The 288,358-nt window shown below is 40.3% G+C and overlaps 1 protein-coding gene across 1 annotated transcript; it reads left to right on the top strand.

Moving 5' to 3' along the window:
• The first annotated feature begins 108,434 nt into the window (after nt 1-108,434).
• LOC124722849 lies at nt 108,435-229,203 on the top strand. The gene is made up of 11 exons (XM_047247975.1): nt 108,435-108,714; nt 115,672-115,790; nt 115,979-116,233; nt 149,635-149,744; nt 150,949-153,306; nt 153,974-154,083; nt 160,892-161,026; nt 186,078-186,166; nt 197,740-197,987; nt 202,978-203,044; nt 224,930-229,203. The coding sequence occupies exons 1-10, from the start codon at nt 108,661-108,663 to the stop codon at nt 203,031-203,033; spliced, it is 3,534 nt and encodes a 1,177-aa protein (XP_047103931.1). The 5' UTR covers nt 108,435-108,660; the 3' UTR covers nt 203,034-203,044; nt 224,930-229,203.
• Nucleotides 229,204-288,358: the final 59,155 nt, after the last annotated feature.

Below are 288,358 nucleotides of genomic sequence, written 5' to 3'. Positions count from 1 at the left end.
GATATGAGGAACACGCTTCAAATCCCTGTTTGACCATCCCGACTTTGGTTTTCGACTGTTACGACAAATCACATAAGGTAAATATCAGGACGGCTCCTTAGGGGAGGTCACAGCAGATACCTGTCCAATCTGAGCTTATGCTTCATCTCTAATAACATCTATGCCCAGAGAACCTTAAACACTAAATGTTTTTAATGTATGTCAGTAGTAACTAATGGCTACTGACGCTTCGACTTTGATCGAACTGAAGGAGGAAGGAAGTTCAGAGCTGAACGAATCGTCGTGATTGAAACCATTAGAGATAAAGCAGGGGTTCGCAATGCACTAGAATGATTAAGAAAACCGACGTACGCGTCTTTAAGGAAACGATCTAACATTCGCCTCAAGCTAGACTAGATTTTTAGTCAGTGGGTTCATTGAGAACTAAAAGGTTTATTATTTAGCGGTCTGGGATCGCAAAGTTCCTTTTCTTTTTTTTTTCAGTTTTCGGATTACAAATTAGCCACTCCCAGACCTGTCATTTTAACAAAGTGGCACGCCAATTTAGGAGCTAAGTAGCCTACATATGTCAAAGATAAGTGACCACAATTTTTCATTCTGCTTGATCTTTTCGCTCTACTGCGTTTCCCAGTTAATATTTGGGAAACAGTTTGGCCAAAAAGTTAAATACAGTACTGGCCATTAAAATTGCTACACCGCGAAGATGACGTGCTACAGATGCGAAATTTAACCGACAGGAAGAAGATGCTGTGATTTGCAAATGATTAGCTTTTCAGAGCATTCACACAAGGTTGGCGCCGGTGGCGACACCTACAACGTGCTGACAAGAGGCAAGTTTCCAACCGATTTCTCATACAAAAACAGCAGTTGACCGGCGTTGCCTGTGAAACGTTGTTGTGATCCCTCGTGTAAGGAGGAGAAATGCGTACCATCACGTTTCCGACTTCGATAAAGGTCGGATTGTAGCCTATCGCGATTGCGGTTTATCGTATCGCGACATTGCTGCTCGCGTTGCTCGAGATCCAATGACTGTTAGCAGAATATGGAATCGGTGGGTTCAGGAGGGTAATACGGAACGCCGTGCTGGATTCCAAAGGCCTCGTATCACTAGCAGTCGAGATGACAGGCATCTTATCCGCATGGCTGTAACGGATCGTGCAGCCACTTCTCGATCCCTGAGTCAACAGATGGGGACGTTTGCAAGACAACAACCATCTGCACGAACAGTTCGACGACGTTTGCAGCAGCATGGACTATCAGCTCGGAGACCATGGCTGTGGTTACCCTTGACGCTGCAACACAGACAGGAGCGCCTGCGATGGTGTATTCAACGAAGAACCTGGGTGCACGAATGGCAAAACGTCATTTTTTCGTGTGAATCGAGGTTCTGTTTACAGCATCATGATACTGGCGTATCACAAGGCGTGATGGTATGGGGTGCCATTGGTTACACGTCTCGGTCACCTCTTGTTCGTATTGACGGACGACACTTTGAACAGTGGACGTTACATTTCAGATGTGTTACAACCCGTGGCTCTACCCTTCATTCGATCCCTGCGAAACCCTACATTTCAGCAGGATATTGCACGGCCGCATGTTGCAGGTCCTGTACGGGCCTTTCTGGATATAGAAAATGTTCGACTGCTGCCCTGGCCAGCACATTCTCCAGATCTCTCACCAATTGAATACGTCAGGTCAATGGTGGCCGAGCAACTGGCTCGTCACAATACGCTAACACTATACGCCAACACTATAACAACTCTATAACACTATAATAACAATATAATAACTCTTGATGAACTGTGGTACCGTGTTGAAGCCGCATGGGCAGCTGTACCTGCACAAGCCATCCAAGCTCTGTTTGACTCAATGCCCAGGCGTATCAAGACCGCTATTACGGCCAGAGATGGTTGTTCTGGGTACAGATTTCTCAGGATCTATGCACCCAAACTGCGTGAAAATGTAGTCACATGTCAGTTCTAGTATAATATACTTGTCCAATGAATACCAGTTTATCATCTGCATTTCTTCTTGGTGTAGCAATTTTAATGGTCAGTAGTGTATTTTAAATCTTATAGTCTCACATTGTAGCGTCATACGTAACTAATTACTCTTTCAGTATTTTGTCATAGTTGGTATGATGTTCGAAATTAACTGACCAATACCACATAATTGTAAGTTTTGCATTGTAAAATGTTGCCGCTGGACACTTTGCGTATGTTTTTAAACCTGGTGGGGGAGCCATATCTGCCTCGGTTTACGTGTAAATGGATATACTAGCTACAAGCATGCAACATTCGTTTATATCATTGCGTGTCTTGTTGAATGTACGGATTGCATATTGCGAAGCTTACTCATATTTGTTTCATCAATTTACATGCAGTCAAATAAATAATTTTATTACGTGTCGAGACAGTTTCATTTCTAAGAGTTAATTCAGTCTGATTTAGAAATTTGTTTACATGTGTGCGAAACATTCTATTGTCAGAAATACGATATTCAATCAATAGGATCAGCAAAGTGGAACCATTGAAAGCGCACTTAATGACCCGCAATCTTCTGAAGATTACTATTTTGTTATGAATTGAGTTTATTAAATGGTTCAAATGGCTCTGAGTACTATGGGACTTAACATCTGAGGTCATCAGTCCCCTAGAACTTAGAACTACACTCCTGGAAATTGAAATAAGAACACCGTGAATTCATTGTCCCAGGAAGGGGAAACTTTATTGACACATTCCTGGGGTCAGATACATCACATGAGCACACTGACAGAACCACAGGCACATAGACACAGGCAACAGAGCATGCACAATGTCGGCACTAGTACAGTGTATATCCACCTTTCGCAGCAATGCAGGCTGCTATTCTCCCATGGAGACGATCGTAGAGATGCTGGATGTAGTCCTGTGGAACGGCTTGCCATGCCATTTCCACCTGGCGCCTCAGTTGGACCAGCGTTCGTGCTGGACGTGCAGACCGCGTGAGACGACGCTTCATCCAGTCCCAAACATGCTCAATGGGGGACAGATCCGGAGATCTTGCTGGCCAGGGTAGTTGACTTACACCTTCTAGAGCACGTTGGGTGGCACGGGATACATGCGGACGTGCATTGTCCTGTTGGAACAGCAAGTTCCCTTGCCGGTCTAGGAATGGTAGAACGATGGGTTCGATAACGGTTTGGATGTACCGTGCACTATTCAGTGTCCCCTCGACGATCACCAGTGGTGTACGGTCAGTGTAGGAGATCGCTCCCCACACCATGATGCCGGGTGTTGGCCCTGTGTGCCTCGGTCGTATGCAGTCCTGATTGTGGCGCTCACCTGCACGGCGCCAAACTCGCATACGACCATCATTGGCACCAAGGCAGAAGCGACTCTCATCGCTGAAGACGACACGTCTCCATTCGTCCCTCCATTCACGCCTGTCGCGACACCACTGGAGGCGGGCTGCACGATGTTGGGGCGTGAGCGGAAGACGGCCTAACGGTGTGCGTGACCGTAGCCCAGCTTCATGGAGACGGTTGCGAATGGTCCTCGCCGATACCCCAGGAGCAACAGTGTCCCTAATTTGCTGGGAAGTGGCGGTGCGGTCCCCTACGGCACTGCGTAGGATCCTACGGTCTTGGCGTGCATCCGTGCGTCGCTGCGGTCCGGTCCCAGGTCGACGGGCACGTGCACCTTCCGCCGACCACTGGCGACAACATCGATGTACTGTGGAGACCTCACGCCCCACGTGTTGAGCAATTCGGCGGTACGTCCACCCGGCCTCCCGCATGCCCACTATACGCCCTCGCTCAAAGTCCGTCAACTGCACATACGGTTCACGTCCACGCTGTCGCGGCATGCTACCGGTGTTAAAGACTGCGATGGAGCTCCGTATGCCACGGCAAACTGGCTGACACTGACGGCGGCGGTGCACAAATGCTGCGCAGCTAGCGCCATTCGACGGCCAATACCGCGGTTCCTGGTGTGTCCGCTGTGCCGTGCGTGTGATCATTGCTTGTACAGCCCTCTCGCAGTGTCCGGAGCAAGTATGGTGGGTCTGACACACCGGTGTCAATGTGTTCTTTTTTCCATTTCCAGGAGTGTACTTAAACCTAACTAACCTAAGGACATCACACACATCCATGCCCGAGGCAGGATTTGAACCTGCGACCGTAGTGTGAGTTTATTACCACAGGAGCGTATTGTAATAGCCAACTGTTCTTTTCAAGGTAGAAATTGGTGGGATGTAAAATTGTGCTCTTCACAAAACGGGAAATAGTTCTCCAACACTATAAGATGTGAGTCACAATTGAAGTCGGTAAAGTCATACGAATACCTGAGTGTAACACTTTGTAGGAACGTGAAATAGAACGATCACATAGGCTCAGTAGTGGGTAAAGCAGGTAGCAGACTTCAGTCTGTTGGTAGAATACTAGGTAGATGCGATCATTGTACAAAGAAGATTGCTTACAAATCACTCGTGCGACCCATTGTTCAAATGTGTCTGAATTCCTAAGGGACCAAACTGCTCAGGTCATCGGTCCATAGACTTACACACTACTTAGACTAACTTAAACTAACTTATGCTAAGAACGACACACACACCCATGCCCGAGGGAGGACTCGAACCTCCGGCGGGAGGGGCCGCGCAGCCCGTGACATGGCGCCCCAGACCCCGCGGCCACTCCGCGCCGTCCTAGAATGTTACTCAAATGTGCGGGACTCGTACAAGATAGAACTGACAGAGGACATTGAACTTACACACAGAAGAGCAGCATGAATCATTACAGGTTTTTTTGATAAGCAGGAGATCTTGAAATAACTAACTGGTTGACTTTTGAAGACAAAAGTAAAGTATATACCGAGAATGCCGACTCACGAAGCTTCAGGAAACGGTTCTGAATGATAACTCTTGGAATATACCACAACCTCCTCCATTCCGCTGACTTAGAGATCCTGAGGAGAAGATCTGACTAATTACAGCATGCACAGAAGCATTTAAGTGGATGAGTCTGTAAATAATTCGCAAACTGAGAAACGGACATCAGAGCCTAATGTACCAGCCTGAAATTTAATTTCGTTTTCAACACACTCCCCTTGTAAACTTAAAACACTTATACCATTACTCGACAAAGCGCTAAAAGTCTGCGACATAGAATGCTTGTGGCAGCGTTCGCATGTAACGAGTGACCTCTCGGATTATAACAAGTTTATTTGGTTCCTTAAATTGCTGCAAACATGACGGTGTCGCTCGGCCTGGTGAGAGATTTATTGGTATTAATTATTCCATGTGTAGCGGTCTGAGCGGATAAGAGAAATGATCTCCGCATCCACACTTCTTCTAAATCTACATCTAGGCTCATAAACAGCAAGCCACCTTACGGTGTATGCCGGCTGGTATTTTGCGTACTACTGTCACTTCCCCCTTTTCCTGTACCAGTCGCGTATGGTTCGCGGAAAGACGATTGCTGGTAAGCCGTCGTGTGCGCTGGAACCAGTCTAATTTTATCTTCGTGGTCTTTTCACGAGATATACATAGAAGGAAGCGATGTGTTGCCCGACTCTTCTAGGAACGTGCACTCTTGGAATTTTAACAGTAAACCATATGGTGAAGCAGAACGCGTCTCTCGCAGCATCTGCCACTGCAGTTGACTGAGTATCTCCGTGAAGCTTCCGCGCTTGCTAAATGAACTTGTAACTAAACGTGCTGCTCTTCTCTGGATCTTCTCTATTACCTCTATCAAACTTATCTGGTGTGGATCCCAGACTAACGAGCAGTTTTCGAGCATTCATCGAACGAGTATTTTGTAAGCTACCTACTTTGTTGATGGACTACATTTCCTGAAGATTCTTCCAATGAATCTCAGACTGGGATCTGCCCCACCCGTGATTAATTTCTTGTGATCGTTCCACTTCAGATCGATCCGTACTGTGCCGTAACAAGTTGATCCACCTGCTCCCCGCATCACATGGAAGACGTTCGTGTAAACTCCGTCGTTTAGGTACTTAGCACCTAGAAAATCTCACTGTACGTGCTTTTTGTTCACGTTCAAGATCAGGCAGAACATTATGACCAATGGTCTACTATGGTTACAGACCCCTCCAGGCGATAGCAGTATCACCTGACGAGGGATGACTACTGGTAAGACACACTCACAGTGCATATAGTCTCAGTGAGTGTGCTATCCGTGTGTATAATTGCGAAGGCGCGCGATCTGAGTTTGGCAGAGGGCAAATTGCGATGATCCGGAGGCTCGGCACGAGCATTTCGGAAACTGTACTTGTCAGGTGTTTGAGGATCGCTGTGGTGAGTGTCTTCAACATGTGGCGAAACCGAGGTGAAACCACGTCCAGATGTCGTGGGGTTGAGCGGCCACCCCTCATTACAGACGTCAGACATCGTAGGCTGGGCAGACTGGTAAAATAGGACAGGTGCGAACTTTGGCGGAACTAACATCAGACTTTAATGCAGGGCAGAGTACAAGTGTGTCTGAACACACAGTGCACCGAACACTCCTAACGATGGGTCTCCGCAGTCAACGATGCATGCATGTGCCAATGTTAAAACCACGACATAGGCAACTACAACTGAAATGGGTACATGACCATCGGCACTGGACGTTGCCGCAATGGCAGAGCGTTGTGTGGTCTGATGATCCCCGATACCCTCTATAGCATGCCGATGGGAAGGCGCGAATCCGTTGTCTTCCAGGGGAACAGCTCCTTGACACCTGTACAGAAGAACTATCCTACACTTGTTGCAGATGATGTACACCCCTTCGTGACGATCATGTTTCCCGACGCAGTGCCATTTTGCAACAAGATCATGCGCCATGTCACAAGGCCAGGAGTGAGATGGAGTGCTTCGAGGAACACAGAGGCGCGTTCCAGTTGATGCGCAGGCGCCCAACTCTCCACATATGAACCAGATCGAACACGTCTGGGATGTGATTGAATGTGGCGTCAGAGCTCATCACCCCCATCCGCTGAATTTACTTGAATTAGATGAGTTGTGTGCGCAGTTGTGGAACCAACTACCTACAGCGACCTTCCAAGGCCTCACCACTTCCATGCCACGACACGTCGCCGCTGTTATCGCCACCAAAGGGTGAACAAGCCGGCCATTAGATAGGTGGTCATAATGTTCTGGCTAGTCAGTGTACGTGCAGTGATGATGAAAAGAGGGGTGTTTTGGAGAGAGGCGCTGTCTAAAATGTCAACGCCCGGGAACATTTGAACGAAGCTGAAGAGAAATGTCACTCTCTTCCGTGATGTTGTGAGATCGACTTCGATAACGTTGTTGCACTTAATATGCGATCTGTTCACCCAATGTACAAGGTGCGTTCCATAAGTAATGCGACCAAATTCATAAAAAATCATTTATTGAATGTATTCATACAAATAATCAAAAATTTCCAAAATAATACCCTCTTGCGTCGATTGACTTCTGGAGACGGTGTTTCCATGCCTGGAAGGCATCCTGGAATGCCTTTTCCGGAATGTCCTTTAGAGCTGATGTAACATGCGCCTGGATGCTTTCAATCGTGTCCCAATGTTTTCCTTTCATGACTCCTTTTAACTGTGGAAACAAAAAAAAGCCAGGTCAGGACTGTAGGGAGGCTGGGGAACCAATGAATCGGGTCTTGCCCTTGGCCAGGAATTCGTTGACAATGAAGGCGCTGTGACTCGGCGAGTTGTCGTGGTGAACTTTCCACGTGTCCTTGATGTTGCTTCGGCAGCGCGAGACCCACCTCTTTTCAGTCTTTTGAGCACTTCCAAGTAGAAAGCTGAGTTCACTGTAGTCCCGGTGGGTACGAATTAGTGGTGGACAATGCCTCTGATGTCAAAGAAGACAATGAGCATGATTTTGATCCTGGACTTGCTCATGCGTGCCTTCTTGGGACAGGGCGACGACGGGGTGTGCCACTCTGAACTCTGCCTTTTTGTCTCAGGGTCGTACTCAAAAATCCACGACTCATCACCAGTGATAACTGAGTTTAAAAAATGAAGATCATTTTGACACATTTACAACATTTCTCGGCACCGAAGCACTCGCATGTGCTTGTGTTCATCGGTCAACACTTTTGGGACGAGTTTGGCACACACCTTTCTCATTTTCAAATCTTCCGTCACAATGCGGAAAACGGTTGTTTTTGACATGTTTAGAGTTTGTGGTATCAATGGAAGGCTCAGCCGTCTGTCAGAGTACAAACAATCGCGCACAAGCGTCACATTTTCGTCGACTCATGCGGTTGATGACCGTCCACTGTGAGGTTCGTCGGTGATCTCTTCTCGGCCCTCCATGAATGACTTGTGCCATCGCAAAACTTGTGAGTTGGACAAGTAATCAGTCCCAAAGGCATGCTGAAGTAATGGAAACGTTTCGGTGGCGGACTTCCCAAGTTTAACGCAAAATTTGATAGCGTACGGTTGCTCTAAAGAATGATCCAGTGTGCCGTGTTACATGAACTCAAAACGGGGTTGACGGAAACGCACGTCCTGACTCTCCGGCAGCTCGCAGCCGAATGAGACAAAAAGCGTTTTGAAGCTAACACCCCCGTCCACTTAGCCCAGCCGGTTACAACACGCTGTGGTGAACCGATGCGTCAGAAAAAATTGGTCGCATTACTTATGCAACGCACTCTGTATACAAAGTTTTCATAAGAGGAATAAAATACAGGAGAATTCCTTAAAAGACATTTATGTCATTTCTTAGATTGAAGATTGTACACTGAGGTGACAAAAGTCATGGGACAGCGATACACACATACAGACGGCGGTAGTATCGCGCGCACGAAGATATAAAAGGGCAGACCATTGGCAGAGTTGTCATTTGTACTCAGGTGATTCGTGTAAAAAGTTTCCGACGTGATTACGGCCGCACGACGAGAATAAACAGACTTTGAACACGGAACGGTAGTTGGAGATCGACACATGGGACATTTTAGTTCTGAAATCGTTAGGGAATTCAGTAATCGGAGATCCACAGAGTCAAGAGTGTGCCGAGAATTGCAAATTTCCGTCATTGCCTCTCACCATGGACAACACAGTGGTCTACGGTCTTCACTTAACGACGGAGAGCAGCGGCGTTTCTGCAGAGTTGTCAGTGTTAACAGACAAGCAACGCTGCGTGAATTAACAGCAGAATTCAAACCGGAACGTACGACGACGAAAACCGTGGCCTGGTCAGATGAGTCTCAGTTTCACTTGGTAAGAGCTGAAGATAGCGCTCGATTGTGGTGCAGACCCCACGAAGCCATGGACCCGCGTTGTCAACAAAGCACTGTGCAAGCTGATGGTGGCTCCATAATGGTGTGGGCTGTGTTTACGTGGGATGAAATGGTTCCTCTGGTCCAACTGAATCTATCATTGACTGAAAATGCTTATGTTCGGCTACTTGAAGATAGGGATGGGCTATGATCGCGCTCGGAAAACGCGCGACGCGAAGGTAATTTCTCGAGAATGTCTCGGGTACGCTCGAGAAGTTGACAGTGCTGCGCTCTGAGAAATTGCACAAACCTTCAGTACACGAAGCACTGAGCCGCAGCGGTCGTACTCGTCGTACGTCCGTGCACGGAAAACTTTGAAATTCTATGATTGATATCAACTATACTACCGTTATTAATGTGTACTGAAGTATTAGTATACGAAAAAAATCATAGAATCGTTGTTTAAAACAAAGCACAGAATTCGCATGAAACAGAAGCTTTATTCTTACAAAATAAATTACCTTGTACATTCTGCATGTATGCATGCATGCTTAAACGTAAAATAGAAGTGCTATAGCTTTTTATATACAGAAACTGCGTACATGCTTACTGAAGAAAGAAAGGAAACAAAAGTCGTTCAGCAGAAGGCATTTTTACATCCCATGGCTGCACTGCCGTTGATTTTTGTTTAGAAATATGATTTTATTAACCAATTGGCCTTTTAGTCTGCTTCTTTGTTTGTTTATAACTAGTCCTGTTTTCGAAAATATTCTTTCAGTGGGAACAGAAGTTGCAGGTATTGCAAGATTTTTTTTGCCACGACAGCTAGACCTGGGTAACTGTTTTCATTTTTTATTTTTTTCCAGTAGTGTAAAGAATTATCCGTGCGTTGTAGGTACGGTTCTTCCAAATATCGTTGTACGTCCAGGTCTATACTATCACAACCGCTTTTCATTAGATTTTTTTGGATATCTCTTCATCGAAAGAAGCCCATAAGGAACTACCAGCGTTTTGTACGAAATGGTACTCGTGGCTAGTGTCGTTAGCAGCCGAATGAGTAGATCGTACGGTCTCTACCACGTTTGTGCACTCTACAATTGGGCTTGCAACGCCATGTTTTGAATGAATAGGATTCGTAAATGGTAACGTTTTGGATCTTGGGTCGAGAACTGTGGCAACGGTATGTACTTTGTTTCTATTAATCCTAGCCAAGCTAATAGTGAGTTGTGCATATGTTGCTGTAGCTCTTGCGCTGTCGTGGTAGCCCACTTCCCATTGCATACGGTTAGGATTAGCTGTCTGATTATTGGAATAGCTTTTGAAAGAGAGGTATAGTTTTCAGTTGAGATTTCACCTGTTGCCACTTCAAATGGCGCCAGTGCACATAAACATTCGCTCAAAATTCACCACTCGTGAGCTGTGAGGTTCTCTACACCTGAATACAAAGATTATAAACAGGCTGCAATGTATTCCTTTTGCTCCACTAGACGTTGTAGCATATAAAACGTACTGTTCCATCGGGTTTCGGTTTCCTGAATCAATTTATGAACAGGTTTTTTCATTAGATCCTGGATCTCATGGAGTTTTTCATTAGCATTGCAATTTGTTTTAAAATAGCTAACAATTTTTCTGGCCTTTTCCCGCAGTATGCAGAGCTCAATGTTGCTGTTCAAAGAACTTTTCACAACTAAATTGATGGTGTGTGCTAAACAAGGCATATGTTGCATATCTATGTTGCCACTGTGAATAAGTTGTACGGCTGCCGTCATGTTACTGGCGTTGTCAGTTGCGATGCTTACAACTTTGTTTTCAATGTTCCATTTTGAAATCTCGTTGTCTAACGCCTTAATAATATTTAGCGCTGCGTGCTTTTCCGGGAAACGGAATGTATCGAGAGCTAAAGCTTTCAGGCACTAATTAGTGTTAATGAAATGACAGTTACAGCAATATATGCTTCACTATTGAGTGAGGTCCAAATATCTGTCGTTAAAGAAACACAAGTAGAGTCTTCTATGGCCAAGTTTACAGGCTCTTTCTGTTTATGGTAATCGTCTTCAATCAAGAGGCACAACTTTTTTCGATTTGGTATCGAGTATTGTGGGTCCAACAGTGAAACAAAACGTCAAAAACCACTGTCCTCGACGATTCAAAGCGGTTGAAAATCGTCTGTTATCATGGCCACTAGTGCTTCATCTAGCTGTTGTTGCCGTTTACATCCCTCTATGAACAGAAACGTAAGATTTAGATCAGTACTCCTGCAAGGGGATACGTTATGCTCGACAACTAGTCCAATAAAATTACATATCGTATCGTGCAAAATCTAGGATAGTATAGGTTTGATTTTGGGGTATGTTATATGTTATCGGAGTACGATTTAAAAAATCAATGTTTTTTAAGCATGCCGGCCGGAGTGGTCGAGCGGTTCTAGGAGCTACAGTCTGGAACTGCGCGACCGCTACGGTCGCAGATTCGAATCCTGCCTCGGGCATGGATGTGTGTGATGTCCTTAGCTTAGTTATGTTTAAGTAGTTCTAAGTTCTAGGGGACTGATGACCTCAGAAGTTGAGTCCCATAGTGCTCAGAGCCATTTTTTTTAAGCGTGGCGGACCGCTTCGGACACTATCCGAACTCTTCCACGGAATTCACCTTTTGTACCATACGTACCTGGATACTTTGTCTGCCTCACACTATGGGAAGAATGAGCCTCTGTATCCACGGACGTCGCTGTTCTATTGCTCGATAAATTGTGCAGTTTAAGATGTCTAATCGTGCCCGTTGTATTTTTTGATACATTACGGAGATTTTTACGATAAATGTTGCAAGTAACGTTATCTGCATTCTCTGTAAAGTATTGCCAGCACCATGATGTTCGTTTTCGTGTGTCCATATTGATTTGAATAACAACTTTACTGGAATTAAACCTGAGACATACTAGTTACGAACACAGCGAGCAGCGAGCGTGATTGTCCAGCGGCTGCATTCAATTCCTAAAACAACAGCGGCGCGGCGTATGTTGTCGCAGCCAACTGGCGCGCAGCAGCACACGCCGCCGAGCCGTTTCTCGTGAGCTTCTCGAGAATTGCTTGAGAACTAGAGGCTCGAGGAATTCTCGGTGCGCTCGAGTCGCCGCGCCTCGCCACCCCATCACTGCTTGTAGACCAGTTGCAGCCATTCATAGATTTCATGTTCCAAAACAACGACGGAATTTCTATGGATGACAATGCGCCATGTCACAAAGCCACAGTTGTTCGCGACTGTTCTGAAGAACATTCGCGACAGTTCGAGCAAATGAGTTGGCCACACAGATGAATACCATCGAATATTTATGGGACATAATCGATAGGTCAGTTCGTGGACAAAATCCTGCATCGGCAACACTTTCGCAATTATGGATGGCTATAGAGACAGCCCCCTCCCCCCCCCCCCCCCCCCCGCCCCCCAAGAACCATGGACCTTGACGTTGGTGGAGAGGCTTGCGTGCCTCAATGATGCAGATAGCCGTACCGTAGGTGCAACAACAACGGAGGGGTATCTGTTGAGAGGCCAGACAAACGTGTGGTTCCTGAAGAGGGGCAGCAGCCTTTTCAGTAGTTGCAGGGGCAACAGTCTGGATGATTGATTGACCTAGCCTTGTAACACTAAACAAAACGGCCTTGCTGTGCTGGTACTGCGAACGGCTGAAAGCAAGGGGAAACTACAGCCGTAATTTTTCCCGAGGGCATGCAGCTTTACTGTATGATTAAACGGTGATGGCGTCCTCTTGGGTAAAATATTCCGGAGATAAAATAGTCCCCCATTCGGATCTCCGGGCAGGGACCACTCAGAAGGACGTCGTTATCAGGAGAAACAAAACTGGAATTCTACGGATCGGAGCGTTGAATGTCAGATCCCTTAATCGGGCAGGTAGGTTAGAAAATTTAAAAAGGGAAATGGATAGGTAAAAGTTAGATATAGTGGGAATTAGTGAAGTTCGGTGGCAGGAGGAATTAGACTTTTGGTCAAGTGAATACAGAGTTATAAATACAAAATCAAATAGGGGTAATGCAGGAGTAGGTTTAATAATGAATAAAGAAATATGAGTGCGTGTAAGCTACTACAAACAGCATAGTGAACGCATTATTTTGGCCAAGATAGACACGAAGCCCACGCCTACTACAGTAGTACAAGTTTATATGCCAACTAGCTCTGCAGATGATGAAGAAATTGATGAAATGTATGATGAGATAAAAGAAATTATTCAGGTAGTGAAGAGAGACGAAAATTTAATAGTCATGGGTGACTGGAATTCGACAGTAGGAAAAGGAAGAGAAGGAAACGTAGTAGGTGAATACGGATTGGGGCTAAGAAATGCAAGAGGAAGCCGCCCGGTAGAATTTTGCACAGAGCTAACACTTGGTTCAAGAATCATAAAAGAAGGTTGTATACATGGAAGAACCCCGGAGATACTAGAAGGTTTCAGAATGTTGACTCTGACCACAATCTATTGGTGTTGAACTGTAGATTAAAACTGAAGAAACTGCAAAAAGGTGGGAATTTAAGGAGATGGGACCTTGATAAACTGACTAAACCAGAGGTTGTAGAGAGTTTCATGGAGAGCATAAGGGAACAATTGACAGGAATGTGGGAAGGAAATACAGTAGAAGAAGAATGGGTAGCTCTGAGGGATGAAGTAGTGAAGGCAGCAGAGGATCAAGTAGGTAAAAAGACTAGGGATAGTAGAAATCCTTGGGTAACAGAAGAGATATTGAATTTAATTGATGAAAGGAGAAAATAACAAAAATGCAGTAAGTGAAGCAGGCAGAAAGGAATACAAACGTCTCAAAAATGAGATCGACAGGAAGTGCAAAATGGCTAAGCAGGGATGGCTAGAGGACAAATGTAAGGATGTAGAGGCTTATCTCACGAGGGGTAAGATATATACTTTCTACAGGAAAGTTAAAGAGACCTTTGGAGAAAAGAGAACCACTTGCATGAATATCAAGAGCTCAGATGGAAACCCAGTTCTAAGCAAAGAAGGGAAAGCAGAAAGGTGGAGGGAGTATATAGAGGGTCTATACAAGGGCAATGTACTTGAGGGCAATGTTATAGAAATGGAAGAGGATGTAGATGAAGATGAAATGGGAGATATGATACTGCGTGAAGAGTTTGACAGAGCACTGAAAGACCTAAGGCCCTGGGAGTAGACAACATTCCATTAGAACTACTGACAGCCTTAGGAGAGCCAGTCCTGACAAAAGTCTACCATCTGGTGAACAAAATGTATGAGACAGACGAAATACCCTCAGACTTCAAGAAGAATATAATAATTCCAATCCCAAAGAAAGCAGGCGTTGACAGATGTGAAAATTACCGAACATGGACGATAAATAGTTTAGACAAGAAGAGAATAGAAACTTTCGAAATGTGGTGCTACAGAAGAATGCTGAAGATTAGATGGGTAGATCACATAACTAATGAAGAGGTATTGAATAGAATTGGGGAGAAGAGGAGTTTGTGGCACAACTTGACCAGAAGAAGGGATCGGTAGGTAGGACATGTTCTGAGGCATCAAGGGATCACCAATTTAGTACTGGAGGGCAGCGTGGAGGGTAAAAATCGTAGAGGGAGACCAAGAGATGAATACACTAAGCAGATTCAGAAGGATGTAGGCTGCAGTACGTACTGGGAGATGAAGAAGCTTGCACAGGATAGAGTAGCATGGAGAGCTGCATCAAACCAGTCTCAGGACTGAAGACCACAACAACAACAACAACAACAACATAGAGACAGCATGGCTCAACACACGGTGAGAGTTGGTACCAATGCGTAGTAGGTCCACAGAAAGTATGAGAAAGCGACCACAAGATAAAAACTCTTTAATAACATCAAAGTGACAGATCGTTAGTGAATTTGTTCGTTCAGTTGCCTCTTAATATTTCAGTATGCATACTCCTAGATATTTTATGGAAGTAAGCGTTTCCAGTGATTATCCTACAATAGTGTTATCAAACCATAAAGTCTCTTTCTGTTTATGTATCCGCAGTACGTTACATTTGTTTATGTGGGGGTTCAATTGCACTCCCTGCACAAAGCGTCGATCGTCTGCAGGTCTTCCTGCATTTCCCTACCATTTTCTAGGGTTGTGACTTCACTGTATACAACAGCATCATTCGCGAAAAGCCTCATGGAACTTCCGACGTTATCTATTAGGCCATTTGTATATACTGTGAAAAGTAATGGTCCTACAACACACTCTTTGGATACGCCCGAAGTTACTTTTACGTCTGAAGACTTCTCTCCATTCAAAATGAAAAGCTGTACTCTATTTGCTGGAAATTCTTCAGTCCAGTCACACAGTTCGTCTGATATTCCGTATGCTAGTATTTTGTTCATTAGGCGGTTGTGCGGAAATGTAGTGAACGTGTTCCGGAAGTCAAGGAACACTGCATCTGTCTGGGCGCCTTTATCTACTGCTTTCTTGGTCTCGTGGTCGAACAAATCGAGCTAGGTTTCACACTATCGTTGTATTCGGAATTCATGCTGCTTCCTACGGAGGAGATTCTTGGTCGGTAGAAATGTCATAAAACATGTTCCAAAATTCTACAAGAGATGTGGGTCTATAGTTCTGTAGGTCTGATCGACGACCCTTCTTGAATACAGGAATGACCCGTGCCTTTCTCCAATCATTGGGAACGTTCGCTCCTACAGAGACTTATGGTGCACTCCTACTAGCAGAAAGGCAAGTTGTTTCCTATACGTGCCTTTCCTCTGTTCAGCAATTTCAGTTGCTTTTCTATACCTTGGTCACTTAGTTCACTATAGCCTTTTATCTACAACCGCGACACTAAAATGTTGTAAACCATTTTAACCAATTCAGTACGCCACTCTGACGTTAGGATTGCGCCTGATCCAAATTTTCGTCTGGTGAAGTGGAATCTCGAAATTTTCATTCCGTACATTGTAATACATCATACCCTATCACATTATTGATAGATTCCGTAAGTTACAGCTTGTTTTCATGAAACTGGAACATTTCCGCAATGTTGATAAGTCAGAAGACGTCGAATTTCATGTCGTCGTCAAGTACTGAATGTTGTGAAATGTTAGTCAGACAGTTCGTTTACAAAGTGTGCATTAATTCATCGTAACGTAAAACCCTTTCAACGAGATACACTTCGCCATTTAAAATGCTTTTCGCTGTTTACTTGTACGTATAATTGAGAGAAACGTTGATACAATCTTTGGTTTTGTACAAAACAATATTTATGTGCATGTAATACAAAAGACGAAAATCGTAATATTGCAACTGTTCTTTAGGTCTTAACTTCAAAATAATTATAACTGCTGGATTCTAGAAATAGAATGGCAGATATCAGTATGGGCATAAAGTAGTAATTACTTCGGATATCCGCTGATATGTCCGCGCATCCGCGCAGAGCTCTGTCCGTGGGAACCCCTGGCAGCAGTAGCGTGATTTATTACGAATGTGTGTCGGGCAGGCAAGTGCCGCGTGGCCCCCCCTCCAGCCAGCAGGTAGCCCTATTGTCCTGGGAACCGCCGGGGTCGGCCGGGACCCTAACTTGTTGTTCAGGCAGTGGCCCGCACGCCGCCCGGTTTGCTGCCGGTCTGCCGTGGAACACGATCCAGGTAGACATATCGGACGACAGTGCCATTCAGAGATGAGTGAGATCAGACTGATAATTGTCTTAAGATGGTCTCTTGGGTGTGTAGCACCTGTTAATTCTTTCCTCCTCCGTACCTCTTTGGGCTACAGTTTCCCTTCGTTTCTGCTCATACGGTAAAACAAGTACACTGAGAGGGCTTTTATGTATGGAACTTCATTTTTCAGGACTGCTGCTTCGACAGTTCGAAAGTCTTTCGAACTTAGGTAAATTTTTTGGCTCCATATCTCCAAGCTTCTAATGAAGCAGGAACACGTCGCTCGCTTTTGGTACACAAGTTTTTACAGAACATTTCTCATTAAAGCGCCCTACACACGTACCAGCCTGAACTACCAACCAACCAACCGACAAATTTACGTACAGCCTACACACGTCCCTACCCACTTCATTCAGCGACTACGGCGCCCCCTTGTTCGTATTGCTGTTTGCGAATTGTATATAGAAAGTTCACTGAGGTTAGGTTCCACGAGATGCCGCTGAAACAAAAACTGAGAATTTCCTTGGCTGTTTTGGAGGTCACAACACCAAGAAAACCCGAGAGAAAGCTGTGGGCAAAGAAGTGGCTCATGCAAGGAGGAAATTCACTACGCTCCTTTACTGAAGGAACTGGGAGCAGATGATTTTTGCAACTACCCTAGAATGGAGGAAGCATGCTTTTCGGAGCTGCTGAATATAATGAAACAAAGTCTTAATATATATCAAACATTTACGACAGTATTATGTGCAATTCAAATGGTTCAAATGGCTCTGAGCACTATGCGACTTAACTTCTGAGGTCATCAGTCGCCTAGAACTTAGAACTAAATAAACCTAATTAACCTAAGGACATCACACACATCCATGCCCGAGGCAGGATTCGAACCTGCGACCGTAGCGGTAGCCCGGTTCCAGACTGTAGCGCCTAGAACCGCACGGCCACTGCGGCCGGCGTGTGCTATTCATTGTAATCAAATTGCCCTGCAATGCTTCTGTTGTAGGAAAGTACATACATTCTTCAACTCTCTTTTATATGCCGCTCGTTCATTATCTTACTTAGGCCTGAAAATCAGAGATATTGTGTCTAGATTGACATGTTTAAAGACTTGCAACAAGGAAGTCAATGCTCCATTTCTTGCTTCCCTGTTACTACTACTGCCGGCCAGTGTGGCCGTGCGGTGGGGTAGTCGGCTGTCGGGTGATCATACTCGACCAACCGCCCGATTTGAAAAGTTGATCGGTCGGTTGACCAACAGCGCTACACACATCCAATTTGTTGAAACTTCCTGGAAGATTAAAACTGTGTGCCGGACCGAGACTCGAACTCGGGACCTTTGCCTTTCGCGGGCAAGTGCTCTACCATCTGAGCTACCCAAGCACGACTCACGTCCCGTCCTCACAGCTTAACTTCTGCCAGGACCTGGTCTCCTACTTTCCAAACTTTACAGAAGCTTGCATAACTAGCGCTCGTGAAAGAAAGGATACTGCGGAGACTTGGCTTAGCCACAGCCTGGGGGATGTTTCCAGAATAATATTTTCACTCTGCAGCGGAGTGTGCGCTGATATGAAACTTACTGGCAGATTAAAACTGTGTGCCGGACCGAGACTCGAACTCGGGACTTTTGCCTTTCGCAGGCAAGTGCTCCCGTCCTCATAGCTTTATTTCTGCCAGCACCTCGTCTCCTACCTTCCAAACTTTAGAGAAGCTCTCCTGCGAGAGTTTGGAAGGTAGGAGACGAGGTACTGGCAGAAGTACAGCTGTGAGGACGGGGCGTCAGCCGTCCTTGGGTAGCTCAGCCCACGAAAGGCAAAGGTCCTGAGTTCGAGTCTCGGTCCGGCACATAGTTTTAATCTGCCAGGAAGTTTCATATCACCGCACTTCGCTGCAGAGTGAAAATCTCATTCTGAAAAAAATTTGTTGGTTGTAAAGTAATTTAAATCCAGCATGGAAGACCTGGGGATACTGGTTCAGTTTGTATGGTTACATATTTCCTTCGTTTTCCCCAGCTTTATGAGGTTTTATTTTATGCGTATGTTTTAGCCCTTGCCTATCGTGTGGGTGGAGTACTTTAATTGGAATCTTTAATTAAATATGTTAATTTGGTCCTGTAATACCTGCCAAATCAATGATAAAAGAATTCATGTGACGACGAAATGGAACTTTTGTAAACTCTCGTCACCAGTTTTGTAAAGGCCTCGTCGCTATGGCTGTGGAAGCCAAGTTGCCACTGTTGTGACAGTAGGCCTAGATTGTGAGCTCGTGAAATGGCTTCTGGTGCAGTACGCCACTGAGACAATTTCTCCCTGCCATTATTACACAGCTATGCCCCAGGGTCAGGTAACAGTATTGGAGAATAAAGGTTCTACAACACTCCAACAAATTAGTCACACAAATGAATTAAAATGGGTTACTTATCTTTGTGACTTGTCGAATAATGAAGTCTGCAACACTGCAAGTAACATATCGCAAAATAAGGCCCTCAATGGCTAGGTGCAAATAATCGTAGGTAAACAGTACATAGCAAATGCAATTTACAACTGTCTGTTAACTTCTAAGAGTTCACTAAACGACGTTTCGTTTCTACGTCAACTCAGGACGATGCTCTATAACGGTGTGGCCGAGAGAGGCCCTTTTGTCTTCCGAGTAGGCTTCTGTCCGTTGTCGTCCGGTCACTGGCGGATTGTACTCGGCCGGCAATTGGGCGAGGCGAAGTCGATATGCTCATCCTCAGCGCCGCCCGTGGCGCTGGTGGTACTCGCGCAAGTGGCGAGTTTTTATGGCACTGGCACCAGCTCCGACACAGCAGAAACAAATGTCAATGCACCCAGTTTATTACAGGTACTTAACCAACTTCACAAGAAACAAACTTAACGGTTATTGAAATGAATAAACTAATGGCTTGAAAACTTGGATAGGAGGTGGGGAAGTGATTCAAGTGAACGTGGACATGGACAAGACATTTACAGCCACAGGAGTTGTACCGTGACTGACGAAGATAAGTGCATTGACATAGTAAATTTTACGGAAGGATATGCATGTTTGGTTCAAATAACTCTGAGCACTATGGGACTTAACATCTGAGGTCATCAGTCCCCTAGAACTTAGAACTACTTAAACCTAACTAACCTAAGGACATCACACACATCCATGTCCGAGGCAGGATTCGAACCTGCGGCTGTAGCGGTCGCGCGGTTCCAGACTGAAGCGCCAAGAACCGCTCGGGCACTCCGGCCGGCTGATATGCATGTTTATCTATTGCTGGAGTTGAAAGCATGTTGAACCTCTAACTGCAAGCAAGTCTTCGAAATGGAGGCTGAATTACTGATTATCATTATGAATGATTCAGCTTTCCATACAATTCACTTCGCTGTTATGGCTGGATCTCACCACACTGATAATCTGCAAGCTGTGCCGAAGTGGGTGCAAAAATCAGTCATTGGCTCAATACCAACAGATCCTCCTAGTCTGTGTCTAAGTTCAGCTTAGTGCCAAGTGAGAGCCTCTCATCCCATACGAGCTTGGAGAAGTCATCTAGCCGGCTGTTGTGACCGTGCGGTTCTAGGCGCTTCAGTCCGGAACCGCGCTGCTGCTGCGATCGCAGGTTCGAATCCTTCCTTGGGCATGGATGTGTGTGGTGTCCTTAGGCTAGTTAGCTGTAAGTAGTTCTAAGTGTAGGGGACTGATGACCTCAGATGTTAAAGTCCCATAGTGCTTAGAGCCATCTGAACCATTTAGAAATCATCCAGAAGGTCTTCCAGCGGAGAGGCTTGCCTGTCAAGACGCCGCCCTGAGAAGTAACTATCTGCAGAGCACTTCTGTCAAGGAAATCTTTGAGCTCTGGATTTTTCGTCATTACATAATTGTGATTGGCTGCATACTAATTCTTGTGAGTGCTGATGTTAACTTAAAAGATGCTGGTCTTTCTCCTTTACTCTTGTTTCAGTTGGTTAACCAGTTAAAAAGTTTGTTTAGTATTGGCTCTGAAGGATTTGTCCGACTTACTCCCTCTCTCTGCCTGCTTCCATACACTGACCAATACTGTAGGACTTCTGTGTCATTTTGTTTGGTGGGAGCTGAGGAGGTGTGGGTGAACCACAATCTTCAAAGAAGCCCCAGACTTTCTGTTCCCATCCCACTATCTAACATGTAATCTTAAGTAGTCCATGTTTATGGCTAAATTAGACTGCCCACTATTTCCCTCTACAGTGGCAGTTCCTCCAGACCTCTGCCGTTAAGCAGCTTGCTTCCCCGTGGCCACACAGCCCGTGAAAAACAGACTCTTTTGTCCAGCACATACTGGATATGTTGCCTGACTTCAGACGCTCGGCACTGGGGTGACTTTTTTTCTAAGTCGCGTTCCACTAAACACAGATCGGTCCGACATTATGCCTGCCTGGTGTTTGCTGTCACATGGGGAGTGCGTGGTGACTCTGCAAATAGGGCTAGGAGATGATTCCGTCTGGTCTCATGGCCTTACAGAGCTTCCCTCTCTCTCTACGGAGTCCAACCTGCTTTCACAGTTGGTTCTCATTGAGCTATATATGCAGTTCAGTATAAGAAATCGTAATCTGCGTAGTTAAGCACTGACAGTCACAACTACTAATTCACATATCATTATCTGGTGGAGATTAATTTATTCCTTTTTTATTTGACTTTTTCTTGCGGGTTTCACTTAACCTCTTCGCTTCCCGCGTGTCGTATACGACTCAGAGAACCGATAACGCCAAAGTCAGATGCGCCAATAGTTTTTCCACCTTCGTCAAGATGTCACTACCTACAGCAACAAGTTTCAACGCTCTGCAACGTCAATTATTATAGGTAGTCATTGTTTCCCGGACGTCTGCAGTGGAGTAACAGCCAAAGAACGTCGAGGTTCATGGTATCTTGAACCAGTCCTATTTTATTGTCAACTGGAATATTAGCCCTTTGCAGAACTAACAAGTAAGATAGTTCTTTCCACTATTGTTAGTATCAATTTCACGTGTGTGTCGTATGTGACACAGTAGACTTTTGTCTCATAAAAATGTTTGTTCACCTGTAAATATTCAGCAATAATTTGCTATCATTTTTGGCACATTTCGCTTTTATTGAGTGATAATAAGTGAAACAGCTATAAAATAACAATAAATAATAATATGAATAATGATTAAAAAGAATAATGATTTGATTTAATGGAAGCTAAGTAAAATTTCTTCCTTATTGTCAGAAGACGAAATATTTCATGAGCTAAAGAAGCCATTCGACTTTGATGGAGATCTGTCAGAACTTGATGAAATACCAAGCGATGATAATGGACTACCTGTACGTTTCTTTATAGACGAGGGAACAGGTGACACAATACTGGAAGGTTATGTTGTTTTTTTTAATATTGAAGGTAAAGTTGTGATGAAATTGGCAAATACATTACCTGCAGGTTGTATTGTGATCGTCCAGACACTCTTATGTACCACATATGTGGTCTAATGATCCTATCAAGGTAGACATGTGAGTGACCATATCTGCTGTGGGCAGTGGGGACTCTCCCCCCCCCCCCCCCCCCCGCCCCCGTCAATGGATCCATGGCTGTGTCCATAAGCCTACTGAGTCAGCACATCAGACTTGTGTAGCAGTTGGCGGTGGGCTGCATGCTTTAAGGAACTATGCAGTCGCCCAGAGGCGTAGCGGCCAACGTCTGCTAACGGGATATGTTACAGAGCTTGTAAACACCTGTGGCTGGCTTCACCAGTGTTCTAGAGGCTGTCGCAGCCACTAGCTAGCTCTCGTTTTGTGTTTGTCCACTGGCTGCCGCTACCCACATAAACAACTCGCTGTAGAATCACTTCAGCAGCCGGTTATTCTTAAATGCTACCGACAAAGCAGGAACAGATGCACTCTCTTAAACACCCAATATCCAGTTTTTTTCCAGGAACACAGACAATGGCATTTCTTGACTTTCCAACTACGTTCTGCATGTGGGTTGCCCTGAATGATGTGAACAGTACCCGATGTGTCTGAACCTATAGACCTGGGTTTTTCCCCAACTGGAACTTGATGGGAGACTAGTTTGCAATACTACAACCAGAAGGGGTTCGAAATTGCGACATGGTTGGTTTTCCCCCACCTGGAAATTGTTGGAAACTAGTTCCAAATGCAGCCACCAGAGTGCATCCCCCCTTTGGGGAGGTCCCCACCCCTCCCGTCTGGAAAATCCCCAGGCCTTCCCAGCCCTTTCCTTCCCTCATCACCTCTCCCCTCTCCTTCCCACCCTTGCCCAATGCAGATCTGGGTTTTCTCTTTGTATAAGCATCCTTATTGGTTCCTTCCAGGTTAGTGGATGGAACCTGAGTCTATGTAAACTACTGTACTGCCTCCATAATCATCCTCATTCTACTCTAGTCTGTGGTTGTGTCCTCATTGTTGTTAGTCATTTAATCCAGCTCAATGGAGCAAGCAGCAAGCAGCAAGCAGCAGCACCAGTGGCAGTGCCAAACATTTGAGGCAGTACTTGGAGGAATTGCTGTATAAGTACATATTTTCATGCCATGTGTCCTAAAGTGAGTGTGTGTGTGTGTGTGTGTGTGTGTGTGTGTGTGTGTGTGTGTGTGTGTGTGTGCACGCAAGTTCCTCAGCAACTGTTTCACTTGTAACCTGATAGGAGACAACTCTTCCTACACTTCAGTGATTGTTTGCTGTCCTATACCCTCATACCATGTATGTGTGTGTGTGTGTGTGTGTGTGTGTGTGTGTGTGTGTGTGTGTGTGTGTGTGTGTCTGTGCAAAGTTCGACAGCAACTATTTCGCTTGCAGATTCGTAGGAGACGACTCTTCCTACACTTCAGTGATAGTTTGCTGTCCTATCATTTCATACCACATAAGTATGTATGTGTATGTCCAAGTTTTTCAGCCACTACTTCATTTTTAGATCGGTGGGAGGCTACTCTTCCAACACTTCAGTGATAGTTTGCTGCCCTATGCTTTCATTCTATGTATGTATGTGTGTGTGCAAATTCCACAGCAACTATTTCACTTGTAGATTGGTAGGAAGCAACTCTTCCTACACCTCAGTGATAGTTTGGTGCCTTATCTTTTCATACCATGTATGCACATGTGTGTCATCAGATTTCACAGCACATATTCGTAATTTGTAATCAGATTTCATGGTATATTTTCGTAGTTTCTGCTCATATTTCGTAGTACATTTTCGTAGTTTGTGTTTGTGTTCAGATTTCGTAGTATATTTTCGTAGCTGGTGATCAGATGTCCTAGTATATTTTTGTAATTTGTGTTCAGATTTCATAGTAGATTTTCGTAGTTAGTGTTCAGACTTCGTAGCATGAGGCAACTCTTCTTCTTCTTCTTGTTGTATCATACATACCCCAGATGCTGGGTGAGATAGACCAGCAGCTGGAGGCTAAGAGAGAGACCAGCAGCAGCAGGTGACCCCGGAGCAGCCTCCTGCGATGCACGATTTTGCAGTGCAGCTGAAGTCATGTAAGTACATATTCTTGCTAAAAAAAATTTTGCAGCAATTTGGATGTATTTCCCTCTGCTATTGTTTTGTTCTGAATCAGTCTGTTGTTTCTGAATCGGTAGGTGACTGTGAGATGCTTGATAATTATCCAACCAACTCTGACTGACACTGTGATGCCAGAGTGGGTGGATCAGATGGAGCCAGAATTACAGGCACATGATATTGAATTATCTATGCCTAAGTGGGTGAAAGCAGTTGCCAACGCAGACCAGACCTTGTGGAGGGAGGAAGATTCCAATAATTTATATATACACCTTTATTATTTATGTGGTACATATAACCAGTGTTCTTTCTTTCTTTGCAGCAGCAGGCGAGTTTATAATGTGTTAGTACTTATTCTTTCTTTTTCTCTACAGCTACTCCTTTACAGTACAATGCTATGATATGAGTGCGAGGAGTGACGAAGGCTTCACCAAAACCTGATGCTGTCAGACACGCCTCGCCCACTAGAATGAGGCTCTTGGCTGCACAGGTCGCAACCTTAGCCACCACCATCCCCGCTGCTCACCCTGCCTCCATTGCCACCGCAGCCATGGCACCAGCTCCATCTCTCTGGCAGCCATGGGCTTCCCCTCCAGCTGCTGGGTCAGGGCTGGGAACTGCCAGCGCTCCTCCCCAGGAGCCATTCCTGTAGCCACGTTGATCTCACTGGCCAGATCCAGCGCCATGCCGTGCTACCATTTGAGGCACCTGCAAAAGAATATTGCACATCTATTGGTATCATCCCAGCATCACCAAAGGGGTTGGATGCAGTCTAGTTGTAGTACTAGTAATAGTGATCCTGTGGCTAGTGGCAGTTGTTTTCCCAGGTTGGTAACATGATGCCACAGTTAAACTACGATGTGATTTAGGATGCATTTGAGGAGCATGTCTCATTTTCTCATATAGAGTACCCAGCAGGAGGACTCAGAAACCTTTTCTGAAAGTGTGGCTTCCTGTTCTGGAAACAGAGCTCCTCAAAATCATTAATGGTCTGTGGTAGCCCTCCATTAAGTGGTGAGCTGTGCTGTGTATTGAGCTCTTTGGGGGGGGGGGGGGAGGGAGTGGGGAATGGTGTGGCATTGTAGAGCACCTCAGTCAGTAAGTGGTTTCATGATTCCACTTTAAATGCTATACTGGCTAAGTTTTCTGAGATGGAAATTAGAGGATCAGGTAAAGCACTCAACTGAGTACCACACCTTGACATCTATACACATGTCTTTGATCTGATAACTGAGGGATCCACTTATATCAAGCTTTATAAGGTCACAGTTGATAAGATGGCATGTATTAATGTCCAAAATAAAAAAAGACAACTATTGTTTTGCATGGTGAATCCTGGATTGTTTTTCATGGCCATTTCTGGCTCGTGAGAAAAATTACAACGGTCATTCACATCATCCATCTCAATACAGCAGAAATAGTGATGTTCATGGGTTTTATAAATATCCGTTTATGTTCATAGCCTGAAGGAGAACAAGCCAAAAAAAATGGCTCTGAGCACTATGGGACTTAACATCTGAGGTCATCAGTCCCCTAGAGCTTAGAACTACCTAAACCTAACTAACCTAAGGACATCACACACATCCATGCCTGAGGCAGGATTCGAACAAGCCAGATAAAGGTGTAATGCTACAAGGTTATTAGGCCCCTTCATTCCCTGAATTTGTTAGTCAGCATAGACAAGTAAAAATGCTGCTATTCTCCAAAGGGTATAGTAATAATCACTACATTTGGAACAGACATATGTAGCCACTCCTTTCATCCCAGCTGAGTAAACACAGGCAGAAACAGCATACTTGCTTATGGTGCCTCAATGCATTTTCCACAAGCGATTTATTAGCAACGCATATTGTGAATTGCTCTACCAGGAAACGGGATGTGTTGTAATGTCCACTGAAGAAAACTAAATCTTAAAGTTTAAGAACACCTACCATCAGTAGCGTTGCCATTTTGTAGTGTATGCTGACTTTCAGAGCCTCCTCGCTGCTGTGGCATGCTGTGAAGGCGACCCTACAGCCTCATATACCACCACCACAGAAAAACACATACCATGAGTGGTAGTGTATAAGGCCATATGTTCATATGATCCAAGTCTTAGCCACCACAAATCATTTGTCGTGGATAATCCTGCGCTTTGACTGCTCACTGAGCTCGAAAAACTTTCATGCTTTACAGCACCAACATTCCCATGACGGAATCACAGGAGAATGATAATTTGAACAATAAGCTGGTTGACAGCAATATCTGGGGGTATTCATTGGAATGGAAAATAGAAACTCCTCATAGGGACCACCATCATCTCATGGGAAAATTCTGCAGTGCTACCTGTAACACATGAAACGTGAAGTATAAATTACCAAGACACGTACCCGTCTTTTTACACAATTTGAGAGGGTATGATGCTCACGTTATTGAGCACTTGGATGATTTCTGTCTGGAGGAGGATCAGGTCAGTGTTCTGCCTGAGAGTGTTGAGAAATATATTTCATTCTACAAACCAATGATGCCAAGAATTACGCTTCGTTTCCTCAGCTCTTTAAGGATTTTTGCAGGTATCACTCAAGAAACTTATTGAACATTTGCCACAGGGGCATATGCACACTACTCAAGGTGCATATTCCAACGACACAAAGAATCAACTTGCAACAAGGAAGGGAATTTTCCCATATGAGTATCTGGACTGTATGGGAAAACTCAGCGAAACCAGACTACCAGATATAATTGCATTCAACAGTAACGTTACAGGCGATGCTATATCGGATGCAGAATATGAGCTTGCTGTGAATGTTTGGCAGGAGTTTAACATCTCCACTTTTGGGAGAGTATGCTTGTGGGTGTTCTTGAGCAATTTTAGTGTGTATGCATGACCACATATGCTATGGATCCTGCTTTTTATCACACAGCACCTGTGTCGTCTTATGGCAGCATGCCCAAGAAAACGGAATTCGAAATCGAACTATTGATCGATGTTGCATGCTTCTTTTCTTTGAGCAAAGGAAAGGATCCCTGTGGTACTTTACAATATCTCCATAGGCACCATAAGGCAAATAACCCCCAGATGAATGAGAGGTTCAGTGCATCCCTGGATTCAAGCTACATCATGTCTTGGACTTGAATAGCTTATACAGGCATGTCATGCAGCAGTCGCTGCCGATTGGTGAGTTTTCATAGCTGCCCGAAAAAGAATGGAAGGGATTACGTGGAAGTATCCATAGTGTGGTGGCCGATTCTGATATGGGATATTTTCTGGAGGCAGACCTTATACAACCAAACAGTTTGCAATATGTGCACAGCAACCTGCCGATATGTCAAGAGAAACTACACTACTGGTCATTAAAATTGCTGCGCCAAGAAGAAATGCAGATGATAAACGCGTATTCATTGGACAAATATATTATACTAGAACTGACATGTGATTACATTTTCACACAATTTGGGTGCATAGATCCTGAGAAATCAGTACCCAGAACAACCACCTCTTGCCGTAATAACGGCCTTGATACGCCTGGGCTGCCCATGTAACTTCAACACGATACCACAGTTCCTCAAGAGTAGTGACTGGCGTATTATGACGAGCCAGTTGCTCGGCCACCATTAACCAGACGTTTTCAATTGGTGAGAAATCTGGAGAATGTGTTATGGTAGCCCTCCATTAAGTGGTGAGCTGTGCTGTGTTTTGAGCTCTTTGGGGAGGGGTGGGAGCGGGGAATGGTGTGGCATCGCAGAGCACCTCAGTCGGTAAGTGGTTTCGTGATTCCACTTTAAATGCTATACTGGCCAAATTTTCTGAGATGGAAATTAGAGGATCAGGTAAAGCACTCAACTGGAGAATGTGCTGGCCAGGGCATCAGTCAAACTTTTTCTGTATCCAGAAAGGCCTGCACAGGACCTGCAACTTTCGATCGCCATTATCCTGCTGAAATGTAGGGTTTCGGACGTATCGAATGAAGGATAGAGCAACAGGTCGTAACACATCTGAAATGTAACGTCCACTGTTCAAAGTGTCGTTAATGCGAACAAGAGGTGACCGAGACATGTAACCAATGGCTCCCCATACCATCAAGCCGCGTGATACGCCAGTATCGCGATGACGAATACACGTTTCCAATGTGCATTCACCGCGATGTCGCCAAACACGGATGCGACCATCATGATACTGTAAATAGAACATGAATTCATCCAAAAAATGACGTTTTGCCATTTGTGCATCCAGGTTCGTCGTTGAGTACACCATTGCAGGCGCTCCTGTCTGTGATGCAGCGTCAATGGTAACCGCAGCCATGGTCTCCGAGCTGATGGTCCATGCTGCTGCGAACGTCGTCGAACTGTTCGTGCAGACGGTTGTTGTCTTGCAAACGTCCACATCGACTCAGGGATCGAGAAGTGGCTGCACGATCCGTTACAGCCATGCGGATAAGATGCCTGTCATCTCGACTGCTAGTGATACGTGGCCGTTGGGATCCAGCACGGCGTTCCGTATTACCCTCCTGAACCTACCAATTCCATATTCTGCTAACAGTCATTGGATCTCGAGCAACGCGAGCAGCACTGTCGCGATACGATAAACCGCAATCGCGATAGGCTACAATCCGACCTTTATCGAAGTCGGAAACGTGATGGTACGCATTTCTCCTCCTTACACAAGGCATCACAACAACGTTTCACCAGGCAACGCTGATCAACTGCTGTTTGTGTATGAGAAATCGGTTGGAAACTTTCCTCATGTCAGCATGTTGTATGTGTCGCCACAGGCGCCAACCTTGTATGAATGCTCTGAAGAGCTAATCATTTGCAAATCACAGCATCTTCTTCCTGTCGGTTAAATTTCGCATCTGTAGCACGTCATCTTCGTGATGTAGCAATTTTAATGGCCGGTAGTGTAGTTCCACAAGGGGGTTCCGTCCCCAAACTGATGACAACGCTGAGGAACAAGCTGAGATACATCATGTATTAAAGAAACCTCCCCCCAGTGTCTCAGCTTAGGGATGGAGCTGGTTAGAATTACCTGCACTATCTCCTTCAATCAGCCCCTGCTTGAAGGAGTGTATTGATTGAATTACCAAGAAAAGGGCTTCCACAGAGAATGATTTCGAGAAATTATTTTTTAAAATTAATGAATAACGCAATTTTCCGCAAGACAATGAAAAATTTTAGAAAACACCGTGAAATTGTTATTAGAACACAATGGATGAGCGTTTGGGCGTAAGGAAATGTATCGCCAGACTAAATTTTAAACAGTTCAGTATCTTCATTAAGATGTTTGTTGCTGTGGAGTTGACAAAGACTGCAGTAGAGTTCGTGAAACCTATGTGCGTATGTGCATATTAGACCTCTCCAAACTCCAACATGTACCGATTCCATTGTGAATTCCCGAAAATTTATTTCGCTGATCCAAAGTTATTTTATAGAGATACAGATGGATTCATCTATTGGGTCATGGGCTGTGATCCATACGATTTAATGAGGTTCCACGCCAGTGCATTCAACATGTCTTCCTAATTGAGCGATTATGTTTATGGTATTGTTCCACAGAACAAGAAGTTCTTATGATAGATGAAGCAAATGGGTTGCCAGTTCTGGAGTTTGTGGTTCTTAGATCCAAAGTGTGTGCATATCACACATTGGGAAAGCCACCCAGAGGTGGGAAAAGGGTGTGCGTCATGCTACATCAAAGGTAACGCAATTGAAGATTACTTGCAGGGCCTGCAAAAGAGTGCTTGTAGTGTTTCACCTCAGCTGTGGTATATGGTACAGCAAACTAGTATTCAATCGTGGAAGTATGAGGTGCACACTGTGCTGCAATCTAACACTGATCTATCTCCTCATGATGATAAGCAGGTCATTTGCGAGGATGGGATTGCAACTCGCCTGTACTCACACTATTCACTTGATGAGAGTGGTGTGGGTAAGAGAGACTGAGCATACATGTAAATAATGGTTGTATGCAGAATAGTATGACATGTTTATCATCGTGTAAATATCCCTTGGTGTAAATATCTATGCATGCCACATGTGCTGACATAGTTCTGCACCTGAATTTATATGCATACCATGTATACAGTGATAGTGGAGATAGACCAAAAATCGAGTAAAAAATATGCACCCTATGTGTGCTGACAGAATACACACTTGTAAATAGCCCTTTCAGATAAGTACAATTGAAAACAGTACCTGCAACTCATATAAATAGAATAGCTTTTAAGCTTCAGTTGCCACTAGTCATCCAAGTCTGATACGTTTTAAGTGCAGATATATTTAACGCCCTTCCATCGAAAAAAATTGTGAATTTTTTTTAACCAGTGCTACCCATCGAAAAATTATGAGTATTATCAGCCAGTGTTTGTGTGCCCCAAAAATTGTAAATGCTCAACCAGTGCTGTGTGGACTGTGGGGGAATTTTTAGTCAGAGTTATTAGTAGTAGTAATTGTGTGTAAATAAAAAGTATCTATGCATCAAGAAACATTGTGTGAAAAAGAATCAGATTGTATCTCAAAAACCAAATTGTACCAGTGTTGTGAAAAAAAGAATCATATTGTATCTCAAGAACCAAATTGTATCTGTATATCAGTGAGAATTGAATAAATGAATATCAGTACTATACATCTTCCTTGTTGTTATTTACAGAAAAACTATCCCCCATTACATATAGAAATGGTATGCAAGACACCCATAAGAAATTAATTTTCTTCATAAGGGTGAAGTATAAGATGGAGACTATCAAAATATATGTATAAGTTGCAATGGGATCCACCTATTGTGCTGCATGTATTGGGTTATGGGAACAGGTGGTGCATGATGGTGCCAGCTCGCAGAGACATATACCAGATATGTCTAAAATTATATCACTTGTGCTTGAGGAGAACCACAGATGTAGAATCTGAATAAAGTTGCAAACTGCATGACTGTCGACCCCTGATCAGGGTGGAATCAATAAAATAGTTCACAAACTGAAAGATGAAAATTCATGCATTTCTCATCCAACTTAAAAGTGACTTTACATTTTCATAAGGAGATACAATACTATTTTGACACAACTTCTTCTTCTTGAGCCGACAGAGAGCAGGGCACCTGCAGAATTCAAGGTCTTCAATAGCTCTATACTAAAGACTTCATGTATCCATGTGATCTCCTCGCCTTTGACGTAGATGATGGTATCCATGTAGTCAAATAATCAAAGTGATGTCACTGTACCTTAAGCCCACCTGGTTAGCCACGCAGTCGAATGCGATTCTTCGTGAGCGGGAAGCCATGACGGTCCAGGCACGAATCCGCCCGGTGGATTAGTGTCGAGGTCTGGTGTGCCGACAAGCTTGTGGATGGTTTCCCTTACTCTGCCTCAGTTACACTGTGTCAGCAATTGCTGTTCAAACACTGTTTCCAAGTACACATACACCACAATTATTCTACCATGCAAACATTTGGGGTTACACTCATCTGGTATGAGACATTCCCAGAGGGTCTACTGGGGGACCAAGCCGCACAATAACCCTGGGTTCAGTGTGGGGTGGCAGTGGGATGGGTGGACCACTGTGGCCTGTTGTGGGGCTGTGAACCACTGAGGGCTGTGAAGCCCCTCCATCCTTTCTAGGTCCGCAGTTTAATGCTTGAAACGTCCCCTTTGAAAAATTATGAATGACTGTGCTGGTAATCTTCTACTTTATTTGATTTTCAAACAGCTGAGCAAAACTGAACGTGCTCAGACATATCTCTCTTTACTTATTCTGATCGTCACTAAACTGACACAATATTTTTAGCGCAACACAATATGACATTCAATAATCCCTACAAAAGAATGGCCCTGACTAACAATAACCTATACCTTTCATGAATCACTTACCTCACAAAAATCTTTGTTACTCGAACTACTGCAATACAGCGAGTACCATTACTGCCAGCTAAATAACAGATTCTAACTACTGTTGGCACTTACTACTGATAGGCATAGTTAGCAAATGAAAGATTTTGATAGAGAACAAACAATGTATTTACCTTAATAGCGTTCAAAAGTCATTACATATATATATATATATATAATTTTGTGACATCCAATTAAGCAAATTTCCTTTTTGTGATGGACACACGTCCAGATCTTCCGCTCGAAACTCTGGCATCTCTCCGCACATCCACCACTGCTACTGGCTCACCTCCAACTACCCAACGATACGTGCTGTTCACATCCAACTGCCCAACACTACAGTAGTGAATATTTCAACAATGCCAACCAGCCACAGACTGCACACAGCACAGTCAGTGATTTTCATACAAAGCGCTAATTGGCATTATCAACATAAAAACCTAAACAGCCTACTTACATACATACACCATACCTTTGTAAGGTCTACCAGGACCGTCCCAGTAAATTCCATGAAAGAAACGAGTTAACCACTTTTCACTCCTCGATGTCTTAGCACACTTCACATTCTTGAAAGTCCTCAGCAATGCAAAGCTTCCTTAGAACGTCTCTACTACACCAGCATCTTCTGTGTATGCTAGGAATGCAAAATGTTTAAATATGGACTGTCTGCACTGGTCATCATAGAAACCATGAACGTCTGCAATGACTTTTACATTTTGAGATGTTACTGTGTAATGATCTGGGTTGGCATATCTGTTTATTTATACAGCTCGCTCCACAACACTAGTGAGTGGGAAATTGTTAATCACGTGATCATGTAGAATTAGAGCATATGCTGCAGTGCATTCTGGGTGACTTGCTGGAGATTCAAATTCAGTTTCTATGTCTAACAGTCCTGCTTTAATTATCTCATTCTGTTTTGAGCAGTCTGTTACAATGATTGGTGCCGGCTGATGAACTGCCGTGGTCTGAGTATATAACCTTCCTCTTCAGCATCCTCATACATTCATGTTCAGAAAAAACAGAACATCTTGAACAACAAGAAGTAGAATCTTCATATTCACAGGAACTGTGTGTTCTGCAGAAATAATTAACATTTGAACCATGCTGGAACACTAGTTCAAGGTCAACATCGATATCGCGGTGCAATGCCATGTACCATTAAAACCTGCCTGCCGCACTCGTTTTCGCTATAAACTTAAGGTAATCGATCAGTGTGACTTACACAGATGTGCAGGATGCCTTGCAAACATGCAAGTGAACCATGTTGTCAAATCAGTGAGTTTGAAAGGGGGCACATCATTGGCATCAGAGAATCTGGTGCATCCATTCGGGAAATTGTTCATGTGGGATGAAGTGTTTCAGCTTTGCAACAGACGTGTGCAGAACGGTGCACGCAATGACATGGGTTACGGCACACCACCCAGACCACCCCCTGAGAAGATCGACACCTCATCGGAATGGCATTGCAGGACAGATCTGTTTCATACTTGGCTCTGGCACAACAGTGGTACAGTTTAAAACATTGTACACTATCAGAGCTTACACTCCATCGCCATTTATTATGGCGTGGGTTATGTGCATGTCATCCACATCGCTGCCTACCTTTGACGAATGTGTAGAAGCTTGCTAGACACCAATGGTGTATGGAAAGATATCACTCGGGACAGGAATGACATCAGACAGGAGATGTGGCATCACAAGATACACAGCACCATCTCGAATCCTTATGGTGTGGGGTGCTATCGGGTACAACCACAAAACACAGCTGGTGCATGTCCAGTATGTTGTGACCAGTGTGACCTACTTGAATGACATCCTGCAAGCCATAGCCATACTCTTTCTGCACAACATCCAAGACGCCATTTTTCAACAAGAGAATGCATGACCATATGTTGCCTTTGCCTGATCATCAGACTTTTTCGTCAATCGAAAATGTCTGGGATATGGTGAAACTACAGGCAGTGCTGTGACCAAGTGCCAAAGTGCCAACCACCACAAATAAATCTTGGAACCAGGTGAATGCAACGTGGCTGCCTATACAACATGACGCCATTCGCTCCTTATATGTGTCGAAGCCATCACACATGGAATAAGTTATCAGGGCATATGGTGGACCCTGTGGCTACTAGGCAACAGGGCACATGCTAAACCGATTTGACGGTAATGCTAATCATTTCTGCGTAACATACTAATGTACATGTACTTTGAATATGAACATTCTGTCTCTAGTTGTTCAAGGTGACCTGTTTCATTTGAACATGAATGTTGCAAGAAGCATAGAATTTCACATACATGTCAAATGCTATACTGTATACATTTTCATCCCATTAGAGCAGAAAATTCTCATATGGACAAAATTCCGAATTCAAGTAGACTCTGGCATTAGTCAACTTGCAATTGTCAGATGAGGTGGAAATATTTACTGTATTGCCCCTTATACCAGTCTGAAGTGAAAGTATGATGAATCTTGTTGACTTCAATTGAACAGAGGTTTCAATAGCTTGTGTTTGTCTGGTTGCATTAGTAGCATTGGGTATTCAAAAAGCTAACATGAATGAAAACTTAATGTCAGATATGCACCAGCATTTAGAACTCTTAAAAGGTTGAAATGCTCCTTGTGTGCTGTAGTAGTGTGAGGTATTTTCTATGTTATTTTGTTGATGATGATCTTGTTCTCCTCTTGGTGGCCATTGAATATATGAGTTGTCCGTCACATTCTGTACCAGAATAAGTTCCTGTTTAGCATTCATAATAAGTTGACACATTTCCTCAAACGATCCCATAGGCAGTTTTAGAAGTATGCATGCAGTAAATCTCTCATACTCTTCCACTTTTCTACCCACTAGCTCGTCTGCCAACCATCCTGCATTTTCGGAACCTCCAAAAGCTGAGGGTGAGGCAGAGACATATGTTTTAATGGTTGATGCTATGCCTACACTACATGTACGGTCAATTTCAACCCTGTTATGTTCATATCTCATATCCTAAAACAGAAATGCTAAACCATTACGTCCAAGCCTTGACTCCACTGTGAGAAAATCATCCTTTTTTCTAAATACCCCATCCAAATACATGAAACTTTTGCATGAGAGGGTTAAAGCGTCTTGGTACAGGATGACAATCCTAATTTCATCATTCTTGTTAAGTTTGGCTGAAGCACAAGGTTTATGCAAGAGGTATTCCTGGCATATAATGCGTTCATCATATACTATTGGGATTATTATATTAGGTGACATCACTGCAGGGTTTATTTACAACTGAGTTAAGAAACTCATAGTTAGCATATGTTATCACTATGCAGTTCTACTGTGTAGCGCTGTGCTGTGGGTTGTGTGCACTGCTTTTATACCTTACACACATACTGTCTTACATGTAGTCACACAATGATTTCCTCAGCACGAAAACCAACAAGATCATTATTCTAGTCCACAATAGTCCAACTGTCGGAAAGAATCCATAAATCGTATAATCAATGTATCATTGATATAGGAATTCATTGCAATGTTACACCCCACACGGATTGTACTCACAGGGAGTATATCCACAGTCTGATCAAATCTGTTAAATTGATTAGAATCCTTCTCCAAAACATGTCCTTTTGTGAAACCTCTGGTTAATGTCGATTGTTGCATTCATCATCCTTTTTTCATATTCATGTGCATTGATGTTTGCACATACCGCTTCTGTTTTCCAGACTGTATTATAACTTCGTTTAAATAGTCAGTATTGTATGCACTTCTATTTCCACAATTCCTTTTCTGCCGTTAATTTCCAGATGCAGTTCATTGTTAGCCATCTGATGTTTAGGATGCTGTTGTATGTCTCCAGACCAATCAGCGCAATACTCCATTCTCCAGTGCTTAAATCAATCGGTGAGAAGTAATTCGCGCCTAATACTTAAGATCGTTCTCTTAAAGTAGGAGTAACTCAACTGCTGAATGGGTGCTTATTGCATCTCTTTATATGCCCTTATTCATAACTGTCAGGAGGAACGTGATACTTAGGTAAATATTAAAGTCTTGATAGCTTTAAAAATTGATGGACACTTGTCTTCTGCTGGTGAAGTATCGTTGTAATTTTTCCTGAGGTTGTAGGTCATCGAATGAGTCAAAGTGGTAGACGTAATTGTATTTTTTTCACATACACTACCCAGTGCATTCCAGGTTCACCAGCAGCATCGAAATTTACAATTCTGCATTCTCTGGATTTCCACATAGTCTTCAGTCCTCATGGCTCACTCCTTCTATTCTGTCGAGGAGCTCCTGGAAGAGCTAAAAAATTAAGCAAATTCCAGTGTTACATTCTTGATTTTCTTTATTTAAACTAACGACTTGTCGCCTGAATATGTTTCTTATATTTCATTTTATCTGTTTCTACAATCGTGTTATAATTTCATGTATTGACTCGTTCCATGACCATGGAGACTTCTCCTAAATGTGGTCCCATGGAACAATATATAAATAAATAAATAAAAAGTAATGTATCCCACATAAACACATCGCAGAATCTTAGAATATTGATTTTTTTTCTAACGATCTTAAGCAGATCTGTATTTTTAAGCACGTTGTCTGGTAGAATTCTTAGGGGATTTATTTTATTTATGCAGAGACCTAGCTCATTCCTGTACACTTTCAGGTATAATACTTTGCCAATGGCTGCTTCCATCACGCAGTTAAGCCTTCTTGCTTCCTGTAGTTCCTCTTGTAAGTCCAACTCTTCTGTGTTGCAGGAAAACCAAGCCATTTAACTAGCACTCTACTCCCTCGACGTCTTATGGCTCTCTCTATGAGAAACACACCTGGTTCTGAGCTTTTTTGCAATTAGGAATCGCCCTTTGGGTGTTGGAAACTGTAAATATCTCTGTTGACCAGTGTGGTAGATGTTACTTCTCAAATGGTGTCTTGTGTTTTGAAATACATACTAAATCACACACATTAAATTTTTGTTTGCGTGGATCCAACATTTTGTGCGACTGTATACCACATCTAGGAGTCCATTATCATGAACATCAGTTCGTCTCATTTTTATTGTCCTATGTTCAATTCTATTATACTAAGCAATTATTTGTGGGAGGATATCTATCCATTTGTATGAACTGCGAAGATTAAAATACATCCATATTTAATCTTTTACTGTTCTGTTCATAAGTTACATGATATTCGGCTTCAGGTGGATGAATGCTGAGTAGTGGTGTATTGCACATCACCCAATCATGGTCTTGAAATACCTATTGTAAAACTCTCCACTGTGATAATCTGAAGGTTGTCCACACAACAATTCGTTCCTGTCTGCAACAAACGCTCAAACACCTCCCCCATTTTTGTTTTCACAGTTAATGCCCAGAAAAAATAGAGTATATGTCAGTAAACATTAAAATATAGTTGAAACCATTATTCACAGGTGACTGCTCCCTCATATCTACAAGGTCAGCATGCCAAAGGACATCCAAACCTTTAATCATAACTCTTCTACAAGGATATGTATTGCACGTTAGTTTGTGTATTTCTCGGACTACTGTCTCTAAATGTATTCGATAATGCATTTCTCTCTAAGCTCTGAAATTACTGAAACACATTCATTGAAATGATCTCTACTACCAGTGGCAGCTGAAGCCTTGAGCAGTCATAGCCAACCTTTTAGCTCAGTGGGATCTTCATATAACATATACTGTGGGAATCGATTGTTCACTCTTTTATACTGAATGTCAATACCATCCTGGGTGCTACTTTGACAGTGTAATATAGGTCATATAATAGTGGTTAGGTATGTCACATTGCTTGGGCTTTTTGCTACTATTAGAAAGAAGCTGCAGCATCTAGGACACATTTTATGTGCAGCCCTAGTTTTTTCTACAACAAATTGAAATCCAAATCAATTGCAAACACACTATAATTACTTTAAAAAAATTTAAAAAACTGGATTTCATGAACAAAAATAAACAAAAAATCGGAAAATTATAAACTTGAACTGAATGTAACATAAAAAATGAAAAATCATAATTTTTAACTGAATATGAAAATGAGTGAATAATAGTTAGTCAAAAATTTGTAGCTGCAAAAAACTGCACAAAAAACATTACATTTATACAGTAAAAATATATAACACAATTTTTCATTTTTTAAAGATCTACTAATTTTACATCTTATAAATTACAACACATTAAAATATGACTAACATGTGTCATGATTTTAAATTGGAATAAAAATTACCATTGAAAGAAGTAATGACCCAAGAAAGAAACAAGTTAAATCAAATACTTGCAATTATTATTTTAAACCATCTTTAATTTTAGATCATTTGAGAGTCAATTAAGATAATTGTCATATTCATTATATTATAAGATTTTGTAACCAAAATATTATAGATATTTGGGAAGAAACAGAAAAACCAAATTATCTCTTTTTTATGACTTTAAGAAAGTTTGTGCATTATCAAATAAATATTGATCATCTATAATATGATTTTGATAACTATAATTTGCCAGGATTAATAAAAGTGTGAATTCACACACACACACACAGATATATATATATATATATATATATATATATATATATATATATATATATAAATGTTTCTAAAAAATTTTAATATTGTAAGATGAACTCTTTCTTCTGTAGAATGTGATGACCTAAACGATCATTAGAAATTTTTTCATTAAAAGTAGCAGATAATTTCATAGTTGCTTTGGGTTGTCATTATATTTTTTGAGACATATTTGCAACATGAATAGGATAATTCATAATGGAATGATACAAATTTATAGCAATATCTTCTTTTCATTGTGTTACTTGTTTAAAATCACAAAATGAACTAAAAGCTTTTAAAAATTATTTGGTGGATCAAAATTCTACTTTTCTTCAGCGAAAATTTCATTCCTCCCAATTTAAAAATTAATATTCTATAATTCAATCTTATCATTAATGAAGAATCAGTTAGTTGGTTAGTTTTGTTTTTGTTTGAAAGACAACCAAAATAAAACAATATGTATAAGACTTTATTGAATTAAAACGATTTTTTATAGTTATTTCAATATTTTTTAAATTACTCAATCCAATGATGTCTGTGATTTGTAATTCATAGAAAGATACTGGTAACTTATGATGTTTTAATCATTCTTGTTATAATCCAGTTCATAATCAATTTCACATTTACCAATGGCTACAATTTTTACTTCTTTTGCTACTGTATCTTTTATTTTGACTCCAACATCACTTTCACCAGACCATCTAAGAATAGCATCACTTGAACTTGAACTAAAAGTAACGATAACTGTTAAACCTACTACCCATATTTATTCTCTGTATTCTTTAAAAAATCCACTAAACGAATGTGATGAATAAAGTGGTTCATTTTCATTACTTTTTATTTTACCATTATTAAGTATATGTCCTTCCATACAAGCTTTATCAGAAAGAAATGAACTCAAATTTAATAAACTGCAAAAGAAATAAAAATTCCTCTGTTATTGCTAAAATATTATTTCTTTTTTGTGGTTACAAAAGCAAATAAATTTTCAACATAATTATTAATTATTTTTAATTGATTTTCCATATGAAGGATAAACTGTACCATCAGTTTCAACGATTCTAGGACTCATGTATTACTGAGCGTGATTAGGTTTAACCCAAACATCAAAAATATTTATATTAATTTCAATGTATTCATTAGGAATATTTAATGTATTTTTCTTATTTCATTCACATCAAAAGAATAAAATTGATAGGTTTCAGTTTTGTTGATTCATAAAGATAAAAATTATATTATAAGATTATTTTTTGATACCCAACTGTTACATGAATTATCAAAACCTAGCCATTTAACAAAAACTTTATCATCTTTCTTTTTATAGCTTTATCTACAAGTTATACAACTGGAAATTTTGTTTATGTTTTATTCTTCATAAAATTTCCCTTCGACTTCTTCCTCATCTCTAGTTTTTAATTTGGATACGATGGGAATAGGATGAATAACATTGTCAGTTTCAAATTTTCTGCTGATCTATTGGCTATGTGTAGCCTTTTAAAAAATTCCTTTTAATTTACTTATTCTTACTGCATGACCTATTTTAATTTTAGGCTCAATGTCTCCAAAACTTGCTGCATAAACAGTTTGCAATAATTTTTTTCATTTTCTTTGAATACATCTTTTAGCTTTAATTTTATTGTTAAACGATTTGTGCTATTACGTTCATCAATTTAATTACAAACAAAATCTATCGTTTATAATTTCCTTGTAAGTTAAAGTCTTTCCATATTTCTTTCTCCATATGTTCTGTTAAATATTTCAACGACAGATGCTTTTAATTCTGTAAAAGATAAATAACGATTAATTATATATTTTTCCATAAGCTTTATTACGAAATTCCTTACCATTACCTGTTTATAAATATCTTGGAAATCTCACCCTTAAAACTTTTAAAAAGGAATCTGCTACATTTTTATCTGTTTTATCTTTAACTAGAGCAGCCCAAGCAAATTTTGAAAATGACATGAATTGTAGTAAATAAATATTTTTTCCTTTATTTACGTTTAAAAGTGTGTTAATTTTGAAAGAGGATTACAGTTAATGAAGTAAAAGATCCACGCAGTGGACACCAAATGAAAAAGCTACTCCTTATATTTCTGATCTAAACTGCCATAAAAATTGCCAAGGAACTGTTAATCAGAAACCAGGGAAAAGTTGCAGTCTAATTCACAATCGATTTATTGATCTTAAACAAGACAAGACAACAAAATTATTAAAGAATCATCATACAACAAAATATTTATTTAACAAAAACTTTACTAAAATGGGATCTATGGTGGCGAAAGCGATCTGCTGGGGATTGACACACGACACTAAGCAGAATACTACTCGCTTTGTCTCACTTCATGCACGTGAATCCAGATTATGGCATCCACCTACGCCACCACCAAGCATCTATATCCTACCATAGAAAAAAAAAAGGAAAAATGTGGTTCGAAAGAACAGGGTGATGAGGAACAGATATTATAGTCCTACTTCACAGCAGCGAATACTATACCATCATGGAGGGTGCCAATCTGTTATTAAATCCTCGTTGCCGTAAAATGCAAGTACGCGGTTTCGCGTTCGGTTAATTCAGAATGCAGATACTTCCCTAAGAGCCTCTGAAACCCCGACGGATTCCAGTGTGCAGGTGGACCCATTTGCTGGTCTGCCAAGCCAATTTGACTCCGTGGCACGACTGTGAGTGTCAGAGTACGTCAAATGTTTAGACGGCCGACTAAAGACAAATAAGTACAGCACTGCATCAGTTGTTGTGACCGTGATGATATAAGCAGTATCTCTGATGGTTCAGAAGGTGACTGGCACAGGCTCTGAGTTGCACCCTAGCAAAGCACACAAGTCTCACCGTTTAGGTAGAGACCTGCTGTTCTTTACTACCAAAGCGCTAGTACAAGAGACTCGTACAAGACTGTAGATCTCCCTTTCTCTGTGTTGCCTCTTCAGCTCGGTTCCAAAAGCACATTTCTCTTTTTTCACTTCCCCCCATTTTCGCACAAGCCAATCAAGAGCTGGAGCCCGGCATTCTAACTTGGTGAATGGTCTTTGCACTGCAAACCGATTTGACCAATCAGAGACTTAAAGTTAATTGACAGAAAACAGAAAAAAATTCAGCTTCACGGCCTGTTTCCCACACGTTTGCCGTGTCTTTTGCTAACACAATACAGGGTGGAAGCACAGCCCCCCATAAACAGCTTGTTATCTCCCCTGTTGCGTCCGTTTCAAAATTTGCAGGGAACGACCATAAAATCGCATTGACAAAACATGTTTTGAAATGTCTGCATGTCTGGGCGCCAGTTTTCCTGTCCCACAGACGTTTGCTGTACGTTTACATGTCCCTTGGCGGCTTGCTCGCTAATAAGGCCCACAATGTGCTGTCAGCGACTTTTCGGCGCTAGGCCATATACCTGGACGTCTGGCCCTGTCCGTGGCGCCAAGCTAATGTGTTTCTGCACAATACGACTGCGGCATGGGGCCATCTGGAAATGTCTCTTCATCGTTCTCCGGAAGAAACACGCTTTGTCGCCCCACCATCGCCATGCTTTTACTGAAGCCGTTAATGTCAGCACCCTGTTCCTTTGAACGCAGATAAAGCTTACTGTATTTCTTTCCCTAGAGCACACAAACAAGACTGTAAACTGCTGCCCACCATTTCATAACCATGTGTGAAGTCAAATCGCTGTAGATCGTATTCCCTACACCAAATCAGAAGTGATAGTGCCCTGCAATCTCTCAATTTACGAGAATCCATTTCTACTAAATCTACTTGCCATAAATCATTTATATCAAAGAAAATAAAATTTCTTCCTGTAAATTTTTTTCTGATTGGTTTCTATTATTATGTTATAAACCATGACCTAAAGTTTGTTAACAAATTCACTTTTTTTAGTTTTATGCAATGAACAAATTTCTTCAATTCTTGGCCTACCATTTCCTGTGGTTGTGCTATCTGGTTGATGTGAGTCTGTAAATTTTTTATAATTCTGATACTAGAAATGATTTCCTGAAAGGTGATTAAGGTTCCCATATATGCAGATAAAAAATTGAAATATATTTAGTGTCTAATGATGTAATTATTAGACCAAATTAAAACAATACTCCATCCACTAGTGAATTAATGTTATATTTTCTGTTTTTGAATCTCAGTACAATAGTATAATGTTCAGTCAAGTCCAGTGTTACATTTCACTATCTACTTCAAATGTGCAAGAGTTCCCTTTATTGTGATCACAAAATTATAAACAGTGAGCTGTTTCTTCTCTTTCTTCCCTTGAATAATGCGTTTTCTCATTTTAAAATTATGGTCTGGAACACATGTAATCTCATCAGCCACCATAGTAAATGATAATCTATAGACTTGTCCATTGGTTATTCTTTTTCTAGTGCACTACATCCATCACTAAGAGACATCTTCATATTTCTTCCTTTACTGTGATGTTCCATGACCCCACCACAGATTCCATTTCTTTTGTTAAAATATGTGATAATTTTGGTATGTTCAGCCCTTATGACAAGATTTTTTTCTGGATCTGTTTTGTTGACATAGTAATTGATTGGTGTTAATATATATATATATATATATATATATATATATATATATATATATATATATATATATATATATATTCAGCTTTGGAAACTGATGATTTCATTCTTTTTCTGAATATTGTTTGAAAACAGCATCATAATGATTTACAGGATGTTTTACAATGGCTACACTTCTAATTTTAAAGTCAAATTAATTTTGGTTGTTTGAAAAATTATACCTAAATCTTTCCGAAATTGTCTTATTAAATTCTCTATTCTTGGATCTATTTCATTCTTTATTTCTTCTAATTCATGCCCATTAATATTTTATTCTAATTATTAAAATTTGATTTTTAGTCTTCTTGTTTTATTTTATTGCCTAAAATGTGTATTTATTAGATTCAAAATTCCATTAATCTGAAAATCATCTTATTAGAGTTTTAATACAAATAAACACAAATGACCACATACAAATTCATCAAAATGAATTTATCATTTCAACACCAAAATATCAATAATTTTTTCTTCAATGATTTACAAATGCTATTGGTATGATTCCACCAAATGAATCGTAACTAATTTTTGTACTTTTTGTTTTGGAGTAACAAATCCAATGAGTATCAGCTTTATCAGAAATATCTAAATTAACTATACCACACTCAAAAATTTTAGATTTATTAGGTAATCCATCAATCATGAAAATGTCTTTAAAATGCTTACTTTTTAACTCCTTGGAAAAATTTCAAATTTGATAACGATCTATTACCTTTTAATTTTTTGAGTTTTTTTACTCCAGTTACTTTCTTTCACATTGTTAAACAAGATCTTTTAGTTCTTTGACTTTTTTATCCTTTTGTTTTTGTCTATTATCGTTTTTCATACTGTACTAGCCACTGTACTAGTAGTAGCTGGATATGACAATGCAGCTAACAATAATAGTCAAAACATGGCATCATCTTTTGATAATCCAGAACTCGTTTTTTCTTTGTTCTTAAGATGTTCAATATTTTTATTGCCCACCCCAATAGCTGAGTGGTCAGCATGATGGATTACCGTCCTATGGGAACAGATTCGATTTCCGGCTGGGTCGAGGATTTTCTCCTCTCAGGGCCTGGGTGTTGTGTTGTCTTCATCATCATTTCGTCCCCATCTGGGGTGCAGGTTGCCCAATATGGCACCGAATGTCATAAGACATGCACCAAAGCAACTGGACATGCCCCATAAGGGGCCACCCGGCCAATGAGGCCAAACACCTATTTCCATTTCGTATATTTTTATTCTCAATTGGAATAAGTAATGTCATAAGTAAATTTCCACTAATTTTCCTGTATCTCTTTCTTTTTGGTGCATCAGTAAAAGAATTAACAATGCTCTTCAATTGTTAATTATTTACTTTAACTGGTATGGGTTTAGTTTTACCACTTGGAAGCGAAGTATTATCAATTTTAAAATTATTCATTTATATTGGCTGAACTTTATAGTGATTCAATAAAATATAATCTTATTGAATATTGATAAAAACTTTATTATAATCCCAATCGTCATCGACTAAAAACATACCTAATTTTCCTTCACCAAACAAATTGCTGTTTATCAAATGAAGTATCTTTAATAGATATTCTTCCTCTTGCAATTAAATAAAGTTCTTTATCACTTTGTGTGTATTTTTCGAAATCTTTATTATCTCTAAATGCAGTATTAGGTTTTGTGTAAGTTTCATCTAATAGATTTATTGCTATCTCATGTCTAGCTAGTCTTTATTCTAATTTTTTTGGAGGATCACAATAATTATAACCAGGAAAATGCATTTCAAAAGGAATTTGTTAATTAAGGTATTAATAAATAATATTCTACATTATACTGATTTCCAAAATGTGTGAGTTAAATAATTCAAAAATGTATATTTATATAATATATATCTTTTAAATTATTAACAAACGAATCATTCAATTCTTCTTCATGAATTAAGCTGAATCTAACAATTAATTGACAGACATCAATCATCCATATACATTCTATTGAATTTCCTGACATGTTTTACTAAATTGTCACAACTTTTTCATTTTATGAAGATATGGTACTAATGAATCATCAAAATTTCTTCATGAACAAGTAAGAAAATATTTAATAACTTATTTCATTAAATTTTCACACTTGTTTCTTTTACTCGATTTTATTTCATAAGGATTCTTTTCTCTAATAATGCTTTTGTGTAGAAGAAATTTTTGGCATAATTTAATAAATCAAACCTTCAAATTTGTCATCCAGAACAGCCATAGCAATCTGTTTTTTAGTTAAAGGATTCACTTGGTTTCAGTTTGTTGTAAAACATGTAGTATAATTTTATTTATTTCTTCAGTTATTTTATATAAAATTTCAATAACTCTATTAAAATATCATTAATTTTTTATGTTACTATTCTTAATTCTATTCGGATCTTTTAAATGATTTACTTCCGGCATATTATTTCCTTCTGCATGTTTTATTTCGTTTCTGCATGAATTAATTATTTCTTTTCTAATTTTATGTTAACCATGATGATGAAATAGCTTTAGTATCCAATTTTTTACATATTTAGCTTCTAGTATTTTAGACGATAAAATTAACGAATATAAAGCAGACTCGTTATTAAAAACTGTAGTTTTTTTCTTATCTGTTAGGATCTCCAAATTTGAGGATCTTAAATTTCCTAAAATAATTGTGTCTTCTTTGCCAATTCGTTTCAAGGCTTTATTTTTTAATGAAAAAATATAAAACAAAATAATGAAGGAATTACAAAAAATGGTAATAATGAGATTCATGAACTGGAATACGTATAAATGCAACATCCATTTTTTAAACTAAAAAATTCTTTTTAAATATCTAAAAAAAATTATATTTAGTGTTATAAAATATATTAATATTTTTACATTTTCATTTCTCCCTATTTTTAAATCAATTTTTATTCATGAAAACTGAGTACTTTTTGCTTTATGAATGAGTGTACAAATAAAAAGGAAATCTATTTTTTAAAAATTAAAATTAAATTTCTTGTATAAAATTACTAACTATAAATATTTAAATATGAGATATGACAAAAGAATTTGTATGGAGCTCGATAGCTAATTTAAAATTATTTTGCCAAAAATTTTTAATAATGTAATTAATGAATATATGTTAGAATTTCTTGAAGAAGGGAATGCTAAACTAGCATATAAAGGGATAAAAAAGAAAGCAGAATTCACTAACATGACCAATGGAACTGAAGCATGTGACTTTCTTATAAGCAACTTGCTTGTAAATGAAGTTCATGGCTCTTGTATATTAGCAAATATAGATAAGTAATATAAATTAAAAGCACATAATTTAATTGCAACTACAACTAAACACTTAAAATAAAGAAAGAGTCGAGAATAAATTATATTCTTATAATATTGAAAAAGATAATGAAATTTTTGAAGGAAAATCTATTAGAAGCACAGTTAATTATTATTTGATTAAAAATGCATTTAAAAAAGATTACAAACTAAGTATTTCGAAGAATATAATCTCACTTGATCCTGACCATTTCTTAAATGCAGCGAAACAAGAACTATGATAGCAGTTGCAGAAAATTCAAAATTATTTAAAGGGTTACAAATAAATTTTAATTTGTCTTATGAATACAGAATACAAGCGAATAATGATGTTTAAGGACATGGTCATCCAATTCAAAATTATAGCATTACTACAGAAAAAATATATTCCAAAATTAAGGAATCTGAAACAGGAGAGTATAACAAAAATGCTTAATTTTCAGACTGTTGGTTCTGAGTGGTTGTCAAATGCAGTTAATAGAATACAGTTAGCAATGAATAGTTTTAATACATTGAGAGTTTATCAGTATTAATGTTAAAAATAATGATCAAAACTGTTTTCTAAGAGTTATAAAATCTGCATTATATCCTGTAAACAAAAATGCACATAGAGTTATTAAATATAGAAATGTTCTAGTTGGTATTCTTCACAAACTCAAAGATTTTTGAATTGCCCATTAAGATTGATGGTATTTCAAAAATTGCGACTAAAAACATACATATTTGTTACTGTTTTACTTTTGGTGAAAAATATCAAATATCTCCATTACTTGCAAAAGAATTTTAAAAAATGTAGAAGTCATTTGCTAAAATTTAGAGAAGGAGATAGTACACTACTTTTGGATAAAATATTTATCTCCACTGGTTTCAACTCAATTCTTGAAACATAAAGAATCAGAATTTATTTGTAGTATTTGTTTATTACATTTTAATAATGAAGAAGAATTAGATAATCACTTAAATGATTAATAAACCAGTTAAAGCAGAACTACGCGAATAAGGTGAATACATAATATTTAAAAATTATGTGTATATTCAAAAAATTTCTTTTGTCTTTTATGCTTATTTTGAAAGTTTGTTATTACAGACAGTTAATTGCCAACCAAATAGAAAAATGTTAAAAATATTTAAATTAATTCAAAAACATCCAGTGTTAAAGAGGATGATTTTTGTAGTTGTGTATACACAGATATGTTAAAAGATAGATAAAAACTTGGCAACAAAACGATAAATTTAAGATAATTAAAATTGAATGATCATATTATACTAAGAAATATTAAAAACATGAAGCAAGTTGTTTTTGTTAGTATATTAAATACATAAATGGACACTACAAAATCCATTTATTTACGGAGAAAGAAATTGAAACAAAAAAATTAGTTGAATGTGTGAAAAATTGTTGAAAAAATTGTTGAAATTCATTTTGAAATTGAAGAAATTTAACCACTAGGAATTGAAGAACAATTTAGACATGATAAATGTAAAATTTGTTCTTTATGTAGGAAACATTATACCACTACTACTTCTACATGATCAGGCCCAGTTGACCACATGCTACCACAAGTTTCCTCCTCAATTGAGTTCTGTCCATTGCTGCTATCCACTATCCATCCACATCTATTGATGCTTGATTTAAATCTTCATTGAAGGCCATCCTGCCAACAGTTCTTGGGTCTCTCTTGACGTCTCTTTCCTGTAGGAGTGAAATCAAGGACTTTCAAGGCCATCTGTGTACTTCCATCTGGGCCATATGGCTGCCACAGAGCATTCCTTTGGCTTTGACAGTTCCTACTATGTTGGGCTGCTGGTATAGTTCCTCAGGTTCCTGGTTGTGTCTGATCTTCCATTCCTCTGTGTCTGCATCCAGAACAAGACCGAAGATCTTCCCAAGCATTTGTCTCTCAAAAGCGAGGAGCTTATGGAAGTCCTGATTTTTTATACTCTATGTCTCACAGCCATATAGAACAACATGATGGATCAAAGTTTTGTACAGTCGAATCTTGAACTGTCTGGAGAGATACCTTGACTGAAGCATTTGTGCTAGGCCATGGTAAGATCGGTTTCCTGGTTGTATTTTGGCATTGGTCTCTGGTTCACATGACGATTTGTCAGTGAAAAGTGCCCTTACTTATTAAATTACTGCACTCTCTTGTAGAACTGGTCTCCCACCTGCAGTACAAGTCCAGAAGTCTGACTTTGACACATGCATCTTGGCTTCATTTATGTTTAGCCCAAATTTGCTGGAAGCCTCCTTAGTACTCTGGTCATTTGCTGAAACTCCTCTTCAGACCTAAAGAGTAAACAGATGTCGTCTGCATAGGCTAGGTATGCCAGTCTCTTTCCTTATATTTCAATCCCTTCGTTCTCTCAGAATGTCTCATGTATGATCTTCTCAAGGGCAAAGATGAACAGGATCGCGGACAAACCATCTCCTGGCCTGACTCCTGTCACAATTTCAAATTCCTCAGTTACTCGATTTCCCATCTTCACTTTTGCATGTGGTTCACTCAAACAGATCTTTATCAGAGTGTCGAGTTTCTCTGCCATACCAAACTCCCTAAAACATCTGTGCAAGCTCTTGCAATGCATACAATCATAGGCCTTCTTAAAATCAACGAATAAAATATGCAAATGCAGTTCCTCAGTGAGCTGTTGGAGATTGAAGATGCGATCTACAGTGGACTGAACTGACAAAAACCTCCATGGTACTCCCCAATCACCGATTCTGCCACTGGCTGAAGTCTATGTTTGAGGCAATTGGACAGATCTTATAGCACAAAACACTACACTAAAATAAATAAAAAGATTCATTACCATATTCATTTGATTGGAAAATAAATAAATGCATTATGTAATAATTGTAGCATATAATTAAAAAAATCCTAGTTTTGTATCAATTTATTTATCTCAATTATCAAGACATGATTCTCATTTTTTAAAAGAATTTAGTTGTGATGAAAAAGAAATAGATATTATACTAAATAATGAAGTAGATTTATTAGTTTCATTAAACAAACAAAAAATTTAAGATGAGATTTATTGGTATATTTAGATTCATGGCTTCTAGTCTTGATAAACTTCCTTCAGCTTTAAGAAAGAACCCAATAAAAGATATTTGAAAATTTTTTCCAGAAGACCAAATATACTTACTAACTAAGAAAGGAGTTTATCCTTATGATTATATCGATAACTGGAAAAATTTGGTGAAAGAAGATTTCCATTAAAAGAAGCATTTTATACTAGATTAAATGAATCTCTTATTAGTGAGGAAGATAATAAACATGCACATTTACTTTGGGAAAAATTTCTAAAAAATTTTTGGTGAATATCATGATTTATATCTTAACTCCAATGTTTTATTATTAGCTGCTGTTTTTGAAAATTTTAGAAAAACTTACATAAATGTTTACGATTTAGATCCATATTGGCATTATATAAAACATTTTATGTCTTTTGATCCAATATTAAAAGTGTCTGATCAACCACTTCAGTTATTACATCATTAACATGTGATTTTAATGGTTGAGAAAAGAATAAGAGTTGGTGCATCTCAACATTGTAAAAGACATGTTAAATCAAATAATAAATACTTAAAAAATTATAAGGTAAAACAGATATCAAATTGAAACTTCCTGGCAGATTAAAACTTTGTGTACGAATCACAAGCTGTCAGGATGGGGTGTGAGTTGTACTTGGGTAGCTCAGATGTTAGAGCACTAGCCTGCGAAAGGCAAAGGTCCCTTGCTCGAGTGTCGTTTGGGCACACAGTTTAAATCTGCCAGTAAGTTTCATATCAGTGCACACTCCGCTGCACAGTGAAAATCTCATTCCACATACTAAATTATTTAGGATATTTAGTTGCAAGCTGTCTGTATCGCTATGCTACGAGTCAGCATCCAACATATTGTGCATTTGAATGTAGATTCAAAAAATAAGTGAAATATCAGACACTTGTAAAGCTGAATGAGATTTTCACTCTGCAGCGGAGTGTGCGCTGATATGAAACTTCCTGGCAGATTAAAACTGTGTGCCCGACCGAGACTCGAACTCGGGACCTTTGCCTTTCGCGGGCAAGTGCTCTACCATCTGAGCTACCGAAGCACGACTCACGCCCGGTACTCACAGCTTAACTTCTGCCAGTATCTCGTCTCCTACCTTCCAAACTTTACAGAAGCTCTCCTGCGAACCTTGCAGAACTAGCACTCCTGAAAGAAAGGATATGGCGGAGACATGGCTTAGCCACAGCCTGGGGGATGTTTCCAGAATGAGATTTTCACTCTGCAGCGGAGTGTGCGCTGATATGAAACTTCCTGGCAGATTAAAACTGTGTGCCCGACCGAGACTCGAACTCGGGACCTTTGCCTTTCGCGGGCAAGTGCTCTACCATCTGAGCTACCGAAGCACGACTCACGCCCGGTACTCACAGCTTAACTTCTGCCAGTATCTCGTCTCCTACCTTCCAAACTTTACAGAAGCTCTCCTGCGAACCTTGCAGAACTAGCACTCCTGAAAGAAAGGATATGGCGGAGACATGGCTTAGCCACAGCCTGGGGGATGTTTCCAGAATGAGATTTTCACTCTGCAGCGGAGTGTGCGCTGATATGAAACTTCCTGGCAGATTAAAACTGTGTGCCCGACCGAGACTCGATCAGATAACACATTTGATGTTTCTTTTTTAAAATGTATTTAATGTTATAACTTTCTAACTCTCCCAAATCTTTAAAAAGATCCTTTTATACAGAATTAAACAATTTTATTTTTGTTACATTCTAGAATACATTTATACATTTATTTGGGTAGCTGTCTTTAGTTGTTTCATTCATATTAAATGGTTTAAATCTTCAATTTTTTGACAATTTACACATTTTTTTGAGTTTATGCCAGCTAAAATAGGATTATCATATTTATATTTTCATTGTTTTTAATTGAAAATTATATTTTATAGCGTTATTCACTTGGAGTTCCTTATAATATTTAGAAATATATTTTCTACATACACAAAGAGTTAGATTTTTGTTATACATTTTTATGATATTCATTTAAAGAAGGTCTACACATGGTTCTATAACCGGTTTTTTGTATATTTCAGTCAAGTAAATTAATCACTTTATTTCTCAAACTCCCACTTTTTCCAAATTTTAGTTTTAATGGCTTCCATTTATATTTAAAATTAAAATTAAAATTAAAATTAAAATTAAAAATGAAAAAGTGTTTATATTTCAAAACTTTAATCTAAAAAATTTAAATTTTTTTTCGTGTGTGCACTTTTTCAGTGAAACATTTATGTTTAACTGATTTTCCAGTCTTCCTCATTTTCAGTTAAATTTTATGATTTCTTCAGATTTTTATTTATTTTTATGTTCAGTTACAATTTATATTTTTCAGATATTTTATTTATTTCATGAAATTCAGTAATTTTTTATTTTTGTTGAAACAAAAGTGGAGTGATTGACGTTTATTTGGATTTCAGTTAGTTGTAGCGAGAAAATGTATGCTGGATGTCCCATTTACTTTCTACCACTATTCCATTTTATTAACATGTAGATCAGTCAAATGCTGCAGTTACAGGTCTTTAGTTGAATAATTTATGGTTCTTCAAGGGTCTTAAGAAATAATGTTAAATACACTTGGTGGTTTTTAAAACTCGCTGATCCATATTTTGTTCTGTTAAACTTACATGCTCTGTGTCCAGTGTATACACTTTTACCCTGCTGACACTGAACAGTCTGTATTCTGTCTATCCTAGCAGTGCTGTGATGGTTACTGAAATCGGCAGTAGCATTGTGCTCATCATCACATAATCTTACCAAGAGCTGCCCAAGAGCTTAAGTAACTGGCTTAAAGGTTGCTCTTAGTGTTTCATCCTGATCCAAATGTCCTAACATTAGTGACAGGGGAAACTGTTTGGGAAGGTTCAGGAGGGTCCCCAAATAGAAGGACTGGATTTCCCACATGGTTGGTATACAGGGTTCAACAGGTTCAGAGCAAAAAACAATTTTATAAAGACCAGTACCAAACAAATAAACAGTTATGATGATTTTAATTAATTGCCATCAGATAGATATCAGGGTACAGACATTCAGCAAACAAATGATACTAAGTGAATAGTCAGCTGAAGGGGTAAGTTCACACAGAAGTTAGCTGTAAGTCTCAGACACATCTGCTATTAATGACCAATACACTTGTTGTTACATTGAAACCAAGAACAGTTTTTCGTAAGCAACAAACAACTATTTTTAAAAGGGGGAGTAGGCAAGAGGGCACCCTTCAATAAATAGTTTCAACAAGTAACCTTACTAGGCAGCAACACCTAGGATTTCTAGACAAGGTCAGTGAACTCTAAATGAACGATAGCATATAGTTAACTTCACTAAACAAATTTAGGATAATATTTGATACATAGCTACTATTTATTATAAAACCTCTTTTCATACATTGAAACCAAGTAAAGGGTTTCATTGGAAACAAAAAACTATTTATAAAATGGAGGGCAGGCAAGATGGCAGCCTTCAATAAACAGTTATAGCAAATAACCTTATTGTAGTGGGATTGATCATGTGTGAAGGTAATACAAAACCACGAGAAGCCGAAAAACGAAAAGGAGAGATGATAGGTAAAGACAATTCACTTGGTTTGGGCACGACGGGGCCATTCTTATGCTCCTTTAAGACGCCAAGGGACTGGAGCGCCTTCACTAGTGTCAAAACGGTCAAAAACAACTCCAAGTACATGTCAACTCCTAATCATGCTTGGATGGCATCTAACAGCAACCACTTGATGTGACAGACAGTGACCACTTGTGAACCAGACACTATACTGTCATCACGGTTGACCATTGAGCCTAAGGCACCTAGAACTCTAGTTGAGCCGCTTGCACGTCTAAAACAAACTCCAGTTCCCCACATCATGTTTTTATCACTAGCGAGGGCGCCACTAGCGAGGTCCATAGTTAAGAGGCAAAGACGATCCTAGATGGAGGAAACTGATTGAGTATCGAACCCAGCTCGCTTAGCAGCCATAATTTCTCTCATACGACCTCCTGTACCTCAATGACTTTATGCTTGGTCGACATCTTGTTGTGTACTAAGCAGAGTTCTATGCAACGTATATCTTATATACGTTCCTTTCAATTACATCTACCTTTACAGTTAAGTCATTAACCTTCGAAATTTTCGATATTTGTGGTAAGGTCTTCAAATGATTCATATGGCTCTGAGCACTATGGGACTTAACATCGGAGGTCATCAGTCCCCTAGACTTAGATGGCATCACACTCATCCATGCTCGAGGCAGGATTTGAACCTGCGACTGTAGCAGCAGTGCTCTTCCGGACTGAACCGATAGAACCGCTCGGCCAAAATGGCCGGCGGTAAGGTCTTATGTGACCAAACTGCTGAGGTCATCGGTCCCTAAGCTTACACACTATTTAATCTACACTCCTGGAAATGGAAAAAAGAACACACTGACTCCGGTGTGTCAGACCCACCATACTTGCTCCGGACACTGCGAGAGGGCTGTACAAGCAATGATCACACGCACAGCACAGCGGACACACCAGGAACCGCGGTGTTGGCCGTCGAATGGCGCTAGCTGCGCAGCATTTGTGCACCGCCGCCGTCAGTGTCAGCCAGTTTGCCGTGGCATACGGAGCTCCATCGCAGTCTTTAACACTGGTAGCATGCCGCGACAGCGTGGACGTGAACCGTAAGTGCAGTTGACGGACTTTGAGCGAGGGCGTATAGTGGGCATGCGGGAGGCCGGGTGGACGTACCGCCGAATTGCTCAACACGTGGGGCGTCAGGTCTCCACAGTACATCGATGTTGTCGCCAGTGGTCGGCGGAAGGTGCACGTGCCCGTCGACCTGGGACCGGACCGCAGCGACGCACGGATGCACGCCAAGACCGGAGGATCCTACGCAGTGCCGTAGGGGACCGCACCGCCACTTCCCAGCAAATTAGGGACACTGTTGCTCCTGGGGTATCGGCGAGGACCATTCGCAACCGTCTCCATGAAGCTGGGCTACGGTCACGCACACCGTTAGGCCGTCTTCCGCTCACGCCCCAACATCGTGCAGCCCGCCTCCAGTGGTGTCGCGACAGGCGTGAATGGAGGGACGAATGGAGACGTGTCGTCTTCAGCGATGAGAGTCGCTTCTGCCTTGGTGCCAATGATGGTCGTATGCGTGTTTGGCGCCGTGCAGGTGAGCGCCACAATCAGGACTGCATACGACCGAGGCACACAGGACCAACACGCGGCATCATGGTGTGGGGAGCGATCTCCTACACTGGCCGTACACCACTGGTGATCGTCGAGGGGACACTGAATAGTGCACGGTACATCCAAACCGTCATCGAACCCATCGATCTACCATTCCTAGACCGGCAAGGGAACTTGCTGTTCCAACAGGACAATGCACGTCCGCATGTATCCCGTGCCACCCAACGTGCTATAGAAGGCGTAAGTCAACTACCCTGGCCAGCAAGATCTCCGGATCTGTCCCCCATTGAGCATGTTTGGGACTGGATGAAGCGTCGTCTCACGCGGTCTGCACGTCCAGCACGAACGCTGGTCCAACTGAGGCGCCAGGTGGAAATGGCATGGCAAGCCGTTCCACAGGACTACATCCAGCATCTCTACGATCGTCTCCATGGGAGAATAGCAGCCTGCATTGCTGCGAAAGGTGGATATACACTGTACTAGTGCCGACATTGTGCATGCTCTGTTGCCTGTGCCTATGTGCCTGTGGTTCTGTCAGTGTGATCATGTGATGTATCTGACCCCAGGAATGTGTCAATAAAGTTTCCCCTTCCTGGGACAATGAATTCACGGTGTTCTTATTTCAATTTCCAGGAGTGTAACTTAAACTTACTTACGCTAAGGACGACACACACACCCACGCCCGAGGGAGGACTCGAACCTCCGTCGGGAGGAGTTATGCGAACCATACAAGACACACAGACCGCGCGGCTACCCCGCGTGACACATTTACCTTCTTTTCAGTTATATTAACACTATCATTTATTGTAGTGGTCGATGTTATAAGGGTCTGACAGTACGTTGGTACTTCCTTGCGTATATTCCCAACTATGTTCGAGAGCCTAAATTTTTCCATCCATATGCAAGCAAGGAGCAGATAGAGGATCAGGGCACTCTCTTGTCCTAGGGGTGGGAAATTGCCCCTAAAGGCGGAAGAATCAGCAATGATCAACGACATGAGGATGCAGAAGGCAATGGAAACCACTGCATTAAAGACACGTAACGTGTATCCACAGGACATGTGGCCTGTAATTGAAGAAGTGTCATGATGATCTCTACATTGGCAAAAGATTCCGGAATAGTCCCCCATTCGGATCTCCGGGAGGGGACTGTCAAGGGGGAGGTTACCATGAGAAAAAGATTGAATAATCAACGAAAGGATAACGTTCTACGAGTCGGGGCGTGGAATGTCAGAAGCTTGAACGTGGTAGGGAAACTAGAAAATCTGAAAAGGGAAATGCAAAGGCTCAATCTAGATATAGTAGGGGTCAGTGAAGTGAAGTGGAAGGAAGACAAGGATTTCTGGTCAGATGAGTATCGGGTAATATCAACAGCAGCAGAAAATGGTATAACAGGTGTAGGATTCGTTATGAATAGGAAGGTAGGGCAGAGGGTGTGTTACTGTGAACAGTTAGGTGACCGGGTTGTTCTAATCAGAATCGACAGCAGACCAACACCGACAACGATAGTTCAGGTATACATGCCGACATCGCAAGCTGAAGATGAACAGATAGAGAAAGTGTATGAGGATATTGAAAAGATAATGCAGTATGTAAAGGGGGACGAAAATCTAATAGTCATGGGCGACTGGAATGCAGTTGTAGGGGAAGGAGTAGAAGAAAAGGTTACACGAGAATATGGGCTTGGGACAAGGAATGAAAGAGGAGAAAGACTAATTGAGTTCTGTAACAAGTTTCAGCTAGTAATAGCGAATACCCTGTTCAAGAATCACAAGAGGAGGAGGTATACTTGGAAAAGGCCGGGAGATATGGGAAGATTTCAATTAGATTACATCATGGTCAGACAGAGATTCCAAAATCAGATACTGGATTGTAAGGCGTACCCAGGAGCAGATATAGACTCAGATCACAATATAGTAGTGATGAAGAGTAGGCTGAAGTTCAAGACATTAGTCAGGAAGAATCAATACGCAAAGAAGTGAGATACGGAAGTACTAAGGAATGACGAGATACGTTTGAAGTTCTCTAACGCTATAGACACAGCAATAAGGAATAGCGCAGTAGGCAGTACAGTTGAAGAGGAATGGACATCTCTAAAAAGGGCCATCACAGAAGTTGGGAAGGAAAACGTAGGTACAAAGAAGGTAGCTGCGAAGAAACCATGGGTAACAGAAGAAATACTTCAGTTGATTGATGAAAGGAGGAAGTACAAACATGTTCCGGGAAAATCAGGAATACAGAAATACAAGTCGCTGAGGAATGAAATAAATAGGAAGTGCAGCGAAGCTAAGACGAAATGGCTGCAGGAAAAATGTGAAGACATCGAAAAAGATATGATTGTCGGAAGGACAGACTCAGCATACAGGAAAGTCAAAACAGCCTTTGGTGACATTAAAGCAACGGTGGTAACATTAAGAGTGCAACGGGAATTCCACTGTTAAATGCAGAGGAGAGAGCAGATAGGTGGTAAGAATTCATTGAAAGCCTCTATGAGGGTGAAGATTTGTCTGATGTGATAGAAGAAGAAACAGGAGTCGATTTAGAAGAGATAGGGGATCCAGTATTAGAATTGGAATTTAAAAGAGCTTTGGAGGACTTACGGTCAAATAAGGCAGAAGGGATAGATAACATTCCATCAGAATTTCTAAAATCATTTGGGGAAGTGGCAACAAAACTATTCACGTTGGTGTGTAGAATATATGAGTCTGGCGATATACCATCTGATTTTCCGAAAAACATCATCCACACAATTCCGAAGACGGCAAGAGCTGACAAGTGCGAGAATTATCGCACAATCAGCTTGACAGCTCATGCATCGAAACTGCTTACAAGAATAATATACGGAAGAATGGAAAAGAAAATTGAGAATGCGCTAGGTGACGATCAGTTTGGCTTTAGGAAAGGTAAAGGGACGAGAGAGGCAATTCTGACGTTACGGCTAATAATGGAAGCAAGGCCAAAGAAAAATCAAGACACTTTCATAGGATTTGTCGACCTGGAAAAAGCGTTCAACGATATAAAATGCTGCAAGCTGTTCGAGATTCTGAAAAAAGTAGGGGTAAGCTATAGGGAGAGACGGGTCATATACAATATGTACAACAACCAAGAGGGAATAATAAGAGTGGACGATCAAGAACGAAGTGCTCGTATTAAGAAGGGTTTAAGACAAGGCTGTAGCCGTTCGCCCCTACTCTTCAATCTGTACATCGAGGAAGCAATGATGGAAATAAAAGAAAGGTTCAGGAGTGGAATTAAAATACAAGGTGAAATGATATCAATGATACGATTCGCTGATGACATTGCTATCCTGAGTGAAAGTGAAGAAGAATTAAATGATCTGCTGAACGGAATGAACAGTCTAATGAGTACACAGTATGGTTTGAGAGTAAATCGGAGAAAGACGAAGGTAATGAGTAGTAGTAGAAATGAGAACAGCGAGAAACTTAACATCAGGATTGATGGTCACGAAGTCAATGAAGTTAAGGAATTCTGCTACCTATGCAGTAAAATAACCAATGATGGATGGAGCAAGGAGGACATCAAAAGCAGACTCGGTATGGCAAAAAAGGCATTTCTGGCCAAGAGAAGTCTACTAATATCAAATACCGGCCTTAATTTCAGGAAGAAATTTCTGAGGATGTACGTCTGGAGTACAACATTGTATGATAGTGAAACATGGACTGTGGGAAAACCGGAACAGAAGAGAATCGAAGCATTTGAGATGTGGTGTTATAGACGAATGTTGAAAATTAGGTGGACTGATAAGGTAAGGAATGAGGAGGTTCTACGCAGAATCGGAGAGGAAAGGAATATGTGGAAAACACTGATAAGGAGAAGGGACAGGATGCTAGGACATCTGCTAAGACATGAGGGAATGACTTCCATGGTACTAGAGGGAGCTGTAGAGGGCAAAAACTGTAGAGGAAGACAGAGATTGGAATACATCAAGCAAATAATTGAGGACGTCGGTTGCAAGTGCTACTCTGAGATGAAGAGCACAGGAAAGGAATTCGTGGCGGGCCGCATCAACCTGTCAGTAGACTGATGACCAAAAAAAAATAGCTAATCACCTTACCGACTGAGCTACAATGGCTGCATTATAATAGACTACACACATGGTGACGGTTCACAATATCATTGCATAGTCCCGGGTGCGATTAACGGCGGGGTCAGGGATTTTCTCTGCCTTGAGATGACTGGGTGTTGTGTGTCTTTCATCATCATTTCATCCTCATTCACTCGCAAGTCACCATAGTGGCGTTAAAGAACTTGTGGAGCGGCGACCGAACCGCCCCGCGAGGGGTCTCCCGGCCACCAATCCCATACACTCATTATTATTATTATCATTGCATACAGCTCAAATACACGGTAGCTATCGCTCCAGTCTCTCTAACACAAGAGATATCACCACCCAAAATCCAAATAAGTTTTCTACGGTGGGGTGTTGTAAATAAATGGATCAGTCTCCAGGTTTTACCCTCAGTGCTGCTTCATCACACATTGATGTGATAAGTAGCACCAGATAATAACAGTAAATGTCCGCTGTTATCTGAGCATTGATGTATGGTATTGCACGACATAGTCTTCCCATTCGAGCTCAGTAAACTGCAATTTTACATTCTTCATTGTATTTTCGACCTCCATTATTGCATCCCAGTTACTGTCTGCTGCTTCTGTGCCTATATTCAGATGCTTTGATCTACTAGCAGTTAAATTATATGTGGAACTGAATAGTAGTAGTGCACAGAGAGCAGCTAGTATCTTCTCAGCCACTACATCCACACTCTGTCCTCACAACATCACTGGAATGTTCCACAGTTCAATGGATGGTGTGCATCTTGGAGTCCAATACTGACATTCAGCAACCTGTCTGAAATCCCTGGTGGACCTCTACAAGTCAGAGAAATGATGGGTGTCTTCATCGATGAGTGGAATGGACAATAGCAGCCGCTTGTCCTGCTCCAACATACTGACCAGATTTGCTACAGGATCCCACATGCTGAAAGTCACCATCCCTGCTGCAGGTCCCAACATGCTTGAGACCAGTTCCAGTCCCAACAAGCTGGAGACCGCTGTCACTGGTGCAGGTGCTGACAAGCTGTAAGTCACTGCTTCTGCAGTTCTCAGCAAGTGGAAGGGCACCACCATTTGTGTGGGTCCCAAGACATCCCAACATGCAGGAGATCACCTATGCAGGTCAGGACACGCTGGAGACTGCTGAACAAAGAAGAAGAAGAACTGTTACATGTAATAATAATAATAATAATAACTGCAACTATGGACAGACATAAACAAAGATATGTTATGAATACTTCCTTTCCCACTTCTTCCAGTTCTGCTGGGAGGCGCTACACAATCTTGGCTGCTGCTACTGTTGATGCCTCATGATCCTTCCACTGACAGATTGGTGGGTTACTGCATTCCCTTTATATCCCTGAACTACGATCACTTGCGTGAATGCCACATTGCCATTAGTTCCCACCAATTTTCACCCATCATGTCACAATTTTGAGCAAACTCTGGTGGCATTATGATGAACTAGGTCAGTCGCATTGGGGTTGTTGAAGAACACACATTTGTCTCTTAGGTATACTGGCTGATCATTTCAAAAAAGGTAGACGATTCCAGCATAAGTAACTATCTTTGTGAGTTGCGAAATGAACCTTCAAACCCTCCTGATACATCACAATTATTTGCAGAAAAGTATTCTTCTTATTACGCTCCTCCATTATATTTTCTCTCCAATCTTCATGTAGGGCACTATGGATGCAGTCCTCAGCTGCATGCTTACAGGTAATACAGTTATTAATCCTCTCTCTATCCAACACCAACATCTTGTCAACTGAACACACTGCGAACTTTTCCTCCCATTTCCAACAGGATAACACTCTAAATAAAGATTATATTGTACACTATCTCCTTCCACACCAACAACTCGACACAGACTGAGCGATTTTCCAGCCATTATCCAGCTGGGGGAAAGGGGGGAAGTGAGGGGGAGGGGAATAGGAGGGGGAGGGAGAAAACCCATCACATCATCAATTCGATGTTGCCACATCTACACCATGGGCAGACATGGAGAAGCATCCACAATCATGAATACATTAAAACTGTACCAGAGTTGGCTTTATCACCGTGCTACTGCACATTCCCACACATAATTATTGCAGACCAAGAATAAAGCTAGTGAAATGACTCACTTGTGGTGATAAGGGAGTCAGTCTACTAGATGAGACCTGCACACAACACAGTATCGTATACACAGCAAATAAAAATCACCCAGATATCACCCTGCAAATATATGCTAAAGGCTAATGAATTGACGTTGAAATCACTTTTTACTATGAAAGTGTTGTATCTGATGAAGTGTCCAGTAAACTTTATTTTTCTCTCTTCCATTTCCTTTAACAATCTCCTCTTTTCATTGACGTCCCTTATTGACTTCCAGGTTGGTTTTCGTATTTGTCCAGTTCATTTTTGTCATTTTCTGCCATCCATATTCAACAGCTTCAAGGCGATGCCTTTCCAGTTCACCCAGAGTCCTACCTTCACCTCGAGAGAACAGAGTACCACACACAAATGAAAAGGATTTTCTGACATCTATTAAAAATGTCTGATAGGACTTGGAACATTCTGTCCAATTCGTTTTCTGATATTGCAGCTATTACTACGTCATTAGCAAATCTGATAAATGTATGCTTATGTCATTGAATTTTATTCAATTTGTCTTATCCTTCATGATATAAATAGTTTCTTCATTAAACATATTAAATAAATATGGAGCTAGAGCACACCCTTGTCTACTTTCTTTTTTAATCCTGGCCTCCTCCTCTGCCTTAATTATGTTTATGTTTGTGCTTCAGTTGATATACAGTTGATTAACCATCCTTCTGTCCTTCCTGTCCCATACTAATTTCTTTGTGGCTCTACAGAGTAACTCCCAGTTCACATTGTCCAAAGCTTTTTCTGTCAGTGAAGGTAAGTCTGTCTGTCCATAGCTCTCCTCCTTTCCTACACTATCCACAAGACCAAAATTGCTTCACTTTTTCCTCTGTCTCCTCTAAATGCAAATTTGTCTTTTCCAGTCTACATATCTCCCTTTCTTTTTGCGCTGTTCTTAATTATATAATGAGTATTTTGGAGGAATGTAATAACATTGACACCGTTCTATAACTGGTGCAGTGAGTTGTCTTTCCTATTTTAGGTGTGGTAATGATTTTGCATTTGTGAAGTCTTCTGGTATGACTCGTTTTTCGTAGGAATCATTTATTACTACAAATAATTGGTCTTTTATGAAATACCTAAATTATTCAGAAATTCTGTAGGGACTTCAGCAATACTGTTTGCTTGTTTTTCTTTGAGATTCTCAAAGGCAGGTTCAAATTCTTGTCTTGTGATTGGAGGAGCTTGCATTTCTCTTTCACACATGTTGATGATCTCAATTAGATTAGTTTTATTTTTGAAATCCTTCATTGTACAGTTCTTCTGTGTATTATTTCCAACAATCACATGCCTCATCATTGTCTGTCAGTAATATTCCCTCTTAATTTCTTACTACTAGAGCTTTCATTCAAGTCCTGTACAGTTGAGCTCCCATTTTTCTATAAACTTGTTCCTGTGTTTCCTTTTTGTGATCTGCTTCTATATCTTCAGCAATGTTTTTAGTCCATTTCTCTTTTTGAGATTATTACTTTCCTGAGTTAGTTGTCATCCAAGGTTTTCTGGGCTCCATTTGCTTTTCTCCTAAAATCTCATTTCTTGCTTCATTTATTCCCATCTTGATATTATTCCACTGTATTAGAACATTATTTCCATTAGTTTTTTACTGGTTCTTTGTTTCTTCGAAAACCTTTTTTGTTGCTTCTTTTCCACTCTGTTTACTCTCCTGCTCTTTTCGACAGATCTCTCAGTTCTTTTAAAGCTAATGCTGGCTAACGTAAGTGTATGATCTCTACCCATATCTATACCTGGAGAGATGTGGCATGACTTTATGTGATTGGTATGCCCTTGTTTCATTAGTATATAGCCTGACGTTTGTCTGTTACCTCCCATGTGTACTTTCTTCTAAGAAAAACTTCAAATAATGTGTTTTTAACAACCATATCATTTAGACTGCAGAAATCTACCAAATTTTCAACTGTTTCATTCGGTTCCCCCAAGCCAAAACATCATGTTATCTTGTTGCCCCTTAGGGATCTCATTGCTGCTTTCAAATGACCGATTTTATTTTTATTGTCCATTGGGACTCTTTTCAAATCTGGAGTCATTGATGAAGACAATTCTATTCCAGTTAATGAGATTCCAGGCCAAAGACGTACCTGGAGATACCCTGGACAGTGGTAGAATACCTACCTGACTGTCGCCCACCATACAGTCCGACAACCAGGATTGATGGTCTGGGGGCCATTTCTTTTCATAGCAGGACACCTTTCGTTGTCATCCGCAGTACCCATGCAGCACAATGGTATGTTGACGATATTCTAAGGCCGTTTTGTTGCCCTTCATGGAAAGCAATCCCTTCTTACATTGTATACAGATGAACTTGAAAGTGAAATAGCATCTGCTGTATAACAGTAATGATTATGAACAAATCTATATAACAGCAGCCAATGCCAATGACAATAATAACAGTAATAAGAATAATAATAATAAGAATAAATTGTCTGCCGAAAGAAAGAATTGTTTTGTGGAATTTTATTGTTTTGTACATAATTACTTACAGTTTGGGACAAGAACATAGTAATGTATAAGCTTTCGCTACTCTCCATTTTCCGTTTTTGTGTAAGTGGGAGTTTTTGTGCTTTTTTAAATTTTTTTGGACAAATGTGAAAGATCCCCAACACTAATTAACTTTCAGAGTGAGAATCAGACATTCTTATATCGCACCCACATAACCACGTACGTTTATTGTGCACTGCTTTGTTAAACGTTTGCATGTAGTCATGCTTACTAAATTTCGTCACTTTCTCAATCGATGGATCTTGTCTGAGAGGACTTAGCTTCTTTGAAGCTAAATTTAGCTGTTAATTTACTTTTCTGTTAGCACTTAAAATAAGATTCAACATAGTTCATGTTGGCACTGCACACGAATGCCGATTGCCACACAGTAAACAACCAACATTAAGTGCAATCTGCCATTTGTTGAAAAGATTAAATTCATGTAGTAATGTCTACCAACATGGTCACTTTACTACATGTACAAGAAACCCACTAAACTGGTGCACTCTCCCACTAAAACACAAGTTGATTACTGAGTGATATAATCCAAAACTTAATATACTATAACTCATTCAAAAACTCACAACATACGTTTTTCTGTCAGTATAACTGGTGTATAACATACACCGACTTCAGATCTAATTTTACTATACAAGGAGATTCTTATTAACATTTAAAAACCCCTGAAGCGACATAGATGACACTGAGACAAGGAAGCAAAGACAGTTGCACTCGCGGTACAAGAAAGATCGGGAGAATGAGGACAGGCAAAAGTTAGTAGAGATTCGTGCTGTTGTAAAAAGAGCGATGCGCGAAGCATTCAATCACTACCACCGTCATACCTTAGCAAAAGATCTTGCTGAAAACCCAAGGAAATTCTGGTCTTGCGTAAAATCGGGAAGCGGGTCGAAGGCTTCCATCCAGTCACTCACTGATCAGTCTGGCTTGGCAACAGAAGACAGCAAAACGAAAGCTGAAATTTTAAATTTAGCATTTGAGAAATCTTTCACGCAGGAGGATTGTACAAACATACCGCCGTTTGAGTCTCGTACAGATTCCCGTATGGAGGACATAGTGATAGACATCCCTGGGGTTGTGAAGCAGCTGAATGGGTTGAAAATAAATAATTCGCCATGTCCTGATGGGATTCCAACTCGGTTTTACAGAGAGTACTCTACTGCATTGGCTCCTTACTTAGCTTCCATTTATGGCGAATCTCTTGCCCAACGTAAAGTCCCGAGCGACTGGAAAAAAGCGCAGGTGACGCCTGTATATCTGCATATAAGAAGGGTAGAAGGACGGATCCTCAAAATTACAGACCAATATCCTTAACATCGGTTTGTTGCAGGAGTCTCGAACATATTCTCAGTTCGAATATAATGAATTTCCTTGAGACAGAGAAGTTGCTGTCCATGCATCAGCACGGCTTTAGAAAGCATCTCTCCTGCGAAACGCAACTCGCCCTTTTTTCACATAATATCTTGCGAACCATGGATGAAGAGTACCAGACGGATGCCATATTCTTTGACTTCCAGAAAGCGTTTGACTCGGTGCCCCACTGCAGACTCCTAACGAAGGTACGAGCATATGGGATTGGTTCCCAAGTATGTGAGTGCCTCGAAGACTTCTTAAGTAATGGAACCCAGTACGTTGTCCTCGATGGTGAGTGTTCTTCGGAGGTGAGGGTATCATCTGGAGTGCCCCAGGGAGGTGTGGTAGGTCCGCTGTTGTTTTCTATCTACATAAATGATTTTTGGATAGGGTGGATAGCAATGTGTGGCTGTTTGCTGATGATGCTGTGGTGTACTGGAAGGTGGCGTCGTTGAGTGACTGTAGGAGGATACAAGATGACTTGGACAGGATTTGTGATTGGTGTAAAGAATGGCAGCTAACTATAAATATAGATAAATGTAAATTAATGCAGATGAATAGGAAAAAGAATCCTGTAATGTCTGAATACTCCATTAGTATTGTAGCGCTTGACACAGTCACGTCGATTAAATATTTGGGTGTAACATTGCAGAGCGATATGAAGTGGGACAAGCATGAATGGCAGTTGTGGGGGAAGGCGGATAGTCGTCTTCGGTTCATTGGTAGAATTTTGGGAAGATGTGGTTCATCTGTAAAGGAGACCGCTTATAAAACACTAATACGACCTATTCTTGAGTACTGCTCGAGCGTTTGGGATCCCTATCAGGTCGGATTGAGGGAGGACATGAAGCAATTCAGAGGCGGGCTGCTAGATTTGTTACTGGTAGGTTTGATCATCACACGACTGTCACGGAAATGCTTCAGGAACTTGGGTGGGAGTCTCTAGAGGAAAGGAGGCGCTCTTTCCGTGAATCGCTACTGAGGAAATTTAGAGAACCAGCATTTGAGGCTGACTGCTGTACGATTTTACTGCCGCCAACTTACGTTTCGCGGAAAGACCACAAAGATAAGATAAGAGAGATTAGGGCTCCCACAGAGGCATATAGGTAGTGATTTTTCCCTCGTTCTCTTTGGAAGTGGGACAGGGAGAGAAGATGGTAGTTGTGGTACTAGGTGCCCTCCGCCACACACCGTATGGTGGATTGCGGAGTACGTATGTAGATGTATGTAGATGTAGATGTAGAATTTAATATAAGACACACGGGGCCAGAAATGTCAAGAAATACCCAAAAGTGGACGACAAATGTTGAACATGTGACGTCACCCGATGAAGTACCTCGCTGCACATGCAACGATTGGGCTTGTCGATCCTGCCCACGCCGGTAGGCGGCAATGCTACACATCGCTTCACTAGGGCACTCCGTTTTCGTTCTTGCATTATCCCATATGATACAGCAGTGCTTGCGGTAGTGGTAATACAAGACTACGATGAATCGGTTTAAATTTACGAAAACAGAGTAGCCTAGTGGAGTGATGTGTAGCACTGGCCCCTACCAGCGAGGGCGGGTCGAAAACTGAAACCGCTGCACGGGCGGCGAGGTGCGTCCTCAGGTGACGTCACATTTTCAACATTTGTCATCCACATTTCCAGACATGTGTTTTGTATTAAATTACTTGCCTCAGCGTCACCTACGTTCCTTCGGATATTTTTAAACGTTAATAGGAGTCACCCTGTATAGTGAGTGAAATGCCACATATGAGGAGTGTGCTATCGTCTAGCGGGATTTGTACCAAGCGAATGGGGATGAAAGCTGCAGTGATGTGCTACCACGTAGTGGCATTGCCGTAAACTTGCAGTTGAGTGGTAAGGGCTAGTTGTACGCACCATAGGCCGTGCACGTTGTTCATCAAATCCGTAGATATGCTCACGACCCCGATGCCAAGTTTCACGGATTCTAGAGGGGAAGCAATGAAGCACAGTGCGGTAGATTTAAGTGCCGTGTGTTTCAGATTACGGCAAGTATGTTACCTTTACCAGCACTCAAAGAAAGATAACCAATAAATCCTCAAAGCGTCAAGAGGTAGGGTGTTCTCGTGCTCTTACACAGCAACCACCACTGAGCTTTTGTATTGGAGCAGTTGAGGACAAGATTGGATCCACAGAAAAGAAATAAACAGAAGAGTAAGAATGATTAGGGCTTTCGAAACTTGGCTCTCGATGTGTGTGAAAAGTAAAGTTTAAAATAAATATATCTTTACCACTTTCGAATAAAGATACGGACTTTTAACGCGAAAAACATTCAAAACGCGAGAGTTGAGCAGCAATCGATGTAGTTGGGAATTAGTTGGAGAGATCCGCACAAATCCATCCTGACAAAGTCTCTTCACCTCTGGATAACAACTGCAACCTGCCTACTATATTTAAGCCTTCGTCTTCCTCTACAATTTTTACCCCGCACACTTCCTTCAATTACCAAATAAACGGTACCTTGATACCTCACAATGTGTTATATCTAGCGATCCCTTCTTTTATTCAAGCTGTGCTGTAAATTTCTTTCCTCCCCATCTCTATTCAGTACCTCCACATTAGTTATTAGATCTGCCCATCTAATGTTCAGCACTCTTCGGTAGCGCCTTAAGTCGAAAGCTTGTATTCACTTCTTGTTTCACTTCTGTAAAAGGCCACACTCCATACAAGTACGTCCAAAAAAAGACGTCCTGATACTTAAATTTATATTCACTGTTAACAAATTTCTCTTTCTTACAAATGATATTCTTGCTGTTGCCAGTCGGCATTTCAGATCCTCTTTACTTAGTCTATCGTCAGTTATTCAGCTGCCCTGGTAGCAACACCCATCAGCTCCTTTTATACTACGATTAAAATAAGTTTGTGATTGACGTTTCAGTGAGCCGAAAGATAAGGGCCAGCCGCTATCCACTCGTAGTTCTTTCGCCACGAGCTCGCTGTGTTGCCTGATTTCTAGGTTCATGCTGCACATTGTCTGCATGACTATCTGCGCATCAGCAAAACTGTCCCCCCGCCACTGCAATCTGTCATCCACAAAGTAATTTCAGTCGGAGTATACAGGGTGGAGAAAAATCGTGTCACGAAATTTGAACTCTGGATAGCTGATGCCAGTAGGAACCAAAATCCCTAATGTTGTGTAAGTCGACAACGCACCATTTTTAAACTACAGAAACTTGGCGCCATGCGCGCCGAGAACCATAGCGCTGCCCGTCAACCGACGAACGGCAACAGGGCAATCCCACGGCCAATCGGAGCGCGTGGCGCCAAGTTTCTGTAGTTTAAAAATAGTGCGTTGTTGACCTACACAACATTAGTAATTTTGGTTCCTACTGGCACCACCTATCCAGGGCTAAAATTTCGTGACACGATTTTTCTCCACCCTGTAGTGTCTATTTCGTAACCTCTCAGCAGCACTTGATTTAATTCGACTACTTTCCATTGTCCTTGTTTTTCTTTTCTTGATATTCATTTCACAAACTCTTTCCGAGACAACATCCATTATGTTCAACTGTTGTTTCTAGTCTTTTGCCGGCTCTTGCAGAATTACAATTTCACCAGCAAGTCGCAAAATTTTTAATTCTGCTCCCTGAACTTAAGTTCCCTTTCCGACTGTTTCCTTAGTTTCATTTACTACTTGCTCACTGTACAAATTTAATAACATCAGGGAAAGGCTACAACACTTTCTCACTCGCTTCTCAACTACTGGCTCCCTTTCACAGTCTAGTTTCTGTACAAGTTGTAGATAACTTATCTCTCCCTGATTTTACCCGTGACGCCTTCATAACTGCAAAGAGTTTATTCCAATCAACTTTGTGAAAATCTTTCTCTAGGTTTACAAATGTAGAAACGAAGGTTTGCCTTTCTTCAGTCTATCTTCTAAGATAAGTCGAAGTGTGAGTATTGCCTGCCATGTACCTACATTTCTCCAGAATCAAAACTGATCTTTCGCAAGGAAGGCTTTTACAATTGTTTACAGTCTTATGTAAATAATCCATGTCAGTATTTTGCAACCGTAACTCTTTAAACATACAGTCATCACTTATTTTCTTTGCAACAGAAATTATTGCATTCTTCATGAAGTCTGAGGATATTCCGCCTGTTTCATAGTGACCAAAATAAATACTGTAGAATCACTTTTTAATATATCCAGAAAATAGATGATATTTAATCTTGTCAGTAAACCCATGAAGCTTTAAGTAACTGAAACTGAAAATCTCCCTTCATTTGTATGAAATTGTTCAGAATAATACAAGCACTCAGTAAGTTTCATATCACTCCAGCCTCTTCCATGAAATCTGGAAAATAATTAACCTACTCAGAAACGAAAATCTCAAGGGACTTATAACACTTCAAGCTAAATATTAAAAGAGTTTTCTGCAAAATCTATTGTTCTCATTCGTGTATGTAATTCACCACTTTCACAAGGAATCTTTTCAGACAGACTAAAGTATGGCATTGTTAGAATAGATTTTAAGACAGTCACTAGAACAGATATTAAAATCTAACGACTCGTTTCATGATGCTGAATAAACTTTCGACACTAGTATTTGAGCAGCAAGTGGAGCGGAGATAAAACTTCCAACAAACATCTTTTCAGCAAGTGTTCTAGCATGACTTTAAAATCAGCTTTGGTGGTTAGATTACTTACACAAAAACAAGAAGAAAAGCCCAGATAAAAATGTGTACGAAAAGTTTTCGTTTTTGAATTGGTAATGAAAACTTACGTTCCACAAGTTTCGAGGTAAAATCCATCTGACCTTTTTAAGGAATAATAAAAATTAGTTCTTGTAGATCGTTAAAAGTCAATCCACTGAAATATTCATTGTATCCTCGATAAAGACAGGTATTTAAGAATCATTTTCGGGGTAGCGTTGTAGGTGATAATGTGGCGGTCTATATTTTCTCCTTAAAACCGCTCTCTACAAGAACTTAACACTCTTCCATACTTTCCACAGGATGAGACCTGCACGTAGTAATAATCACGTGGTTTATACGCTTGTATTCGTGATGCTATCTGCCATGAGGGATGGATAGATGGAGATGGACTAGTTTCTCAGACGGCATATTTCCCCGATATCAGTCCTTTGGAACTTGTCTGTTGTGTAGACTAAGACAACTGTGCAGGATACATTCCTAATGTAGAAGCGTTCCATTAACGTGTCACGGATGCTTGCCAAACCATTGGCCTGCATCTACTGATATTTGAACAGGCGAGACAGTCCATTGTCCGATAAGTGCATGCGTTTGTAGAGTCACTTGAAAGTTTGTTTGGAGTGTCTGATTTGTAAAACTGGTTAAAATTTATATCATTAGTAAACCAATTACTAAGAACTTTCGGGTATTCATGTGAGCTCTTTCTCCTGTTTTAGTAAGAGGAATCAGCCTCCAAAGTTACTGTTGCATTCTGCGCAAGTCGCCTCCGTAGTCGAGGTCGCGAACGCACATTTGTGCTGTCGCAGTCGGCAGGCTCTTATCCCGTTGGATCCCTGTGATGGTAAAAATTTCATCACCAATATTGGGAAGGAGAGATGAAGGGTTTAAGAATTCTTATTATTAAACTTTGCTGTAGTTTCAGGGAGTGAAGTTTAAAGCTCTCCGCTGTGTCTGTGAAACGAGGGCATGTGACGGATCACTCGACATTTTCATCAGATGTGCATGGCCGATCAGTGCTCTTCCCTTACATATCCAAAAATTTTGCCTGCCAGCCATAAACCTGCTCGTGCAGAGGCGGCTTCTTGCCGAGTCGACGGCGGAATGCATTCTGCACTTGAACAATGGAATGACTTCGCGCACACAAAATTTCTTTTGTGGTGTAGTCTCCATGTTGCAACAAACAACAGCGCAGCTGTGTTAAAACTTTGAAACTTTCTCTATCCAATCACGTGTGCAATGTGTTTCTAGTTCTTTCTTTTTGTATCACCCAGTACCTTCTGTTGAATGTATGCTACCTCGCAAATAAAGCGTCATTTTGAAAGTGTCCATAATAATGACGTGGTCAAACCAAAACAATATATTTCTAGAAAACTGTCTCAAATGAAAGAACAAAAATAGTCATTTTATGAGCAGGCGAAAATCTCGAATAAAGTACCTCTAGCGTCCTACACGATACTGCAAGAAAAGCCATACGCTTGCAAAAGAACTAATTCTACCGCATGCTGTTGCCATCGTATGTATTATTCTTGGAGAGTCAATAGCAAAACAGTTTTTGCTCGTTCTTTTGTCTGACACCACAATTAGTCATCGAATTTCATATTTAGGAGAGAGTCTTCATGAATAAATTATAGAATAAAATACAGGGAGGGATTTTTATTTAAAGCTTGATGAGGTCATTGGTAGCAATAGAGGTGCTCATTTAATTTGCTATGTGCAATTTGTTGAAAAAAATAACGAAACGATGGATTATATTCTTTTTTGTGAGGAAGTAAATGCAGGTACGACAGGCAAACATTTGTTCGAAATAGTAGACAACTCACGATGTCACATGTATGTCAAATAATGCGTACCTACTATTTCATAACGTTGTGCAATGTGTTACCAGCCTATTGTGAGAGAAAGAGGGAAGATCGCTTCGGATGACGTGACACGTCAGCGTAGCACTCTGGTGTGGCTTGCATCAGCCATGTAAGGGCGGAGCTAGGCATATGAGGGAGAGAGAGAGAGAGAGAGAGAGAGAGAGAGAGAGAGTCAAACAGGGCTCACTGTATACAAGCATTTATCTATGGAGAAGCTCCTGATATTACGTGGACTCACTGCATTATCCATAGAGATGCACTTGTTTCGCGTCATTTGAGTGTTATATGAATCAAGCACTGCAAAGTATTGCAAATGTAGTGCAGTTTATTATAACTCGTCTACAGAAATCTATATTTTTCAGACAAATGTGTTCTCTTATGTTATAGGAGCATTCGTTGGCTCCCCAGAGGAAATGTATTATCGCGTACTTTTGAACTTGAACGATGATGATGATGATGATGATGTTTGGTTTGTGGGACGCTAAACTGCGCAGTCATCAGCGCCCGTACAAAGTACCAAAAATTACACAATCCAAGTTTTACCAGTCCAATCTAGCCACTGTCACGAACGATGATAATGATGAGGACAACAGAAACACCCAGTCCCCAGGCAGAGAAACTCCCCAACCCGGCAGGGAATCGAAGGCGGGATCCCGTAATCCAGAGGCAGCAACGCTAGCTACTAGACCACGAGCTGCGTACGAACTTGGGCGAGAAATCTGTTCTTACATGGAAGAAGAAAATCACATCAGTGCTAAGTGCTTTCTAGACACTGACTTTCTATTTAAGGTCGCATACTTATTTGATATGTTCGAGAAGTTAAACTCACTGAATAATTCTCTGCAAGAAAGAGAAACTCATTTCATTCAGCATATTGACAAAGTTTCAGCTTTCAAAAAGAAGATTTTTCTTTGGAAGAGAAAAATAAATGGCGGAGGAGAAATGGACTACCGGTACTTTCTATATTTGCTGCATTTTATAAATGACAATGAGATATGGCAAGCTTTACTGCAGAGCTTTTGTCTGTAACTGAAAGACATTTTTCTGACCTTCAGATTCATTTTGGAGAATACTTTCCAGAAAACTGCGATAGGTTTCAGTGAGTTCAAAATCCCTTCGATAGCGATTCCCCTTCTGAGTTCAATACTGCTGAAGAGGAAAAGTTGATACAACTTTCATCAGATTCTTAACCTATTGTGAAGTTTTCATCAATTACATTGCCAACATTTTGGTATTTAGAAATAAAAGACCTTCCAAGCCACGCAAAACAACAAGGGGTTCAAGCACCCTCCTTGAAAAGTACGACCATACCATAACACCACCACCTCCGAATTTTACTATTGACACTACACACGCTGGCACATGACGTTCACCGGGCATTCACCATACCCACACCCTGCCATCGGATCGCCACATTGTGTACCGTGATTCGTCGCTCCACACAACGTTTTTCCACTGTTCAATCGTCCAATGTTTACACTCCCCCGGCCGGAGTGGCTGAGCGGTTCTAGGCGCTACAGTCTGGAACCGCGCGACCGCTACGGTCGCAGGTTCGAATCCTGCTCCGGGCATGGATGTGTGTGATGTCCATAGGTTAGTTGAGTTTAAGTAGTTCTAAGTTCTAGGGGACTGATGACCTCAAAAGTTAAGTCCCATAGTACTCAGAGCCATTTTTTACGCTCCTCACACCAAGCGAGGCGTCGTTTGGCATTTACCGGCGTGATTTGTGGGTTATGAGCAGCCGCTCGACCGTGAAATCCAAGTTTTCTCACCTCCCGCAGTCATCAGCGCCCGTACAAAGTACCAAAAATTACACAATCCAAGTTTTACCAGTCCAATCTAGTCACTGTCACGAACGATGATAATGATGAGGACAACAGAAACACCCAGTCCCCAGGCAGAGAAACTCCCCAACCCGGCAGGGAATTACATAATATGTCTCCCTTGCCTCCCCTACCAGGAGTGGAATGGCGATCCTCCTATGTGACAGTATCCACCCTGATACAGTTGCCTATGTCCCTGATGCCAGAGGTAGGGCTCTCAAGTTTAGTGGCGTCAGGATCATCAATGTGTATGTACCAACTGGTTTGGGTCATCGCTGCAAATGTTCCACTTTCTTCTGCGAGGCAGTCACGCCTCTCTTCCTGGATCAGCAAGATGCCCTGACCATGGGTCGCGATTTCAACTCCACACAGGTGCCCAAAGACCAACTGCTATGTCACTCCGTGTGTGATGCTAGCGGCAGTTCTCCAGCGCCTCAACCTTGTGGATCTGTGGGGCATGTTCATAGTGATCTCCCGCGGTTTATGCATTTCACTAGCCATTCTTCCAGCCTCCTCGATCGCGTCTATATCTCCCATGTTATTGTCAGTGGGGTACAGGCTGCTTAAATCTGGCCCGTTGCATTCTCTGATCGTGACGCGTATATCTGTGCCAAAACTGAGCACGAACCATCTTACTTCACCCGACTGCCTGCAGCTCATCTAGACTACGTGGACAGCTTATAATGGACGTCTTGATACATATCAGTCTGCCCTGATATTGTGGGTGCTCTGCACAACGTCTTCACTGGTTACAGAAAGGAGGATGCGGTGTGGCGCCAAGGAACCCAGGATTTCTATTTCACCATTCTTCAGGAATGTGCTATAATACCATATTCTCCAGAATGCCAGGCGATGGTGAATCATCCCTCTCGTTGTCACCTTGAAGGAGTTATGGTCAGGGCGTGCACACACGATGGGTTAGCACAGGAGCGTCCTTCTGCGTATCATTTGATAGTAGAATGGCACCACTGTAGGAGGGCTTCATCTAAAATTCTTATGACTGATGATAAGCGGTACTTAGATACCCAACGTGATATAGGGTCTGCGTTAAGTGGGAAATCCGAGTTAGAGTCGCGATTAGACACAAAGTTTCATTCTTATCATTGTATTATACAGCTGATGGTTGTCCATATTCGCAACTGTGAATAAATCTCATGGCCCCCATCATTAGTCGCCGCTGCCTTGCCCGGGAATGATTCATCTCTTCTTTTGAAAATTCAAATGGCTCTAAGCACTATGGGACTTAACATCTGATGGCATCAGTCTCCTAGACGTAGAACTACTTAAACCTAACTAGCCTAAGGACATCACACACATCCATGCCCGAGGCACTATTCGAACCTGCGACCGTAGCAGCAGCGCGGTTCCGGTCGGACGCGCCTAGAACCGCTCGACCACACCGGCAGGCTCTTCTTTTGACGTTGGCGATATTTTGATCGAATCTTGTCGGTGTTTATACAAAGTTTTCGTGGTGCTTTGCAACTGTTGCCAACATAAGTGGTGTACCAATGTGTGAAGCTGCAGTAGTTATTACGCATTGAACGGTTCATTGTGGTTATTGTCGCTTTCTTTGGCATTACGTCTAATGGTACCGTGTTATGAAGAGAGCTTGCGTCTGGAACCGGAAAGTGCGTATTATGACGAGCTGAATCTTGAGCACTATAATTGTGATGTGAAGTTTAACGTTATGGTGTAGAGACGCTTTCAAATCAAAACATGAAGCTTCCTTTATTCAAAAGTAATAAAATTTCTAAGCAGAAATTCTCCTTATAGATAGCGGTGGAGCTCGTTTTCTATTGGCATTCTGGACGTGTCTGCTAAATATCTTAATTTCTATCCCATGAGAACCACGTCGCCTATTGTTCTCGTTAGGTGCTTGTGGTATTACAACAATGGTTTCTATAACCCCACAGGTATCTTGTATAACGTCCCACAGTTCACCTCCCGGTCCTGGATTGCCAAAATGCAGAAGAGTGTTTACCGTGCTGCAGCAAACCCTATTGACCAGTGTTTTAATAAAGTCGGAAAATTGGCAAGGATTCGTTGTTCAGCTCGACATGCAAAATGGCTGGAGTACATCCTGCAGTTCGAAGAGATCATTAGCAGTTTAATCCATGATTTTACAGGCTAGCCTCCATCTGAGCTTATGCTTGGGAGGTCAGTAATTACACTCGTAAGAGAGGTGATGCAGGTACCTCCTTCCGCAGAAGAGGAATTACAAACAAAGATGTCAAACACCCTAACAAGAATGAGGAGAAAGGAAGCTCTCCGTAAGGTGCGCCCCGATCACGCAGCCAAGCGCCCTCCAATTAAAGAAAGCGATTTGATTCTGGTCAGAAAACATCACTGGTCTGATCTCTTCGAAAAGAAAGTAGCCAAGTTCTGTCTGCTGTATGGCGGACCCTACCAAGCGGAAAAAGTTCTAGGTAACCACTCCTACAGAGTTGCCGATCCAGATACTGGTGCCGAGAAATGCATTCAGAACATTGTAAATATCAAGCTGTTTATCAGCTAGAGCCGTTCACTCTTAGAGATAACTTTAAATTTTCAGCTTATCATTCCCGACTGTGAATTTTGTGATGATAGTGTGGTCCATTTAATTTCCGGTGGTGTTAGAGACTAGGGTGAGGTTGTGATAGTTTCCTTTATCCTGTGTATATGTGAGATAATGTGTTCCTAGTTACAGCACAAGCTGTCATTCATTAGTTAAAACTTTCGGGCTGAGAGCTGAGAGGCCGTGGTCGATCTGTAATACGTCTTCTTCCTGCCGTTTCGTTGCCAACTGCGGGCAACAACTTCCGAGGTGAGTCAACGCCTGACTTCCAGGCCGTGAAGATCCCGTTTATATGGAGCGCGTAGAGGGCACCACCACATGTCACGTGGGGCCAACTGTAAGTCATCTCTGACTAACGTCATTATTCTCGATTGAACGTACTCGATAGTCACATCGTTGGTGCACAGTCGATCGCCATATCTCATCTAACTTTAAGCCTTCTTCTTTTCTATTAAAATTATTTGGTGTTTCTGAACCTCTATAGCTTCCCTATACATACGTACATAATAATACGATGTCCTGGCTAGCACACTCATCTCACTAAATTTTATTTCATGATCACCATCTTTAAAAACATGTTCCGCTACAGCTGATTTGTCGGTATGTCCTAGTCGACAGTTATGGCTGTAGAGTATCAAACTAGAAACGTTATTGCAGGGAAGACTAATTAATATAGCGCTAGTTCTTAGAGAACAAACAGCGCAGAGACTGTGCGTCCAAACAAATAGAGTTATGTACCAAACGATAATGTGCGAATGCTGGACACTCGGAAGTTGAATCGGAGTCACAGGGAAGAAAGATGACCGCTAGGAAAAGTATTAGTTAAAAAAGTTATGTGATTTAATTTGTGCATTGTTTGTGTTAGTTATAAGATGTTTATTTATTACTCCTGAACGTTATGAGAGGTCATCCTGCAATTAGACCACCGTAGCTCGTCAGTCGTAGGCTTCTCCCTCAGAGAATGCCAAAAGTGCGAGTCTCCCGGATGTTCAAACATTTAACCCGGGTGGATTATTGCAAAGCGGCGACAGCTGGCGGTAAGCACGTTCCTCTCTCCCGGACGAGGAGGGAACAATGCGCTGAGGCTCTGGAGTGGTGTTGCAGAGTCGCCGACAATTGGTTGCCGCTCCAGACGCTGGAGTGTGCTCCGTCCAGCTGCTAGCGGGCAGTGTCCACCTCCCGACGCAGCTGAAGTGCTGGCTTATCCACTCGCTAACTCTATCCACCCTCGCGATTCTGCCATACTCAGCCGCAGGTTGTCCCTCACAGCTGTCCTTCCAATTATCTGAGAGAGTGTTGTAGGTGTCAGTGTTCATGTGTAGAATTAAAGGGTCACACGAACCCTTGTTCAGTCATTCATCCAGAAAAACCTAAAGCTTTAATCTAGGTAGTGACCTGGCATCGAGTTAATGAGAGGCATTAAAGCGCTAGTGCTTACTGCTTTATGGGACAGGTCTCTCTCTCTCTCTCTCTCTCTCTCTCTCTCTCTCTCTCTCTCTCTCTTGGTCACACTGCTCTCCCTCTCTCGAAGTAAATTAAAATTTGGAAAAATAAGGCGATATCGAAAGCCAATTGTATTTAGGTTAAGGAATTGGTTTGATAATGTTTGTACAGAGGAAATCCTGCTAGATACCATTCGTTATAATTTGACTGTATATATTAGATGTCTTAATTGTTTCGTTTATGTGTTTTGTTGTTGTTCTGTGCTACTGTTGAGAAGGACTGCCTTCTTCGAGGATAGCCGTTTCCCAAATCGGTTCCCTTGTGGGGACAGCTGTAACGCAGTGACTGTCAAGCACACGAGGCACGTAGCGAGACCACAACGTTTGCACAGACAAGTCCCCACCACAAAGGAAGACAGAATAATAAAATTAATCCTTTAATTCTGATCACTGATTCGAACTTCCAATAAAATTCCTAGTAAACTGGAACCAGACTCTGACCAGCCGGTTAATTAACTAACAATTCGTAAATCTTAATTAGTCATTTCTTCTTCTTCTCTTCTTTCGTTTCGCCCTCTTTGGGGTACGTTGGATCAATCACTGTTTCGTGAGTTGTTCTTTTCTCAGCGCCCAGTATTCCTTCTTCACTCTTTCTGATCTCCTGTTCCTCTCTTCTTCCGAGGTGATGTGTTTAGGTTTTTCTGTAGATTTCTAGCTTATATTTTCTTCTTTGGTAATTAATTTACCTGTTCGATCGAGTAGTGCTTTTTCTGAAACCCTTATTTCTACTAGATTTTTCTCAGTTTCTTTATACCAGTTGCGTTTTGGTTTCCAGTTACGGAAAAAGTCGAAGATTTGTTTGGTTAATCAGTCTGAGGCGCTGCCCATAAAAATTTATCCTCCTTCTCCGTATAATGTGTGAAAGTTTTTCGATTTTCTTGTAGAAAGTCTAATTTTTGATGCGTATTATATTATTGTCTTGGAATTTTGGTCCTATGATTTTCCTTAACATTTTTCTTTCCTTTATCTCAAGTTTCTCCATTTGGCCTTTGAAGTTCATGTTCAGCGTCTCTGCTGCATACAGTGCTTCTGGCTTAATCACTATCACGTAATGTGTAATTTTGGACGCCCATGAAAGGGACTTTTGTTGTATGTGTTTCTTGTTAGTAGGAAGACCAAATCAAGTTTATTTTTTCTGGACTCCGTTCCTTTGATTTCCCTAGCATTCCAATTAATCCATTCTCCGAAATATTTAAATTATTTTACTGTTTCATTCTTTTGATCTTGGACATTGAGGTGTTTACGTGAGTTCTTGATGTTTACATGATCTTAGTTTTTTCGAAGGAGATGTGAAGACTTATTTTAGCTACTTGTCTCTTTAGTTCAAAGATTTGCTCCTGTTCTTCTTTCATTGTTCCGGAAAACAGGGCCATATCTTCTGCAAAGGCAATGCAATTTACTTTAAGGTTCTTCCTTTTGCAACCCAGTCTTATACCACTATTTATATTTGTGTTCTATTCTCTGACTACTTTCTCAAGCGCACAATTAACAGCAACGGTGATGAGCCCATCCCCCTGTCGCACCCCCCGTTTTATTTCTAGGAGGTCTGACAGCTCACTCATGAATTTAACTTTCGAAAATGTATTTGTAAGGGTCGCTTTTATGATATTAGTTGTTTTTTTTTATCCAAACCCATTTCTTCCAGGACTGCTAATAGAGATTCTCTGTCAATCACATCATATGCTTTTTGAAATAAATGAAGGAGATTATATATGTCTTTGCCCTTGATTTTTGTTATGTCATGATGTTTGTGAAGTTTAGTATTTGTTCCGAGCATGACCTGCCCTTCCTAAAACTTTCCTTGTATTCCCCAATTTGCGGATCCATTTGCGGCTCTTCCATGTTCAAAAGGACTGTAGAAAGAATTTTGTGTGTTATATCCAGCAGTGCTATTCCTCTATAACTGTTCAGGGTCTGTCTTTAAGCCTTTCTTCTGCGGGGATCTCTCCTTCTTTCCAGATTTTATTGAAAACACATTTAAGGGATATAACTGCATTTTTGTCAGCTTTTTTCCATAGTTCGGCCATTATTTGGGTTTCTCCGGACGCTTTGTCGTTTTCCAGTTCTGAAATTACCTTTTTTAGTTCTTCAGTCGTTCGTGGTTTTGAATCCGGCTTCTCACTGTTATTTGACATGGATTCCTATTTTGTAAGGATAGGTTCACAATTCAGGAGCTTCTCAAAGTAGCCTGCTAGTATCTTGGAATTTGCCGTGTTATTGTGAGCGATGGTCCCACTTACATCTCGAATTTGCAGGGTAGGAGATTTCTATCTTGAAAACCTTTGTTTGAACTTCTGTAAAAGCTTTTTGTGTTGTTTTTAGTAAATTCTTCATCAGTTTGGAGAAGTGTTTTGTTTTCGTGAGTCTTCTTAATCCTTTTTATACTTTGCCAGTTTTCTAACTCTAATGAAATTTAATCTGCTTTCTTCTGTGTTCTGTGATTGCCAATTTTGACATGCCTGTTTTCTTGTTCCGATGACGGCATTACATTCTAGCAACAACCAGGCGCGATTTTTGCCTTTTATATTGGGTGCTACCCGTTCGGCCATAGTAATTAGATTTTCCTTGATATCCTCCCAGCTTTGGGTCTGACTCGTTTCTGTTGCTTTTCTGTATTCATCTGATTTTAATATTTTTTCCGTGCTGTACTTTCGACCCTTGATCTGTTTCATTCTGCGCTTCCTGTTTGGGATGACTTTGAATTTAATTTTAGACAGATAGTGGTCTAAACTCAAGTTTACACCCCTGAGTATCCTAACATTCATGATTTCTTTCCGAGAAGTTTTCTTGTTGGCCACATGATAAAGTTGAAATTCCTCTTAGTATGGGATTTGGGGATATCCATGTCTTTTGTTTTCTTGGTAGTTTTTTGAAAGCTGTAGATTTAAGAATTAGGAGGTGTGCTTGAAATAGTTCTGTTAGCTTTGTACAATTTCTGTTTGTGTTTTGTGGCCAGGATAGTCTCCAACAAGTTTCTTATATTTATTTTTCTTTTCCAATCTGTGCATTAAAATCTCCAGGAAGAATGATCATGTTTTTATCTGGAAATTTCTGAATAATTTCATCTAGTTGATTCAAAAATGTTTCCACTTTTTCTTTGTTTTTCTTGTTATCTTCATTTATAGGGGCATGGCAACTGGCGATTGTGGACATTTTGTTTGTGCTTGTGACTATAAGACGTGAGATTCTTTCCAATGGAGAATCAAAGTCAACTATTGAGTTCAAGATATTTTTGTCGATTATAATGGCTGTTCCAAGATGTGGTACGTTTTGCATCACTCTCGGTCCGGCTTTCCCTTTGTCTATTGTAAAACCTTCGGAGTCGAAGGTACCTATAGCCAAGTATCGCGTTTCTGGAATGGCTGCTATGAGTATGTTGTGCTTCTTCAGCGTATCTGTAAGAGATTTAGTTTTCCAGTCTTCAACAATGAGTTTACATTAAAAGTTGCTAAGTACGTTGATTGTTTATGTTGAAATTTGCATGAGGTTCCAAGACACTCCGACTTGTCTCTGCGCAATGTTGCAGACTCCCCGGAAATTCGGATGTATGCAAACATAGTAACATACGGTGGATCGTCAACATGGAATAAAATAGTTTACATCACACACTCCCATGATTGATGACAGTTATTTTGGGAGTAGTCCGAGGGTCACAAGGAAATACAACAAAGATTTTGAGTCCTGGAGGTAGTTCTTCCGCTCTCTCCGTCGTTGGGAATCTGAGTTTCCTCTTTCGCCTTTGAGACCGTTGACTAGGCTTCACATAGTAAACCTAGGCAGGGGCCCTTATTGGGTGCTACCATCCAGAGCCAGATGAATCCTGGTCCCCTTCCTCATTGCTTGCGAGATGAGGCCCGGGACTTGGGACCGGCAATGGTGGAGTTAATTACTCATTTAATACTACTAAAATAATTTTCACATATTCACAGACACTACAGAAGTATTGTCTACATAGAGGATCATCGGTTGGATGGAATAATTTGGCATTCCTCATTTATTTAATATGGAAATATCCGAATATGGCGCAATCTAGCTTGGTTTCCTGGGCGTTGTTTTGAATCGTCATTCCACCAAAGCAGTGGCGGAGACATACAGTGTTCTGCCCCAGTCTGGGAATCCGCTACAGTTCTTACCACCCAACTTAAAGACAGGAAGTTGCCATTCTAGTTGACCAGAACAGCAGGAACGGTTACACCTCTAGCCCATGTTAGGCTGGCTACAAGGACCTTATCATATACCTGGAAGTGCACTGTAGTTCACTGACTGAGTCTTTACGTAGCCTGGAGAGCAGCTCTCCAGTCCACTCAATTGCAGTTTCTAAAGGTGTCGACATAGTAAGGTTCAAAAAATGGTTCAAATGGCTCTGAGCACTATGGGACCCAACTGCTGAGGTCATTAGTCCCCTAGAACTTAGAACTAGTTAAACCTAACTAACCTAAGGACATCACAAACATCCATGCCCGAGGCAGGATTCGAACCTGCGACCGTAGCGGTCTTGCGGTTCCAGACTGCAGCGCCTTTAACCGCACGGCCACTTCGGCCGGCTAGTAAGGTTCATCGTGCAGCAGTTACCGCTACCTTCTGGCAAGTGTTTTCTTCCATTACCTTGGGAACAGCTTTGTATTAGTCATCCTCGACATGCTCGTAATGTTTGGAGTTAGGAAGTACGCCACAACTAGTGGATGGGTGCGACTGCGCTGACGCTACGTTTCCACCGCGAGATACTGGCGCCGCAAATCGACATGTAGCGTGGTAACCTCTGTTCACTATCGTCCGATCTCTGTTACCGTGATGGTGTTCGTGACCAATGGCGAGCTTCTTTCGTTACAGTGATTAATGTTATTTATTTTCTGCATTCTCTCTAGGTACTGATCTTTGTTCTGAAGATGTTATTGTTCGTGTGTATTTTAGTTATTTTGACTTATCCTACAGCAAATCCATTGCTCGCCCAGCGACTACATTATTGTGGGTGATAATTTCAGAAACATGGACAGGGCTACCTCTCATTTGCATGCCCATTTCCAAATAGATTCACTGCTAGACTATATTGACTTCCATTGCCCTGTAGCTTCCCTGCTGTCCCTTTTCGTTGTTATTGTTGTAACTTTAGGGCGCTCATCATCGCGGTCATCAGCTCCCGTACATTGATTGTATGAAACGAATGGAGCTAGAACACACAACATATGAATAGCCTAAAATACGATATAAGGTCACATATGCTCCCTTGTACTTTTTCATATACGAACACTCACGATTCCTCTGAACAATACAGTGCAGCAAGTAATTCAAGGCAGACCATTAAAAATACTGATATCAGATCTGAACAGCCACTAAAAGGCAAGCCCAGAAAAGGCAGAAGGGAAGACGAAACACAAAATCGTAAAACACGTTCCACATTCAGCACATATCACCTAAAATTGAGGGTAGGCCTGACGGTAAACCATCTTGCACATTCTCGTCGTTATATAAAATGCAGTCGGTTAAAATGTCGCGAACTGTAATCAGCACACCACATGCATCACAAATAGGCAGTTCTTCATGTCTGAGAAGAAAGCCATGGGCCAGGGGGCTGTGTCCTAATCGAAGTCGCGTTAAACGGACTTCATCAGTTCTAACAGAACGGAAAGAGGTGTGCCACGGCCTCATATTTTCCTTTATTGGTCGAAACTTATTAACCGTCACACCCAGCAACTTCCTCCCAAAGACGCATCACAGATCGTCGCATCAACGAAAGCGCAGCACGCAGAGGGATAGGGCAGTCGATTACGTTGGGAAGGGTACATGCCTAATGCCTCCTTGGCCGGGGTATCTGCTAACTCATTCCCACGGATACCCACGAGTCTTGGTACCCAGAAAAAAAGAGACCTCCCTTCTTTGTCTTTGCAAGTGCAGGCTGGTGTCCTGCATGTTCTGGACAGTGGTATTTGCTAGGTACATATACTGGATGGTTTGCATTAAACGAATTAGAACAGCGGAGGAATTTGGATCCATGGTCACGTTTCATCTGGTCCACAGCTTTAACAATCGCAAAGAGTTCGACGTCGAAGATAGTAAACTTACTAGGTAGACGGAACCTGAAGACATAAACAGGAAAAATGACAGAAAAACAGATATCATCTCCCTGTTAGGACCCATCTGTATATACTACGTTACGACTCAGTTAAAATGGTAACAAATTTATTCTTAAAAATGTAGTCTGGAGTGAACAATTTGTTGCGCTCTGTCAAATCTTAAATTATTCTAGGCTTCAATTGCAACCAGAGCGTTGCTTTGCACCAACTCTCCCTTTGTATGTTTGTCGGAGACAGTCCTAGATCTAATAAATGCGGCTTTGCCCGTATACCATGAAATTTCCACCGAAAATCGTCACTATCCTTCACATTCTCCGTCCTCTGCAGTAGTTGGTGTTGGTCACTATTACATTTCCTCGTAAAATGGTCTGTACTCGAGTGGAATGTACGTAACTATCTTACGTATATCCTTCATCTTCTTGTCTGGTATCGTGATTATTCTGTCTTACGCCATTTCCGTTGGACCGTAGAGCAAGCACTCTTCTGTTGTTCTTTTGCAGCAAGAAAGTATTCATCAGTGAACTCAGATAAGGTTAAATAACATTTATATAAGAAGTATTCTCTCTGTAGTTGAAAATCGAAAATAAGGACTTTTCCAAGAATTTGGTTAATTTTTTCTGGAATGTAGGCCATTAGTTCTTGAAATCCAGGACACTTTCAGCAGAGATATGAGAAACATTGAACCCTATCCTCCTAATGGATTGAATCAGATCAATATACCGTTGTGGTGTGTGTTTAAATTGTCTCTAGTCGACTGATCTTCTTTTTCCCACTTCTAAAATTGTGATCACATTGGAGAAAGAAGTTAACTCGCAGTGGGAGGGACTAATAATCCTATCTTTGTACTCGCCCAGTAGCAACCAATGCTAGGAGAAAACGTACTAAAGTGTTGCGGTTTTAACCTCAGCAGGTGTCTCTGAAAACTTGAAGTTCTTTACTCTCAGGGCCCATATCGTTAATTTTGAGAAACAGCATGCTACACACTTCGACAGAAAAAGTAGGCTTACAGCAAAAGCATATCATCTTAGAAATGCAAAACTAATACTCTTTTGGAACATCTAGAACGGTTACTATATCAATAAATATTATGCACTTACCTTTAATGAATGGTTTCTAAACTCTGACGTTCGACGCTGGACACAAACCAATTCTCTGATGCACTGAAAACACGATGTTTTATGCAACTAAACAGCAGACATGACCAGCAGCGTTGGCGGCGAACGATCTCGATACTGGGACATCTTCCTTTATTAAAATTAACGAATATTTCGAAGTTCTATTAAGTTGGACAATCAGTCGGTTTTGTTCCCTTTTTATAGCTTACAATGTGCATCTGTATGCCAACAGACTTTTGGCGAAGAGAGAAAAAATCGATTTTTTGCCACTTGTTCATTTCTCCAAACTACAGATTCAGTTCAGTGTGACAGGATATCCGTGATGGGGTTCGATGATAACATCGCTCTCTTCAATAAAAGTGAAGAAGAATTATAGGATGTACTGAACAGAACGAACAGTGTAATGAGTACAGAATATGGATCGGGAGGAAAGCGGAAGAAGACAAAGGTAATGTGATGTAGTAGGAATGAGAGTAGTGAGAAACCTAACATCAAAATTTGTGATCGCGATACAGAGAACCTTAAGGAGTACTGCTATCTTGGAAGCAAAATAACCCATGACGCACCAATCAAGGAGGACATAAAAGGCAGACTAGCACAGGCAAAGAGGCCATTTACTAATATCAATCACATGTCTTAATTTAGGGAAGACATTTTTGAGAATGTATGTATGGAGCACAGCATTGTATGGCATCGAATCAATGACCGTGGGAAAACCGGGACGGGTGATACCATTACATTTAAGATGCGGTGCTACAGAAGAATGGTGAATATTAATTGGACTGATACAATAAGGAATGAGGAGGTTCTCATGAAAATCGGCGAAGAAATGATCGTACGGGGCTCGTCCTGTAGGCTCCCGTGGCAAATCTGGTGCTCTCGTTGTGTACGGAGTCCAGAATCTTTAAATATGTTGGTCATGCTGAGCCATAGACCGTACAACGATAATCAAGACGTGGTCGCACGAGACTCAAGTAGAATCTATCTGCACACCAGCTCTTCCCATTCAAGCACTTCATGATATTAAGTCCTTTAAGGATTCTTATTTTGAGCTCCTTGAAATGTGGCAGCCGAGTAAGTTTGCTGTCAAACAAGAGGCCTATAAACCACACCGTCTGCTTAAAATGTAAAACAATATCCCACAGCCTAACTTCCAGGGGTATAAAAAGATAACGATCACGAATAAAATCAAGACACACAGTTTTCTCAGGGGAAAAATTAAAACCTGTCCCAGTAGACCATTCTTCTAGTCTCTTAAGTCGCAACTCTAACTGATGAGAGAAATACGTGGGACCAGAAGTGGAACAGAAAATGGAAAAATCATCTACAAACAATGAGCAGTGCACAGGACTCCTCACCGCAGACGATATGCCATTGGTCGCAATTGTGAAAAAAATCACGCTTAAAACGCTCCCCTGTGGCATGCCACGAACTTGAGAAAATCTGATGGAAATAGTATTCCTGACTGTACCGAAAATAACGTTCGGGAAGAAGGGACCTCAGAAAAATTGGGAGGCGGCCACGAAACCCCCATTCATGTAGCTGATAGAGTATATTTTATCTACATGCAGTGTCGTATGCCTCTTCAGTGACAAACACGGTGGATGTTAAATACTGCTTTCGTAGAAGTGCCTCCATACAGCTGCCTCCAGTAGGGTAAGGCTGTCAGGAGTGGAACAACATCTTCTAAATCCACACTGGAAACGACTGAAGAGATCTCTATGTTCCAGACTCCAGACTAGTCGGGGGTTGATCATCCGCTCCATCGTGTTTCCTACACAGGTGGCAAGTGTAACACTCCGATAGCTGCCTGGGAGTGTGTAGTCCATCCTTGGCTTAAGAATGGGTATCATTATTGATTCTCTCCAAGGGACAGGATATTTGCCATCTCCCCATATCTTATTAAGGAAAGCAAGCAAGATTTATTTAGATTTTGGGTTAAGGTGCCATAGCATACCATAAAGTATCAAGCCTGGCCCAAGGGTAGTCTCGCGATCTGTGGTTCACGTCGTGTCCATTTTCCACATGGAGAACGGGAGGCTATAGGCCTCTTCATTTTTGGAGGCGAAATAAAGACTTCTCCTCTCCCGAACTTGCGGAAACATGGAATTGGACTCACGTACAAGTACTGCACCTCGGTATGAGCGATATCTGCGGGCGTTACTTTCAGGACTCCATTGTCTCCTGTATGGCAGCTAATGGACATGACATCCTGTACCCAGATAGCTTCCTTACATATTTCCATACTACAGCGGTGGAAGTTGACCAGTTAATGGACTTTAGAAACTCGTGCCAGAATTGCTTCCCGCTCTCCCTCACTGTCTGTTGGGCTTTTTCTCTCAGTAACCGAAAGACTCGAAGGTTCTCTGCTGTTGGACTATGCTTGAATCTGCACAGCACTGTCCGCCTGCCCCATATAGCGCAACGACACTGCTCATTCTACCAATGCCTTCTGTGATGGGCTGGCAGTTTAGGTATAGATGCATCAGCGGCAAAGGGTTGTAGTAGCCAGATTGAATACTGTAACCCCCAAATCCTCCAAAAATAAATGAAAAATATAACTGTTCAAAAAAAAAAACAGATAAAAATTCACTTGACGTCTTCCTGAGAGACAATCTCCACTTCTTCCAAATTAATGATGTAAGTGCAGACCAGATGTGGTTTGAATTCAGAGAAATAGTATCGGCAGCAATAGAGAGATTTATCGGATACAACACTATTTTCACATATCTTCTTTATCTTCTTCTTGAGTCGATGGAGAGCAGCGCACCTACATAATTCCAGGCCTTGAATAGCAGCAAATTTGAAGATTTGACGCATCGAGGCGACGTCACCGTACCTTTGTAGGGTGTACCAGGATCATTCCAGTGTATTCTATGGTAGAAATATGTTAACCCCTTTGCACTCCTCCATGGTTTAGCACACTTCACTCCTTCAAAGACCTCGGTGATGTAATGTTTGCTGAGAATGTGTCTGTTATTCCAGCATTTCCTATGTATGCTAAGAATGCTACATTTTTAAATATGAACCGTCTACGCTTATCATCATAAAAACCCTGTGCGTCTGTAATGACATTCACACCTCGAGATACCATTGTGAAATGTTCTGAGTATGGCGCAGCTCTTCTTCATTTATACAGCTCGTTGCACAACACCAGTGAGCAGGCAGCAGTTAATTACAAATTCATGTAGAGCTAAAGCATACACTGCAGTGTCTTCTGGGAAATTTGCCAAAAATTCAAATTCAGTTCATACATCTATTGGTCTGGATTTCAAAACCTCGTTCTGTATTGAGCAGTCTATTTCGATGATTAGTGCAAGCTGCTTAGTTTCCATGGGCTGAGTAGACATCCTTCCTCTTCACAGTATAAAGCACAGAGCCTCACGTGAATGTCATGTACTAGACTGTATACATCTTCATTCCATTGCAGGTGTAAATTATCATACAGGTAGAATTCGGAGTTCAGGTAGACTCTGGCATTAGTTAAGTTCAAGTTATCAAATCTGGTGGAATCATTCGCCATATTCCCTCTTCTATTGCTCTGAAACGCAAGTATGATGAACCTGGGTGCCTCCAGTTGAGCAGAAATTTTAATAGACCACGTTTGTCTGCTTGCAGCCGGTAGCACGGGGCACTCAAAAACCTCCCATGAACGGAAAGATAACGGTAGAAATATACTGGCACTCGGAACTTTTAAAATCTCCAAACGCTGCTCATCCTATAAAGTTATACGTCGCCGTTTCCACATTACTTTATCGATGGTGATCTCACTCTCCTCTTGAGCTCCTTGAATTTATGAGTTGTTATCTATTACACTCCATACCAGAATAAGTCTCTGTTTAGCATTCAAAACAATTCGCTGCATCCCCTCAAAGTATCTCATCAGCAGTTTTAAAGATATACATGCAGTAAATCTCTCGTTCTCTTCCACTGGTCTATCCACTGGCTCGTCTATGAACAATCCAGCATTTTCTAACGTTCAAATCCGAGGGAGAAGCAGAGACATACATTTCATGAGTTGATGTTATGCCTACATTGCGTGTATGGTCAATCTCGCTCCCCTTATGTTCATATCATATCTCATGAAACAAGAACGCTAAAGCATTACGTGTAACATTCGATGCCACTGCAGTAGTACCATCCCTTTCCGTAAATCATACATAAAGATATATGTAACTCTTGCTTGGGAGGGTTCAAGCATCTTGTTGTTGGATGGCAATCCTAATTTCAACATTCTTGTTAAATGTGGTTGATGCATAAGGTTTACACGAGAAGTATTCCTGGCTTATAATACACTCATCATATTCCACTGAGCTAGTTACATTGAACGATGTAATTGTGTGGTTTCAGACCTACTGATTTAGGAAATTCATAGTTTGGATGTGTTATCACGTTGATGTTCTGTTGTGAAGTGCTGCTCTGTGCACTGTGCACATTGGGTTATACCTTATGCCCCTTCTGTCTTCGTTGACGATACGGGGCTGCTGCAATCGCTGACTGGTTGAAACTCGCCACCGACACATCCTGTCCGGCATGTTAAAGTCCATCGCTTCCGCCTCCAACAGGTCTCGGCTTGTTGAAGGCCGCCACCGTTTCTGGGTCTCTGCACGTTCGATGTCACTGTTGCTTCCGCTTTAGATGTAGCCATACAATGATTTCCTCGCCAAGAAAGTCGACAAGTTGATTATGCTAGTCCACAATAAGCAGCTCCTTATAGTCCAACGTCTGAACTGTTACTGGGAGGTAAATAGTGTTGGTAGGGCTCTCAACGATCTTATAACCTGTTCCCACTGATGGGAAGAATCCGACTGGATGTAGTGTTCACGCATTCCTATTGGTTCCTACCAATTTTCAGGTGGAGGAAGGGGTGAATTCTATGTTCCTGTTGGTTCCCAAGGGAGGCGGTGGGAGAGAGAAAAACAGGTCTCAGGTTCCCTCTGTGGCAGTGTTGTGAACAGGCTGAGTCGAGGTACAAACACGAAAGTGAACACTCTGGTTCATTCTGTCTGAGATAGTGAAATAGGGCGAAATAGTCTCCTGCACGCCGAATCGACAGGTCATTTCAAAAAACATGAACAACTCCAGCATAGGCAGTAGTCTCTATGAGTTGCAAAATGCTTCTTCATCCCATTCCACTGCATGGTAATTATTCATTAAAAAATATTCACCCCACACTCATCCATTATCACCTCCTTCCATTCCTTGTGCTAGAGGCTATGGACGCAGTCCTCAGCTGTATGCTTACAGATAATACACTTATTAAACTCCGCTCTGTCCAACACCAACATCTCCTCAGTTGAACACATGATATCAGTACCTTCCCAGGAGGACAGTACATAGCAAGGCACTGCAGTAACATGGTACAGAACTGAGCTAATATCCAGCAAAATTCATACTATACCACATCTCTCATTTTTATCATCATCACACTAGTGCTCCATAGTGAGTCCTTCCTGTCTGACAGCTCAACACAGACTGAACAGTTTAGGGGTGGGAGCCAACTGGAATGTTGTTGCCATCTGGAGGCAGCTTGTGGAACTGGAGCCACAGTAGGGACCAAACCTTCAGTAGGGACCCAAGCTCCAACATGTGTGGATGCTTGTGCCTGGAGCCCAGATGACAGACACACACTTGGGCGACCACAAACAGTAACTAATATACCAAACTTTATTCCATTTCTTGGTGCTTACAGTTATTGCATCATGTGAAATGGGGGCATACATGAGCTCTACCCAAGTGGGGTAGCCCTGTATTCCACAAATGGATTAAATAAAGTATATTATTGACACTGATTTGAATTTCATGGCATGACACTCTTCACCTCAAGCACAGACTGAGTCTTTTTCCTCCTAATTTCCAGATGGGGAAGGGGGAGAAGTGGAGTGGTGAGAGGAGGGCTGGGGGATTTCTCAGGAGGAGGTGTTAATGAAATGATAGATTTAATTAATTAGCAAATTAATTTGATAGCAAAACTGAAGTTGTATCAGCAAAGGGGAGGGAGAGTTGGGGATATCCCTGAAGGATGGGGAGAGGGTTAAGGGGAAGGGGTTAATTTGCCCCTGAATGTGTGCTTGTCCCTGAATGTATGCAATCCACACAAACAAAGTGATGTAGAACAGACATTACACTACTCCTGTTATACAGTCATTCTACAAATCACATATACTGGGAATTCTAAGACCGTGCAGAAACCGAAGGAGTCGATAGTTTTCTCGAAGTAATGGTACTTTTTGTTTGGACCAATAGCTTAAGACGAAATCTTGCACTTGAGCACTCTCGAGAATGCTAGATATGACACCTTAAGGCCAATTCACACTGACTGTCACATCTCATCAAAACATTCAGTGATGCATTTCAACTGGTGGCATCCACACTGGCCGTCACGTCATGTCAGGAAGAAAGTTTTGACAGCTGGCGTCATCCTCTGTTGTTGATCACATGACCCCACAAGCTCCTCCTGATACACAGCCATGGGCTAATATTCATATTTAGTTTCGTCATGTTTTTCGTGGCTGATGTCAGTCGTTTGTTGTTTTCATTAGTTTTGTTGACTGTTGCAAATTATTTCATTTCGTTATTTCTTTTGTTAAAATTTTTAATTTTATAATAAATGACGAAACATTAATTGAAGCAGTGATACAGCACTGTGAACTATGCAACATGAGCATACTAAATTACTTGCCGTCTACTACCTTTATAAAATGGATTTTTATGCTTACTGGTACCCTATTTAATACTTGACAATGAAATAGATTGCATTATGGCTGTAATTTGAAGTACAAAAAGTACTATGTGTGGAATGAGATTGATTAGTAAGTGGAATTTATTTATATGTTACCAGGTATTTGTTACGTTTGATGAAGAATTGGACTGAAACCTTCAGACACTGCAACAGTGGCAAAATGGTTTTTTTTTGTGGAGTACACATCAAGTAACGCACTGCATTAGAGTTGATTGTTTGAATAGGTGCTTGTGGCAGGCTTATTTATTGTTAAGTAGCTTACTGGATTGTGTGTGAAACCGTAACCATTATGGAAGCATCAGTGTTCTATATTTATGTGGTTCCACTAACTAATGCCAGCACAAATAATGCACTTGAACTACTAAAGCCAAATACAAAATGTAAAGGAAACCTATAAATCTTGAAGGGAAAGGTATTGAGGAAAATATAATCATTGCACTAGCATTTCCAGTAGACAGGCAGCTAAATATAACCTTAAACAAACCAGTTTTTCGCAGGATATAATGGCAGCTCGTAACACTGTGTCCCTTTTAGTAATACTGGGCGCAATTTGACGAAACAAATGAAAAAAACTGGTGCATCAACCTTCTAAAATACTTTAAAAATGCAGATTCCTCTTCCTTGAGCCTTGAGTGTGACATTCTCCTTGTGTATCACATAATGACGTTTTTCGGACCCACACTCTTTTTTGCGTTATTTTGCATTTGTCTTCCTTCTCTAATATACAAGCTATCTCTGCAACTTGCAAACAAACGATTTATGTCCAATAAATGTCATTTTCGTACAAACATGGACTCCGGCATCCATGTATATATACTACCACCTTGTGTATGTGATATGTGCACTTCACTCACAAAAACAGTTGGAAATCATCTTGCAAAGATCGCAATTCCCGCGAAAAAACTGTTGAGGGCAGCCATGCGAGCTGAGATCATTTGACTTGATTTGACCTGACATGACGGACAGTGTGAATACACATTTACATGATGGTGCCATGACGTGACAGTGAAGTGAAGTAAATTGGTCTTTATGGCAGTTACACTTCTTTTAAGAAACTGTTTGTACTCATACTGGGCATGTTACCTAAAATTTCCTCCTCAAATAAGTCCTTAAGCTACCAAAAACCTGTTTCAGCATTCAGTAATGTATACCAATGGGTTCATTATCAGGCATGCCGCAATCTTTCAGTACACCCTCATCGGATTCGATTATTTCGTTTCTTTAAAACTGAAATAAAACCGACTTCTACACTTTGTTTTTAGAATTACAGATGTTGCAAATTCAGAAGGACAATTAATTTCAGATTTTTGATATAAATGCTTTTGCAAAATGTAATGACTCTTTTTTTGGATGGCTTGCTAATAATGTGCTCAAGACATGCGCTATGTGCATGACTTGTGAACTGCTGACAAACAGAGTTGCCTCTGTTTGTTCTGAGAAAAGGTATTCCCTGTACGCTGGCTATAGAATGTTGAGGCCTGGTGGAAAAAAGGAGCACATCAAGACAGTGTCCAGCAATTAAGTATAGGCACATTGGGACAGACGAATTACCAGCTCAAGAAAGCATGCAATTTCCACATAATCCAACCATTACCAATACATCAAGGAGCTACCTTTGGCTTAGGGTATAACTTGAAAGTAGTCTTCCCCACATATACTGATCAGCCATAACATTGTGACCACCTACCTAATAGCCTGTATATCCATCTTTGGCATGGATAGCAGCGGTGATGAGTCACTGCATGGAAGCAATGAGGCATCGCATCTACACACACAAGTAACCTAATTCCCATTAATTCTGGGGAGGGGGGCAATGAGCTCTGACGTCATGTTCAATCACATCCCGAATGTGTTTGATTGGTTTCAGATCTGGTGAGTTGTGGAGCCAGCACATCAATTAAAACTCGCCACTGTGTTCCTTGAATCACTCCATCACATTCCTGGCCTTGTGACGTGGTACATTATCTTGTTGAAAAAGCCACAGCCATCGGGAAACATGATCGTCATGAATGTGTGTACGTGGTCTGCAACCAGTCTACAATTCTTGGCCTGGTGCCTTGCGTGAGCTCCACTGAAACCACTGAGGCCCATATAAATGTTCCCCAGAGCATAATAGAGCCGCCACCAGCTTTTCTCCATCCCACAGCACAGATATCAATGAGCTGTTCCCCTGGATGAAAACAGATTAGCAGATTCGCGCCCTCCCATCAGCATGATGAAGAAGGTATTAGGATTCATCAACCATGCAATGCTCTGCCACTGCACCAAAGTCCAGTGCCGATGGACACGCGCCGATTTCAGTCATAGTTGCCGATGTTGTGGTGTTAACATTGGCACATGCATGGGTCATCGGTTGCGGAGGCTCATCGCTAGAAGTGTTCAGTGCACTGTGTGTTCAAACACACTTGTACTCTGGCCACCATTAAAGTTTCATCACGGTTTGCCTCCTGTCCTGTTTTGCCAGTCTGCCCAGCCTAGCATACTGTAAGGTTCGCAGAAGAGCTCCTGTGAAGCTTGGAAGGCAGGAGACGAGGTTCTGGCAGCATTGAAGCTGTGAGGACAAGTCGTCAGTCGTGCTTGGGTAGCTCAGTTGGTAGAGCACTTGCCCATGAAAGGCAAAGGTCCCGAGTTCGAGTCTCAGTCTGGCACACAGTTTTAATCTGCCAGGATGTTTCAACTTGACAACTGTTGTATAAAACATTCTCAGACTTCTTGCCTTGTCAGTTCTGGTTAAAAACATCGAGCTTTCGACGATTGCCTCCATCTTCTTAGTCAGGAGCAACTGAGTGTCAAAATTGCTTCTGTGGTTGTCTTATTGCGCCCAAGTTTGCTGTGGTAAAACATCACATAAGGTCGACAGGAGTAAATAATATTTTACGGAAGACCCACCTGGCCATTGTCAAAGAAAGAATACGAAATACAAGATACGAAATGGACACTACTGAATGCAATGTATGTAACTGCCTCACTTTTTGTCCGCAGTTCTCTCAATTTTCGACTGGGAGTGGTTTGATATGTCGATGGCACCTTATGAAAGAGATCACAATAGCAATACAATGGCTAAACGAACAGAGAAATTTGAGCGACTTCAACCATGCAAAGATTGATGTTGTCTCATGGAACGCCATGCACTTAAACGGTTGGTCAAGGAGCCATCTCGGACCGTAATAAAGGATCGAATTTCGCTCCTACACCATACGCTGTACATATTGTGGAGTTCATTTGTGGAGTGGAACAGGCGGTGCGGCATCTCTCACAAGAGAACACCGACGACATATTTTAGCCCCAGTCAAGCCGCCCAAATTTAATATCAGGAAAGAAAAGAGAGAGAGAGAGAGAAAGGCTCTGCGCATTGCGGAAAGATGAAGATCTTGTGCTACTTCCAGCTGATAACGGAAATTCCAATATTGTTCGTAATACCACTGAATAGCACAGGGAAGTGGCATTGTTGTTGGAAGACAACACATAAAAATGCCTAAAACGGGACCCAACTCTGTCTTAAAGCAGAAAAACGGTGGACCTACTGAAGAATTTTGGTCTAGCAAAGAATGACATCAAAAGTCGCAAAGCATGAGCTCCTAGACCTCCTAGGCTGCACGGATTACCTGAAGTCCACAAAGAGGTATTCCGCTGAGGCCAACTGTTAGTGTTGTTGGTTCCCTTACCTACAGGCTGGCCAAATATTTACCTAAGCTGATGACTCTGATAATAAGCCACTGTGAACGTCACATCAAAAGCTCTCAGATGTTCATCGAGAAAATTAAACAGATTAGAATTGGTACAAACGGTATTCTAGTCCTGTATGGCAGTAAATTTATGAAATGTCGGAAGGAATGGCTATGGGTCTGCGTTGTCGCGAGCCGTGGCCAACTTTTTATGGAAAATTTTGAGGAACATATAATAAATTTGACGTCCCTTCGTTCATTTTCATTTTATTGTTCTGTTGATGACACGTTCATGGTCTGAGAACATGGGGTAGAAACTCTTGAGCATTTCCATGAACATATAAACAGTATGCGCCCAAACATCCAGTTCACCATCCTGACAGAGAAAGAAGGAAGGCTGCCATTGTTAGATGTTTTGGTACAACAAAAGTTGGATGAACATCTCGGCCACTCGATATACCACAAGCTGACACACACTGATTTATATCTTAGTGCCCAAAGTTTTCACCATCCAGTCCAGAAGAGAGCAGCTTTAAATACCATGGTACACAGTGGAAGTTCCGAAAGAATGGCTATGTGTTATGTGATATGAAGTCAGCGTTCTCAAAGTAAAGGAACTGTGAAAATGTTCAACATCCATGTGATGCACCACCAACTGCATTCCTTTCTTTCTGCGGCCCTGCATACAGCAAAATAGACAGATTTCTTGGAAGACAAGATATACGATCTATTTTCCGACCTCCTAAGAAGATAAACGAGATGTTACACCCTGTTAAAGACAGTTTCGGGCTCAGTATCCCTGGGTCTTGCGACATCCGTTGTGGTTGCGAAAGCAGTTACATCGGTTAGTCCACCTGCACTTTTTCCAACCGTTGTGCAAAACATAAACGACATATTAAAAATCTAGAACTGAAGAAATCTGCAGCTGCTAAGCGCAGCCTCACAAACAAACATAAAATATTGTTTGAGAAAAGAAAAGTATTTAATCTTACCGACGCATGGCAGCGAGCTCTCGGTGCAGAGAAGAGCTGGAGATATTCATCGCAATGTTTACACTATGGCGAGAGCGGCAGCACCATCATCGTAGACCTTGACACCATCTGCGACATCTTTATGTAATTACCGAAGAATCAGAAGCCGTCGATGGGCTATATACGGCCACCAGAGCAGCAGTTTTGACAGTCAATTGTTCCTGACGAAGATGGTGAAGGTAATCCTCGAAAGCTAGAGATTTTAACCCGAACTGACGCGGCAAGAATGTTTTATACAACAGTGGCGCCGGGAAAGACTTCGTTTATATGTTTAGTTATTAGCCGTTCAGCATGTTTACTATGCAATTGGTTTCGTCAAAAATATATTTTACATATTCATACAAGTATAGCTGTTACTAATTTTTACATTATACATATATAGACATACATATTTTTAGTAGTTAGTAATTTTAACATTTTACATAGATTCATAAATTCATAAACTTCTTACTAATCAGAAGATTTCACTAATAATCATTATATAGTTTACATTCAAGAATTAATTATACAGTTTTACACATTTAGTTAATGATAGTTACATTATTTCATTGTTTATACATTCCTTCCAAATTACTTCCAAAATATTCTTCAACTGAGTAGTATGCTTTATTTTTTAACCATATGTCTAATATCTCCTCAAATTTAAAGAGGGTGAGGGTTTTGACTGATTGTGGCAGTTTATTATATAACTTTAGACTTAGGTGTTTGTGACTGTTGTGTGTCAGTAATAGCCTAGAATATGTTATATCAAGCATGCAGTTGTTTCTAGTGCTGTGCAAATGTAAATTCATTCTCTGTGTAAATTGTTGTTTATTTCCTTTTACGTTTATTCAGCAGTTATAAGTATAGAGACTTGAGAGGGTCATTATGTTTAATAGGCTGATGTGCTCCTTACAGGTTTCTCATGGACCCAATCCTTGTATACATCTAATTGCTGGTTAGCAATACACCACACCCTACATTTTTCAAAACTTTCATTATTTTTGTTTACCGCCTCTTGCATACTCTCACCTGTGGAGATCCTGATCATATCATCAGTATATAAGATATTTTTGCAAGCCATATAGTTTGAGAAGTCATTAACATAGACAATAAAGAGGAAGGGTCCAAGAACGGAGCCCTGTGGAATTCCTCCCTCAATTTTCATCAGTTCTGATCTTTCATTGTTCACATACACTAACTGTTGCCTGTTATTTAGGTATGATTTAATCAAATTAAGTGGTTTGTCTACAGAAGCATAATATTCTAATTTTTTAACAATTATCTCATGTGATACTAAATCAGATGCTTTGCTTAAGTCTATGAGTGTTGCACAGGTGGTCAGTTTCCTTTCAAAAACATTGTAGATTTCAGTTATAAGGCTTTCAATAGCTTTTATGGTTGATTCGTTACTTCTAAATTCAAACTGGCTGTCATTGAGTAATTTATTTCTCTCAAAATACATGTAAATCTGTGTGTGTGTGAACGATTCTCTATGATTTTGGCCAGTATAGAAACAACTGATGTTGGTCTATAGTTATCTGGTATTTCTTCTGCCATCCTTTTTGTATATGGGGAGCGTAACCATAATTTTAAGGCAATCTGAGAAAATGCAATCATCAAGGATTTTGTTTCCAAGGTAGAGTAGAGGAGTTCTAATTTCCTTAATTATAGCCTTCTTATAGTCTTCTGTTCTAGAGTTGTTAAGCTTGTTCACAGAGTTATTTGTATCTGTAGCAGTTAGTCTACTCCAGTTAAATCCTTTATCTGTTTTATTCTGTGATTGCAAAAGCAAAGCTTCTGCATCAGTTAAATCATCACTTTTTGGTACATAGGCATTTACTCAATTTATGAAGTGTTCGTTGAAAGTGTTACAATTAACTGGGTTACTGATTTCTTCCTTTCCCATGTTATCTCACTTTTAACGATTTTCCAGGCTGCTTTACATTTGCTTTCAGAATTTAAAATATACTCTTCATTTGCTTTCATTTTTGCTGCTTTATTTTTAGATTTGCATATTTTTCTTAAGTTTATATGTCTATTCTCGTTTTTTTGACTGCCTTCAATTCGGTCCTTCAGCATGAGTAAGACGATTCTAATTTTATTGAGATGTGGGTTGTACCACTTTCTTGTATGTTGTTGTTTATGCATATTGCTAGGGTTACATCTCTTAGTAATAAGAGGGCAGCTACTGTCTAACGTATTTTTTATACTGGATATGAATGCAGAAAAGCTTTCATTTATATGTTTGTCGATGGTTAGTATTCTAGCCCATTCTATTCTACTCAGTTCATTTCTCATTATTTCAGTGTTCTCTTCCTTGAGAGCTCATGGTATCATCAAGCGTCAGATTTCCAATTTTGAGCCATATACTATCATGGTCAGATAGTCTTAATTTGATGGTATCCCACTCTACTTGATTCATACACACTTTGCTAATTATATTGTCAAGGCATGCCTCCATTCTGGTTGGTTTTTCATTTAAGCAGTAGTAATTCATTGATCTTAAGATATTTAGGATGTGTACTACAGTTTTTCTCTTTACTCTTACATCTATATTAATGTCTCTTGTGATAAATGTTTTATATTCTTCTATCTGCAGTCAGTAAGGTTAATTCAGAGAGTTTATCTACGAATATCTCCTCATCAGAAGATTGATGGTCGGAAAACTGTTGCAATAATGAGTTTCTGTGTATGTATAACCAAAGCAGAGGCTTCAAAAAGTCCTTCATCAGACAAGCTTGTGATGTCTATGATTGAACATGTTAGATTCAAATTTTTGTTGATATAAATGTATACTCCACCACGGGCATTGTTTGGTCTACAGTAGCTTGTTGCCAGTGAGTAGCCAACTGATACAAATAAGCTTATTTCTGCACTTATAATCCAATGTTCATTCGCACAGAGAATGCCACAATTAATTTCCTCCAGCCAGTACTGTAATTCACTGACTTTGTTTCTTATGGATTGTACATTTATATATAACAAAAGTAGTTCATTTTTACTGCAAGGTGGTACATTGCTTACATTGGGCTTAGTTTGATTAGTTACTTTAAGTGTGTTTTTTGTTTTGTGTTCTCAACTTGACAATGTTCAGTTCGCTACACTACAGTGATTCAGCAGATGAAGGATGTAAAATGAACCCAGAGTATTTTTATTCAGTAATAAAACTAAATCAGGAATTGATACTCTTGAGCAGAAGGCATGTATATACCAATGCAAGAGATCAAAAAAATTGTTCAAATGGCTCTGAGCACTATGGGACTTAACATCTGAGGTCATCAGCCCCCTAGAACTTAGAACTACTTAAACCTAACTAACCTAAGGACATCACACACATCCATGCCCGAGGCAGGATTCGAACCTGCAACCGTAGCAGTCGCGCGGTTCCAGACTGAAACGCCTAGAACAGCTTGGCCACACCAGTCGGCTGCAAGAGATCGTCGAGAAGATAGCCAAATGTAAATCCATAATAATCTGTGAGTGTTTTTGCAGAGGCATCCCAACTAGCAGAAAGTTAGAGCTGATAAAAGAAGAATTTTCCACGAGAAATTAGGGGAAGAAATGATACACCATCATATGGATAAAAGAGCCAAAAATCCACGCCTCCAAAAGAATGCTCTACATGCCATGGCAAATTGTCGAGTTACTCACCAAGAGCCAAAGATTTGCGGTAACTGGAATATTATCGCTAAGAAGATGTTTATGTGCCTAATACATCGACTAGTCAGAAAAAGAAGTGAAACATGCAGCAAATACTCAATAACTATTTCTGAAAATGTAGTGTAATTACTTGTGAAAATGTTTTTTGTTCATGAACTGGACTTCAGGTGAAAACCCAGTAAAACCGAAAGTTTGTTGTTTAACCCCCCAAAAAAATTACAGTGTAATTTATGATATTGTACTTCATTTGTCCAGTGACTCATGCACCCAGGGTTAATATGGAAACTTGATCACTACAGCAGTAGGTGATGGTGTACCACGAGGCAGGATATCAGCATAAAAATGTAAATGACTTACCTCTTAACACTCAAAGCAAAATGATTCTTTTTGCAGATGATTACACTAGCATAACCACTTGTACAAATTTTCATGATGAATGAATGAATGAAAATAGCCAGTGTTGTCCCATGGAGGGCAACGGCCTCCTACACATAGCGGTACCTTCTTTTAAAGACTCACACAGTGAGATAGTCCATGTAAGAGGGTACCACACTTAATGCACACTACACATTGAATTACACTTGGTCACTTAGTTGTAGTTCTAGTTCTTCCCACTCCTTTCTCTTTCTAGCTATGCTGCTCCATGGTCTTCCTGTTTGTTTTCTGAATAAGTCCGACCATTTGCGTCTTGGTCTTCCTGGGAGTCTCTTGCCGATATAGGGGTCCCATGTGGTAGCTTGTGTTGTCTCTCTGTTGTCTTGCAACCTCGTCACGTGACCACCTCATTTCCATTTGGTCTTCATAGCCTGTTGTGCTATGTCTGTTGTTGCTGACATCTTGTGTATCGATGTGTTCGATACTCTGTCTCTCAGAAAGATGCCAAGGATCTTCCTCTACATTTTCCTTTGGCATACCTGTAGAGTGCGTCTCTCTTTGGCTTTGAGAGACCATATCTGACATCCATATAATAACACTGGAAAACTGTAGCTTTCGAGTGCCTCCATTTTGAGCCTCCTGTTCAGGATTCTCTCTATCAATATGCACTTTAAGGCCCAGAAAGCTTTCCAAACTAAGGAAACTCTTCGTTTTTTTCTTTTTCCATTTTGTTGTTAAAGGAAATTATTTGGCCTAGGTATATGTATTGAGATGCATTTCATGATACCATAACAAAAAGTAAATCGATACTTGAGTCTATCACTCAATGGCTCAGAATCACAAGGCTAATTCACAATAAATAGGAAACCAAAGAAATACTATTTAAGAACGACAACAGAAGAAGAATTGAGGAATTGCCACAGTCACAAGTATTGGATATTAATGTAGTTCAAACCACAAAGTTCTTAGGGCTCATCATAGCTAACAATTTACTGTGGAATTAATACATTGCTACCCTAACCAGCAAATTAAGTTCAGCTATATTTGTTCTCAGAAACATTAAAACACTACTGACAGGTGATGCTATATGAATAGTGTATTTCTTATGTCTTAGTGCTATCATCATATCTCCAATAGAAATGTTCATCAGTTGAGTGGTGCAAAAAAATTTTTCAAACTGCAAGAAGTAACCATCAGAATAATGGCTAACACAAGAAGAACATATAGCCATGGACTACTATTCAAAAACTTAAAATATTAACTTTTGAAATGTGTGTGTCTATATATATATACCATAAAAGTACACACACACACACACACACACACACACACACACTGGGTGTATCATAATAAATACAGTAAACGCGTACAGTTGAAAGTACACAATACTGGAAGCAAAAAAGTCTTAGTAAACATGGGGTCGAGAATTCATACCTTAAGAGCTACAAGCAATTTTTCATCTTCAATACTGTGAAGCAAATCTCTTCTACTGCAAGCTCTTTGCTTTCCATATTTTGTGAAATGGTAATGTGGACCAAAACAAGAAAAAGATGTCCAGTAAACATGTGCTCTAAAATGCATACCTTAAGTGCTACGAGCACATGCTCATCTTCGCTACTTGGAAACACAACTCTTCTAATGAACAATTGCTCATACCTTTTAAGGTATGCATTTTAGAGCAAATGTTTACGGATATTTTTTCATGATTTGGTCCATACTACTACTTCCCAAAATGTGGAAAGCAAAGAGCTTGCAGTAGCAGAGATTTGCTTCACAGTATCGAAGATGAAAAATTGATTGTAGCTCTTAAGGTATGCATTTTCGACCCTATGTTTACTAAGAGTTTTTTGCTTCTAGTATCGTGTACATTCAACTGTATGCGTTTACGCCATTAATTATGATATACCCTGTATACATATACATACAGTATATATATATATATATATATATATATATATATATATATATATATATATATATATAAAACACTACTGTTTGCATGGAAACATAAAAACAAGTTCAATAAAATTGAAGATGTATATAACCATGCAACCAGAAATGGAATAGAGCTAAGAGTTCCACAATACAACACAGCTAAGCCAGAAAGAAGTACCTGTTTTAGGCAATAAAACTTACAACTCTTTACCATCTCATGTTTCAAACATTGGCTTGAAACAGAAATTTAAGCAAATAATAAAACTATTGCTTTCAGAAAGTTTCCCCTATTCAGTCACTGATTACAAACTAAATGCAAAAAATTGGACATAGGCATACAGTGCAATGGAACTAATATTTGCATGGATAGATATGTAGTAAATTCGAGATGTGGTCTCATCTATAGTAGATCAGAGATACAATCTGTGCACATAAACTGTAAAACCAAACTAAACTCCGCCTGAAGGCCCAATGGTACCGACCGGCCACCGTGTCATCCTCAGCCCACAGGCGTTACTGGATGCAAATATGGAGGGACCTGTGATCAGCACAATGCTCTCCCAGCCATATGTCAGTTTATGAGACTGGAGCCCACTACTTTGCAAACAAGTAGCTCCTCAGTTTGTCTCACAAGGGTTGAGTGCACCCCACTTGTCAACAGTGCTTGGCAGACTGGATGCTCACCCATCCAAGTGCTAGCCCAGCCCAATACCGCTTAACTTTGGTAATCTAATAGGAACCGGTGTTACCACTGTGGCAAAGCCATTGGAAGATAAACTGTACAGTAATGTAAATTATGTACAATGCTATTTTATTAAAAATGGTTTTTTTTGGTCATCAGTCTACTGACTGGTTTGATGCGGCCCGCCACGAATTCCTTTCCTGTGCTGAACTCTTCATCTCAGAGTAGCACTTGCAACCTGTGTCCTCAATTATTTGCTTGACATATTCCAGTCTCTGTCTTCCTCTACAGTTTTTGCCCTCTACAGCTCCCTCTAGTACCACGTATATACCTTGATAATTAAGTAATGTAGATGATCATTATTGTGTTAAACTCATAATGCAAATATGTACTTGAATTTGTTCCATGTATGTACATCCAATACTACTACATAAATAAATATATAAACCATATATTACTGATTTTTATTATTTTTATAAATTCACAAAGTCTTTTCAAGTATTGATAATGTACTTTGTGATTAAGTGTTTTCTAAATGTCACAATACATACACTTACTAAATTAAATACTTCAGTTAAGTCACAGCTCCCAGAATATAATTCTGACATAGAGAAATATCGCCTCCATAAATAGAACTATTACAGATGGTTCAGATGGCTCTGAGCACTGTGGGACTTAACATCTGAGGTTATCAGTCCCCTAGAACTTAGAACTACTTACAGCTAACTAACCTAAGGACATCACACACATCCATGCCTGAGGTAGGATTCGAACCTGCAACCGTAGCAGTCGCGCGGTTCCGGACTGAATCCGGCGCAACTATTACAACCCTGCGCTCTTTCCTGGTTGATACTGGAATAACTAAAATAAGAAAAATTTAACTGCTTTGATTTAGATACATTTCTGGTTCCTGTAAATTATAATGGAGCATTTCATTTCCATCCAGTTGCTGTGAGAGCTGTTCTTCCACCTACTAAACCTGTTGATACTAATGCTGTTATTTTACGTGATACTTAAATGCTTGGGTTCCAATCTTATTTTTTTGGTAAAAAGACTATTTCCACTATTCTAGTCTCAGACCTCTAATTTTACTTATGAAGAATTACACTGTTGGCAGAGAAGTGTGTAAATATTAGTAGTTACGAATTTGAGTACTTAATTACCGACCGAGCGAGGTGGCGCAGTGGTTAGACACTGGACTCGCATTCGGGAGGACGACGGTTCAATCCCGCGTCTGGCCATCCTGATTTAGGTTTTCCGTGATTTCCCTAAATCGCTCCAGGCAAATGCCGGGATGGTTCCTTTCAAAGGGCACGGCCGACTTCCTTCCCCGTCCTTCCCTAATCCGATGAGACCGATGACCTCGCTGTCTGGTCTCCTTCCCCAAAAACAACCAACAACTTAATTACCTGCTGTTCATTTCCTTTTATGCATCTATTTTCAAAGATATTTCCATAAAGTCTGTCTGAATGTTTATTTTGCAAGGATATACTCATGTCATGAGTGAAAAGGAAGTCATATTTGGGCTCCTAGCTTTCAGATATTTTCATAAAATCTAAAGGTTGATGTAGAGTGTATCTTAAAGAAAACTAAAATCTACAAATTATTATTCCTGTTAGCGTAACAGTGTATAACTTTTATCAAGAGCAGAAGTTTAGGCAGTAAGCCAATAAAGTCTATGTAATGAAAATCATAGTGACACATGAACATTAAATTAGAATTTGGATTTGTCTTCTGATTTCGCTAATGGGCAGTGCCCCCAACTGTTCGTCAAACCAAGTTGCTGCATATGTGCTGATATTAATTATGCTATGAATTGACTTGGCTTGTTATTTCTAATAGATATGGGAGGATATGTTATTAATGCAGAATCATCTGCTTATCCTGAGGGACGTTTATGCAGACCGTACAGGCTACACGACTAGTGCAGTAAAGCAATCTTATTAAATAATGAATAAAGAATTAGTAGCTTTAGTAACAGAATTAGCAGAAAAGTAATGGTGAAAAACTGACAGGGAGGAAGAGGCAAAGACATATAGGTTAAAGGCAGAATTATGTAAATAATACGAGTATGGATTTGGGACAGTAACTGATAAATTAACTTAGAAAAAAGATAGAAAAACGATAAATACATTAGATTTTAATAGATGATGGTATAACAGATGCTTTGGCTGAAGGATCTTATACATTTTTGTTCACAAGTATGTTTAAAGACTCTGTGCAATACACCTGTAGCCATCTGACAGAAGAGCTTTATAAAACATTTGGAGGCAATTTCATCTAGCAGGAGCCACATGTGCTGTGCTATTTTACAATCAAGCATTTTGTGTGAAAGTGTCCAGAAAGGAGTGGAGGAGGTAATAAAATGACAGAGTGGGTGAAAAACCACAATGATGTGATGATATAACATATGCCAACTAGGAAAAAATATAATAACATGATGATTTTCTGTAATAAATTATTCTGCCCGAAATGGAAGATTAGTGAAACGTTATCCTCAAGCAATTATATCCTGAAGCAATTATGTCCTCAAGTAATTACAACAAGAGTTGTTAGATGAAACCATAGGACTGTTTGCTCAATTAGTTATTCAACTTTCTAACTGTACTAGTACTCTACAGAACATAGAGACTTTGGTAGTTTTATTTCTCAATAAACTGTAATCAAAAAGCTAGTTTGCATCTTAAATGTATAAGAATGCAGTACTGTGCCACATACAAGTTTTATGACAGCAGGTTCCGTGAGCTCAACACAGATTTACAGCTAAAATTTTATGGACCATGTGAGAAACAATAAACTGCAAATTAATGTAAAATCTTCCCATTCCTGTATGAAAAAGGAAAAATAAAACTAAAACTATTAGTTAGTTTGTAGACTGCCTGTCAAGTGGAACGGGTCCAGTATTTATACCTATGGCCTTCCATGTATAGGGTCAGTTTCAGGCATTCCATCTGCAGTCTGCTACTGCTGAAGCGTCCTCGGGCGTTCCCTCTCCAGTCTGTTGCGCCTGTCCACATGCTGGCTTTCCGTTTGCGGTCCAGTGCAGTTCTAGGTTTTCCTCTGCAGATGGCTCTAGTCAGATGCGTCCTATCTTCAGTGTGGTGCACCTGGTGCTCTCTCTGATGCCCATTTACCGTGTCTACACCCTTAGTTTTCCTTCTGCTGCTGACCCTGTTGCGTTTTTAGCAACTCCAGTGCAGGATCCCAGGTTCCACTGTCCAACTAGGACAGTAGATGTCAGATACTAAGATCGTTGGGGCACTATCTGGAACTCAATCAGTCCATGAAGTATGGGGACACGAGGGTTCTTGCACAGATCTCTTGATACTGAAAATTTATAAGAGATTCTACAGAAATAAAGGTGACTTAAAACCTCATGGATCGTGACATTGGGTATCAACTCAGTAGAGCCTGAGATCGTGCACTGCAGTTGCTGAAAATGCAATAAAAGCAGCAGCAGAACTTCAAAAAAGGAATAACTGAGGGTGTGGACATGGGGAACGACGAAACGTCACAGGACACTTCCAGTACGAGCGAAATGCAGAGGGAACACTTGGAACTGCAGAGGACCGAAAATGGTGCGAGGTGTCGGCCTTGCTGATGTATTTCTACATACATGTCACAGCACTAGAATGGCTAATACAGGCAGTCCCCAACGGGTTTCAATTTATGGCAATTCCAGACTTTCTGAAAAAAGTATTGAAGGACGTTTGCTTTATAGTGCACACTGTCTCATGGGTCAAAAGCCAACAAACACAGAAAGAGTTACATTAACAGAAAATATCCGCAAGCCAACCCATCCACTAGAGGGACGGGAACAAAAGCCAGATCCACATGAGAATCAAGACAAAGGTGTAGAAACTAAAAACTAAGTACTGTGACAACGCAAACCACAAAGCAATGCAGCTTAGCCAGAAAGTCTCACTATAACGAACTACCCAGAAGGACTACAAGCGAAGTGCACATAATATCATCAATGCTCCCTGACAGTCACCCTCTGACCATCACAGAAACTATCCGAAAAGACAAAAATTTTCAGCCAAGTGTTGTAAAACATTGCACAGATCAAAACATTAGTTAAGTTACCAACAAAAGCAAACTAAAAAGAAATACATTGTTTCATGCATAATGAATTGTAATGTTAATAGCTATTTAGACAAATAAAAATATTGTAAAATCAAGTAAACCATTAACTAGCTTCTGCCAGTAGATTAATTGTATACCAAGTTTTAGCTAATAGTTATTAAAATGGGAAAAATAACTATGTAAATTAAAAAACGTATACTAGGCGCTAGTAAAATAATTGTAAATTGTGAACTTAGCGCAAGTTCTAGTTATAAGAGTAGAGGTAAGTTAGAATTTAAGCCAAATACTGTAACAAAGGAGATTAAAGAGAAAAATAAAATTATAAGTGCAAACCTAAATTTCGATAGAGCAGAAGCTCTCAGTGGTCCACCCAACTGCTTGAGGGCGGAAAAAAACCTCGACGAGCTGTCTCAGATAGTCCCTGATGAAGATAACGAGTCACGTTGTCGAAATATTATGCATGAAGGACGAGGATATTCGTCAGAATACCAGACGTCAAAATAGGTTCTTCCTAGCCTTCGTATTTACACCACTAACAATGGCGAAGCCCCTTATTAGCACTTGATTAAGATCTAATTTCAAAGCTGATCGTTCCCTGTAAATTTGAGCTATTTAAATACTTGTAAACCACGTGGGATCTCACGTGCGACCACCTTTCAACACAAGTCATCTGTGGTCTGTAAAAACTTTGGGTCCCAACTACATTCGTCTACTGGCCATATCGTGCAATGGACTCGATCTCAGTGATGCTGCCCTTATAGAGATAGAAATTATAATGATCATGATTGAGTTGTAGCATCCATGGTCACCAGGGTACAAGTTTGGTGTATGAGGTCTCGGTAGACTGAAAAAAAAGCTGGATTTGCATTTGCAGAGTATTTCTAGAAACTGCCACTGTAATAACTTCAAGTGATTACTGCTGACCTCGAGCTAAAATACCGTTAGGTGTTTGCTTCTATAGCGATTTCAGGACGATGATTACTGACAATGTAAACAGTAAAATATGACTTATGATTCAACTTACAAAAAATCTGAAAGAAGATGCATCCTTAAACATGACCCTGTTTTATTATTTTGATTTCGAGAATCATTGAGCTAACTGAAAATTCATCCTTTTCCACAAATTCAAACGAATGTTGCATTAACAGTTAGCACAGGATGTAAACAAGGGAAGGTCACGAATTTCTGGGGTAAATGTTTATTAACTCACTTTTTATTTACATGTGTCTTTGGATAAACGTAAAATTACAGGTAAATATGTGAAACATACAATCTGTCCTGTTATCCTTTACTGTATGCGTGTTTTTTTCAAGTATCGCTTATGTCTGTGTAAGCCACCAATAGATCACTGATCATATTCACCTTAACTTGCATTACTCCAATGTTTTATATTTGCGGCATCAGCGCCAGACCAAATTTTCTGTTCAGTTAAGGAATATGGCTATCTGTTACTTATTTGAATATGCTGGTTATGCTTCCATTTACCAACGCTATCATTTGCTGCATAACTTACAGGTCACGTAAGAAATACACAGAAGTAACAGTTTGATTTAAAACAAAAGGAAGTGATTCGTACGACCAGCAGTTAATTCGTTTTCCTGGAATATTGAGGCTCATATTTATGGTTAGTAAAGTATTACCGAACACAAACTAGGATTAAATATATTAACTGACATTTAATTGCAATGGTATGATATGTTTGTATGTTGGCGACATTGAAATTGACGTTCAACTGTTCTATAAACTGTCTGTGTTTGCTGTTTAGTATATGAAAACATGGAAGAGGGGGAGGTAGGCTCGAAGTCACCGCTACAAGATGATCATAGATACCTTTCTGAAAGTTGTCATTCAGGTGACTCGTGCACTAGTGTACAAGAAGTGCGAAGTTCCGCAGAAACGAGCTCGATCATACGAACAATACCAACGACAGAGAACAGGTGCAATTTTGCGTTGCCTCCCGAAAATGGTCCAGCGGTTTCTGCATCCCAACACCGTAACCATGCAAAAAGTAAAAGAATGCAGAAGCGTCATACTCGCACTAACATAGTGGAAAAATTGCTCAACAGAGAGGTTTGTTTTAGTTTCTGTTTACGTAAAAATAATTGCATATTTATACATTTCTGTAATTTAATTTGTTAGGAAACTGTATACGAAACTGCCCAGATTTTTGGAAGTCTTACAAACGATACAAAGTAAACACAGTGTTTGCGCTTAAGTTTATGACAATTTAAAGCCTTTTTATATCAGTGTTCATGCTTAATTAGTTCTATCAATACACGATACCTGCACGTCAATTACATGCTGCACACAGTATTGATAGGCGTTTTACATTTTTGAAGAGAAAACATTTGGTTAGCCTTTTTTTTCTCAGTAAGAAGGTTGTTTTGTGCTGTAGTCACGTGTGTAAACACAGAAACTTGTTGATGATGAATGCAAACTTCGTAGAATGCATCGGATATATTTTGATGTTGGGCCTTGCTAAAAAAAAAAAAAAAAAAAAAAAATATTCGTCCCGACGTATGTATAGACGGATACTGACCTTTGCAGGAGTACTTATTGTTTATTTTACCGGACCAAAGCGTCTTTTAATGCTCATTGACACCACATGGAGAACAACTGGTGTAAACATTCTCGTGTTTGACGTGTTGTGAGTTAATGATTCCAGACTATTGTGGTTGCTTAGATACATCCCAACAGGTATGACATTTTAGTAGACACTCAATGCCAACAGCAGACATGTTACATCAGTGTCTGTAAATAATTCCATTGGGCTCATTGGGAATTGATTATTTTGTGTAATGTTTAGCATTTTTGCTTTCATCAGCCCTCGTCCATGCTACATTCATCATATTATACTATCCATAATTCAGGTTGCTGATTATGTATGTAAATTTCGTGAGCTCCCTTGTTCACTTACCCTTTTAAAACTGTTCATTATACTGTAGAGTAGCAATTTATGCTACTAATGCACTATAAAACATTTTCCTCATGCTCTTATTGGATTTTGTAACATTAATCAGTAGTTGTAGGCCTATTATGGCTGTTGTATGCCAGTGTGTTTTTGCTGTTTTAATGGTATTTCTGTGAATATAACGAATAAATGATGTGCGGTAATGAGTGAGAGTTAAGTTTGTTCGGGTCTTAAACTGCCTTTGTGTAAAGATTAGGAAAAAAATTCCTTTTGTGCATGTATCAATGCTAAAATAAATTTCTTGCTATAACTGCAGTTTCGCTCCTCTAAGCGAATGCCCGTTTTTATACCTTTCTTAGTCAGCAGCCTCTCGAAAAAGAAACCCTCTCTTTATCAGAAATGTTCACTACAGTTGATGTTCCGTGGTCCAGTAAGTTAAATTTTGTTGTGGAGTTAGTTAAAATTAGCCATATACGTTAATTACACTGACTGGGAGCAACATAGTTACCAGGTTAGTAACTTATGCTTGTCATATAGATTTCTACATTGTTAGCATTCCTTGTCTGTCATCTATTTCATTCCGCATAGACAAGGTGGAGTGTGGTCCATATGGGCTATTTAGTTGTTGTAACTTTATTTTCAGGGATTGTAGGATGTATGATATTATAAACTGATTATGCTAGAGGGATTGTGTTCATACTACTCAGCCTTTTAGAGCCATTTTAAGCTATTTTTTTAGGGCTTTGGAGGGAGGAAGGTACATGCTGATCCCTGTTTATCACAGAGAGAGTAGTGGAATGGAGGGCGTAAGCTTCACTTTTACAATGTAGTATAACCAATGAGAAGTTTGACATATAGGCTAGAGATAATTAAATCTTAAGTATTGAATTCTCTCAAAGTTGTGCTGCGGGTGCTCATGTGCTAACACGTTAACTGTATTTGCTCAGTATTTTCAGACATCAACCAGTTGCAGACAAGGGAGCTGCTGACTAGTAAAATGTAGTAATTTAATCACCCAATGATATGGTTTCAGCTTAATACAAAGAACAGACAGGAGGTATGGTCAGCATCCAGGTATATGACAGGGATGACCATTCAAAGCAAAGGAGTCTAGTAAACACGGGCTCTAAAATGCATACCGTAAGAGCTGTGAGCACTTTGTTCATCTTTGATAGTATGGAACACATCTCTTCTACTGAAAACGTGCTCAGAGCTCTTAAGGCATGTAGTTTAGAGCCCATGTTTAGTAGTTTTTTTTGCTTCGGAAGATCATTTGTGTCATATCTCTGAATGTTGATTATTCCTCCTGGGACACCCTGCATGTACAGACATTTAAATACATGCATGTGTGTTTAGTGAGGGAAGGCAGGTGATCGGCCATGGCAGTATTGAAAGAGCCCTTTCTAACTTTTGCTTGAAGTGATTTAGGAAAACCTAAATAGGGATGACAGGACAGAACATGAGCTACCATTCTCCCAAATCTGAGATCAGCGTCCAAACAAATGCAATACCCCATAAATTTTGTATCAAATGTTCAATCCTCTTATATTTGTAAATACATTAGAAAAATGTAACTAAGAAGATGGAAAATATTTATGTACTGTTCACTTTGTGTCTCAAAATGAAAACGCTGCATACACACACACACACACACACACACACACACACACACACACACACACACACACACACACGTAGATGAATTCATGACCATGTCCATGCTGCCATGTATTGGTTACATTTCCGTGTCTTTCCTTTAGTCTGTCTGAAAGACTGAGTCAGCGTCCCATTATGAGTCAGATGTTGGGCTCAGGTACATAGTGAGACATTAGTATTATGGGCTATAGACCTTGGGTGAGCAATTTCCCTGTAAAAAGCATTCTATTCTGTACTTGTAATACAAATATATTTTGGATAACGGGGAGCATCTGTCGTAAAGATTGAAATACTTTATTTTACAGATCTGTGTGACCATCATCAGTGCAAACTATTCGGACCTTGTAGGCCCATATCATGAGAACACAACATTTTCATGAAGTGTAGCGTGTACTACGACGATTACTTCCAACAGATATCTTCACATTTACTGCATACAATAATTTTGAATTGCAGAGAAACCTATCTTGTGACATCGGCTGTTGCTGATCCAATATATATGGTTCCCCATGGAATTAGATATCTTATGTTATAATTTGACATAGTTGTTTTTGGTTGTCGCTTTCTTTTATTGATTCTTACGCTGAATACCTTAAGTAATCTTTAATTGCATAGTATGCATTTTTAAGAGGCTTGTTTTGTCTGCCATTTTAAATAAATATATTTCAGTTATATCTCTCTCATCTCCTTGGGCAAATTTTTATACAATTTTTGTCCCTGAGAAAGAATGCTGTTTTGAGGTTTTCATTTCCTTCATTAGCACAAATGTAGAAACTGCCTCTTGTTTGGTAATCATGCCGAGAACTATTTGTGACAGTCTTTCTTACGTTTTTATGATCACAATAGATTAGTAGATGAACTCACATGCCATAGCTAGGATATCCCATCTTCAAAATGATTCATTAAAATGAGATCAACAATAACTTTTAGTTATTATACATGTGGCAGTTTGAAAACTGTCTCCATGTTATGTGCATTTGATCCCCAGAAAAGAACCTCATATGTGATATTTAATTGTACATAGGAATAAGTATATCATCACAAAGCATTACCTGTTGTCCACTGATGGACCCAAAAGGCATAATGCGACATTCTTTTCCATTATCATTTTGATTCACAGTTTATAGAGTTATTATTTACGTTTAATGTAACAGAGTTGTGAGATTTTCCCCACGTCTTTAAGCTGAAGTTCATGCTATTTGTTTTCCTCGCCTTCAGTGTTAATAAAAAGAAGTATGCATATTGCACTGGTGTTCAACCATGTCAGCTGTGTACTATTAAGAATTGATACTCTTGAGAATTACGGCTGCCTCCAACCTCTTTGCCAAAAATTAAACTAAATTTGCCTTTCACTGCAGTTTTTGTGGAAGTAATCAACCAGCTCATTATTCAGGAGGAAAAATGATTTGTTATATTTATTCTTCCATAGACCAATTAGTACAATAGTACCAGACATGTTAGATAGGATAGGATTAGGTGTGGATAGGGCAGGAAGTCAGCCATGGCCTAATCAAAGGAACCATCCCAGCAGTCCTCTACAGCTCGGGGAAACCAAAGAAAACTCACATCAGGATAGCCGGATGGGCGAATGGTCACCTAAATCGCTCTGTTCCCGTATTAGGACAGTGGATGCACTGTTTTCCGTGTCCCTCCCCCCCCCCCCCTTTCCCCCCCTTGACACTCTTTATATACTCTCCACTGCTAGTGCTGACATCTGTGTGACATTGAAAATAGGTGGGGTTACACTAGTGTGACTGGACTGCATAGTTTTTCTTCATATTAAGGGTCATATCAAAAGCTGTAGAAAGATCTAAATTAATTCCTCCAACACTATTGTTGTTATCCAAATTTCTAATTATTCCATTCGTTGTAATCATTTATTACTGTTTGTTCTTCTGTCTGTTTGAAAGCCATGCTGATTATTGCTCAGTAGGCTGTGGTCATCTGAATACTTGGCAATTCATTGTTTCCTCAATCCCTCAATTACTTAAGAAGAAATGGGCCAGCAATTTTCAGCTTTATGCCTATTCCAGCTCTTAAATAAAGGCATCACTTTTGATATTTTTAATATTTTAAGTTGAAAGATTTGTAGTTGTGCAAATTGGGATTTTCCCTGTGCTATGTAACTGTAAGTAGTGTTGGAGTACATTATTTGGGGACAGTTGAACCTACTGATAACAAACATTGCCTTTCACAGATTTAGGGAGCTATAGAGTGAAGTATTCTTCTAATTTGACACTATACAAGACTCCATTGTTAATAAACTGCCATGACAATGAAGAAAAATCTTAACAGCCGTTCTTAAAACTAATGTATATCATATTAACACTGTATCATTCGAACATTGTGCTATTTCACAACCTTCAGTTATTTAAATGATTTGCATATTTCAATTTTTTTCCACATTCCATCTGCTCATGTGTGGTATCCATAGAATATGCTTCTAACACAATATTGCAGTTCTAGTACTGTAAACAAATGATCTTCTGCTTCATTCAGTAGACCTTTTGACCCGTCAAGGAAAAAAATATAATCTTAATATATAATAAAGGCATCACATTTAAAGGTTCAAACAGTACTGAGAGACTATCAAAACAAGTACAAAAGGGGTTCATTGCGTATTCTTAAATTCACGGACTAGAGATATCTGATGTCTTACAGTTATCGATAAAACAGTAATGACTCAAAAATTACTAAAATGGGAACTAAGGGTAGAAACTTAATGTAGAATTTTTTGAGCATTGTTGCACAAGAAGTTGTGACAGAGCCAACACACAAATTCATTGCTCACTAAACTTCAGCATGATGTATGCTGAAAAATGTATCTCTCTAATGGCACAGATGTACTTTACCTTGTACATAATAAAATGAGGAATTTATTTTTATTGAAGTTATAACTTCAGTATTTTATGCAATATGCAAACAATTAACACAAATATACTTTTAAGGTGGAAAAGGCTGAAGACTCTCCTGTTGACTACTATATTGTGGTAGACAAAATTTGATTACTAGCTGCAAGTGCAAAGGGAAGAAAGGGAAGTAAATTTGCCCATGCCCTGAGAAATACAGTATGCTTGACTTATTTTTCTTAAAAGAAAGTATATGTTGGCATTGTAGAACCAGATTTTATGATCTTTGTCTGCTATTAATATCTAATATGGTGTATTTACATATGACATTATTCATGTACATGGATCTGCTGAACCTGCTTTTTTTTTTTTTCCTCACTTGTTATTGTGTCAAATGCCCGTGAATTACCTATATATAATTTGTGATTATCTTCTTGATGTATCTTAAAAGCATGTTATAGATAATACTTATTTAGAAAATCATACTGTAGCTTGTACTTGATATTTTAGCTCACAGAGTTTTGTTGTACAAACAAGATGACTGAGACTGCTGCTGAAGATCAGAGGCTTTGCCAGTTGGTTTGTCAGTGTGCTATGGTGCTGAGAGTTGATCCATTTTATTGCAGATTTTTCTGCATTGAAGCAGTGCAGTGGAGGCCCATTTATTGAAATGAAAAGTAAATTTGAAAGTGTCAGAATTTGTAAATAATATACCGTATCAGTGTTAGATTCATGGCACTAAATCTTCTTTCTCATTCAGCTGTAGATACAGGTATAATTACAAATGCTTTAAGAAGTTCTTTCACAGAAGTGGGAATGTGTTGGGGATTTTCTTTATAGATATGAAAAATTTTAACTAGTGATGCACTGTGCTTTCATTTAATTTAAAATCTACCTTCATACGTAAATAAGGAATTGACATGTCACCAAATAACACATGTTTATAACCATATGGAGACCATGTAGGTGAATTTAATTTAAAGTTTACTTTGCAACCCGTCTAGACTTGCATTAAGCAACCTTATATATGTTTATGTACAGTGGCAAAATTTGCAGCCCTGTGATCTCTCTTATTCACCAGTGTGGCTTTCAACGACTTGTTTTTCCTTTGTGATGGCCTAATTAATGTGTGAAGTTTAGGCAGATCCAGGATGCCAGTTTTTATATTTGCTAAAAATGTAGAAAAACACTTTGTTCATTTAAGTGTCCATTAAACATATGACAGATAACATTGTTCTATATTATATGTATGTATTTATGATGATGGATTGTGCTGTCACAGAAATTACTGTGAAGCAGCTGTTATTGCTGTCTCTTGTCTAGCAAACTCACACTGTCATGATGAAAGATTTTTCTGGCTACAGAGGTGTTTTTTTTTACATAGCATGATAGTGCAGCAGTGGTACACCAAATAGAATTTTTAGAGCTTAATTCTGGTTCAGTCAGTCCTGAATTAAATTTCCCATTCCTTCTCTGAGTTTCACTTGATTGTTTTTCCAGTGATGTGTCCCAAATATTATATTTGGAGTGTCACTATCTTTGATTAATAAAAGTAAATTGGGAGATGGATGGTTGAATGAGGAAATATAATCCAAATAATTTTGTTCATAGATTGGAGGCAGCACGTCAGTGAGTGCTAGTTGTGGAAATTTAAATGTACGCCCTACATTGGAAAGATGTTTAGAAGTTAATCTGAGAAGTATTCTTCCAGCATCTGCCTTCAAGTTCAGGTAAGAATATATTGTCATAATTTCGTGTGCACTTGTATAATTGTGGAGAGTGACGAGGGGGGCTGGGGGTTACAGCTGAGGAAAATTAATCTATTTTTTGATTAACTGTCAAAATTGCAAAATATGAAGTATATCAATAGAAAAATTACTATGTGATAACTGAGTTTTGTTTAAATGTTCTTTTACAGTCACTCATTCCTGGGTTTATCAAAATGTGGTCAGTTCCTGTTATCCTATACATACACTGCTGAACTTGATGTGGTATCATTCAATACAGTACACAAATATAGGTTACACTGGTGGGCATTTGTTCCATATCAGAAAGCAAGAAAGGTTTCTGAAGTAGTATTGTTTGGTGATAGTGGGCCTATTTGCAGTCCTCTGTACATTTGCCTCTGTCAGTGGCCTTTGGATTACTCCAAAGTTGTCATTTATGGAAACAGGTATGTTTTGCATCTGCGGTATCTTTATAATGCTTAGCAGTGTACACAATCTGATCAAAAGTATTTGGACACCCTATGTAATGGAGAATTGACCTCTAAATGTCAAGAGAATTGGATCCACCAGTGTAGAAGGTGGTGGGGCGTATTGTGTTGTCAGTAGTGAGGCAGTAATTGCAGAATGAGTTGGTTACAAGAAATCATGAGCTTCAAATGTGGACAAATAATTGGGTGTCCCCTGAGTAACAGATCCATCACTGACATTTTATCCCTTATAAAACTGTCACTCAACTGTTGACATTGTGATTGTCAGGTGGAAACATGAAGGAACAACCTGAGCTAAATGAAGGCGAGGCAGACCTCATGTACTGATGGGCAGCGATTGTAGAGTATTGTGGAGGGTGGCTGTAAAAGAATTGCTTGAAATTAGTGAAAGGAATTACTTGAGAGTCCTAAAGTGCTATAAGCAGTCCAGCTAGCAAAAGGGCTGTACATGGGGAGTTAATCCACACATTCCTGCAGTCATTGTATGTGATGTTTGAGATGGGTATAAAGGGCAACACCCCTTTGTGGTGGGTGACTGAAAATGAGTGATGTGGAGTGATTAATCATGCTATTCCCTGTGGCAATCCAGTGGAAGAGTTTGGGTGTGACAAATGCCTGGAGAACATTACCTGCCGTCGTGTAGTGCCTAGAATGAACTAAGGGGGTGGTGTTACAGCATGGGAAAATTCCTCATGGTTAGGATGTGGTACCCTTATTGTCCTTAAGAAAATGCTAAATGCAGAGGGGTATGAACATATTTTCCAACATTGTGAACTGCATACAGTAGAGGAACAGTTCAGAGATAATTATCAATGATATCAGCACGACAACACACTCCATCATAAAGCAGCATCTCTGAGTCAATGGTTTGTGGAAAATAATGTTCCTGAAATCGACTGGCTGGCTTAAGACTAGGTCAGGGCCAGCGGCAGTTTATCTAGTGCTCATAGTTTGACAACACGTCACTTTTGACTAGCCCAAGGCCTGATACTTTCATGTAACTATTGAGACGTGAAAAGTAGGCAACGAATTTCTAGTGCCAAAATAGAGACCATTCTATTCTTTGCTTTGATCAAAATATTCGACTGTGTTTTTTTTTCCGAATATCTCACAAAATATGGGGTTGTGGTTAAGCTGGAATGTGACAGGTTGTGAGTGGGCAAAGCCAGTGAATTTGAAAGCTAAAAAACTTGGTTGCGGTGACAGACTGATCTGTAGCTTAGCCCGAGGCCAAACTTAGTTTGGAATATGAAAGTGTTACAGAAATTAAATTAATAATCTTCTTTGTAACATGTATTTGCTTTTTCCAAATATGCCATGAATTTCAAGGTTGTGGTCAGCTTGGGACATAACAGCACCAGTGAATAATCTTGATTGTCAAAATATTTGCTTATAGGTTGTGATATTTTATCATGAGCATGTGACAGTATCCCTTTGAAACACTTTGTCTGTCTGTCTGTTGCTCTCTCATTGGCTCTGTAGACCCTCTTCCGTTCCCATCATACCTCTTAGCAAACATTCACAAGATTGCTGCATGAAATGCGTAAGTACAGCACTGGCCCTGATCTAGACTTTTAGCTAGTGGTCTGCCCAGTGTGCCAACCTGAAGCCAGTGAAATGCCTATGGGATGTGTTACAACATTGACTTTGCTCTAGACTCCAAAGTGCAGCTGCTATTCCTGTTTTTGTCATTTGAGGAAGAATGAGCTGCCATTCCTTCAGACAGTCACCAGCAGAATTCGAGCCATTGTAAAGGGGGAGGATTGACACACCCCATTTGCTCACTAATAGGTGTCGGAATCCTTTTGATCAGATAGCATAGTTGAAGTAATTCTATATTAGTAATATACATAATTAGAACACAGATAGGTAATTTAGTAGCCTTGAAGAGTGTTGCTGTGTCTTTCATTTGTGATATAATATTTGAATCCAGTAGCAGCAGCTTTCATCATAAAGCAACAAATATACCAGCAAACCACAAAATGAAAACCTTTTTGTTGCTTTTCTAGATAATTCCTTTATGTCTAGAAAACATGTTTTATGCTGAATCTGTAGAACTAATGCTTTCTGTAGAATGAGTACTATCTGTTCCATATCCTGTATTTATGCACTGTTTAGTGAAAGCTTTTGTACAAGACTCTGAAGTACCTTCTGTACTATATGCACAGTGGAACTTGGCACCCCACTCAAGGTGTGCTGGAAGTGAAGGAATAAGCACAAGCACTTCTGTTCACTCCCAGCACTCCGTATGCAAGGTGCCAAATTGGATTGTGTGTATAGTAGGGCTTCATATATTTGATACTGATGAAGTTCAGTGTCATAATCATTACAGTTTCATGTCAAAAGTGTAGATAATAATAATAATAATAATAATAATAATAATAATAACCCGAAAGTTCCTAACTCCAATGTAACATACAACATACAGTTAAAAGGAAGTCGCGCTTGATCAAGGTTCGCGTCACTTTCCATTTTTGACCAGACATAATGTCTGAGAAAAGAAAGAAATAATAATAATAAATCCCGTGGAGGCCCGGAAAAAGAATAGGCCTCCGGTATGTTCTGCCAGTCGTAAAAGGCGACGAAAAGAACAAACCACTAATAGGGCTAAACCCCCTTTTAGTGTGATTAGATGGTTCAGGACAGAACTAAAGAAGCCTCGGACAAGTGCTGTCATGGTCGGGGATGACGCTTGAACCCTATGCCTGTCCACAATGGTAACGACACTGCTAGCCACACGGAAAATGATTTAAATCCAAATAGAGGTGTTTTGCAGGATATGCTTCCTGCAACCACTCTAGAAGGAAAACAAAGACAGAGGATGAGATGGTCAGATGAAGTTAACCGACACCTCATGTTCTGTTATTACCAAGCAACAAACCTAGGAACCAACACAACTGGATACAGATCACAAGTATACACAACATTTATTACCAGATACCCAGAATTAAAATTTTTAACAGAACAACGACTAGCTGATCAGATCCGTGTAATAATCAAAAATAACAGGATACCCCAGTCAGAATTAGAAAACATCAAACAACAAGTACAACAAATACTGGAACAAAATAATGTGCAATCAGAAGAAGAAGAAAATACAGTAATGGACTCAAACATCCCAGAACAAACAAACAAAGAACAACACGCATCAATTAAACAATCAGAGGAAAACGAAATCTTAAGACAGCCACCAGAACAAGCACAAATAGAACATGAAGTAACACACATGTTAGATATAGAAGAAAAATTTCAGCTAACATATATAGAATACAAAGACACAAATACAGACATTAGACCATTCTTGCATAGACTGCCAAATAACCCACAAGTCGAAACAACAATAAAAACTATCAACACAATCATATACAACAAAATAAATGAAAACACAACTATGGAGGAGTTACAACTACTGGTTTATATAGGAGCAGTCACTACACTAAATATACACACTAGGCAGAGATCAGAACCAACCAACACACAGAAGAAACCCACAAAACCAGCATGGCAACACAGGCTACAGATCAGAATAGAAAAACTGAGAAAAGACATCGGACAGCTAACACAATTTATAAGAAATGAAATGTCAGACAAAAAACGAAAAAGGTTAGATAAAATCTCACAACAAGAAGTGATAGAGCAATTAGATGAAAAGAAGCAGAAATTACAAGCATTGGCCAAACGACTTGGAAGATACAAAAAAAGTGAAAATAGAAGGAAACAAAACCAAACATTCAACACAAACCAAAAGAAATTTTACCAGACAATAGATAACACACACATTAAAATAGACAATCCACCAAACAGAACAGACGTGGAACACTTCTGGAGCAACATATGGTCAAACCCGGTACAACATAAAAGGCATGCATGGTGGATACAATCAGAAACAGATACATACAAGATGATACCCCAAATGCCTGAAGTGATAATTTTGCAACATGAAGTCACCCAAGCAATTAATTCTACCCACAATTGGGAAGCCCCTGGAAAAGATAAAATAGCAAATTTCTGGCTAAAGAAGTTCACCTCACACATTCACATCTAACTAAATTATTTAACAGTTACATTGCAGACCCATACACATTCCCTGATACACTTACACTTGGAATAACTTATCTGAAACCTAAAGATCAAGCAGACACAGCAAACCCAGCTAAATATCGCCCCATAACATGCCTACCAACAATATACAAAATATTAACCTCAGTCATTACACATAAATTAATGACACACACAACACAGAACAAAATTATAAATGAAGAACAAAAAGGCTGTTGCAAAGGAGCACGAGGATGTAAAGAGCAACTGACAGTAGATGCAGAGGTGACATATCAAGCTAAAACTCAACAAAGGTCGCTACACTACGCATACATTGATTAGCAAAAAGCTTTTGATAGTGTACCCCACTCATGGTTACTACAAATATTGGAAATATACAAAGTAGATCCTAAATTGATACAGTTCCTAAACATAGTAATGAAAAATTGGAAAACCACACTTAATATCCAAACAGATTCAAATAATATCACATCACAGCCAATACAGATTAAGTGTGGAATATACGAAGGAGACTCATTAAGTCCTTTCTGGTTCTGCTTTGCTCTGAACCCACTATCCAACATGCTAAATAATACAAATTATGGATACAATATTACTGGAACATACCCACACAAAATCACACATTTGCTATACATGGATGATCTAAAACTACTGGCATCAACAAATCAACCAATTACTAAACATAACAGGAGTATTCAGCAATGATATAAATATGGCTTTTGGAACAGACAAATGTAAGAAAAATAGCATAGTAAAGGGAAAACACACTAAACAAGAAGATTACATATTGGATAACCACAGCGACTGCATAGAAGCAATGGAAAAAAACAGATGCCTATAAATATCTAGGATACAGACAAAAAATAGGAATAGATAATACAAATATTAAAGAAGAACTAAAAGAAAAATATAGACAAAGACTAACAAAAATACTGAAAACAGAATTGACAGCAAGAAACAAGACAAAAGCTATAAATACTTATGCTATACCAGTATTGACCTACTCATTTGGAGTAGTGAAATGGAGTAACACAAACCTAGAAGCACTCAGTACACTTACACGATCACAATGCCACAAATATAGAATACATCACATACATTCAGCAACAGAAAGATTCACATTAAGCAGAAAGGAAGGAGGAAGGGGATTTATCGACATAAAAAACCTACATTATGGACAGGTAGACAATTTAAGAAAATTCTTTCTAGAACGAGCAGAAACTAGCAAAATACACAAAGCAATCACTCATATAAATACATCGGCTACACCACTGCAATTTCATAACCACTTCTACAACCCTTTAGATCACATAACATCAACAGATACGAAGAAAGTAAATTGGAAAAAGAAAACACTACATGGCAAGCACCCGTATCATCTAACACAGCCACACATCGATCAAGACACATCCAACACATGGCTAAGAAAAGGCAATATATACAGTGAGACGGAAGGAGTCATGATTGCAATACAGGATCAAACAATAAACACCAGATATTACAGCAAGCATATTATTAAAGATCCCAATACCACAACAGATAAATGCAGACTTTGCAAACAACAAATAGAAACAGTAGATCACATCACAAGCGGATGTACAATACTAGCAAATACAGAATACCCCAGAAGACATGACAATGTAGCAAAAATAATACATCAACAGCTTGCCTTACAACATAAACTTATAAAACAACACGTTCCCACATACAAGTATGCACCACAAAATGTACTGGAGAATGATGAATACAAATTATACTGGGACAGAACCATTGTAACAGATAAAACAACACCACATAACAAACCTGACATCATACTCACCAATAAAAAGAAGAAATTAACACAACTAATCGAAATATCCATACCCACAACAACAAATATACAAAAGAAAACAGGAGAAAAAATTGAAAAATACATCCAACTGGCTGAGGAAGTCAAGGACATATGGCATCAGGATAAAGTTGACATTATACCAATTATACTATCAACTACAGGAGTCATACCACACAATATCCACCAGTACATCAATGCAGTACAGCTACATCCAAACTTATATATACAACTACAGAAATCCGTAATTATTGATCCATGTTCAATTACCCGAAAGTTCCTAAATGCAATATAACATATACTGTACAGTTAAAAGGAAGTCACGCTTGATCAAGGTCCGCGTCACTTTCCATTTTTAACCAGACCTAAGGTCTGAGAAAGGAAAAAAGATAATAATAATAATAATAATAATAATAATAATAATAATAATAATAATAATAATAATAATAGATCTTTGTCATTATGTTTTGTATGAAGAGTTCTTCATTTGCATAATTGGTTTTAGGAAATTGTCATTACGTACATTATGGTATTGTACGACTTCTAGTCATTTGCTTTCCCATTATACACACAAATAGAGTGAGGGAAAAATGACTGTGTATATGCCTCACTACTAGACCTAATTTCTCTTAGTTTTTCTTTGTGATTCGTATGTGAGTGAAGTGTACATTGGCAGCAGTAGAATTGTTTTGCAGACAGCTTCAAATGCTGGATCTCTAAATTTTCTCTTTTGCGATCCTCAAAAAGAACATCACCTTACCTCCAGGGACTCTCATTTGCATTCCCGAAGCATGTGCATAATACTTGCATGTTGGTCAAACCTACCATGAGCAAATCTAGCTGTCTGCCCCTGACTGGCGTTGATGCCTTCCTTCAATCTGATGGTTTGCAGGATATCATGTGAGAAAAGGGAAAACTGAATTTCACACAAGTGATGCTTCCCTAAATCCGTGCTGGTTTGTAGACAGAACCTTTTCTGTCTCAAGGAAATTTATTGTATTTGAACTGAGACTATGCGTAAGAATTCTACAACAAACTCGTGTTAGAGATATTGGTCTGTAATTTTGTGGGTCTTATCTTCTACCCTTCTTATATACAGAAGCCATTGGCACTTTTTCCTGTTGTTGGGAACTTTGTGTTGGCAAGAGGTTTGCAATAAATGCAGGTTAAGTAAGGGCCCAATGCCATAGAGTACACTGTGTGAAACTGGATTCCATCTGGACCTGGCGACATAACATTTAATAATTGTGTGTGTATGTTCATGCTATGCTTGTAAAGTGTACTGCTCCATTTACCAGATACTAGAGGAACATTTTACCCCTGGTGTGAGAGCTCAGTGAGGTGGCGCAGTTGTCAGAGACATTGGTCTCCAATTTGCTAGAAGCAGGATTCAAATCACTGTCGGGCCATCCAGGGGGTCCCCTAAATTAAAATGAATGCCAGAATGGTCCTTTTGAAAAGGGACATGCTCAATTTTCCTCCAGAGCTCCTGTTCCAACTTTAACGACCTAATCAGCATTGGGATTTAAGCAAAAATAATACTCACCATCATTCAGTAGTATCTGCTGGAGGTTTAGAAGGAAGATTGTTCCTCAGGTGTACTGTGCAGTTCATGTTGCACCACAGCATTGATCACTGTTACAACTTCAAGAGCTGACATGAACTGCAACAAATTGCTAATTATAGCTCTATGAAGTGTATTTGCTATTGGAGCATTTGGCATGTCATTACTCTCCACAAAACTGTTGTCAATCTTAGGTGTGTGCCAATCAAACGGAAAACCACTGTTAGATTTATTGACATTGTCAGTAGCTGTGAAGCACTACAGGGACATGTTAAATTCACATATAATGTGAAATTGCTTAATCAGTCAGAATTTGGTCATAATATTTTGACACATAGGACAAAACTGGCAGTTTGTAAGTATTCCACAAGTGGAGCTCTGTTCCACATTTCCCAGCTATCACTGGCAATGGCATTGTAAGCTGCATTTCTGAGTATGTCCTAATGTACCTACCTCAGCATGTAGGTAATTGAGAAATGCATGTATCCTCGTGCACTGGGAATTTTGCTAGTGTTTGGGACTAACCTGCTGGCCATCGGTCTACTCAGAATTTTGAATTTCATTTTGCGCCTCGATTGCAAGAATTCACAGAACTGTATTTGTTTACACTCGGAAGGACCCAATTTGAAATTCCCAGCCAGCCATCCAGATTCAGGTTTTCCATAATTTCCCCTAAATTGTTGATTTTCTTCCCCAATCTGAGCTTGTGCTCCATCTCTTATACATAAATTCATCAGGACATTAAATGCTTATCTTCCTTTATTATCTGTCTTGTTTTGTTTTCTTGATCCCTATATGAGATACAAAATGGAGAAAACTGAATTGCTGCACAGGCTTCTTTGAATTCTGCTTATCTCAGTTTACCTGACAGTTTTTGTGAGATCAGTGCCCATAGATCCCCATTTAAGTTTTGTGTTTCCGTTATTTTTATGGCTTGCATTGAGTTATTGTAGTCTAGCAACGAGCATCAGAATCAATTCAACCTGTGCTGATAAGACTACATGATAAAGAATGTAATGCTGGATCAGCTGTCCAGTATTGGTCACATTAGCATTGTATGTGGTTCCTTTGTAGATGCACCACACTTTTTCAAAACCATTCCAACAATTTTGCCTTCCATTCAGCTCCCCTACCACTGATGTCACATGTTTGTCCCATTTACTGTCACTTTGTATCATTCACATGGACACTTAAGCAATTTGATAGGCTTAATAAGCTAACCACTGATCTTGTAATTGGAAACTATTGTGTTCTTTCTCTTTTTTATGAACATTATCTTGTATAGATGTACATTGAGGGAGATCTGCCATCCGGTACAAGGAGTATAAGTACTGTCTAAATCATTCTGCATGCACTTAAGATGATTCAGTGATGAAACTTGTATTTAAAAAACTGCATCATCAATGAAAAATCTGAGTATGTTACTGTTTTCCTTTGATGAATGATGCATGTACAGTGTGTCCCAAGGTGAATGGTCAGTACTGAGGGATGTTGCAGGAACAGTAATTCAAAGCAAAAAAGTCTAGTAAACTTGGGCTCTAAACTGCACACCTTCAGAGCTTAGAGCACTTTTTCCATGGAAGAGAGATGTTTCAGATTAGTGAAGATGAAAAAGTGCTCATAGCTCTTTAAGATATGCGTTTAGAGCTTATGTTCACGAGACTTTTTTTGCTTGGAGTGGTTGAACCCGTCATATCCCTTAATGTTGACCATTCCTCATGGAGCACACTGTATATTGAGAACTGAGCAGTCCTTTATGCATCCTTGGTGACCACCCAATGTTATTTAAGCTACTAATGTATGTTTTCCAACCAGTATAATGTATTGTATGCAGTTAGTAAAAGAACTTGGTTGCATATTTGTGAAGATACCCCATGTGATTGCTCCTTGATTATCAGCTGAAAAGGTGGTAGTATGAAATACCTTTCAGAAATGAAGGAAGACAGAATCAATCTATTTACCTGCTTGTGCATTTCACGGGGGAACCTCATATTTGAGCTTAATTTGACATTGGGAATATAGGTCACTTTTCCTGTGCAACTATCATTGCATATTTCAATAAACAGGGGTGATATGACCTTTTCCAGCATGTGGGACTATTTGTTGCACAAAAGATTTAAAAACATAATAGAGAAGAGGCTTCTCCCACACCATGTTCGATGTAAACTATTATGGGAATATGTTCATGGCCTGGTGCCATACTTTTTTCAATTGTTTTTGAACTGATAGTGCTTATTTAAAGATCTCATCCCTACATTCTCTTTCTTTGTATACCTCGTAACACTTTCAAAGTACCCCAGCAGATAAATTAGTTTTAGAAAAGATTTTTTACTGCTGGAAGCAATAAGTTGTTTTAATATTGAATGAGAACAACATACAGCAAAAATAGATTTCTTTGTATACTTAATGCTAATGGACAGGAAGACACTCATTCCATTGGGGGATGATATGATGGGAAACCAGTATTTTATTTCTTAATATAATTCCATGTAGAAAATTTTTTAATATTGTCATGAAATATTATTCAGGAAGATCACTTACTCTGTGCTGACTTGTGTAACAGTCATTCTCATCTTGTTAGCAGCTTTTTGTAAGCTAAGTTCCCATACCAGCTGTTTAAATATTTATTTACTTGGAGATTTTAGACATCAGTACCTATGCTTGATGTCTACACATGATGATTGTAATTTTATTTATTATCTCCTCAATGTTGACCTTAACTCATTGTCATGGATGTACAGAAATACAAGAAAATACATAAGTATAAGCTGCGATTTCCATATTTAGTGCCCATGTTGTAAGTTTAAAAAAATTAAATACTTTTAATCATAATTAAAAAAAATGCACTCAAGAGGACAGGTCTTTATAACATAACTCAGCTGATGGAATTGGTAGTGTAAATAAGACTTGGATAAAAATCTACTCACTAAGTGGCAGCAGAACACACACGTAAGAAGGTTATAATTAGGCAAACACTCTGAGCCAGTGACTCCTTTCTGAGGCAGTATGGTTGAAGGGGAAGGAAGAAGGGTGAAGGAAAAGGACTGGAGAGATGGATTTCCTGAAATCTACCCTTTTTCTTAGACCTCTCCAGTCCTTTTCCTTCACCCATCTTCCGTCCCCTTTAACCCTTCTGCCTGAAAAAGGAGCCACTGGCTCTGAAAGCTTGCCTAATTATAACCTTCTTTTATGTGTGTTTTCTTTCTGCTGCCATTTGGTGAGTAGATTTTTATCTAAATAATTAATTTATTTTGTTAAAAATTGTTTTTGTTGTTAAATGAGACTAATTTGCTACAGTAATCCCTCAGTTGAGCATCTGAACACAAGGAAAGAGTGGCCATATTAAGATTTACTGAAAATAACCATTAGCAATGGCTGTATGAATATGAAGCTTTATTTATTTCCCAACCAAGATAGAGGACTATTTTTTTTCTTATGTTTACTATGACAAACAGGCATCAAAAGTATAACAGTGAAGTTTGTGAATGCAACAATGGCAAGAGCGAATTATTCAATTCCACAACGAGTGTTTGTTTATGATTCATATATGCGTACAGTATTCGCTTGTATTGGTTGGAGATTATTTGAACAGAAGTTCCCAGGTGTTTGAGTTCAAAGTCATGATGCAGTTCATAAATTAGTGAATACATTTCATGAAATGGTAAGTGTTAAAGACAAGAAGCCTAAACGATGGCATACAGTGCTCACAGAAACTCATCTCGATGATAATGCATACTGCCTGTAAAATTCCCCTAAAAAGTCTCTTTGGTGGCTTTCGCAGTGGACACAAATATCGTGCACCTCTATAAAAAGAGGTGCTAAGCTGCTTGGGGTAAGCCCCTATAAAGTATCAGTAGTAAAAGAACTTTGACCTGGTGATCCTGTGCACAATGTTAAGTTTTGCGAATGGGTTTTAAAACAAGTGCTTGATGGTGAAATGGATCGTTATTTCATTCTGTTTTCAGACGAGGCTTGGGTCCATTTACACAGGCATGTTAATTCCCAAAACTGTCAACATTGGAATGCAGATAGACCTGTTGTGCTTTGAGGAAACCCTTCATGATCAGAAAATAGGGATGTGGTCCACAGTTAGTGGGGACAGAATAATAGGCCCATTTTTTTTAATGACACAGTTACAAGTGAAAGATATGTACAAAACATTTTGTGACTATTTTTTAGTGAACTGAGTAAAAGAGAATGAAGCTTCGCATTTTTTCAACAGGATTCAGCAAGGGCTCCTATGGCCACTGTTTCTTTGCACACAATTCGCAATGTGTTCGATGAGAGTGATTAGTAACAATATCTGGCCCGCAAGAAGTCCTGATTTAACTCTGTGTGATTTTTATGTGTGGGGTGCACTAAAGGACAAAGTTTACACCACAAGTACCCACATGATAGAGGAACTCAAGGATAGTATCTGTGAATCAATTAATTCAATATCTCAGAGAGAATTATATCATGTGATAAATAATTTCTTGAGCAGATGTCAGAAATGCATGGAAAATAATGATGGGCAGTTTCAGCATTTCCTTGCATGACATGGGCGAGTACAGAATTTATTTGCTTATAATTTAAATGGAGTCATATCGTACCACAGCAGTAGACAGGTGACACGACATCTGACTGGCGGGCAACGGAGCACTCTCTGCCCAGCATCTACTGTGCCGCACAGGCGGTCATCAGATAAATGGAGCACCCATTAATTCTTCCTAGGTTGTTCTCTTTCTTTCTTTCTCTACACTTTCCCTTCAAGAATGTTAATGATGAAAGTGTTGTCTGATGGCACGTCCAATAAATTTTATTTTTCTCTTTTTCATTTCTTTTAATAATCAACTCTTTCCATAGACTTCCTTGAAGACTTGCAGGTTGGTTTTCTTCTTTCTGTCCACCTCATTCTTTTCATTTTCCATCCTGTTGACATTTCTGCAGCTTCAAATAGACTCCTTTCCAATTTATCCAGATTTCAACTTTCACGCTAACAATTTTGCAAAAGAATTACCTGGCACCCATATTAATAGGTTTGCTGACTAATATGTTTCTCTTAGTCACAAACGACTGTTTTGCCAGTGCATCCTTTCACTTGCATCGAGCATCTGTTCCCCTCTGTGTATCCCCTCTCCTCTCCAACAGTGTGCACAAGACCAAAATTGCTTCTCTTGTTCCTCTGCCTTCTCTAAATCCAAACTGGTCTTCTCCAATCTACTTATCTATGTTTCCTTTTACCTGGCTCTTAACTATATGACAAGTATTTTGGAGGCATGTAATAACATTGATAGTGTTGTATAATCAGTGCAGTCAACTGTCTTTCCTGTTTTAAGCATGGTAATGGTTCTGCATTGTGTGAGGTTGTCTGGCATGATCCCTCTTTTGTAGCAGTCATTTATTACCGTGAACAGTTGTTTGTGCTGTTACTTAAATTTTTCAACAGTTCAGGAAAGATATCATGAACACAAGTTATTTTCTGTATTTAAGACTATGAAGGGCATTTTCAAATTCACATCTGACAATTGGAGAACCTAGCTTTTCTCTTTCACACCCATTGATAATTTTGATTAGATTATTTTCATTCTTGGAAGCCTTTGTCATTGTACAGTCACCGCATGTATTCTTTCCAATGAGCACGTTCCTCATCTTTGTAATCGGTAACATTCCCTCTTCATTTAGTACTACTACAAATTTTGTTCTAGGTTTATACTGAAGGGCTCTTATTTTCTTCTTCCTTTATATCTTCAGCAATGCTTTTGGTCCAGTCATATTTTTCTTCTCTCTATTTGCTTCTGATGTAATCTTTTGTAGTCATGTACATTGTTTTCCTTCCTGACCTCATTCCTTTCCTGGATTACATTCAATATCTCTTCTGTGTATGGTCATAACCTATGTCTGGACCTGGATAGCTGTGGCACGATTTTATCTGATTCATGTATATTTGCTTGATTAATATATAATCTAACTGAAATCCTCTTTTGTGCAGTGCGTACCATGTGTACCTTCTACGGAGATGAACTTCAAATAACGTGTTTGTAATAACTATATCATTTTGATTGCAGAAATCTACCAAATGTTCACCTCTTACATTTGTTTTCCTCAAGCCAAAATTCCCTATTATCTTATTGCCTTTCTCAATATCTTCATACTTCTTCCACTTCTTCCAAGTTGTGAGTCAATGTTGGGAAGTATGTCTGAATTATTGCCTAGTTCACAGATGTAATGTTTTATTTCAGTCATCACTATCCGATCACTAACATGGTCAAATATTATTTTCCGTACTCATCATTTTCCTCTTATGATAACTGCCACTTCATGTTTCTTCTTTTCTCACCACTGCTATAAATTACTCTAAACTCATTGTTGTAGAAATCTCCCTTTCCTGTCCATCTTTTCTCCCTTCCCTTTCCATCTTGTCTCATATGTACTTTTCTTCTTGCCTTAACTGCTTATCATCCACATCTCACTTCTGTAGACTACACTCAAGACAAATATCTTCAGAAAAGGCTTCCTAACATTTCTGTTGGTATTAGACAAGACGTTAAAATCCCATTTTTCTCAGAAATGGTTTTCTGTCTATTACCAGTCTGCATTTTGTCCTCTCTACTTTGGCGATCATCAGTTATTTTACTGCCCAAGTAGCAACACTACTACTTTTATTTTCTCACTAGCTGGGTACCTGTCTTTGCCCAGGTATGTATTTACTTCAGTTCTATCTGACCATCTTCTCCTGCCCTCACCCCCCCCCCCCTCCTCCTCCTCCTCCTCCTCCTCCTCCTCCTCCTCTCTTTGTTCAACTCCTCCTTCCCCACTCTTTCTCTGTCAGTCTCCTGTTTGTCCCTTTCACAGTTCATTTCCCTCTCCCACACCCCTTTACTGTGTCTATCTCCTCCTCCCCCAGATCTGTGTCCATGTCCTCCTTCCCCTCCTCCCTCTGCCTGTCCTTTGCCAGTCACACATATTTTACATATTCTGAATATATTTAACACACATTTGTTCATATATGTCACCTGTATTGGTAGCAAATTTTGCCCTGTGATTTCGTTCTCAACCCAATCTTTGCGACATCATACCACCTGAACAATTTGTCATACAATATTATAATTTTGCAGGTACGTTCAGTGGTATATTTGGATACTGTCTACATTTTTTTTTATGAATACAGTTGGTAATATGACATAGTAAATTAAAACAACATGCCTGATGTGGTAGTTTTACTGCATGAAGAGCAAAAATGTAATAAGTGATAAACTTTTTTCTTTCCATCATTTTGTGGGGGTTGTCGGGGGGGGGACTGTAAAGGTTTGAAAATTTGTTGCAAGTCACTAAGGGCTCTCATTATCAAATACTGGATGAGTAAATTCTGCAACTTCTGATGTCATGAGTTGCACTACTTTACCCAAAAAAACAGTAGATAAAGGCACCCAGGTAGATGTCGTGTTCCTTGACTTCTGGAAAGTGTTTTATAGAGTTCCACAGTGATGTCTAATGAAAAGAATGCAGAATGTCATCCTGAATGGAGAGAAATCTTCAGATGTAAAAAGTAGCTTCAGTTGTACCTTAGGGGACTGTTATTGGACCAGTACTCTTCACAGTATATATAAGTGACCTAGTAGATAATGTTTGGAGTTCCGTAAGGATGATGCTGTTGTATACAGATAAGTTACGATGCTAAAAATTTGTCGGGAAATGCAGGAAGACATGCAGGTGATCGATGTTTTATGCAGGGAGCAGCAATGCAGCCTCACCAAAAACGCGTGACCTATTGTGAATACATAGACAGAAAGATCTACTATTGTGTTATTACATGTTTTCAGGATAATCACTGGAAGCAGCTGCTTCCATAAAATATCTAGGAGTACGCGTTCAGAATAATTTGAAGGGGAACGACCACATAAAATTGATTGCGAGTAAGGCAGATGCCAGACTGAGATTCATTGGAAGAATTCTCAGGAAATTTAGTCCATCGGCAAAGCAAGTAGCTTACAAAACACTTGTTTCACAAGTACTTTAATATTGCTCATCAGTAAGGGATCTATACCAGATAGCACCAATAATAGAAAAAAAAGAAGATCCAAAGAAGAGCAGTACATTTCATTACAGGTTCATTTAGTAAGTGCAAAAGCATCATGAAGATGCTCAGCTATCTCCAGTGGCAGACACTGCTAGAGAGGCATTCTGCATCACTGTATGGTCTACTGTTAAAATTCTGGGAGTGTACGTTCATAGAAGAGTCAGCCAATATACTGCTACCTCCTATGTATACTTGTGAAAAGATCATCATGATAAAATAGAGATATTTGAGTCCACACAGAGGCTTAACAGTAGTCATTCTTCCCACAAATCGTAGGTGACTGGAACAGGAAAGAGGGAAAGTGAAACTGAAACACAAAGTACCCTCTGCCACACACCATAAGGTGGCCTGCAGAGTATAGCTATAGATGCAGATAACCAATAAATTACAGGGTGGCACACGAAATGTGTTACCAATTGTTTCTTTCACAATTTACAACGCACATTAGATATCTCACTGGGATCTCTACAGCAGTACCAGCAGAGCTTGGAAAAACAAATGAGTTACGAAATGACATGTAATTCATGATACTGCTGCTAGGAGACTAGTAAGCAGCAATGGAAGACTGACGACACAGCAACGATCGGTAATTGTGTTACTCTTTCCTGAAACGAAAAGCCTTGCTGTGACTCGGAGGCGTTTTCGACAATAGTTTAATACACGATGGGTCCCTTGCAAGAAGACCATCCACAGGTTGTACGATAAATTTGTGCAGGAAGGAACGGTATTGGAAGCGAAGCGACCTCGGCCTAAGCCTGTTTGTTTGCCGGAGAATGTTGAAGCGGTACAAGTTGCTGTACAGAGAAGTCCCGGGAAATCATGTAGAAAGGCAGCAGTGCAACAGGGAATATCCAGACACTCCGTTCAACGCATTCTTAAAAGTGACCTCCATATGTACCCATACAAGATGACTTGTGCACAGAAGCTCACTGAAGAACACAAGCAGCAGAGACTACTGTTTGCTCAGTGGGTGGAGGATAGGGAAGAAACTCTCAACAATGTTTGGTTTTCAGATGAGGTGCATTTTCATTTGGATGGTGTGGTTAACAGACAAAAGGTACGCTTTTGGGCCACCAAAAACCCACAAGTGCTTCATGAACGACAACATTATGCTCCGAGGATTACAGTGTGGGCAGCAATTTCCAGTCACGGACTTATTAGACCCTTTTCTTTGAAGAAACTGTGAACAGCGAGCGTTATTTGAGGACACTTCGCAATAGCTTCATTCTACAGCTTCTTGCTACTGCCTTGCCCTTCAACACACAGTGGTTCATGCAATGTGGAGCAAGGCCACATACTGCAAAGGCTGTGTTGGAGTTTTTAGACGAGCATTTTGACATGCGGATCATTTCACTCAGGTTTCCAGGTCACTTCTATGATGGACAAAATTGGCCCCCCAATAGTCCAGACCTCAATCCATGTGACTCTTTTCTTTGGGGTACCTAAAGGACAAAATTTTCCCAAAACGTCCACGTGATTTAATGGAGCTCAGAAGACTTATTCTTCGAGCTTGCAGTGAAATTGCGGAAGACATGTGCTGTAGGGTAGTCTCTAACTTCAGTGTTCGTTTGAAGGAAGTTAGGAAACGAAATGGGTGGACATATTGAGCATGTGCTGAATTAGAACAAATCTCCATGGACGGCTCTTCATTGTGCATGTTCCTTTCAGATTGTATTGACAATAAAATTTATATTCAAAAACAAAATGGTAACACATTTCGTGTGCCACCCTGTATGACCAGAGTCCACACCTGCTCCTGGAAATACTTTCCCATCTAAAATCTGGTTTCAAAATCTCTTACTATTATATAATAAATCTGAAACCTTCCAGTGTCCCCAAGTCTCTACCACATATACATCTTCTTTCATGACTTTTTGGCCAAGTGTTGGCAATTATTAAGTCATGTTCTGTGCAAAATTCTACCTAGCAACTTCCTCCATTATTCCTTTCAGTAGTCCATGTTCCCTTTACTGTTTTCTTTCTCATTCTGTTCCCAATACCTAATTCCCCTTTATTTCGTATTACGTTCCTTCAATTTCTTCCTGTTCTGTGGAACTACTTGATGTATAAACTTGCACTACTGTGGTAGGTGTTGGCTTTGTGCCTGTCTTGGCCATGATAATGTGGTCACTGTAATGTGGTCACTGTGCTGCTCAGAGTGGCTCACCTGTGTTCCTATTTTCTTATTCGTTATTAGGCCTACCTGTGCATTACCCCTATTTTATTTTGTATTTTTATTCAGAATAAAACTTTTACAACCCAAATTATCCAGTTGCCCTCAGTGTGGTTTCTTATCAAAAACTAAGGCATACATAGAGTGTCTTCAAAATTTGGACACGCCAAAACGTTTATTTTCAACATAGTTTTCCTTTCTGGCTTTCCTATGGGAGCACATATTGCAGATATGTGTTGGATGCAATTTTTTCTTTGTATGTGGTGCCTTTGGGGCAAAGTCTGCCACTAAATCTGCAAAGTCAAAGACTTTAAGAAGAAATAATTTCTTCATGTTGGATGCCTTGTGCCACAAAAGAATACCCTAAACTCCAAAAGAAACTTTTCCCTTTTCGTCAGTATGCCATGTTTCTGGTAAAGCACTAATCCCCATTACAAATAAATGAAAGATAATTTTTTCCATCATTGAATTGCTTTCTCTTGAAACACTAGAAAGCACTCTTTTGGTCTCATTTAGCCACTGCTACTTTGTGAATATTATAATCTAAAACATCAGGTTTTGTTTTTCCTTATGTCCCTCCATTTCAGATAGAGGAGATGCTCCCTTCTTACAAAAATCATCTGTCCTTTCTGGATTCTTGGATTGTCAACTGTACATTGTGGAAGATCTTTTCTGTTAGTCATAAAAGTGCCTAATGCCTGCATATTGTGTGCCAATAATTAATCAAATACAGCAGGTGACATCTAGTAGTGATCCATGTATTTGGTACACTCTCTAGCAAAATAGATCTCCAGTAATGTATTCAGAAGTGCCAAACTATCATGGTTCATAATAATTGCAGGAATATCCTAGGCAGTGATGATGCATTTGACCAAGAGAGCCCAATTCTGTAAAGAATACTTGTACATCCTTCACTATAACAACACACCTACCCACTCAGCTTTGTTAATTTGAGAACTTTGTACAAAAAATCGTATGACTGCCCTCCTCCTTCAACCACTTGCAGATTGCACCATGTGACTTTTTTCCTTGTTTGCAAAATTATAGTCATTGCAGTTATTTTTGAACATAACTTGAAATGCAGCCTGTGGACTGCAAAAATTAATTTTATAAACATTATTGTTGTTGTTTTCAGTCTGAAGACTGGTTTTATGCAGCTCTCAATGCTACTCTATCCTGTGCAAGCCTCTTCATCTCTGAATAACTATTGTAAACTACATCCTTCCGAATCTGCTTACTGTATTCATTTCTTGGTCTCCCTCGACAATTTTAGCCCCTCCCCCTTCTCTCTCTCTCTCTCTCTCTCTCTCTCTCTCTCTCTCTCTCTCTCACACACACACACACACACACACACACACACACACACACACACACTCTTCTCTTCAATACTAAAGTGGAGATCCCTTGATGCCTCAGAATGTGTCCTGTCAACTGATCCCTTATTTTAGTCAGGTTGTGCCACAAATTTCTTTTCTCGCCAGTTCTATTCACTACCTCCTTATTAGTTACATGATATATCCATCTGATCCTCAGCATTCTTCTGTAGCACCACATTTGAAAAGCTTCTGTTCTCTTCTTGTGTAAACTGTTTATCATCCATGTTCCAATTCTGTACATGACTACACTCCAAACAAATGTCTTCAGAAAAGACTTCCTAACACTTAAGTTTATACACTCCTGGAAATTGAAATAAGAACACCGTGAATTCATTGTCCCAGGAAGGGGAAACTTTATTGACACATTCCTGGGGTCAGATACATCACATGATCACACTGACAGAACCACAGGCACATAGACACAGGCAACAGAGCATGCACAATGTCGGCACTAGTACAGTGTATATCCACCTTTCGCAGCAATGCAGGCTGCTATTCTCCCATGGAGACGATCGTAGTGATGCTGGATGTAGTCCTGTGGAACGGCTTGCCATGCCATTTCCACCTGGCGCCTCAGTTGGACCAGCGTTCGTGCTGGACGTGCAGACCGCGTGAGACGACGCTTCATCCAGTCCCAAACATGCTCAATGGGGGACAGATCCGGAGATCTTGCTGGCCAGGGTAGTTGACTTACACCTTCTAGAGCACGTTGGGTGGCACAGGATACATGCGGACGTGCATTGTCCTGTTGGAACAGCAAGTTCCCTTGCCGGTCTAGGAATGGTAGAACGATGGGTTCGATGACGGTCTGGATGTACCGTGCACTATTCAGTGTCCCCTCGACGATCACCAGTGGTGTACGGCCAGTGTAGGAGATCGCTCCCCACACCATGATGCCGGGTGTTGGCCCTGTGTGCCTCGGTCGTATGCAGTCCTGATTGTGGCGCTCACCTGCACGGCGCCAAACACGCATACGACCATCATTGGCACCAAGGCAGAAGCGACTCTCATCGCTGAAGACGACACGTCTCCATTTGTCCTTCCATTCACGCCTGTCGCGATACCACTGGAGGCGGGCTGCACGATGTTGGGGCGTGAGCGGAAGACGGTCTAACGGTGTGCGGGACCGTAGCCCAGCTTCATGGAGACGGTTGCGAATGGTCCTCGCCGATACCCCAGGAGCAACAGTGTCCCTAATTTGGTGGGAAGTGGCGGTGCGGTCCCCTACGGCACTGCGTGGGATCCTACGGTCTTGGCGTGCATCCGTGCGTCGCTGCGGTCCGGTCCCAGGTCGACGGGCACGTGCACCTTCCGCCGACCACTGGCGACAACATCGATGTACTGTGGAGACCTCACGCCCCACGTGTTGAGCAATTCGGCGGTACGTCCACCCGGCCTCCCGCATGCCCACTATACGCCCTCGCTCAAAGTCCGTCAACTGCACGTACGGTTCACGTCCACGCTGTCGCGGCATGCTACCAGTGTTAAAGACTGCGATGGAGCTCCGTGTGCCACGGCAAACTGGCCGACACTGACGGCGGCGGTGCACAAATGCTGCGCAGCTAGCACCATTCGACGGCCAACACCGCGGTTCCTGGTGTGTCCGCTGTGCCGTGCGTGTGATCATTGCTTGTACAGCCCTCTCGCAGTGTCCGGAGCAAGTATGGTGGGTCTGACACACCGGTGTCAATGTGTTCTTTTTTCCATTTCCAGGAGTGTATTTGATGTCAACAAATTTATATTTTTCAGAAATGCTTTTCTTGCTATTGCCAGTCTATATTTTGAATACTCTCTGCTTCGGCCATCATCAGCTATTTTGCTGTCATTTTCCTTTGTTTTCCTTTACTGCTTGCTCAATGTACAGATTGAATAAAATCAGGGCTAGGTTGCAACCCAGTCTCATTCCCTTCTCAACCACTGCTTCCCTTTTGTTCCTCCTTGCTCTTATGACTGCCATCTGGTTTCTGTACAAGTTGTAAATATCCTCTTGCTCCCTCCTTTCTACTTTCAGAATTTCAAAGAGAATTCCAGTCAACATTGTCATAAGCTTTCTCTAAGACTACAAAAGCTATAAATGTAGGTTTGCCTTTCTTTAACCTGCCTTCTAAGAGAAGTCAGAGCATCAGTGTAGCCTCATGTGTTCCTACAATCCAAACTGATCTTCTCCAATGTCAGCTTCTACCAGGTTTTCCATTCTTCTGTAACAAATTAGTGTTAGTGTTTTACAATCATGGCTTATTAAACTGACAATTCAGTAATTTTCACACCTGCCAGCAGCTGCTTTCTTTGGAACTGGAATTATTACACCCTGCTTGAAGACTGGTGATATTTCACCTGTTTCATACATCTTGCACACCAGATGGTAGAGTCTTGTCATGGCTGGCTCTCCCAAGGCCATCAGTAGTTCTGACAGAATGTCGCCTACCCCTGGGGCCTTGTTTTGACATAGGTTTTTCAGTGCTCTGTCAAATTTTTCTTGCATAGTCAATCTCACATCTCATTATCATTTACATCCACTTCCATTTCTATAATATTGCCTTCAAGTTTATCTACCTTGTATAGGTGCTCTATATACTCCTTCCACATTTCAGCTCTACCTTCTTTGCTTTGGACTGGTTTTCCACCTGAGCTCTTGATATTCGTGCAGATGCTTCTCTTTGCTCCAAAGGCCTCTTTAATTTTCATACAGGCAGTATCTGTCTTTACCCTAGTGAAATATGCTTCTGAATCCTTACATTTTTCGTCTAGCTTACATTTTTCCTCTAGCGACTCCTGTTTAGCCACTTTGCACTTCCTGACGCTCTCAATCCTTAGATGTTTGTATTGCCTTTCACCTGCTTCCATTGGTGCATTTTTGTGTTTTCTCCTTTCATCAGTTACTTTCAATATCTCCTGTGTTATCCAAGGATTTGTGCTAGATCTTGTCTTTTTACCTATTTCATCTCCTGCTGTGTTCAGTATTTCATCGCTTAAAGCTACCCATTTGTCTTCTACTGTATTCTTTTCCCCTGTTCTTGTCAACTGTTGCCTAATGCTCCCTCTGAAACCTCTCAACAAACTGTGATTCTTTCAACTTATACGGGTCTCATCTCCTTAATTTCCTTCCATTTTGCAATTTCTTCAGTTTTATAACTGTGGAGTTTAAATTAAGGATTATTGTGACTGTGATATTTTGGATAAAGATATCCATGTTACCATGTGCATGCACAACCGTGCAGAGGCAGAGAGAGAGAGAGAGAGAGAGAGAGAGAGAGAGAGAGAGAGAGAGAGAGAGAGAGAGAGAGAGAGGGGGGGGGGGGAGGGGGGGGGACTAATCAGATTTGTGTTTCACCTGTATGAAGCAACTGACTCTATGATGGAAGCTAAAGGCAGATAAATAAATTAAAAGATTCTCAGCAAGAAAAGTAGAGAAAAATGTATTAATGGATTTTGCTACATGACAGTTCTCAACTTTCCCGAATGATAATCTTCCAACAGAACTAGCTGAGCTTACCTTGTGGTTTGTCTCGAAGTTTGAATATGCTGATGGTTCACTCACATTTTGTCACAGTGTAACATAACTGCATACTCTTTGATATTGTTTTCTACACTGTTAGTTTTCCTTTATGAAATAATAAATGATAATATTAAGGGATTTCAAAAAATAAATTACACAATATTATTGCTGGACAAGTAACTTTCGTTGAGAACTGCATAAAACTTCAAAGTGACGTAGGTATAAGATAGTATTTTTCAGCATAGTCACAAAGTCTCTGTAACCAGTAGTCAGATTGTTCTACCAGTCATTCAATACCTCAGCAACAGAAATCAGCTCTTTGGTCACAGAGCCACTCAAGAATGGATCTATTTGAGAACCACTGTATGAACATCATCGTCATTCAAAAGAGCTTTCCCCACCCCACCCCTTCCACCCACTCAGATGTTCCTTCAGCTCTAAGGAGATTTGAAATTGCATTGTGCAAGATCTGGACTTCGTAATTCACATCACACACATCTGTGCAGCTTTGGTCACTAAGGATGGGCGTGACATTTTGTGCGGTCCATATGCCTCGAGAATTTCAAGGTGAATCTGTGTGCAATTCAGACATTTTGCCTGCAAGAATCATACTGTCCCACGTACTTAAAGTGTGAAGTACATTTCCAGTTGCCAAATTATTTCAGTCGCACACTGTGCTGCACCTGTTATCAATACTGTGGCAGAACTATGTCTGCAAGAAACCCAGAACATGTTCTTCTGATAATATGCCACTCTTGTGCAGTAGCCTTGCCATGGGAAAGCATGTATAACTAACTTTGTGAAGTCCCTGTGTAACTTGTCTATATTAATAGTGAAGCTGTAACGCCATCATGTCTTTCTATTTAAACATGCTAATCTTCAAAACTATTAGACAACATTTCATGGGATTTTCACATGTAACTTAAGCATAGCTTGAGGCAACACGTAGGCTGTATTACATCAAAACTAAATCACAGAAAAAAGATACCATAATTTATAATTTTGTCTAAAATCGTGTGCTCACCGTAGCAGTTACAATATTTAATCATCATGTCGTAGTACACCAAAGAGCCAATAGACGGTGCTATCAGTTTGGTTGTACATCAAAGAACCAGTAGATGGCACTGTTAGCTTTTTTAAATCGGTGACAGATGTATTTTTGTAAGTGTACGTCAGTGACTGAATTAAGTAGTGCAATCAATCTCTATGAATACAAACTAACATTGAATTTACTTGGCTAAGATATGTGGAGTAACTGATTTCCCTCTGTGTATTAAAATATTGACGACATTGCTTTGCTTCTTTTGATGGGTTTTATTGATATTTTTTTCTGGGAAAAAGGAGCTTATTAAGTTTGCTTTGCGATTTTGGTGCCTATTCATTACATTTTGATTTTGTTTTGTTTATAAATAAAAATACCTAGACAATAGTTCATACTTTCTGAATGCACCAGACTGGCTAAAAAGACTGAGGACTATGCAGTCCCAAGAATACAATGAAGATCATGAGGTGAGACTTGCTGTGGCTTGAGAACATCGAGCTTTAACTCTCCCTGTAGAAACTCCTTCCATAACAGAGGTGCAATGTAATTCTGATCGAGAGTACTGCTCCTCAGAACTCTTCCCTCACAGAGCTTAAAGTTACCTTTCTCCAACATAATATCATAGAAGTGGAAATTTTGATGGAAGTGGTGCAGGCGAGCAAGTTTTATATCTTGGTTTTTGCTTATTCCTAACAATTTAAATACCATTTTGCTTCAAACGTGAGGGTTTATGTTATGCCATGACCATAAGCAAAGCAGAAGGCCAGGTGCTGCATGTTGAGTGTGTGTGTACCTTAGTGTCAATTGCTTTTCACACGGCCAGCTATATGTGGCTCTCTCCCGTGTTAACGAATTAAACGAGCTCTTCGTTCATGTCCCTAATCACACTACTTTTAACATTGTATACTATGAAGCTTTATAAATCAGAAAGTAAATTCGATGCATATGAAGTCTCGTGCACATCTATAAATAAATATCTGGGCAATACCAAATTTCTCAGATAGTGGTTGTATAAATAGCCATGATACAACATACTAATAAGCTGTTTACAGCTGTTGGAGGATAAGCATCAGGTAACAAAAACATTCAAAGTTTATGTTGAAAGAAAAATCCTGTGTCCAAAACAAGAAAAAGAAAAGGAAACACAATATATAATGAAAGAAAAATCACTCTAAAATGAGGTATGGTCATTAGTGTATGTTCAGTCATATTTGACATCTTTGCTGATTCATTTGTAGTACAGACACTTCATATTTAGTATCAAAGTATTGAACAACACAGTAAGATTGTTTGGCAGCATTGCAATTATGGAATCTCTTTGCAGATAGGAAGATTTCCAAGTGCACTAAACAGATTAAAATCAGATGAAACAAGATTGGGGCTGTAAGAGGGATGAGGTGTATATTTCGCAACCAAAGTTTCTAAGTCAGTGCATTGGAGCTACCACATGAGAATGACCATTCTTGTCAATGAATATGACACCATGCCCCAGTATGCCGCATTGGATCAGATTGTGGGGCATCATGTGTGTACATTATTGCAATAGTTATTGATGTTGGTCGTTTTCCACCACATCCTTATATGTCAATCAGCAATATACTTGGTGTAACCGAGAACACCTTGCACAGGAGCTTGTGAGTGGTTTGCTATTATAGTTTTGCCTTCATCATGAGAAACTGGGCCTCCACACAACAGGCTGTCCTTTGGTTTCAGTAATGTTGTGTGAAGCTGTCTAGCTCTATTCACAATTTGATTTAAAAAAACTGTAATCCCCCCACAGTTTCATAAAGGGCAATATTCTCACTCTTCATTTTGTGCTCTATGGTATTACATTAATAAACAAAGGATCTAGCAGGTACAGGATTCATTGAGGTTCAGTCTGTCACAACAGTTCATGCAGTAATGATGAGGAAATTGGGGAGCAATGCAGTGACCAAAATTCCATGATGTGTACTTGTTTTGTGTAATCTGTTCTTACACAGCACATACCACTTCATCTGTCACCAGGAGCATCCACTCAGTGCATTACTCGTATGCAGACTTTCTTCTTTTGTTGGACCTGTGCCCTTCTCTATCACTGACAGACTGTATCTATGCACCATACACTTCAGAAATTTGATGATAAATATGTAATTGGTGGGTGTTTTGATTTCCGTGAACATTGTCCCAATACCAACCAAATGCCGCCTCGGACAAAGATGTATTGGCCCTACCGATGACCCCCCAACTTGTGATTATCACACTGCAATGGTATAAACATAAGTCAAAAGCCACTGGATAGGTTGTCACACTTGATGAATATATGATGTGTAAAATTCCTGAATGTTGTGGCGAGGTGCAATGTATGGTGTGAGACTAGAAATGATATCTAAGAAATTACTTTGTTTACTTGTGGCCACACTCCTGCTGTATTTTAGAAAAGAACAACAAATTCTACTTCTGTTATTAAATAAATAGATGTTGTCATTGCTGAAATATCTGAGCAATCTGTAGTGACAGAGGGGTAGTGAACATGGTAGCACATTGTAAGTTATCAGAATTCGTATGTGGGATGACAATTAGTGCCAAGGCTCTGTAGAGATGTGGATATTCTCAGTAATGTAACTACTTCAAAGATAAAAGCATGTGCCATTGTGGATACCTACAGTAATAATTACTGCGTGCCTCCCCGAATTCGAGGTGGCATGCTAATGTGCATGGGTATTTGGGCAAGTCTTCTGTAATATGTGATTGCTTATAATAATTATTTTCACTTAAATTTTGTACTATTACCCATTTGGGATGGAATGCCACTATATTGGCTTTAGTGAGCAATGCCTCTGAGAGGGTAGATGTGCTGGATCAGTTTTTCACTGAAATGTGTATGCATTGCGTTTCTGTCTCTTCGTATGTTAGACATATTTTTATTTCACCTACAGTCACAGAGGTATTTACACAATTACCAAAAGCTTCTACAAAGCAGCCTCAAGGCTATTCTTGGATACTTCATCCATTGAAATCTTTGCCTCGAAGCTGAACTAATGTTTCTCACATATGACACAAATAGTGTTCTGTATGAAATTGGTGGGACTATCTACATTGCTGTTAAATATATACTCAGTACAGTGCTTCTTACACGTGAAAAAGTAGTACATTGACATGATTCAGCACAATGATGGAATTGTGTACATTTGATAAATAAACTGTATGACTAACTTTAAACAGGGTGCAAATATATGCTGACAACTTTAACATGACTTCCCAGGGTTGCAGAAATGTTAAGTGGAAATTTTCATAAAATCCATTTAATTATGTTAGAATATTGTAACTTACCAAACATATTACGAAGGTGATGGGCTTTGATGTCTTAAAATGTTCTAATGATTGGCCCACTGTCAGAGATCAAGTGTATGAAACTGATTAAAATGATTTAAAAAATTTTAGTATGCAGAGATACTGACAAGATATGCTGTATGCTGATCACATTTCTGTTATTGATGCAGACCTCTAAACGTGGATAATAACATACAGGAGATGAAATAAAAAATCGGGTATCGGAGGTCAACAGTGTCTAGAATGGATCTTCAGTATCACATAAATAATGTTTCCACATGCAAAAGCCTCTGTACAGTGTGACCACAATGTTTGATGAATGGATATAAAGTTATCTCCACATTGCCATACATAGGCAATCAACGGTCTGCTGTGAGTCAGATTGCTGCCGATTTGAATGTGGGACTTCAGAAATCCATTTCTACAAGGACTGTATTCAGGAACCCATTTCTACCAGGACTGTATGAGGATACATTCACCGCATAGGCTTTAGCACTCGACAGCTGACTCGAATCCCTTTGCTAACACTTATGTATAGAGCTCCACAACTGGTGTGGGCCTACAAATGTAGTCACTGGCACGTAGATAAGTGGTGGCATGTTGTGTGGTCTGATAAGTCCCAGTTTGTTGCTTCGAGCTGATGTGTGCACAACAGTGTGCCATATCCACAATGAAGCCATGGATCCTATGCATCAAAAAGATTGGGTCCAGGTAGATGGTGTGTCAGTTATGATCTGTGCAGGGTTTATGTGGTTGAAGTTATGTCCCGTTGTCTCGTTGGAGGACTCAGTGACAGGTGAACACCATGACATTTTTGCAGACCATTTGCATCTGTTTCTGTCATTAGAGGTGACCTGTTTCAGCAGGGCAATTAGACAAGTCATCACTCTTTGTGGCTTGATGCACACTCCAGCGATTTCACCACCACTGCTTGTCTCTCCAGATCACACACTCTTAATCCAAATGAGCATATATGTGATGCTGTCAGTACTTGCATATGCATGATAACCCCAGCTCAAACTACATAAGAACAATTGTGAGTAGCACTGCAAGATGTACGGACCAATCTCTCTTCAGAACTATTCTAACACATCATAGAGGATAGGCCTCGGTATTAACATAACATGAGTGCCTTCTTATGACGTTTGACTATTCATTGTAAGTTGAAAATAGACCTTAATCTCTGGTGACTCTTTTCAGATTAGATTATTTAGAGAACATTTGCTGTAAGATTAGAGTGATGTAGTTTACTAATGGAAATGGATGACTGATTCTCACCCTGGCGGTGATCTTCTCAGAACTTCTTTTGCCATTATGCTGTTCATCATCTTTCCACTTGTTGCCTGTTGCTGGAGATTAGAATTTATCCTGGGTTGCAGGATCCTTATAGGACTTCATTCGAAGGGCGTGGACCGTATCTCTGATCTTTCGTTGTCTTGTGTCGGGGTCGAAATCTTCAACTTCATAAGTAACATCAGACAACTGTCTTACAATCTTATAAGGTCCAAAGTAGTGCGTGAGGAGCTCCTCAGAGAGACGAACCTTGTGAACAGGAGTGAAGATCCAGTCGAGGTCACCAGGCTGGTAGACAGCAGGGCGGTGGCTCGCGTCATACCTTCAGCGATCGTTTTCTTGAGCCTGCAGCATGTGGAGTCGAGCTAACTGCCAAGCTTTCTCAGCTCTGGTTAACACCTGGCCGGTGTAGTCGTCGTCCATGTCATCAGGTTGTAATGGAAACACAGTGTCCATTGTCGTAGTCGCCTCATGCCCACGCACCAGGAAGAATGGCGTATATCCCGTGGTGTCTTAGTTGGCAGTGTTGTTGGCAAACTTTAATAAAGGTAGCACCTCATCGCAGTTGCTCTGCTCAACATTGACAAACATTGATAGCATGTCGGCCAAGGTCTTACTGAGGCATTCAGTAAGTCCGTTAGTTTGTGGATGGTAGGCAGTCGTCATGTGATGAGTAATGTTGCACCGACGGTGATTGAAAAACTTTCCCTCGATCCATAATTAATGACCTTGGGGCACCGTGTTTTAATACAATGTCTTCCACGATGAATTTGGCTACCTCGAATGCTTCGGCTGTTTTCACGGCTTTTGTAATAGCATAGCGTGTCAGATAATCAGTGCAAACAATAATTCATCTATTGCCACTAGCAGATGTTGGAAATTGTCCAAGGAGGTCAATCCCAACACACTGGAAAGGCGTTTCAGCTGGTGTAAATGGTAAGAGTCGGCCAGGTAGTTTCTGAGGAACTGCCTTTCTCCTCTGGTGCTCTCGGCAGTGCAACACACTCCTAAATAAACCTGGCCAGAAAAATCTCTTGTCTTAATAAATCCTAAATGTCTAACCTCAGGTGTGTCATGGAATTTCTGTAGAACATCTAAGCGCATGTGTTTAGGAATCACTGGTAGCCACCTCTTTCCAAACAGATCAGTTTTTCTTGCAAAGTAATCCATTAACTACTTTAAATTGTCCTTTCACATCCTCTGACAGACCCCATACCCGCTGTGATCTGTGTGTAGTTCTATAGGTGCTCTCTCATCATACAGACCAAGTACAGGGTGAGTCGTCAGAGCTTTTTGCAGCTCATTGAAAGAATCTTGTTGAGCACCACCCCAGATAAATTTAGCATTAGTTTTTAACAACTCTTGGAGTGGCCAGGCTTTGATACAAGTCTTTGATAAAACGATGGTAATAAGAACATAATCCAAGGAAGCTTCTCACATATCTAATACTTTTAGGACTAGATCTCACCTTTTCTGGGTCTGGCTGCACACCTTTGTTTGACACAAGGTGTCAAAGTATTTTGATTTCTTTTACTCCAAAGAGACACTTTCTTGGATTAAGTTTAAGTCCGCCTTGTTGGAGACACTTAAGAATAGCCCTCAGTCTTTTTATGTTTTTATCAGATGTCTCTTGAGAACACTACAATGTCATCTAAATAACAAAGACACATTGTCCACTTCAGGTGACTTAGAAGATTACCCATCTTCTGTTCAAAAGTTGTAGGTGCATTACACAAACCAATTGGCATTACCTTAAACTCGTACAGGCCTCAGGGGTGATGAATGCAATTTTCTCATTTTCAGCCCCATCTACTTTGATTTGCCGGTATCCCGAGTACATGTTCATGGTTGATAAAAACTTAGCCCCCTTCAGACAAGCTAGTGTATTATCAATTCATGGAAGAGGGTAAATATCCATTTTAGTTAGCTTATTAAGCTTCTTGTAATCAACACAAAAGCCCCATCTGCGATCCTTCTTCCTGACGAGAACCACTGGTGACGTCAGACCATGGGCTCTGCGAAGGCTGAATGATGTCATTCTTCATCATTTTCTCTACCTCGTTGCGGATTATTCGGCATTCCATTGCTGACACATGATATGCTCTCTGGCTTATTGGCTGATGGTCTCTAGTGCTAATCCAGTGCTTCAGTGTCGATTTGTCTAATTTTCTCTCCACCTGTGGATTGAAACATTCAGAGAACTCTTGAAGAATGGCAAGTAGCTTGTTCTGTTGTTCCTTAATGAGATCTGGTGATAGTCGAGCTAGAAGATCTTGTCTAGTAGTGGTAACGCTAATTTCGCCCACAGACTTGGCATGGGAGGTTTCTATGACACTCAGTTGTTCTTCAATTAACGGCTCAGCGTTTGATACGCACATGCATCTCGGAAGGATCTGCGGTTCTCAGCGACAGTTAACTATCCACAATTCACCAAATCCATTCTTAAACCAGACGACAGAGGCTGGGATGACAAAGTTATTCTTCTCTTACATTCCACTACAAGGTCCATGGGTTGATGCATGGCATGACACGCGACATTTACCTTTGTAGCACTGACTGCAGGAATGATCACTTCATGCAGCACACATAGTCTCCACGCACTCGGATGTGCATCTTCCTGTAGGTTTTACATATTTTCCATTAGCCCGCTTCAGCAGAGATGTTTTGTTGTAGACGAATACGGTTTTCTGCAACTGGCGATGGTACTTCTCGGAAATGACTGAATATGATGCTCCAGAGTCCACAAGAGCTTGGGCTGGACTGCGATCCATGAGGATAGGACTGCGATCCATGAGGATATTGATGTAGTTTCCTACCATTTTAGCAGTGATTAACGGCAGAGGATTTTTCTCTTCAGTGGTATCACCTCCAAGGAAGGTCGCCCCCTTTAGTTTTCCAGGTTGCGGCGGCTAGGTGATTGGCTGGAGCTTCTAAACAGCGATGGAGACCTTGATCGGCGTGTTGGGGAGTGTCCTCTCCAGTGGCTAGCTTGCGGCGATGGTGACATAGGTTGTCCTGCACCCACATCTTCTTGTCCATCTGTGTCGTCCCGGAGTTCGCGTCGGCTAAAATTAGTCTGCTGTCTTCTGGCATGGCTGTCATCAAATATCCGCCGCCTTTCTCAACAATAGCGCACCACATGTCCCTGTTATCCACAGTGGAAACACACTGGTTGGTTATCCTGGGTCCTCCAGGCGACAGTCTTCCTTGGTACCCAAACAGGTTCCTCATGTGGCATTGTAGGAATGTAACTCCACCTGGGTCTCGACTTTTTCACCATTTTAAAGGGAAATGAAGGACAAAAGATTGGGTTCAATGTCTGTTCCACTTCCTCTCTTATGACCTCTTGAAGCGTCTCAGTTTTTTGCTTGCCATGCAATCCAAGGCCTTTTGAACATCCTCTTTCACTATCTGACGAAGAAAAATTGTGAAATCAGGTGCTTCCTCCATCACAGACATCAAGTGACGTTTGGAAGCCGTTCAAACTCCTTGCATGTAATTCTTTTTGATGCTCTGTCTTGATATACTGGCACCATTTTATGAAGTCTTCTGCTGTCGAAACCTCCTTCAGGACTAGGGCTTGATAAATGTCCTCAGCAACATTCTTCATGAGATGTGCAACCTTATCTTCCTCCTTCATTCTAGGATCCACTATTTTACACAGCTCCTAGACGTCTTGAATGTAGGATTCTGTAGTTTCTCCTGGACGCTGTGCCCTGCACTTTAATTTATCTTCAGTCTTGCACTTCTGTCATTGTGCAGTTCAATCTGGAATACTTCCAGCTTGTGAAGTTCTCCAAGTAGAAAAATACATTAGCCAAACACACGATGTCATCCCATTTGTTAAATTTGGCTATACGATAATATACCTTCAGCCACTTGTGTGGATCTTGGCCATCATCACCAGAGAACCTGGAAGGATGTCTCCTGTGGTGGTACACAGTTGCTGTCATCGTAATGTCCTCTTCTTCTTCTGTCTATGATAGATTATGATCTGTTGAAAATGGCTCATACTCAGGTTTCTCGTCACATAAACGGCGGCTCTGTTGTGCCCTGATGGGAGCCACTGTGTCATCGATAATCACAAGTTCCAATACCCAGCGTCTCCACCAGAATAATGTCACGTAGAAGAATGTGTAATTAGATGAATAACAGACACTAACTTCACTTGATGAAGGATTATTCAGAACTTGTACATACAAGAGCATGGAGCGAATTGCCTCCGGCCAGCACATACAGTATATATTCGGCTACAGAAAATTCCAGTACAATTATTCTTGACATTTGTGGATACTTCTAGAATGTACTCAAACCGAATATAGAAATTAAAATTGTACAGTGCAGGTGAGTTTTGAACTCACGACTCTCCCTGCCAACAGTTTAGTATCGTAACCACTACTCCATGGTGCTACTCAGCTTCTTCTGTGACTATAACATGGGAAGACAAAATCGATGTATTGTTACTCACTTCATTTATTTCCCTCATCATATGTTAACTACATTACAGCCCCTTGCCCTATTTGTATTTACCAGTTGTGAAACTTTGCTATAATTTGGAGTGAATTAATCGATGTATTGTTACTCACTTCATTTATTTCCCTCATCATATGTAAACTACATTACAGCACCTTGCCCTATTTGTATTTACCAGTTGTGAAACTTTGCTATAATTTGGAGTGAATTCATGTACTAGGTTTCTGGACTACAAGCTTTGCACTCTGTCGTAAACTCACCCCTCCGCACCCCCTCTGAACCCTACCTACCCCCACACTTTATTATTATTCTAAAATTATAGTGGGCATAAAATAGTTTGACATATTGTTACAGTTTTAGTGCTAGAATATATTTTATGTTTATTGTTGTGTGTTAAAATTTTGTAAGTTGTCTCACTTTATTATGTGCTGTTAAAGTTTTCAATATTTATGAGACATAACTGTTTCATTATCTGATGTTTTGTTATTTTTGAAAGGTATGACACTACTACTATTTAAAATAAGTCAATTAATATTCTTTTAATGGTGTTTTTTGTGTGATTTACATATTACGCCATACATAAATGCTTTTATAATACAATTTCTTAAGTGCATGGTGCCTTGTGTATGCTTTCTTTTTCTGTTCAGCATGTGCGTTAGTTCTTCACATGTTTTATTTTTTCAGCTATGAAACAAGCCAAGCTCAACAACGATCGTATTTGACAATAACAACTGTGCCGTCCCTGAATAAATGCCAGGATTGCCTCAAAGTTGCTGCTTCCTATGAAGATGAAGGTACAGTGTTTCAGTGATGTAACGGCTTTATAATTTCTAGACACATGTATTGTTGTATTTGTAGTAAAGGCCTTCTAACTGGTGTTACCTTGCATATGATTTCTACACATTTTGTCAGCTTGTGTTTCCTGTCTTGACTGATCTATCAAATTTTCATACATTTACATGTAAGTTCTTTTGACAAATTTACAATATCCTGTTGTTAAGGATTTCCTACTTCCCCTATTGCATTGTCATTAACCTGATGATGGTGATGGATCAGTTTCTCCCGAGGTACCTGGAACTTCATTCAGGTGAAGTAATCTGACAGCCTTCTGTGTCCATAAAAAACAATGATAATATTGCTAGTTTTGGTGTGAAGAGTATGGAAAAACACTCCAGTGACAGTCAGGTGAAGTAAGAACAAAGAAATACAATACATCCATGTTGCCTTCCGTGCTAGTATCTGACGTAACCAGGGGAAGATCACTAGTCAGAAAGTGCATGCCAGTGACCAGCTCTACCTCTGTGATTTACTTGTGGAGATTTATGTAAATTTATATACCTGCCATATGTGTAAGAGCTGTTTTAGTGTTAGGAGGTAGGAGATCATAAAATTAATGTGCTTTCTTCAAGCTTGTATAAATAATCATAATGTTAGTTATAACTACTATTATAAGATATGACAAAGAACGGAGCATTTCAGAATAATTTGTCTACTCCTGTTTTTGTGTAAACATGTTCAAATCGAATATAAGTACAATGTATTGGGAAGGTATCTCACAGTTGGCAGAATCATCTTCCTTACCTTTCATTTACTCAATAAATTATATTTCATAGGATCACTGGTTGCAGTTTCTTTAATACAAGTTGCTTTCAGAGTTCCTTATGTTATGACCTGCAAAATATAAGCATGCTTCTTAAATTTCTAAACATTCTCTTCAGTAGCAAAACAATTAAGACTGTTATTGCTAAAGCAAATACAACTTCCTGAGTTGCTTCACTGCATACAGTCTCTTTGGAGAGTTGCATTCATTTGTCCAATTTCAGTGTAATATTTAAAAATTTGAAAATTAAATTTTGTAGCATTGGAGAGGACACTTAATGCAAGAGAAAGAAACACATGTGTTTTTAATTATCATGAATAATATTTGATCCATTGTAGTACCTAGATCAAAAGGAAAAAAACTCCTGTTAATTATGTTCTTTTCTCTTTCCATTTCAGATCTGGCTGCTAGTTGGGATAGTTGTGTTCGTTTTAGTTGTATGAAGCACAGTGTCACTGTCCATACCACATTTGATGTGGTTTCTCCATACCCTAAATTTCGACCCACTGTAAGCATGAAATGCGATGGTTATGTGTTGTTAAACACAGGAAACTTTCTACACGTTCTGAGTACTTCTTTGGAGTATGTAGGCAACACATATTCGTACGTTAGGCAACAGTCGCCACCTGTTGCTGTAGAGCAGGAAGCTCCAGAGAATTCAGAAGAAAATAATTCATCTGTGAAAATGTCTGTTCAACAGTCAACTTGTGAAACTGCAGAATCTCCTAAAAATAGTATTGTCTCCCCAGAACATTGTTTCAGAGAAAGTACTGGAAGCAATAAGCAAGATGATATAGATTCAGTTATCTGTGCCTCAGATATCGCAATTGGTAACAAGCAACCATGTGAAACAGCTTTAATTGACTCTCAAGTGTTATGCCATCAGATGTTTTCCACCAGTGTAGGAAACTGTGTACTTTTAAATCGTAGCTTAGAAAAATGTGATTCAGACAGTGAACATAAAACAGTAAATATTGCTGTAGTTCGTCAGCAAAATGTAGATGTGATGGAGAATGAAATTCCTGAAGGTGTTCGAAAAGCTGACAGATCATTTAATTCCTCCAGTAACAATTTTGACAAAACTTGTGATTTCAAAGGTTACTGTTCCTCATTCCCAAGTGATATATTTGTGTCATTATTAAAAAAATTCCAAGATGAATGCCAAAGTACTATGAAAGATGCAGACTGTGAGGCTGACTCTAAAAGTCACTCTGCTGCAAATAGTATTGATATTCTTGACAAAGATATGCTGTCAGGTGCAAGTCGTGTTGATATAGTGAATGATTTAGAAGGAAATATATCAACCACCAATAAAGGCAACAAGCGACACACTATTTTCAGAAGGAACAAGGGTTTGCTGACAAACTCTAATGAAAAAAAGGAGTGCCGAGTGCCAGTCCCTGAAGGGTGTGACGAGAGTTCATTTGTGTGCGTATGTAACACTGATGGCAGGAACACCTGTTCCTGCGTAGATACAGGCCACTCTATTAGCAAAACAAATAATCTTATACAGTTGTCAACAAGTGAGAAACTTGTAAAAAATTTTTGTGATAAATTGTATTCCTGTAGGGTGACGAGATCTCATACACTAAAGCAGAGAAAAAGTGTCCATCAGCAGAATGAATCTGATCAGTCAGTGAAACGAGATGTAAAGTCAGTTATACCTCAGATTTCAGTTGGGCAACCTAGCAGGGAAAGCATTTCCCCAGAGCAGTCTGATGGGCACAAGCAAAGAGATGTGTCAATAGCAGGTTCACCTCAGGAATTAAATATTAATGTGTCAAGCTGTCCTAGTCCCGAAGAAAGTGCCTCAGTTCCTAAAGTTCTTTCACCTGTTCCCAAGAGTTCACAATTAAATGCAGAATCATCACAAAATGATGAAAGTCAGTTAATGCTTAACAGAAAAAGAAAATTTGCTCAGAGACACAAATCCTTTCCCCCTGGAAGTGTTTTAAAAATCAATAGTCCGTCATCAGTTTTGAATTCCCCCACACTTAGACTTCATAGCAAAGTTGCAGATGAGGCAGAGAAGGCGTATGAATTTAAAGAGGAAACTTTGGAATCTGATTCAGAAAAATTCAGTACCTACAGGCGCCGACGTTTAGCAGACAAGAAATATGAATTTTGTGAAGAATGTGAAGATGAAGAAAACATTGTTCCTTTCCACTTGCACAGGCGCCGTGAATCTGATTTTAGGTTGAGGTTATCATCCTCATTTCTACCATCAGCAGCTCACTTAGTGAACAACAGACGCCATTTTTGTGATAGTCTTTCTGATAATGTAGAAGTTAACGCGGGTGCAAGATCACCATCCAACTCTGTTAATGGCTCACATGCCTTAAGTAATCGCAGCTGGTATTATGAAGCATTTGGAGAAAATGTTGACGCTGTGTCATGTACTGAGACTCCAGGAGCTCCTTACAGTATGGCAAATGGTGAAAATTATGTTCCTCAGAATCATAGTCATCTGGACTCTGACAAAGTAGTACTGAGGCCATTAAATCAAAATAAAACTGCCCTAATTCAACCTCAGAAAGAGGCTGATAATTTGTCTGATGCTCCTGTGAATAAAAGATCAGAATCTGTGGATACAGTGAAAGACCTATCAGACGATTTACACAGTCTTCAAGAAACTTCCGGCAATCCAAATAGTACATCTGCAAAAAAATACAACCCAGCCAGATGCACTATACAGCTAAAAAGGAGTTTTGTAGAAGTGGATGATGAACTAGTATCTGTAATAACAGATATAGAAGGTAAGTGGTGCAATTTAGCAGTATTACTGTATGTAGTTCTTTATTTTATAAATCGTATTTTTTAAAGTTATACATATTACCATGTTACCTTTGAGGATTTAAGCAAGGGACACCCCTTCACCCTTTGGTATATATTTTTGTAATGAATGTTGTCTTTTGCTTTTTGACAATGTAACTGCAACACAAATTTTATTTAAATATCTACTGCATCTCATGCTGCTACTTGGGCGAACCATCAGGAATGTGTTCGTCAAAGACATTCATGTTTTCAAATATTTGTTTGTCATTAAATAATATTTCTGCCACAGGAAACCCTGAGTGAATGTTAATGGCAAGCACACAACGGATTTATACAGTCAACAGCAACTATGATGTCTTTTAAGAAATATTACATGACTGTGAATCCCAACCATGAGAAGTTAATCATATACCATTTTGTTGCACTTTGTACTGTGTGTCATTCCCTTTTTCATACCAGTGAAAAACATCTTGAGAAAAGATCTATGACTTATGCTAAGCCTCACTGCCAAATGTTCTCATTTTTTGCTACTTATATATTTTATTAATGGAGTATGTGTTCATAATTGACAGAGCAGTTCAGTTGTGTAGGTTTTTACAATTTTAGTGAGATGGCTTTAAAAATGTGGCTTTTATTTAATGTGTGCAGATGATGACTCTGGTGAGAGCCCTGGTTACCACTGTGCACTTCCACTAGAGATTCATGGTGCTGGGTATATGCAGCTTCAGATGATATCAAATTCAAAAGCTGAAAAACTGGTAAATATCTTAATGCATTAACTGTGAAATTAACTGTAATATCTTAAGCAACACTCTTTATTTCTGAACATTTGGCAGTTCATGTTGCTATTACTATGAAAACATTTCAACATAGGATCCATCCAAACTAAAATGTAGGTAGAAGTTTTCATTGTTAAAGATTTCATGTGGTGAATGGTTGAAATAATGTCATGATCTGGAATGCTGGAAAAAGTGAGAATAGGAGACAACTAATGGAGTTCTAGAGTTATCGTGGAGAACACATTAATGAGAAACAGAATTTGCCCTAATGCCAGCAATACCTTGATGTGGGCGTAACAAGATATTGAAATTGTTGGGGAGCCATTCTGTTAAACAGTTCTGTAACTGTCATCCACAATTTACAGATAGTGATGCGAGATGTGTCAAAGGCCCATGTATCGTGTTCAGCAGTGTCTTAAATGTGTTCGGTATGATTGAGGTTAGGTGCTCTGGTTCCATACTGTAATCGAGCAAACATACGCACACGATAATGTAGTAGATTTCTGTATTGAGACAATGGCGGAAAATCAGGGGACCCATTTCAACATCTCTCTCACAAGAGTACGTCAACCACCTGTCCTGTTGTCAAATCTGAATGCGTAGCCTCATGTGATTTTCGAAGCTCGCGTGTCCTGCCATAGACTTGGTCCAATGTTTACTATGTCTCTTTATGAATGAGATTTTCACTCTGCAGCTGAGTGTACTCTGATATGAAACGTCCTGGCAGATTAAAACTGTGTGCCAGACCGAGACTCGAACTCGGGACCTTTGCCTTTCGCGGGCAAGTGCTCTACTGGCTGAACTACCCAAGCACGACTCACACCCCATCCTCACAGCTTTACTTCTGCCAGTATTTCGTCTCCTACGGTAGAGCACTTGTCCGCGAAAGGCAAAGGTCCCAAGTTCGAGTCTCGATCTGGCACACAGTTTTAATCTGCCAGGAAGTTTCATGTCTCCTTATTTTGAAGACCTTTTGCACACATTGAACATCCAGTGAAGTATACTTTTGCACATACTACTGTCTGTCCTTGTGATGTGTGGTGAGCAAGAGTGCCAAATATGGGACATTTCTGGATTGTATGACAGCTTGCAGGTTGTTGTTCAGTATTGAATTAGGCAGCAATTTATTCACATTACTCCATACCAGTGGTTACAATTCATCATAGTTTACAGTGTCCCCTATTGTTAATGCCTTGTTGCCCACAGCATTTGACACTGGTGATGACAGTTTTCTGTGAATCAAGATACTAGTGGAACATCCTTGTGAAAGTAGCACATGAAAAGCCCACTTCATGCACAGCCTTGGAGATGGTGTCTTGCACATTGACCACTCACAGTCTGGTTGTGATCAAACTTGCTGATGTGGCATGTCTCGCACAACCTAAGCTTGTTTCCCAGATAGCCACGAGTAGGTCTGATGACAGACATCCTACTTTAATGGCACATTGGTTACAAGGGGGCTTCTTCCCAACACAGCAGCCACCTCTGATTTAAATTCTCATGAGTAATTGGTGTTGACATTTGATAGAATTGGAGCGAGGCAACTCTTTGATGGTGTTAACCTTCACATCTGCTTGTGAGGTTGTGGGAGGGTGGGGGGGGGTTCCATTTATTTTTCTTTGTGCTCTCACAATTATTCCATAATTTGTAACATTTGGTTGTTATGACATAATGTATGTGTGGACTTTGACGCTTCGTTTTGATGTGGCAAACTAAATCATATTGATGTCTGTAAGTATCCATTGTCTTTCACTTTCAGCCAAAACTTAATTTTATTTGTTCTTTAAGGAGTAAAATCTGTAGGAGATGATGCAACTACTTTTTATTGCTTTTGCTTTGTATTTCTTTATATGTTGTTTTGCACATCCAATTCTCTGCCTAAAGACTGTGAACTTTTTTGTTTTATTATTTGTTGTTTTTCTCTCCTGTGTGTCAAGTAACATTTGTAGTTTTAAGCAGCTATAGGAGGATAACCACAAGAATGAAATATGTGTTAATTTGATATACTCATTCTGGCATCAACGCCATTGATGCCAGAGTAGCACATGATGCATTTTCAAGTTATATTTTATGGTGGCAAAGTCAGTAAATTAATACACAGTTTGTAAAAGTTTGTCATCATGTTAGTGGAGTCGATCATTATGCTAACTGTTAGTACTCAATAGTATGAGAATATTGATCTGTGATGCTGTACAGTAAATAAATGTATAGTTTTCTTCATATTTGAAATCTGAGCAAAAAAATTAATAGTTTGAAGTTTAGGTAAACAGTTTAGAGTGTACATTGGAGAAGATTAGCCATAATCACAGAAGATGCAGTAAATATGAAAGTTATGCTGGAACTGCATCTCAAGATCACAAGAACCTAATATGAAAAATTTGGTTCAGCAGCTGCTAGAAATGAATTTAATGGTCTGGCAGTGTTGAAAACAAAGAGAAAATACACAATGCAATTTTCATTTTAAATATGCCAGATTTTTAAAATCTAGTTCATCTCACATTTTATTTCAGTGAAGTTGACAGATGTAACTGCCTCGTGACCTCTCTGGATGAAATATTTGTGTATTCAGAATTAAAATGTTGAAAAAGTGCTGATAGTTGCAAGAAAAAGTGAAGACTAACAGGCATTTCAAAATAGGTATCCCTACTTTGGAGAAACCATTAAAAAGTGAAAATGTAGAAAATGAAAGGTCCACCTCAGAAGCTGAGGAGTCAGCATGTCTATCTATCATACAGAGGACACAGATTCAGTTCCCAGTGCTGCCACAGATTTTACCTCTTTGGGAGGACTGTAACAGAGTGCACTCAGCCTTGTGTCACCAATTGAGGTTCTACTTGATGAGTAGAAGTTGTTCCTAGGTCTTGAGTAGAAGTGGTTCGTAGGTCTGAAAGTTTACAGTGATGTGGAGAGCAGTGTACTGACCCCTCATCTGAAAGATATCATCTGGGAGAGGATGACAAGGTCAGCACCAGAAAGGCAACTGCAAAGATTATAATAGTAATCTTGGTAACCGTGAAATACTATGTAAGGGAACTTCATAAGTCTGCTTCACCATGCTGATCTGTTGTTGTTGTTCTATAATAAAATGTATTTTAGAAATTGTAGGAAAAGTTTCTGCTTACCAAGCTGCATCATAGACAGACAATCATAAATTGTTACAGATTAAATTCCTTTTATTATAATAGTGCTTTATCGGATTAAAGGAAGGAAGTGTTTGTAGAAAATTAGGAACTAAAATGGGATCACCCAGAACTCCAGATAAAGAGGCGCACAGAACACTTATGCGACCCAGTCATAAGTACTACTTGAGTGTTTGGGATTCCCACTAGGTCTGTTAAGCTGTACAGAGGTGTGTTGCTAGATTTTTTACCGGTATGTTTGAAGAACACATGAGTATTATGGAAATCTTCAGTGAACTCGGATTGGAATACCTGGAGGGGAAAAGTAGTTCTTTTCGTGAGACATTATTGAGGAAGTTTAGAGAACTAGCATTTATGATAGACTGATCCTACTGTCACCAACATGTGTGAGATCACATAAGGACTGTAGACACTGTAAAAATTACTTTTCGTACAGAAGCATATAGAGTAACTTGTTCACTCCTTTTGCGCACGGAAGAAAAAAGTGAATGACTAGCAATGATACAAGGTATCCTCTGCCACGCACCGTATGGCCACTTATGGAGTATGTGTGTAGATGGTGGCAACCATTAAATTGCACTTACTTTGCCCTTCCACTCTCCCTTCTGGGTTGACATTTGTGAGCCAGTGTAACATTCAGAAAAGTTGTGGACTCGTGTGTTTGTACTGTTGGTAGATGGGTGCTTCCATTAAATTGTTGAATGTAGTACTATAAACATGTTACTTTCAGAAAATAAATTGTTACAGTTTGTGAAATGAACCGATATAAATGTTAACTGTCGCAAGTGAGTTTAGGAAATGATAGCTGAAATCTGACAGTCTACATGGTCACAATTTAAGATATTTTGAATAAGCTATAACCACATATGAAAAAATTTATTTGTTATAGGCCTCTGGATAAAAATGTTATTCATCTTCCTCTTAGTACTGTGTAACACATAAATATATGTTGACAACAGCTGTAAACCTCTATGGTATGGACTGCACAAGGTTCAAGATAGAGAAAATATTGAAGTCGGGCAATTCTTGCCAATGTGTGTCCAGGTCAAATTGCGTAGATACAGTCTGTGAAGTATGATGCTTTGTTCTATACAGTCACAAAGTTTTCCTTAGGGGCTCAACTCAGGGTAATTTAGGGGCAAATCATAGAGTGATATTGCTCTTGAATGTTCCTTATGTCATGCAATTGTAGTTATAGTTCAAAAGATCTAACAATTTTCATTAAAGAGGTCGACTGGTAATGTTAAAACATTTGTTAAAGTACTAGGCCAATGACAGAACCTGATTTTAAAACACTGTGGTTAAGTTGTTCTGACTCAGAATGCATTTAACTTCAGTCAAAGTACCCATTTCTAAATAATCAAAACACAACACTTTGTATAGACTTCTGTCAAAAGCCTTCTAGAGTTCTACAATTAAGACAACACATTTTGCTGTTCACAAATAGTAATAAACATAATTTGTTTTGTTATACAATAAAATTTAAATGGATAGATAAAAAAAATCTACTCACAAAGTGTTGGCCGGAGAGTACACACACAAAAAGGTTTAACTTTTACAAGCTTTTGGAGGCAGTGGCTCCTTCCTCTGGCAGAAGAGTTGAAGGGGAAGGAAGAGCGGTGAAGGAAAAGGACTGGAAAGGTTTAGGAAAAGAGGGACAGTTCAGAAAAGTCGCTCACAACCTCAGGTCAGGGGAGACTTGCTGGACTCTTTTCCATTCACCTCTTCTGCTAGGAGGAGGAACCACTGGCTCTAAAAGCCTGTAAAAGTTACACCTATTTGTGTGTGTATTCTCCTGCTGCCACTTGGTGAGTAAATATTTTTATCTATACATGAACATTATATTGTCAGTATAGATTGTTTTAGTTGTTTACTAAATAATAAGTTTGGAGTCCTGTACACGTCACAACAGCTCCTGTAATGGTGTAAATTTGTTGGCAGCAGTGAGTATGTTGCTGTTCAAATATCCATGTGATAGGATTTGCTTCACTATTGTTTGGAAACTGGTGAGGAAGAACCAGTTACAACATTATATGGCCATTTCTGACTTGTAGGGGGGAAGTGTTAAGCCTTGATCTAACGCACCTGCAGTACTGGTCCATAATGATAATCTTTTAGCCGTGGCTTGTATGTGAATTTCTTGTAGCCCAAGATGTTTGTCAGTGCTGATAAATGTGAAGGTAGTATTTACATATAGAATCTGAGACTTCAGTGGATGATATTTGCTATATTGGAAGGATGTCACACTCCCTCACTATGCTCCATGTTACATACAACAAAGAAGTCGGGCAATTTCCTGCACCTTTTCCATGAACACAGAGCACTAGGCTACACTACCCATGCAGCTGATACCTGATTCACACAGTTACAAACTATAGAAAGCTACTTGAAGTTACTACAAGCTTTGACACACAAAATGATTAATCTATTATCTGGTGAAATTCTGAAATGTATTTTTTATTTCACTAGTTGATAAATGAGAATAAGCATTTTACAAATGTCTCTAATCTTTTCTAAATTTATTAATTGACTAGTTAATGCAGAAATAATGCAGGTTTACAAATCTAATAATAATGTATACCTAGCCTTTTCCCTGCAGCTTCACCCGCATATGCGCTAGACACACATATCAAACACACCTTCTCTTCCCTGCCTCTCTCTGCCCTCCTCTTCCCCCCCCCCTCCCCCCACCTCTGCTCCCTCTGTTGTACTCTTCCGCCCCCTCTGGCTGCCCACTTGTCCACTTCACCCTCTCACCTCTATCTCCTCCTGACCACTCTTTCTGTCTCTACATCTCCTCCTCCTCCTCCTCACCTCTGTCCATCCCCTTCTCTATGGTTTTCAACCTTTTACCAGCCATGCTCAGTGGCATGTGTAGCCCCTGCAAATACAGTTCATTAAAGCAGGCTGGCATGACTCCAACATGCCTGTCATGCAGGACAGGCTGCACATCGGGGGGGGGGGGGGGGGGGTTGAGAATTGTGTATTTGCCCTGATATACAGGCCACCATGCAAAGCGGGTCAATAAAGCAGGCCGATACTACTCCAGCGTAACATGCCTGTCATGCAGGGCAGCCTATACACTGGGGGCTGGAAAAACATGGTTTTACCCATGTCTCTGCTTATATTGGAGTTAGGTGCTTATAAATTCCACAGTGATGATTGCAAGAGGCCTGCTGTTTCTGTGCCAAATTGGCTTACACACACGCACACACACACACACACACACACACACACACACACACACACACACACACACACACCATTGCTCTCAGTGTAAGATGGTGACCCTCTTGTCACCACTTCTTCACATCATGCATATTACGATGCTGAGCTGTGAATTATCATCAGTACATTTTTTAATTGTGTTATGGGTATTTATACATTTAGCACACAATGCTTACAAAGAAGGAGAAATTTTTGTGGCTTCATCATAAAAAAAGTTGATTTTACTCATTGCACATTCACAACAATATGAGTTTTCGTGAGGTTGCATAATTCCACGTATTTTGTCATTGTAATTGATTTGATACATACTATATTTTAAAATGTATTCTGTGTAATTTATATTATTAATAATCAAATTTGGATAATTTTTCATAAAAATGTTCTACGTTTCTGATATATTTTTGCATGGTGCTTTGCAGATGGCTCCCTGCCTTATTGTGCTTCAGAAGACTTTTGATATAGAACATTTTTGCCATATTATTGCAGAAAAATTATGTGAAGAATCTGGAAAGAAATACTGGTTTTGTAATGATTATGATGTTGAAATCATCGATGTAAGTTAATTTTATTTTCTGCTAATTTAGTGTCAATGATTATTGGTAGTAATAATTTTTTTTTAAAATCTGAACTTTATTCCTCCATGTATGCGTCTGTCTTAAAATCATTAATACTAAATGAAATCTTCCTGTTTGATGCCTCAGTCTTCTACCAGAAAGAAAGGGTTCAAATTCTTTGTGAATACCAACAGTACCACACTCCCAATATTAGAAAATCCCTTATGTAGTTAGTTGATGAATGTTAGATACACACTTGATCTGTATGACATTAGATTGTCATTTAATCTTATATATTCACAATACGAGATATGCCTATAATAAGCCTACTAAAATGTGATCTGGTAACATTGCGGAACAGTGATGAGGATGCAAGGCGTACTGGAAAACAGTCTCTGGTCTACGAGTGGCACTTACCATGTGCCCCTACATAGGTGGCGTATGGGATATAATGACCTCACACAGCACATAGGATACACAAATGTACCCTATACTGCTAATTAAACTGTCCAGCATGGCTTGTGATGATTCTCCACATTGCTACACAAGTGTTTCTGGGAAGTGAGCAATGGTCCATGGTGGTAGTGTTAAGCTCTGCAAGCCATTTACTTGAAGTGTCCCCTGCATGGTCAGTCAGATTGAAGTCCGACATGTAAGGTGGCCACTTCAGACATGGGATTTTCTCATGGTGTAGATATCCATATATACCAGGCCCTGGCCATCCCTGTGTGGTGTCAGGTATGATCATCAATGAGGTGGATCCCAGATCTGTATGCACCATGAAATAAAGTGCACATGCCATTTCATTATGCCATACATATAGAGTACAGCCACCACAGTACCATAAGAAAATATGCCGTCGCCTTCATGCTCCCAACCTGAAGTTCTTCCAGCAAGAAGACTGGTTCAACCATGTTGCCTCCCTTTACATAATAGTAGCAGAGTTGTGATGTGTCCATGGGACTTCCAGTTGAACAGATGGCAAAAACCATTCTTGGCACTACACTAACTCACCGAAAACAATATACTATTGCACTGTTCCATGGTGTACTCATAGTGGGAAAGAGACCAGTGCCTTTGTGAGAGAGAAATGCATCTGACTGGACACTGAACATTCAGAGGAACATCTCAAAGCTGTCTTTACGTAGTCCAATGGTATTTGTAATACACAGAGACTGGCACAAAACCTTTAGCGAAGGCAAGTGCTGGGCTGCTTTCAGCGTCTTCAGGCACTTAAGACAAGATAAGTGTAGGAACTGAGTGTTAGCTCATATTTGAACTTGACTGTTGAACATTTCCTTCTATCCAGAATATTCTTCACAGCTGTAAAATGACACTGTGGGTTGCATTTGACTAGTCTATCTCACATTGACTATGGATGACTTCTAATCTACCAATGACCTACCCACATGTGTTGTTATCCACATCTATTCATTGTCTCTTGCTCCATAACAGAATACAATCTGCCAAATGCACAAAGTACGCTGTAAAGATCACTGTACTCAAGTTCTTTGCTGACACAGACTATTTTGGGATCATTTAGTGGTCTCATACTGATGTTCTGTGTGTCACATATTTCTGTGCTATCTTGCCACTGTTTAATCTGCTTAGGTTCACCATGCTGCAGTATTTCTGTGTGGAACTTGAAGATTTCAAGCTTAGATGTAGTAGTGTATATATCTATGTGAACTTTGATAAATTTCTGTAAAATGTTATAGGGCACTATTTTTGTCAACAAAATATGCCTAAGAACACTTCATTTTGAAATATATCTCATTTACAGTATAACATTGTTTTGAGAAGTACAATGTTGAACAGTAACATTTTATCTTTAATGAGACATTTAACAGAGCTAGTTGGTTCAGTGCTTAAGACACTGTTCTTGGCTTCAGAGGACTGGGATTCAAATCCCCATCCAGAAGTCCAGACTTAGCTTTTTCATCATTGATGTGTATAGGAAGGCAAGAGGTTCTAGATTACCAGTTGAATTAAATTTACTAAAATTAAATGAGTTGGATCAGTTTGGATAAATCAATGAAATTCGTTGACATTAAATTGTGATGTCGGAGGAAACTTCAAGTGACAAGATCAGTTAGTATAATGGTTAAGGTGACTGCTTGTCATACTCTTGCTGTCAAAGTTCAGATCCATGACTGAGACACATTTTCGTTTGTAATGTCATATTCATCAGGAAGGTAACTATTACACACTTGTTAATAGTTCTGTTTTGAGCCAGAGCTATATTGAGTTCTTACCCCATTGGAGGGAATTGGTACACCACTGAAGGCAGGCTGTCTTGAGTACATGAGCACAATACCTTCGTAACAGTAGCCTGAGGAATAATTTCTTTCCTTTCTGATAAAATTTGCCAGAAAAATAAGGATCACATCAATACACTTGTAAAAAATGAGACATTGTTAACTGCAGCTGGTGTGGATAATAGGCAGATCATTAGCTGAAGTTCAGGAGCAGCAGTACCGGAAAAAAAAATTAATGAAAGTGAAGCAACAAGAGCTTTGCAGAATACGGCATGGGGAGAATTTTGTCATCTTACCATCTTGTCAAGCAGCTCTACACTTTTACTGGTTATTAAAATAAATTTTAAATTTTTAAAAGATAAAGCAGTCTCAGGAAAGCAATTTGGATTGGACACTGGAGCTTTCTCTCAAAGCCTCCTGGGTGACCTCGAGAGTCTGGTGTCATTATCTCTCACCCACAAATTTCAAAACAACTGACAGAGTTATTACTGTGAGAGATAAATAGGGGGCTGTGGTCATATTCACAGATTTTAATCGACATAATTAAAAATCAGAAATTACACCGTAAACATGCCATTGTCAGTCTGTATACAGCGTCATGGTTTATAAGATGATTGTAATACACACTTTACAGCATCAGATGAGCCGTGTCATTTTGGAAATAGTTGCATAGTTTTTTTCAGTATGTGCTGAGATAAACATATCACAAGTACTAAGAGATATTGGACAGCAGAGCAATGGGGCCTCATACATCACCAGCTGCAGCAATATTTTTATAGACAATTTCGAAGATACGGGGCCCATGGCACATGTATGACCAAAACATTTTTACAGGCACATTATTGAAATTTCTTTTGATTTGAATGAAACCCATACAGATGTTTAGTAAGAATATTGATCGTAGGGATGGACTAATCTGTTAATTGTGGTTAACATGTTAGAATGTTTAAGAAACCGATTAATTGTTTAATAGGTTCCACAAGCCCATGAAGTATACTGCAACCAGAGAAATAATTTGTGTTACTATGATAATGTCTTTAAAGTGCTTTGTATGGCTAAAGATAATTTTTATTTTTTCCACATGTGCACACACACACATGAATGTAAAATTATTACACTTAAGTTGAATCTAGTAGAATACATTTGCACAATATTTGTGAACAGGGATATAAAGCAAAAGACGCTTATACAAGTAAACGTGTCATGATTTGCTTGAAAGAACTCTGGTAGTGCATGCTTGCCTTTCAGGGATTTGAATATAGTTCAGGTGTGAATACCCTGGCTGCATGGAGCTATAAATGTCACGGTTTCCACTATGGAGCCCTGACATCATTTGCACGGTTGAAAAATTGTTCATCCCCTGTGCAAGTGCTTATGAATGTACTGAATTCTGTATAGACAGAATGGCCTGGCCACAAACAGTACTCTGTGCATAACATGTTATGAAAGGAACTCTAATGCTACCTATTACAGTGGTAACACAAATGGTATTGATTTGATTTTATAACTGACATTAAAATGCCAAGGAGAAAACCACTCTAATAAAACCTGAATACAGTGAGACCCCGCTTTTACACTTTTCAAGGGACGCCAAAAAAATGGTGTAAAACACAGGAAAATGTAATATGTGAGAAATAATGGTTTAAGCTTTTAAAAGTTACTTATAGGATACCCATGTGCACTTTATGTATGGTATATGTACATAACAGGCATCAAAAGACTTGTCAAGGACTTTTATCTAATCAAGGTTTATTATCTAGTAAAAACTGCTGATGTAACTGGAACTGATAACTGTTTGGGAAGTAGGAACGTTTTACTCAATTTCGCATGTCATAATCAATGTTTTGAAAGCCTGCAGCTGTAATTCTTTATTTAAATAATGAAATACTGCACTACTTACATATTTTTTCATTCTTAGCACAACATGTTTCAAGAATTTTTTCTTGTTGTCAAGTGCAAATATGCAAATAAGTGTGTTATTCTGCGTCTCTTGCACTGTAGTTGGCCTTTTAAGGTTATGTAGAAAACCACACACACACACACACACACACACACACACACACACACACATTAGTGTACTCATCCCTTGGTCTCCCTCTACGATTTTTACCCTCCACGCTGCCCTCCAATACTAAATTGGTGATCCCTTGATGCCTCAGAATATGCCCTACCAACCGATCCCTTCTTCTAGTCAAGTTGTGCCACAAATTTCTCTTCTTTCCAATTCTATTCAATACCGCCTCATTAGTTATGTGATCTACCCATCTAATCTTCAGCATTCTTCTGTAGCACCAGATTTCAAAAGCTTCTATTCTCTTCTTGTCTAAACTATTTATCGTCCACGTTTCACTTCCATACATGGCTACAATCCATACAAATACTTTCAGAAACGACTTCCTGACACTTAAATCTATACTCGATGTTAACAAATTTCTCTTCTTCAGAAACTCTTTCCTTGCCATTGCCAGTCTACATTTTTATCCTCGCTACTTCGACCATCATCAGTTATTTTGCTCCCCAAATAGCAAAACTCCTTTACTACTTTAAGTGTCTCATTTCCTAATCTGATTCCGGCAGCATCACCCGATTTAATTCGACTACATTCCATTATCCTCGTTTTGCTTTTGTTGATGTTCATCTTATATCGTCCTTTCAAGACACTGTCCATTCCGTTCAACTGCTCTTCCAGGTCCTTTGCTCTGTCTGACAGAATTACAATGTCATCGGCAAACCTCAAAGTTTTTATTTCTTCTCCATGGATTTTAATACCTTCTCTGTATTTTTCTTTTGTTTCCTTTACTGCTTGCTCAATATACAGATTGAATAATATCGGGGGTAAGCTACAACCCTGTCTCACTCCCTTCCGAACCACTGCTTCCCTTTCATGCCCTCGACTCTTATAACTGCCATCTGGTTTCTGTGCAAATTGTAAATAGCCTTTCGCTCCCTGTATTTTACCCCTGCCACCTTCAGAATTTGAAAGAGAGTATTCCAGTCAACATTGTCAAAAGCTTTCTCTAAGTCTACAAATGCTTGAAACGTAGGTTTGTCTTTCCTTAATCTATTTTCTAAGATAAGTCGTAGGGTCAGTATTGCCTCACTTGTTCCAACATTTCTGCGGAATCCAAACTGATCTTCCCCGAGGTCTGCTTCTACCAGTTTTTCCATTTGTCTGTAAAGAATTTGTGTTAGTATTTTGCAGCCGTGGCTTATTATACTGATAGTTCGGTAATTTTCACATCTGTCAACATCTGCTTACATTGGGATTGGAATTATTATATTCTTCTTGAAGTCTGAGGGTATTTCGTCTGTGTCATACATCTTGCTCACTAAATGGTAGAGTTCTGTTAGGCCTGGCTCTCCCAAGGCAGTCATTAGTTCTAATGGGGTGTTGTCTACTCCCGGGGCCTTGTTTCGACTTAGATCTTTCAGTGCTCTGTCAAACTCTTCACGCAGTATCATATCTCTCATTTCATCTTCATCTACATTCTCTTCCATTTCCATAATATTGTCCTCAAGAACATCACCCTTGTATAGACCCTCTATACACTACTTCCACCTTTCTGCTTTTCCTTCTTTCCTTAGTACTGGTTTTCCATCTGTGCTCTTGATACTCATGCAAGTCGTCCTCTTTTCTCCAAAGGTCTCTTTAATTTTCCTGTAGGCAGTATCTATCTTATCCTTAGTGATATGTGCCTCTACATCCTTACATTTGTCCTCTAGCTATCCCTGCTTAGTCATTTTGCACTTCCTGTCGATCTCATTTTTGAGACGTTTGTATTCCTTTTTGCCTGCTTCATTTACTGCATTTTTGTATTTTCTCCTTTCATCAATTAAATTTAATATCTCTTCTGTTACCCAAGGATTTCTATTAGCTCTCGTCTTTTTACCTACTTGATTCTCTGCTACCTTCACTATTTCATCTCTCAAAGCTACCCATTCTTCTTCTACTGTATTTCTTTCACCCATTCTTGTCAATCGTTTCCTAATGCTCTCCCTGAAGCTCTCTACAACCTCTGGTTCTTTCAGTTTATCCAGGTCCCATCTCCTTAAATTCCCACCCTTTTGCAGTTTTGTGGCGCTGCCCTTAAAGTATAGGTGTCACTACCAAGTAAAGTAATGTGGAACCTGGTAAAAGACCATGTACATTTAATGACTGAGCCATTCCAGAAAGTGAAGTTCGGGCTTTCCACAAGGCCTGCTGTCATCCATAAACTTAAACTGTATTTGGGGTGGCTCTTCTGGGATTTAAAGAATGCTGTTTGAGTAAGAGGGAACAAATCTAGTTGAAACGGCTGTACCTTTGATCTCTTCAAAAGTTCAACCTTCAGAGATAAAGTGGTTATTAGAGCAATTAAAGTTAATGAAAGAAATGAAGTCAGGTGTCATGGATTTTTATCAGAGCTCTTCAGGATGGCGAGCAGTAGACACTGTTTCCATGAAGAATACCATTATAGAGTTACACTATGTGATCAAAAGTATCCGGACACCTGGCTGAAAATGACTTAAAAGTTCGTGGCACCCTCCATCGGTAATACTGGAATTCAGTATGGTGTTGGCCCACCCTTAGCCTTGACGACAGCTTCCACTCTTGCAGGCATATGTTCAATCAGGTGCTGGAAGGTTTCTTGGGAAATGGCAGCCCATTCTCCATGGAGTGCTGCACTGAGGAGAGGTATCGATGTTGGTTGGTGTGGTCTGGCAAGAAGTCGGCATTCCAAAACATCCCAAAGGTGTTCTGTAGTATTCAGGTCAGGAACCTGTGCAGGCAGACCATTACATGGATGTTATTGTCGTGTAACCACTTCGCCACAGGTGCTCGATCATGTTGAAAGGTGCAATCACCACCCCCGAATTGCACTTAAACAGTGGGCGGCAAGAAGGTGCTTAAAACATCAATGTAGGCCTTTGCCATGCAAAACAAGGGGTGCAAGCCCCCTCCATGAGAAACATGACCACACCGTAACACCATCGTCTCCGAATTTTACTGTTGGCTCTACATACGCTGGCAGATGATGTTCACCGGGCACTCACCATACTCGCATCCTGCCATCGGATATACACATTGTGTACCATGATTCTTCACTCCACAAAATGTTTTTCCACTGTTCAATCGTCCAGTGTTTATGCCCCTTACTCCAAGAGAGGCATCGTTTGGCATTTACCGACGTGATGAGTGGTTTATGAGCAGCAGCTTGACCGTGAAATCCAAGTTGTCTCGCCTCCCACCTGTCATAGTAAAATGCAATGGATCCTGATGCAATTTGGAATTCCTGTGTAATGGTCTATTACACATTACGACCCTCTTCAACAGTCGGCTGTCTCTGCTAGCCAACAGACAAGGTTGGCCTGTACTCTTTTGTGCTGTATGTGTCCCTTTACCTTTCTACTTTTAGCCAAAGCAGAAATTTATTCAACTGAGACCCAAGTCATCCATAGTAGTGTGGCTGAGATGATTCAGTGTAAGTATATTACCCATATTATTGCAACTACTCAGCAGTTGAGTCACAATTACAAAATATATGTCTGTATAATGTTTCCAGAATGAGATTTTCACTCTGCAGCGGAGTGTGTGCTGATGTGAAACTTCCTGGCAGATTAAAACTGTGTGCCCGACCGAGACTCGAAAGTTTGGAAGGTAGGAGACAAGGTACTGGCAGAAGTAAAGCTGTGAGTATCGGGCGTGAGTCGTGCTTCGGTAGCTCAGTTGGTAGAGCACTTGCCCGCGAAAGGCAAAGGTCCCGAGTTCGAGTCTCGGTCGGGCACACAGTTTTAATCTGCCAGGAAGTTTCTGTATAATGTGTTTCGAGACTGGAAGTTCCTTCTTCACATTGTATATATAACATCGGATAATAGGTACGAGACTGCTTGGATTGGCCACTGACTGTTAACAAAATACTGATACTTCAGCTGTAAAGTGCCAGAGAATTAAATAGTAGCAATAATTGCCTTGTCAGCTTTGTATTTAGTGCTGCACAGTGGAATACATAGAAGTTAAACGAATACAAAGTGAATAAAGTATGGTATTATACTGAAAAGTGGAAAATCCAGGATAGAATGTAGCAATATAATGAAAAGGATAGTTGCTTCTCACCATATTGCAGAAATGTTGAGTCACAGAAAGGCACAAAAAAAAGACTGTCAGGAAGTTAGCTTTTGGCCAACAAGGCCTCCAAAAGCCTTGGCCTTGCAGAAGTATCAGTCCTTTCAAAACGCCTCACCTTTTGCCCCACCCCCAAATTCAATCATTTAGGACTTGTTAAAGACTTTCTCTCCTTCTCCTAGTCCCTACAGTGGAAACACTTTTCCGCCGTCAAACATACTAATCAGACTCGACCGAAAACCAATGTCGAACCCTGCCTGGCTTGGTTCACTCCTCCATCCAACCATGATCCACCCAAACTGCCCTCAAATCACCCACTGTTAACTTCCCAGAATTTCTTAACCATAAACCTTGCCTTACCATCATTCACCAAATCCCCAACATGCAAACTAACCTTACATCTGTTGAAAGATTTGCGATCCACCACCTAAAAACGTATCCCAACCTTATTATCCTACCTGCTGACAAAGCTTTTGAACTGCAGTGATTACCTGGCAAAGGACTCCAGAAAACCAGCAGGCTCTCCAGTCTCTCATCAAATCATTATACCCATCCCAGAGCCTCTCTCCAGAATGCATCTATCTTCTCACCCCAACCACTCCTCACACTTCTACCTTCTTACTAAAGTCCATAAACCCAACCACCTAGGACACCCGATCGTGCTCAGTTAATGTGCCCCACTGAGAGAATCTCTGCTCTCATAGACGAACACTTTCAGCATATTACCTGCAACCTACCCTCCCATATGAAAGAGGCTTCCACCGACTCTCCAGTTTCTTTTCCTTTACCACATGGTGCCATGCTGTCACTGTTGATGCCACCTCCCTTTACACTAACATCCCTAATGCCCATAGCCTTACTGCTATTGAACACTACCTTTCCTAATGTCTGACAGATTCCAAAACAACCACCCCCTTCCTAGTCACCATGACCGATTATATCCTCACCCACAATTACTTCTCCTTTAAAGGCATTACCTACAAACAAATCTGGTGATGACTGTGAGCACACCCAGAAGCCCATCCCCCTATACAGATTGCTCCAGAACCTCAACACTTTGTCCCCCATTCGCTTCACCTGCTCCTACTCAGCCCGTCAAGCCACCTTCCTCGATATTGACCACCTCAAAGATACCTATATCAGTACCTCTGTCCATATCAAACTTACCAACCACCAGCAATACCTCCAGTTCGACAGCTGCCACCCATTCCATACTGAGAAGTCCCCTCCGTACAGCCTAGCCACCCATGGCCGTCACATCGGTAATGATGAGTGGTCCCTCTCGAAATATACCGAGAGTCTCACTGAGGCCTTTACAGATCATGATTACCCTCCCAACCTTGTACAAAAACAGATCTCCCATGCCTTATCATTCCAGTCACCCAACACCTCCCAGAGTCCCACTGTCCGGCCACAGAGTAGTAGTCCCCTCGTGAGTCAGTACCACCCAGGACTGGAGCAACTGAATTATATTCTCTGACAGGATTTTACCACCTATCATCTTGCTCTGAAATGAGAAATGTCCTGCCCACTATACTTCCCATTCCTCCCCCAGTGATATTCCACCACCCACCGAACCTACACAATATCCTCGTCCATCCCTACACAACCCCTGCTCCCAACCCCTTGCCTCATGGCTCATTTCCCTGTAATAGACCTAGATGCAAGACCTGTGCCATACATCCTCCCACTACCACCTTCTCCAGTCCAGTCACAAACATCACGTATCCCATCAAAGGCAGGGCTACCTGTGAAACCAGTCATCTGATCTACAAGCTAATTTGCAACCACTGTGCAGAATTCTACATGGGTATGACAACCAACAAGCTGTCTGTCTGCATGAATGCCCACCGACAAACTGGGGCCAAGAAACAACTGGATCAGATGTTAAGTACCCAGAATAGATTCAAACAATGAAACTGGTGATTTACAATTACTCTGTGGGTTCATCAGATGATATCTGTAGTGTTTTTAAGATGATGTTCTGTGATGGTGTTCCTGAACATTTTTCACCTTTGACCAAGAAAATGAGATGTCTAAAAAGTAATGGACTGGCACCAGAAACACATGTTATAAGCAGCATAATTGTCAAATTACACAGAGTTTCAATGAAACTATCAATGTTAAAGATAAATTACAATCAATCATTACATTTTGGTCACTGTGTAAGTGTTCCAAATCAACAAGTCACCTATGAACTGTCTTTTTCAGCAAAGTAGATTGTGAAGTATTACGTCAAAAATTATGTAAAGCATTGTCTGAGGCCATCATGTCCCTAAATAAATGCTTAATACTGTGATCAGCTGGACCTAATGTCAGTAAGTGTTCAGGATTTTGGTTAGTGATGTCCTAGAGACCTGAGGCAGACAGCTTATAGAGATTGGAACTTGCAACGTTCATACAATGCATAATGCCTATGTAAAGGCTTTAGAGAGTTTAAGCAAAGAAGCAGTCAATTTTATGGTCAATATTTAATGTTATTTTGGTGTTTGGCTTGTTCACTGGAGAGAATTTGAAGGAATTCTGTCTTAGCAGTCCACATCACAAGTTTTTGAGTCATACAGCAACAAGATGGCTTACTTGAGGACCTTCAGCCAACAGAATTTTGGAACAGTGGGATGGTATTCAGTATTACTTTTGTAAGCACATACATAAAAAAAAAGAATTGTGCTACTCTTCAGTTCAAATCCTAAAATACCATTGTAAATGCTTAAAAAAGCGTCAGTGAAAGTAGAACTTCATTTCATAATTTCAACTGCAGAGCTATTCAGTAAGTACACACATTTTCAAAACCAAACATCTTTTAATCTTAAGATTGATACAGAAATAGAAGACGTACTTCGTACCTTTTTGGCTTGTATTTTGAAGGTTTCTGCTTTGAGAAAAATTGACAGTATTTTCAAAGTTCTTCATAATGAACTCTTTACACTAAATAATTTGTCTCCTCTTGAGCAAGTAGTTGTTAGCAGGCAAGTAACCAAGGAGCTTAGTAAACTAGAACAACATGACAAGTTGTGGTTTCTAAAGAATTACCCAAAACACATCATCAGAGCTCATAAACATGTGATGAAAAAGACATGCTTATGAAGTTCACCACTGAAAAGTTTTGTAGCCTTTTAGACCCCAAAGAAAGATAAAGACCAGAACCTGCAGTGACATGGTAAAGGATGCAAAAATGGTGCTGTTCGATGTCTGACAAGATTACTTATTATATAAGTGGAAGGTTCTACAGGCTGAAAAGATGACCTAGCTATAGATAGCCATTACTGGCAGCAGCACATCTCAAAAAGTGACTCCTCATCCGTATAGTTGAAATAGCCAAATGTTTCAAACTGGTAAGGCTTCTCCTACATTATTCCACACACTACGAGAAGGCGAGGCAGCAATGACTTAAAGGTTTTTAAACAGCTTTATAACTGTGAGGGATGTTGTGTGACAATATTCCCTTTATTTTCTGTGCCCATCGACTCACAGCTTATCAGGTACGGACAGAAAGCACATAACAAAGAATGGGAAAGGAAAAGAAAACTTGAATTAGAAGAAAAGGAAAGAGAGGAACAAAACTAAAAACATCTTGAAAGGGAGATTAAAAAGATGAATAACATGAAAAAAATCATTTACCATGAGAGCTATTCAGAAAGAAAAAAGTGTCACCTATCTAAGGAGGCTCAAGAAGAACTTACATCTCAGTCTTTAGCAAAACTGAAGAAAGCACTTGAAAGAATGATTTAAAGGCAGCAAAATTGGCCCAAGATGCACAAATAATGAAAATAGAAGAAAGAGTGAAACAAAGAGATTTGGAAATCATTCAGAGAAATCTCGACGAAAGAAAATCTAGTATGATTACTTCATTTTTGCTAAGATTCCTAAGAAACAGTAACCCAAAAATATTTTGTTTATCTTTTGCAGCATTGAAGGGTAGATTGTCATTAGTTGTAAAAATATGATGTAGATTTTGTTTGGGAATTGGGATTGTCAGTACTGATTTACCAATCTACCAACATATGTTAATAAATGTGTATGAAGGGTAAAAATGGCATACCTCCTGTGGGAATAAAGAAATTAGTCTTGAGCAGCCTTTTTTGGTAGGATATTATCAAAAATGAAAACAATTTATTAGTGCCGTATCAGTGTATTGAAGTAATTTGTAACCTTTTTAAAATATATTGACGCCTTTTTCAAGTGTCACAATGGCTCCTCACCCAGGATGCTTGATAGTAACATTGCTGGATGATTATAAGAAAAAATTAGAATGCATTAATACATTAATCGAACTTTTGGTAATCAGTGACAGCCCTCCTCAATCTACGTGACGCTTTGTGTGTAAACCAGAAAGAACTGAGTAGAGAGAGAGAGAGAGAGAGAGAGAGAGAGAGAGAGAGAGAGAGAGAGTGTGTGTGTGTGTGTGTGTGTGTGTGTGTGTGTTTAGATTTGCTTTGAGAGCTCTAAGAAAATGTGTATGTATTGAAGAAACTGTACATAAGACTAATACATCTTATTCTAAAACTGCTGCTACAGTTATATTGTAACAAATAAGCTCTCGGTCACAAATATTAAGTCAAAATTGACCTGGTTTCAACGCTACTATGAGAGTCATCTTCAGAATTAGACTAACTATACTAAAACATTAGGTACATAGTACACTAATAAAATTAAAGTTTGTACTGACTCGAAAAGATGCAGTACTTAAGGGTCGCATATTAAAAAAGATCTATGTCGGAAAGGCAACGTCATGAACCCCTTGTGAGATGGCGAGCCGCTAAGGGCTGCTCGTACTGTGAACAAGGGTTGCAACAAGATTCTATTTTTTTTAATTTTATTAATGTACTATATACCTAATGTTTTAGTACAGTTAGTCTAATTCTGAAGACGACGCTCATAGTAGCGTTGAAACCAGGTCAATTTTGACTTAATATTTGTGACCGAGGGCTTATTTGTTACAATATAATTCTGACACGGTCACTGAACCTTAGCAGCTATGTTCAAAGTTTTATGCTGCTACAGTGTTTAGGTTTTAAGTCAGTGTGAGGAGGACATGAAGAAAATCGCACACTGCTAACACCATAACTGGTTCAGTTTATAAAAAAAGTACAGATATATGCAAAGGCAAGGCTAAAAGAAAGACCACAGTAAAATAAGTGAAACTGAACCACCACAAGGTATCAAGTGAGGAGATATGAAACTTAAGTTGGAAGGGATCAAAAAATAAATCATTGTTTGCAACCATAAGAAACATAAAAACTGAAATGGAAAAATAAAATAAGTGTGGCAAGGAAAAAGAATTCACCACCTGATAGATGAGAGAAGAGTGGAACCTTTAAACTGTAGAATCTTGAGAGAAGAGGACTACATCAGGTCAAACAAAACTGGAGCTTAACTGATGATGTCACTGATGATTCAGCCACCATGAATCTGTGCAGATATAAATAAATTAAAAAAATAATAAAGTAACAGATGTAAAGGATCTGAAGTGGCTGTATAGATTGCTCTGTACAGTGTAATTGCATGGCAAGATACTCGTACATAAGAGCAAGATACCTCTAACATGTAGCACCAGAAAGATACATGCCAATGATGAGCCCTCAGTTGTGTAATAATTTTTCTTTCAGTGAGACTGAAAGTTCTCTGTCTTGGAGAAGCAGCTAAATAAGCACAAAGCTGGAAGAATAACATCATGATTATAAGCTAAAAAGAAATCAATAGTTTACTCAAACTTTTGTGCGTATATGTTCCTCGTGTATTGAAATAGAACAACTATCCATGCACTGCATCATTGCTTCTCTGCTCACTAATCCTGAACTGTGAGGAATCTGAAAAGTCAGACAGACAGTGTCTTTCTCGACCTCTGCTGTCAAACAACATTTAAAGAGCAGCAGCGTTTGCAGTGCTACTGTTGAATGCTGGTTTTTTGAAAGTAAGTGACAAAACAGGTCTTAGACTGTCATAAAATCCAGAATGGACAGTCATATTTAAACATATGTTATCATTTACAGGGCAAACCTGAACGTTAGACAAAATTTCAGTTTGTTCGACTATATTTTCTGAGTATTTTGATATAATGTTCTCGTGGTCTCTTTTGACTTGTTTCAAAGTGATTGCATTTAATGTGATTTCTGACCCCCTTTCATCCTAGTATCTGTATTGTACTGATACTATATAACAATGGAATGCACTCGGTATGTGCTGAGTATCTTGTTTGAAAACTTGGTACATTGAATCACGGTACTTGCTGTTGACAACAGCTATGCCCACTTTACTCTTCGCCCTCAAGTTTGCATTAAATACTACCCAATGCTGCCTTGGGTTTTATTTTCAGCAGTGTTAGCTGTGTAGTAACAGTAATACACAGCAATATTGATAGATTTACTGACGAAGAGTTGGCTTATAAGCAATGAAGGAACAGCACAGTGATGCTATGCAGAGCTGTTTCCGCAACAACGGCAACCACATCACATTAGTTTCATCTATGTGTTGCTGTATTACTCTGTACTTTGTGTTACACATTTTAGTGGTAGCATATTACAGGTTTTTCACTGTTGTGAAGGTGTCTTCACAGGCACAAAAGTAATTGGGATAACAAACAAAATCAATCATACTTACATTATTATTTTGTAATGAGCCACTGGATACCATGGGTCCCTTATATCAAAATACTTAGAAAACATCCCGAAAAATCATCAGAAATTTTGTCAGAGTTCAGGTTCCTCCTTTACATCAGTTTTCATTTGATAGATACAAGGTGTGAAGAACAAGACCTGTGACTAACTTGTGTTGGGACCCTTCTTGTTAATGTTGTGTATTAACGACCTTGCAGACAATGTTAATAGTAACCTCAGACTTTTTGCAGATAATGCAGTTGTCTATAACGAAGTACTATCTAAAAGCAGCTGCACAAATATTGTCATATCTTAGTAAGATTTCAGAGTGGTGCAAAGATTGACAACTTGGATTAACTATTCAGAAATGTAAAATTGTGCACTTGACAAAAAAAAGTGGCATCTTATGACCGCAATATCAGTGAGTCACAGTTGGAATTGGTCAACTCATACAAATACCTTGATGTACCAGTTTTTAGGAGGTATGAGATGGAACGATCACATAGGCTCAGTTGTAGGTAAAGCAAGTGATAGGCTTCAGTTCATTGATAGAATACAAAGAAAATGCAATCAGTCTACAAAGGAGATTGCTTGCAGAACACTTGAGTGACCCATTCTAGAATATTGTTGAAGCATGTGGTACCCATACCAAATAAGGGTGAGAAGATATTAAACTTCTAGAAAGAAGGGCAGCACGAATGGTCATAGGTTTGAAACTTCCTGGCAGATTAAAACTGCGTGCTGGACTGAAACTCGAACTCAGGACTTTTGCCTTTTGCGGGCAAGTGCTTCTGTAAAGTTTGGAAGGTAGGAGGCAAGGTACTGGCAGAAGCAAAGCTGTGAGGATGGTGCATGCGTCATGCTTGGGTAGCTCAGATGGTAGAGCACTTACCCGCGAAAGGCAAAGGTCCCAAGTTCGAGTCTCGGTCCAGCACACAGTTTTAATCTGCTAGGAAGTTTCGTATCAGCACACACTTCGCTGCAGAGTGAAAATCTCATTCTGGTCACAGGTTTGTTTCAGCCCTGAGAGAATGTCAAAGAGATGCTGAAAGAAGTGAACTGGCAAACACTTGAAGATGGCACAAACCATCTTCTGAAAGCATACTAAGTAAGTTTCAAGAACCAACTTTAAGCACTGGATTTAAAAATATGCTACAACTCCCTGTGTACTGCTCTCATAGGGATCACAATGACGACATTAGTCTAATTACAGAGTGGACAGAGATGTTTAAGGAATCATTCTTTCTGTGCTTCACACATGAGTGGAACAAGAAAAAGGCCTAATAACTGATACAATTGAAACTACATGTACTGCACAGTGGTTTGCAGAGAAGAGATATTGAAAAAAAAAGTATCTCTTTTTGACAGCACTACATGAATGAGGTGAATCTTAATCCCCACAGACCTATTACATGGAAAACCTATGTTACTGTATGAATAATATTTGCATGTTTTCCTATATATTGAGAATGAGTGTGGTAGTGTGTAACAAAGATGATCAGAAAGTTTCATCCTAATAATTATGATTGGTTTCTGAAAGCCTAAAGTAAGTTAATATGGTAAACACTTGATGTGTAATTTTCAATAGCATAATTTCAACGAAAATGACTTACTTTTACATACGTACATTGAACTGTTTAAGTACATTTAAATTTTATACACAGTTACCTAACATTGCAATGGGTAAAATAAAACTGAAAAATAAAGTTGTTGGTAGCAGTGGAAATCGAACCTGGACCAACAAATTACCAGCCAGTGCAGCTAACCAGTTGCCCACAGAGCTGTTACTGCAACCACACCTCAAAAACCTCTCATGCTCTGTGTGTGTACAGTACTTTACACACAATTTCAAAGAAACTTATTGACCTGGTGCTGTGAGCAGTGTAGCACTGATATTGCTGGAAGGGATGTGTCACATCAGAGCTTGCACAGTTGAGAACAGATAGCTGACCGGAGCCGCTTGTAGTTCGGTTGATTGTCATTTCAGCACTCGACAGTGGTTTCTAGTTATCGCAGAGAGACCACTATGAAAAACATTTTCATCTGTTTTATTTGCATACCAGCACACATTCAAAGAGGAATGGCGTAACTTTAGTGTGATTTCTGGCTCACATTCAAAGAGAAATGGCGTTATTTTAGTGTGATATTTACTCTGTGCTGTAGCACATTAGCACATGATACTGGCTGACACTGTTCTGTTCTCTTAATTTGATTTTTTTTTCTTCAAAATCTTATGTTCATTTTCTCTTTTGTGAAGGTAAACTGGAGAAAGTGCAACACGAGGTGCACACTTGTCATACCTGTGCATTTTTATGGGTGAAATGATCTGCAATCCAGTATTTGAATTCCTCTATTTTTAATTGTATGCCATTTCCACCCTTTCTTTTCTTAATTATTCTGATTCATCAGCTGCTGCTTGCAAGTTTTTGGAGTACTAGCAGGAAAATTGCTTCATGATAAGAGTCATTGCAGATTGTCTTGGAATTGGCCATTATTACAAAAATTTGAAATGTACAATTTGTATTTTGCTGTTGCAGCTGGGCAGCGAGTTGGGTTTTCAGTGAACTGCTCTTATTAATGTATCTTACTGTGTGTGAGATTTATGGTTGACAACATGGATTTATTTAATAAGAACAGAAATAACTGTTTTGTGAACACAATAAAGATGAATGAAACAGAAGATTGTTATTTAAAAATCATATTTTCAGACCCATATTCAGTGCTTTTTACATTGGGAACTGCTATTCCCTGTAGGAATATTTAATTTCACATAAATGTGTTATGGGTGTGTCATTCAATGAAACAGATGGTATACAAACAATGGAGTGAGTGTAGTATATAGTGGAGGCATTGAGTGGTCAGCATACACGTAAATCTTTTCTTCTTTTACGTGTGCCTGTGTCCTGCAGTTTTCCCAGGGTCGACATGGTTACGATCGGATTTGGCAGGGTTAATTGAAGGGGTGGCCAGATGCCCTTCCTGTCTTCAACCCGTACCCCCCAGGATGGAATCAGTGTACCCCAGCTGTCTGCATCTAGTGTAAACCATAAAATAGTGCAAAAGTGTTTCAAATGTCTGTGAGTCGTGTAACTGAGGCGGGACGTGGGGACCAGCCCAGTATTCACCTAGTGGGATATGGAAAACCGCCTAAAAACCACATCCAGGCTGGCCGGCGCACCGGCCCACATCGTTCATCTGCCGGGTGGATTCGATTCAGGGTCGGCGCGCATACCCGAGTCGTGGAAGCAGCGCAGCAGTGCATTAGCGCTCTTGCCTAACCTGGCATGTCCAGCATAAACATACATAAGTTAGAAATAATTGGTAAGCTTTCAGACATTGTCATGGCTTGTAGCAAACTATTGTACTGAAGGCAGTTTTTCTTCCATCTTCAGATATAGATCCTGGCAGCTGTTTTTACACCAGGCTTAGCACTGATTGATTGCTGGTATAATGTCCCAGAAGAGAACTTCCAAGTTATGATAGTGCTTTGTTTACGAAACAGTTTCAACAGTGTATGGTCACAGAATCATTTTTTCTTTAATTGATTGTATTTATCGGGTTTAACAAATTATTTCATGTTTTTGAGTAACCTGAATAAATGTTATCTGTGACACCAATAAATATAATTGGTAGGCAAATTTTTATTTTCAATATAACATTGAAAAATCTATGAAACAAGACAAAAGTAAGCAACTAACACCAAAACTGACAAGAAGTAACACCAAAATTGGTCATAAAATAAAATCTTTTCCTGTGCCTAGCAGTTGATTAGTAGTCAATGGAATCAGTCGTAAGTGGTACCTATGGACAGCCATCCAAAGTGACTTATGACAATGAACTCGCAAATTTAGTGATTGAAAGTTTCATTGGAAGATTCCGTGCTGACAGTTGTTCCTCTCACACATATTTGGCAGATGAAATTAGAATGCAAAAAAATGATACTGTGATGTAATGTAGGAATTCAGCAGTCAGGCTTCATGGTGTGACACACTATCAACTGTTGGCTGTGTTATCCTCTGCTGATACAATAACTGAACATCAATATGAAGTCACATATGGTTAACACACTGTACTCCCAAACATTAGTATCAGCTTTATCAAACTAGAGCTGCATCTGTTTAATTATGTTATTACTCAGTTACTCTCAGCAGTCCATGTGCCATTTATTCCAGTACCCTCACTTTAGGAAAAATCTTTACGGTACCAGGCATCAAATACGGGTTGTCCCTATGTCAGTCAAAGTTACTAAACAATCAGCTAACAGGAAATTTACAATACTATGATATGATACATGCAATGTTTTGTGTCTTGTGCAGTTGATCATCAAAATTACTTGCACCTGGTTAATAGTACTGATGACTGAGGAAGTATGTCTGGTCAAGGACACTACAAGGTACCAAAAATCTTTATCCACTGCTACCCACAACTTCCTGGATACTGGGTCCAAGATGTATACCTCTCAAATAATATTATCCCAGATCTCAGTAGGGTCACCGTAAGGGGAAGGGAAGGAAGAGTATACAAGCATCCTTATATTCACTGAGTTTCCTGAAATCACAATGATAAAATTCCAAGGTGGTGATGCGATGTTTTGTGTTGGTGAAGGCACAAGTTGCTTGTGAAGTTCTGTAGATCAGGCTATTCCAATGTTGCCCCATGGGGTGCTAGTAGTATAGACTACCCAACAGACAGCCCAATTGCACAACAGTTTTTCCTTATGTCACATGTGCAAGATGTTTCCCCACCCCTTGCCCATGTGCTCTCGGCTGAGGCCTATTATTGTATAGTTTATGTTCCAGCTGCTAGACAGCCTGCATGTGAATGGTTTGCCCACCTCTGCACACAGGTGCCTAGCTGCCTGTGCATGAGGCTCAAGCTGGAACAACCTGCTGTGGATGAAGGAGCAGATGTTCATGATCTGAGGATTCCTGTTCCCCTTTGCAGTAGAGAGACAACAGCAAATGTGCCATGATACCCTCCGTGTCTCATGTAAAATTCCCCCACATGAAAATGTGGCAAGTGAGATACACCGTTGTTATTGGCATGTTCCACCATGTGGCATGATACATCCGTCCTGGCAACCTTATACTATGTTTAGAATGTACAATGACAGTGTTTGTATGCCCTGTGATGTGTGGCGAATAGAGGTGCATGTGTAATGTAGCAACTTCTGTACCCATAATTGACTCAGTTCTTCCTTAAATAAATAATTTATAATTTTACCTCAGTTTCATTTGTTATGTGTCAGAGATTTCTCATCCTTTTCTTTCCCCTTGTTAGTTAAATACAGTATTCATTAATAAGGTTAGTGATTTCGTTTTCATATCTTGACAATGAGACTGAAATGGCTTATATAGAGAGTGTCTAGGTATACGCATAAATCTTGTTTTATCTTCATCATTTACTTAACAGGTATTGATTTTTCTTTGATGATTTCTGTTTTAGAATTCATGGTATTTTTGTATGCTCAGATGTTCATTTGTGTCACTAACTTTGGTAGTTCACCATGTGGTGAGAATGTTTGTGATGGCTCTCTTTAGTATCATATTTCTACCTTATCAAGCCTGGTACTCTGGTTTGTCATTTGACTCCTTTTAATTGATGTGTTAAATAATAGGATATTTTCAACTGCATGATGATATAATAACTGGTCTGGATTACAGTATCTCTCATACCTGTCTCCACTTCATCTTTTAAATTTAGTTTACAAATCTCAATTCATTGGCCACTATGAGATGCCGTAGTGTTGCCTACACAACCTCTATGTACAAGTCAACTGTGTTTGTTTATTATAGCCTAAATTTTAATTTGGGAGAATGACTGTTCATTCCCACATCCGGCCATCCTGATTTAGGTTTTCCGCAATTTCCCTAAATCTCTCCAGGAAAATGCCGGAATGGTTCCTTTCAGAGGGCATGGCCAGCTTCCTTCCCCATCCTTCCCAAATCCGATGAGACTGATGACCTCGCTGTCTGGTCTCCTCCCCAAAAACAACCCAACCCCAACCCTAAATTTCAATTATTCCATGAATTGACTCAGTAAATTAGTCAGACACCTCAGTGCTTTTGAGCTATCCACTGCACTGACCATTTTGAGTTAATTCTCTTTACAGTTCATACAAAGATGACATTGTTCCCTCTGCAGATAAAGCCTGTTGGCAATTAAATTTCAACTACATTGTTGTCTTGTTGTCTTGTTGGTAGTTAATTATAATAAATCACCTCATATGCTTTCAGGTCATGTAGCAGGGATCTCAATATCAGTGGGAGATTTGCTGCAATCTAATTTATTACAGTTACAGAGATTTGGCACTCATAATACACATTAATGATACTTGTGATTACACAAGAGATTGATTTGTTGTTAATCGCTAGCTTAAATGGTGCTCTCAAAGCCAAATAGCTAGTGGGAGTTGCAGAAGTACAGTGCACTAGGTGTATGAATAGGCAGTTCCAGCACTACACTGTAGGGCATGGACACTGCCAAGTGCCCCTCAGCTCACTTGTAGCCAGGTGCAGCTAGTATAAAGCACCCACCAGTCGGCCCTATTCAATGTTCAGTGCGTGTATGAACCACTCGTCCAACCCTGCCCTCGTGCGTGTGGCTGGTGCAAAACTTTACAAACACTGAAGAGATAATGGGGCTAAAATTTATGGAGGAATTCCAAATATTTATTTCACTGATGAACAACTCACAATGACAAAGCTATTTGCGGTTTCTCTATTGAATTTCTCCTTGCGAGACATGGTGGTAGAGCTTGAGTGACTGTGGGTACTAGTTGGCAAATTGAGCTTGGAGTCTTTTGTGATTTGGTGTGGTTTCGTTTTAGAGATGTTTGATTCCTGAAATTTTTGTTGTATGTGATTCTGCTGGACTTTGCATTCTGGAATAATATGTAAATTGTGTCTCGGAAAGAAATAGCAGCCCTTTACATATGGTTTTAATTTACATACTGGAAAGCTAGAACAAAAATAATAATGTTTCTAATGAAGCTCTAGTTTCTGTGAAATGTAGTGCATTACTAAAATGAAATTGCAGCAATAGCATAAAAAGACAAAGATAAGTTAAATTTAGTGGCCGAATGGAAAATTAATTTTCAGGAGAGTTATAGACTGAAATAATATGTAAAAACTCCAGTCTCGCAAACTTTTTAAGGACAGTTTGGACCTACTAAACAAAAGAGAAACATTATTATTTTTATTCTAGCTTCCCAGTATGTAAATCAGAACCATATGTAAAGGGCTACTATTTCTTTCCTCAAGGTCCTTACTCCCATCCTAAAGCAATGCAGGTCACCATATGTATTTACAATTGTGAATGTAACAATTTGCAATGAGAAGATATGTGGATTTTTAAACTGTTCTACTTTTTTATTTAATAGTGTCCCCTATTAATATGTGTGTTGCTGTTACTGATGTATTTTGCTCTTCACTATGTGGAAGCTTTTACCATGATGATCTCCCATGAAGCTGGTAACCCACCTTACATGTTGCGCAATTGTCTTGTTGTTAAATTTACTCTGCATTGCTTGTTTTCTTCTTCCTGTTTTCTGTTATTTATCTCGTAGCTCACATCTACCCTACAAGTATTTATAGAGTTTGAATCAAATGTCTGTAGCTGTCCTCAAGGAAACAGCATGTATTGATTGATTCATATGACGAAGTAAGGAATGCAAGTAATTTTATATCATTACTTTTCCTGTGTTCTTTACAAATAAAGGTCAAATATGTGACATAATATGCACCATACTCTTGTATTCTTCTCACGAAAACTGTATAAACAGCATCTTGTTCTGCTGTTTTGTGATGAATTAAGATGCAGGAATATTTTCTAGGACCGGTAGGTACAACTGTGCCTCACATACAGAATTTAAGCTGTTTCAGTAGTGATGTCAGACTTGGCAGCCCCATGATATTTTCTTGAAAGGAATATATTAAATGTTGGATCATTTTTCTCTTTCCCTTACCCTCTTCTCATGCCACTCTCCCCACTCAAAATCCTTGTTTCGCCTGTTGTCAAATTTCATATTTATGCTTAACAATGTAAACACAATAGCACACTACACAAGTATTCATCAGTCATCTACATGATGGTTCCACGTGTGCTGTATAGCTTCTATAAGCCTTTTCTCATTCCTTAAATTCACTTTACATAAAAATAGATTGGTTTTTCATAGTTGTAATAATATTCCTAATAATTTCATGACTGAATGAATTAAGGTGTATTTTCAAATGCTTGCCAAAATGAAGTATCGAAGAAGTCAGCATTATTCAAATGACTGATGAAAAATGGTTTCATTTTCCTTACCTGGACATAAAAGAAAAGTATTACACAGCTGGATATTTCTCTGTAGAACTATTTCTTGACTTCGTGTTGCTTACTAATGGTCTCATGGAAGAATAGTTGTAAATTAAGCATAAGGCACCTGGTGAAGGTGGAAATATTATTGTAAAAGTCTGAAGATTAATAAAAAGTGCACTGTTGTAGTTGTATCTTCATGGGGAACAAATTATTTGGCTTTAAAACTGTTTAAAGTGGTTTGTTCTCACCTTAATGTGAATTAATTGTTCCTTTCTAATACACAAAGCTATATTTTCACTTCCTGTCCAGAGAAGTCTCTTTTGGATCAGTGATATTCTTCTGTCCGTGGTATTGTGAGTTATTAAAAATATTTCTGTTTGTAAATTTGGAAAGGAAGAAAATGGAACTGCAGAACCTCTGGAAACATGTTGCAGTGCTGTCTCAGTGCTCATAAGAAATCTTAGAGGGTATTAGCAGCTGTAACTAACAAGCTCCAAAACCATAGTTTCTTATAGCCTCATTGTGGCATTTGCATATTAGTGCTGAAGTGTTGTATTACCACCACCTACTTCTTTGGCAGTTCTTCATATTGATTTTGTCAGAGATGGCAGTGCGTCACCATCCCTGCAGTTTCATTATATGCCATAATCTGTTGAGAGCACGAGGGTAAAATGGAGAGGAGAGGATCTTGTGTGTGGAGACCAGACTGTAATAAATATTGTAATCTGGTAATTTTATCCCTGGTTGTGTGGGCATTATCTCCGTAAATTTTCTTGTAGTTCAGTGTGTGTTATTTGAGGAGTACAAGGTTCCAGGATGTGATACTTGTATCTTTTAAGTGGTCAGAGATGCTAGGATTTTCCAGACAATATGCATCCTTGTGTGCACCTCACCAAATCTGCATTGTGATGAACACAGCATAGGACTGTATAAATGTATTGCAACATTGATGGGAACATTTCAGGGTCCAAGAGACTTCTGTATTTGTGTTAATAGGGTACAACTATTCAGTGGAGTTGTATATCTTTGTTCTGTGGAAGTACTCGGGCACAGTCAGCATAACTGTGTCTTTGGCTGCAAACAGTGATAGCTGCACAGTTCATATAAAGCTACACACAATTTACCAATTGTCTGGCTTTGTGCATGCCAACAGTGTAACTCTCTTCAAAACTGTCTAAAAGCAGTGAGCATTTAATGCATGTACAAGTTTTTTGTGCAAGACTCAGGAGTAGAAAAAGGATCCCTATGTGGAGTCAGCCCCCAATAATGCTAGTGTGCCAAGAGCACAGCACCTAAAACATGTAGATTGGTATAGTGAACTCCTCTTTGGAAGGCTTAAGGCTCGAATTTGTCTGGCACAGGAAGATTTTCCATGGTTTCTCTAATCACTTATGGCTAATGCTATTTACTTTCTTTGAAAAGAATATGTCCCATTACCTTCCTAATCAAAGTTATTGCTATGTTTCTTATGGCCTCCTCATTGAGAGAATATTAACTTATAATCTTCTTTCATTCATTCTTCAGCAGATGTCTTTCTATGGGTGTAGAGATTTCCATTCTTGTTAATATATTAATCAAAGATTGCATACTAGAAATCTTTTAAGTTAGGAACTGTGATATTTCAGCACCATTTCAGTCTACACTCTGGAATATCAGTTTCAATACAAAAAAGAAAAATTATTTCCCATTTATTCAGTATGACATTTATTTAGCAGTAAATTGATGTTGTACATTGTAGATTAATTTATTGATTGTCTTTTTAAAATATTATTGCATGCTTTATTCGAATACAGGTGTGTCCATATTCTGGAGATGCAATCATCCTTGCTCTGATGCGGATCCAAGCAACTGTAAAGGCGAAAGGGACGATAACATGTGTGAGGTTAGTCAGTCTCAAAAAGCTAATATTTTACCAAGCACAATCATGGAATGAGTCAGACAAAAAGTTATTTTGGTTTTAGGATATCATTATAAGCAAATAAAATGCAGTTTGAAACATTTCTTGTGCCAGAGAAATGTAACACTTCAATAACAGTGTTGCATGAGAGTAATTTTCCTTACTTCTCAATTTTTCTCAGCCACAGTTTGATTGTTATTGGAACATACTAAAGCATATCTGAAACCTACATAAGTCAGCATCATTTCATGAAATGTGGTTGCACGATTTCCTTTTGGTGCTGTAATATTTTGTTTGTCAGACGAGTGTCGCTGGTGGGGAGACAAAAGTACTGAAAGTAGGTGAAAAGAAGTCTCCTTTATCAGTAGCAGAAGAGGAGCACAAGACATACCTTCCCACAAAATCAGAAGCAGCACACACACATTATTATACGGAAAGGAATTATTCTGTTGATTATAACCTCTCCACTAGATTGTTACTTCATTTCTCATCCTAATTGCAGTGTGCGTGCGCGCGCCACACACACCCACAAAGCTAAGTTGCTAGTTTTCTTTATATTTTTGGTTTTTGCAATTGGATTATAGGTGTAGACTAACTGTTTTGTTCACATACTGCTCCTTGCCTAAATGTTCTTTTCTTCGTGTGCGTTCCTACTCATTTATTTTACATGGTATTTATTTACACTCTTGAGCATTTGAATTAGATTTAGCTTTGTTGAAGTGGTTATGCTCTTGTTGTCACACAAATGCAACAGTGCAGTATCATATTGACTGAGTGCAAGCATCACAGTCAAGCTCTAGATAGGCAAGACGTGATATCAGTGCATTTGATTGCAACCATACTGTGGGTGATTGACATGTGTGACATTCAATTCTGATGTCACTTAGGCTTTGGTCTTTTAACATACCGTAATCTCGGAATGTACTGTGTGTACACATAGATATATGAAAAAATATTACTAGCAGAATCAATCTTCATGGACCACACCATGTTAATAGGGACCTCCATTGACTATCACAGATTGTAACAGTGGATACACATGACACAGTGCAGCAAATTACTTGACAATCGAGTAAGCCACCACCCAGCAAAGTTACCTTTGCATACGTTACTTACTGATAAGTATCATGAGTGTGCTCTGTGATATATTCTGTGGCACAGACTTTCAGGTTAATGAAGGTTGTTATTATTGTCTATAAGAAGTGAATTTAAAGTGTGTCCAGTCAGGACTTAAAGAAAGAGTCAAAGATTTTGTGTGGTGTCGTCCAAAAAGCAAGGTGCCAAAGCAAGGCTGATATCTCACAATGCAACCACAAGAGAAGGTAATCATTGCAAGCCACTTCGATGTGAGTGAGAGATTTGTATTTTGTCTGTATCAAGTGACATGTTAATGTTCAGAGACAGTTGTAAATACTCACAACACCCCTGTTGGAACAACGTGTAAAAAGTTAAGTAATTCTTCTTATCTATGTTATAATAATGTGAATATAATATTTTATGTGTCATAGTATCCACTCAGTCTCCTCCCAGAGTGGTGTAAAGAACCCACCATTGTACTGACTAGTGTCTTTTCATCTTGTATAGCACTGTGCCTAACATTGCACTGAAGTAGATTATTCATTGCGCACATTCCATCTGACCTTGGGTGTTTGCAGAGATGTACAAAATGTACAGTGTGCTCAGTGCTGTTACCACAAGAGCACACTAAGGTAGATGTACAAACTCTGTGATGTCAAGGACTTGACACTAGTTGACTATTTCAAACAAAATAACTGTGGTTAGGTGGGGAGAAGGCTTGAATTTTGTTGAACATCCACAGAGGGAATGTCATTGTCCCATGTAGATCTGTCTGTGAAGTGTGAATGGCTGTTCAGCTTTTCCAGAACAATAGTAATATTAACTGAACACTGTTGAATGGCTGTGACATTTATCTTCTGGGAGACAGTTTTTTAGATTATTAAGAACTAAAAATCTGAAGTTATAATATAATTATTCAGTACTTTTCAAAAATTACTTGTAATCCAATAAGTAAAATAATGGGAATAGAAAATGTGAAAAACTCTGACGATCTGCTACATCTACATCTATACTGCACAAGCCACCAAACAGTGTGCAATGGATGATACTTCAGGTATCACTATCAGTTGTCACTCTCCTGTTTCATTAACAAATGGTAAATGAGAACAACTCTCTTATGAGCTTGAGTTTCTCTGATTATTTTTTCCCCAAATCATCATCATTTCAAGAATGTATGTGAGAGGAAGTAATATGTTGTCTGACGCTTCTTGTAACATACACTCACGGATGGCTAACAGTAAACATTTCAGTGATGCAAAATGCCATTGTTCAGTGTCTGCCACTGGAGTTTGATGAAAACCTTCATAATGCTTGTATGCTTACTAAATGAAAATATGACAAAATATACCACTGTTCTTTGCTGCTTTTCTGTCTACAGTATTAATCCTACTAGATAATGGTTTCAAACTGAAGACCAATATTTAATAACAGGTAAGGATTTGTAAGCTACCTGTTTCATGAGTGAATCCCATTTACTTCGACTTCTTCCATTGAATCTCAATCTGGTGTCAACTGTGTACCTATAACTAGTTTTATGTAGGTATTCCACTTTAGGTTGCTTTGTATGCCTAGTATTCAGTGTTTTACAGTTGTTTCCATTGCCAGTGAATGATCACCAGTCATATAATTGAACACTAATGATTCTTTCTACCTTTTCATGCGCAACATATTACATTAATTTATAATAAGGGTTACTAGTCAGTTGCAGCACTAAGCAATCATACTTTATGGCCTTCCAGCATTTCACTGCAGTTTCCTGGCGTGGGAACTTTCATACATAAAACAGGCTTGTGAGCTTATATGTTAGGTGAAAAGTAACAGTCATATAATCATCCACTGGCCTAAGACCAAAGTTAACTTTCACATCCAATGATTTCACCGTATTTAGAATGAAATGTAGAGCTTTAGCTGCTGGGAAGTCCTCAGTCCAGTCAAAAAGATGGTCTGTTACTTGATAAGCTTCTATTTTGTTCACAACACAACAGTGTGGAATTGTACTGGATGCATTCGAGAAGTCGAGGAACTTGTTGTAACCTGGGCACCATTGTACACTGCCTTCTGGATTCATGTGTGAGCAGAGAAGGCAGAGATTCATGAGATTGTTATTAATTCTTCCAGAGAACTTTTTTTGTCTTAAAATTGTTATAATATGTGACCATAAAATGTTCTACAGCATATTGAAGTCAATTAATTATCTTTTTATACCTGGGATTCAGTCATGTACAACTTTATAAAAGACATCATGTTTATGCCAGTGACTGTAACACTATTTTACAATTGCAATTTCGGCCTTTGGCCATTATCATTGCATTTGATAATGGCCTAAGGCTGAAACTGCAATCATGAAATAAATAAAGTGTTACAATCACTGACGTAAACATGACGTCTTTTATATATACAAAAAAAAAGAAAAAAAGAAAAAAAAAATTATTGAAGTCAGTATGGGAGCATAAAACATTCTACAGCATATTGAAGTCAGTGATATACACATACACTGAGGTGACAAAAGTCATGGGATAGTGACATGCATGTACACAGATGGCAGTAATTCCACATAGAGAAGGTACGAAAGGACAGTGCATTGGTGGAGCTGTCATTTCTATTCAGGTGATTTGTGTGAAAATGTTTCTGATGTGATTATGGCCGCACAGTGGGAATTAACAGGCTATGAATGCAGAATGATAGTTGGAGTTAGAAGCATGGGACATTCCCTTTCAGAAATCATTAGGTAATTCAATGTTCCGAGATCCACAGTGTCAAGAGTGTGGTTAGAATACCATATTTCAGGCATTCTCTCTCACCACAGATAACACAGTGGCCAATGGTCTTCCCTTAATGACTGAGAGCAATGGCGTTTGTGTAGAGCTGTCAGTGCTAATAGACAAGCAACACTGCGTGAAATAACCACAGAAATAAATGAGGGGTGTACGATGACCATATCCATTTGGACAGTCCAATGAAATTTGGCATTGGGCTATGGCAGTAGATGACGCGCGAGTGCCTTTGCTAACAACATGACATTACCTGCAGTACCTTTCCTGGGCTCGTGAGCATATCAGTTGGACCCTAGATGACTCTAAAACCACAGCCTAGTCAGATGAGTCGATTTCGGTTGGTAAGAGCTGATGGTAGGGTTAGTGTGTGGTGCAGACCCTACAAAGCCATGGATCCAAGTTGTCAACAAAGCCCTGTGCAAGCTGGTGGTGACTCCATAATGGTGTGGGCTGTTTTCACATGGAATGGACTGGGTCCTCTGGTCCATCTGAACTGATCATTGACTGTTAGTTGTTATGTTCCGCTACTTGGAGACCATTTGCAGACTTCATGTTCCCGAACATGGATGGAATTTTTGTATATGATAGTGCATTTGTCACCAGGCCACAATTGTTCACAATTGGTTTGAAGAACATTCTGGATAATTTGAGTGAATGATTTGGCCACCTAGACCACCCAACATGAATCCCATCGAGCATTTATGGAATGTAATTGAGAGTTCAGTTAGTACACAAAATCCTGCACTGGCAGCACTTTCACAATTATGGATGGCTATAGAGGCAGCATGGCTCAATATTTCTGCAGGGAACTTCCAACATCTTGTTAAGTCAATACCACATAGTTGCTGCAGCACACTGGGCAAAAGGAAGTCTGATACGATCATTGTATAACAACGCATATCTGTCGGATGGTCCTTCGTGAAAATGTGACTGCCTTGCTCCTTTTTTTCAGTCTCTTGGAATGCTTCATTGCTCCAATGATGTATATTCAATAGCTGTTAGAAAGAGAACCAAGTTTCTTTCATGTAAATTTCACAGATTTGTGCAGATATCCCACAAATGCTTTTCCTCTGTAGAGTGGTTATAGTTTACTTTATATTCTCTTACCTCAATGTGTCATTTTGGTGTTCATGCAGTGATTGACAGAAGGAATCATGCTACAATTTTCTGCAGTGAAGTTATATTGCAAGACCAAATTCAGTCTTCTCTGTGCCATGCTATCTGTAGTTGGAAAGGTGAAATCTCTCCCATTACCATAGTCAGAACTTTGTGTGATATTCTCAAAGTTTTCTTTTAAGTATACTGCTTCTGGGGCAGGTGATCTAGAGAAGCATCTGATAACCTTATTTAATGCACATTTGGTGCTTATCTTCACCATCATTATTTTGCATTCAGAATCTGTAATAACCTCACTAAACATCATAGAGTTCTTGTAGGCATTAACTACACCACTACCATTGGCATTCAGTTTCAGAATTTTTCTGCTCATTTAGTTTGGTTATTGCTGTTCCCCACATGTGTTGTGACTAAGATATAACTTGTTCTGTTACTTCACTACTATCCTGTTCAGGAAAGATGCTCTCATTTCTTGATCACTTGTAACTTTTATGTAAAATTGTTGTGACCTCTGTCATCCTGTTCATCCTTTTCAAGCAGTTGTTTCACCACTAAGAACTTTTACCTGTCTAGCAAAATATAATTCCTGAAATATATCCAGCAGAATGACACTCAACTTGACAGCTTACTTATTAGTTGATCAGTTGCACAAGTCTGTTCTGTTTCATGGTTTTGTAACTAATGCCATGTTTTCATTCTACCTGTTTTGAATTAGTAGTTCTCCATAGCCTTAACATTTATTCTTTGTTTTCTTTCGACAATTTTTTCTCACGTGTTTTGACTTGTACTCCGTGGTGCCTGGGTCTTTTCATGTGAAGCATCACTTCGGATACACATTTGGATGTCAGTTCAAATCCCCATCTAGCCATGTGTATTTAGGTACATTGTTTGACACAACTGTAATGAAAGGTTCTTCATATTTCCATGTTAAGAAAATCTCATTTGTTTGTTGCTTTTTAATGAGTTAAGTTTCCAAGTACTTAGTGCACTGGACTCATATTCAGGAAGAGCAACATTCAAACTCTAAACCTGGCTATCCAAGTTTAGGTTTTCTCTGTTTACACTAAATTTCAGAAAACAAATGCTGCAATGTTTCCTTTCACTTTCCTGATTGACTTTGTACTCATTCCATGCTGTTCCTTTGTTTCTTCTTTAACTTTCTTCTTATTTATTTTTCTCTCCCATTTTCCCTTTCTGCCCTTGAAACTGCTGCACTATTGTAAGCCTTCAGACTTTCCAGGCAATCTATTGACATCTTGAGATGTCAAAGATATCTGTCAAGTATCCAACATCTCAAGATGCTGCACTGTTATCAGTCTCCATTATCTGCTGGTGCACAATGTTAACCTATTTGTTATTGGACCTTTATGCACACAACTTCTTGTGTGTGTGTGTGTGTGTGTGTGTGTGTGTGTGTGTGTGTGTGTGTGTGTGTCATTTTGTGCTTATTTATTTTTGTATGTGTCTTGACTCGGTATTTGAAGTGGTATATTCTTTCTCCCCCCCCCTTCCCCCCCCCATTTACCCAGCTTACAGCTTTTGCATGAGAAATATCTGTGCACACAACGCTCTGACCGTTAACATTCAGTATTTTTTGTGTGCACAGTAAGAGCACATACATAGACAATTCAGGTTGGGGAAAACAATGAGTTAAAAGAATAAAATGATTAAAACAAATCATTCCATGTGAACACAGCCCAACCATTATGCATTATGGAGCCACCACCAGTTTGCACAGTGCTTTGTTGACAACTTGGCTCCATGGCTTTGTGGGGTCTGCACCACACCCTAACCCTATCATCAGCTCATACCAACTGAAATTGACTCATCTGACCAGGCCATGGTTTTCGAGTCATCTAGGGTCCAAGTGATATGGTCACAAGCCCAGGAGAGGTACTGCAGGCAGTGTCGTGTTGTTAGCAAAGGCACTCGCACCAGTCGTCTACTGCAATAGCCCAACACCGACTGTTTGCCCAAGTCAGTCCAGTGGGTCCAGTCCTGGCATTCATTTTAAGTATGGACTGTCAGTTCTCTGCCTTATGTCCAGTTTATCCACAGGCTTTGCACTTCGTATGGTGAAAGTAGCATTGCTGACACCAATGTGTGAGGGAAGAAATGCTGTACGGCAGTAACTACTGGTTGTGTCAGTTACCTGTAATGTCCTTCCTAGAAGGAGACTTGACTGGTGGAACTGGTAGGTTTGGGGGGAAGGATGAAGCTTCGATTCTGCATGTGGGGTGTGTGGCAAATATGTATGATGGGTCTTGGAAGCCACTGAGGAAGAGACTGACTGCTTGAAAACCCAAATGAGTGAGAGGGAAGTTACTAAACATGGGTCATTCAGCTCAGTCATTCCGGAGCCCCTCATCTGAGGTGTGAGCTAGAATCATATCCCTAACCAGCAGTTAGAGATATGACTGTATGCACTTTGCTTTGGAGCGCATAAAAAATGCACTTGTGGGAAGAAAAAACTGCACTTCTCGAGCTTGCAACGGAGGCCTTCTCCAGGAGGCATTGTAAAACTGACTGAGGGTTTCATAAATGGTCCTCCCAAATGGGGCCCATGACACAGGCATTGTCATAAAGATAATTGACACAACAGGGAATGTCCTGTGTCAACTGCTCCAAATATTGTTAGTAAATTCCTACTGCAGACAAGATCCCAAAAAGCAAGTTATTAAACTGTTAAAACCCAAAAGGGGTGGTGAGAACAAGGAAAGTCCAAGAAAGGAAAATGTATCCAATGGCAACTGCACAGCTAAGCATCGCACAAGTCAATAAAGGAAAACTACTATACTCCCCCCCCCCCCCCCCCCCCACCACCATTCACCTTGACATCTGGGCCAACAACTCTGCCTTCTCCATCGCTGAATGGGATACAAACCTGCAGCACAATGCACGTTGACAGTCTGTTTAAATTGTTGTGAAGGTGCATGGAGCGGTTGGGCTTCTGAATCACCACCATAGGGGTGGTCCACAGACTCAATGAAATAGGAGAAATAAGGCTCAGATCCTGCCAACATTTCAACTCAGTCTTTACCATGTCACACATAGTGAAGGGAACGGGATGAGTATGACAAAATTTGGGTATCATAAATGGCATAAGAGACACATGTGCCTTGAAATTTTCTGCTCAGCCCACGGTGTTCTCAAACAGTGGGCTGTCGTAATGAGTCCAAATCGTGAAAAGGAACAGATTGAGACACTAAATGCACTTCGTCAATGATCTTGAAGCTACAAACGGAAAATGTTTTGAGCCCAAAGTGTGAGTCCGCAATTTGGGCAATGTTGGCTAAATAGCGTTGGACAAGGTCAATGCCCTACTCTGAACCTCATGATCAGGGACGAACCAGACAATCACGTCCGGAATTAGGAAGTCTGCATAAGAGGTAGCACATTCAGGACACTGAAAAACAACACTTGTGGAAAGGTCCTCCAGATCGGTAGTTTAGGCCACATATGAGTGCCCAGGACACTTGTAGTGCTGATTAAACTGCAGTCACACTGCCATCACATGGGTTTGATGGCCAAAATACTGCATAAGCAACTGACAAAGCTCACCAAAGGAAAGTTTCTCAGGTTTCAAATTTTGGACAACTTCATATAAATTTACACTGCTAAATGACACCAACAACACAGTCTTGTCAACTGGATCAACAGTACGTTTTACCTGGTAGTGGAGTGAGAACCAGTGCAGGTAATTCTCCAACCTTTCCATTGACTCATCAAAACTGGCAAACTGCATTGGGAGTGGCAGGGATGGTGCGGAAAATGGAGCAGTGGGTGCTGCCCCCCCACTGGTGAGACATGTGTATGAAGCAAGTCCATATTCTGGATTAGTAGCAGCAGCTATAGCTCTTCCTGCTGCTCCTACAGGTGCAACTGTTTCTGCCAGTATTGTAGAAATGATGAGTCAGTGGTGGCCCAAGTGAATTCTAGGAAAAGGGGAAAAATAGGTACATTGCTTGCCACTTTAGTTTCTGCACAGGCATGAAAACGTCCCTTCACTACATGATCAGCCCAGATACTTCACAGGCTGACAGTAAATTGATAATAGCCAGGGAACAGAACCCCATGAGAGGGAAATGAATTTGTCATGCGAGTCATTATTCTATGGGACGCAGAGAGTTTGAACCCACATAGAGGTGAACACAGGAAGATCTTGGGGCACGACCAGGTAATGGCTAAGCGCTTGGCACAGCACATGGTACGATACACTAGGTTTGCTCCCTGGTGGTCAGACTCAGAGTAGGCTTTGGCCCAACCAGTGTACTGCCATTGGCAGGTAAACACCTCTGCCTGGGGATCTTCCCATACCATGTGTCATGTGTGCCCTCCGCGGTAGGTTTGTGCACTATCCCGCTGCGCTACCCGTGGCAGTTGGTCTGCCTCCATTGTGATGTCTACTGGCGGGGATACTAAACTGGGTATCACCTGAGATTCCATGAGCAATGAAATGCTTTTATAGGTGGGTGACATGATTGGCCCATGGTTCTGCGTGCCTGTGGAATGCTGGGAATGGTGTTGGCAATGCCCTGAAGCCCTTCACCATGGAGTTGATTCAAGACGATCAGTTGGAAACCTCAGGTTACATGGTTATGGTTGCCATCTGCTCCAACATCAATTCCTGTGCTTGCTGCATGTACTTGTGTAGTCACGTCTGTGGTAGCTCTGGACATAGGGAAATGGAAACCTGATGTGAGCACGCCACATATGTGGGAAAAACACTGTCTGCCCAGTGGACAGCACAAGAGTTCAGTCTAAATTCACAAAAACCACATCTCCAGTTGAAGAGCCTGTGTGTGCCAGGTTAGATGTGATAGAACTTACATGCAGATAGGTGATAAATGATAGGTTTATTAGTAACAACATGGAGCATTAATTAGCAAGAACACAAAATAGTCTAGCAGTCAATGTAATTGCCTCAGTTAAAGACTTCCTTTGGATAAGCATTGGTCAGATAGTTCACTTAGAATGCCAAGTTCAGTGAGTATCTGAAGAAGTCTGTCTTAAGGGTCACTAGGTAAAACATCAGTCTCCAAGCCCAAAAAGTCGAGATACCAACACCCTGGAGGCTGAGTGTCAAGAGCCCAAGTGTCAGCTTAGCAAGGATGAGGACTGCTGATGGCGCCACATATCTATGGTAACAACATTACCCAATTGGAAAGCTGACTTCAGCTGCCTGATATGGGCAATGCAATGGCTTTTAAGTACCAACTGGCAGATGAATTGGTTTGTGGACTACACGATCATGGCAGAAGCACGTAGGTCTGCACTAGCTGCGCCTCGTAGGAATGATGCTGGCGAGATGATCACCCTGAGTCACGTCGGTAGTGCCCTGAACCTTTCTCAATAAACTACATGATATTATATTATGGATGCATGTTGTTTGGGCTCTTGTTGTTGTGGCCCCTGAGCTCTTGTGTGTAGGCAACCTATGCAACTATATTGTTATAATTGTGGGCTGTATCCCCAGACATAGAAATCATAACAGGTTAAAATAATATACGGGACTTAGATCTGAACCCAAATAATGTCAAGTTCTATCTGCCACACAGGCTTATCATTTCAGGGACATTCAACTTTGTAAATTCTCCTTATAAGAGCAAAAATTATATTCTTCTAAAATCCTTTACGATTTTGCTAGTTGTTTTATGCAACACACCATTTGTGATGGGTATGCTGGCCCTGCCTGTGTGAGCGTACCGTCATTGCACCTTACACAACATTTGAACTTTTAAGTAGTGTGCTGGTACTTGTAATTTAATTTGAGGCTTTGCTGCTAGAGCAACACAGACACAAGGCACTCTTGTTGTGTTGGAAACTGAGTGAACAACTAGTAGACACTGCTCTGTTGTGATGGAGTTGTGTTATGCAGAAAGTGCTAATTTTTCTTCTAACACTTTATTGCCATGTAGTTTGAATATTGTGAATAAGCGGACAAGACTAACAAATGGAAAGTACTGGTGCTCATATTGTTTATTTACATGTGAAAGTGAATTAATATCAAGGTATTTTTGTCTGTATTACTGGTACGCTTTTATGCAAGGATTGAGACAGATGCACTACAAAACTTTAGACAAATGTTGATAAAAATTAATGAATCTCTATCATCGTGTTTAAGGTGTTCCAAATAACCACCATCCTTCCTGATGTATGAGCCATGTAAAAATATTTTAGTGGTCACCAACTGGAAAGATCACTGTTGCTCTGACAGTTTTACTCACCAGTCAGAGCCCCACTTAATTCCGTTCTCAACCCACTCTCGTCACCCTTACTTTTTCTGCCTTCTTCTTCCTCCTCCTTATCTCATACAAAACTGCGGAGTACATATAGTGACACAAAATACTGGCTTGTTGTATCTTATTTGGAACTGGTTTATTATCTTAAAAGACTCTATGAACTTTTGTAGGGTGAAAGATGAACCAAAATGAAGTATTTAAACTGTCAAAGGTATTAGTTCTTTCTGTGTAATAATTGCAGTGCTATGTGGTGTATGTGCTATGATATTGCTTAATGGTTCATTATTGTGAACTGAACTGAACTGTTAAAAGTAGTAGTAATTTGTGTTCCTCTTATTCACCAATCTAGGCCACTCCAACAGAGAAAGCAGTACCAGGGAGGAGTTGTTTTCTCTTGGAATGTGGTAACAGGTGAATCCTCTATTGTAGAAACCAGACCACTTGTGGAAATTATACAGAATGAAAGGGAAACCAAGTTAAGGGAATACAAGCCATGGAATCCTGCTAGAGGTCTGGCTGCAGAAATGAGAAGGCGTATGCCTGATTTGCCCCTACACAAACTTGTCAGGCACAGTAACAATACTCCGGTGCTGCGAGGTAAGATCAGAAACTGATACAGTCATTGACTTTCTTTTAAGTGTGCCTCACAATATTGTTGACACTAATGTACACACAGTGACTGACAACTGTTTTTAAGGGTGTACTGTATTGAACAGAAAAGAGAATTTATCAACTGGTAAGACCCTATATTATATAGTTTTGAAGCTTAATTTCTTAAATCTCTCTCTTCAGTGCATAACATTAGGATTACTGCTTTTGAAATTGGAAAATTATAGTTGGTATATTAAGTGAGGAACAGGATTGAAAATGAAATTAGTTCATTATCACATATCTCCTGTAAGTGTGAATGGAGCAAATGATTTCTGTTGCTCTGGAGTAATTCTTCTAAAAAAAGTAAGAGAAATGGCTGACATTGTAAGTCTCCTTTCTTTCATTTAATTATGAGACAGCTATTTTTCAGCATACAGTAAAATTAACATTTTAAAAATTCCAATACTTAATTATTATATTAATTCCTCCCAATAGTTTCAACTCATTGTTTCCTATTTCGATACACTTCTGTCTGTCTCCCTGTTTACACATCTGGCAAGCGTGCACATGGTGACCAGGAAGTTGCAACACTTGCAGCAGCTCCGCATGTGTGTAGAATTTCACCGGCCAAGCTCATGTTGCACAGCATCCTGTATGCTGTGTCATTCATAGAGAAGCTACTTATCTCACTACTTATCTCAAAAAACACCACAGTGACTTGCACCCTGGAATTTGACTTTCTCATTACAAGATTCAAATGACTGTTCCAGTTTAAACACTACAACCAAGTCATGCTGAGATAATCAGGTGATGTCACAGACTCTAGAAAATTATTGCCGACGCTTTACCGAAACAATACAGGATACTTGGACCTACCAGTTTTGGTACCTGAAGTTTACTTGTGTTTAAAGTAAGCTAAGAGTCTCTGCATCAAACTCTGATTTACAAGTCGTCCTGAATGTCACAGCAATTTTCACAAATGCCACCTTCCTACGACTGGCAGCACTGTCTTACAAGTACACGCAACGTAATGCATACAAGTATACAACATCCGTTTACTTTCTGGTTTTGTGTTTGAAATCTCTTCACAGTGTCATCATTCACAGGTTTAAGCTTGACCATCTTAACTAATACAAGATGAATGGACATGTGCATTTTCTACAAGAGACTGTTTCATGGAATGTTCATCTCAACAGAAATTATCCTTTTGCTTCCTGTAATAAACAAACTGCTTTTGAAGTGAAAATTAAGTGACCACTGGGTACAGCAGTCCGAAATTAGTCTTCTGTAATATTTTGTTTAACAATATGTATGATGAGATACAAAAAACATGAAGAATAACTAGTACTCTACAGGTACTCAGTAGTGGTGCTTCATGATGGTAGCAGGCAGACAGCACATCGTAGGCCAGCACGAGACAAGACAGTATTAATACAGCTCAGGAAAATAGCATTTTCAATTTCTCTTCTTCTAGAATGGCCTGATTTAGTTTCTATAAGCACACTCGCCCCACTTTGTGTACTGGTCCACGTCATGTCGGCTGTTAGCTACCACCATGCAGCAGCAACACTCAATTGCTGCTGGACTGCTGTTAATTCTTCATGTTTTGCTGTCCTTGTTAATACATAAATTATTCAACCAAATGTTGCACTAGAATAAATTAGGACTGCTCTCAGAAAATTCCACTTTAATAACATTTTATTTGTAATGAGAAAAAAAAAACAATTTTTACGTTTATACTGGCTGTCACATGAAACATAAGGTTAACAGTACATCTGGAGTTACTCAGTCTACATACTGCAAAAACCAAACGAATATCTGTCGAAACACCAGAGATAATGCACCCAACTCCTAGGAGAGACATGCGGTAGATATTCTCTAGCCTTTTCAATTTTGTCAATGCAGACCTTGCAAAGCACATATGTACGTACGTACGTACATACACAGTATTAATACTTTTGTAGGCTCTTTAATGAAAAGATGTTGCCGGACTATTAAAAGTAGGTCTCTGTAAGCATTTACAATTACAGCACAAAAAGGGAGAAGTGAACATAGAAGACAAAATTGTCAAAGTTAGTGAGGTTCTTTATATGCAGTAATAGGTGGAAGAGACAGAATGTTGAAAATGACAGTATGCATGATGACTTATATATAATTCTATTGTTTCAGTAGTCGCTTTAATAGTTCGACAAATGGAAGGGTTATGTTTACATTGTCCAAATCGGACAACAATGTCAGGATGATTTGCAGACTGGCACCTTCAATCATTAAACTTCTGGAGCTTTGGGGGCTGTAGACTAATGGGTGTAGACCACTCAAGTAGATGAAATATGGTTTGACAGCACAAGTGACAAGGTGAAGATGATGGTATACAATTTTTTCTTTCTCTGGCTAGAATTACTAGAAGAAACTCTGTATGGCCAGCACAAGAACTGATTTTAGTTTCTGTGAGAATTTGTAAGTTATCAATAAATATGAAGAAACATAGATATACCTTAGAAAACTGCGTGTGAAGTACAAACTACATCTGCAACTGTACATATATGTATTAGCTGCCAACCCATATTGTGAATCCAATTGAGTTTTTCTGAATTATCTGCACATATAGATCACTTGAAAATGACCTTAGAGGCCAAAATCAACTGATTTTGTTAGACACACAGACACATTTCTCAAATAACTACAGTCAAATAAAGGAAAATCATGTCAATTAATTTATATGGGCTGTGAGGACCATATAAAAGAAATTAAAAAGTGAAGATGGTTTGGTGATTTTAATAGCAAACACAGTTCCCTTATTTATTATTTGTGGCACACACAACACATATATTCTCCGCAACAAGATTTTAAAAAAATCTGAATATCTCTAGTTTTCTGTATGTGCTGGCTTTAACAAGCATGCTTATTTGAAGGCATCCACAGAATATGGCCAGATAAAGCTTTCTGCACAACCCTGAAGTTTCATTCAAGTTGTGGACTTGCAGGTGCACATATTTCATATCCAGTCAATGTTCACATCTAAAACATTGAACCTGAGAAATTAGTGTGAGAAAATAGCAGCACAGGTAAGGTGTTCTTTACACTGAGCAGTGTACACTGCAAAAAATAAAAATAGTTATTACAGAACAAACCTTTACAGTCCAGTGTACACTGCAAAAAATAAAAATAGTTATTACAAAACAAACCTTTACAGTCATCATTGAACAAACGTGTGTTGTCTTACACCAAAATATACTCAAGTCTATCAAGAAAAACAAGCAAAACGAGCAAAAGAGCTAGTCCAATCTTTGCTTAGAAATTCAATATATGTCACACAATTCCAAAAACTATTATTTAAATCCTACAATTTAGGATAGTTGGCAATCAGGTAGTCTGGTGTACGCACAGTAGGCTGCTCACAAAAAATGATCTTGCAAACAAAGGAATTGCCAACTGTGTTGCAACAATGGATGATGTTGATTAACATGGAAGAAAGTATCTGTAGCTTTATTTCTGGTATGGACCCACATCTCATTCACATTGATAGAATGGTACACAAAAATCAGCTGGCTTAAAAAATTTCACTTCTACATTTATTTTTGGCCAGTATACAAAAAGTGTGACAGCCCTCTTTCACGAAGATTTCTCATAATTCATTCATGTAAAATTACTATTTCTTTCTTCTGATACGCCTATGGCTTCAATTATTTTAGACACCTTTATATGTCAGTCATCGTATAGTACACTGTATAAAAAGGATGCAGACAAAATGGGCTGACCAATAATGGCACAACTCATAGAACAGTTGATTTAAAAAAAATAACACAAACAATAAGTAAAAAATTTACACCTAGCTGCTGGAAACATCAGATTCTTCTTTAGTGGAGGAAAAAGGACGTGTATTTCTCTGTAATTCATCCATAATTCAAAGGAATTAAGATTAGGGTTTAACATCATAACATTTTTGCTTTGTCCTTAAAAATCTGCATCACACAACAACCCACAACGTCTGTTGGAACTTAGATGACATTCTTTTATGTTTCTCTCAATTAGATACAGATTCTTGATCAGTGGAACTAAACCTGTAATTACTTGCTGAGATGATAAATTATATAATGCTTTCCATTGTATGTAATTAAAGTGATTATACTGATGCTGTATTGCCTTTACTACAAACAGTTCTCTTTTGAAAATAACATATGATTTGATGATACACTTCAGCCAACATCTTAAAACTATTCCTTTGGCTCCCACACAAGCTAATTGTGAATTTAGTGCCAAATGTGTAAAAAGTATATCTTATACCTGCAGGGCCAACTTCATAACTGAAGTATTTTCTTGGCAAACTGAACTGAAAGTGAGCTTTGAAATAGTTTTCTGCACATGTACTTTTTCCTGAATACTAATCTGATGTATGACTTCTTTTATGTCTCTTGTTTGAATAAAAATATTTTTTAAATAATTAAATGCTTTCATTTGATAGTATGACAAGTATTTTTGAAGCTGTAATTTGTGCTTGTAAAAAGCTAACATCCTGATTATAAATTTGGATGCACAACTTTGATATTCAGTACAATGTAAGGGAATTAAAAGTGAAAGCTATCAACTGTTGTAAAGATCAAGCAATATTGTGAACTTTCTGACATGAGCAAGAGAGATATAGTACTGTAAAGTAATGTTGTTTCACTTGAAGTAATTTGATCTTTCCAATGCATGTTTAACATACTGTCAGTTGAATTCAGTACTATTTTTAATTTAATTTGTGTTGCTATTTTGAGTATCTGTAAGAGACTACAGTGTGTTCATAACTGTGCACTGCACTGTACTGTATTGAGTCTCTTTGTATGCAGTCTCTTCGTATGCAGTTATATGAGACTATACATTCTACTCCCCAAGATGCATAATTTTTATGTAGTACTTCATAAAACAGTAACTATACATTTTAGTTACATATGAAAGGCTTCAGATTAGAATTTTATATAGTTGGGAAGTAACTCCAAATTTTTATGTTTTTCAGGTAAATCTCTTGTGAGACTGACAGATCTCGAAAACAATATTGAATTAGTATTGTAGAATACCTGCAGGTGAGTCTGTTCTATCATATAATCAATTTCATTTGTACTAATTATTAAAGTTTAATATAAACATGTGACCATGTTTTAACATACAAGTGGTTATCATAATAATGGAAATAACAATTTTACAGAACATGACACCTTTTGTGAAATGCGAACATTGTTCATAAATCTTCCATAACTATTCAGTTTTTGCAGTGAATGAAGCTAGTCTCTAATGTACTAGATGGTGTTTGGCCCAGATGTAGGTGAGACAAAATTGCATAACCCTGTGACCTTTAGTGGGTTCAGTTAGTTGCGTTGTAGTTAAGTGTAGAAAGTACATTCACAACTGCTAGTGTGTTACTTATATTAAAAGCAACAGTGTGTAGGTGAGGAAGGTCTGTTTGCAGTTATTTGAAAGGTTTATCAGGTTTTGTTAAATTTAATTTTTCTTTCTCCTTGTGATCTCCATATTAACAAAGGAAAAGACAGCCATAGAGGTTCTTAATATCCACTAGCTAGCTAATGCTAATACAAGTAGCTTTCAGTTTGCAGTATTCTCAAATGTGCATGTCATTGTCACAAGGAACCCTAGAATCAACTCAACAGAACATACATCAGAGTTCAGTCACATTCTCATACGACATATGTCTGTAAGTGTAGTCAAACATTAATGGTGCAGACTGTATGTTCCACTGCTGTGCTGCAATTGCCAAATATCTGAACTGTGCCAGTTATTTATTAGTCCACTTCAGATGGTACCAAACCATGCACATTATGTTTCGAAAGGTAATGTCATCCAATTCATTATTTTTCATTTTGTTTGCACCAATAGTTGAACTTCATAAATGAAAGATGCCCAAATGCAGTTATGCATTAAACAAACTTGCTATTAAATGTGGCTTTGGCCTTGTGATGGTAGTCTCTGTTTCATTGTAGCCCATTGATCTGATCTTATTATTCAGTGATGAATTAAGATTTACAAATGTGCTGACTTTTTGCTGAGTGCATCCTATGTTGCAAAATTTGTTTCTTTAAGATGACAATGCTTTACTAGTGCCATTATGGTGTTGCCTGACAAAAATTTTGATGACTGCACCCCCCTTTACCCTCCAGATCACCTGATTTTAACATTATGTTGTATATGTGATCAGTTTTACATAAGAATATGCGGTACAAATTTCTTCATGCATCATCACTAACAGAGTCAAAGCAGCACTTCTTGCCAAATAATATATCATTCCTTTGGGAACAATTCACCAGCTGACTGCATCCATTGTGCAGTAGTACTTGTTCACAGTTTATTTTTAATTACAGTAACAAATTGTGGCTTTGTTCTGAGTTATTTCAAAGTTTATCTGGTTTTGTTAAATTTCATTGTTCTTTCTCCTTGTGATCTCCGTATTAACAACGGAAAAGAAAGCCAGGGAGGTTCTTAAGCACTGGCAAGCTAATATTAAATATATTAGCATTGCTATCCATTGTTAGAAGTTAGAATCTGGCTGTCAAATTATGTTTCACTGAAGTCATTTTAAAATTTCTCAGAAATACATATCCCAGATTACATTTATCATGCTGACATACTCCAGCATCTTCTGCTTGGGTAGTGTATTAGTAAGAGAATAAGACTCGTGCACATTTCAGTTAATCATTTGTAAAGGATTTCCTGTATGTCATTAAACATAGTTTATACCTGCATTGTCAATATTTAAAGAATCTGTGTCACTCTTTTTTCCAAAATAGGCTTAAGAGTACATTTGGAGAGTGGAAATGTCAAGTGTTTCCAAAAGTAAGTGTCATCATTGTTTTTCCACGTAGAAACATTATTGCCATAAACAAATACACCATTGCATCATGAACTATACACCTTACACTATTTTTCAACATAGTCGCCACTGATATTGAGACATTTGTCATAGCATGCAATCAATTTCAAGAAACCACTCTGGTAAAAATCTGTGCCCTGCAATGCGAGGAAGTGTCGCACATCCTGCTCTACCTCAGAATTGGTTTGAAAGTGATGTCCTGAGAGTGCAGCTTTCAATGCAGGAAACAGGTGAAAGTCCGTTGGGGGCAAGATTAGGACTGTAGGCCGGGTGGTCCAATATCTCTGTCTCCAACCAACCATTTGACGAGACATGACATCATACACGAACTGTAGGCTTTCATGGAAGGCAGGCACACTGGTCCCATATGCCTATTCATACCAGATAACAGCACACATTTCCATTGGTGATCATGTTGTCAGTACATGTCCGTGTGGCACTGCGATATGTACTTGAATAACGCCTGGCACACTGGTCTGCTGCTACCCTCTTCTCCTGCACTCTGTGCATGCATCATTCCTCCTCCACTAATGCTCCTTCTGTTGTTGAACCAGCAATGAGTGTATCACAAACAAGTGTTTGTGTCACCAGTTGTACCATATTCTCTTTCAAAACCAGTGGCAAAACTTACTTCCAGAGTGTCCTTCGTAAGTGCCAAATCTCACAATTGTCACTATAATAAAAAAAAACAACGTATCTCTTTTGGTACATAACTTATTTTTATCCAAAACATTCTAAAGATATTATGGAATTATGCTGCTTGCCTCATCACTGCAAAAAATGAGACAAATTAGAAAATAAATAATTTATTAATAAAGTTCTAGGTGCCATATTAGGAACTGACTGGTTCTAAGTGCCACTAAGAAATTTTTGATTTGGAGTGCTATTAACTCTGAGGCACTAAGTTTTATTTGCGATAATACAAGTACATAAATACAGCAGCCAAAGTTATTGTTCCAAATTATGTTTTCATTTCATTTGGCACCATTTACTACATATGACATTGCCCAGTTCTAAACTGCCAATGTGTAAATTCAGTAAGTCACCTATATTGTCAAATTGTTCGTTTATTTTCCAACACCATCCATCTCCATTGGCTTCATTGTCAACAGGATGTTAAACCCTACTCTTCTTTCTTTCCTTCTGGTACCGTAAGTGTCCTGGATTGAGTGGACTGTTCTTCAACGTAATATTATAGTGTTGTTGCCTATACCAAAACTGTATGATCATATTGCAGAATACATTACATACTGTTGACCATAGAATATCTGGGGACAGGTGGTATTGATTCTCAGATACAGAAAGCTAATCATTGGCCTCTAGCGAGAATTTTGTTGTTATACGCTTTATAGTGTGACACTTCAGCTATTGGCTGTAGACACGACTTTCCTGTCCGTTTTGTACTTCACAATTTAGAGAAGCCCTCTCAGTCTCTTTTAAGTACAGCACCATGAATTTCCTTGTCGGTTGCACACAACTATTACTATTTTTACTATTGTGCAATCTTCTTAAAAAGCTGTGTCCTTGAAGGCGTTTGGGCTACTGTCATTTGCTTTTCACCTTATTGTTGAAGGGCTGAGTCAAAGGTTGGCATGTAAACAGGACTGATAATGTTTCTAGCTTCAAAAGCTAGAATATTTATGTGCCTAGGTGCGACTCAATGCCTCCATTTTTTCAGCAATTTGTTTACTACTCAAATGATTTATAGTCCACCAAGAAACATTTCATTGCTTCCCTTCTCTTTCCAGTCTATGGAACCAATTGAGGTAGCACAGTGTTACGACTCTGGGTTTGCTTTTGGTAGGGTTGTGATTCAAATCCCTATTCGACTGTGTAGATTCAGTTTTCCCCTTGTTTGCCTTAGACCACATAAGGGTGGGTGTCACTTGTGTCATATGTCTGTACGCGAGATTTCCACACTCCTAAACATCCCTAGGTCCACTGTTACCAATGTGGTAGTGAAGTAGAAGTGTAAAGGGACACATACAGCACAAAAGCGTACAGGCCGACCTCGTCTGTTGACTGACAGAGACTGCAGACAGTTGAAGAGGGTTGTAATGTGTAATAGGCAGACATCTATCCAGACCATCACACAGGAATTCCAAACTGCATTGGGATCCACTGCAAGTACTATGACAGTTAGGTGGGAGGTGAGAAAAACTTGGATTTCATGGTTGAGCAGCTGCTCTTAAGCCACACATCATGCCAGTAAATGCCAAATGACGCCTTGCTTGGTGTAAGAAGCATAAACTTTGGACGATTGAACAATAGAAAAATGTTGTGTGGAGTGATGAATCACAGTACACAATGTGACGATCCAATGGCAGGGTGTGGGTATGGCGAATGCCCAGTGATCATCATCTGCCATCGTGTGTAGTGCCAACAGTAAAATTCGGAGACAGTGCTGTTATGGTGTGGTCATGTTTATCATGGAGGGGGGGGCTTGCATCCCTTGTTTTGCATGGCACTATCACAGCATAGGCCTGCATTGATGTTTTAAGAACCTTCTTACTTCCCACTGTTGAATAGCAATTCGGGGATGGCGATTCCACCTTTCAGCATGATCGAGCACCTGTTCATAATGCACAGCCTGTAGCAGAGTGCTTGCACGACATTAACATCCCTGTAGTGGATTGGCCTGCACAGAGTCCTGACCTGAATCTATATAACACCTTTGGGATGTTTTGGAATGCCGACTTCGTGCCAGGCCTCACCGACCGACATTGATACTTCTCCTCAGTGCAGCACTCTGTGAAGAATGGGTTGCCATTCCCTAAGAAAGCTTCCAGCACCTGATTGAACGTATGCCTGTGAGGGTGGAATGCTGTCATATGAAGGCTAAGGGCGGGCCAACACCATATTGAATTCCAGCATTACTGATGGAGGGTGCCACGAACTTGTAAGTCATTTTCAGCCAGGTGTCCGGATACTTTTGATCACATAGTGTATCTAAGCACAGATGTCGCCACTTAATCCACTAGCTGGGATACACTGTACCTTGGGCATTCTCGCACCCTTTTCACTGTATGCAACGCAATTGTGGAAGGTATTTTGTTATTCCATCGCCCTACCACGAACGTCAGTTTTAAAACAAAGAAACAAATGGTGCATAAATATGCCAGGTTGGTTTTATGCCCACATCAGGTACCTAAATATCCTTCATGGCAAGAGTATCAGACATGTCTCAATAATTAAAGGATAATTTTTCAGATAATGCTGTTTACCTATGTAACATAGAGCAGTATGAGGAACAATAAGTAAATAACAGTTTTAAATTAAAAAGAGAATGAAATCCGAAATACATTTATCATTGGTGATGAAAAATGCTAAAGTTAATATTGGGCATAAAAACATGGCACATTGATAAACGTAAGCACTTGCAAAGATTCTCATCACAAATACTTGATTGAGATCTCAATTTATCCATTTGTATTATGGACAAAAATCTTTCACACACATTAGTAGATCCGAACATGAACATAACTCTTGCAGCTTTGCAGGCATGGAAATTCTTGCTGTGAAAAATTTTCATGGAATTCTTTTGTACTTTATATTGCAAAGCACTTGTCCTCGAGCCATGTGTTGCACTGCAAGTCGATCAGTTCCATCTGTAGATGATTTGGATCATCTTTAACTGATGTTGAAAACAGCCTTGCAAAACAGTGAATGATAGGAGACACACTCATAACATCTACAAATTGTGCTTGGAATTGCTCCTTAATTTTTACATTTATTGAAGTGTATTCTTGAAATCGAGCATGTGCATGGACCAAACCAATGGTAGGGAAATGTGCAGTGTTTTCAGACAATATTTGGATCCCCCAAAGAGCAAGCTTCCTTTCATAAGCATTTACTATTTGCAACATGTCAGAAAATATTTTCATGTGAGACATAATGTCCACGAGAAATGGACATGGGTCTTCTAATTTTGATTCACTCTTTCCCTTCTCATATAAGAAATGTACTACAGCCAAACATAAATCAAAAAATCTTTCCAGCATTTTACCTGGACTGAGCCAGCTTACTTCAATATAGTAAAGTATGTTGCTGTCCTCGTCTCCTAATTCCTCCAAGAACTACCAAAACTGGCAATGCGTAAGCCCATGTCTCTTCAGATAGTTTAGAGTATGCACAACAATTTGCATGACGTTTTCTAACATTGCTGATTTTGCACAGAGTGCCTCTTGATGTAGAATGCAGTGAATTTCATACAACATCTCTTCTGTGTGTTGTAGCTTTTTGCGCATCTGTGCTATGAGCCCTCTCTGATGGCCTCACATTTCCAGTGTTCCTTCCATGGTCACTGAGATTAACAAATTCCAATGTGTACTGACACCATCAATCACTTGCTTGACAGCTTGGAGTAAGTTTACAAGTCATAGGCCCTTTCAAAGGCATTAAGTCGAAAATGTCCTCTGTTACATCCAGAGTGTTATTGACACCTCGTATGTATGTCACTCCTGAGCTGTATCTGTAAGATCTGCTACTACATCCAGTGCAACAGAGAAAGCAACAAAACCCTTAGCTTCATTTATTAACTGCTTGTGCTCATCACCGGGCATGACACTTATATATTGTCACTGTTTAGTAAGGCAGCTTTTTTGAAACCTGAAGATGCTCATGGGACACACAAGTTCTGCAGCATCAATGAGACAATCTTTTACAAATCCCTTTCGGAAAATGGTTTCCTGGCTCTTGCTATTCTTAATGCAATTTTGGAACTTGTTCACAGTGCAGATGTACTGTGATTGTCCTTCTGAAAAAATGAAAACAGTACATTGTACAGTAAAATAGAAATGAATGTAACACAAGAAATGAAGAGTTAAAGAAGTGTTAATTATTATATGAGTTACACTGAAATCCTGTTGATGTGCCTCATCCCTTTGCTTAAGTTCACTTAATTTGTCTTGTCGTTCTTCACTGTTCAGTAAACTATATTTGCCTTTATGAAATGAGTCGTAACACTGTAGAACTGAAGTTCCTAGTCCTTTAAATGACTGAGAACATAGATCTCCCAGTCTTTGCTTTTTTGCAATACTTGCCAGTTCTCAGTATCTCTCATGTAAGGCTACAGTCACCATAGGGACATAAGACTGGGTCTGCTTCAATCCTCCTGGCACTGCATAAACAAGGAAATTGAACCATCACCACTCATTTGGTATACGTGTCACAGATGTCGCTGTTTCGCTTTGCCTGCTGGCTGACATATACACACCTGTGTTGCACTTTCGCACTTTTGCACAGTGTACAGCATTTGGCCGGCATTGCTTTAACTGAAGAGACTGGTAGATTTATTTAGTCAGTAAATAAGAGCAACCAAGGTGGCCAGTGAACTCAAGTAGTGTATCACAGATGAAAGACAGCATATTGAGAATTTGTTTTCTCTCAGTTTTATGTCATAGGCATTTCCCCAAAACATGCATCACACAGAGACCAAAACAAAGAAATCTGAGACATCAGGGGAAGAGCAGTAGTGTCCTGAAGCCATTTCCCTGTGAGTGGCATGGGAATGAAACAGTATAATACACTTTGTACAGGCATAAAGTACTCTGACTTGGATACTATGCTGTGACTTTTGCAGTGTGAATAAATTAGTTGTTAACCACAACATTTCTGCAATTCTTCCTGAATACCAATTGATTATCACAGAAGATAGCCTCTCTATACCCGACAATATTTCCTGGAAACCCTACTTTAACACCTCCCTTAGTTTTGGCTGATAGGATATTCGTGGTGGTGGTGGTGGTGGTGGTGGTGGTGGTGGTCAGTTTAGAGCCATGTTTAAAACAGAATACTGATTACAATAATAATAGTAATAATAATGCTTTATTCAAAACCAAATGGTTGTGTGTATGGACAAAAGCAGCAAATATTTCATTTTTGGTACACAACACAAAACCATTTTAGTATTATAGTGATTTAAGAGGGATGCTTGATTTCCAGATGTTATATTCATTCTGTTCTTTGTTCTATAAAACTCTGTTTCTTGTCGACTTTCTGTTAAAGACAGTACAAAATATCAGTGGAATAGCTATTGTGTGAAGTAGTGATATCTATTGCATTAGTAACAAGCATTTTTTTTCCAAATACCATATATGAAGGGGTTCATGGCATAATGTGTAAGTCAGTTTTGCTCATTTTGAGAAATTCAGCATTTTGTGAAACATTGTACAGAAAGATGAGGAAAGCCTAACAGAAGTACTTATAGGGATATTGAGTCTAATAAGAAATAGTATTAATACTGGAGCATAAATTAAGTGTAGTAATAGTAATATTGTGGTCATAATTACCAGACATTCCATGAATTTTACTTTGAATTGACAATACTTGAGCACAATTAAGAGTAGTAGCATTGATATTATCATCATAATTATCTATAAATTGCATGAATTTCAGTTTGAATTAACACAGAAATACATCTTTGTCCTCAAAAGTTTCTTTTAAAGAGTGAAAAAACATTGTAAACAGGAGGGATGTATGGTAACAAGTGTAACGTGTCCTTTTTCTTCAGATTACTGACTGGTTGTATTTCACTGTATAGTGGTTCCTGTTTCACACTGGTGAGCTGGACTGGATGTCCCTTCTTTCCTTTATGCATGTCAAAGGTGAAAAACCACATATGAGCATTCAAAGTTGATTTGTAATGTATGTCTGTAGGTTCAGATGTTCTACACTGCAACCAGTGAATTTGTAGCCAAGATATTGAACACTTTAATTCATTAGTTTTGCAGTAAACTACTGACTTCTACAAAGCTACCATCGATAAAAATTCTTCTTGCTCCATCTGTACTACTAGAAATGACTTCTTTCTTCGTGATTTAGGAATGATTTTGTAACATTCTGACTGTGCAGATTGTCTACTCTTTAGCCTGGAGCTCCACAGAGCCAAAATCAGCATTGTGTGGCAGATAAAAGTGGCCACTAGTCATAAAAATATGGTCAAGAACATCCACTTGAGGTAGTATATCTGTCACAAGTTTCAAACAGGATCACTATGATGCTCCTCTCTTTTCTTTACTTTTTGTGTACATCGAGTCACCATGTGAACGGAAATTTGGAAAGTTCATGGAAAATACTTCTTACAGACCTTAACTGAATAATTCTGAAAATGTAAATAGTATTTGTTAATACAAGCCTTTGGGTGCTGAGATCATATTCATGGTCTTCTTGCTGCAGGATACTCTGCCTTGATTAGTCAACATAGGTAGGCATTTTGAGAGTTAAAATATCCCATTTTCTAGAAAATATAAAAAATTTCTTTCTTTCTTTCTCTTTTGGATATTTTTGAAGCACATTGCCATATACAGTGGCATTCGTCATTACAAAATATTTCAGCAGGAATTGGTTTACCTTTCCTGATACTGTATGCTTCACCTCAGTTCCTTTTCAGTTTCATCTCCTGTCTTCTATCTTCTGTCTGTCATTTTGTTACATGTAATTGCTGTTGCTCATCTTCTTCATTGGACTCACTTTTGGATGGATGATATCCTGAAGCAGAATCCGGTAATTTCTCCCTATTCGTTAACTATTTCTCTAAGTGTTTCTGAATTGTTCATATTACCATAAACATATGATCATACAAACACTAGTAAAAACCACCAAATAATCAAGCTAATGGCTAAGACGACAATACACAGAAATAATACGAAACTTGTCTGAAAATAGTGTAGGCAATGTCATCATACAAAACTTCCCTGAAAACAGTTTAGGCGATGTTATAATAAAAAACTTAACTGAAAACACTTTTGATGATGTTAAAATAAATCAGACTTTTCTGCAAGATGATGATGATGATGATGATGATGATGATGATGATGATGATGATAACGGAAAACTTCCAAGTGATGGGACAGAAAATCTAATTTTGTTTCATGGCATTGTGATGTAACTCGGACTTACTTCACTCTGCTTTAACATGTATTGTACAATCCATTTCACAATAGAACTTGTGACACTGTCTACTAGCCAACTGTGCATACAAAGACATACATCACTACGTCATGTGTTATGTACGACTTCGTACACAATGGAAGGAGAGGTGGGCTACAGAGTGGTCATCATAGGAAAGCTGGACATAAGCAGAAATGATTAATGAACAAGTTAACACAGGAAACGGAAGCTTTTCGTAACTTGTATTCTCCAAGCATATGAAGACTAATTGCAAATAAAGCAGCAAGTACGTCCAGTTAATACAGTAGCAATAAGGAGGAAGCTCTCTGAACTACACATAAACAGTGGCATCGGAGCCACAACTAGGCAGTGTCTGCGTAGCATCACGTAGCAAAGTGGCGCCAACCACAAGTGGCTGTGTGACTGCCACCGGCCACCCTATATTGTGGTGGCAGAGGGCACTCATGGTATGGAGCTGCAGGAGGCGTGGCTCAGCAGGCACATACCATTGGGTCCACCAGATCCTACACAACTGCTATCGACATCTGGACAAACTTTCAATTCTGCTGACAACTTCATGGTGCTCTGGGGTGGAATCGATATGTGATACCACGTCATCCAAAAGGGTGCAGTTCCCACTACATAAAACGGTGCTTAACTCATTTTTGACAAAATCTGACTTATGCCATAAACCCCTTCATATATGGGGTCAGACTGATATTAAATAAATAGAACAGATGCTCAGCAGCAGGCAGACACAAAGAACAGAACAATAACTTTGTGTAAACATTTGGACAGAGCCATTGTTCAGAACACACATTCTCTCTCTTTTTTTGAGAACAGCAGGAACTAGGAGACATTAAGGCCAGAGTGGCTGCAGTATAAGTATTATGTAATATATTTCATAGAAAATACTGACTTATACATTGAAGCGCCAAAGAAACTAGTATACACATGCATATTCAAATATAAGAGATGAGTAAACAGGCAGAATACGGCGCCGAGCTCGGCAATGCCTACATAAGACAAGTGTCTGGCGCAGTTCTTAGATCGGTTGCTGTTGACAATGGCAAGTTATCAAGATTTAAGTGAGTTTGAACATAGTGTTATAGTCGGCGCATGGGCAATGGGACACAGCATCTCCGATGACCATTTCAAAAGTGTACCATGGATATCAGGAATCTAGTAAAACATCAAATCTCCGACATCGCTGCGGCCAGAAGAAGATCCTGCAAGAATGCAACTGACGACTGAAGAGAATCATTCAATGTGACAGAAGTGCAGCCCTTCTGCAAATTGGTGCAGATTTCAATGCTGGGTCATCAACAAGGGTCAGCGTGCAAACCATTCAACGAACCATCATAGATATTGGCTTTTGGAGCTGAAGGCCCACTCGTGTACCCTTGATGGCTTCACAACGCAAAGCTGTACGCATTGCCTGGGCCCACAAACACCGACAGTGGACTGTTGATGACTGGAAACATGTTGCCCAGTCGGACAAGTCTCATTTCAGATTTTATCAAGCGGATGGACGTGTACAGGTATGGAGACAACCTCATGAATCCATGGACTCTGCATGTTAGCAGGGGACTATTCAAGCTGGTGGAGGCTCTGTAAAGGTGTGGGGCATGTGCAGTTGGAATGATACAGGACCCCTAATATGTTTGTTTATTTATTGTTCTGTGGGACCAAATTAAGGAGAAGTCTCCATGGTCATGGAGCGAGTCAATACATGAAATTATAACACAATATTAGAAACAGATAAAATGAAATATAAAAATGCATATTCATGTGACAAGTCGTAAGTTTAAATAAAGAAAATCAACAATGTATCACTGGAATTTGCTTATTTTTTAGCTCTTCCAGGAGATCCTCGACAGAATAGAAGGAGTGAGCCATGAGGAAACTCTTCAGTTTAGACTTAAAAGCGTTTGGGCTACTGCTAAGATTTTTGAGTTCTTGTGGTGGCTTATTGAAAATGGATGCAGCAGAATACTGCACTCCTTTCTGCACAAGAGTCAAGGAAGTGCATTCCACATGCAGATTGGATTTCTGCCTAGTATTAACTGAGTGAATGCTGCTAACTCTTGGGAATAGGCTAATATTGCTAACAACAAACGACATTAAAGAAAACCTATACTGTGAGGGCAATGTCAGAATTCCCAGACTATTGAATAGGGGTCGACAAGAGGTTCTCGAACTTACACCACACATAGCTCGAACAGCCCGTTTTTGAGCCAAAAATACCCTTTTTGAATCAGAAGAATTACCGCAAAAAATAATACCATATGACATAAGCGTATGAAAATATGCGAAGTAGACTACTTTTCATGTTGAAGTGTCACTTATTTCAGATACTGTTCTAATGGTAAATAAAGCAGCATTTAGTTTCTGAACAAGATGCTGGACATGGGCTTTCCACAACAGTTTACTATCTATCCGAACGCCTAGGAACTTGAATTGTTCCATCTCGCTTATAATATGCCCATTCTGTCTGATCAAAATATCAGTTCTTGTTGAATTGTGAGTTAGAAACTGTAAAAACTGAGTCTTACTGTGATTTAGCATCAAATTATTTTCTACAAGCCACGAACTTATTTCATGAACTACATTATTCAATACTGTTTCAATATTACACAAAAGATCCTTCACTATCAAGCTAGTGTCATCAGCAAACAGAAATATTTTTGAATCACCTGTAATACTAGAAGGCATATCATTTATATAAATAACAAACAGCAGTGGCCCCAGCACTGACCCTTGGGGAATGCCCCACTTAACAGTGCCCTATTGGGACTGAACATCACTACCACTCTCAATATTGCGGAGAATTACCTTCTGCTTTCCGTTCTTAAAGTAAGAGGCGAACCAATTGTAAGCTACTCCCCTTACTCCATAATGGTCCAACTTCTGCAGTAATATTTTGTGGTCAACACAGTCAAAAGCCTTCGTTAAATCAAAGAAAACACCTAGTGTTCGCAACCATTTATTTAATCCGTCCAAAACTTCACAGAGAAAAGAGAATATAGCATTTTCAGTTGTTAAACCATTTCTAAAACCAAATTGAACATTTGACAGCAAATTATGTGAATTTAAATGCTCCAGTAACCTTGTATATACAACGTTCTTGATAACTTTAGCAAACAGCGATGGCATAGAAATAGTTCTAAAATTGTCAACATTATCCCTGTCTCCCTTTTTATGAAGTGGCTTCACTACCGAGTACTTTAATCGGTCAGGAAACCGACCACTCCTAAAGGAAAAGTTACAGATATGGCTAAGTACTGGGCTAACATACATAGAACAATACTTCAGTATTCTGCTAGATACCCCGTCATACCCCGTCTTGGCCTTTAGTGATTCATTAACTCAATCTCCCTCTTGTCAGTATCATGGAGTAGCATTTGGGGTAACAGTCTCGGAACACTTTTTTCTAAGAGCGCTATATGATTCCCTGTTGGGACTAGGTTTCTATTTAGTTCACCTGCCATATTCAAAAAGTGATTATTAAATACTGTACATGTATGTGACTTATCAGTAACACGGACATTCCCACTACGCACTGATTCTATATCCTCGACCTGTCTCTGCAGACCAGCCACTTCCTTTACGACTGACCATATGGTTTTAATTTTATCCTGAGACTTAGCTATTCTGTATGCATACCACATACTTTTTGCCTTCCTAATAACATTTTTAAGCACCTTGCAATACTGTTTGTAATGGGTTGCTGCATTTAGATTTTGACTGTTCCTAACGTTTTGATATAATTGCCACTTTGTTCTACAAGATATTCTTATTCCTCTAGTCAGTCACCCAGGATGCCTGTTTGTGCTAGTACCCTGTTTTGAACGTTCTAACCGAAAGCAACTTTCAAAGAGCATGAGAAAAGTCTTGAGAAACGCATTATATTTATCGTCTACTGTATCAGCGATATAAACATCTTGCCACTCTTGTTCCTTGATAAGGTTTACAAAGGTCTCTACAGCAACTGGATCAGCTTTCCTAAACAGCTGATGACTATATTTAACATGTGTTGTAGCACAAAAATCTTTTTAGAGTTAAAATTTGTGCATCCTGATCTGAAAGGCCATTCACCTTTTTGCTAACAGAATGCCCTTCTAGTAATGAGGAATGAACAAAAATGTTGTCAATGGTTGTTCTACTGTTCCCTTGCACTCTCGGTGGAAAGAATACGGTTTGCATAAGATTATATGAATTAAGGTGGTCTACCAGCATCCTCTTCCTTGCACAATCACTTATACAAATAATATTGAAGTCACCACATATAACTAACTTTTTGTACTTCCTATGAAGTGAACCTAGAACCTCCTCTAGCTTTAGCAAAAATGTTGTGAAATCGGAGTCTGGGGATCTATAAATAACAACAGTTAGAAGTTTAGCTCCATTAAATTTAGCCACACCTGCACAACATTAAAACGCCTTTTCAGTGCAGTACTTTGAAACGTCAATTGACTCAAATGGGATGCCGTTTTTCACATACATGGCTACTCCCCCACACCGCAGAGAGCTCCTCGAAAAGCTGCCAGCCAACCTGTATCCTGGTAAAGGAAGCCTCTGAATTATCTCCTTATTTAAGAAGTGTTCAGATATACCAATAATTTCAGAGTCAACATCTATAAGCAGTTCACTAACTTTATTTCTAATACCTTGTATATTTTGATGAAATATACTAATTCCCTCATTACTCGGATACCTAAGCTTTGTCAAAAGTGGTTCCTTTGTTAGAGAGACTTCCCTTAAGCAGGAATACCTATCAGCTGACTTCAATCTAAAAAAGGTGCAGCTCTAACACCCACTACTGCAGGAATTTTCCCATGAGTGATCCCACCAACCCCACCTATGCTGTCACCTATAAGCTTTGCCAACCTCCCCTTCCATACCTAATGAGGTGCAGGCCATGTCTAGTGAAATCTGTCGTGCTGATAGACTCCAGCAACACCACTGAAATGTGACGCATGCTTTCTGTCATCAGCGCACCCCCAAGTCTCATGTTATTACGCCTGACGGCTTTATTAAGATGAGGCCAATCATGACGCTGAAACAGTTCCATGAAATGCACATTCGTGTTGCCAGTCTGAGTGGCTATCTTTTCCAGGTCACCATCTATGCCATACTCCCCATCCCTATCAATACTATTACCAGCCCCACCCACAATCATTACCTGATCCTCTTTAGTAAAATCCCTACATAACCCCCCTATGTTAAGTCACCTGAGCCAATCCTGCACTAGGCTACACAATGCTGGTGATCTGGTACTCACTCCCCAGCACTTCCTGCAACTGCTGGCCTACACCTCTGCCATTAGAACTACCTAACAGCAGAACCTTCTTCTTCCTCTTCGACTTTGCAACTGTTCTAGTCACCGTAACTACTGAGGTCTGCTGCATACTTCCTACATCTACAGCTACTAGAGATTTCTCTCCACTAGACTCTGACAGTTGGTCATATCTATTGTAAACACCAATAGTAAAACTATCTGAAAATCTTCTCCTAGCAGATCTCTTGCCAACAGCCAGCTCCAATACCCCAACCCCCTTCTCCCTCCTCATCCTATCTAGCTCCTCCTGTGCAGTTTTTCAACTGCACCTGAAGGGCACAGATCTTACACTCCTGCTCCTCTATCAACTTACTCTTGCTACATAACCTGCAGTTCCAGGAGAGGATCTCACCAGAATGCCCACTGGCTTCCCCACTGCATTCCCCCCAGTGAAAATACTTTGAACAAGTCTCTCACTGCAATCCACTACTCACGAACCTACGGCAAAGCCCACACTTCTCACTCATGGTAAAATTTTACTTTTCCTAAGTTGCGCTAATACAATAAGATGATGTTAAAAACCTGACTACAATAATCACAAACTTACTCTACAAGGGAAGTAACTACTATTATTAACAGTATTAATAAACAACAAATGTGAATATAACAAAAGACTAATACAGAAAGAGAATCAAATGTCTAATGACACAGTAACGAAGCTGAAAACAGTCCCCAAAACGTTCTTCTGAAATTATTTCACCAGAAAACACAAAAAACTCCGATTGTAGACTACTAAAGTTCCTAAATAAACCACTATACACAAGCAATTAATTAGTACTTAGCTTTTGATGCGCCGCTACAGCTGCAACTGGTCAGTGCGGACTGTAAATACAGGTAAGAGGTTACGTTGCTCGATACGAAACACTCACAAATATCAGGTCACAACACAAGAAAGGCAGAGGTGAATGAAGAAACCACTAATGAGTCACTTATATAGTAAATATTATCACAAAAACCGTTAAAATATGATCTGAAAACTAAAAATATATAAAAACTTGGAGAGCGATCTTACACGCAGTCATTTGCTTATGACGTCACACCAAAGAACTAAATATGACTGACAGGTGACATGTAAGTAAGCATCCTGTATGGTCACCTGCATCCATTCATGTCCATTGTGCAATCCGACAGACTTGGGCAGTTCCAGCAGGACAGCGCAACGTCCCACATGTTCAGAATTGCTGCAGAGTGGCTCCAGAAACACTCTTCTGAGTTTAAACACTTCTGCTCGCCACTAAACTCCCCAGACATGAACATTGTTGAGCATATCTGGGATGCTTTGCAACGTGCTGTTCAGAAGAGATATCCGCCCCCTCATACTCTCATGGATTTATGGACAGCCCTGCAAGATTCGTGGTGTCAGTTCCCTCCAGCACTACTTCAGACATTAGTTGAGTCCAAGCCGTGTTGAGTTGTGGCACTTCTACGTGCTCATGGGGACCCTACATGGTGTGTGGCAGGTGTACCAGTTTCTTTGGCGCTTAAGTGTACAATTCAGAAAAAATATCGTGTGGAATGGGGGATTTCTGAATAGCAAAAGCTGCGAAGTAATACATACTGTGTTCAGGAGCATTCTCGATAATTAGGTTGTCAAAAAGATCCTTGTGCATACCATATTTACTCGATCTAAGCCGCACTTTTTTTCTGGTTTTTGTAATCCAAAAACCGCTTGCGGCTTAGAATCGAGTGCAGAGTAAATGGAAGATCTGAAAAATGTTGATAGGTGCCGCCACAACGAACTTCTGCCGTCAAATATATGTAGCGCTACACAGGCATGCTTTGCAGGCACAAAGATAAATACTGGCGCCAAAACCTCTGAGTCAGTAAATAAATTAAAAGAAAAGGTAGAAGAATGTAAACATTATGCCATGTATTCTTTCGTGTTTGCTGCTATCTCATTTAAATCCTGTCTGCCGAATAAACTACGAAACTAGAGTGATACAACAGCAAACGCGTCAGAATATACGTATCATGTCGTGTTTATATTATTATTATTATTATTATTATGCTGTATAGTGATACAGTCAGAAATGAAGCATGGCAACTGACTAGATTTTTAAATCTAAGATGACTCTAATATCTGTGCAGAATGTAATGTACTAAAGAGGCGTCTGCAAAGATTTTCAAATGGGGAAAAATTTTCACTAAACTCTCGTTCAGAGCATCTTCTATCGTATGCAGTCTATTATTTGGTTCTTGTTGATCATTATCAAAGAAAGCAGCAGTGTAAGTAACAACAAATGGCAGTCTCTTGCCATTGTTTCGCTTATGAGACAATTCCTATCTTTTTATTTTTTATTTATTTTTTATTTATTTATTTATTTTTTTTAAGTGGTGATAGCGCACACAAAAGCAAGCCATGCCGCGAGCGGCAACAGGTCGTTAACACTCATTTCATTATCAGAATGCGACAAACAATGCATGACACAGTACAATAATGCATTTTCAGCTTAGAGTGACGTAAACACCTATAACAAAGAGAACAGCACTTATCAGATCAAAGCAAAATAAGCAATTGATTCAAACCAAATGAAGCACATGAAAAAGGAGAGTACCCGTATAAATACGGACAGAGCACCTGACACACAGCAATGGCTACTTGGTAAAGCTTAAATGTTAAGTTTACGACTCAACCAAACTACTGTAGCTTTATCTTCATCCATTCAACCTAAATTGTGTCTCATGTTACAATGGACCAACTTTGTTTCGATTTGGAGGTGTGGTCTAAAACTTTTCTCTTCCCTTGAATTTCGAGTCTCAAACTTCAGGTGCAGCTTAGATTCGGGAAAACTTTTTTCCTTGCTTTAGAGACTCATTTTTCAGGTTCGGCTTAGATTCGAGTAAATACGGTACTTTCATGGTGGCTGTTTATCCAGATGGATAACTTGCGCTTGGTCATAGCCATGTCGAATGCTGTCTGTGGTTGCAGCAAAGTTGGCGGACATTGTGGCTGCAGTCACTAGTGTCCCTGCCTGTAATGGGGTAGGAAATTCCAATGACAGATAGGGTAGGCAGATATTAGAACTCGTCTTTTACCTGGATCCACCACAAGATATGGAGCAGGGGTTTAAGACCAATATAGTGATATAATATGAACATGGATATTTTGTATGTTTTGTGGATGTCAAGGATAGTGAGGAAGCTCCTCATGATAGTGTCTATCAATAGGTAGTGAAAGCCTTAGCCAAGAATGTTTTTCAGTTGTTTCACTCTTGCTTTGTATTGGTTGATGAAGAGGGCTCTGTCTAGAGAGATGACACACAGCCCATTATCATCCTATATAAAATGGGATAAATGCTTGTTGTTACTGAGGATATAGCAAACAGATGCTCAGGCTCAATGGGGTGAATTTTTTGATGTGGAATGAGTGGCACGCCGTTGAAGTGGAGATATTATTAGTGCTTGGTAGATATTATATGAATAATAGTACATCCATAAAGACATGGAGGTTGACACCCAGTAAGTATACAGCTGTACCAAGTGTGCCAGGTTTTTTTAAAAAAAAAAAAGATTGAGCATCTTGAGGAATAAGGATGTCCATCTAACCCTGGGCCACAATCATAAACATGGTGTCTTTGAATGTAGTCCAGGTCAGGTATTTAGAATTGCAGGTGGCCCTAATGAGATCCTCTACATATACTGTAAACAGATTGGCGTAGGACGGTGTTACTGGAGTGACCTTGAGTGCGGCGTCACTATTTTTGTTTTATTTAGTTTTTATCCCTATTTTATTTACTTGATTGACCTGTTAAAGCATTATGTATCCATGCAGTTTCCCTTTGCACCAATACAAGAAAGTTTCCTTTTCCCTACACAAAATGTAGTGTGCATGTGCTGTTTCCAAATTGCTGCCTAGCCATAGCATCTACCCATCCACCAGCGGCATAGTTGTCAAAATTTCCATTTCCAGCTACAACCTTTACTTTAGAAATATGTCCATCTACTCAGATTTTGTCAGTCAATAATTCAAAAAAACCTCATCCCAAAAAACATGTTGCACAGGTGCAGCATCCGTGAATCATGTATGCTCTCTCAATAAAATGCTCTAGCTCTGCAGTTCCAAATTTGTACTTTGAATCTGTCAAATTAGGAAACTTGCTTCCAGCTACTAATCTAGTATATACATCACCTTCAGTAACTCTGTAAACTAAGAGTATTGACTCCATCTTGGAATACCACTGACCACTATGAGTACAACAACCGCCATCAAACGTTTTCATTAACATCTCAGAGCCCTCAAATATTCCTGACTGTTTTGCTACACATGCCACACCTGCAGATAATTCCCCCCCCCCCCCCCCCCCCCCAACTAAACAATGCCGAGAACCCAAGTCAAACTGTCTTCAGAAAATCTTTTTGACAGAAGTTTTACTCCTTGCCAAAGGCACTGCCTTTAGTTCCACAAACAGTCATTAATGCTGACATACGTACTTGCCTTCTCCAGCTCCTGGCAATCATAGGGGATTTTCTCGCAGTAAGTGAATCATCTTCACAATCAACATCTATGAAACGTAATGTGGCTAATGATTCAGAGACCTTTCCCGCCGCACCATGGTTCCTCATGGCCTGACGAACTGAAGGCGGTCAGTCCTTCGCCATGGTAAATCTGTTTATTATTCAGAAAGGTGTTGATGCAATTGCCGGCCCTATGAAATTCTACTCTTGTTTATGTAATGGCACTTTGCATTTGAAGACTACATCTGATTCTCGAGCACAACTGCTTGTGGCCTCATTTCTCCATGTACACCCTGTTTGTGTCGAGGCCGATAGACCTTTGAATTCTTCCCGAGCAGCCCACGGACCTGTCTCATTGAGTGGCGTCCTCAGCAATGTCTTGATCGTCTTTACTACTGGAGCATCAACAATGGCTTTCGGTTTATCACTGACAAAAGTGTCTGTATGAACTTCTGGCGACACAATTGGTGTCTCCCATCATCTTTACATATTGGACCTGTTGCCCTTCCATTCATTGAAACCACGAAATTCCGGAGGCTCATGCTCAATAGGAAACTCTCTTGGTCTTCCCATGTGTCTTGGCTGGTAGCCCATTGTAAGCAGTTCCTATGTGTCCTCAATGGTACTTCCTGGGGTGCCGATTGAACCACCCTCCCCAGTTTGTACCAGTCCCTTGTCAGTTTGAAACTCAACTATGGGTGTTTTGTTTATACGTTTGCATGTCCATCCCTCTTACGCCATCTCAGCACTATCCACTATTGTGGCATCCATTTGGCCACTGGTGCCTTTTACACTAACCCAGTTGAGAGTCTATGCTGAAGCTGCTGAACTACCACTGTCCTACCACCGGGTCTTTCTCCTCAACAGGTATGCATGCCGTTTATCTGCCATGTGTGGCCACTCATCCTATCCCTCCTTCGATGATTCCTTTGATGACCAGTATGGGCCATGTCCGTCTTCTCTGTTACCTTCTGGAGTACACTTTTGCACTTGCTACTGCGGCTTAACTTCACACTACCTGCAACGTTCCAAGTGGGTGTGAACCCTTCACCACCTTGGCTTTGTGAAGTGACCTTCACTTCCTGAGGACATTACTCCAGCCTCGGTCTATCACCTTCAGTTTCATCACCTTTGCCTGGAACTTCACGATAGTACCTTTGTATACACTAATGGCTCTTGGACTGACCATGGGGTCGGGTGTGCCTTCATGATAGGCACCCGTGTCTTTCGATATAGGCTTCCGGCACACTGCTCAGAATTTACAGCCGAGCTCTTTGCTCTGTATCAGGCCATGGAGTACATCCAGCGACGCAGCCTTTTCAATTGTGTCCTCTGTTCAGACTCACTCAGCACCCTTCAAAGTCTATGTGCACTGTACACCGCCCACCCCATAGTGCAGCAGGTCAAGGAAAACTGTCACTTGCTTACTCTTGGTGGAGCCAGTATGATGTTTGTGTGGGGTCCCTTGTTATGTCGGTCTGCCAGGAAACGAGGCTGCGGACGCTTCTGCCATGGCTGCAGTCCTTGTACCTCAGCCCGCTAGTTCCTATATTCCCTCCGATGGTCTCTTTGTTGCCGTCTGTAAGCTCCAGCCTATTGAACGTCTCTCAGTGGCTTGGATGATGACCTCTCGGCACTCCCGCCAGGAGGTGGTCATTTCAACAAGGCTATGTATTGGGCACTGCCTTTTTAGCCATCATCATTTGATAAGTGGCACTCTATCCCACCATATTGTACACATTGCGCCGAAGGTTTAACTGGAAGCCACTTCCTTACGGCATACACATTTTTTAACCGTTCCTGTATTTAACTGTTCCCGCTTGGGTTTGCCGTCTGAGTTATCGGCCATTTTAGGAAATGACATGCTAGCTGTTGACCGCTTTTTACTTTTTATCCACAAAAAAATATGGCAAAGGCTCCGCAGCTGCTCATGCTAACCATGTGACCACGGCACTCCTGAGCTCACACCATCATTGATGTTGCCTATCTTGCACATGGACTACTCAGTTTGTATATTTTGCTTATTTTTATCATAGTTCCACACAACTTCTTCCTGTTTTCTCAATTGATCTGTGTTCAGTTTTTCAAGGCCTATCCACTGTGCCAACTTATAACTAAATCTGAGGGGGGTGCGATGGGGAGGTTCCCTTGTTAGTACCACTACTGGCTATAGGTATAGTATGACAATGTAAAAAATGAATTCACAGGTGAACCTTTGGTCCCAAAAGCTAATGTCATGTTAAGTTTTTATTCAATATGATATACAGCTTTACTTTAGTGAAAGTGGAAATACTCCCTCGCCACCTCCAATAAAAAAATCTAATAATTTGTAAAATAATTTTTTTGAATTTAGTCTGTAAGTAGAGTGTTTCATTTAATCTATTTTGCTTAATTTTTCAGGTCTCAACTTGTTAATGTTGTGGTGACCAGTTGCGGCTTTTTTGTAAAAGGATTTAAATAAAGGAGAGATGGACTTAAAATCATATTTTTTATAAATTTTTCTGACTAACTGCTACAAATCTTTATTTTCTCATGCAGTGTCTTTGTGATCGAAACATTTCATGTAACTTCATCCTCTAGTGTGAGACTAAATTTCATTTGTGCCAGTGGTTTGAAACTGAGTCAGAACTTTCAGATATTTCTTGTTTCATTAGGTGTTATCTGCCTTTTATTGGCAAATGTAATAAGATAAATTATTGTAAAATTATGTTTCTTCCTTAAATTGATATGTGTTGAGAAGAATCTGTATCACTTGCTAAGAAGTAGGTGTGATGGTTTAAGATTTTCTTTGAGCTTTACACTGTTTTGTATCTAAGTCACTTTTATCTTTGTGACTTGAAAGAGCTTTAACAAATGACACAATGTAGTTACAAAAAAGTTTACTAGTAGTGGTAATAGTTTTATATTTTCAATAGATATTGATGATGTAATAATAATGTGCTGCCCAGTCACATGAATTTACTTCAGTTAAATTGCTTGCTTGCTTACTTGCTTTGCTTTTGTTGGAGGGCATTGCATTACATAATTCCAACTTTGGCAGAAAAAATAATGTATGAGCAATATGTAAGAAATACTATGATTTGATGTGAGAAATACTATGATTTATTAGTATCCATATATGAATGCTATCTAGGATTGGAAATTAAATTAAAATTACTTTCTGAAAAGTAGTCACAATTACAATATGTTTAAATCATAAATTAATTTATCCATGAGAATGTTGGTTTAGCTCCATGGCTGTAGATTAAACTACTAGAAGAGATACAGCAACCAGATGTTTACACATAACTTTATTTATGCAAAGGTGCATCTGAGGTTTTAAGTTATCTGTAATTGTTACCACAAGTACAGTTGGGAGTGAACATTTGGCTTGTGTCTTGGCAGAATTAATGCTGTACAAAAGGTGGCTGGTTGGTGTGTTTCTTTCACATAATTTTAAAATATCTTTCGCTTGTTTATGTATTTTCTTCCATTGTAGTTATGGTATCTTTCAGTTCTTTAAAACATGTCAAAGATCTATTGATTTTTCAGAAGCAGGCAGAGACAGTTCATAAAAATGTGTCAACATTCAAAAGGGTTTCAGATTCTTGCACAACACAGCTTGCATTTCCTTGCATGATACCACAATTTTGGAAACCTCATCAAAGGAGCAGCCTCTCCATCCTGTATACCATTGTAAATTTTGATAAAGTAAATTGCCTTTGAAAATAAGTTAATAGGCCTAATGCAAAGAGTATATGAGAACTAGAATGTTTTTTGAAGGAATTTGGAATTGTCGTAGTAGGATACCAGACTTCAGATGATTGGATAGTGGGTTTATTCTTTTGTGGACAGAGATTACTCTGAACAAATAGAAAGTGAAATAAATCCTATACTAAGTTAAACCGAGCGAAGTGACTGTGTTCAGACAGTGGGCCCTTATTAACGAGGACTGTAGTTCAAATCCCCAAACTGGTCATCCAGATTTAGGTTTCAGTTTTTCTCAATCATTTAAGGCAAATGCAATGATGGTTCCGTCAAAAAGGCATGACCAATTTTCTTTCCCAGTCTGATCTTGGCCTCCATCTCTAATGGCCTTTTCATGAACAGGACATTAAAAGACACTAACTTTCCTTACTTTTTAATAAATAAGTTAATAGCAATCCTTATTCCCCTGATGGCATGTATGGCGTGTAACCAGTCATTGCAAAACAATGAACAGCTGAGAATATTGTTGAAAAAGCAAGCAGTGAACTAGCAGAATAAATCAATTTAAATTTCTTAAGTGTTATTCTTTTTGTTTTGTTAATATATGGATAATATTACAATCACGGAACTTGATTAGAAATGAGTTTCCTTGATTTTTGAGGTATCACTGCATAATTTATTTAGTATCTTTTAAGGATGTAATAAAACCACGCAAAGAAGATCATTGGGCGATTATTTCAGTTATGTCTCTATAAATTTTACCCCACTCTTCAACATGTCACTCTGCAAACTGTAATCTGTTTGTCATTGCTGGGTGCAGGAATTACCTGAACATTAACACCATTAGGCAGCTTAGTTTATAACATTTTGGCATGTATTCACATAAGTTTGGTAGTAAACAAGAGAAAGCAAAAAACTGATTTGGCCATGTGAATAACATGTGATGAAAAGTTGTCACAGCTGTTACTTCTGTTGTTTTAAACAAGATGCTTCTGTTAGGAAAGTGTCATTCTTGACTATATTCCAAATCACCTTAAGATGTCACGTCTTCAATCAAGCATTTGTCATAATACAAAAATAAACCCAAAAATCTTTCTTCTGTCTGTTTCTCCATTGTATGAGAGCAGTTATAGATTAGGTTATCAGAGCTGGTGGTGGTGGTGGTGGTGGTGGTGGTGGTGGTGGTGGTGCTGGTGCTGCTGCTGCTGCTGCTGCTGCTGCTGCTGCTGCTGCTGCTCCTGACATGAATCAAATAATTTTATAAAGTATTTAACTATAATTGTGTGGAAATACCTGTGATTGCTATATTTTCTAAAAAAAATTTAGTTCCTGATTGTCATATTTATATTCTTACTTAATTAGATTCAAATGAAACAGTCATGAATGAATGTAAATGTGATTTTGCCAGGAAAATATAAAAACAATATTAAGCAAATAATTGAGAGTTTTTTCAATTCTTAAGATGCTCAAGGGAAACAATATGGATAATCAGATTTCATACTCAGTGACAAATGGAATAGTAATATGTTATGACATGATTAATTATATTATGGATTGAATGCATTGTAATAGATTTAAAGTCTAGTAAGCTACTACTATATTAATGAAAGGTGACTGTTTCTTATGTTCTTCACAGATGATAATGTAACAAAACTGAAAACACAGCATATTATACATGCAGCTATAAACAGATTTTTTATAGGTAAAGCAACAAGCTGTGAGTGGAACACATTAGGCATAACAGCTACTTGTTCTCAAAGAAAATGTCTGAAGTCATTCATACATACATACATACATACATACATAAAAAGCAAAGCACTGAATGTAATGTAATCAATGTGTAACTCGGCTATTTGTAAAAGTGGTGTTATTAGTAGAGTGATATGTTTCCAGTAGAAATTAGGGAAATCTGCTGTGTTATCTAAAAGTTGTTGTTTGCTCATGTCTGCTTCCTCCAGATGAATGGTGATGCATATTACAAATTGAATGTTTAAGCCTTCCCTCAGAAAAATTATTTTTCTGGATAGCCCTTTGCAGTCTTATAGCACTCCCAGTATCATTAATATTGTTTTCAGTGTTAGAAACATTGTTTATTACATAAGTAATAGGAAAGTAGTTTCCTTACCAGCATTTATTTGAACCTGACTTTTCAGGAATCCAATTGTAAAGTAAGACTGAAATTAAATGGGTTTGTTTTGAAGGAAAACTGTCTTGATTGTGAAAATTATTATAAAATTTTCGCTACCAAGACTTTTACTTCAAAATAATCTTTATGTGGTTGCTGTTCCAGCCAGCCTGATGGAATGGGAAAAGTTTTATACTAAATAATGTTATTAAAATAACTGAAAAAAGTGGTTAAAGCTATGGTGTGGTCGATTTGTACACTGGAACTATTAAATGTGCTATTTGATTATGAGCATTTTATATCTTCCTCATAAAATGAACATATTTGTTGTTTCAGTATTTCGATGCTCCATAAATTGCTCTGTGTTTTAGGAAATGTTCTTTAAGAAAGGTGTATCAGTAAATGTCCGGTTATGTCTTTTTTGATCTCACATGAGACCATGAAGTAAAACGTTGCTAAGGACATCTATTTTCTCGTTTTGATTGTACCTGAAACAACTATGTATTGTAATGCCCTCATGTATTGAAATGTATTGATGGGAAATTCATAGAACATATTCATGCTAATGAAACAGCGTCAGTAAATATGAGATTATAATTTTTGTACTTACGTATAAGAGTATGCATATTTACTTAATTTCCAGTTCTGTATCTTTAGTTATAAGAGATTTACCATGTCTTTATCATCTGATAACTCAGAAAATTTTTTATTGTTGCCAACATTATGAATCTAAAAACCGTAAATAATGTGGATAAGTATAATTTCTCTGGGTCTCCTGATTGTCCGTGTGTTTAGTTCCTGAATGCAGGTGATATTTGTATAAATCTACATCTGTACTTTGTAAACAATTCTCTAGTGTACACAATCCATTTTGTATTTGTTTTTGAATTAATACATTTTTAGTAAAAAAAACAGACTTAGTTGTGTTATTGGTTCAAACATTTAATGCTCTCCCTCTACCTCTCACGTTCTCATTATACATACTTAAATTACACAAAGCAAAATGTGATAGTTAAGGCAAGGGATCTGCATTTGGTTGTAGCGTGGTTCAGATCCCCTTGTTACTTTCTCGATTTGAGTTCTCCATGGTTGTTGTACATTGATGGAGATATGTTTGTAAAGAACATGGTCGATATCCTTCCCTACCCTTATCTTATATGAACTTGTGATCCATCTCTGATGGCCACATCATTGATATACTAAACTGTAATTGTCCCACCATTTATATCATCAAGTACAGTGTGCTGACTCTATATAATTGCTTATTACTTTATAAATAGATAGAGATTCAAAATATTTTTCACAATCCAGACCATAAACTGTAAGTGATGGTAGGGTTGAATATCAAAATTTAGACTGTGTTTATAGTCAGCAATTAAACTGTTCCTTGGAAATGTAAATATGTCGAATAGCTTAACCAACTGATCAGAATATTTCTGGAAGAGACTTCCCCCTCATTTATGTCAATTAAATAAAAACCTGTTTTGTTCTCAGTGTGTGGTCTGACTGCTGACTGTATATAACAGTCCAAAGGAAAATTGTAAAGTAACAAAATGTGCAATGTGTGTCCCTTACCTTTCATAAGACATAATTCAAAAATATGTTCCATTTAAGATGCAGTTATTCCGTACTTTCCAGAAGTTGAGCGAAACGACTACAGCATAACCAAATTATATGTTGAGTGTGTGCTGTTTGCAGCTGACTAACCCTTTCGAAAATGGACATTTGTAAGGGAATATGGGAATATGAAAGTTGGAGGGTATTCTTTAAATGCTGATAACCTCATCATTGAGTGCCCTAACCCCCACAGGCATTCTTCACAGCCAGTATGTCACAAACTGGCCCATGAGCATGAACTGCACTGGCCAAGTATACTGTGTAAACTTAAATGATACATGATATTTCTCTCTTAGCCATAGCTTGGGATTATTTACATTAATTATCCTGCTAATTAAATCACACAAAAAGAATGGTGTCATACAGAGATGCCTCCTCAATTTTTGGCTGCTGTGTTAAGACAGCTGACTTAGCTATTTGGTTGATGGATATTACAGGACTGGATTTTAGTACAAAGTTATTTCAAATAAGTACATTTATAATTTAGAGAGAGAGGAGAGAGAGAGAGAGAGAGAGAGAGAGAGAGAGAGAGAGAGAGAGAGAGAGAGAGAGAACACTTGTCATAATGACTAATTCAATATTCTGACATGTCAGTAGGACAGACGTAGTGGTCATCAGCATGGCAATAAAGTGCAGTAAGGCTAAGGCATGGGGTGCAATTCAAAAGTTTCAAGACTTAACTCAGAACTAGAAATTTATTGGAGCCAAGTCGGGGCTGCAAGGTGGCTGCGGCAGTGTCATCACACTGAACTTGACCACAACTTCGGCGGTGGTACACAACGTGAGCGGACCCCTAGGGGGTCCACAACTCTTTTGTAGATACGTGCGTAGCGAGCACGGGACCCCTAGCTAATGTGGCCCTCCCTTTCCGGACTGCATACCTTCCTTTTCCTCATCCTTCCCTATCCCCTGTCTTCGCCCCCCTCCCCTCACCTCTGGCTCTTTCCTTCCCTTTCTCCCCCTCTGGGAGTATGGTTTGTGCCTACGTCTGGAGATGGACGCTTGTAGATGTAACGCATTCTTCGCCTTCTCTGCTTGTATGTCTTCATCTTTCCTTTGTCCTTCTCTTTTCCTTACCTCTTCTCTCTACCCTTTTCTCCGCTGCGGCGTTTGAGACCTCTCTTCTTTCCTTTCCCTTTCTTTGTTTTTCCTTTCTCTTTCTTCCTCCCTGTGCGTGTCTGAAGGCCAACCCACGCATTTTTGTGCGTAGCCGGTGACAGGGTAACGCGTAATTCCCCACCCCGGGTAGACAGGTAGGACACGTACGTACCCCCTGGTAACGGCCAGGCCCAGGGAGGGGTGATTACCCGAGCTGATACCTTCCGAAAGTGCCAATTCGTCCCTCCGTCCGTTTGTCGGGAGGTGTGACCTGAGGTGTGAACAATCACCTAAGGCGGGAGTGCCCTCAGAGATGGCCCCCACAAGGGAGGAGCGCGCCATCGGAGACGCCGGTAATCATGGGGGATTCTTCCGCAATGGTTTCCTCACCTTCCACTATGTCTGCCCACAAGCGTAAGTTCACTGAGTCTCAGCCACAGACAGTTCTTCCATCGTTGCCGCAGTTCCTTGTTGTTTCTCGGTCTGATGAAGGTCATGACTTCTCCACGGTCAACCCTTTCATTATTCAGAAAAGTGTCAACACAATTGCAGGTCCTGTAAAATCTTGTTCCAGATTACGGAATGGCACCTTGTTGTTAGAAACAGTCAGTGCCCTCCAGGCACAAAATTTGCTACGTACTTCACTTCTCCACACCTTCCCTGTCCGGGTAGAACCGCACCATACTTTAAATTCCTCGTGTGGAGTCGTTTATACACGCTCCCTCGATGGATTGTCTGACGAAGAAATTCAGCACTACCAGTCTGACCAGGGCGTAATGGCTGTTCATAGAGTTATGAAAAGGGTTGACATGAACATCATTCCAACCCACACTGTCTTCTTGACATTTGACAAAGTTCAACTCCCATCCAAAATCAAAGCAGGCTATGAGATAATTTCCGTTCGCCCTTACATCCCAAGCCCTACGTGTTGCTATCGGTGTCAGCGGTTCAATCACACCAGCCAGTCCTGTTCCAATCTGGCCAAATGTGTTACGTGTGGTAAGGATGCCCATGAGGGTGCTTGTCCACCTCCATCCCCTCGCTGCATCAACTGTATGGGTGACCACGCTGCTTCCTCTCGAGATTGCCCCATTTTTAAAGACGAAAAGCTCATCCAGGAAATCAGAGTGAAGGAAACGGTGTCGACCTTTGCTGCTCGAAAATTATTCGCCAGTCGACAGCCCACCATGCCTCAGACAGGAAAATACAGCACTGTCCTTGCTTCTCCTCGGCCAACAAAGGAGGCCGCCACGCAGACTTGCGACCTCACCTTTAGTGCCATGGTCGTCAGATCGGCCAGCGCAAAGATCGCCCGTTCAGCCTCACCACTTTCGCCTGCCCACTCTATGGCTCACCCTTCATCGGGTTCTGCGAAATCTCGAGCCCAAAAGTCAGACACCAAGACTTCGAAAAAAGAGCATACTCGTGAAGATTTTTACGTACCCCAACTTCACAACCATCGGTTCCTCCTTCATCTAAACATCATATTTCCAAGAAGACTAATAAGAAACCCAGTTCATCTCCTTCTCCGCCAAGGCGTGTCTCATCTACAGCACCACCTGGCAGTAATCGCCCACGGCCATCTTCTGTGTCGCCGAGGCACACTGCTGGCGGCCGATCAACTGGCTGATCGCTGGTGGCAGGAGCTGCTCCTGAACAACCTATGGATCAGGATCTTCTGCCTTCGGCTGAATGCCATTCCATGCTGTCGGTCACAAGCTCTGAGCAGTCGTTGAGTTGACGGCAACCTTGGTCACATTCCTCCATTTTCTGTCCACCCTATGTCCATTATCCACTGGAATATCCGCGGCATTCGAGCCAATCGGGATGAATTGTCGATCCTCTTACAATCCTACTCACCGGTCATCTTCTGTCTTCAGGAAACAAAGCTGCGTCCCCATGACCGCTTTGTTCTCCCCATTTTCAGTCTGTCCGATTTGATCTCCCCTCTGTTGAAGGCACTACAGCCCATGGAGGACTCACGATTCTTCTCCATGAAACTCTCCATTATTACCCAATCCATTTAAACACTTCCTTCCAAGCTGTCGCCGTCCGTCTTTCCCTTTCTGGCTATACCTTTTCTCTTTGTACTGTATACATTCCATCGTCCACACCAATGGCACGAGCTGATCTCCTTCATCTTCTTGGTCTTCTTCCACCCCCCTATTTGCTGGTTGGGGACTTCAATGCCCACTACCCGCTTTGGGGATCTCCGCATCCTTGACCACGTGGCTCACTATTGCTCAACGTCTTCCACCAAGTGGATCTAGTTTGCCTCAACACTGGGGTCCCTACATTTTTGTCTGCCTCTACGACAAATTTCTCTCATTTGGACCTTTCGGTCGGTACTGTTCCGCTAGCTCGGCGCTTCGCATGGTTCGCCCTTGATGTACACACTCGAGTGATCACTTTCCATCTGTCCTTAGACTGCAGTCTCAACTGCCCTATATGCGCCCGCGACGTTGGAAGTTTGCCCAAGCCGATTGGACACTTTTTTCGTCTCTAGCAACATTCGATGACCGTCACTTTCCTAGCGTCGATGATGAGGTCACACATTTTACCGACGTTATTCTTACAGCTGCGGAACGTTCAATACCACGCACCTCCGAATTGCCCCGGCGTCCCCCAGTTACTTGGTGGAACGAGGCATGCCGTGACACAATACGTGAGCGGCGACGTGCTCTTCGCGTTTTCCGCCACCATCCTACTTTGGCCAACTGTATCCGCAATAAGCAGTTTCGTGCGCGATGCCGTCGCGTCATCCGCGATAGCAAGAAGGCAAGCTGGAAATTGTTTATTAGCTCATTTAACACCTTCACTCCCTCCTTGGAAGTTTGGAGTTGGATTCGACAGTTATCAGGCGCGCCTAGTTTCTCCCCGGTCTCTGGGCTCACTGTCACGCGTGATACGTTAGTGGACCCCGTCACAATTTCTAACTCCCTGGGTAAACACTTTGCTGAGATTTCGAGCTCTTCAAATTACCCGCCAGCGTTTCTCCCGAAGAAACGTGCAGCGGAAGTGCAACCTCTTGCTTTCTCCACTCCAAAATCATGAAAGCTACAATACTGTTTTCTCCATGTGGGAACTCCAACATGCACTCTCTTCTTCTCGCTCCTCCGCCCCAGGACCGGATGGTATCCACATCCAAATGTTGCTGCATTTATCATACCATAGTCTGCTTTACCTCCTTCGCCTTTATAATCGAATTTGGACCGACACTACTTTTCCCAGACGATGGCGGGAAGCTATCGTCGTTCCTGTTTTGAAACCTGGAAAGGACAAACATCTCCCCTCTAGCTATCGCCCCATTTCTCTCACGAGTAGTGTATGTAAGGTTTTGGAGCGTATGGTGAATTGCCATTTAGCTCAGTGACTGGAGTCCCACAGTCTTTTAACACCCGCCCAATGCGGTTTCCGAAAGCATCGTTCTGCAGTTGACCATCTTGTTTCTCTCTCCACTTATATCATGAACAATTTTCTCCGGAAACGCCAAACAGTAGCAATATTTTTTGATCTGGAGAGAGCATATGATACCTGTTGGAGGACAGACATCCTCCGCACACTGTTCTCTTGGGGCTTTTGAGGTCGGCTGCCCCTTTTTCTTCGCGAATTTATGGCAGAGTGCACATTTAGGGTGCGGGTGAACACTACTCTCTCCCGTACTTTCTCCCAAGAAAACGGAGTACCCCAGGGCTCCGTGCTAAGTGTTGTACTGTTTGCTATTGCCATCAATCCAATTATGGATTGTCTCCTTCCTGATGTCTTGGGCTCCCCCTTGGTGGACGATTTTGCGATCTACTACAGCTCTCAACGGACCAGCCTTCTTGAACGACGTCTTCAAGGATGTCTCGATCGCCTCCACTCTTGGAGCATCGAAACCGGCTTCCGTTTTTCTCCCAGTAAGACAGTTTGTGTTAATTTTTGGCGACGTAAGGAGTTTCTTCCACCCTCCTTACATCTAGGACCTGTCAACCTTCCGTTTTCGGACGTCACTAAATTCTTGGGTCTTATGTTTGACAGAAAACTGTGCTGGTCCTCCCACGTTTCCTATCTTTCGGCTCGCTGTCTGACCGCGCAACACCCTCCGTGTCCTGAATGGTACCTCCTGGGGAGCAGACAGAGTGGTCCTTCTCCGCCTCTATCGCGCCTTAGTGCGCTCGAAATTGGACTGTGGAAGCATAGTTTACTCCTCTGCTCGGCCGTCTATTCTTCGTCGTCTCGACTCTATCCACCACCGTGGATTACGTTTTGTGTCTGGAGCTTTTTACACCAGCCCTGTGGAAAGCCTTTATGCTGAGACTGCTGAACCTCCACTGTCCAATCAGCGAGCAGTCCTTCTGAGTCGTTATGCTAGCGATCTGTCTTCCATGCCTGCTAATCCAGCCCATGACATTTTTTTCGACGCCTCCGTTGATGTAGGGTATGCCACTGGTAGTCCGCTTCCGTCAACTGCTCCATTCTGTTTCCTTCCTCTTTCCTAAAACCTTCTTGACAACTTGGGGTACAGCCTCGCCTTGGCTCCATCCCCGGATCTGCCTGCTCCGTGACCTTTGTCAATTTCCCAAGGATGGTACTCCTTCACTTGTTTATCGTCGGGCATTTGCTGCTCTATGTGCACAAATGAAGGAAGCCACATTTATTTACACTGATGGCTCGAAAACATCGTTAGGTGTAGGGAGTGCCTATATTGTTGGCGACACCCCAAATCAATTTCGGCTTCCCGACCAGTGTTCGGTTTATACTGTGGAGCTTTACGCTGTTCTCCAGGCTGTCCACTACATCCGCCGCCATCAGCGGATACAGTATGTTATCTGCTCAGATTCTCTCAGCTCTCTCCTCAGTCTCCAAGCTCTTTACCCTGTGCACCCTCTGGTCCACCGGATTCAGGACTGTCTGCGCTTGCTCCACCTGGGGGGCGTCTCGGTGGCGTTCCTCTGGCTCCTGGGACACGTTGGTATCTGTGGAAATGAGGCGGCTGATATTGCGGCCAAGGCTGCAGTCTTTCTTCTTCGGCCAGCTATTCAATCGATTCCCTTCGCCGATCTACAGAGCGTTTTATGTCATCGTGTCGTTCTTTTATGGCACGCACATTGGTCGACACTTCCCCATAATAAATTGCGAGACGTGAAAGCTCTTCGCTGTGCTTGGACCTCTTCCTCCCGAACGCATCGTCGGGAGGAGGTAATTTTAACTAGACTCCGGATAGGGCACTGTCTTTTTAGCCATCGACATCTTTTAAGCGGCGATCCTCCCCCACTCTGTCTCCACTGCTCTCAGTTGTGGACGGTAAGACACCTTTTAATTGAGTGCCCCTATTTTACTCCGTTACGCGCCCGTCTACATCTGTTGCCTGATATATCGTCAATTTTAGCGGATGACACGCGCTCGGCCGATCGCGTTCTCAAGTTTATTAGTGTCAGTGAAATGACGCCAGTCATTTGAAGCGTTTTTTTTGGGGACAACCAACCCCTCTCTGTAGTGGATTTTTAAGCCTTCCTTCTGCTTTTAGTTTTTCCAATTTTTTGATTTTCGTTCCCATTGCTGCTGGTTTCCATTTTCGGTTTTTACTGTTTCCTAAGTCACTGACCGGGCGCTAATGACCATAGCAGTTTTGCGCCCTAAAAAAAAATAAAAAAAAAAAAGTGTGAGCGGGCGCATTGTGCTTATAGAGAATCCAATCACTGGGTGGATGCGGCGAACTCAATCCCTCAAGCGGTGAAGCACTCCAGCATAAAAAGTCACCTGTGACAGTCTGTCCATGAGCAACAAACTCCTTGTGAATCACTCCTTTATCATCAAACACACACAATCAGCATACACTTCACACACGACTTGCTCATGCGAGCTTTCTTGGGCTTCGGTGAGAAAGCAGTGTGCCATTCTGAGCTTTGACGCTTTGACTCAGGATTGTACTTGTAGACCCAGGTCTCATCACCAGTAACCACTTTCTCCAGAAGGTTCGGATCAACATTCAACCGTTGGAGCATTTCCTGGCAAACAATCATGCACCATTTCTTCTGATCCACCGACCAAGCTTTTGGCACCAGTTTGGCACACACTTTTCACATCATCAAACTCTCTATCACAATCCTCCACACCATACTCTGACTGAGTCCCAGTTCATCAGCAATTAATCTGGTACTAAGACAATGGACAGTGTTTAAAAGTTCCTGCACTCTATCCACATTTTGATCCGTTCGGCTTGATGATGGCCTCCCGGAGCAGTCGTCGTCTTCAACATTCCCACGGCCATCTTTGAAATGTTTGTGCCACATGAAAACCATTGCACGGGACATGGCTTCTTCCTTAAAGGCATCTTGAATCATACCGAGAGTCTCTGTTGTGGTTTAGTTCAGTTGCACGCGAAACTTAATCGCATAACGCTGCTCCAAGTGCTGCTCCATTTTCACCTCTCCCACTTTTTGGCCAAGGTCAATGACATGCACTCACACTGCAAGCGATGCACACTTTACAGGGTTCCGGAGGCAACTGCCACAGCATCATTTCATTCCCTGAGACCCCCCACTACTTCCCCCACCCGGCAGAACCAGTCCGCGTGCGCACCCCCACTCAGAAATGAATCAGTCTTGAAAGTTCTGAATCACATCTTGTATCGTAACCATGACTAGATAATGAATTTCTTATGATGCATCGACAGATGTAAAGGTAATATCTGGAATACCACAGGGAAGTGTGATAGGACTGTTGCTGTTTACAATATATATAAATATCTAGTTGGAAGCGTCAGATGCTCTTTAAGGCTATTCACAGATGATGCAGTTGTTTATACCAAAGTAGCAATGCCGGAAGATAGTAGTAATTTGCAGAACAACCTGCAGAGACTTGATGAATGGTGCAGACTCTGGCAGTTGACCCTAAACGTAAATAAATATAGCATACTGCGCATGGGAAAAGAAATCCACTACTGTACAGCTGCACTGTTGATGACAAACAGCTGGAGACAGCGTCTACCATAAAATATCTTGGCGTAAATATCCAGAGGGACCTTAAGTGGATGACCATATAAAAGAGATAGCAGCAAAAGCAGACATCAGACTCAGATTTATTGGAAGAATCTTACGGAAATGTAGCTCGTCCACGATTCTTGAGTATTGTTCATCTATCTGGGATCCCTATTAGGTAGGACTGATAGAGGAGATAGAGAAGATCCAACAGAGTGTGGTGCATTTTGTCACAGGATCATTTAGCTGGCAAGAGAGCATTATGGAGATGGTTTATTACATTCTGAAGACTTGTTGTCTTGGCTCATTGATGTCTGCTGTCGTAGGTGGATGTGTTTGGCCTAAATTCACCTTAAGCTGCCACTCCTCCTCCCATCCCAAGGGCTCACATCTCTTTTGTAAGTATGTGCTTGGCCACCATGGGTCCCCAGCTCTTGGAATACTACTTACCTGTCCACGCTGCAAGTCTATCCTTCTACTATTCCTTTTTCCTCTCTGCCTTTCCATTGGGTGGTCTTCTTGGTGCTGATTGTGCTTGGGTTTGGTTTGTGATTTTGGACATTTGTTTTTTTCCCTTACAGTATCCTACAACTTTTCATTCTGTACTGTATAATCCCCATTGGTGGATATGACCTGATATTTCTTTTCCAAATATTTACAGAAGTGCAGACTGTGCATAGAAAGTTTCCCAGTGTGCCATATATTCCAGTTTTTGTTCCTTTCTCTCTTTGAATCCTTCCTTTCTTGCAAATATTCTATGCCCCAAACCCAGCATTGTAGCCATTCAGTTGTGTGTGTGTAAGGCGGGTGGAGGGGGGTCGTCAAGCACCTGCACAGCGGTAACCCCCTAACCATGTAGGATCATGCTGTTGGTGCTTGACCTGGAAACTCTCCATGCATGCCAAGGAGTATGTGCCCTTTGTGACTTGAGCACAGGGACTCTGGACAACAGTTAACTGGGCAGGTAACCAGTGCTATGGTTGGATGGTGCCCATGGGGAGAACATTAATCAGAATGCGTGGCATTATGGTGGAAGACTCGCACATGAAGCAAATTAAACTTTCTTCCTCTTGTGTCCACACAGCCCCAGCAGTCTCTTCTGGAGGTAAGGCATACTAAAACATGGAGAGACATGGCCTTAAAATGTTTCCTTCCCTGCCTACACCATGGGAGGGCTCAGAGTCAAGGAAACAAATACTCCACCAATACTTTTTTCCAGGACCAACAGGGATTCCTTTTTTGACTACAAACCCACTGTTCATTGTTGAACAGCTCAAGGATAGGTTTGGGGAAGTAGGAGCAATTTAAAAAATGACATATGGCTCCTTTTTGATTAAAACAGCCTCCTCTGGTCAGTCACAGGCACTGCTTGCCTGTGAAAAGCTGGGTGACGTGCCTGTAACTATAACTCCCCATAACAGTCTCAATATGGTAAGGGTATCATCTTCCATCATTGTGATCTCGGTTTACAGCCCAAGGACGAGTTGCGTGTCAGTTTGAAGTGATGGGAGTGTGCGTTTTTCATCTTGGCCTTTGAACGTGACTCATTGCCTGAAAAGTTCAAGGTGGTGATGTATTGAAGCGATGTGAAGCCTTATGTTCCCTCCTCATGTGATACTACAAATGCATGAGATTTGGGCATGTCTTTATGTTGCAACACCAGTCCTGTCTGTAGGGATTGTGGACATCTGTTGCACTCACATGCTTCATGTGTCCCTCCCACCATCTGTACCAACTGCAAGAAGAAGTATTCCCCCTGTTCACCAGACTGCACTGTCTTTCAGAGAGAAAAGAAAATCCAAGAAGACAAAACTCTTGACCAACTATCATATCAAGAGGCCAAGAAGAAATGTGATCATCTGCATTCTACAAAGGCGACAGTGACGTATACTATGACTATGGTGACATCATCCTCTCCAGTGCCTGTACCATCACCCCATGTATCTTCTACCTCAGTCCCCAGCCCATGGCCAGAGAAGCAATGCTCTTCTCCAGCATCTTGTACCAGGAAGGGTTTCCTCAGGAAACTCCCTTCCCAGGGATCTGCAACAGGATGCTAACAAGTGGCAGGAGGAGCTACAGGCTGTGGGTCATAGGACTTCACTTTCCTCATCTGTCCCAGAACCTGGGGCAAACAAGCCCTTACAGTTTGTGAAATCATGTAAGGAGAAGGACAAGAAGTAGTCTTCCATGCGGGAGGAGATTCAAGTGGCCCCAGTGTAACCCAGCTCCACCCATTCTGTGGCTGTCTCTGCTTCCCTGCTGGCCCCTGTGGCCTTTTATCCCCCCCCACGCACACACACACACACCTTGGTTCGGAAACAATGTGTACTGATGCCATACCCTCACAACTGGTGGCAGCAGGTGACCTGAGGCATGACATGCTTCCTTAGACCCTTCGTGCCAGCACAGGATACTGACAGCATGATCCTCCAGTGGAACTTTAGTGGTTTTTTCCACTACCTGGCTGACCTATGACATTCTTATGTATTTCCCTTGCTTTCTGCATCACCCTCCAGGAAACTTAGTTCCCAGCAATGCAGACTCCTACCCCCTGCAGCTAGTGGAGCTATTTTAACAACAGTGCTGACTTTTTTTTTTTAATAATCTTGCTGACTATGGAGTGTTGGGCCATGTTCGCACATATGATCTGGTCTCTGTCTGCAGCAAACACATGCCACTTAATATGGCTTTGGAGGCAGTGGCTGTTCCTGTCAGTTCATCTCTGGAATTTACCGTCTGTAATATGTATCTCCTTGTCAACAGTGAAGTGTTCCAGAACTTGTTTCCCACATTGTTTACTCAGCTCCCTCCTGCCCTTCCTAATACTGGGTGACATCAATGTCCACAACCCTTTGTGAGATGAACTATGACCACTGTCCCTGGTGAAGCTATCGAAAACTGTACAGATATATTTCATGTTCCTTTACTTCCCGTTTTTATTCTGGAATTACAATTATGCCCAGTTCACCTGAGAAAACTTGACTGTGCTCCTTTAACATGCCAGTGAGGCCTTTCATTTCTTCATGATTGGTTCAAATAGATCTATCTTAAAGAATGTGAAAGTTAGTCATATGAAAGGTATCTTTTCTCAGAAACTAGTAGGGATAAAAATGTAGAAAAAATATCACTTGTAGGTTACACATTTCCAACCACTTTAACAGAGAGACTTCTAAAAATAATGATTAGTGTTAAGATAATTATTTTTGTAACAAGTGCAGATAAAAATTAAAAACTGTGTACACTTTTCTATGTATGTATGTAAGGCTCTAAGTTCTTTGAGATTTACAAAATAAGAAAACCCCTGTGTTAAAATATTCAAAATACTTCAGTGAGTATACCCTGTAATTTTGAAGGTCTGGCAGGTAGAAGCTGAGGAAAAGTACACTTCATTCTTTAAAAAATACAGCTTACAGGAAATATCTATTAAAGCTGTCAATGCATCCGAGCTTCATATGATGGGTTGTCTGCATCCTATTGAATCTCATCTTACTATTTCCTTTTTGCTGCTCGCCTGGGTTGTCTTACCTTTGTTTAAAGGTCTCTAATAGCTCTCTCTGAGGGTCGAAGTCTTTCTTTACCTAAATTTAAAATTTGTTTCACAGTGAAATGACCAACAATTTGTAGCAGTCTTTTCATGACTTCACATCTTGCAATATTTTCCCCGTGGGATGTTGCCACTACTTCAAAGACACGAAAATACAATTAACTAATTGACATAAATGCTGTCTTGGGAATTATGGCTCATATTATGCTATTGGTGGACTCGTTAGGATCCTACCTGACAAATCTTTGAAAGTTTCTTTCAAGACCTCTGCTATGGTAAAAGGTATAGATGGTTTGTGAATAAATTTCTCACCATTTTGCTTGCTCTGTTGTATATGTACCATGAATCACTTCCTGGATGACAAAGGTCATGAATAGGTTTAACGTCTGTTGAAGAGAGGTGAAACAAAACTGCCCATACAGCTTTTCTCATATCTTCTACTCTATTAAGATTTTGTCTGATTATCATGCCATAATAATTTTTAGTTTTATCCATGACAGACTCTGTGAGTCTATTCTCACCATCCAATCCTCTGCCATCATCCAATTTCTTTCCCTTGTGTGGAGTTTTCAGTTGTCACAGCCTCGTACCCATTCGCTTGTGTACGTGACCTATGCACTCGAGTTCAGTGACAGCTATATTTTCCCTGTATGACTTAGCTTTCTCAACTGGTTTGAAAGCTTTTGAACCCCCACATCATATATGATTGCCCTCAGAGGCATTTGAGTCAATAAACCATATTTCAGTCTGAGAACTGTCAAACATATGTGGTCATGCCTCTCAGTGTTTTGTTTAAACGAATGAACAAAAACAGAAATATTCATATATCATTGGAAAGGGGAAATTCCGTAGATTAAAATCAATGTATAAAGCAAAAATTGAAACTTTTCAAGATTTTAACCTGTCCGAAGCCCCTCAATGACAGCTCAGGGTCATGAGCTTTAATTTTGTTATGTCAGTTCCCCTGATTCCAGTTCAGTGACATAATATCTGCTTTGTGCAATTCTATGGGGCAATCTCCGATTCCACAGCAAGGCATAATTTGGTCTACAGAACCTCTAGAACATAAGCAGTATACTGTTTTTTATTTATTAATATATTGTTCTACAAGGAACTAACAGAAGAATCAGTTAACATCATAATCTTGTTGCTCCTATTAACTCTCGTGTCACCGCAGTACCCTTAAATGCAGTAATATCGTCTTTGCCTTCATTTATAATCTTTAATGTTTCACTACAATAATGTAACTTCACTGGTTGCATCACTAACCATTCCACAGCTAAAATCATGGGCAGTCCCAACCCAGGCAACATCAATGTCGAACCATCATAAGTTCGCACTCTTTTATTCTTCAGAACAACCAAAATTTGGTCTTTCAGAGCTTACTCTACATATCTACAGCAACAGAGGTGCAGACTGTTCCAGCAGTTTTTTTCATCTCTGCCATCCTGCACCCAGCACTATAGTGAATGTGGCAGTCACCTCTGTGTCCATATTTTTGTATCTCCCTCAGAAGCCATTACAATGTGATATTCTATTACGGCCATCCCACTTTTGGCTATCGTTTCTTTTATCTTCGTTTAGCCTCACTTCCATGTTCTCTCCAATGTCTATTTGTTGTCCTCTGTGTTTGGCTGCTATGTTTTGTTTTGCTGCTATGTTTTCATTGCTGTGTTTCATCCAACATATACGGATGTCCTAAAGCTGAATTAATAGCTTCTACATCATCCTTTGAAATAGCTATAAGTTATTCCTGTACTGCCACTGGCAGCTTACGTATTATTAATGATATTATAACTTCTGTGCTAATTGGCTTATCCAATTACTAGTTTTTTTCATACAGATCCTGAAAAAATCCTTCAGATTTCTGTCACTCTTTTGTTATACCTTCTGCCTTGATACAGGCTATTCAGAATGCAGTTTTGTTTCACTGATGATTAGCATTGATTTAAGAATATTCTTTGTAACTCAGCATATTCTTTACATTTGTGACCATTGATGGTTTTCAGATGTCCGCTTCTACTTCCATATGAGATGTTACACGTTGTATCTTCTTGTGATAATTCCACAGCTGGTCACGGTAGTCTACTGAATGTCTTCTTCCATTCAAATCAGAATTTCTGAAATTTAAATTGCTGAATACTTTTTCGCTCTTTACTACCACTAGGTAGTTCCCTACAACACCACCATCTCTCATACCACTCTCTGTTTGCTGTCTGATCCTTGTTGCACTGTCCCCGAGACAACAAATACAGCATCCATACGATTCATGCACGTCTTCTGTTTATTTATTTATTTATTTTGATCCAACATCAACTTATTACAAAAAAAGGTTTTTTTTGTTCCAGTCTTCTGGATAAGTCAGAGCCTTACTTACTAGGGTTATATATTATTGGCTGGCACTTTTATCTACACAACTTTTTCTAAATTTAGTTGAGAGAACAGAGTTACATATATGGACTATACATAAAAAAATTTGTTATTGCCATACTTAGATTACAGAATCTACAGTTTGTAACACAGTATTCATATGTATATATACAGTTTGTGACACAGTCTAAGAACTGACATTACATATATTTTTAGATAGATGGTCTTCCATCATACGAGTGTACTAAATCTAGATACTCATCTATTGAATATACAGGATTGTTTAGGAGCCATAATTTTAATTTCATTTTTAGTTTTGTAATGGGCAATTCGGAGATATGACGATGGAAGCAATTTAGTAGTTTTATGCCAGCATAGTGAGGGCTTTTCTCATAAAGTGTTGTTCTATGAGAGATGATGTGGGGTCTCTCTCTACCTCTAGTGTTGCGATCGTGTATTTCTTTATTAAGTGTTTTGTTACTGTTTACTGCCATAATGATTTTCTTCAGCACATACAGGTTATGAACAGTTAGTATTTTAAATTCTTTAAACAAATTTCTGCAGGACTCCCTGGCTCATTTCTTTCCCATAATTCTAAGTGCCTTCTTTTGTAAGATAAGTACACTTTCCATAATACCTTTACTGCTGGATCTCCATACCTATATCCCATAACTTAGATGGGATTCAAATAGTGCAAAATATATTTGCCTCAGAGTGGTGATGTTACAAAAAGGTGTCAGTTTTCTTAGTACATATATGGTAGTACTTAGCTTTTTGCAAATATCATTCACATGTCAGATCAGTTTAACTATGCATCAAGTGTCAGGCCAAGAAATTTGGTCGAGTATTGTTTTTTAATGTATTCGTCACCCATTAAGATTTGGTTTTTATGAGTTTTTTGCCTCCCAAGATCAAATTCAATATAGACAGATTTATTTGTGTTTAATTTTAGCTTGTTTTCATTAAAATACTGCAGAATTAAGCCTGCTGCAGTATTGAATTCCACTTCGAGCTGTGAATAGCTTGGATTGCAGCATATTAACATGGTATCATCTGCATATAAGATAGCTGTTGCATGGTTTGTTATGGACTGAATATCATTTACACAAATAATAAAAAGAAGTGACCCCTGTGGAATACCAAAATTTATGTCAGTGGTGTTTGATTTGTATGCTCCCTCTGTAGTGCTAATAGACACAAACTGCTTCCTATTTGTCAACTTGGACCTCATCAGACTATTGGCTGTGCCTCGAATGCTATAGTTCTACAGTTTGTCCAGCAATATGGTCGTATCAACACAGCCAAACGCTTTTTGTAAGTCCAGAAAGATGCCACATACATGTTCTTTATTATCTATTGCTTGAGTGACACCTTCGATTAAGTTGGATGCTGCTGTAAGGATCCAGTTTAGAAACTTCACCATTCGATTTCTTTAAGTGCTTTACACTGGAATCAATCCAGCTGCACATGTCTGTTTACATATTGATTATCCATGTTCTGGCTTCCATAAGTTGTCTGTCACAATCTTCTACCTGCTGATGTACACACGTCATTAGTTCTCGTATTTCCAGTGTATTCATCGTATATTTTACCGATCTTGAATTTGAGCTCTGGGTTCATGTCATCCAGCTTCTCATATTGATTTTGGAGCCTTTCATTAAACTCTTGAAGTCCTACAGCGAGGTCTTTAGGCCTACAGGTTTTCTTAACCTCATCTGCGAATACCTCTTGCACTTTGTAACGTCACACCCACTTTCCTCTTCATTTATTAACAAATGAGATCGGTACTCTAAAAATGTAAATCCTGTCACGTTCGCCATGTAAACAGCCCAGTTGGGAGAATATGAGGAAAAGCGCCTGCGGGAGCTATTACTTTACAATCTCTTCCTTGTTTCACTTCCTCAACACAGGAATGTTTGTCTAACGACTGTGGCGTAAACCACCTACCTGACGCTTCAGTGTGTACTGCATCTCCCTCTGTAAATAGGCTGAAATGTTTCAACATAGTACGAAAGTTTGTCACAGAGGTAACACCAATTTAAAAAAGGCAGTTCTGGTAATATCAGCTCTTTCCTGAAAACTGTTCTTTCACGAGGTTGCAGTGTTCAAACTAGTCTCGTACGTAAATCGGAATAACTTTCACAGCCAAAGAACGCAAGTCTGTCGATCGTTTTCTCGTGAACATTATCAAATTTTTCCTTTTCTTATAAACACTTAATTTCATTCTAAATTTCAAGAACTCAGTCACGATCGGCATGTAAAGTCTCTTTTACATGATGGACGTTCTTGTCTCAATTAACCACTCGAGACAGTGATACCACTGCAGCACCCGTGGCGTTTTGTTCCTACGCTGACCCTCGTCTGCCTCGAGTGATTATTCTTGACTCCAAGTCAGCGTCGAAACTGGGTATGTTGTGAGAGCTGTCTGCTGTGTAGTTTGGCACCTCAGCGGTGAAAGTGATGTTATGAGAGAAAAAACTGAAATATAGTACCAAAATGTTGGAACAAGCAAAATAACCTACAAGTTTTCTGGCGACATATAGATGATACTTTTGTAGCGTGCCTCCACTGCATCGAGGAACTGTCATGCTTTTTGTGGCATCTGAATTCAATCCACGAGGATCTCAAACCGACGATGGAAGTGGAGAAGGGTGGCTGTCTGCCTTTTCTGCACGTCTTGCCCAGTTGGAAAATGGCTGTATCCTTGGGGCGCTGCGTCTATCATAAGCTCACACATACAGACCTGTACTTTCAGGTGTCTAGCTACTGCCATCCGCCACAACCTGTGGGCGCCCTCTGAAAGTTTGTGCACCAGGTACTTGTTGTGTCTGAAAGAGAAAGCCTTATGAAGGAGCTAGAACATCTAAAATCTGTGTTCAAAGATAATGAATATTCTCCACATTAGATCAGCACAGCTTTAACGAGGGAGAAACGCGACCAAGCACATGAGCGAGAGGAGGAGTGTTTCAAATTCAGCGTGTTTCTCCAATATGTCGGCAATATTTATTCGAAATTAGGGAACATTATGTAAAAGATTGTGTCCTACTCAGTTCGGTAAAGGACGATCGGAGATTGCAGAGGGCTGGACTCTACAGAATACCTTGACAGTGTGGCAAAGCCTACAACTGGTCCGATAATACGTACAGAACGTGAAAGATGTGTTGATCAGAATCGCCACAATGGCCTTTTGTAGCCCAGCCATAGCTGAGCATCGTATTGCCACAGGACGCTCTATGGATTATTCTGCCACGGAAATCTTGGCCTCGACGATATCCTTCCTGGATTCAATTAGTAGGGAATCAGTGAAAATACGTTTGGTGGGAAATCTTATTAATCGTGATGGTGGCGTTCATCAGGATAGGGTGTGAGACCCGGCCATTTCTTTGATATCTACAGAAAGGAAACATTTTATACTAGTGACACGTCTAGTGACAGTTAGTTTCAATAATTTGACGTCTGAATTTTAACTCTTCAAGCCGTCATTCCGACAGAGAGCGCGCCTGTAGTGTCACCATTACGCACGCACCTGCGCGCCACGATATTCGAAGAGGGCGCGAAACACAACTGAAGTCGCTCATGTAGCAGCTGCCTTAGCGCATACGTCGTCGCGTCAATTTTTGATATAAAGGTGCGACGTGAACAAACAATCTCCCACGCAAAACACTCGTAAATACCGAAATCTCGTGGCAAGAAGTCGACGTCATCCGGCTGCAATACCAAAACTTCTTAGATTGATAAAAGAGTGTATTAACAACCTAAGCAAAATTTGTAGTGGGTATTTTTGTAAAAGTGCATATGATAAATACTCTACAGCCCTGAGAACTGAAAGAATGGGTAAGTAGTGGGACAAAGTTAGTGTGGCCCCGAGTACCGTTATCCAAGATGGCGGCAATGATGTCATCCAAGAAGGCGGCCTGTAGACTTGGCAACAGCGCATGAGTCATCCGAGATGGCGGCTGTGACGTCAGTTGATGACACAAGTACCATTATCCGAGATGGCGGGAAAGTGCCACACCCCCCTGGCATGAAGTTCAAATTCTACCAGGACAATGCAACACACCACAGCTACAGCCACTAACCTAAGAAAATGGTGGGAAAAAAGGCAGTTGGGCTACCTCCACTAACCTAAGTCACCCAACCACCACCTCTTCCTAGGAAATGGTGGGAAAGAGACTAGGCCTGTCCTGGACATATGTGTTTACTTAAACAATTTGAGGCAGTACCTCCATACAGTGTGTTCACCAAGGGATCTGGAGTCCAACTGACCCAATAAACAGTACTGCCACCAGAGGGCACTGTCATCCCTCTTGTGAAGTAATCCAAGATGGCGGTCTGGGGTGGGGGAAAATGGCGGGAAAAGGACACAACTTGTGCTGGACATAAGTTTTTATTTTGCATAGAGTCTTTATTTAAACAATTAGAGGCAGTACTGCCATCAAATGTGTTCAGTACAAGGTCTGGAGTCCAACAAACCTAGTACACAGTACCGCCACCAGAAGGTGCTGTCATGCCTTCCGTGACTTAATCTAAGATGGCGCTCTGGAGGGGGAAAAATTAGGCGAAAATGACTCAAACTGTGGTGGGCTGCTGGAGAGAGGAAGGGGTGTACTCTATTTATTTCTGGAACAATTTCTTTAGGGACGGATTTCACATAGTTTATTTATTACACTGATACAAAACACACACTCTGACGTGCTTGGGGTCACTATTCACAGCCTAGAGACCAGCAAACTACCCGTAAATTATCGAAATAACGCATGTTAAACGCTCTGCAGACTCGCTCACTAATTCTAAACTGTCCAAATAGTGGACTACACAGCACACAGACATGCAAACTACTCGTAAATTATCAAAATAATGCAGTACACTGATGTACAGACACAAAATCAACTCACAAATTACTGAAATAATTCATATATCACGCTCCACCAACATGATCACAACGCTTAAACAGCCGAAAATAATACACTGCACAAACACTCAGTGCACATAAAAAACGCTTTCGAACTATAGTCAATGACAACGTATCAGAGGCTCCAACACGCGCACTTGTTGACGCCACTGTGAACCACCACCCCTGCCGAGCCACACACATGTGACTGTTCGGGTTCTGCAAGCATGATGTGGGGGCTCCCTTCCATACTTGACACATGAGAAATTCCTGTCAAAAATATGTGTTCACCTAGGCACCATCTCTGACGCAATGATGCATAGCTGCAGTGCAGGTCCAGCACTAAGAGAGATGTGTGCGTAGCAGCTAAAAGGTTCAAAATGTTATACTGACATCACAGGTTGCGCTATAGAAACATGTTCGACTGCAATCTGAACTGGACAGTCCATTTGTCACTGAATTTACTCGTCGAACTGCTGCTGGTGTGGGAGCACCATTTACCATTGTTTTCTGCAGACGAGAGTTTCAGCGGCTAAAAACTATTTTTCCTTTTTACAGATCGCCATATTGCATAAGAGCCCTACATATCGTCAAATACGGAAAGACTCTTACTCAGTTACACTGTTCTGCCACTGATGACAGGAGCGAAGACTGGACACGAGCAAAGACCTATTTGCAGAGCGATTCACCCTCGCAGATGTTGCAGAAATCCGTTCCATTGCTTCCCAGAATAGCACAGGTCGCTTTCTCTTCCTCACAATACTAACTGGACATACGAGTTGCATCTAGCTGTGCTTACCTGCCCAGCATGGCTGACGCATCAGTGCGAAATGTGCCCGCATAACTACCCACTATTGCAAGGGCATCTAAAAAGGCTCCCAATGTTATACTGATGTCACAAAGCTATGTAAAATGAGAAGCAAGTCGACCTCTCGGATATTCTATAGTGTCCCAGAAATAGCTAACGCTCGCTTTTGCTGGAGCTTTCATGAAGTGTATGCATGGAAATTCTTGCCCTAATAGAACCTGTTTACGAAAATAACGCAGAATAACGTCGAATGCATTCTTCCTGGCGGTCCTAACGTGGCACCTCGTCCATCATGTGTTACCCTTCACGCTTTCAACAATCGCAAACGTTCTCACCGCTATGTAGATACTCCTATATCCCAGCACAAAGGATGTCTTCTGAATGAATGGGGCATTATGATTGGCTCTTATCGAATTTACCCGCAAATTACTGATGCCACTGGTGTGGAAGCCCTATTCATGTGTTTTGTTTCCTCCTTTAGATGAGACTTTCAGTGGCAAAAACTATTTTACGCAGATCGCCATATTGTACCAACAATTAAACCTTGCAAAGTGTCCTACATATCGTCAAATATGGATAGACTCTTACTCAATTACACTGCTCTCCCACTGAGGACAGGAGATTGAATATTAGAGAGTGAAACCAATCTCCAACTGAGCAATATATCACCGCTCAGTGTGTCGATTTAGTAAACATACAATTCGTATCCTGTGCCATACAGAATCATCCCTTTTACATCATTCGTACATATACCGCGAAGACAGACAGCATAAGCACATGCAACACTAGATATTTCCCGTAAGGTTGGGTGGTCATCCACTGTCAACACATGACCAGAGAACCCTCAGTTGATCGAAGTCACTCTCAGAACCGTTGTGCAAATATGTGCTCGTTTCCCCCTTGGCACAAACTCGTTACTGTTTCTGGTCCAGACCTGCTTGCTTGCTTGCTTTTCTATACACATCCTCAGACTCTGGGATTAGAAGAACATATGTAATTTCGCGTGGTTTGCTAGAATATCATACCATTTTCGCGGTACTTCTCGATATCAAGTACATAGCAATATCGCTTGCATAGCAGTATCGCTTGTGTGACATAATTCTGGAGATATAGACTGGATATTATTTCTCTAGAAACCCTGAACTTTAGCTAGGTGGAGCATGCTGTAAACCATAGAGTAACTAGAAACTTATCCTGTCTGCGAAGACCTTTACATGAAAACTGGAAAAATGAAAATTGAGCAATCTGATATTTCCACGTGCGAAACCGATGTCGGTGATGTAACAGATTCCGAATCATCCCTAGAATTTACAAAGTCAAATAAGGTGTTTATCATATCTAGAGAACCTGGCAAATGTGTCCTCCATCTGGTAGATGCACACACCACAATCGATCTTCTCTTAACTAAATAAAGAAGTTAAATGCGAAGAAGCAGTCAATGGAAGAATTTACATGGGATGAAATAATGGGCCAGTGCAAACACACGTCCATATTGAATCTTGTCAAACTTGCACTCGCTCACGTAAGCTGTCTGACACATACTAAGTATTAGTTCGCTATTCGCCGTCTAGAAGACTACATGGTTAAGTTAACTACATTCCTACATTGCAACAGCGGTTTCAGTTCAATGACGTTCAACAATGAGTGAAGTATCAGAAATACACTCTGCTGACGGCTATGACTCTGCAAATAGAAATATCTCTACCATTCTTATGGCTTGAGATATGCTTCCCTTCACCATCACAGTATTCCACGTCAAATCCATACCTTTCTTATGACTGGACATAGTCATTTCCTTTGGACATGTGTGAGCACAAACACATACTTTATAAGCCTGACGCTCAAGGCGAACCTATGGTTCAAATGGTTCAAATGGCTCTGAGCACTATGGGACTCAACTGCTGAGGTCATAAGTCCCCTAGAACTTAGAACTACTTAAACCTAACTAACCTAAGGACAACACACACATCCATGCCCGAGGCAGGATTCGAACCTGTGACCGTAGCGGTCGCGCGGTTCCAGACTGTAGCGCCAGAACCGCTCGGCCACCAGCGGCCGGCAGGCGAACCTATCCCACGTCCGCTACTACTAAGTATAATGCTTCGTCAATAACTTTTTGCCGGCAATATGAAATAATACTGAGCAACAATCAACGATGGGTGGACATGTGTAATAAGTTTTTTTGCGAGTGGTACCACTGTGTCCTAGAAAGAGAGACGTAATCGTCTTACATAGATTGAGATGTTAAAAAACACAGGCATATTACCATCACATGCGGTCTTGGTTCTACAGGTGCATAAACGTATCCATGTTAAAAGCTATACCTGCTTTACAAATCGAGGTACGACATTACCTCTGAATGATTTTTTTTTCCAGACAAATACCGTAACACTGAATATAGATGGTGATCGCTGGAGTATATAGTATCAGACGAACAGTGCACTTGCACGTCGCCAACAGTGCAACCTCCTAATAAAACTATCCAATTTAGAAAGTGATTCAGCTAAGGAACGTGGTATGAAACCGGTATTTTCAACCCGCTCACGCCACCGCCGCTAGATATTTCTCCAGTAGTTGTAACGCATTCTGTCTTGATGCCATGTCAGAGGTTTGGTGGTATATCGACTGGCCTATAGGCAATGCTTGATTGAGAAGGATCATGAACAGTGGGTGGTGTGCTGATTGAGGTCGTAAGAAATGTACACTAGCTTTTCAGATCTCTAATGTTATGCTATCTGCTAGAAATGCTGTCTGGGATTTGGAATCAAGTCCTCCCATTCAAGCACATACCTGCGTTGGATCCTATGGAGAAGTCCTTTATTGGTTGGTTGGTTGGTTTGGGGAAAGAGACCAGACAGCGTGGTCATCGGTCTCATCGGATTAGGGAAGGACTGGGAAGGAAGTCGGCCGTGCCCTTTGAGAGGAACCATCCCGGCATTTGCCTGGAGTGATTTAGGGAAATCACGGAAAACTTAAATCAGGATAGCCGGACGCGGGATTGAACCGTCGTCCTCCCGAATGCGAATCCAGTGTCTAATCACTACGCCACCCCGCTCGGTAGTCCTTTATTGATTACAGCCACTAGTGAATCATATTTCTGGCACTCTTAAATCTCGAAAGGAGTCACCTTTCTCGAACATATCTGCTACAGTAAAATTCCAACCTCGTTTTAGGGAGCCTCCATGCAACTTGCAACTGCTGCCATTTTTCCAGCTTTTCGCATGTGATCGTTCCAATTTAAGTCGGAGCTGAGTAGGAGTTGGGTGGAAAATGTATCTACCACCTTCTTCAGCCCATGTAGAAACAGGCTAAACAATATTAGTGGAACAGGACAGTGTTTTGACCATTCGATGGAAATGGGATCTGGGAGAAGGACAAGGATTTTTGCTACTGCACTGTGGTGCGTCCCCAAACTACATACAAGTACTACAAATCCACGTCCATTCAGATCTATCTTCCGAATATGCCATCTTCGTTATTCTGTAGCATCCAACAAAGAAAAAATTACGAACTATATAGAGAACTCGATAAGATCTCTCTCATCCCATATATCGAAAACAAATACCACATGCGTGCAGGCATTGAGCACATGTGACAATCCTATTACATATTCAGGTATTGATCAACTGCACAGACCAGTTTAAAGTTTCATCACCTGTACTGTAGGAGGATGATTGTATCCCGCGGACTATACTGTAAGTCGCAAGAGACGCTCCCTGTGACCCCATCTCATTGTTTGAAACATTGTTTTTTTTTCTGCTCACACACGTTGTGTACTGCCAAACCTTTTGTTTTTCCGCCAAGACTTCGAGGTATGTGTCAGGTTCTAAACTGATATTAACACATTCTAATCCACGACCTCTTGCAGAAAACTAGAAGTCGCACAGTGTAAATCATTTGTTACTGCTGTTAACATAACACATCACACACACACTGAATGATTTTAAATAAAAGTCAGTTACAACATAAGGAAATTGAAAGAGTTTTGCGGCCTTCTGGGAAGTTTCCAAACTGCAGTCCGAAGTCGAGTCACGAGCTCTATATATAAACACATCTGTCACAGTGATTTAATAGCTGATGGCTCTGCATTCCGTTTCGACTGATTCCTCATATTGCAGTCATGTACGCGATCACTGTTTCGGTCCTAGCCATCCCCAGAAGGTATCACCCCCCGCAAAACTCCTTCTCCAACTCAATCAAGCGTTGTCAGTCAATCATTATGTAGTAACCAACAGCATGCCAGTGGACGGATGGGATGGAAAAGACACCGCCGATTTACTGAAATAATAAGCATTACATTTGATAGTGTGAACAATTTTAGCAATTTTACAGTAATTTTAACACCAAAAAATGATGTGACAGCATGTTTCCCAGTTTCAGTATCATAGCTTAACCACCCCCCCCCCCCCCTCCACTTTGTATCATTACGATTGTAGATAGATGACTGTGCAGTACATCGATTCATTGTTAATTCTTGAACACATACACCATCAAAGTATATCAGACAGCACTCTACATATTTCTAACACCTCGAGCGTAGTGCTTAATTTACGATCCATCTCTACACTGATGGGAGTCACTCAGCATTCTCGGAATCTTAGAGTAAAATTAGAGACTGAAAGACACTTTCCCCCTTGACACGGTCATTGACCAACCCGCTCTGCAGCACCATTACCGATTTAATTTGCAACCAACCAGAAGTAGACCGCTAAATTCCATGTCTCGTGAATGAATGGTGCTTGCCGAGTCCTCGCCCAGCCAAGTGCACAAGATTTCTCGAGATGCACCCATGTCGAGGAGCTTAGCACTCCTTATCGATGTATAGTAACAGATTTGAAAAAGTCGTGATGTAATAGCAGACTGTTAAGAAGAACAAGAAACGGGTGATTTTTATGCACGATGGAGCTCCAGATGGATGGAGTTCGAAGCATTTTTACGTAAATCAACCAAGCTGCCAATTTTAAAGTATTATTCCAGAGTCTAGGATCAGTACCTGGAAAGTATGGGTAAGAGAGAACATAAACACACGCACTCCTAAGGCTACAACTCTCCGCACTTAAAACGGGCTATAATGTTAGATCGCTTGCGTTTCTGTCCTATCAGTCATATGGCATGTAGCGCTGTTAATATTCAAATGTAAGAAATATATTTCAAGCGCATGACATACATCCTTCTACCCGGTTTCTCTACGATAAACTATGTTATCGAATCGTAAAACGAAAAAACTACTTCCTTAAAACATTGGCTCTGTGTGATACGAGCACAATAAAGATTTCCGGAAATGTAAAGCATCCACTGTTCACATCCGATCATGGTTCAGAAATTATACTACGCCTGCATCAGCCCTGTATAAAATGATCGTTAGTAACGGGGAATACCTCTTACAAGGAAACAGATGAACGCATAGCAGCAGTGTCCGACATGTGAAAATTACAAGTCATTCTGCTACTAACTCTGTAAACAGTACATCTGTCAGGCAAATGTATACACAGAGACTGCAGTGCCTCACAAGCACCTATCGCTAACTTAGTTACGAAGCTGAAGTCTCAATTTTACACCAAAGATGTAACAGGGGGATGGAGTACATCGCATAAATCATAGTTCGTTTAAAGGAACGTGACACGTTTCATCACACATGAGGCGGAAGTGCTCTGATGACTGACAGGTTTACTGTCAATGATCCCAAGTACACAGTGCTTTAAATCACATACAGAACATGTGGCTGTATACAAGTCGAACACAGGCTATGTTAATTGACTGATGCATCCAGACAGAACAGTGGAAAAATTGACCTGCAGCAACTTCTCCCTCTATAGAATGCATCACCAGGCTACCATGAAATCATACCTCCATCTCTATAGATCACCCCATCCACTCTCTGATAGCCTTTAATGCAGATGCTTGTAAGTTTAGAGGTGAATGGTTCTCTGTCTTCCTGAAAAGCGTCAAATACAGTAGTCAACTCGTGTGTATCACTGGTACCTCAATAGTCATACAGTATAATGCTGCCTCGACAGAAAAAAAAATTGACTGCTTCCCTGATTCCCTTCACTTCAATGTGGACATTTTCCTAGATTCCTTTTGCTGCCGCATACTTGTTCCCATGTACAAATTGTTCTGTGCCAACCAGGAGATATGCAAGTACTTCCTCAATTTTCCCACATTTCGGTGTATATTTGGTCAATTTATACCTATTCCCCAACATTTTTCGCAATTCTGTCAATTTCATGTCAGTTCTATCCATGTGATCATGATCAAGTGGAAATTTGACAGTTTGCACTGGGCCATTATTCCATCCCATGTAAATTCTTCCATTGACTGCTTCTTCGCATTTAACTTCTTTATTTAGTTGAGAGAAGATCGATTGTGGTGCGTGCATCTACCAGATGGAGGACACATTTGCCAGGTTCTCTAGATATGATAAACACCTTATTTGACTTTGTAAATTCTAGGGATGATTCGGAATCTGTTACATCACCGACATCGGTTTCGCGCGTGGAAATATCAGATTGCTCAATTTTCATTTTTCCAGTTTTCATGTAAAGGTCTTCGCAGACAGGATAAGTTTCTAGTTACTCTATGGTTTACAGCATGCTCCACCTAGCTAAAGTTCAGGGTTTCTAGAGAAATAATATCCAGTCTATATCTCCAGAATTATGTCACACAAGCGATACTGCTATGCAAGCGATATTGCTATGTACTTGATATCGAGAAGTACCGCGAAAATGGTATGATATTCTAGCAAACCACGCGAAATTACATATGTTCTTCTAATCCCAGAGTCTGAGGATGTGTATAGAAAAGCAAGCAAGCAAGCAGGTCTGGACCAGAAACAGTAACGAGTTTGTGCCAAGGGGGAAACGAGCACATATTTGCACAACGGTTCTGAGAGTGACTTCGATCAACTGAGGGTTCTCTGGTCATGTGTTGACAGTGGATGACCACCCAACCTTACGGGAAATATCTAGTGTTGCATGTGCTTATGCTGTCTGTCTTCGCGGTATATGTACGAATGATGTAAAAGGGATGATTCTGTATGGCACAGGATACGAATTGTATGTTTACTAAATCGACACACTGAGCGGTGATATATTGCTCAGTTGGAGATTGGTTTCACTCTCTAATATTCAATCTCCTGTCCTCAGTGGGAGAGCAGTGTAATTGAGTAAGAGTCTATCCATATTTGACGATATGTAGGACACTTTGCAAGGTTTAATTGTTGGTACAATATGGCGATCTGCGTAAAATAGTTTTTGCCACTGAAAGTCTCATCTAAAGGAGGAAACAAAACACATGAATAGGGCTTCCACACCAGTGGCATCAGTAATTTGCGGGTAAATTCGATAAGAGCCAATCATAATGCCCCATTCATTCAGAAGACATCCTTTGTGCTGGGATATAGGAGTATCTACATAGTGGCGAGAACGTTTGCGATTGTTGAAAGCGTGAAGGGTAACACATGATGGACGAGGTGCCACGTTAGGACCGCCAGGAAGAATGCATTCGACGTTATTCTGCATTATTTTCGTAAACAGGTTCTATTAGGGCAAGAATTTCCATGCATACACTTCATGAAAGCTCCGGCAAAAGCGAGCGTTAGCTATTTCTGGGACACTATAGAATATCCGAGAGGTCGACTTGCTTCTCATTTTACATAGCTTTGTGACATCAGTATAACATTGGGAGCCTTTTTAGATGCCCTTGCAATGGTGTGTAGTTATGCGGGCACATTTTGCACTGATGCGTCAGCCATGCTGGGCAGGTAAGCACAGCTAGATGCAACTCGTATGTCCAGTTAGTATTGTGAGGAAGAGAAAGCGACCTGTGCTATTCTGGGAAGCAATGGAACGGATTTCTGCAACATCTGCGAGGGTGAATCGCTCTGCAAATAGGTCTTTGCTCGTGTCCAGTCTTCGCTCCTGTCATCAGTGGCAGAACAGTGTAACTGAGTAAGAGTCTTTCCGTATTTGACGATATGTAGGGCTCTTATGCAATATGGCGATCTGTAAAAAGGAAAAATAGTTTTTAGCCGCTGAAACTCTCGTCTGCAGAAAACAATGGTAAATGGTACTCCCACACCAGCAGCAGTTCGACGAGTAAATTCAGTGACAAATGGACTGTCCAGTTCAGATTGCAGTCGAACATGTTTCTATAGCGCAACCTGTGATGTCAGTATAACATTTTGAACCTTTTAGCTGCTACGCACACATCTCTCTTAGTGCTGGACCTGCACTGCAGCTATGCATCATTGCGTCAGAGATGGTGCCTAGGTGAACACATATTTTTGACAGGAATTTCTCATGTGTCAAGTATGGAAGGGAGCCCCCACATCATGCTTGCAGAACCCGAACAGTCACATGTGTGTGGCTCGGCAGGGGTGGTGGTTCACAGTGGCGTCAACAAGTGCACGTGTTGGAGCCTCTGATACGTTGTCATTGACTATAGTTCGAAAGCGTTTTTTATGTGCACTGAGTGTTTGTGCAGTGTATTATTTTCGGCTGTTTAAGCGTTGTGATCATGTTGGTGGAGCGTGATATATGAATTATTTCAGTAATTTGTGAGTTGATTTTGTGTCTGTACATCAGTGTACTGCATTATTTTGATAATTTACGAGTAGTTTGCATGTCTGTGTGCTGTGTAGTCCACTATTTGGACAGTTTAGAATTAGTGAGCGAGTCTGCAGAGCGTTTAACATGCGTTATTTCGATAATTTACGGGTAGTTTGCTGGTCTCTAGGCTGTGAATAGTGACCCCAAGCACGTCAGAGTGTGTGTTTTGTATCAGTGTAATAAATAAACTATGTGAAATCCGTCCCTAAAGAAATTGTTCCAGAAATAAATAGAGTACACCCCTTCCTCTCTCCAGCAGCCCACCACAGTTTGAGTCATTTTCGCCTAATTTTTCCCCCTCCAGAGCGCCATCTTAGATTAAGTCACGGAAGGCATGACAGCACCTTCTGGTGGTGGTACTGTGTACTAGGTTTGTTGGACTCCAGACCTTGTACTGAACACATTTGATGGCAGTACTGCCTCTAATTGTTTAAATAAAGACTCTATGCAAAATAAAAACTTATGTCCAGCACAAGTTGTGTCCTTTTCCCGCCATTTTCCCCCACCCCAGACCGCCATCTTGGATTACTTCACAAGAGGGATGACAGTGCCCTCTGGTGGCAGTACTGTTTATTGGGTCAGTTGGACTCCAGATCCCTTGGTGAACACACTGTATGGAGGTACTGCCTCAAATTGTTTAAGTAAACACATATGTCCAGGACAGGCCTAGTCTCTTTCCCACCATTTCCTAGGAAGAGGTGGTGGTTGGGTGACTTAGGTTAGTGGAGGTAGCCCAACTGCCTTTTTTCCCACCATTTTCTTAGGTTAGTGGATGTAGCTGTGGTGTGTTGCATTGTCCTGATGGAATTTGAAATTCTCGCAACAGTGGCATGGCAGAGGGGCGTGGCACTTTGCCGCCATCTTGGAAAACGGTGCTTGGGGCCACATGAACTTTGTCTCACTACTTGGCTGTAGTGTCATCAAAACATTTCAAAACATATACATTTATTTTTTCTTCAAAATGTATATTTCAGACACATAAAACTCTGTCTAGAACGCAATAAATAGTGCCTTTTTGGTTTATCCTTTGTATCTTGTTTTCTTGCTATGAACTAAGTAACACAGAAAATTATTTTAGTCTAATAATTCTGATTTTTTCGCTGCTAATTTTCATTAAAACGTGGTTGTTTATTTACCTTCTTATTTATTCATAGTGTAGGCCTTTTCTGTGTGAAATGTGAATACATTTCTGGCTTTCTCTCTCTCTCTCTCTCTCTCTCTCTTTCTCTCTCTTTCTTATCTCTTTTGTGAGTATAATAGCAAGGTCTCATGCAACCTTTTTCAATATTTCAAGAAAACAAAGCAAACAACACGATAAAAATTAAGAAAATACCAAAGCACTAAATCAATTTCTATAATAGTGTGAGCTCTGTCAGAATAGTGTTGGGGTCGAGACGTGATGCTGGCGGGTCCTCATCTGGACATCGGTAGCACTGTTGGTGGTGACTGGAATTATATGTCGAACCGTAAGTAAAACATCACTGGTTATACATTTCTTTATGCATACTAGGTGCAGATGTATGATCATCGCTGGTGGGAAGGTTGTGGTCCCCAGTATCATTATTGACCACAGAAGCGTAGCAAACTGAAGTCAGCAAGAGGCTCCCAAGGAGGCAATGCGTGTTAGCAGCGGCAGTTCCCAGCAATTACGAAGTTAAGGCATATGCCCACACTGGACGGAGGATGGCAGTAATGTGGAACCACAAGGAACGATGACCAGAGACAGTGTAACTGGGTAGCTAACGACGGAGGCTGGAATGCGCGACCTATCGAGAAGGGGTCGCTTGTAGATGGAAGTAACCCAGTAGGTGACCCATTGGTGCAAAGATGAGAAGTCATCTGCATACGAACTCCTGCTCAGGCGGGCGACTGCAGTTACTGGAGTCGATGTTCGTAGAAGATGGCTGTCGGCTTAATCGCGAACTGGAAGTGGTCTTCATCTCGAAGTTACTAGCTAGTGTAGACTGTATTTTTCGGCATCACGTACACACCTGGATACTTTCTGGGAACATCTGAGAGAGAGAGAGAGAGAGAAAGATAAAGAGTCTCATTTGAGTGGTATTTATACGAGACAGGCTGGTTGGCAGCGCTTTAGACCAGAAATCATTCCATGTTGGAACCCTCAGCCGTCTCTACGAAGCAATGGTGACTTCATTCGATCTCCTTTTCTCGTCCGGTCAGCTTTTCTGTACGCCCTGCCAATGCTGTAAGATGTCCTAGTTTCAGCCTTCAGAAGCAGTGGCGGGCTTATTCTGCAGCGTTGGCGTACTGATTAAGCGGTCTTACACTCTGAATGAGCTATCTTACTCCATAGTGCTCGGTCATCTGGACGACGGCACCTCTCCTCCTATGTTGTCGTTTTTATTCGTCGACGCCGGAACGGTTCACCTCCCCGGACTACATGGTTGTGCAGCAACAGGGTAACTTGTAATGTTAACGGTCATCGCGTCCGCCTCCGTAGCGTAGCTGTAGCGTTACCGCCTTCCATGCAGGGGGCCCGGGTTCGATTCCCGGCAGGGGACTGGGTGTTGTGTGTGTCCTTCATCATCATTTTCATCATCATTGACTCGCAAGTCGCTGATGTGGCGTCAACTAGAAAGAACTTGCAATATGACGGCCGAACTTCCCCGAATGGGGCCTCCCGGCTAACAATTCCATACGATCATTTCATTTCAACCGTCATCGTCACGGGTGCCTGTTTCCGCGCATACGCAGTCCGCAGTGTACTCGGAAATTCAGAACCCCACACCCTGCACAATCTATGTGTTATTGACATCACAGACGCACTCGTGACGTGGTTGTCTTCTGATTTACACTCAGGCACGAAATGCGCACGTACTTCGAGTAGCCGATTTTGACCAGGAAGTCAGCAGTGTAAAATGGACTTAATACAAACTTTTCATAAATAATTCTTATAAAACGTGTCACTGTTCGAACACGTCGCTCACCAGCAAATAACTGCCTTCCTATCGCTTAAATAAATCTTTTAACATCACGTTTCGCTCCGTGCTCAGACGAAAGAGCCAAGCTTCTCCATCCGTCTTTCTCATGGGATCCCAGCAACATATGAATTCGCGCAGCAACCACCACCGATCGCGCACCGAAGAAATAAAACGCCGCTCTAACTGTGCAGCTTACAAGGTCTATAACGGGTGGAGGAGATCAGTATACAACATAAATGGCGTAAAGTTAACGACGACAGCACAGCGTTGGACCGTTTGCTTCCTAAGCCCTTGCTGTACGTGCCACTGACTCCGTCTCACTACCACTGATGTTTCCAGTGGCACATTAAATACCATGGCTGGAACCGACGAAGGGTGAAATGAGGTGATATTTTCAGATGATTCCCCGTTCGATGTAAATAATCATCCTGAACATCGGCTCTTCTGGAAAGAATAGGGACCACACTGTCATGTCCAAGGAGGAGGAGGAGAGTAGCGTAGCGTTTAACGTCCCGTCGACATCGAGGTCATTAGAGACAGCTCGGACTGGGGAAATATAAGGAAGGAAATCGGCTGTGCCCTTTCCAAAGAACTATGCCGTCATGTGCCTTAAGCGATTTAAGAAAATAATCGAAAACCTAAATGAAGATGGCCGGACTCGGTGTTGAACCGCCGTCCTCCCAAATGTGAGTCTTGTTTACTAACCACCGTGCTACCTCGCTCGGTGTCAAGTCCGAAATGTAATGGAATGTGACTATCACAGTGGACGTGGAGACATGTTAGACTTTTCCAAGGTTTTCATTTCCACAGATAACAACGCACATTTCCATTAAAGCCTCCACGATGTTGAGATGCGAAAGCGAGTACACATTATCTGAATGGCCTGGTCTGTGTATGTCCTGCAAATCGCATTCAGGGAGAAGAGGAACAATATTTCTGCAGAACTGCGAGTTTCAGTGTCTTGGAGAAAGTCTCAGACGTACTCCAGTAATAATAATAATAATAATAATGTATTCTTTGACAATTTTGTACAGTTACATAAACGAGTGTCCGTCCCTTAGCTGAGTGGTCAGCGCGTATGACTGTCATGCAGTGGGCCCAGTTTCGATTCCTGGCTGGGTCTGAGAATTTCTCCGCTCGCAGACTGGCTGTTGTGTTGTCCTCGTCATCATTTCATCATCATCGAGTCGCAAGACCCCAGTGTGGCGTCAGCTGGGAAGATTTGCAACTCGGCGGCCGAACTTCCCCCAAGTCACTTTCTTTTAATGTGTGTGAAATCTTATGGCACTTAACTGCTAAGGTCATTGGTCCCTAAGCTTACACACTACTTAACCTAAATTATCCTAAGGACAAACACACACACCCATGCCCGAGGGAGGACTCGAACCTCCGCCGGGACCAGCCGCACAGTCCATGACTGCAGCGCCTAAGACTGCTCGGCTAATCCCGCGCGGCCAAGTCACTTTCTAATGGGGTATATAATCTGACACACAGACTGCAGATAATAGCACGTGGAAGCTGTTTCTGGGCGATTTAGTGTTGGTAACTTATTTCATTATCTCTGTTGCTTTTTTTGAATGTTAAAAAACCGTTCTTCAAGACCTATTTTTCACCACAACAGAATGCCATACTGTAACAGGCAAAGCATATTTAAATAGTAAACATATAGTACTTATTCAGTTTACAGTAGGCCCTAAGCATTTTAAGACGTGCTGGTAACAGCGTTTACCCAGCCGTTTGTTCAATACTTCAAAATGTTTATCCTATATTAAATGCCTACCTAATCATTCTCTTTGAAAACTTGTGTAAGGTTTCATTGGAATCTTCCTGGCTGTGTTACCGCGCCGTCATGTAAAATACTTAAATTAACCGACGTTTCGGCCATGTTCGAGCGGTCAGTCTCAGAGCGTAGAATGGCTTGGTATGAAAAGGAGGATTACATCAATATGTTGCGTTTCTACCAGTGTCGCAACACAACCGACGACGATTTTTTTTAAATTTTGACGCTGAGCATAGAAACCTACATACACGGACGAGCCAGAGCATTATTCCCACCCGTTTAAAATAGCGTGTTGGTCCACTCTGGATTCTGCGTGGCATGGATTCGACAAATTATTAGTTCTTTTCTGGAGATTCGTGGCACAAGATGTTTACACACCGGTCACGCAAATCCTGTGAATTACTGGCTGATGGTTTGTTGGTGCACAACTGGTGCCTGTTGGCATCCCAGATGTGGTGCATCGGGCTCACGCCAGGCTAATTTGGTAACCGAGACATCAATATGAGTTTACCGTGATGCTCCTCAAGCTACTGTAGCACAGTGACACAGACAGTTATCCTGCTGAAAAATGCCACCCCCTCCGCGCAAGACATCAAGCACGAAGGCATGCAAGTGGTCCGGATAATGTTCATGTAGTAAACAGCTGCAATGGCGCCTTCGACTACTACCACAGGCCCCATGGAAGCCCAGCTGAAAGTCCGTAATAGCATCAAATTGCCCCCACTTGCCTGCGTTCGTGGCGGGATGAATGTTTTGAGCAGCATCAAATTGCCCCACTTGCCTGCGTTCGTGGCGGGATGAATGTTTTGAGCTTGTGGTTCTCCCGGTTGACGGTGTATCCGGACACGACCATTGACTTGGCGTAACAAGAAGCTTGATTTCATCCGGCCAGGTGACACGGTTCGTAATTGACAATGCCGTTGGCTCAACATGATGACACGTAGGGGTCCTCTGCTGCGGAACTACATGTTCAACAATGTGCGCAAAACAGTGTGCTCCAAAACACTTGTGCCTGCACCAGCATTGTGCTCTGTCATCTGCCACAGATCGCCACCTATTCTGCTTAACAAAGAGGGCAAGCACCGACATAAAAAAAAATGTGTGTGAAATATTATGGGACTTAACTGCCAAGGTCATCAGTCCCTAAGCTTACACACTACTTAACCTAAAGTATCCTAAGGACAAACACACACACCCATGCCCAGGGAGGACTAGAACCTCCGCCGGGACCAGTCACACAGTCCATGACTGCAGCGCCCTAGACCGCTCGGCTAATCCCGCGCGGTGCCTCGACATCCACTTTCTGTCTAGTCGCTACTCGTTACAGCCGTTCAACCATTTTCTATAGATACTCATTACTGTAGCACGCGAATAACCAATCACTTTCGCCGTTTCCGAAATACTCGTTCCTAGGCGCCAGGCTGCAACAAATTACCCTTAGTCAAAGTGACTTATGTTAGTAGCTTTTCCACTTGGTGGTCGAATCGTCGCTAGACTAAGTCCCCAATCGTCTCTAATCCGATTCCATACTTTCTTGGACTCACGTTACAAAACTGCAATGCAACGTACGATTGTTCCCCAGCAATTTACGAACAGACGTGCATATTAAACTTCTTTAGATAAGTGTTCTTGGTGGCTGGTTGATTTGGGAGTGGGGACCAAAGAGCGAGGTTATCGGACCCATCGGATTAGGGAAGAAGTCGACCGTGACCTTTCTTAGCAACCATCCAGATGTTTGCCTGAAGCGATTTAGGGAAATCACGGAAAACCTGCCGGCCGGTGTGGCCGAGCGGTTCTAGGCACTTCAGTCTGGAAGCGCGCGACCGCTCCGGTCGCAGGTTCGAATCCTGCCTCGGGCATGGATGTGTGTGATGTCCTTAGGTTAGTTAGGTTTAATTAGTTCTAAGTTCTAGGGGACTGATAACCGCAGATGGTAAGTCCCGTAGTGCTCAGAGCCATTTGATTTTTGGACGGAAAACCTAAATAAGGATGGCCGGACGCGGGTTTGAACCGTCGTGCTGACCAGAGTGGCCGAGCGGTTCTAGGCGCTATAGTCCGGAACCGCGTGACCGTTATGGTCGTAGGTTCGAATCCTGCCTCGGGCATATATGTGTGTGATGTCCTTAGGTTAGTTAGGTTTAAGTAGTTCTAAGTTCTAGGGGACTGATGACCACAGCAGTTAAGTCCCATAGTGCTCAGAGCCATTTGAACCATTTTTTTGAACCGTCGTCCTCCGGAATGCGAGGCCAGTGTGCTAACCACTGCGTCACCTCGCTCGGTAGTGATCTGGTGCTAACACCTGCCTCCATTAACAAACTTCTCTGAAAATTTGTTTGGAGAGCACGCTGACCGTCAAGCACAATAACTCGTTTATCCCAACTTGCGTTAACACGAGTGTGTTTCGAAATGAGCGGTTTAGTAATAGCGGCTATGGCTGAAATCTGTATACAGCTACGCGGTGCGCAACCTTGATATCATGTAACTGTTCTGGCGTCTTCCGCTCTGTTTTCCCGTCGTTTAAGCCTAGTCACCAGTAGCGATATTCAGCGATTTCCTCGTACCTATTAAGGCAGTCATCGGCTAGTATATCTCGATTGCCCCATGCAGCGAATGAGTTTAACGTCATATTTGTAATGACTGGAACCTGACAATCGTACAAAACTGTTTTCATTAACTGGCATATTTCTACGAAGTGGCGGGAAATCTGATCAAGCGAGTGATTGTAAGTAATGGGTGAGACAAAAATAAGGCTCGTACGGAGGCTTATAGACAGTCGTTTTGGCTCGTCGTATTTGCAAGTGGAACAGGAAGGGAAATGACAAGGAGCCATGAACCGTAGGTGGCCCGCGGGGTATACAGGGTGGTCCATTGATCGTGACCGGGCCAAATGTCTCACGAAATAAGCGTCAAACGAAAAAACTACAAAGAACGAAACTCGTCTAGCCTGAAGGGGGAAACCAGATGGCGCTATGGTTGGCCCGCTAGATGGCGCTGCCATAGGTCAAACAGATATCAACAGCATTTTTTTAAAATAGGAACCCCCATTTTTATTACATATTCGTGCAGTACGTAAAGAAATATGAATGTTTTAGTTGGACCACTTTTTTCGCTTTGTGATAGACGGCGCTGTAATGGTCACAAACATATGGCTCACAATTTTAGACGAACAATTGGTAACAGGTAGGTTTTTTAAATTAAAATACAGAACGTAGGTACGTTTATTTCGGTTGTTCCAATGTGATACATATACCTTTGTGAACTTATCGTTTCTGAGAACGCATGCTGTTACAGCATGATTACCTGTAAATACCACATTAATGCAATAAATGCTCAAAATGATACCCGTCAACCTCAATGCATTTGGCAATACGTGTAACGACATTCCTCTCAACAGCGAGTAGTCCGCCTTCCATAATATTCGCACATGCATTGACAATGCGCTGACGCATGTTGCCAGGCGTTGTCGGTAGATCACGGTAGCAAATATGCTTCAACTTTCCCCACAGAAAGAAATCCGGGGACGTCAGACCCAGTGAACGTGCGGGCCATGCTATGGTGCTTCGACGACCAGTCCAGTTGTCATGAAACATGCTATTCAGTACCGTTTCAAGCGCACGCGAGCTATGTGCCGGATATCCATCATGTTGGAAGTACATCGCCATTCTGTCATTCAGTGAAACATCTTGTAGTAACATCGGTAGAACCTTACGTAGGAAACCAGCATACATTGCACCATTTAGATTGCCATCGATAAAATGGGGGCCAATTATCCTTCATCCCATAATGTCGCACCATACATTAACCCGCCAAGGTCGCTGATGTTCTACTTGTCGCACGTGGATTTTCTGTTGCCCAATAGTGCATATTATACGATTTACCTTACCGCTGTTGGTGAATGACGCTTCGTTGCTAAATAGAACGCGTGCAAAAAATCTGTCATCGTCCGGTAATTTCTCTTGTGCCCAGTGGCAGAGCTGTACACGACGTTCAAAGTCGTCGTCATGCAATTCCTGGTGCATAGAGATATGGTACGGGCGCAATCGATGTTGATGTAGCATTCTCAACACCGACGTTTTTGAGATTCCCGATTCTCGCGCAATTTGTCTGCTACTGATGTGCGGATTAGCCGCGACAGCAGCTAAAACACCTACTTGGGTCATCATCATTTGTTGCAGGTCGTGGTTAACGTTTCACATGTGGCTGAACACTTCCTGTTTCCTTAAATATCGTAACTATCCGGCGAACGGTCCGGACACTTGGATAATGTCGTCCAGGATACCGAGCAGCATACATAGCACACGCCCATTGGGCATTTTGATCACAATAGCCATACATCAACACGATATCGACCTTTTCCGCAATTGGTAAACGGTCCATTTTATCATGGGTAATGTATCACGAAGCAAATACCGTCAGCACTGGCGGAATGTTACGTAATACCACGTACTTATACGTTTGTGACTATTACAGCGCCATCTATCACAAAGCGAAAAAAGTGGTCCAACTAAAACATTCATATTTCTTTACGTACTACACGAATATGTAATAAAAATGGGGGTTCCTATTAAAAAAACGCAGTTGATATCCGTTTGACCTATGGCAGCGCTATCTAGCGGGCCCCCTTCAAGCTAGACTAGTTTCGTTCTTTGTAGTTTTTTCGTTTGATGCTTATTTCGTGAGATATTTGGCCTGGTCACTATAACTGACCACCCTGTATATGTAGAGGGAGATGTAGAAAGGGCTTCTTGGAATGATTTTACTCGAGTTTCGAAACAACCTTAATTATTCGGTGTCACGTATCATGAGATGGCTAAAGACGAGCATCGTGCAATGATTAAACATTTTAATTCAAAACTGGTCAATGGCCAAGATGCAGACTTAGTGAAGGGCACTTCATAGCGACCTTCACCAGCAGTCAAAACCGTTTATTGGTGGAGAAATGAATTTAAACGTGACCTTCAAAATGGTTCAAATGGCTCTGAGCACTATGGGACTCAACTTCTGAGGTCATTAGTCCCCTAGAACTCAGAACTAGTTAAACCTAACTAACCTAAGGACATCACACACATCCATGCCCGAGGCAGGATTCGAACCTGCGACCGTAGCGGTCTCGCGGTTCCAGACTGCAGTGCCAAGAACTGCATGGCCACTTCGGCCGGCAAACGTGACCTTATGAGCGCTACAGATTGGAACGTCCCAGACGCCGTAAAGGGTTTTCGTATGAACAAATGGCAGTTCAAATTCATGGCATATTGACAGAAGACTACTGAATTGAGATTGTTGAGATAGTAGCGATCTCATATGAACAGTTAGGTAAGCACATGGATACCTTTCTGCACATGAAGAAGCCAGGCATGTGTTGACTCCCGATCAAAAACGCGCGAGGAAGGAAATTTGAAAATTGTTTTTGTAACAGCTGTAGTACAATTCTGAGTACTGAGTATTTATGCGGACGAAGCGTGCATCCACCGTTACAATCCAGAGCTATAACTCCCTCGTAAAGAGAAGCAAAAAGTGGTGAATGTGATGTAATAACGAAAAAGGCGAAAACCCTTCTGCGATACCAATAGTTTTTTGAGACTCACATTTGTCGTGACGACCAACTGTTTGCAAAAGGTTAACATTATTGCATTATTAGGCGTTTTATAGTGAATTGAAGCAGAAACGACCAAAGGTAACAGGACGAGATGGCGGATTGCTTGAGACACCCGACTTGCATTGGGAGGACAACGGGTAGATACCACATAATTATCCAGTTTTAGGTTTTTTGTGGTTTCCCTAAAGTGGGTTCCCCAAATCTGCTTGTGCTCCGTCTCTAACGACCTCCTCGCGACATGACATTAAACCCCAATTTTCCTTCTTCTGACTAAAACCAATTTTCAAAAATGCCCTTTAGCACCTGGACAATGCGTCTGTTCACACATATAACGTTACTACCGCAAGAATACCTGAGATAGACTTAGGAGTAGTTCCCCACCAACGCTATTTTGCTGACTGGCTCTGTGTGCTTCATAGTTATTTTCTATCTAAGATGAATATTTCGAAGATAAGAAATTTTTGTCGGATGATAAGATTATCTGTGCTGTGCACGAGTGCATCTACATCTACATCATACACCGCAAATCACCTAATAGTGTGTGGCGGAGGGTTCTTTCGGTACCACTATCTGATCCCTCCAACCCTGTTCCACTCGCGAATAGTGTGTGGGAAGAATGATTGTCGGTAAGCCTCTGTATTGGCTCTAATTTCTCGAATTATCTCCTCGTGGCCAATATGCGAGATGTAGGTGGGTGAAGTAATATGTTGTGTGGCTCCTCCTGAAAAGTGCTGTCCCGAAATTTCAATAGTAAATCTCTCCGTGAAGTACAACGTCTCTCTTGTAACGTCTGCCAGTGGAGTTTGTATAGCATCTCCGTAACGCTCTCTCACCAGCTAAACGATCCCGTGACGAAACGCGCCGCTCCTCGTTGGATCTTCTCAATCACTTCTATCAGTCCTACCTGATAGGGACCCAGATAGATGAAAAAATACTCAAGAATCGGGCGAATAAGCGCCTTATAAGCCACTTCTTTCGTGGATGAGCTACATTTCCGTAAGATTCTTCCGATAAATCTGAGTCTGGTGTCTGCTTTTCCCACTATCTGTTTTATTTGGTCATTCCACTTAAGGTCGCTCTGGATAATTACGCCTAGATATTTTACGGCAGACACTGTCATCAATACTGTAGCTGTACAGTAGTGGATTTCTTTTCCTACGTATGCGCAATATGTTACATTAATTTACGTTCAGGGTCAACTGCCAGAGCCTGCACCATTCATCAATTCTCTGCAGGTCGTTCTGCAAATTCTTACAATCTTCTTTGCGTTGCTACTTTGGTATAAACAACTGCATCATCTGTGAATAGCCTTAAAGAGCATCCGACGGTTTCTACTAGATCATTTATATATATTGTGAACAGCAACCGTCCTATCACACTTGCCTGTGGTACTCCAGATATTACCTTTACATCTGTCGATTTAGTTCAGTTAAGAGCGACGTGTTGAGTTCTATCTGCAAGAAAGTCTTGAACCCAATCGCAGGTCTGCTCCGATACTCCGTAAGTTCGTTTTTTTTTTCAGTAAACGACATTGCGGGACGGTGTCAAACGCCTTACTGAAATCAAGGAACACGCCATCAAAATGAGCGCCGTTGTCCACTGCGCTGTGGATCTCATGGAGGAACAGAGCGAGCAGAGTTTCGCAGGATCTCTGTTTGCGGAATCCATGCTGATTGTTATAGAGGAGCTGTTCATTTTCCAAGAACGTCATAATTCTTGAACATAAAACATGTTCCATAATTCTACAACAGACTGAAGTCAACGATATAGGTCTATAATTGCGTGGATCCCTCTTATGGCCTAGAATCTTATAGGTATCTCATCTGGTCTTGAGGCCTTTCCACTAATAAGCGATTGTAGCTGCTTTTCAATTCCGCGATCGGTTTACTCAATATCTGTCATTTCGACGTTCGCACGATGATTGAAAGGAGATACAGTGTTACCATCTTCCGCGGTGAAACAACTTCGGAAGACCGAATTCAATATTTCGGCCTTCTCTCTGTTATCTTCCGTTTCGGTGCCGGTGTGGTCGCTGAGAGAACGAATAGATGATTTTGACCCACTTGCTGATTTTACATAAGATCAAAATCTCTTATGGTTTTTACTCAGATCGGTTGACAACGTCTTACTTTCAAAATCATTGAAGGCTTCTCTCATTGCTCTCCTTAGGCTCATTTTCACTTCGTTCAACTTTTGTTTGTCACCTAGGTTTTTACTTCTCTTGAATCTGAGATGAAGTGCTCTTTGTTTACGTAACGCTTTTCTAACACGGCTATTAAACCATGGTGGTTCTTTCCCATCCATTAAAACCTTACCCGGAACATACTTGTCTAGCGCATATTGAACGGTGCCTTTGAATTTTTTCCATTTATTCTCCACATCTTCGTCCTCATCACCGAATATTTGATGCTGACTGCTGAGATATTCTGAAATTCGTACCCTGTCACCCTTGCTGAACAAATATATCTTCCTACCTTTCTTAACATTCCTCGCAGGACCCGTCGTCATAGATGCTGTCACAGCCTTACGATCACTGATACCTTCCGCTACGTTAACCGATTCGATAAGTTCAGGTCTGTTTGTTGCCAGGAGGTCTAAGACGTTACCCTCTCGAGTTGGTTTTGGTTCTCTATCTGCTCAAGGTAATTTTTGGGCAAGACATCCAGAACAATGCCACATGATTCCCTCTCTCTGGCACCAATTTTGATGGCATAACACTCCCAATCTATACCTGACAAGTTGAAGTCTCCCCCTATTACAACGGCATGATCAGGAAAATTACTAATGATATTCTGGAAGCTTTATCTGAAGCATTCTACAACTACAGATGCTGACCCAGGTGGTCTATAAAAGCATCCGATCACCATTTTTGGCCGTTCTTTGATACTCATTCGGTTGCAATTTTTTAATACAATAAAAAAAAATTCAGCTTCAATGCATTAAGCGCAATGGAGACTTTGTTGAGAAATAAATTGTTGTCTTTTAAAAAATGTTATTTACGGTACAGTTTACCGTCCTTATCAGTTCACCATCACGGCAGATTTATCTAGACGCAGAGCTCCCAATGCAGTAACAAGATTGCGCTTACACTATCTGATCAAAAGTATCTGGACATCTATTAGTGGGTGTTAATATGGGGTGTGTTCACCTTCCGCCTTTATGACGATTTGAACTCTGCTGGTGACATTTTAATGAGGGCGTGAGGCTCTTCCTCAAGAGCCGAAACCGGACTAGGTAGTGATGCTGGACACTGAAGTCTGGAGAGAATCTGATGTTCTAATTGATCCCAAAGGCATTCCATTGGGTTCAGGTTGGGACTCTGGCAGCCAGTCCATTTCTGTTACTGAACCATTACCTTATAGATACTGCTTTTTGACAGGGTACATTGTCATGCTGATGGAGTCAATCATCTCCGAACTATTCCTCTACTGTACGCAGTACACACTGCTTTAAAATGTGTTCGTATCCCTCAGCATTTAACGTTTTCTTAATTACAATAAGGTGATCACACTGTAACAACGAAAAACACCCCCTTACATTAACACCCCTCCTCCGGCTACTTCACTGTTCGCGCTACACATGATCTTTCCATCGAGTTGCTACGGGGTATATCGTGATTCATCACTCCAAATCCCTCGTTTCCAATCATCCAGTGTCCAGTGGTGTCCCTCTTTACACCACCTCCAGCGTCACTTAGCACTGACTACAGAAATGTGCAGCTTATGTGGAGCTGCTCAAACACTGAACCTCATTCTTTTCATCTCCCTAAACACAGTCATCGTGCTAGCTGGACTACTGGTAGCACTTTGGAACTCATGAGTGATTCCTTCATCTGATTTCATGTGATTTTTTTACAACTACCTTCCGCAATGCTCGACGGCCCCTATCCGTCACTACAGGAGGTCTGTCTGGTCTTGATTTAGGTATAGTTGTTCCTTCGCGTTCCCACTTCACAGTCGCGTATCAGCAGTTGACTTGGACAGCTTTAGAAGGGATGAAATATACCTGATGGATTTGTTACCCAGGTGACATCCAATTTATGTGGCTGCTGACCAATTTGAAGACAACATTTTATTTCGTTCACAATTGCATTATGAGAAAGGTGACTTGGACTGTTTTGTAATGATTCTAGGCATCTAAACGAAGCTTCTGACAAATGCGGCGCAAGTAATTTGCTATATCGGTAACCTTCAAAGGTGTCAGTCGAATGGTCGGCTGACAATTTCATATATCCTTGTGTTTGAACCATTTTATAGAAATCTGTATCACGTTTCTATAGGGTGATGGATATCTGGTGTTGATAATGTGGGTGATATAGGTAATTGCGAAGATCGAACCACAAACACATCTCTTAACTTCTGTCTATTTATTTATTTATTTATTCACACGTCAAGTTCCGTAGGACCAAATTGAGGAGCAAATCTCCAAGGTCATGGAACGTGTCAGTACATGAAATTACAACATAAAAGTAATAAAAGATAAAAATAAGATGTTTATGAACCTAAAAAATGTCAAGCCATTCATTTAAGTAAACGCAATCAACAATATAACATAAGAATCAGCTTAATTTTTGAAGGAACTCCTCTACGGAATAGAAGGAGTGACCCATGAGGAAACTCTTCAGTTTCGATTTGAAAGCGCGTGGATTACTGCTAAGATTTTTGAATTCTGGTGGTAGCTTATTGAAAATGGATGCAGCAGTATACTGCACACCTTTCTGTACAAGAGTTAAGGAAGTCCGATCCAAATGCAGGTTTGATTTCTGCCTAGCAGAGTGAAAGCTAATATTTTTAACAAGAAATGACAGTAAGGAATATATATATAGAGGCCAATGTCAAAATACCCAGACTCGTGAACAGGGGTCGACAAGAGGTTCGTGAACTTACACCACATATTGCTCGAACCGCCCGTTTCTGAGCCAAAAATATCCTTTTAGAATGGGAAGAGTTACCCTAAAATATTACATCATCCGACATAAGTGAATGACAATAAGAAAAGTAGACTAATTTTCGTGTCGAGCGATCACTTACTTCAGATACCGTTCGAATAGTAAAAATGGCAGCATTGTGTCTTTGAACAAGATCCTGAATGTGAGCTTTCCATGACAGTTTACTATCTATCCGAACACCTAGAAATTTGCATTGTTTAGTTTCACTAATCATATGCCCATTCTGTGAAATTAAAACGTCTGGTTTTGTTGAATTTCGCGTTAGAAATTGTAAAAACTGAGTCTTACTGTGATTTAGTTATAGTTTATTTTCTACAAGTCATGAACTTATGTCGTGAACATTTTCAGTTGTTAAACGACTTCTAAAGCCGAACTGTACATTTGATAGCAAATTATATGATATAAAATAATCAATTATCATTACATACACAGCTTTTATAATAACTTTAGCAAACACTGATGGCATATAAATCGGTCCAAAATTGTCTACATTATCCCTTTCTCCCCTTTTATAAAGCAGTTTACTACTGAGAACTTTAATCGTTCAGGAAACTGACCATTCCTAAAGGAAAAATTACAAATATGGCTAGGTACAGGGCTAACATGTGCAGCACAGTACTTTAATATTCAGCTAGGCACTCCATAATATCCATGAGAGCCCTTAGCCTTCAGTGATTTAATTATTGACTCAGCTTGCCCATTCTCTGTATCACAGAAAAGTATTTCAGACAGCAATCTCGGAAAGGCATTTGCCAAGAGAGTTATATGATTCCCTGTAGAAATTAAATTTTTATTTAATTCATCAGCAATGCTCAGAAAATGATTATTAAATACTGTACATACTCTATATCTGTCTATCAGTAACAGAAATATTTTTACTACCAACTGACTTTATATCGTCGATCTTGTGCTGCTGACCAGACACTTCCTTCATAACTGACCATATGGTTTTAATTCTATCCTGTGAATTAGCTATTCTATTTGAGTACCACATACTCTTTGCCTTGCTAATAACATTTTTAAGCACCTTACAGTACTGTTTGTAATGGGCTTCTGTAGTTTGATTGAGAGTACTTCTAACATTTTGATATAATTCCCGCTTTGTTCTACATGATATACTTCTCCCACTAGTCAGCCACAAAGGCTGCGTTTTACTGCTATTACCCCGTTTAGAATGTTCTAATGGAAAGCAACTCTCAAAGAGCATGAGAAATGTGTTAAGGAAAGCATTATATTTGTCATCTATTTTATAGGAACCATAAACATCTTGCCACTCTTGTTCCTTGACGAGGTTTAAAAACTCTCTATTGTCGTTGGATTAGTTTCTCTACATGTTTTGTAATTATATGTGACATTTGTTTGAGTACAAAAGACTTTTAGTGTTAAAATTGGTGCGTAATGGTCTGAAAGGCCATTCACCCTTTTACTAACAGAATGCCTGTCTAGTAATGAAGAATGAATAAAAATATTGCCTATGGCTGTGTTGATGTTCCCCTGCACCGTAGCTGGAAAAAACGCCGTCTGCATCAGATCATATGAATTTAGGAGATCTACCAACATCCTTTTTCTTGCACAATCATATACAAAATTAATATTGAAGTCACCACATATAACTAATTTCCTATAAAGTGAATCAAGAATCCTCTCTGGCTTGAGCAGAAATGATCTGAAGTCAGAGTTATGGGACCTATAAACAACAACAATTAGAAGCTTAGTTTCACTAAATTCAACTTCCCCTGCACAGCATTCAAATATCTGTTCAGTGCAGTGCCGTGATACGTCTATCGACTCAAATGGAATACTGTATTTTACGTACATGGACACTCCTCCACACCGGAATGAACTCCTTGAAAAACAGCCAGCTAATCTGTATCCTGGCAAAGGAAGCCTCTGTATTGTCAAATTATTTAAGGGGTCCTCCGATATACCAATAATTTCATAGTCAACATCTATAAGCAATTCACTAACTTTATATCTCTAAAACCTCTTATATTTTGATGAAATATGCTAATTCCTTCTCTAATTGGAAACATGACGTCCTCTGAAGTTGATTCCTTACTTTAGGCAGGGATACTTATCAGCTGGCTTCATTCTAAAAAAGGTGCAGCTCTAACACCAACTACTAAAGGAATTTTTCCATTAGTGATCCCACCACCACCCACTACACTGTCACCTATAAGCCTCTCCAGCCTCCCTTCCCATACCTATTGAGGTGCAGGCCATTCCTAGTGAAACCCGATCTACTGATAGACTAAACTGGCACCACTGCAATGTGACCCATGCCCTCTGCCATTAATGCCTTCTCCAGCCCCATGTTAATACGTCTAACAGCCGCATTAAGATGAGGCCGATCACGACGCTGAAACAGTTCCACGAAATGCACATTAGTGCCACCAGTCTGATTAGCTATCTTTACCAGGTCACCACAAACATCATATTCCCTGTCCCTATCAAGACTATTCCCTGTTCCACCCACTATCACTACCTGATCCTCCTTCGTAAAATTCCTGCATGACTCCCCTATGCTGTCAGTCACCTGAGCCAAACTTGCACAAGGCTTCACAATGCTGGTGACCTGGTGCTCACTCCCCAACACTTCCTGCAACTGCTGGCCCACACCTCTACCGTGTGAACTACCTAGCAACAGAAAGAAACTTCTTCTTTCTGTTAGACGTTGAAACTGACTTAGGCCTCCTAACTGCTGAGGACTGCTGCATGTTTCCTACACCTCTCCACTCAACTCTGACAGCTGGTCAAATCTATTGCATATACGCAAAGTGCAACTGTCTGAATAGCTACTCCTCCTAGCTGCCTTCTTGCCAACTGCCAGTACCCATTCCCCAGCATCCTTCATTCTCCTCAACCTATCTACTTCCTCCTTTGCGTATTGTAACTGCACCTGAAGGGTACAGGTCTTTATGCTCCTGCTCCTGCTCCTGCTCTGTGCTACAGAATGTGCATTCCCAGAAGGGGATCTCGCTAGAATGCCCACTGGCTTTCCCACTGCATTCCGCCCAATGAAACTACTTTGAATAAATCCCACATCGTAACCCACTACTCACAAACCTACGACAGAGCCAACACTTCTTACTCATGGCAAAATTTTACAGTTACTGAAAAAAGCTAAACGTCTACGTTACCTACGTTCAGTTGCACCTGTAGAACTATTTATAGAACTAACAATAGCGGTCTCGAAATTCTCTCTCTACTAAGAAAGCAACAACTTTTATTAATACTACTAAACTACAACTAATACCAATACCAGCAAAACTTCACAAAATTTATCAGCTAAAACAGAAAATTGAAGCGGTCACTGGAACACTCAATGAAGTTAAAACAGTGAACGAAAATTTTACTGAAATCTTTCATCAGAAACAATAAGAAACGCCAGGTAAAAACTAAAGTACGAAATTTGCTAAAGGACTTCAACGCACGGAAAACTCTAAAAAACACAGCGAGTGAACGTTTCCAAAAGTTTATTAAATTGTTATTTCGCCACAAACAGCATGAAACACCGTTGGAAACTATTAAATTTAATAACTGTATAACAGTCCACAAACAAATTTGTCAGTACTTATCTTTATAACCGCTACAGCTGCAATCGCTCGCCGCGAAATGCAAACACACTACACTACACACACTACACTGAAGAGTCAAAGAAACTGGTACACCTGCCTAATATCGTGTACGTCCACCGAGAGCACGCAGAAGTGCCGCAGCATGATGTGCCATGGACTCGACTTATGTCGATGTCTGAAGTAGTACTGGATGGAACTGACACCATAAATCCTGCTGGGCTGTCCATAAATCCGTGAGGGTACGAGGGGGCGGACATCTCTTCTGAACAGCGCGTTGCAAGGCATCCCAGATGTGCTCAATAATGTTCATGTTTTGAAAGTTTGGCGGCCAGCGGAAGTGTTTAAACTCAGAAGAGTGTTCCTGGAGTCACTCTGTAGCAGTTCTGAACGTGTAGTGTGTCGCATTATCCTGCTAGAATTGCCCAAGTGCGTCGGAATGTAAAATGGACATGAATGGATGCCGGTGATCAGACAGTATGCTTTAGTACGTGTCACCTGTCAGAGTCGTATCTAGACCTATCAGAGGTCCCATATTACTCAAACTGCACACGCCCCACACCATTACAGAGCATTCACCAGCTTGAACGGTCCCCTGCTGACATGCAGGGTCCATGGATTCATGGGGTTGTCTCCATACCCGTACTCGTCCATCCGCTCGATTCAATTTGAAACGAGACTCTGACGACCAGGCAACATGCTTCCAGTCGTCAACAGTCCAACAATTGATGGGCCCAGGAGAGGCATAAAGCTTTGTGTTGTGCAGTCATCAAGGGTACACGAGTGGGCCTTCGGCTCCGAAAAAATTGCTTTTTAGGGCTCTGATGTGTTCTGAGTATCTTGTTTTAAAGTTGCCGCATGTTTGTCCTATGTATAATTGGCAAGTGTTGCATGTGAGTTCATATATATCTGATCCGTTGAATTTTTCTGTGGGTGCCTCCTGTGTTCTGAGTTTTTTCTGTATTGTGTTGTCTGTCCTGTATCCTATTTGAAGTCCCTGTTTCTTCAATATGTTGCCTATTTTGTCTGCAATTTTGTTGTTGTAGATAAGTATGTGCCATTTTGTGTGTGTGTGTGTGTGTGTGCAATAAATACAAAAGTACTGAAATCCAGCCACAGCCACACAAAAATAAAGTTATTAAAAATCAAGGGCTGGGTTAAGTCGCAGGTATATAATTCACATTTACATCGTTTGGTTTGCAGATGACAAGCTATCAATGCAGGACACCATACAGAAGGTCCTGCAAAACCATGTAATGTAAAATGAAGATAAGAACAAAAAGGAACAAAAACTGTCTTTCGGCTTCATTCTGTTAGATCAGTTACAACCTAAAATATGTCCAATTTTTACAGTTTAATAAACAAAACAGACTGACGATGGCACAGACGTGCCGAAACATGTACGGGTAAACAAGAAAAAGCAGTGTTTTGCATAAAAGGCGGAACCTATATCACGTAAAGCAAGCGACTTTCCTGGTAGGAAGTATAAATGTGAGTGAACAAAAGGGTGCTCTTGCTTCAGAAAACAGCATGGGTATTATCGAAAACAGTGATGGTGAAGGCGCGTACGAAAACCTGGTAGCGCCAGAAAATGAACGCTGGATGGAGAATCATGAAATTTCCTATGTATAAAGTAGAGCTAGGTCAGATTTCACCGCGTCTCGAAATGTTCATTTGAGCCTATGTAGCACATCAACGGTAAAATCCTTTGCAGAAACGGAAAATTTTGAAGAATTACTCAAATTTGTGAAAAGAAATAAATGAGCAGGATAAAGAAACACAAGATATGTTGAGAAAACAGAAGAGATGAGTAAGGAGAATGAAGAGACAAAAGAGATATTGAGTAGACAGGAGGCGTGTTTGCTCGAAACTGGGACTCAACTGGAGCAAATCCCAACACTGCAACAACAAATTAGCCATGAAAAGCAGCAACAAGAGGAGCAATAGAGTCGTTTTGAGGGAGTAGAAAGTCGGATAAAAAAGGTAGAGGAGTGGAGCAAGTGAATCAGGTATTGGGAGAAACTGAAAATCGGTTGTATGAGGCAACAGAACAGTGCAAGCTTAGCAGCCGTGAGATGATCAAGCAGGGAATATCTGTGAAAGGGTGGATGCTATGTTTCCATCACCAGTGGCAGAAACAGTGAAAGTACAATAGCTTCTTGTGTTTAAACAGAAGCAAGAAGAAAAAATTAGCGACAGTGGCAAAGAAGTGATGTTCCTGCCAACAATTATGGAAGTCTTAAGGCAAAGTTCACGCTGGTGTTGGGATAGCGAGGAGACACGAGTGGCACACGGAATTGTGCGCGGCTTTCAGATAACCGTGTGTGTGGACCAGGGCGCGTTAGTCCAGGGACAACCCATGGACACGAAAGTTCTTCTGCTTCAAGTCAAAGAACGTAAAATGAAGATGAATTCTTGACTATACGCACATCTTTTCGGTATAGAAATTCCAAGTCTTTATTGACAATGGTAATGCATTGGAGTCGAAGGCTTGGATTAAACAGTTTGATCACTCTTCACCATCTTCATGGGCATTAACAGATCGGTTGGGATTTCTGTGCGGTTATTTCGAGGGTGAAATAGCGACGAGAATGCGAACAATAGCACTGCGGTGCACCTCGTACATGGTATTGAAGGAAGCATATTTCGCCAATTATTGGTCCAGGGCAACACAGGAGAGAATCAAGATAGATCTGTTTACCGAAGGCCGATAAAATTATTTGAAGCCATATTAAAGAACAATCATTGCCTCAATGCACCATTCAGGTCTTCCAAAATAATACAGTTTTGTCACCTGAAACTACCTATGACTTATAAGCAGGTCCCTGTTGGGCATTGTAAAGAAAATATCAAAGCCTTCATAAGTTTACTTCAAGAGTTAGAGTTTGCTCAGGGAAAGGACATAGGTCGAGATAGGCAATGGGATCCCGAGCATGACTTTGCCAGGCCACAGCACCATCACAATGAATGCCAGAATAATCGTCCAGTCACAAGGCAGAGGACATTTTCGTTTCACCCGTATCAACGAAACAGAGGTAGCTGGAGCCACTACCAACGTACTAATGGCCACTGTGGTGGGCTGGGGCTGAACGAGGAAGAGAGGCCTTGACCTCAGCCCAGTATCATTAAGATTTGGTCTCCCAGTCCACTAGTAAACAATACTGCAGGGATATGTTCGAACATCAACAAAAGCAAAACAAGGATAATGGAATGTAGTCTAATTAAGTCGGGTGATGCTGAGGGAATTAGATTAGGAAATGAGGCACTTAAAGTAGTAAAGGAGTTTTGCTATTTGGGGAGCAAAATAACTGATGATGGTCGAAGTAGAGAGGATATAAAATGTAGGCTGGCAATGGCAAGGAAAGCATTTCTGAAGAAGAGAAATTTGTTAACATCCAGTATTGATTTAAGTGTCAGGAAGTCATTTCTGAAAGTATTCGTATGGAGTGTAGCCATGTATGGAAGTGAAACATGGACGATAAATAGTTTGGACAAGAAGAGAATAGAAGCTTTCGAAATGTGGTGCTACAGAAGAATGCTGAAGATTAGATGGGTAGATCACATAACTAATGAGGAAGTACTGAATAGGATTGGGGAGAAGAGAAGTTTGTGGCACAACTTGACCAGAAGAAGGGATCGGTTGGTAGGACATGTTCTGAGGCATCAAGGGATCACCAATTTAGTATTGGAGGGCAGCGTGGAGGGTAAAAATCGTAGAGGGAGACCAAGAGATGAATACACTAAGCAGATTCAGAAGGATGTAGGTTGCAGTAGGTACTGGGAGATGAAAAAGCTTGCACAGGATAGAGTAGCATGGAGAGCTGCATCAGACCAGTCTCAGGACTGAAGACCACAACAACAACAACATGTTCGAAAGAACAGACACTAAACAAATTCATGTATGGGCCAGACGGCTATTGAAGAGGCCTTCATTGTGGATGCACATTATGTCCGAGCTTTTGCGGATATCAGGTACTGCTGTGTAGTGTGCAAGAGACTGAGAATTTTCGTTGGATGGGTAGCGTGTTCGGGTAGCCGAAGCGACTAAGACAACCACTCGCGTAAGGCGGGAAATCATGGATTCCAGTCCCAGTCTGCCACAAATTTCCACTTGTTCAAAATGTTCAAATGTGTGTGAATTCCTAAGGGACCAAACTGTTGAGGTAATCGGTTCCTAGACTTACACACTCCGTAAACTAACTTATGTTAAGAACACACACACCCATGCCCGAAGGAGAACTCGAACCTCCGGCGGGAGCGGCCGCGCAATCCGTGACATGGCGCCTTAAGCCGCTCGGCCACTCCGTGCGGCTCCACTTGTTCCCATTGAATTTATTTCAATGCCCTATTATAGCTGATGTCTGTGTTTCACTTGCATCCTGTTCAGTGATGTCTATAGCTTCAGCCGAAGGGAAAGAACTTCCTACTACCAGCCATGGCACTTACATTAAGTGAATTCCCCAGCTATCTTTGCAAATCTAACTGACTTTGCAATCATAACACCCAGCCTTTCTTTATAAATGCCATTAAAACATATCATTCCAACTAAAATACTATAATTGTGTCAATGTCTCGAGAAAAAGACACAAATGTTACCAATACAGTAAAGAACTTGCCCCTGTCATTTGCTGCAAACTGCGTTTCATCTAGATCCGTTTTTGAAGAGCTCGTCGTGTCCAAGTTAGATAGTTGACTCTGTAAGTAAAGTAGTAATTATTTTAATATGAGCTGGCATAGCCCGCATCTCGTGGTCGTGCGGTAGCGTTCTCGCTTCCCACGCCCGGGTTCCCGGGTTCGATTCCCGGCGGGGTCAGGGATTTTCTCTGCCTCGTGATGGCTGGGTGTTGTGTGCTGTCCTTAGGTTAGTTAGGTTTAAGTAGTTCTAAGTTCTAGGGGACTGATGACCATAGATGTTAAGTCCCATAGTGCTCAGAGCCATTTGAACCATTTGAGCTGGCATAGTGAGTGTTGTATTCATCCGTGGATTTAGTTGCGAAGCTTGCCTGCTATTCAGGGTCGAGCTGCAAATATAAACTGCTCATATATGAATGAATAAGAGGGCACAAATCTTCTCATTAACAAGACATAGGCATCCAAGTGCTAAACGCCACCCATGCTACAATTTTTGTCTTCAGTATCCAAATGAACAGTAGTTCCATTAGCAATTGGGGGAAGAGCGGTGTGTTCTGATTGGTGTGTGGAACTACTGTCGTGCGATTTAAAAGATAGGTGTTTATTGTGCTGGTGGTGCTCATATACATGAATCAACTGCTAGCAGGGTAGATACATACAACTAAAAGCGATTGCTGAGTGGGTAATGCTGTATGTACTTGGACCCAACCTTGTAGAGTACGGTGATTTTATGCACTTGAGTTCTGCTTTACTTGTACGATCAGTAGTTTATAATTTCGTTCCTGACACTCCACTCTTTTTCACGTTTGTCGCACACCAGCGAAAACACCCTGTGAGTGTATTAGCGTCTCTAGAATCAGTGACTAGGGTTAGGAGTGTACCGGTACCCTTATTCTAGGACAGAGCACACTGGTGTTTAGCCGTACACAATTTCTTTAATTCCAGAATTATTATCAAAGAAGTACACGAATTTGCATTGGTTGTGACATGAAAATTTTAGGACAGTTGTCAAGATAGCACATTACGTCCTGTTTAGCCGAAATTACACTGATCACAACAATATCAAATTTAAATACAAAGTTCTCTACAAGTTGAAGTTGGCCAATATCACAACAAATCATTCGAATCCGGTTCTAAGTTCGGTACTATTTAGGATGACAATCAAGTCTATGGAGGATGGTTAGTTTTTGTGACAAGATGAGCAAAAGATTACTCATGGTTGCTTGCGTTCACAGTGGACGCAAGCTGATGAACCAAGTTTACGCCTCTGCTAGCGGCATTTACCTTAGCTGCGATTAGCTGTCGGTTGCAGGGCTGCTCTCGCAATCTGAAAATCCTATAAAAAAGCTATTTAAAATCGTTATTGATTTTATCAGCAGAAACCGTCCTGTGTTTCTTGTTAGGCGAGAGAACATGCACTCATCCCTAGTCTGGAAATATAGAGATATACACGTTCATAGATGGAACAGCGTGTATACTACAATAATGCCCTCTCATTTCTCGCAAGAAAAATTAACTATGAGGCTATTTCGTTTCTCCACTGTTGGAGCTCAACGACTCTTCAGCAAATTTCTAGCTGGATGTCAGCTGAAGTGAATGCAATGTTCACACAAAATTCCTCTTTTGGCGTTGTACAGAGCATGATGCACCCTGTTCTACACTCGACACTGGTTCGGAGGAGAGTCCATGAAGTATTCTGTCTGGAGTCTTTTGTAGCAAACTGTCCCCCACCTGTGTCCTTTCGTGCTTCATGCCACGGCTTTTTTCAGACCAATGCGAGCATTCCTTTCATCTTGCGGAAGCTACCTCTGCCAATCACAAAGGGCCTACCTTCAAACTGTGTCGAAATTTCGCCCCTTTCTAGTCCTTTCAAGTTTATTCCAGCCAATCAGACATTTTGTGCCCACTCCTGACGCCTAAAAGTTACGCGCGTACATCATGAGCGCACCACAGGCATTTCACGCGATCAACTGCGTTGCTGGTCTGTTTGTATCCATCTGAAAATTCCCCAATGCAGTTTTCCAAAGATTTTCTCCGTAGCAAGCAGCGCTGGCCCACTGCCTGCTCTCCTCTATGTTTCACCCGGCCCGTTCATTGTCCCCTTCACCACGGGTTACCAACCACTTTTTAAAAGCGTTCCGTTGTACTCGGGCCGTGACGACGCAACTCGCATCTGCCCCCAAGCTAAAACATTTCCTCCAGCAGCTTTCTTCACCTTTTTCTCATTGACATGCACGATTTGGGTTTGGTATGTTAATACCATCGAATCGAGTGTCATCCCTTTGCATTACATACTGTACATTTTAATAGGCAACACTGCTCATTATCGCTGAAGTATGTCAGGTGACATACTCATCTACTTGTTACGACACATAAAATCTCTCATGTAAGGTGCGAAATTGACATTCATTCAATCTGCCACCTTACACGTTCTGTAATCTAAAGTAGCTATATGACTCAAATAAATTGGGTTCAATTAGGGCTGTACCAGTAAATGTTGGTAGCATACAGTACAAGACTGCTGGTGTTGTTACCATTTCAGTTAGTATGATTGCACATTGGGTAAATATTTTGTATAGCACCTTGTGCTGAATTTCTTAGAATATATGACGAAGGATCTGATGAGCTGAGATGACTAACGTTTGACGCCAGATTAAGACTCTGAGCATAAACTACACTACCTGATAAAAAAAATTAAGCACCCAGAATGGCAACACGAACCGAAATGAAAATTCGCAGTTGAGAGTGAGTATGTAAGATTATTTCAGCGATTGCACAAATGAGTCAAATTCACATAGGGTCTGTCAGTATGAGCCCACTTATCAGTATGAAGTTGCACTCCCTCTGGCCTGAATGCATGCTCTGATTCAGTTGCGAAAGGTGTCATAATCCTGTCATAGCCTTTTCTGCGACAAGCTTGCTAACAACTGTTGTAACTCGTCCTTGATATCCCCTATTCTGGCACCAGGATGAAGTTAACATTTGAGTTGGTCCAATACATGTTCTATCAGGAACAAATCTGGGCACCTTTCTGAGCATGGGAGTACCTGAACATCACCCAAACAATTCATAGAGACAAGTCCCATGTGTGGGCAAGCATTGTCCTGTTGAAAAATGGCACTAAATACTGTCACATGATAGATATCACATGAGAACACAGGATGTCCGTGATGTACCGCTATGCCGCCATACTATGAGCTATGACCTGAAGTCATGCTCGATGGCTCACCCCGCCAGGACACCAGAGTAAGGACGTTGTGCCTGTCGAAAACATTGGAAGAATGGGACCTATCGCCAGGTCACTGTCATACTCGCCGACGATGGTCGTCCGGGTAGTGCAGAGTCACAGTTCACTACTGAAAACAATGCGGCTCCATTCACCATCAGTTCATATTTATCGATCACTGAACCACACTGCTCCGTGCAACTTCTCACCAGCCAAACCACATCCTATCAAATATTCGAACAAACTACCTCAAACAGTGATTGTTTGTTCTGTTAGCCCCATGATTACCCAGTGATCATGCTGTATCAACCCTTTCCTTGTTCACCAGATGTCCACTGTCGTTAGTTCTCCAAATGGATTCATCAAGGCAACAAGACAAAAATGTAGTTTTAAATAACTACATATGCCCATGACATTCCCCATAGAGATACTTCAACCAGCTGCATTTGAATTCTACATCTTTGTTAACTTGCATCCCACATGTGCGTATGAGACTGCATGTATAAATAGCAAACAATTAAATAAATTTGTTATTGACTTATCCCCAGATAAATAACAACAAAACGTACTTTATAACAGATCAAGAGTGAGCCACATTTTTTATGCGAAGAGAACACACTACACATCAAATTTATATCTTGACATACATGCAAACATTTCAACATTTACCCCTATTAATTAAAGATCAAATTATTATTAAAAACCCACTACAAATCTCAACCCCACACACCACACTCAACTTACAGGTGCCCTTCCTCACGCCACACTTGCTTATCAGTATAATTTTGACACTCCTTGCCACTCATGTTTATCCCTACATACATCAATAATGAAACCCTTGAAATTTTCACTCATGACACTAATAAACATATATTTTTAATGCAAACTGATCTATGCAAGTTCTTCTCTGTCACTATCCTCATTCAGATGAAACTCTGACACCTCTGTCACTTTTAGCAACGCAAATCACTTTCTACAACACATACATATTATCCAAAATATTCATAATAACATGCCCAAAAAGCAATTTTAAATGCACGCAGTGAGTAAAGAGATAAATTAACATTTGAACACAAATCATCTGAAACCTCCAGCATCAAATTTCAGTATCTCGTCCTTCACATAAACGTTACAAGCATACTTATATAAGAAATCCATCCCCAAAGTCTCTTTTAACTGGCTTGGTGCATGCTTCAGTTGCTACTTTTATTTTTATGTTAGTCACAGGTTGCCGCACTAACTCCCTGCTTCTTATTTTTTGCCAAAAAGATTCAGATACAGCTGACTAACTAGAACAGAATCTAGAATTGTAGTATTTTTCACATCGTCCACTTCCACAGTAATAATAGGCCTCACCTGTACAATAATTGCTCTCTTTAATTTGGTTTCCTCCAACAAATCTGCATCAATCTCTTCCTTACTTTCTATTTCCATAACAAATACATTTTTACAAACTCTCTCATGCCCAATTTCTTCATCTCCCTTACATAAATTCTTTCAATGTTACATAACGTTGTGATCACAACTTACTTCCTCAACCTTCTAGCTACTTTAAATTTTTGTTTCTCCTATCCATCAGGAGTTATCTTGTAATGAACCTTCGCATCAACTCCACACCTAATCATTTACATTATAATCTGTTTCCTTTTTCTTCAACCAATCACTATTGACATCCTTATCCAGAACCATATGACCTCCACCACACACAAAAACATGTGCTTTTGCTTCTTCCTCAAGACAGATTTCATTAAAAACACTTCCATTGCCATTATCAACTCTCACTTCACTAACTGATCGTTTACATCATTCTCATCACCATGTACACTCGTGGGTACTGGCAAATCATTAATATTCACCTCATTATTCTCATATTCACATCCCTGAGCAAAATGGTGCAGTGGTTGGCACACTGGACACACATTGGAAAGAATGGCAGTTCAAGTCTCCATCCGGCCATTTAGATTTAGGTTTTCTGTGATTTCCCTAAATTGCTCCAGGCAGATGCCAGGATGGTACCTTCTAAAAAAAACATAGCCTATTTCCTTTCCCATCCTTTCGTAATCTGAGCCTGTATTGTGTCGTTAATGACTGCACTGTTAATGCGACATTACACTCTACTCTTCATTCCTTCATATTCAGATCCATAGCATCATCACCACCAATAACAATATTAGCATTGATATTTAAAGAACAAACATCATCAACATTATCTCCATTCTTCACAATGTTATTTACATTTTCATCCCCAAAAACTAATACCTCACTAATAACGTTGTTGATAGTAACTTTATTGTCCCTCATTTCTATACCAGCACTTGTTTGTACTTCTGGAAACATCACTGCCTCTGTTTCAGACATCTGATTAATAGCAACAGATACCAAACGCACACTGTTTCCATTATCCCCCTATTAAATCATATTATTTCTTCTAAACATTTCCTTAGGAGAATAATTACAATATTCATTCCTTCCATTATTTTGATAACATTTATTGTATTTATTCCATCTGTTGTATTTATTATAACCACCACACATACCTTAATGCCTATAATAGCATCCATAGGGCACCTGCCAATTTCCTTCCTTTCATTTTCATGATAATTAGACTGCCTATTTTTAAAGCCCTGTCTGGTCCTGTTCATTGCACAGTTTTTAGTCCCCCTGGAGATCTTAAGAGAGGCGTCAGTTAGTTTCCCATCTTTATGCCCTGAAAGTTTGCACCTTCTTTTAATACTCTTGTCTTGGTGTTTCCCCGTCATTCTGTCTTCTCTGCTGAAAATTCTTTCATCCTGTACTCTCGTTGCTGCCTACTTCTCTCATCTCTGTCCTGACTACTGCACCCATTGCTGTTCTCTGCCATAATAATAATAATTATTATTATTATTAATGTTAGAATTCCTGTTATTATTATTCTTGTGCTTTGCCAATTTGGGCCTGTAAAACAGAGCCCTATGCAACTTTTTAATAAAATTCAGGAACTCCTCAACAGGATTTGTAGGACTGAGGATAAGTTGCCACTGTAGTGGCCTCTGGAAGTCTCCTTTCCAAAGCAGAAATTTCTGTCTGCACTCTGTCTGAATTAATCAGTTTATTTAATTCCCTGACACAAAATTCTTTCATACTTTCTGTCTCACTTGTATAACTTCGCACATTTAAGAAATCATTTTCAAATCTGATGGCTTTGCTTGCCTCCAGTATTTATTTAAATATGTAACTTCAAAAGCTTTATAATAAGTGAATTGCTCATCGTGTCTGAGCTTCCCCCTCTAACTGCCTCTTTACAAATTATAGATTAGGAACGTCACTCATGGCAAGTATAAAATTATGTTATCGTACTGCCAACAAATCTACATTGTGGTATTTATTTTCGCCACTGAAAGGTTTAGTGCAGAGCTCTTGCCACATGGGATATCCCA

Source organism: Schistocerca piceifrons, chromosome X (genome assembly GCF_021461385.2).
Source record: "Schistocerca piceifrons isolate TAMUIC-IGC-003096 chromosome X, iqSchPice1.1, whole genome shotgun sequence".
NCBI classification, from domain to species: Eukaryota; Metazoa; Arthropoda; class Insecta; order Orthoptera; family Acrididae; genus Schistocerca; species Schistocerca piceifrons.
Note: the sequence above shows the minus strand (reverse complement) of the source record. Positions and strands in the feature narration are given on the sequence as shown.

What these genes read in the sequence shown, in the direction of transcription:
- LOC124722849 (XM_047247975.1), top strand. Translation starts at nt 108,661, where the DNA reads ATGCAGAAGCGTCATACTCGCACTAACATAGTGGAAAAATTGCTCAAC. An exon ending in GCATCTGCCTTCAAGTTCAG is followed by an intron (nt 115,791 to 115,978) that starts GTAAGAATATAT and finishes GTTCTTTTACAG; the next exon opens with TCACTCATTCCTGGGTTTAT. An exon ending in CAATACTCCGGTGCTGCGAG is followed by an intron (nt 197,988 to 202,977) that starts GTAAGATCAGAA and finishes TATGTTTTTCAG; the next exon opens with GTAAATCTCTTGTGAGACTG.